Here is a 276,919-nt window from a genome sequence, read left to right as displayed (position 1 = left end):
CCCACCCCTTTCCTGCCTTCTCCCGCTGCCTTGTCTGGGAAGGGCAGCTCTGTTACTGTCCAAACGTGTCCCCCTCTAGGACTCAGGTCCCCCACAGGTGGCATCTCCACCTCCCCACCCCCTGCCATCCAACCCAGACTCCCACCCAGAACTGGCAAGACGCAGGGTAGCTGTGGCTACACCCTTCATTTTGGTGACGTCAGCAAAGTGCATCCTCAGGCTCTGCCCCCCTAGAGGAAGGAGGCAGGTCACACCCTGAGCACCTGCTCTGAGCTTCCCCTCCCCCGGAGCTCACGGGGTCTCTCGCACCCCAGCAAGGCAGGCACAGGTGCTCGAAGCATGGCTCAGAGAGGGCTGATGCCACCCAGGGTCATGCAGGCCATTCAGAACAGTCATCCGGCCCCGAGCCCACGCTCCTGACGTTACCCGGTCTCCCCAGGCTGCCACTCTCGAGTGCTCTGCCCCCTCCCCACCAAGCCCCGCGCCCCCTCCCTCTGCACACACGCGCTATGCCCTGGGGTCCACTGGGTGGGAAGGGGAGGGCACTCCCTGACTGCAGGACCGCAGGCAACTCAGAGTCCCTCCCGGACCGGGGCTTTCTTTCTGTGCCTGTCAGGGGCAGGGGAGAGTGTGACGGTCTCGGAGGGTCCATAGGCTCGCCTCCCCGACCCTCGCTTGCCCGCGTGCCCGCTGGGGCCTGGGGCCCTCCCTTCCACCCTCCAAGGTGGCTGTGATGCTTCACGGGCTGATCCCAGGATTCCCAGGCCTTCAGGAGACAGCACCCATGGGTCCCGGGGGGCAGGGGTCATGCAGGTGTGGATGTGATGACCTGCCTGGTCCCCATCTCCTGACCCAGGAAGGCACAGGGTGGGGGTGAGAGTTTGGGGGCCAGTGCAGCGTCAGCGCTCCCCCACCCCCTAGCGTTGCCCGCCGTGCTGCGGGCCTGGCAGCCACGGGGGCACAACACCACCCATGACCTCGAGGAGCGCGAGGGGCTGGGGACCTCTCACACAGCTGCAGCAGCGGTGACATTGCACGGTACCACACGCAGAAAGAAAGGGCCCCGAATTCTGTGGGCCCCCGGTCCAGCTCGGGGTCAGGGACCCTCCAGCGGGGGGGGACACGGCACACGAAGAGGCTCAAGACCCCCCCGGGCCAGGACTAGGTTTTCATTCCCCGGTCAGATGTGCCGCCCGCTTACCGATCGGTCCGCCCTCTGAGGCGCCTGCTCCAAGGGCTCACGGCGCCGACTTCCCAGGCACGCTTCACGGGCCGCCCGAGCTAGCTGGGCCACTTCAAAGGTCCCGGCCCTGAGGCCCTGAGAGGGGACCTGCTCGCTGCCCAGCACCCTTTGCCTCTGCCTGCTGCCCCTCTCCTGGACACACTGCCCCTGGACAGCCTGCGAGGCCCTGTCATCCATGCGCTGACCAGCTGTGGACTTCCCGTGGCCTGGGCCCCACCCCCAAGCCGGGCCCATCCGACTTGGCCTCTGCCTGGTCCCTTTGCTCCAAGGGTTGGCCTCCTTTCCCGTCCTGCTCACAGCCTCTGAAGTCCCCTTAGGGGTTGGAAGCCCGTGGGGTTGGGAGGGGAGTCTGGCCCCCCTGCTCCTCACCCGCCCCGGCCACCTGAATCCCCCCCACTGAGCACTGCGAACCAGCTTCCAGGGCCAAGATGTTGACAATGACCTGCAGGGTCTCGATCTAACTCTCAGACCAGAGCGGAAACCAGGGGAGAGGTCAGCAGGTGAACACACGGTCAGCCGATGGGGCTCCTGGAGTCCAGGAAACATCTAAAAGCTACACTCACCACAAAGGATTTAAAGGCACAGCCCAGAAAACAAACACAGGGAAGACTTTCTTTTCATCCCACCGGGGTTCTGAGGAAATTCTCCTTAATAGACGTTGTGTAAAGAAGCTCATGTTCGCTTGGTGGGTGGAACTGGACCCTGCCCAGTCGCCTTTATTTCCTTCTCATGCTGAACGCCTGTCCCCTCCAATGGAGGTGAGGTCTCTTGGAGGGCAGGCACCCTGGCCATGTACTTGGCACCCGGCACCCAGCGCCCAGCACCCAGCGCCCGGCACCCGGCACAAACAGGGCCTGGCCCCTTCATTACTGATGTTCCCGGAGTGAGCTGGTGACCGAAGGAGTTAAATCTCCCCTTGGAGGAGACTGTCGTCATTCTTATATCAGACTAAGGACTGACACCCAGCACATCGTAAGAGACACCCGCACACCCACGTGAAAAGGCAGACCCCCAGCCCTGTACGCAGAGCAGAACACAACATCCACAGACACTGAGCAAGACCTTCAGGGAGGTCTGTGCTCGGCGCTTCCCCGGCTGTGACCCCTCCAAGGGGCTCCTCCCTTGGCCTTGGCTCCTCCAAGGCGTGTGCTCCCGCGTGTGCCTTTCCCGGGGCACATTTCAGAAGGTCTCACGTAAAGCGCCGGGAGAATGGCGAAGGGAAGGCGGGTGAATGATGGCGCCGGAAGGAGGATGAGAGGCACGGGAAATCTTTTCTGACGGGCCCTGGCCTCTCCCCCGGGGGGTCTGGGCTCAGGGCTAACAGTGGGGTGGGAACAGGGGTTCTATCCACCCTCGGAGGGGAGGGGAGGCTCCCCACCAGCACAAGCTGGGTTCCCCCCAAGAGGCAGCCAAGCAGAATGGACGGGGCACGGGGCCAGGAGTCAGGAGCCCCGGGCTCCAGCCCTAACACCCAGCAGACTGGCTGGGCGACCTTGGGCACCCTCTCTGTGACCTCAGTCTTTACACCTGTACCAGGAGAGGGCTGGGGAGCTGTCCTCAGAGAGCTGTCCAGCCCTGACTCAGGGAGGCACTCACCTCCTGCTCCCCTCCCCCAGCTCCTCCCAGCATCAGCCCTGTGACCACAACCTCAGTGACACCCACCCCCCGGGGGACCCAAGGTGAGGCCAGTCGGGGTGGGGCTGAGTCTCACAGCCAACCAGCCCCAGTGCCGGCCTGAATCACCCGGCGTGGCCCTGGCCCCCTGCCCTGGGAGCTCACAGGTGTCAGCGTGACCGGGCAGGGCGGGCACCCTGTTCCAAACCACTGCTTTTCCTAATACCGCCTTCCTGCTCCGCTTCCCCTGAGTCTGCGTGTAGCCTCTGTCCTCCCTGACGTCCAACGCCGGTCCCCTGGTGCCAGCCACACACAACGCCCGCCTCCTGGGTGTTGGCTGTGAAGGGGGAAGGCAGGGGCGGACGGGCGGGGTGGGAGCCAGGGCCCCTGCTCTGCGGGGTCCCCAGACTAAGTACGGACACAGCTGCCTGCCCTCAGGAGCTTCCTCCCTGATGCGGGAGGCGCAGTCCCTACACTCAGGAAGCTTCCAGCCTGATGGGGAGACAGCCCCTGAGCACACAGATCACCTAGTCCGGTGGGGCAGACACAGCTCCTGCCTCGTAAGAGCTCAGGGTTAGGCAGGGCCCCTCTCTCCCTTGTGGAGGGGGGAGGCGCAGCCTGTCCTGGAGGAATCTCCAGTTTGACGGAGGAGCGTTCACGCAGCTCTCTTCCTGTCGGCAGAGGGGACCCTGTCTCTCTCTCTCTCTCTCTCTCTCTCTCTCTCTCTCTCACGCACGCCTGCATACTGCCAGCAGGGACTTTCACACGCTGTCTCCCTGGAGCCTCCTCACCAGCCAGGAGCGAGGCCAGCCAGGGACTGGGCTCTCCGTTTGATGATCAGAGAAACCGAGGCCCAGAAAGAGAAATGGCAGGGCGAGGCCATACAGCAAGGCAGGCCTAGAGCCCAAGTTTACCTCCGGAGGGAGGGAGGGAAGGCAGGAAGAGGGGAAGGGGGGAACCGGAGCAGAGGGGTAGACGACTAAGTTAGGGGCTTGGCCCCGGAAGGCTGGGGAGCTGGGCACCCTCTGCCCCGTTGCCTGCTACCCTGAAAGGGCCTTTCTCAACCTGGTTTGGAAACCGCTTTTTATTTCAGGGAGCCCTGCCAGGCATTTATGAGCCTGGTTTATGGCTCTGGCACCGGGAGCCCGTGGCACAGCTTTTGCATGTGCCAAGGGAAGTGCCCGCTGGGCCACAGCCCTGGCCCAGGCCTCTTCTCCGAAAGCCATGGCTGGGGAGAGGCTGGAAATCTCCAACAGCCAGAGCCACGGGGAGCCCAGGCCTGAGCCAGCCAACCCCTGCCTTTTACAGAAGGGAACAGTGAGGACCAGGGAAGGGCCATGATTTGCCCAAGATCACACGGCAGAGCTTGGACCTGCCGCTGGCCCCCTGACCTTTGGCCACGGCTCTCACGGGCCCCAGGCCGGGCGGAAACAGCTCTTCACCCCACTCCTTGTGGAGGCAACTCAGGATGTCAGAAAGGTCTTCTGTACTGGGGATATTTGGGGATTTTCCTTGGGGCTGGATCCCCCACTCCTGGCCCTGCACCCTCTCTCCCCCAGAGCATCCTCTAAGGAGGCTGGCCCTCATCCTGGCCATGGAAGGAATTTCCTGAGATGGGCGATGGGGGACATGAAAGGTCACATCAGCCCTGTGCCCCACCTGTAGCCTGTCAGCCACCAGGATGCCCTCCCTAAGCAGGGGAAAGCGGAGTCAGCCGGGCGAAGGGGAGGTACTTCCTCTGACTGAGCACCGCCATCGGGAGACTGGGCTTCTTGATAAGAGGAAATAGAGGGTCAAAGATGTTGAGACACCTTGCCCAACGCCACCCAGCACCTACGTGGGGAGCCGGAATGCCAGCCGGCCCCGTCTGCTTCCGAGGCCCACACTTTATTTCTCCATTGTAACCGCAGCCTCCGAAACAGCCCCGGGGATGCCCGCCTACTCTGGGGAGTGCCCGTGGCCTCTGATCTACCTCACCCACTGACTGGGTCCTGTGGGGGCTGGCCTCCGCCCACAGCTCAAAGCCGGCCTTGCCGCCCCCTCTCCGCAGCTGTAGCATGTGGTGGGGCTTCCTGAGCAGCTGGGCAGGCACAGCAGACCTGGCCTTGGGGAATCCTCCAGCCCACTGACTCCCACGCCTATTGCAGGGCTACAGGAGGGGCCCAGGAGCCCAGGTTGAAGAGAGTTTATGGGCAAGAATCGAGTTCGCACCGTTCCAAGGCTGGGATGAGAGTTCAGAGGCTTGGATTCCAGTCGAACCCTGCCACATCCTGCTGTGTGACCTTGGGCACGTTGCCGGCCACCTCTGAGCCTCAGTCCCTAGAAGCTGGTCATTCTCTGATAATGAGTCTGCACACTCCTGGTTAGGTTCCAGGGTTCAGGCAGGGCCACTGCTCAGGGATGGTCCTTGGAAGATAGCCAGGCAAGGGGCAGGTGCGGGGTCCTGGGCTGCCACTCTGGTGGGACAGCGCTGATGTCATTCATCACTAGCTGCAGCACTGGCAATTGCACCGCGGCTTGGTGGGGCCACACCTGCGGGAAGATGGGGCAGGTTTCCACCTCTTGTGTTGCAACTCAGGAGCGTGCTGGAGGCTGGCTCTACGGAGCCGATCGTGTCCATCTGCCCCGCCCCCTCTCTCAGTGGTGGCACCTTGGTGGCTTGGAACTGGCCAAAGTGGGACTATTCCCACCATGGAGCTCAGTAAATGGTACACATGAGGGGTGTGTGTGTGGTAGGCTTGGAATACCCATTGTTAAGCAGTTACCAGCATACCACTGGCTGTAGGGATATTATATTTTTCTACAAATGTGCCCGTTTCATTTATGGATGTCCAATATATTTATTGGCATATAACTTCTTTTCGTTTAAATTTGATGTAAGCAACTAAAGAAAGACAAACGGGAGTTTATCAAAATTAAAAATTTGGTGCTATAAAGAAAAGCATCAAGAAAGTGAGAAGGCAATTGACAAAATGGGAGAAATGACTTGCAAAGCACCTGCCTAACAAGGATCTGAGATTCAGAATCCATAAAGAATGCTTACCACTCCACAACATCAAAATCACAAAATGAACAATGGATCTGAACACACATTTCTCCGAAGAAGATATAAGCACCTCACTAGGTGGGCAGGAAAATGCAAATCAAAATGCTCTAATTTCTGAAGGTGAAAGTGTAACAATTTAAGACTTTTCTCTTTTCTATTGTAAACGTTTGATATCTTGTAGATTTCCCTCTCAGAACTACTTTTACAGTGTGCCATTAATTTTGATATAATGTTTTTCCATTTTTATTCAGTTCAATGTGTTTTTTTTTTTAATTTCCCTTGAGCATTCCTCTGTGCCCATGTATTACTTAGAAGGGTATTGTTTCATTTCCAGGTGTTTAGAGATTATCCTGTTATCTTTCTGTCGTTGATTTTTATTTTAATTCCATTATGATCAAAAAGTACATTCCCTATGATTTCAAGTCTTTCAGGATTTTTTTTGGTTTTTAAAAGATTTTATTTATTTATTTTTAGAGAGGGAATGTACTCTCTAGGAGGGAGAGAGAGTGAGAGAGAAACATCAATGTGTGGTTGCTGGGGGTCATGGCCTGCAACCCAGGCACATGCCCTGACTGGGAATCGAATCTGTGACACTTTGGTTCTCAGCCCGCACTCAATCCACTGAGCTACACCAGCCAGGCCTTCAAGTCTTTCAGATTTTTTGAAATGTGTCTTGTGAGCCAGGGTGTGGTATCTCGGTGTGTGTTCCATAGGCCCTTGAAAAGAACATGTATTTTGCTGTTTGGGGGTAGGGTGTTCTAACATGTTAATTAGACATGATTGGTTGATAGTATTATTGAGTTCTTCTATAACTGTTGACTTATGTCTAGTTGTTCTATCTATTTTTGAAAAGATATTAAAGTCTCTGGTTGTAATTGCAGATTTGTTTATTTCTCTTCTGTTTTATTTTCTTGTTTTCAGTTTTCGTCTCATATATTTTGTAGGTCTGTTGTTTGGTGCATACACCCTTAGGATTTCTGTGTCAAAGATCTAGACATTGAAGACACAGAAACCTATGAATTTTTGTCATTACCTGATGGCCCTTTCTGTCCTGGGCAATTTCTTGGCGTCAAAGTCTTTGTCACATGATGTTGACATCGGCACTTCCACTTGATTCTTTTGATTGAACTTGACGTGGTGTCTCTTTTTTCGTCCCTTTAGTCCCCACTGACTCGTGCCATGTTTGAAGTGAGTTTTAGACAGTACGTAGCTGGGTCACGTTTCTGTACCCACCCTGCCAGCCTCTGTCTTTTCACTGGTGTATGTGAACCATGTGCATTTAATGTAAATGTGGATACATCGGGGTTTAGGTCTGCTGTTGCCTCCAGCCACTGAGTTTTTATTTCGGTGATCGTATTTTTCAGTCCTGCGATTTCCATTCCGTTCTCCTTTACAGTTCTTTTCTTTTTTTGCTGAACCTATTTTTTATTATTTCTGGGGTGTTCCCAAATGTTCTTTGAGGCATTTGTATGATAAGTGCTTTAAAATCTCTGTTGAATAATTCTAATGTCTGTCATCTGCACGTGGGTGTGTGTTGTCTTTTCTCATTCAAGTCGGGATTTTCCTAGGTCTTAGTGTGACAAGTAACTTTCTATTGAAACCTGGACATCGGGGGCATTCCTGCCTCGGCCCCCACCCGTGACCCAGCAGGCTCTTGGGCCTCTGTCTGTGCCAGCTGGAGTCCATGCTGCTGGCTTCTCCAGGCCCCCATCTGGGAGACACAAGGCGAAAAGAAAACCCAGGAAGCTCAGCTTTATGTATTTTGAACTCAACGTCATTAGATCACACGGGTTAAGAATTGTCTCAGCTTGGCCACCTGTGTGCTTGCCAGTTGCCGTGGCATCTCCATGGGGTCGGCTTGAGGCCCCCTGCACTCAGAGGTCATTGCCACTGCTGCATGGAGCGAACACCCATGTTCCAGAGGACTGGGAATTCCTGGAGAACTGCCTTTGGGAAGAGCTAGCAATCATTTCTTTAAATTTCACATTAATTTTCCTTATTGTGGAGTCTCAGACGAATATCCAGAAACCATGAACAGCCTCAATGATGAAGACTTTGGCTGCCATTTCCTCCGTGAAGGCTTCACCACCAAGGACATTCTGGGCCAAAACATCAGTGAAGTTTCTCCTTCCGGTGATAAGGATGCCTTTTATGTTGCAAAGCTGGGAGACCTTTTAAAGAAATGTGAAACAGTTAAAAGCTCTCCGTCCGGTCACCCCCTTTTATGCAGTCAAATGCAATGACAGCAGAACCACAGTGAAGACCTTCGCTGCCATCGGGACAGGATTTGACTGTGTCCCCAAGACTGAGATGCAATCGGCGCAGAGTCTTGGGGTGCCCCCAGAGAGGATGGTCTATGCAAATCCTTGCAAACAAGTGTCTTAGACTAAACACGCTGCCAGTAATGGGGTCCAAATGGTGACGTTCGGTGGACAGTCGCATTGGTGAGAGCTGCCAGGGCACATCCCAAGGCCAGGTCGGTTTTGAGGATCACTGCTGGTGATTCCAGGGCAGGCTGTCGTCTCAGTGTTAAATGTGCCACTCTCAGAACGAGCAGGCTCCTTTTGGGACAGGCAAGAGAGCGAAATGTTGACGTCATCAGTGTCAGCTTCCACGTGGGGCACAGCTGCACGGACCCTGAGACCTGCCTGCAGGCCAGCTCCGACGCCCGCTGGGTCTGCAACGTGGGAGCTGAGGTTGGTTTCAACATGTATCTCCTGGATACTGGTGGTGGCTTTCCTGGATCTGAGGATGTAAAGCTTAAATCTGAGGAAATCGCCAGCGTCATTAACCCAGCCCTGGCCAAAGTATCTTCCATCCGACTGCGGAGTGACCCGCATAGTGGAGCCAGGCGGATACTATGTTGCATCAGTTTCCACACCTGCAGTTAATATCTTTGCCCAAAACCTCACATTAAAGGAACAACCAGGCTCTGATGATGAAGATGAGTCGAGTGAAAAAAACCTTCACATGTTACGTGAATGATGGAGCACAAGGACCATTTAACTGCATCCTCTGTGATCATGCCCACACAACACCCCTTCTGCAGAAGAGGCCCAAACCAGATGAGAAGCACTATTGGTCCAGCACATGGGGGCCGCATGTGATGGCCTCCATCGCCTTGCAGGGCGCTGCGCCTTGCCCGAGATGCCTGTGGGGGACTGGGTGCTCTTTGGAAACGTGGGTGCTTACACCATTGCTCTGCTTCTACTTTCAGTGGATTCCAGAGGCTGACCACCTACTACGCAATGTCAGGGCCGGCATCAGCCAGTCCAGAACCATGACTTTCTGCCCACAGTGGAGGAGCAGGACATCAGCACTCTGCCGGTGTCCTTCGCCTGGGAGAGTGGGATGGAGCGCCACCCGGCAGCCTGCCCTTCGGCTCGTAGTAACGTGCAGATGCCATTCATGTAGCTGTTACAGCAAGGGCAGCCTGAGTGAAGGGACTGGGGGACCACTTAACTATTGCTCGTTCTGAAACATCTTTGTAAGCGGGGTTGGCACCGACGGAACATTATGGAAGGCTAGGAGACGGGGCCACGCTTACACGTGTTGTCATGGAAACCATCTGAATATTTGGTTTATACGGATTTTTACTCAGTTTTCAAACGCTACTGAAGAGTGCTCCTCAGCTGCCAAGCAAGCGCTTGTTGCTCGTACATTGGCAGAATGGGCCAGAAGCTTCGTGTCATGAACCATTTTAAAAATAAAGCACCTTGAAAATTAAAAAAAAAAAACAGAATTGTCTCAACTTTCTGACGTATTGAACATGTTAACATTATGTGGTAGCCCGTTTATTATTCTATATTAATAATACATCGTGTACCTACGTATGTACATTTATATATAATTATGTGTTAATGATACATAATTATATACAATTATTTCTATAAATCACATTAGTTCCTAAGAATTTTTTATCCATGACTGTTAAAGCCATGCCAGCTACCTTTGGGTTGGCGTTTCTTTTGGTACATCTTCTTCTTGCTTTTACTTTCCAAACTTCCTGTGATTTAGTATTCTGGGAGTTTCCTTAGTACCAGGTCATGCCTTTAGCTCCCATTCCGACAATGTATGTCTTTAAGTCATAGGGTAATCCATTTCCGATCACGGTCACTGCTGACTCACTAGTTCTGTTCATTCAAATATTAAAATGCCCACGAGATGCCAGGTACTGTTCCAGGTGCTAGAATACGGCAGGAAACCAAAGGGCCAAAACTCCATGCCCTCGGGAGGCAGAGTCTGATTGGAGGGAACAGACGATGAACATGTGTTGACTGGACATGTATTGCCCACAGGTGAGGGTTCCCGATCACGTATGCCGATGCCCTCTCCTCGGGAGGCGGACAGAGCGTGGAATGACCTCTTTCCCAGGAGTAGAAGGTGGGAAAGGAGAAAAGAGCGACCTCACAGTGGTGTATTAACTCGTGGCCACGAGGTGCCACAAACCGGGTGGCTTAAACAACAGAAACTTATTGTCTCAAGTTCTGGGAGCCCAAACTTGAGATATGGGAGGGTCGCTTCCTTCCGAGGGCTGTGAGGAACGGGTGTCACTGAGGCCTCGTACCTGGCCGGCAAGTGGCTGTCTTCACGCTCATGGGGAGTTCTCCCCATGTGCACACCTGTTTCCAAATTGTCCCTTCTATTGTATGGACACTTGTCATATCGGATGAAGGCCCACCCTAATGACCTCATTTTAACTTGATTATCTCTGCAAAGACCCTCTCTCTACATAAGGCTGTCTTCTGAGGCACTGGGGGTTCGGACTTCAATAAATGAATTTGGAGCAGGGGACACAATTCAGCCCATCACAAGGGGAGAAAACTGACCAACACACCTTTAGCCAGGTGACCAAGGTTGACACCAATAGTGGTAACATGTGGTAATTAACTCAACAGTGCAAGCAATGTCACTGCTTTATGCAGGGGTCAAGAAGCCTCTCTAGCCCTGGCTGGTGTAGCTCAGTGGATTGGGCGCAGGCTGCAAACCAAAGGGTCGCCAGTTCGATTCCCAGTCAGAGCACATACCTGGGTTGCAGGCCAGGTTCCCAGTGGGGGCCACGTGAGAGGCAACCACACAGTGATGTTTCTGTCTCCCTTCCTCTCTGTCTAAAAAATAAATAAATAAATAACGTAAAAAAAAAAGAAGCCTCTCTAGCAGGATGACATCTGAACAAGGACCTGAAGGAAGCGAGAGGACAGCAGTGGGGTGTCTGGAGGACCCGAGCCCCTGGGAGGGGAACAGAATGTGCGAAGCCCAGTGCAGGAGCATGGTGGCCAGGAGGTGGGGGAAGAGGGGCCAGGTGCTAGAAGATGAGGTCAGAGAGGTGAAAGGTGGAGAATCGTGCGTGCCCTGAAAGTCACAGGAAGGATCCCGAGTGTCGGAGGGAGAGGAGGAGGCACTGGGAGGTTCTAACAGAACCCCTCCGGCCGCCTCTCGCTGACCACTGACCGCAGACTAGAGGGAGGCGAGGTCGGGAGCAGAGGGACCACCAGTTAGAGACAGCAATAACCATCAGGACAATCCCGGCGAGAAATAGGCAGCGGAGCAGGAAACAGTGGTCAGATTAACACTTTACTTTGACAGCAGGTCCAACGGGGCTCACTGATGGATCAAGCGCAGGGTGTGTGAGAAAAGGAGCCAAAGATGACTCCGAGTTTGGGGTATGAGCGGCCCAAATCCTGGAATGGCCACCGGTGCCGTGCCATGACGCCCATGAACCCCGAATGCATTCTGCTGAGTACAAAGAGCCAGACACGACCGGTGCCATACTGCACAGTTCTGTCTGCATGGCCTTCTGGAAGGGGCAAAACTAGGACAGGACAGAAGGCAGGGCAGCGACTCAGGAACTCCGCACTAACAGGGTAAGTTTCCCTCCCTAGAAGTGTGGCCACAATTTACAAAACCAGCAGGGAACCCCACTTTCCAAAAATCTCTCAGGGGAGCTGCTGGTTCAGGGCTCACTTGCCTCTCTTGATATGTGTTCCCATGCGTCTTCATTTGTTATTTTTATTAGTGCTGCTTTGCTTCTGAGTGCTTTGTCTACTTTCTCACCAGCTCAATCTTGCATTCAAAAGCATCTGTTTAGCTCTGTTGCCCCAAGCCTAACAAGGGAGACGCCATCTTTATCCTCGTAGGGCCCCTGGTCCGAGGGAGGAAGACAGAACAGGTCGGCCAGGAAGCGCCTCCTCCCACGCATCCAGGGGTAGCAGCTCCCCTGGGGCGTTCTGGGGCTTCATGGTCCATCACATAACTCCTTCAAAATGACAATAATGGCTGCAATTAACTGGCACAAAATGGGATGCACAGTAGGCAGCTGGCTGGGCTCGCAGCCAGAGAGGCGGTGCCGTACGACTCACGGCCCTGCTACTGGCAACAGCGGGGCAGCTCCAGGGGTGGGCGGCCTGCCTGGGCTCCAGGAGGTCCCCTCTCCGGGGCGTGCAGCAAAGTGCAGGACACTGAGGACGGACCTGGCTGGCTCAGTCCAGGTCAGTGGTCAGTGGGTTCTGGGCCTGTACTCCCTGAGACCAGAGGCTTAGGGCAGCTGGTTTCAGAGGAGCCCTGTTCCCCCCCCACCACCACCCCAACTCCTCTTCATGCCCTCCAGCACGGGCTGCAGCTCTGATTCCAAAGGTTCGGGCGTGGCTTTGCAGACGCCACAACCTCCTGGTCCCGGCTGTTCCCGCAGCGATGCCAGCCCACCCCTGACACTGGGGCAGGTCCTGACAACTCTCCCCGGAGAAACCTCGCTCCCGTCTTTCCTCTCCTCAGCACCCACAGGCCAGAGCCCTGCTTCCTTCATTCTCTCAGGACACAGCACCTACTGTGTGCTCGGTTCTGAGCTGGACACGGGGCTCAGAGCTGGCCCAGGTACAGCTGGGCCTCAGGGGTTCGGTCTGGGAAGGGCCGATGGGCAAACGGATAAAGGATAAGGACGCTGCGCTGATGGTGGCGGCCATGGGGACAGTAGGTTCAGAGTGTTGAGGGCTCGCTGTGCGCCCAGCACCACACTAAGCACTTGACAATAACTCGTAATCTTCATAACAGCCCGATGAGGTAACAGTAATTATTTCAATAATGAGTAACACTTATTGCTCCCTAAGTGCCAGGCGCTGCCCTATAATCTGCACAAGGTTAACCTATTCAAGGTGGCTACCATTACTGCCCCTGTTTTTCACAGGTGAGGACACTGAGGCATGGAGACATTTAACGACTCGCCCGAGGTCACACAGCCACTGACTGGCAGAGCACAATGCATTTGCCGTGACGGGTGAAGGCAGGGGGTGCTGTGGGACACAAACAAGAGAAGAGTCCGTGCCTCCTGGGCAGATCAAGGAAGGCTTCACAGAGGAGGTGACATTTAAGCCAGGTCTTAAGGGATTAGTAGGGCTTTGCCAGGTGGGCACGAGGAGAGTGGAGCAAAGGCCCCGAAGCATGTTTAGGGAGAGGGCGCCATTCGGCATGGCGAGAGGGTCAGGTGGGGATGCTCAGGTCAGAGGGGCAGGAGGAGGCCATGTCACAAAGGTCACTGGGGGTATGCTGAGGGGCTTGGGCGGATCCTGAAGGCAGCAGGAGGCTGCATGCCCCTCACCTCTTCCCTGAGCTGCTAAATTAACTCTCAACCCTGTGGGCACAGAACAAATAAACCTTCCTTAACCCAGGCCCTCTCAGCAAACTTCACCTGCTCCCAGAAGACTGTGGGCCCAGCCTCTAAAGCCCTTCTTGTTACCCCCAAAGGTGCACTTAGCAGCCCTCACACCACGTCCCTGTCACCCCCCACACTATACCCAGGTCAGCGTATGGGTTCCACCCCACCACCATGCCCCTGTATCTTGTTCCTCAGACCAAATGACCTTTTTCCTTCCATGCACCTGTCCACAGCCTGTCCTTACCCTGGGACTGGCTCAGGGACCCCCTCCTCCAGGAAGCCCTCCCAGATCACTCTAACCCAGGTGAGTTTCCATCTTAACTCTTCCCCATTGTACAGCACTTGGGACCCACATCATGGCTGGAATTATGGACTCCCAGCTTGCTTCTTACCTGTCCTGTCTCCTCATCCGGGATGCAAGACCCTTAAGGGCTAAGCTCATATCTTAAGAGTATGTGTAACAGGTAGGTGCTGTTTTTTGAATGCTATGTGCTGTGCCGGCAGCATACCTGTGTGAGCATGTGTTCTGTGCCCACTTAGTCCCTTGCAGCTTGGGGACACAGGCTCAGAGAAGCGAAGGGGTGACCCCATTAGGATTTGCCCCCGAGTCTGCCTGACTCCAAGCTCCACATAAACAGCTCCCTCCCCCTCTGACACCTCCCCCAGACCTCTCCCCCTCCCCCTCCTCCGTGGACACGCACAGCAGGTGCTCAGCACAGAGTCGGAGACTGATCCAAAGGCTGGTCCGACCCAAAGTCACCCTCTGTGTGGGGTCCTGCCTGGCCTCTGTCCTCTCAGATGCGGTCCTCCTGCAGGGTGGCTGGCTGCCCAGGGCACTAGCCGGCAACAGCACTGCGGCCTGGGTGGCCTACCATCCCGGGAGCTGGAGGCTGAGACTCGAGGTTCTGAGCTTGTCCGTCAGGGGCTGGCCTGGACTCACTCCAAAAGGCCATGGGCGGGAATCCGGATCGAGGCCCAGCAGAAACCAGCAGGTGCGCGTGCACATTCCCCTCACGTTGCCCCTCCGCCCTGGAGCCAGACAGGAACCACTGCAGGCAGCGCCCGCCGGCACTTGCTGCGTGCCAGGCCCTGCGCTGGGCCCCCACAGGCGTCTCTCGTGTCTCCTCCCAATGACCTTCACACGTCGGCACCATGACCAGCCCCATCGTACCGGTGAGGACACCTTCATGCACTTGTTCCTCTGCCCGCCACCCATATTTATTTAAACAAAAATGTACTGAGCAGCTACCACTGCCTGCCAGGTCTGGAGTCCAGGAGCGGGGTATAAGAATGTGCAACATATACACACGCAACCCCCACCCTGTAGAGCAGGCCTCTGAGGGGAGCCTGGCTTTGGGCCCCAGACCCACCCCCCTGGGCAGGGGACCACAAAGGCCTCAGTAGTCGCTGGGCGTGGGGAAGGGAGTGATAACGTAGCACATCCCGAACGGAGCATGAGAAACTGCAGTGGGCGTCTCAATCATTACCCTGCCAGGCTGCCCTGGGGACACCCCAGAAGGACAGCCCCAGGAGCAGCTGGACATGCACCCCGGGAGCTGCTCTCACAGAGGGACAGCTGAGTCTGGCTGAGTGTCCCCCAGCCCCGGCACCCTGCCGAGGTTGCAGGAGAGGAGGTGACAGTCAGAGCAAGAAGGATGGGAACTGGGAAGCTGCCCCGTCTCCCAACCCATGGAGGGAGGAGGTCATAAAGTCAAAGCCACTGTGTGGTCAAGTCACGATGGCCTTTGGCTTTGACAGAAAGGCCCCTTAGGAGGGGCTCTTTGGGGGACACTGAGAGCCAAGAAGTTGTGAGGAATGGAGGCAGCCGGGACAGGGCCCGAGGAGGGGTCTTCAGAACCACATTGACATGACTGAGGACTCCTGGCCAGTCCGTGGCCTGAGATGACTGAGCCATGGAGGGACAGAGATGTCCAGGGCCATTCACCTCCATCGGCAGGTAGGGAGACTGAGCGCCACACAGCAGGTGGGGGTGGGGAGCAGCCAGGGGAGATGGCGGAGCTGGCCCACGTACAGCCCCATGGGACAGCTCCTGAGTCGGCAGGTCCCACACACCAGCTGTGTGGCTTCCTCATGAGACCCCGTCCTGTCCTCATGGCTGGCCACCCGGGCACCAGGCAGTTACTCACAAGGTTGTTACAGAAGGATGAGTAAAGCAGTAGAGAGTGGCCTTGGCCTTGGCCTCTGGCCAGCTTCCTGCTCCAGCTTCTCCCCTTCCTGGGCCCCTTTCTCACCACTGTTTCTTCTCTCCTGGGGCCTCTGAGCCTGCCCATCTACCTGGGGGCTTTTCCAGGGTGCACATGTGTCCCCCCACATCCTGGGAACTTTCTGGACCCCTGCTCTGGGAGACTGACCAGCCCTGGTAAACCCTCTCTATCTGGGGTCTGTTCGAAGGCAGCACCTCCACACCGCATCCTGCCCAAGGTCAAGGGCCGAGGGCCAACCTCCAGATTCACAATAACCTGGGTTTGTGCATTCCGCATCTCCGCCTCCAAGCCATGGGACCTAAGGCTGTTTACTTAACCTCCCTGAGCCTCTCTCTATCTCCTCATCCATAAGACGCAGGAGCAGCCACGGCCCCGTGGGGTTGATGAGAAGTGATTGATATCACGTTCGTCAGGTGTTTACTTCGGGGCCCAGCTCGTGGTGAGTGTGTCACCCATGGGCACAATTACCATTGTTCTAAAAAGAATCACAAGTGATGACCGCAGCTCACAGAGGGGCCCAGGGCAGCACAGTTGACAGAGCACTGCCATCCACGGTCTCCAGGGGGCCTCTGGGAGGAGACACGGGTGAGGTTCTCAGCAGGGGCCCTAAAGGTCCATGCTCCTGGCTCTAGCTTCGTCATCCTGATCCACCGGTTGCCAGGCATCTGTGCTCCATCTGAGTATTTACAAGCTGGTGCCTGGAGCACATTACTTAACCTCTCTGGGCCTCAGTTTCCTCATCTGTAAAATGGGGATAATAGTGGTACCTCTCATAGCCTTGTTGTGAAGAGTCAGCCCTATCTATTTAAGTGTTCGCCCGTGTCATTATTTACCGAGCATCCACTATGTACTTACAATATCACATGTAATGCTCGTAACTACGTTGTTTCATCTCACAGAAGGAGGGCACTAACTGGCTTAGAGTGCCCTGCATTCAGAGATGTCCCACTGAGGCGCGGTGTCACCAGACCCTGGATATGCACTGCCCCGTGGGCAACGAGGCCCGGCCTTGGGCCGGGCAGAGCTGCCTTTGGCTGAGGGCGAGTCCAGGGGAGGGCTCACCTGAGAGCCATCCGCCATCAATATCCCCCCAAGCTGGAAAACGTGCTCAGGAGTTTTTGTGTTTCTTCTTGTTTTGGTGGGGGCGGCGGGGGGTGGCACCTAGGCAGCCCATACCCACCACAGAGGGTCTCGTAAGTGACTTGCCCCACGTTTCCCGGCTAGGAAATGGCAAATCCGGAATTCGCCCCGAATTCAGAGCCCCGCTCTTCCTTCTATATCCCATGGCCTCCCGTCAGACAGGGAAGGAAAGAACACGTGAAAACGGAATCAGCAGTTACCAGGCAGGGTGACTTCACTAACCATGCAAGTACACAAAGGAATGCTGAAACGCACGCACCTTCCCCGTGGCGGGCTGCTAGACGCCCCTCCCCCAGACCCACTCGCCCCTTCTTCAGTAGTAAACGCTTTAGCTGGGCACACGGCCACACAGCTTAAGGCTCTATTTCCCAGCATCCCTTGCAGCTTAGGAAGCCATAAGTGTAATTTTTAGATTGTGCCCTTAAAAAACAAAAGAGCCCTGGCTGGTGTGGCTCAGTGGATTGAGTGCAGACTGCTAACCAGAGGGTCGTTGGTTTGATTCCCAGTCAGGGCTCATGCCTAGGTTGCAGGCCAGGTCCCCAGTGGGGGCCACGTGAGAGGCAACCACACATTGGTGTTTCTCTCTCTCTCTTTCTCCCTCCCTTCCCCTCTCTCTAAAGATAAATAAATAAAACCTTTAAAAAAAAAAGAAAGCAAAAACTCTGCCCTCATTTTCCCCTTTCTCCCTTCTCACTAGGTGGAATACAGATGTGATGGAGGGAGCTGGGGTAGCCAGATTCGATCATGAGATGGAAACCAGGCACTGAGGAGGGCAGAGCAACAAGACAGAAGGAGCCTGAGACCCAAGGCAAACGGAGGAGGGGGGACTTGAACAGAGCAGGCTACACCCTAAGAAACCAAGTCGTTCTGCCTCTGTGAGGGGTCCTTCCCTTTCCTTCACCACCCAGTTTTGTCCTCGTGGTCTATTTGTTGTTCACGAACATCTTCTAAGGAAAACAAGGTCCAAGGTAAGGATTATGCCCATTTTACAGTTAAAGAAACTGAGGCCCGGAGGGGAGCGGTGACTTGGCCCTAGTGACCAAGCTAGGGAACAAGGAAACAGGGTCTAGACCCAGGCCTCCTGTGTGGAGGGCCCCCAACTCTGCCCAGTGACATGCCTTACACACGCGCACACACACGCCCCACCGTGCATGAGCACCCAGAATCACGTGCACAGAGCACAGAGCAGAGCTGGCCTGACCTCCTGCCCGTGGCTTCATCCCAGAACACAAAAATCATTACCTGACGCTCACTCTCTGCTCCCCTCCCTGGGCAGCACTGCCGCTCTGCCGGAGGGAAGAGTGGAACCGCAAAGCCGTGAAGCCGTGATTAGCTCTCCGCCACAATTACCAGCGTTAATTTGGGGAAGGCCTGTCTTCTCCTGGAACCAGGAAGAGCAACATCAAACACGGCTCTTAAGTGTGCCAGGTGGAAGTCCGGACCGTCACCCGGGAGGCGATCACTCTGTGGGAAGGGCAGAGGCATGGATGGCGGTAAAGACAGCTGAAGGCTCCGGCCTCCAGCCCCAGCTCTGTCACTGTGTGGCCTTGGAAATGCTGCTGCCCTCCCGTGACTAGCTGGGGAGGCCCCTCTGACGTTGGCATCTTTTAATAATAAAAACAACAACTTCTTACACTTGGAAAACTGGAGGATCACATTTGTCTTGTCCATCATTAGATCCTCATCATTAGATACTATAAAGATTAGTGTCCCCATTTCCTAGGTGAGGGAACTAAGGCTCAGAAAGAAACTGGGACAAAGCACAAGCTTGTGACATTCATTTCTATGTGCTAATTCTCCTTATCTGACCTTTAGGTTCTTTTCTCCCTAATTTCTTTTTCACTTGAACCCCTCCACACATATACACATGTATACACACCCATGTAAGTGTTGTGGCATCCAACAGTGCCAACACGCCCACCGCTCTGAAAGGGCAAAGCTGTGTGTCCCCACGAAGGACCCATGATGATACCTGGAGGGGCCACACCACAGACCCCCCCAGCATCCATCCTCCCTTCCTAATGGGACCTCAGATTTGCCCTCCTGGTGCTTTGGGAGGAATTCACCCCACCCCCAGCTTCGGAGACAGGTGCCAATTGGCCTCAGTCATTCAACATGTCCTCCTTCTGGCCACAGTTATTGATTGGAGATGGACAGATGACTCAAAGGAGGCCCATTGGGGCCAACAAACTCCATTCCAGAGTTTCTTTGAGCCACCAGAGAAGTGAATGTTGTGGATAGCAGAATCAATAAAATGGCATTGATCTGGTCAAGGCAGCATAAAGTATATAAAACAAAATGGAGTCACTCATGTCAATTAAAGTGGCTGCCAGTCGCGCGTGATACTTTGGTTCAAGAAGGAAACTACCTAAGTTATACTAGACACACCTGGCCAGGAGACATACCTAAGATATTTGCACACCAGAACAGCCCTGCCTGCAGAGCAGGGCCACCCATAGATAGGTTCCTGGGGAAAGTCCCCAATTGCCATCAGGAGTGCCAAGACATGTATCAAGAGACCCAGAAGGGTGGAGCGCACCACCTTCAAGATACAACTGAGGCAGCCTCCAGACCACTGCTGAGACGGCTGAGCTCCACACGCCAGAGTGCTGCTCCACGCCACGCTGGTCTCCCTTGTCATGGGCCAGAGGCTCTGCCCTGCTGGACACAGGACTTCGTCTGGCCTGCTGCCCACCTGGCTCCGGAGATCCTTCCTTGCAAGACACTGACGGCTCCCTTGCTCACGATGCTGTCTACCAGACCCGCAAACTGAGACTCTAGGACTTGGGTTCCTTACCCCCCAGTTCTCTCGTATAATGTTATTCCTGGTTGTTTCTGAGTGGTTAGTATTGTTATTAGGTTAATACAGATCTGGGTTAAATCTGCATTAATAACAGCTGAGTGAACCTGCATTAATAAAATCCAAGTAAAGAGCATAGTTGCCTGAGTTGGCTCCCTGTTATTTCTCGGTGCCAGTGTCATTTGTAGGACTGGTGGTCGTACAGGCAGCTCAGCACTCTCAGTTCTTAAGACCCAGGACAGACGATCCAAGCAGGGACCAACAGCTGGCTTATAGAAAAGACTATATTGCGAACATACACTGGTGACAAACGTTCTCTTTTCTATTGCATCTGTAGCTAGAAACAGAGTCCCAAAAACTTCTTGAGCCATCTTAGGAATCCAAGAGTAAAGACTGACAGAGAATGGAGCTAAAATTAAGGCTACAGAACTGCATTCATGAGCTGCTGGTTCAAGCTGTACCTGAAGGTTAACCTACCTCTGGCTTTTCAATCCCATGAGCCAACAGATCCCCTTTTTTAGTTGAGTTGGGTTTTCTACAACTTGCATGTATTGAAAATTAGCCTGTCAAATGTAAACAGTTTCAAAACTATCCCCATGACAAACACAGGACTGTTCACAGGGCTCTCATGACCCCAATTGTCATTGAGGTAGATTGTAGGAAAGCAAGAAGCAAGGGAGTTGCTACTCATGCTCCAGCTCCACCCACACTGCCACTTCTCTCCACGGAGTTTGCTAAATCACGGCCTCAAGATTATACCCCCAAATGCAAATCTGGGATGAAGCCCTGGAGGCTGCTGGGTAAGTGTGGAGGCAGATGAGGAAATGGGCCAGGACCAGGTCAGTTTCCCAGTTCCACCTTAAAGGAGCCACATCTCACAAACAAATTCCTATCTTAGCAGTGTTGGCAGAAAGACTGGCTTTCCCTGGACAGATGTGACACCTGAGAAGTCCAACTCCTTCATCCCCCCTTTGGCATTTCCGCCTTCCAACTCATCAAGTCTGTGAGCACCTGCCTCCTGAGACGTCTTAGTTTAGAAAATGTTTTATTAATCTAAAAGGCTCCTGAAATCTCCCTGTGAACCTCACCCACTCCACAGAGGCTACAACCAGAGTGGCAGAAGAGCAGGGTGGGAGAGGTCACTGGGAATAAGAGATCTGGGGTTGAGGTTCAAATCCTGGTCCCGCTGTTTCTGGGCTGTGTGATTTTGGACAGATCACTTAACACCTCTGTGCCAAGCAAAATAATGGTCCCCTAGAGATGTCCTCATTTCCACAACCTGTGACCAGAGCAAAAGGGATGTTGCAGATGTGATTCAATTAGGGGTCTTGATGAAGGGAGAGTATCCTGGATTATCCAGGTGGGTCCGATCAATCACATGACTCCTTAGAAGTGGAATTATTTCCCGGCTGGGGTCAGGGGGAGACTGGACCCCGGAAGAAGGGTCAGGAAGGTGCCACGTTGCTGACTGAAGCAGAAGGATGGATGGAGGCTGTAAGCCGACAACTAACTGTGGGTACCTCTAGCGACTGGAAAAGTCGAGGGCGTGGATTCATCCCCAGAGCCTCCTGGAAAGAGGGCAGCAGCCCGGCGGACACTTCGCTTTTTGCCCAGGAAGACTCAGATGGGAATTCTGACCCCCAGAACCAGAAGATAATACACTTGTATTACTCAGCCACCAACTTTATGGCACTTTGATACAATGGCCACAGGAAATGAACGAAGATGATGCTCAGTTTCCTCCTTTGGCGGCCAACCACCACAGCATCCTGGGAGAACTAGAACCTGAGAGCCCTGCCCTGAAATCACCAAGTCCGGGATTCAAATGCAGACTCCCATGGAGGGGCTCGCTCCTCTCATTGCCAGGCCCGCAGGGGCTCAGCCTCTGCTTGCCCCCTGAGAAGCATGTTTCCCACCTCGATGAGGCACATTGGCCTAGCACCACCCCAATACTTTCGTTCCTTTGATCTCGAGCTGTCTCACCAGCCCTGGCCTAAACAGTAGGGATTAAGGGAGAGTCTTGGGAGTGGCCGCAAGACTCAGGGGCAGGGCCCAGATCCTCGCCCAGATACCAGGTGCGGCGTGCTGCGTCGAAGGACGGAAACAAGCCGTCAGCTTCTGGCGTGGGGTTCTCAGACACCCCATCTGGGAAATGGGAAAGACGAATTGTAAAAACAGCTAGCTCCCATTCACCTGTTTTGCTAGGCACCGAATTCCTCGAAGGGGAGGGCGGGGACAGGGGTGTAGGGCGGGGCCACGCACGCCCCTATCCAACCCACGCAAACCCAGGAGGGGCGGGGCCTCTTCGCAAACTCGGTGACGTATCACCACCAGCCAATGAGCTTTGGCGTTTCTTCAGCGCCCCAGCGGCTGAGTAAGACACGACCTATGATTGGAGCTCCGGCGCCTGGGGCCCGCGGCACTGACTGTGAACGCGCCGCCGAGTCACTAATCCGCTTGCCGCTTCTCCTAATCCTGGGCTAATGCTTCACTGTACCCCAGCTGCGCGGGCTCACTCCCGCACCAGGCTGGGCCGTCACGGGTCAGGGCCCGGCCGGGCGCGCCTCTCTCCCCCAGCTCACGCCACGCGGTTCACCCCTTCGCATCCTCAGCCCCTCAATAGCCGCAGCCAACCCCGGCCCCACTCCACCCCAGAGCCAGAAGAGTCTCCGCAGCTCTGGTCCAGGCTGACACCCGAGTCACAGATGGGGAAACTGAGGCCCAGCAGGAAAGAACTTGGCAGAGCTGGACTTCCCTGTGGAAGCACTGGTCGCCCAACTGTCATCGACTGCTCCTGTCTAGACTTAGGCGGTGGCCTGGCACCTAGTAGATGTTGGGTGAACTCCACGCTGAACGGACGAGAAAGGCGAGACTGTGCCCTGAGGACTTAGTGGGAGGCGTGAGGGGATGGAATATGCTGGGAGGGGTGAATGGACCAGGAAACCGTGCCTGTCTTACATGGATACCTGCTAGAAATATGGGCGCTAGCGCTTTCAGGACGAGAATTTGCCCATTTTTCTTTTATTTTGTAAAATGGAAGCTTCTATTTTCGGTGTCAAGTACTGGGCTGGCAGTTTGCTTGCATAGTTCATTCACCCTTTGAGCTGGAGATGATATTGTCCTCGTTTTAGGGATGAGGAAGCTGAATGGAATCAGGTTCTGTCACTTGCCTGCTGACGTCACAGAACCAGAGAGAGGTAGTGCCGAGATTTGAACCCAGGTCTGTGCCTTTTCTCCAGCTGAACTGAACTAAAAGTCTGTCGAGGACTTTCTGATTTGAAGTTCTGTGTCTCTGCTGCTGTATTTAATATTTTTGAATTGGTCTTTTTTAAAAAAAGGCAGAATGGGCTCTCCTGCATCCTGATGCCCGAGTCTGTCCCCAGCCTCTCAGCCCAGGTCAGCCGGAAGCAGCCAGGAGGATGCACCACTCAGGTTCCCCAGCCCCCTCTAGGGGCTGTTCCTTTCCAGAAAACTTCCCAGGAGCTGTGCAAGATTTCATGCACCGAACAGCCACTTGTCCCATTTTAATAGAGAGAATGCAAAACTGAGACTTGGCAGAACTAGCCTGTGAGTTTCATGCAAGTCAATTCCATAGACATTTCCTGACAGTGAGTGACAGATACTGCCTAAAACTGGAGATTGAACAGCAAATAAGACACTTCCACTCTCTGTTCCTCAGTGTCCCCATCTGTGAAATGACTAGGCTAGAGATGGCCAGATGCAGAGCATGCAGGCCTTTCTCCCCTTCCAGCACTCAGGGCAGACACTGCTCACTGATCACAACACACTTTCCTGCTGACCCACATCTCAGCCTCAAATATATAACTCCCAGCAGCCACCGAGAACCAAGGATGGAGGTGCCGGGGAGGATGCAACATGTTGCTCTCCCTGGACTAAGGCAGATCAGCTTCTGCCAGCTCTGCCATTCAGCTCAGTATCTTTCAGTCTCCCAAGGGCCCCCATCCCTGTGGTTTCTCTGCTCCTGGAAAGAGGGTCAGCCAGAGAAAAATCCCGTGACAGAGGAGACTTTGGGGCCAAGCCAGAGAACCACAGAACAGAACCTCCTGCCTCTTTCCATGAGGTGCAGAGGAAAGAGACTTGGCAAGCCCCCTAAAGACCTACTCCCCCAGGCAGGGCCTCCTAGAGGGGCCATGTCCCGGCCCTCCCCAGGGAGGCTCAGCACGCCTGCAATCACGCGTCAGCTACCTCCCCAGCAAGACCACACTGGCTCAGGCTCAAGCTGGGAAAGGAGAGAAGTAAGGGCAGTGTTGAGGTCAGGCAGAGAAGGATCCCACGAACTGTAGTTTTCCCACACCCAGTGTCCTGTCGCCTCCCTCCACACCTTTGTGCATGCAGTCACCTCTGCTATGACGGCTCTGCCCGACGGACTCCTTCCCATTCATCCCTTCAAACCCTACACAGATGTCATCTCCTTCGGGAAGCCTTTCTTGCCCTCCCTCTAGGCAGCCACTGCCTCTTGGGTACCATGTCTACACTTTTTGCACACACTTACCACTTCCCCTAACTACTAAAGGGGTCAAACTCTCTCAAAGGCAGAACTACATCTTATTCCATCAGGGCCTTGGCACAGAAAGGGAACTCACCAAATACTTGTGGACCTGTTGATCCAACCCCAAACTATCAGCCGAAAAGTTTAAAACACCCTAAGCTTTCCAGCCAGGTGCTAACGACATTAACTCCCATTTGCAAGTGACTCAGCTCAGGCAACGAAACATGCCAAAAAGGCACCTGCTCACGCCACTAAGTCAGTTCAAGGATCTGTGGGTCTGAGCCCCTCGGCACTCCAAGGAGGGGAAGTGGTTCCTCCTTTTGACTCTGCCTGTGACTTGGTCAACCCTAAGTGTCCATTAGTGGTTTTTTTGCTGTCTCTATCCTGAGGCTGGAAGCAATTTACCCAAGTGGTTAGAGCCAGGTACTCATGCTACCACAGTCAAAAGTTTGTACCACTTGTTTCAGCAAACACCTCTAAAGAAACCGAAAGACAAACTAATAATATCCTTAATAAACAAAGAGCTCTTACAAATAAGTAAGAGTCATAAGTCAGTAGAAAATAATGGAAAAGTCATGAAGAGGCAAGCTGCATCATTTAAAACCCATTCAGGCATTATTCACTGAACCACTACTGTAGGCCAGGCACCATTCTAGACACTGGAGGTTCCTGGTGAGCAAGACAAGGTCGCTGCACCCATGGAATGACCTAGCGAAGGGAGACAGGCAGTAACAAAGAGACAGGCAAACAGGCACCTCATACGGCAAGCAGTGAAGAGTACTGCGCTGCGAAGTACAATGCGGTGATGTGATAAAGGTGACAGCGCTATTCTGGGTGGGGCAGTCAGGAAAGGTCTCGCAAAGAGGTACCGGTGTCTTCATGATAACAACAGACCAGCCGTGAAATGGACAGTGGTGGGGCAGGGTACCGGGGGCAGCGGGGGGGGGGGGGGGGGGCGGGAGGGCGAGCATTGCTGGGAAGGGACCGGCGAGGTAGCAGCGCCAGGTCTCCAAGTAGGGGTGAGCTCGAATGTTCAAGAAGCCAAAATAAGGCCAGTGTGGCTGGAGAGAGGTGGGCAAGGAAGAGAGGACCGAGTCTGGATGGGCCGGGCTGTGCAGGCTTCTGTCACCCTGGGGGAGGATTGAGATCGGAGTGAGGTGGGAGGTCCCTGGAAGGTTTTAAGCAGCAGAGTGACGTGAGCTGGTTGGATTCTTTAAAGGTCACTTTGGCCGCTGTGTGGAGAGTTGACCAAAGCAGGGCCAGAGCAGAAGCGGGGAGCCCAGTTAGGAGGCGCTGCATGGGTCCAGGGCAGAACTGACGAGGACCTGGAATGAGGTGGATGCACTTGGGGTGGGGGCGGGGCGGAGTGTAAGGATTCAGGATGTCTGGGGAGTAACTGACAAAGATGTGCAAATAAGGCACTGGGTTTAGGGATGAAGGAAAAAAATGGAGTTGAGAATACTGTCTATACTTTACTTGAACACCGGGTAGATGGTGGTACTTTTTCTTAGATGGGGAAAAAATGGCAGGGAGGGGGCAGAGGCTGGTCTGGAACAGAAGTTTTAAAATAATAATAGTAACAGCTAACTCATATTGATACTTTCCTCTATGCCCAGCACGCTTTACATCAGGGCACCCTCTGCACTTTGATATTTGGGGTCAGGTGATTCTTCGTCATGGGGCTGTCCTGTGCATTGTAAGATGTTTAGCGACATTCCTGGCTTCCGCCCACCAGATGCCAGTGGCCGTGTGCCCACGCATGCGCGCGCGCACACACACACACATACACATACACACACAGTTGAACAACCACATGTGTCTCCAGACATTACCCAATGGCCCCTGGGGGAAAGTTGCTCCAGGTTGAGGACATTTCTCTGCATGAATTCTGCCGTACGGTCCTCACAAGCACCTTATATGGTCTCTCTGGTCATCATCTGCACTTTACTGATGAGAAAGCTGAGGTTCAAAGTAGTTAAGTAACTTATCCAAAGTCATGAGTTCTTTTTTTGGCCAAGCTGGACTTGAACACCCACTGACCACCCACGGAGAATTACCGAGCAGCAGGTGGAGGGATGGATGAGCCCAGGGTTCAGAGGACACTTAGGGTGAAGAAAGAACCTGCCATTGGGGGTCATGGCTCTCCAGACGGGGCTTGCACTGTGGGGCTAAGGAGAATGTAATGGACCCTCTCTTCTCTTGAAGGACTTTACTCCTGTTACCTCTGCTGTCTCCTGCACCATCCGTTTCTCCTCCTCTTCTAAATTATCCCCATAGGCAAACACAGGGAGTGCCACGCTCCTGGCCCCACCCGCCCCTCCAGCCCCGCCCCATTTCTCTGCTCCAATTCATAGCAGCATTCCTGAAAGAGTGGGTATAGTCTGTCCAAAGCATCACTTCCCATTTTCCCCTCCGCCCACCGTGATGCGGCTTCCATCCCAACGCACCACTAAGACTGTCTCCTGCATGCCACCAAACCCAGGGTCACTCCTCCATCCTCCTCTTCCTGGCCCTCTCGGCAGCCTTGCACACGACTGGCCTCCCTCCTTCTCGAAGCACCGTCTTTCCTCCCGTCACTGTCACCGGGCCACACTCTCTCGGCCTTCCTTGGCTCCTCCCCTCCCCCTGCAGGTGTGGGAGGGGCCTGGTCTGAGGACCCGGGCTTCCCTCCGCGCACAGAAGAGAAAATAGAGACGGCCAAAGACAAAGAACCAGTGCTGGGCCCCGGTTGTAAGATAAGAAATGCCCCCCCCAAAAAACAAATGAAATGTATATATTTTTAAGATTTTATTTATTTATTTTTACAGAGAGGGGAAGGGAGGGAAAGAAAGAAGGAAACACCAATGCACGAGAGAAACATCCATCGGCTGCTTCTCACACGCCCCCAGCTGGGGACCTGGCCGGCAACCCAGGCACATGTCCCGACTGGGAATCGAACTGGCGACCTTTCGCTTTGCAGAACGACCCTCAACCAACTGAGCCACCCCAGTCAGGGCAAGACGTATTTTTAACTTGCCACAATGGTGAAGATTTGAAAGATTAATAACACTCAGTGTAGATTCGGGGGGGGGGGGGGGGAGGAGCTTCCATTCGCCTTTCACGAGAACGGGAAATGGTGTCATCTTCCTTTGGAAAGTGACTTCTGAGTACCTACTGACAGATAAAATAGGGTAGAACGGCCAATCCTATTGTTAGACCTAAGCTTTTAAAATGGACATAATTCCAGATTAATAGGAAAGTTGCAAGAAGCATACAAAAAATTCCAAGATACCCACCACCTAGATCAGTAGATGCCCCAAACATTATCTTACTGCATTAGTGTTCTCTCTCTCCTCCTCCTCCCTCGATATTTTTACATATTTATATTTTTATATTACTCGATATTTTATCTATTTTTCCCAAACCACTTAGTGGTAAGTGGCAGCCACGATGTCCTTTACCATAAATCCTTAAACACGCATTCCTGAAAGTATGGCAATCTCTTACACACCCACTGTACCAGTAGCACGGATACGACGCTGCTATCTAATCAGCAGATCTTACTGAGGTTTCACCAACTGTCAAAACAACGTCAGGTACAGCCACAGAGAAGTCAAGGTCACAGGTTGCATCCCACCATTGTGTCTCTTTAGTTTCCTCTAATCCGGAATGGTTCCACAGACTTCCTTCGAGTTTCAAGACACTGACACTTTTCAAGTTTTTTCATGGAATGTCCCTTGTGTGGGTCTGTCCAGAGCTACCTCATAATGAGGCTCGGGTGATGCACTTTGGTAAAAACCTGTTTATGTTTCTCTTCCCTCTGCCCTCAGTGTTGTTATCTGGCTTTTTAGCTGCTTTCTTCTCCTCCTCCTTTGAGTCTGGCTTCAAACGTCACCTCCTCCAAGGAGCCCTCCCTGGTCACCCCTTATAAATAGGTCTCGTATCTTTTCTCTATGACAGCATCCTGTTGATTTCCTTCACAACACTTCTGGTAACCCATAATTATTTCTACTTATGCATTTGTTTGCTTATCTACTCTGTCTCTTTGCAATAAAGTAGCTCTATCTGCGCAAAGATCTTGCCCAACCTGTTCCTTACCTTATTCCAGAGCCTAACACTGTACTTGGCATGCAGTAGGTTCTCAATAAATATTTGCTGAACAAATAAATAGTGATAGTGAACAAAAGCAACTTGTAGAATAATACATATGCTATTAGCATGATACCATTTTGTTGGAAAAATTCATTTAGAATTATATGTATTTTAGGGACGTTCTAGAAATATTCACGTGACAAGGCTAAAATGGTCACCCTTGGGGAAAAAGATCGTGGAGGAGGGTGTGCTTTCACTTTTTTACTTTATAAAGTTCCGTGTTGTTTGATTTTCTACAGCAAACGTGTATTATCTTTGTGGTAAGAATTTGTAAATGTTTCTGAAAATAAAATAATGCCTTCCCTCTGGGAAGGGGTCCCCCATCCATTCTCCCTCTGGCCCCTCCCTGGGGGGCAGTTCAGGCTGTGCTGCCCAGAACCTGTGCATCCTCAAGGCCACCCCCACCCCCCACCCGGGTCCTCTCCCGCCCTACTCTCCGAAGATGCTAAATACGTGCACAGCTAAATGATCAGGGCTAGCCCACACCCACTCCATGGAATCTCCTGGGCTGCTCACGTGTCCCAACTGTACATGCCATCCCTCCGCCAGCAACACCCTTCTCCCTCTTCTGTCTGGCAAACCCCTGCTCGCGCTTGAGGACCCAGTTCAAACACCACCCGCTCCGGGAAGCCTTCCCAAACTCCCACCTGCTGTCCCTTCCTTGGCACTCCTCCCCTCTCTCCCTCTCCAGCAGGTACTAGTCGGAGCCTGTGCTGGCGTCCCCAGCCGGAGCTCCTTGCGGCTGTAAGCTGCCTCCCTTTAATTCTGGATCGCAGGGCTCAGCCCCTCGGGGTCTCGGATCTTCTGCCAGCAGCCGTGAAACCATGACAGGTAGCATCTTAGCTCCAGCTTCGAGGTAGGGGAAGATCTCTGACCCTTCACAGCGTGCGCACAATGGCCAGCACAGGACCCCAGCACACAGTAGGTGCATCCCCAGGGTTTGGCACAGAGCCCATCAGAGCATTAACCGAATGAACAAGTGTGCTTTGATAGTGATGATGAGCTGCACCTCCCAAGGAGGGGGAGCCACTCGGAGAAAGCAGACTTGAAATTCTCCCGGAGTTCAAGAACAAGACGGAGAATGCCTGTCCGCTTCTTCCCCTCCCAGGGAGCGCTGCACCCATGTGCATCCATGTCACTCTTAGGAAAGGCCGTGTGCCGTGGATCTAAGCGTCTCTGTGCCTTCTTGTGGGGTTTCCTGAAGTGCAGAGTCCTGGCTGCTCCTCACCCATGCCGTTTCTCAGGGCCGGCTTTGAGGCAAGCAACCTGGGAGGGCAGGGTCACATGGGCAGGCTCGCTTCCTTCCGCCGGCTGTAAAAGCCGTGGGTCCCTCGGACTCGGGGTTTGTCCACTGCAGTGTGTGCCCCTCCCACTTCCTCTGGGACCCCCCTCTCCAGCCCTCCTACCCCCATTCCTCACCTCAACTGCTCCTCCGACCACCCATCTCTGCCCTACCTTCAGCCTACTGGCTCTCACTGGGAAGGAACAAATGAAATCATTCACTCTGGGGTGTCCAGCTCTTTTAATTTCACAGCTGAGGCAGCTGGGATTGGACTGGGAGCCCCAAAACCACCGCACTGGAGAGGGGCATCCATGAGCTTCTGCCCCCGGCATCCGAGAATGTAAACGGTGAAGGGCTGCTCTTCGGAACACAGCCCTGAGCCACGCCTTGCCCCTGAGTTCCTCCCCCAGGAGCTGACCTGGGCTGCAGCCTCCCGGCTGGCCGGACACAGAGATCCCCCGAGACTTCTGTCCCCCCAGAGAGAGACGTCAGGCAACGTGGCACCTGAGGTGGCCCAAGTTCTCAAGTTCTTCCCTGCTTACTGGGAGGCAGACCGACTGACTGATCTAGAACAAACTAAAAGACACCCCACCCAATGACTGATTCTCCGAGGAAGCCATTCACCAGATTATGGAGAAGCGTGATGTTTTAGACCAGGGGCTGGCAAACTACAGCTTGCGGGCCAAACCTGACCCACAGCTTGTGTTTGTGCAACCTGAGAGCTAAGAATAGTTTTAACATCCTTAAGTGGCTGCGGGAACGGGGCGGAGGTTGGGGGGAGGGGTGGAATGAAAGGAAGAACATACCCTGACACATGAAAATTAAGTGAAATTCAGTTTTCACGTTCACAAACCAAGTTTCATGGGAACATAGCCCCGCCCACGTTCAGCGGCCGGCCACCGGCTTTCACCCCACTGGGGGCGGAGTTGAGTGGTTTTGCCCCTTGTCACTCTGGTCACTGCACACAGCTGCTCGGCGCACCGGCCACAGTGGCACAGCTGTGTGTTGGCAGCATGCACAGCACCGTGGTGCCACCTTTTCTTTTATTTTTTATTGCCACGGCATGTCCATCACATCCAACAAGAAACATGGGCTGCCGTTTTGATTACGGCAAAACACACACGGGGCCCCGTGTGCCGTCTTCACCATTTTCAAGGAAGACGGTTCAGGGGCACTGAGTATAGTCACACTGTTGTGCAGCCATTGCCACCATCTCTTTCCAGAAACTCGGTCCCCATGAAACAACCACTCCCCAGCCCCTCCCCCAGGCCCCCGGCAGCCGCCACTCTGCTTTCTGCCCCTGTGAATCTGGCTACTCCAGGCGCCTCGTAGAAGCGGAATCATGTATTTGGCCTTTTGTGACTCGTTTATTTCACTGAGCACAATGTCCTCAAACTTCACCCCTGTGGTGGCACGTGTCAGAATTTCCTTCCTTTCTGAGGCTGAATAATCCGCTCATCCATTGGCGGTCCAATGTCGCACTTGTACGGTACAGTGGAGTGGGAACTATCTCATTTCCAAATCTGATGGCAAAGCATCTCGCCTCTTCTGCAATGACACTGCTCTGTGCTGAAAGAATACATTATATGTGTTGGTCCACAGTGCCTAAAATATGTACTCTCTGGCCGTCTAAGGCTGGCCGACCCCCGATATCGGTTCATCCTGGCTTCACCGCAGCCGTGGGCTGGACTGCGGGCTTCCCATAATGCACTTGACTCCTTCCTCTTAACTGGGCCAGCAGGAGCCCTGCGCCTGGCCCAGAGCCACCCCTGGCCCCAAACCCCACCCCCAAGCCAGCCTGTCCTTTCTTGTCCAAATAGTCAGTCATTCCACAAATACTTCCTGATTCCTCTTCGGCACCCGGCCTTCGGGAAGTTGACATTTGAGGGGGGTGTGGGGGTGATGCTTATGCACCAGGCCCGTCCCTGCCTTCCCCGCCTGCGTGCCCAGCATCTCCCTGAAATTAATCATAGAATCTGCAAATTACAGGGCCTAAAACCAAAGGCTCCTCAGAGGCGTGAATTATAGAACTTCTGAGCTTTTTAAGCTCTTGGGTTAGTAGAATCTAGGGAAGACATGCAGGACACCGAACCATTAAAATGTTAGGATTAGGAAATCTTAATTGTTAAATTGTGTTTTTTTAAATAACCAGCTTGTGTGGCTCGGTTGGTTGGAGCGTCACCCCACAGACGGAAAGTTCACAGGTTTGATTTCCAGTCGGGGCACCTGCCCAGGTTGTGGGTTCAATCCCCGGTCAGGGCGCGTGCAAGAAACCGGGGACGGTTTCTCTCACATCCGTGCTTCTCTCTCTCTCTCCTCTTTCTCTCGCCCTCTCTTCCTCTCTCTCTAAAACCAACGGAAAAAAAATGTCCTCAGGTGAGGATAAAAGAATAAAAATAAAAAAGACGTTAAAATGGTGACCTTGTTTAACCTGGGGATGTTGGAGCTGAGGTGCTTAGGACAGTGGAACACCAGAGTGTTCTGGTGGAAGAGTCCTTCTAGAATCTATGGTCAGGAACCTGCTTCTTACTTGGGGTGGGAGCCCCTTCCCGACCCCAGCAGCCTTCCTCTCCCTGCCTGGCTTGGTCCCAGGGTCCCACTGCACCGTCACACTGTGAGCGGCCACCATCATCCCTGCTTGCCACCCGCCCTCTGTGCGATCCGTGGAGACACCCCGAGCCATGCAAGTCTTTAAGCCTCGGTCACTCCAGGCCCGCTGCCTGGCTCACCCTTGCCCTCTCTCCCTCCCTCCTCACCTCTCCCTCTTGGCAGACAGCCTCCGGTCAAGGGTCTCGGCAGACGTACCTCCACCAGGATGTGCCTTTTCGTTGCCCTGGGCGGAGGTCATGGCCCACCCCCATCCCCAGGTTCACCTCCAGCCTACAAGACACTTTAATTCTCAGAGCCACAGTCCCCACATGTGCAAAATGGCAAGAATGAAAGTACCGCCCTCTCAAAGGGATGTTGTGGGAATGAAAATAGAGGTCTCGGGAAACACTTAGCCCAGTGCCTGGCACCCACCATTAGCGGAAGGTCCCAGTAGGACACTTTGGCTTCAGACCCCTTGCTGGGTGCTCCCGGCACCTGGCCTGGCGGGACAAATGCAGAACCACTTGAACATGGTATTGAACCTGAGCCCAGGAGGAAGGAAGAGTGCACCGGGCAGGAAGTGCCCATCCAGGAAGACTTTCTGACAGAGGATGGCTTGCCTTTGCCAGGAACTACTCAGATGGCGGTGAAAGGTGAAGGTCAAGTGTGGCGTGACACACACCTGCTGGCATGTGATTTCACCCCAGCACTAGATGAGTGACAAGTTAGAGGGAAGGGCTGGGGCAGGGATGGGGGAGTGGTTTGAGCTGGTCTGGACAGAAACATCAGGGGGTACCCACCTGCCCCCCACCGTGAGCTTCCACAGACATCTCCCCTTTCTCAACCAATGTTACCGTTGGACCAGCCTTGTGGTTCTCGCTACAATTACAGGACACCCTCAGCGGTAGCCATCAGGAAACCGGGGGGAGAAAAAGCGGCGTTACTTACGGGGCCTGGAAGTTACGGAGCATGCCTGGGGCCACCCAGCAAGGTCACAGGTACAGAGAGGGTGCGTGGACCCGGGGGGCTGCTTTCATTGGGGTGGAGGTCAAGGGCGGGGCCTAGGGTTTCACAGGCTCACTATTGGTGAGTGGTGTAAGAGTGGGGAATGGTTCATGGACACGGACAGCAGTGTGGCGACTGCGGGGAGCAGCAGGGTGTAAGGGGACTGACGGTAATGAAAAAATGCAATAAACATGTTAAATAAAATAAAACACGAGAGTAGGGATTTAAAGTGCAGAAAGAGAAACAAGTAGTCCCAACGGCCAGTGGTTGAAATCAGCCAAGATTTCTGAAACAAAGACATCTCGGTGCAGGGAGGCACCCCGCTCTCTGTCTAGGGGTGAGGCAGGCTCTGGGTCTAGTCCAGACAGTGGTCTGTGAAGGGGGCTCCTCGGCCACCAAAGCTTCAGGCAGGCGCTCGCATCACAAAAATGAGAAAACCCTGACCATGTAACCTGGTAGGCCGTTAAGATTTTAGCTCTGACAGAGGTCACTGCAGCAAGCAAGGAGAGGAACAGAGCATGGACTGAGCACTCACCGAGTGCCTGGTGCTGTGTGAAAGACTTCACGTGGGCCCTGGCTGGTGTGGCTCAGCGGATTGAGTACTGGCCTACAAACCAAAGGGTCTCTAGTTCGATTCCCAGTCAGCGCATGTGCCTGGGTTGCGGGCCAGGTCCCCAGTAGGGGGTGCATGAGAGGCAACCACACATTAATGTTTCTCTCCCTCTCTTTCTCCTTCCCTTCCCCTGTCTCTAAAAATAAATAAATAAATAAATAAATAAATAAATAAATAAAATCTTGTTTAAAAAATGAACAGTGTAACAGAAGAGCCAGGTGGGTCCAAATCCAGCCCTGCTACTCCGTGCTGTGTGACCTTGAGCAGGTCACGGCCCCTCTCTGAGCCTCAGTTTCCTCATTGGGAGCCCACGGATAATGCCCGTAAGTTCGACCAAATAAATGTATCAATATTTGACCATTTTTGGCCTGTAAAAATGATGATTTCACATAGTTTGACCTAAAATCTATCCTGGCAAGTTATTGGAAAAATTGAATAAACTCCTTCAGCGAATTTCCTTGGCCCCATGTCTGGCACATAGTACGTGCTCGATAAACAGGAGCTCGTCTTATTTCAGTGTTTTTATATAGCAGATCGATAGGGGGGTAAGAGGTAGAAGAGAAAAGAAGGCTGTTTTTCTCTTTCTTTTCTTCTTTCTCCATTGTAGCCTTAGATGATTACTAATGGAATTGTAACCAATTATTCAAAAGGGTAGGTTTAACCTTACATTCTGCCTGAGATTTATTTGCAGTTAACAGTTGACCAGGAAAGAACAAAGGCCCTTTTAACCCGGCCCTGAACCTACACGTCTGGTCACCAGGAATGTGGAGACTGGCCGACCGCACCCCAGCACGCCGGGGTGGCGTACACCGGCCTGCCGCTCGCCCGGCTCTGAGATCCTTATGGGAGCGTTGGCTGCTCTGGGCCAGAGGTCAGTAACGAGGATATTCCCCAAGGTCTCAACCCGCACAGAGACTCAGATGCCAAAGACTGCGCATCACCAGGACCCCTCTGTGCCCTCTTCCCCATTCCCTCCTGCGCTTCCCCTGGAGAACCTTACACCCCGACATGCTCAGGGGAAGGTGGGCATCAGGGTTTTTACCTGCCGCCTTCTCCGATTTCCGGCATCTGAAATCATTAAATGCTCACTTACACCCCAATTCTTGTCTCTGCTCTTTGGCTGGTGGTGACAGGCAGTATAAGCCCCGGACTCGGTTGACCTCCCGTTTCAAAATGACGGCACCGAGGCTCAGAGAGGTTAAGTCACTTGTCCGAGGCCCCCAGCTGGCGGGCAGCAGAGCAGACCCAAACCCAGGGGCAAACCCACTCCTCCCTGGAGCAGGTGGGACAGGGAGCGGTGCCCAGGGCTTCCCTGCACACCTTCCAGCTGGATCCCGGGGGCTGGGGCCCGTGTTCCCCAGTGACAGGAACCACCCACTGGGTCCTGCACCCCCTCCAGCTGCCTCCCCACAGGGGCCTGAATCACAGTCGGCTGGCTGAGGCTAAGCAGCAGGTGACAGCCCCGGCCCAGCCCAGAGGGTGCCCTGGAGAGCGTGGGGGTGGGGGTGGGGGAATCAGGAGATCTCAGCAGGCAGGGGTGAAGGGAGAGTGGGGTCAAGGCCAGAGTTGGCTCTTCTAGACTCAGCTTCCTTTCCTGGCACAAAGAGCGTGACTCTGCAGCACAGGAGCATCTGGGAGAGCGTGTGCGTGCGTGCCTGTGCACACGCATGCGCGGGTGTGTGCAGGCCTGAGCGAGGACGTGTCGTCTTGTGAAGGGGGACCGGGTGGGTGCAGCGTGAGCATCCACAGGAGCCTGTGTGTGAGCTGTGTGTTTCTCCTGCATGTTTCACGTGTGCGTTTGTGTGCAGCTGTGGAGGTATGGAGGGCGTGCATGTGGGGCTACGATGGCAGAGCCGGATTGCAGCTTCTGCAGCGGAAGGCCTGGGTTTGAACCCTGACTCTGGCTCTTGCCAGCTGCGTGACCTTGGGCAAGTCACTGTCACATGAAAACCCCCGCCACACGCAGACCTGGTAAGGAGAGCCAGTCTCCGAAGCATTGTTGCAGGGGAGGAGAAGGGCGGGGGCAGTGGGGGTGGGGGACCGCAGCAGCAGGGAGGCCTCTCTGGCCGGGAATTCTGCAAGCGTCACGAGAGTGGGCAAAAGCGGTTTTCTGTTATCGAGCGGAGTGAACCAGGCTAGGGAAATCAGGTGTGGGCAAGTGGGCTGAAAGGGCGAGTGATGGAGAGGTAGACGAGAACCGTTTTACCCTAACCTTAAACCCCCTATTTTCAGGAGGTGCCACCTGCTGGCTCAGGCTAAGGGGGCCCTGGAGCTCAGGGCCCCGGAGGAAGGAAAGAGGCTTAAGACGGGTGAACAGGCGTTTCGTTCTGATTGGCCAGTGGGGACAGCTGTTCAGCGAATCGTTCACCAGGCAGCAAGTGGGAGTTTGGAGCATCTGTGTCTGGCCTTGTCATGAGGACATGGGGGGGAGCATCCACGAGTCTCAGCTCACAAGGGTGGGGGGTTCTTAACCTTCACTGCCAGGCTCCCGGGACTCAGGCAAATTCACCACTACCCTCTCCTAACCTCTCTGTGCTTCAGTTTCCTCTTCAGTAATGGGAGGGCAATAGTAGCACCCACTTCATAAGCTTATTGAGAGCGCTCAGTGAGTTCACACCTGGCACAAAGTAGGTGCTTGGCACTTCACTTTGTTGCTAAGGTCTCTGACCTTACCCTTCAGTCGATGGTTACTGAGCACCTCCCAGCCCTGTGCCAGGCGCTGGGGACAGAGATGACTCAGAGGTCCCTGAGCACGAGGAGCTCACCGTCAGGGAGGGGGCAGACACACACACGGACACACACACAATCTCTCTTTCCCTCCCACACAGGTTCAAGCCCATGAACCCCGTGCTGGCCCGCCGGAAGCCCACTTGCACCCCTTCCCCCAGGACCCAGCACCCTTCTAGGAGGGCATGCCTCACTCCGAACGGCAGTGGGGGTCTGAGAAGGCCCCGGGGGGGACTGGGAGGTGGCTCGTCCCCTCCCCCAGACTGGGGACACACTCAGCCCCGCTCTCTCTGAGTGGCCGTCTCCTGGCCTCAGGATGTCAGAACCCAGGGGCTCCTGGGCCAGCATCCGCCACTGGTCCCGACCGTGAGGAGTATCAGAAATACCACCACTCCCAATCCTGAATTCCACCTCAATACACTGCAGCACCCAGCACCAAACATGTGTCCAGGATGCACCTTTTAGAGTCACACCCAGCTGGGACTTAGGTGGGTCCAAGAAGAACATTCGGGGTTAGGCTCAGCCTGAGGGGCTCATCCCGATTTCTTAAGAGCTCATCCAAGGCCATCTCCAGGAAAAAAAAAAGGGCCAGGCCTGAGTCCCAACAGCTGTCCAGCCTCCAGAGGCCGCTGGCCCCTCCACCCCCCAAGCAGAGCACTCCCGTTGGGAAAGGCCAAAATCCACCTACCCTCCACGCTCACCCCCTTCCACCCTGGCCCTGCCACCTGCCAGCCTGCGCAGACACCTGTCTGAGCTCCTTCATTCATTCATTCATTCATTCAGCACCTCCCATGAGCCTGGGCCGGTGCTGGGCACCCGGAACACAGCAGCGAGCCAGGCAGAGGGACTGAACCCCACAGGTTCACAGCATAGTTGGGGGGAGGGTGAAGCATAGGTGACTACCAACAAAATAAGTAGGTTGGTCCGATTAAGTACAGGACAGCCAGTTCAATGTGAAGTTCAGATAAACAGTGAGTAATTTCCTATGTCCTGAGCAATATTTAGGACCCAGGATCGTAATTTGCTGCCTATCTGAAACTCAGATGTAATTGGTCCTTTGTTTCCATCTGCCGACAGGAGATATTTTCAGCTGGTGACAATTGGAGGGAAAGACTGAGGGTGATGGGTGTAACAGAGAGTGGGGGTGGGGGGCAGAGGGGGCGGTGCGGGGGCAGGGGGCGGGGGCAGGGAAGCTGAGCCCCAAATGAGGAGGAAGACCCCACCCCAGACTCCACCTCTACCCCCACTCGCCTAGGTTTCTTAAGTTTCAACTCATTGTCGCTACAGAAACCTTAGAAGTATCCCCAGGAGCCAGACAAAAGCTGACTCAACTGGGTGTTATTTAAATGTCTACGCCAGGGCGGCCCCCACAGGAAGCCTTGGAGCGGAGTTCAGAATGGAGTCAGGCAGTAAATCCATCAGCTGAACCCAAACACTCTAGCCTCAGATCTGACTTGAAAAATTGGGGCTACCCAAGCCGAACCCACGGGAGACAGGCTACATACCCACACACTTTCAGGCGACGGGAAGTCTTGTCCAGGTCACTATAAACAGGACTCGTATACCATCAAGGTCATGGGCAAAGACCTACATCCAAGCCCGAGGTCTCTGTGAACATTAAGAAATACCAGAGCAGACAATAAGCCCGGACATGGCTCGGGAGGGTGACCCCCAAGTTTGCTTGGGGTGACAAGATCCTTGCCTTAGTGGGCCCATGGCTTTTCAGCTTCGTAAGAATTGAGTTTTAAAAACTGTTTAAGAGAATCCAACTTTTAGTAGTTACATATTTGTGTTAGAAAAGTCACGCGTGGTTGGAATTTTAAGCATTTGTGATCTCTAAGAGAACATGGTCCGTGGGGAAAACAGATCAGCCGTCAGCTTCTGATTTAAAGTGCACAGATGAGTCCTGGATTTAGGCTTGGGATTTTTTAAGGTGAAATCTCACTAAGTTTGTCAACAGCATTAGAAGAGTTCCGAGAATTCACATTCACCGTATTTGTAAGTGCCACGTGTTAGATCTCTAGGAACCATTCAAGTGCTTCGGAAAGTTACATTTGTCACTAAGGCAAGTGAAGTATTTTAACAAGAAACTTAACAGATGATAACATAGTAAATGTATAAGTGCAGTTTAAAATGTTTCAACCTATTTAAGTAACCAAGACTGTAAACAGACATTCATCCAAACCCCTTAAAATTATTTTAAAAGTTTCTATATTTATAAAAAATATTTTTACCTGAAATCAAAGGCTGAAGTGGGATTGTTGAATTTGTAATTATAATAAATTGAATGTTAAATTTTAAAAACCAAAGGAGACTCTTACTAACTCTCTCTAGACCTTGGTGGGTGTGGCTCAGTTGGTTGGGCATCGACCTGCAGAGGTGGCCGGTTCGATTCCCAGTCAGGGTACGTGCCTGGGTCACGGGTTCGGCCCAGTTGGGACAGGTATGGTGTTCTCTCCTACACTGATGTTTCTCTCCCTCCCTTCCCCTCCCTCTAAATAAACAAACAAAACTTTTAATCATCATCATCATCATCCTCTCTCGGCAGAACAGCTCCCCTCACAGGCACCAAAATCTCACGCTGACACGTAACCACAGCTGGGGAAGTTAAACTCCGGTCCCTTGCTTGCACCTTCCAGGGACTTGCAGGCTCCCCGGAGTCACGTGACTGGCCTCCGGACTGAGCGTCCCGGGCAAGGCGCCCGGTCTCTGGCCTGTGTCCAGCACCCTCTCCGGACAGCCCGGCCTCTGGGTTCCCCTCCTGGCCTCAGCCCTCAGGGGCAGTGGCTGGGTCCCGACCCTGCCCACCAGCAACCACGCCACCACCTACCTCTCATTTTCTGAGCACCTGTATGGTGCCAGGGCCTGTCTGAGCTCTACCTCATTGCATTCTTACCACAATCCCGCATTTTACAGCTGGGAAAAGCAAAAGGTAAAGCGACAGAAAGGTAAAGGCAGTGCTAGGTTCCTAATCGAGGTGCTCCCTACTGTAGGGCTCTTCATGCTAGGTCTCACGTTGTCCCCTAGAGAACGGAACCGTCCAGTTACCTCCAGCAGAGCCAGCCCCTTCTCGCCTCCCCTTTGAGCGTGAAGAGGCTGTGAGCATTCCTTGTGTCCGTGGCGCCACCTGCTGGAATCTGAGCACATCGCACAGCCATCTCAGGCGCTCACCTGAGGTCTTCCCAGGGGAGGGTCAGAAAGAGCTTCAAGCTCCAGGATTTCTAGGACCCACCCCCAAAAAGTCACTTAACCTCCACTTCGACTTACTCTAATGTAAGTCTCACTGTACCATCTGGGCCCTCATCACCTGCCACCTAGAGCACAGACTCCCCCCTGCTCTCAGGGATCCCTTCCCTCAGTTCCACCTTCCCAATGCCTCCCTACTGCCCCCAAAATCAGCCACAACGCTCTATGGCCTGGCACTCCGGGCTTCCTGGCTTAGCCTCGTTTTCTGGGCCCTATCCCCCAAATATCCCTCAAATATCCCCCCCTACCCCCACTTACCCACACTCCCTTCACTCCCATAATCCCCTTCCCTGGCTATGCTCTGCCTCCTGCCAGGAATGCCCTCCCCCACCACTGCTTGTCAAACTCCTACCCCTCCTTCAAAGGTAAGCCCAAAGGCCACCTCTTCCATGAAGCCTTCCCTTCTTTCCTGAGCTTAAATTAACTTTCCCTCCTCTGTTGAAGCAGAGGGTGTGCAAAGCTGCCAGACCTCCAACAGCACCTGTACCTCTTTGCTGAAGGCAATAGGACAGGGGGGCCTGGAGAATTATCCCCATTTGCACCCAGGCCCAACCCTCAACCCATGATTCAATTGCAGATGGAGGAAGCATGCCCAGCTCTCTGGCCCCTGGGCTCGGGTAACTCTGAGCTTATGCTCCATGCTGCCTCCCAGAGACCCCCGAGGGCTAGGCCACCCCTGCGCGCAGCAGTCGATAACTAGTTACTGCTGTCCTTAGGAACGCCCTGACCGTTACCGCCTCGGCTCCTCGCTCCCCTGTCCTCTCCCGGGACTGCCTCTCACTGAATTCCTGTCGCAGGGTCCACTTCCAGGGGCCCCCCTTCAGCCCGTGCACTCCCTCCGTGGTGTTTCGCTGATGCTCTTGCCTGTAGCACTGGTCAGCAGAGGACTTGAGTGATGACCATTAAAGCAGGGGGAAGATAAGTCAAGCATTTTCGGCATGCCTGGCCCTTTATATTTATGCCCCATTTAAATCTCGTGACAAGCTAGGAAGCAGGGGCTGTAGACGCCCCCGTTTCACAGGTGAGAAAACCGAGACTCAAGTGAAATGAGTCACCCATGGTCTCCAAGGCCAGCAAGTATCAGGGCTGGGGTTTACAGCCGAGAAGACTGATTGTAGCGATGGAAAATTTGACCTTTTTGTGGGTGGAGCAGGAATGATTGAGCACCTGCCTCTCAGGCAGTTGTGAATGCCTGCGAGGTATTCGAAGAAAAGGGGTCCTGTGTGTGTGGACACACATGCACGCACATATGTGTCGCCCCTGCTAGTCGCTCATGAGGATGAACCACGTCTCAGGTATCTACGCCCCTCCCCCTGCCCAGCCAAGTACCCGGCACGTGCTCAGTGGTTGGGTGCTTGTTAGAACAAATCAACAACTCCAATCAACAACTCCGGCTCACGGGACCGAGGCGTTAAGGCCACAAGACAGGCATAAAGGGAGAGACTCAAAGAACCCAGCTCTGCTACCAGCCAGCTGCGAGTCCTTGGGCAGGCCACTGCCCCTTTCTAGACCTCGCTCCCCCTTCTCTGGGCCTCAACTGCTCCTCTGTCCAGGGAGAGGGTTCCTTCCACTTTAAGGGACTCGACCTCACACAAATCGAGTCCCTGAACCCCGACCCCAACTACCTTGGAAAGGGGGAAGAGGTCCCAACGGCTAAAGGAAGGTGCTAAGTGAGGTTGGACAGAGACAGGAGGCATCCTTGATCTCTCAGGATCATGCAGGCAAGTACCCTCTATCCAGAGAGAAAACCTCCGGCCTCCCGGCTTCTGAATTGGGTATCTGGCGCCACCTTGTGGTCACCACCTCTTCCAGGGCAATTCCACGCTCTCCACCAAGTATTTACCTCCAATGCCCAGACACCTAGGCTCAGCCCAGGAGAGACTATGGTGAGCAAGGCGGCCACAGTCCCTGCCTAACAGTTTACGAGAGTCCGGACCAGCACTTCCAATAGAAATATAATGCAAGCCACAGCCGCAGAGTCTCCGCCAGACCCTGTTCCGCTAAGCATCACACCTGCATCATCCCGTTATTCCTTTCCACCCTGTGGGCTGCTGCTGCCGGGGCAGTGGCCCCCTTATCTGCGGTTCCGCTTTCCACAGTTCCAGCTGACCACGGTCAACCACGGTCCCAAACCACTAAACTGAAGTTTCCAGAAATCAACAGCTCGTAAGCTTTAAGTTGTGCACCATTGGGGGTGGCGCGGGAGCAGGGTTTGCCATCCCCAGATAGGACTTGTCGAGCGTGTTGGGTGTGTTAGCTGGCTACTTGGAAGAAAAAAAAGAGACTCAGGAAAAAGCTTTGACCTTCCCCATCACTGCCTAAAAGAATCTAGATAGAGAACCTGCTTCGGGAAGGGAGTTATAATTACAGATAACGATCATTTAATGTGAACTAGGTGTCACGGGGAGGAACCTAGGCAGGCCTGTTGGAGCCCAGTCCTCTGTGGGTCCCTTTGTTAAAGGGCCCGGCCAACGCTGGTCTGCCAGCGCCCACTTCTCCGTCTGCTTCTCTGTCTCCCAGTGAACTGCCTTCCTGCCCTTTGAAGGCCCAAAGCACCACCCTCCCTGTCCCCCCAGGGTAAGGTGGCATCTAAGCTTCCACTGCCCCATGGTCTTATGGGACCTCTGCCTGTACCCACGTGAACAAATTGTGTTATTTTCTCCTGTTAGTGTCTCACGTCTGTTTGATCATCAGCCCAGCCGGAAACTAAGAGGGGAAATTCCCCCTGCCCCCTGGCACTGTGAGATAGAATCTCACACCAGCCTGTTCTGTCCCGCCTGGGACAGGAACCCTCCCTGGGTGTCTGTGGTACTCCCATCCCCGTGTCCATGGTACCCCATCCCCGTGTCCGTGGTGCTCCCACTGTGCCCACTGCCCACCCATTAGTCACGTAACAGTCACCCTGCTGTCAGATCGACTGTCACAGTATCACAATGCTTATGTTTAAGTAACCCTCGTTTTACTTAATAATGCCCCTTTCACATGACTTTTATTACAATATATTGTTATAATTGTCCCATTGTATTATTGTTGTCCATCTTTTACGGTGCCTAATTTATAAATTAAACGTGTCCTAAGGATGTATGTCCAGGAAAAATTATAGTGCACATAGGGTATTCTCCATGTTTTCAGGTGTCCATAGGGGGTCACGGGACCTGTCCGCCATGGATAAAGGGGGACTGCTGTGTCTCCCATAGGGAGGAAAAAGCCGAGGCCCCCCCAGCCAGCGAGGGGCAGAGCCAGACCCGACCCCAGGTCTGCCAAGTCCAAAGACCGTGTAAGCTCTTCGCCACCAGGCTGGCCGCCGCCTCTGCACAAATTGGGGATAATAATAGCTCCCACCTCACAGGCGTGTCGGCGGGATTAAGGGAGCTGAGAGGTGCGAAGCCCTGAGAGCAGCCCCTGGCACAGCCTCAGGGCTCAGTGAGCGCCGGTCGCCGGAGCAGAACTGACGTCTCCGGGCGGCCGCTGCCAGGTCACACTCAAGAATGTTCACAGTGGTCGTCGCTGGTGCCTTGGTCACGGGTGATGAGATTCTTAAAGTCTTTCCACCAAGATCAGGTATTTCTCGTGTATCTCTTTGTTTTTAAATTCTTGCTCACGTGACACCCTCAGTGAGCGGTCATGCTCCGCCAGGTAGGCCCATGGGGTGTCGGAGTCACCCCCCAGGTTCCCCCAAGGCCCGGCCCAGAGAGATCCCCCGGAAAGGACCAGAGCAGGGGACAGCTCCAAAGAGCGCCCCCCAGCCCAGTCCCCCTAGTCACGTGCTTGGCTGCAGCCAGAGTTGGGGGCTCGGGGTACAGGTCAGTGCCCAGAACCTGCCCGAGCTAAGCCTGCCCTTCGCTGGCATTTCCCAAAAGGCACAAGGAGATGCTTCGGTCCCTTCCAGGCCCCAGGGGATCGGAGGGGGAAGCAGCCGTGATGCCTGAGACCTCCGGCCCTGAATCCCCCAACAGCTGTGACCACTTCAGCTATTTTAAACCCTTGGCCTCAGGAGGCTCCCGCCACACCCACGCAGCCCTGCAGCCCAACACTGCGGCCCGCCCAGAGCCAGGGCTGGAGCCCCGAGTTTGATGCAGCAGGTCCAGGCCGGACTGTGAAAGAGAGGGAATCTCACTTTTTGAGCTCTCGCTTTGCGCCAGACCCCACACTGGCGGTTTCCATACATCATGTCATTTGAGGTCATCCTTACATCCAGGCCGAGAGGCCGGTGGTTCATTCATCTGTGGGGGGCTGTGAATGGCAGGGTGAAGTGTCCAAAGGCTCCCCAAAGGCAGGGCTGGGAGTAGAGCCTCCTCATCTGCCCATCAAGAGACAACATCCCTCCTCAGTTCTTACCCACTTTGCGCCCCGCCGCCCCCGCCCAGCCCACCCCCACGGCCGTGCCAGTCCCTACCCTGGCTCTGCCACTCTCGGGATCATTAAAGAATGATCTTTAACCTTTCCGCAGCTCCCCTTCTTCCTCTGTAACGTGGCAGGGTTGTTGGGGGGTGTAATGATCCCATTCCGTTACAGGAAAACCGCTCCCAGAAGAGAGTGAGGCACATAGGAAGAACGCAGTAAGGCCAACTTTCATTCCTCCCTCCTGCCAATCTCCCGACCTTATCACTCCCCTGCGCCTGCGTGACCTTCCCCGGGCGTGTGCAATGTGCAGTGTTCCACCCCGACTCTGGGCCCCCCTTTCCCAGAGGGTGCAGTAAGGGTGTTGTACTCTGTGATTCTCAGGAAAGTGGGAACCCTGACATATACCCGGTATCTGCCACATAGTAGGGGCTCAAAAGTAATTCCTGGCAGAGCAGCGGCCACCGCAAGGGCCTCAAAGTCGGCTCTGAGCTGTACCGGTCTCTTTCCTCTTTAACAGGTGGCCGCTGGCTGGCTGCCTCCTCATTGGATGATGCACTCCACCGCAACCAGGAGCCAATCAGAAGTTACCAACACCTCCCCGGGTCTGATGCCTTTTGGGGCAGAGGTCCCCCCCTAGCTGGACTCAGCTTTCCCCCTTCCCCGCCCACATTCCTCCCAGGTCCTGGCCACCCGCGAGCAGCTGGGCTCTTGACCGTCTCCTCACTCGGGGCCGCTGGGATCAGGGGCGTGTCAGCTCTTCGAACTTCTGAGCCTCAACCCTTTAGGGCTCCCATCCGCCCCCCCAACAGAGCTTCTGGAACATTCCTCACTTCCAACCTGCTCCCTCCCTCTTATAGCCTCTGCCCATTCAACCCCCCACCCCAGTTCCTGTCCCCAGCAGGGACCACTTGCTCAGGCATGGCTGAATTATCTGAACGGGCCCTGGCCTGGCTTCAGAGTGGGAACGGTCAGAAATAGGGTTGGGGCTGGCTCAGGCCCCACCTGGTCGTTGTCCTGCACCTCAGCCCCTAGAAGACACAAACTGATGTCTGCAGTGGCAGCCACCGGCACCCCCCAATTTGCCCAGTGACCCAGGCCAGAACAGTGCCCCCTCACTGTCCCTGCCCTGGAACATCAATATTTCAGCTCACAACCACTGGTCTGATCACCCCCTCCCTCTCCAGCCCGTCCCAAAGCCCCAGCTGGGGTCTTCATTGACCCTCTCCAGGGGCACCTCCATCCACAGCAGCCAGAACGGCCCCTTTCACTCCCCCACTGACCAGTCCTCTCTGAGGGAAGCCAAGCCCAGGTTCCCATCACCCACCCACTTGTGCCTTGGCTTGGCATCGTGGCCCTGTGGTTTGCTGGGCAGACTCCCCATTCTCCCTTTGTTAACACCGACCTGATTGGGGGTGCAGAGGGGTGTCAGGCTGTATCTGGCTTCCTCCCCCCACCTCCTGCTCAGGCAGCTCCCTCTCTCCCCTTCCCTAGTTTGCAAACGCCTCCTTTAAAAAGGCTCAGGTCCTGGACCCCAGGCTAGGTTAGAGCACCCGCTCCCTCTGGGCTCCCCCCACCTCCTGTCCTGGAACAGTGCGCATTTGCACTATCTACCCCTCAATGCTGGGGGCGCCTGGAGGAGATACTGGTCCTGCGTCCTGGCTCCCGACCGCTGGGAGCCCACTGAGAGTATGTTGAGTGAATGAATGAACAAGTCAACCAAGGAAAGGGTCTCTGCTGAATCGCAACGCAACCAGAGGGGGGCGCTGAAGAGTTGAGGGCGTGGTCATATTTAAAAGACAGGCCGTCAGCCTACTGCGCGACAGGGCCTGGCAGGCAGCCCCGCCCACACCCCGCCCACCGGCCCCCGAATAAGGGTGCGTCCGGCAGCGGTCCGCGCGGGTTGCAGCAGGCTCACCTGCCGCAGGTGCTTCAGGCGGACCTGGACGAGCGAGCGCTGGCGCTGCGGGAAAGATGCTGCGCGATCGGACCGTGCGGCTGCTGTACGGGAGCCGTGTCAAGGCGGTGTACGTGCTGGGCACGCACCTCTGGATCGACGTCTACAGGTGAGCAGGACCACGGCGTAGAACCGACACACGCCCCAGAAGGGAGGCTGGCTGGAGATCTCCGCCCCAGACATCCCTCCTGGGAGTCGGGGACGCGGACAGCCTTGCCCCAGCCCGAGTTGCCCTTCATCCCGCTCCCAGAAATCAAAGAGGCTCACCCAGACACCAGACAGCCCCAAGCCTGGTGTCAGCCTCCCCGAAATCCTGAGACACTCTCAGACACCCTAACACAGCCCCAGCCCCCCCACCGCCTCTTTCCCAGGCCCCCTCCCCTGCACCCCAGTCTTCCCGCCTCCTAACCCTCTCCCAGGGCAACCTCAGCACCCCTCCTCTTCCCCGCCATCCTCTCCCCTTTCACTTCCCCACCCTGCCCTCAGACCCGCCATTCTCCCTTCTGCTCTCCCCTTCCCCTCAGCCCCTCCTGGTTCACCCCCACCCCACCCCCACCTCCGCCCAGCCCCTCACCCCACTCCCAGATCAGCGGAGCTCGTCCAGGATTTGCTGGGAAGCCGCCTGGAGGTGGAATCTGGCCCCAGGGGTTGCTCAGGCTCGGGTTTCACCCTGTGGGGGCTGCCGGTGGTTGCCCCATCCGCAGACACTGGCCGTGAGCGCCTTGTCCCCGAATGCCTTCCCTTGACTTCACCCTGGGGTCAGGGAGGGACCTGGCACCACTGGGCTGAGGGCTGAGGGCTGAGGGGTGCAGGGCTGAGGGCTGAGGGTGCAGTGCGGAGGTGGGATCTTCGTCTGAAGAGTGCCCCTTACTCAGGACCATTTCCCCACCTTCTGTCCATGAACTTGGTGGGGTGCAGGATTTCTGAGCCGGAGAATGTGGCTGGGGGGATTGAGGTCAGGGCCCCACCACTACCCCCAACCCCCAGGAGGCAGCCAAGTCCAGTTTGGAGATCCACCTCCCTACCGTGCGCGGGCTGGGGCCGGGCGGGCTGTGTGGAGGTGTGACTGGTGTGAACCGGGCAGCGGAGAGTCCAGGGTAGGGCCATGCAGCCTTCTAGCCCAAGAATTTGAAATGTTCCCCATTGCCAGATAGGAGGGGTCTGCGCTGAGAGGAGGGAGCATGCGGGACTGAGGGGGGACCCGTGCCGAAGTTTTGGGATGATACTCTTCTCTGTGCGTTGACAATGCAGTGACAATGTGGCTTCTTGCTCCCAACTCATGGTCACCTGGAGTGCCCTGCCTCACTCAGTCCCCCGCCAAACTGCACCCCTGTGTCTTCCCACACTCCCTCCCCAGTCCGTTCTCTCTGTCCCCTGCAGTGGCCCTGGCCACACTGCCCAGCCATTCTCCTGCCACTTCCTCAGCGGGCATTGGCCACCACGAGGATACCATCAAGCCCCAGGCTCCCTCCCTGAGGGCAAAGGGCTGGCCTGCAGGGTCACAGGAGACCAGGAACCTCTCCACTCATCTGCTCTGGCCTGTGGCCCACATGTAAATCCCGGGGGCGGTTTCTTAGGGTCATAACACGGCAGTGATGTGTGCTCCAGTCCTCGGTGGCCCGGAGAGCCTCCCTTCTTCCCCCACCCGCCCCCGCATCCCATCCTAAACTGGGCACTGCTAGGGACCTGGCCAGGAGCCAGGGCGCTCAAGTCTCTAAGCCTCTGCTGTCACCATACCCGCCTGTTTATTCACTGGGCGCAGCCTGAATGGCTGGCGGGGGGAGGGGAGTAAAGAAGAGGGGCACCCCCAGGCCCTCTGCCCTCCCTCTGCCCCGGCAGAGAGAGGCCCAGCCCTGCTGGGGGCAGGGAGTGTGGGAGGGTGTCATCTTCCGTCTAGCAGAGGGCAGAGGTATGACAAAACCCCTTAGTCCTTTCTCAAGAAACCAGTCACAGCCACAATGGCCCACACCCCCCACTTGCCCGTCACTTAAGACCCCGAACCACCCCTACAAGAAGAAGCGTGGTCTCGCCCATCGCTGTCCAACCGAAACAGAACTCCAGCCGCCATCAGAGCCCCTTGTCATTTGCAAGTTTCCCGTCGCCATGTTTTTAAGGTTAAAATAAACGGGTGACATTGATTTTAGTCATATATTTTATTTAACCCAGTACGTCCAGATTACTCGCATTTCAATTCAGAATCATTACAACCATTTTTATTGGGTAGTGTACATCCTACTTTTCGTAGTAAGGCTTTGGAACGCAGTGGGCATCTTATACTGGCATCAGGTCCCCGTGCGGGATGACCGAGGTCCAGACGCTCCGCGGCCCCCGCAGCCAGCAGCCCCTGCACTGAACAGCGCAGGCCGGTCTCCTGTCCTCTCTCCGTGGACCCGGAGGTCCTGCTGGCATCCACCCTTTCGTAGGTGAGGGAAGCGAAGCTCAGAGAGGAAGCCGCTGGCCCTACCTCACGGAGGACACAGGTCCAGCCTCCACTCTGTCCTGCGTGGCCCTAAAGCCAGCAGGTTGAACTGGAGGACCCTCAGCCTGTCCCTTCCCCCCCTCCACCTGGGCTGTGATCCCACTGCGCCGATCCCAGAGACTCCACCCACCTCCCTCCAACCCTCCACTTCCCACTATGTCCATCCCTTCCTCAAGACCCCATGGGATGCTCCCCAGGGTCTCTGAAGGGACGCCAAGGGACAAGGCCTGGTAGGCCCTGGACCCAATTAGTTAGGGACGGGTATCTTGATCCTTCACTCCTTCTGAGTCACACAGGTGACTAAACAGGCTTCACTCAGCACCCGCTCCCTTTCCCAAGGGCCCTGCCCCCCTCTCCTGCGATGCATACACGGCTTCCCTCCCCTCAGACACAGCAGCGGCCTCGCCTTCCTCAGCCCCAGCAGACCCCATACAGGGCCCACCCGCCTGCTCCCAGCAGGCCTGGCCCTTCGGGGATGGGTGCCCTGACCCAGCCACATTCTGAGCGCGGGCCTCCTGCAGACCGTGGGGAGATGCACAGGAAGGGGAAGTACGGTTTCCTTCTGGAGATTTACGTTGTGATAGTTGCTCAGGACACAAGCCGTTCCCTTCTACCCTCATGTGTATTTATCTCGGTCTGGCATGTGTGTGCCCTGTCCACACAATCTCCACCTCAGTCTCTTTCCCTGGCAGTCGCTTCTCCACTGGGACTGGCCCGGGCCCCCATCCGATTCTGGCTGGAAGCTGGAGAGGAGGCACGAAGTGAGTGGTGACCGAGGTTGGCTTCACCTCCCCTCTGCTGAGGGATGCTGTCCCTTCCCCGGAGCCAGGGACACCCGTAGCGTTGGGAGAGACTGGAGAAAGGGCAGCCCCGGAGTACAGTGACAGGGGATCACCCACTGGCCGACTCTCCCACTGACCCACAAACCGGCCGGCCGTAGGGACAGCTGCTGCCTCTGTCCAGGCAGGTGAGAGCTCCCAACGGGGCCGGTATCCCCCCCTGACCCTGGCGGAGAGAAGCCAGCACCCGCATCCTGAGGTCTGCAGGCGCTGCAGGGCAGAGGTGACGTGAACAGCGGCCCCTTGCCTCTGCAGAGCAGCGTCCTGGCTACGTCCAACCTCATGATGAGCCCACGAGGCGGGAAGTGGGGGGGATCCCCACCCGCTTCCGCAGGAAACTCCAAGACAGGGCTGACCAGCCATTTTTCCCAGCAGGGCCTTGCCCCTCGCTCTCTGGCAGAGACGGGAGAGGGTGCCAGGGCGGAAGTTCCCAGGCACTGGCCCAGTAAGATCCTGGGGAAGCCAGGCGTGGTGCAGACGTGTCTCGTGTCCTTGTCTCCCTCCCTCGACGCCCTCCCAGACTATCTCCCTCCGTCTCTCAGTTGGTGTGTGTCTTAGAAAGCACGCTTGGGACAAAGGCCAGGGAGGGTCCACGGCCCAGTCTGAAGCAACGTGGACTTGGGGCACTGTGACCTCCCCTTCCCATCAAGGGCCAGGCCCCACCTCCCTGATGTTTCTCCTGCCGACTCCCCTGCACACACTCCTCTCCGGCCCATCAGCTTTGGGACGCTGCTGGCCCTGGAGTGCACCACGCTCACTCCCACCTCCGTGCCTCTGCCGGCGCTGTCCCCTCCGCCCGCGGCCCCGACCCCCAGACTCCACACGCCTGACATTCACCCACCAAGTCTCAGCCCCAATGTCACCTCCACCAACGTTCCATGGTGCCCCCTCCTGAGCTCCAGGCACTCTCTCCTTCCTTACTGGGGTTTTTTTATACCTAACATTTAACACCTCTTTTGTATCAGGTCGCCTTCTCAGCACCTTGCGTATTCATTCATGTGTATTCAGTGACTTACATGTGTTTTAACCTCACAACAATTTTAATGAGTGAGGCACTGTTACTGGCCCCGTTTTGCAGTTAGGGAAACGAAGGTAAGGAAGGTTTGTCCAAGGTGACACGGCTGGCCAATGGTAGCCACACAGAGCCCAGGCCCCTGACTGCCCTGCCAGCCGGGCTGCCTTTGGGGACTTGTGCTTTAGGGGTGTCCTCCTCCGTGTCATTGTCTTCCTGTTCCCGTGCCCCTCAGCCCTCGAGTCAATGAAGGGCTTCTTGGTTGAGTGAATGAATGAATGACATGTGGACTGGCATATCACTGGACTGAGCTCTCTGCCCCCAGCCTCAGGGACAGGCACTGTTGGACGGGCCGGCCAGTAGAAGGTCAAGGGCATGTGGCCAGACTTGGCCAGAGCAGCACTTGCTGCTGAGAGAATGCTGGTAGCAGGAATCCAGCCGGGTCAGGTGGTCCCATAAATTAAAATAGCAGCCAGAACCCTCACCTTTAAAAAGAGGCCCTGCCAGGAGCTGCTCGGGTTCCAAGCCAACTCTCAGTGGCGAGGCCCTAAGGAGGCCCGGGCGCCCTGTGCTTGGAGCCCACAGCCTCCCGCACAGCTGGAGGGCCCCGAGCGCCCTTCCTTCCCACCCACAGGGCCCTGAGCCCTGAGCTCAGCGGCAGGGGCCCACCCCTGTGCCCACCCCCGAGCTGGACAGGCCCACCTGTTAGACTTCAGGGCAGGCCAGTTTTCAGAGGCAGCACCCTCCTGCCCAACTGTGCCTGACCCTGGGCCCCGGAATTTTGACCGGTCCAAGCCTCAGTCATTCCCCCAAGATCCCAGAGCTGGCATCCCGCCTTTGCTGTCCCCTTCCTGGGCCTCTGACCCCACCTGAGAAATAAGGAGAGGGCTCTTGAGGCTCCTAGGAGCTTCTCATTTGATCCTGTCCTGAGCCAGGCTAGCCACTCGGTCACCAGGTGTCCCTTCCCAGAGGACCTTGAGGGAGCACTGTAGCCCATAGACCCTCTCCCAGGATGGAGCAGCCAGGCCCGAAACTCACCTCACACTCTGCCGTTACTGTCCCCGAGACGTGGAGCGAGTGTTTGCCCTCAACATGCTCATCTGTGAAATGGGACAACGTTAATGCAGGCCTCATGGGGTCGTTGAAAGGATGGGCTAAGATCATGTGGACCACGGGCTTGGCTCAGGGCCTGGCACCTAAGAAATACTCATAAGTAGTTATCATGAGTTAGTATTGGGTTCATTATATGTTATTAGGACAAATAATAATGAGATGTGGCCTCAAAGAGTTCATAGTGCTCATGGGAGAAAAATGTTGAACAATTTTTGAGTGTTGTTTGAGGCACCAGCAAAGGGAGGAAGAAATGAGTCCCTGACTGGTGGAATCAGGGAAGACTTCCTGGAAGAGGTGGCAGCCGAGATGAAGAGTGGGCAGGGGTTCACAGTGTGACCAGGACATGCTATGCAGGAGCAAGTGTACCCAGCAGAAAAATTGGGACACATGGGGGCTGCAAGGGCACAGTTGCAGTGTCCTGAGAGGTAAAGCTAGAGAGCCAATAAGCTCAGACCGGGGCTTTGAATGCCAGGCTCAGGCAATGGACTTTGGTCTCTAGGCAAAGGTGTCTGGGAAGGTGTCAGACACCTTTGCCTAGAGACCAAAGTTTACATGGTGCCCATAGAGAGTGCCCATAGTTTACATGGTTTCGTCCTTAGCAGAAGACCGCAGGCAGAGGAGGTGCCAGTGCCCAGTGCGAGAGGCTGCTGGGGTCACCAAGCAGGGAAAGGGGGCGGCTGAAGGCAGACACCACAGTTGCGTTGCCCACACCGACCTGTGTCTAGAAGCAGCCACCTACCTCACAAAAGCAGCCACCACCACGCCAGTAGGGAGGCCCGGCCTCCCTCCCCTGTTCCTCCCCGTCAGGGAACCCACGACGCTCCCCCTCCCCTGGAGGCTCTGCAAAGAACAGAGGACAGGATGTCGTGCTCAAGCGCCAGAGCTGGGGTCACTGTGCAGCAGAGCCCGCCTGCTGTTAACAAGGCTCAGAGCAGGTGGACAAGCTGAGAGGGCCAGATGCCAGCGAAGAGCAGGCCTGTCATGCCCTCTGGCCCGGGGCAGAGTCAGCTGCCCCACCCCTGCAGGGCCACGCTGGGGACGCTCCCCACTGGCTGAGTGAAAGCCACCGAGACTGGATAGCTCCCCAGCGCCGGTGAGGCCAGGCAGATGTGAGGTCACAAAGCCCAGGATCCCCTGGGGTTGGGCTCCTTGAATGTCCCTCTTCTACGTCTGAGGCTGCTTTCCAGTCTTGCTCAAAGACCCTTTGACTCCAACCACACGGCCATTTCCTCTCCATTGCCACGGCCACCACCAGGTCCCAGGTCGCTGTCATCGCTCACCTGGACAGCTGCAATCACCTTCTCACTGGTTCCCCCTCTCCCAAGTTTGCTCTCCTGAAACCCAGTCCCCACCCTGCACCCTGGGTCACGTGTCTGCAGGACAGACACAACCATGCCTCCCTGCTTTGAAGCCTTCGTGCTCTCAGGGAGACAGCCAGCTCCTGACCATGACCCGGCCGTCCTCCCACCAACCCCTCCCCCTCGCCCACCAACTGCAGCCACACGCACCTCCTCACAATGTCTCCAACGTGCTGGGCAAACGTCCACCTCAAGTGGTCTCCCCAGCTGTCCCGGCTGCTTGGAACTCTCCGCTTTGCTCTCTGTCTAACCGTGCTTCTCTGATGGTGGCCCCCAGACCTGCAACATCAGCATCTCCAGGTGATGCTGATACACATGCAAATTTAAGAAACACCGATCTAATTAACTCGTGTCTGTCCTTCAGAGTGGGAAGTTTAGATCTTAGCTCAAATGCCACTTCCTCCAGGGACCCTCCCTTGGCTCCCTGACCAGGACGCCGTGGCACGCCATGCCCCTCATGTACAGCCCCTCCCAGCTGCGCGCACACAGTTAGTTGTGTCATTCACGGAAAGGCTTCCTCTTCCACCAGAACACAGGCTCCACGTGCCCGGGAAATACGTTTTTTGCCGATCTTCTCCCAGCCCCTAGAACCGTGCCTGGCGCATAGTGAGTGACTAACAGCAGAAGCAAGCCCTCCGCTCCCAGCCCGTCCTGCAGCAAATATTTATATTTACTGTGTACTCATTCTGGGCCAGGTGCCGAAACAAAAAGAAAAGGCGGCCCCTACCTCCAATGAGCTACCTGCCACAAGGAAAATAAACATGGGGACAAATGGACTGAGTTGCGTCTTCAAGTCGAGATGGACAGTCACCAGTCAGAGAAGTCAGGGAAAAGTATCACGGGTAGAAGGAACAGCATGTGCAAAATGCACGGTGACTTAGACAATGCAGGGAGTTGAGCGGTTGAAAGCAGTTGCAGAAAATGAGGCTGGAGAGTCCAGGGGAGACGCAGTGGTTAAATGCCACTGAGGGACACTAGGCTAAAGGGTTTCAATTTCATTGCATGGGTAAGCACTGAGGAGCCACTGAATAATTTCGATGAGGCAAGTGACCTGATTTTTTTTTTTTTATCATTCCAGCAGTAGAGTGTGGGAAGCCAAGAAGAGTGACTTCCTTAGGTCATTTATTTGCCAAGTATATAGCGGGCATGGCCATGTGCTGGGTGCTGGGACATAGCAATGGGCAGAGCAGATGTGGCCCCAGGAGATCACAGTCACCTCCAATACCCCCACTCTCTTGCCCTCGATCCTGTCCCTGGGCCCCTCCCTGCAGCCTCCAGGGACAACAGAGGTGCTCACAGCCCCCGGCTCCAGCAAGGTTCTTCCAGGGGAGGGCAGGATCCGTCTGAGACAATGGACGACTTTGTTGCTTCTGCCAGGGCCGCTCCAAGAATAGCTGTTTGCTCAGCTCTGAGCAGGGCTGGTGCTGGGCGGTGGGAGGGTGTGGGGCCCTGGAGCTTTCCTGTGGCCCAGGCATTAACCCCCTGAGCCTCGGGGCCTCCTCCAGTTTCTCCCTGGCGGGGAGGAAGGAGCGCGGCCGGAGGCATCCCTTGCAGCACTATTGTGAGAGCCTGGGTCGTCAGTGATCACCCCGCGCTGTGAGTTCGTAAAGCATTTTTTTTTTCTAAATAGAATTGCATGCAGAAACCCAACATATAAAACCAGTTGCAATAACAGTGGCTCTAGCTGAAGTGGGGATGCAGCTTTTCAGCACCTCCTCCCCACCCCTTAGCCCAGGACCTGCCCCCGCTGCCCTCTCTGGACTCCAGCCACCTCTGACCTGGCCCCAGCCCCCCATGTGCCCCTTGAGGAAACAGACAGCACAAGTGCCTTGCTCGAGGCCGCCCTGCAAGTTGACAGTCAAAGCCAGGACTTACACTTAATGTTTCCCAGCTCTTACGATTTTTTACCCAAACCTCATTTCACCTATATAATACTATCAACACTTTTCTTTAAACCAACTCACATGTTCCTTCTAACTTCGTTATAAATGGAAATCTGACATCATTGCCATAAATGGCAAGTCTTTACAATTGCCATAAAAAGATCACACATTTAATAAATACATATGTCTTTTAAACTGTTCATCCACATGCCACGTAAAAGCATCTTGTGCGTGTCCCCACACCTGCCTTTGGGAACTGCCGCCCGGTGCTTCTAAAAGGCTCACCGCTGCCCTGCTCAGCCCCACACTGACAGCCCCCTTAGTAGGTCAACAGCAAATTGGGCTCAAGGCACATGTGCACACGTGCCCCTAATCCAGGGTTTTTGCTTCGACTCCTGGTGACGGTGTGGACACGGGGCAGCAGGCCCCGCCCACGGGTGTGCAGCCTCGGGTCAGCCCGGGGCTCCCCTGGCAGGCTGAGGCATTTAGAAGGGCGCAGGCGGACGAGAATCTGTGTGGTGCTGGAGCTTCCCCATGGAGCTCCCTTCCCGGCAGTGGGCATACGCTGCTGGGTCCCTGCCCACATACACTCTCCCTGCAAGGGCCCAAAGCCAGTGAGTGGTCTGTGGCCTGGATCAGAGAGACCCTGCCTGGTGGCCTCTACGGCTTCACACTCACAGCCTTGGCCTCCCCGGGGCTCTCACCACCGGGGAGCACAGCTGAATGTCTGGACCAGGGGCTCTCACACTGTAGCCTCTGGGCCGGCAGCTCCAACAATTCCTGGAAACGTGGTAGGAATGCCAGTTCTCAGGCCCCACCCCAGACCTACCACATCTGAAACATCTGAAACCCGGCAGCCAGTGTTCTAACAAGCCCTCCAGGTAACGCTGCTGCTGCTGCCGCTGCTGAACTTGGAGAGCCATCGGTCTAACGCTCTCGTTCCACCCGGGCTCCTGCCCACATCCTCGGCTGCCCCGGCCACATCTCGGTCCTGCCAGCCAGACTCTTCGGGGTGGGGTCCACACATCTGGAGCCTTAAACTAAACCCTGAAGGTTTAAACAGCACCCCAAGGTTTGGATGCCCGGCCACAGTGGAGCACTGTTCTGGAACCCGGGAGCACCAGGCCATCCAAACAGCCGACACGCCCTTGAGGCAGACACGTGTGCCTGTTTCAGCCCCAGATCCCCTGGAATCCCACCTCAATCCCTCTTTGGCCCTCGGGAACCTTCGGGCCAGAGCCTGGATTTGGCAAACCCGCGAGCCTCGGCCACGTTCTCCCCCAGCCTCTCTGTCCTTCCTGTTTGCTGCCTCCCGTTAAGCCGGTGTCTTAGGCAGCTCGAGCTGCTATAAAAAAAGGATCATGGCCGGGTGGCTCAGACGCAGGCTTGTATGTCTCAGTTCTGGATGCTGGAAGGCTGAGGTCAGGTTGCAGGCACGGTCAGGTTCTGGTGAGGACGCTCTTCCTGGCTCGCGGCCAGCCGCCTCTCACGCGGCCTTCCTCAGGGCACGCGGACGGAAAGATCGGTCTCCCTTCCTTGTCTTATAAGGCAGCAAATCCTACCAGATTAGGGCCTCATTCTCGTGACTTCATTGACCCTTAAGTATCTTCTAAATGCCCTACCTTCAAATATAATCACATTGGGCATTAGGACTTCCATATGTGAATTTGGGGGTGGGGGGAAACACCAGAAAACTGTACTTGAACAATTTAAAAAATGTGGAAAAAAATTTTTTTAAGATTTTATTTATTTATTTCTAGAGAGGGAAGGGAGGGAAAGAGAGAGAGAAAGAGAGAAACATCCATGTGTGGTTGCTGGGGGCCGTGGCCTGAAACGCAGGCATGTGCCCTGACTGGGAATTAAACTGGCAACCCTTTGGTTCACAGCCCGCACTTACTCCACTGAGCTACGCCAGCCAGGGCGAAAAAAAATTTTAATAAAAAATAAACATAAAAATAGGTGAATTGGGGGAAATACAAACATTCATGCCACATCACCGGGATCAAATCTGGGTTTGTTTTTTTTTTCCCCTGCTCCGAAATCTTGAGGGCTTTTCAAGAATTCCGAAAGTGTCTGCCTGTCCAAAGAAAGTCACTCTGGAACCCCAAGGCATGACTCTCTGAGGAAGGGACTCCAAGCTGCGGCAGGAAGGGGGGAGCCAGCCCACCCCTGCCCCTTCAGGACCCGAGTTCCAGCCTCCACGCCCCGTGCACATTTCCAGCCCTGGGGTGACTGCCTCCTGCCCCCCGGCTGCTGGGTTCTCCTGCCCTCCCGCTCAACACCAGGCGGGAGGTGGGAGACAGGGTCTAGGCTGAGCACAGCCTTGAAAGTGAATTTGTCCCTCTGCCTGGGCCTCCGTTGTCCACCCCTATGGTAACGTGTATCCCTGAGAGCTGGCTGCCCGTCAGAAACACCAGGAAGCTTGTTAAGAATTCCGATTCCCAGGCCCCGCCCTCAAACAGCCTGACTCAGTAGGTGCACGATTGGCCTTGGAATCTGTATTTCTACAAAGCGCCCTCTTCACTACCAGGTGATTGCAGCATAGCTAGGTCCTTCGGAGTCCCCCAGGCCAGACAACCTAGGAGGGGCCTTGCAGTTTTCAGGAGTCTCCTCCTGAGTCTCCTTGTCCCCACCTGCCCCAGCAACCGCCCCTAACCCTCTCTCCTCTCTCCCCACAGTGCCGCCCCAGCCGGGGCCCAGACCTTCAGCCTGAAGCACTCGGAGCTCGTGCAGGTGGAGGTGGTGTGCGACGGGGAGGCCGAGGAGGTGGTCACCAACGGGAAGCAGCGCTGGCCTCTCTCGCCCAGCACCACACTTCGGCTGACCATGAGTGAGGCGAGCACCGAGGCCAGCAGCGACAAGGTACCATGGCTGGGGACGCCCTCCCTCCCCTGAAGGCCCTGCCAGAACCCAGGCAGGCTAGACCGGAGCGGTCCCACGGAAACAGAGTCAAGCCGCGTGTGTCATTTTCCGTTTTCTAGTAGCCACATTACAAGAGAAAAAAAATAAGAAGCAGATGGACTTAATTTTAATATCTTTTACTTAGCTACACATATCAAAATGTTATCGCATAGACATGGTGTCAACATAAGAACCACTAATGAGACAGCTTACACTCTTTCGTTACACCGAGTCTAAATCTGGTGTGCGTTTCACACTCACAGCGCATCTCGGTTCGGACACGTCACATTTCAGGGGTCGACAGCCACCTGTGGCTGGTGGCTACTGTGCAAGACGTCTCGGTGTTAGACCATGGAACGATGGCTGCGTGGAAGGTTAAATCTCGGGCTGCTGAATGAAGGAATATTAGAATCTCTGGAAGTTACAGCCACCGGTGCCCTCGTTTTTATCATATACAAAACAGGATGCTGGGTACCTGTGCAGCAAAGGGATTCGCCCAGGCGGTAAAGGCAAGGCCGGACTCTCCTCACTGGGTTCTCCAACTGTGAACCTCAGGTACCCCACGGCAGTGATGGGCTTTATCCAAAGGCAACAACCTCAGCCCTGCTCCCTGGCTGCTTGGTGGGAGCTAGACTACGGCCAGTCGGTATGGGGGCCCGCAGGTAGCAGAGTACCCCAGGGGCACAAGCGGGCAGCCTGGATGCACTCTGCGAGGATGGGAGTCCCCTGTCTAGTCTGATCATCTGGGTGATGTGGCCCAGCAACCCAGGAGTGCTTCCTGGAGGAGAGGGTTCAGATACCAGGAGAAAACTGGCCTGACAAGCTGTGAGGTGAAAGACAGGACAGGTCATCACCCACCGCAGATCTTCCTGCCTGTGATAAGTGACCTCTGCTCTTCTTTCCCTCCCTACCAAGGTCACCGTCAACTACTATGAAGAGGAGGGGAACGCCCCCATCAACCAGGCTGGGCTCTTCCTGACAGCCATTGGTGAGTGGACAAGGCCATAACCCGGGTGCCTTTATCCCCCAGGGCCTGGCCTCGCCGCCCTTCTCGGTAGCACCTGGGCTGTTTTCAATGCTGTAGGCCTGGCACTCACAGCGTCCTCTGAACAATGCAGGACCACGGAGGGATGCCGCAGGTGCCGGGCCCTTCTCGACTACGGTGGGGGATGTCTTACAGGGGGATGTGTGCCTTGGGCTGCGGGCAACTCACCGCAATGTCAGGGTCTCCGTCCCAGGCTCCGTGGGTCACAGAGGAGAAGGAGCAAAGTCTGCCCCTCCCCCACCTGTCCCCTGCAGCCGGGAGAAGAGCTCTCCTCTCAGAGTGAGGGGGAAGCCTGTGCTGTGCGGTCCTGCCAGTCCTAGTTAGCCCTTCCGCTCCCTGGACCCGGAGACACACACAGCCTGGGCCTGGAGACTGCAGCCTGGGGCCTTAACTCACCTGTGCAAGCCCTTCATTTAACTCGTGAGGGCAGTGGGGCCCAGAGAGGTTAGGGAACTCGTTCGTAGTCACACAGTGGAACTCAGGATGATTTCTACACCCACCCCCCAGCTCTTCCCCTCACATAGCAGTTCCCTGCCCTGGTGGAGCCAGCCTGGCTCAGCAAGACCCGAGGTGTGGTTTCCTGAACCTTCTGTCACTCAGCTCTTCTGTAGTTAAGGTGTTAATTGTATATGTGGGGTTTTTTAATGTTTAATCATAGAATGTGGTTATACTTCAGAGGATGGTTGGTCCATCCAGCCTTAGTTTAACATTGACTGCTGCCACGTGGTTGGGGGAGGGAACTACCTGTTACTGAGTGTTGACTACATGCTGAATGCTTTAAAAATGATACTGATGTCTCCCCTTTACTGAACACCTACTCAGGGATCAGGATATCAGGACGGTGCTGGGTGCTCTGAGAGTGTCTTCCTGTTGGATCTCAATCTGTTCTTGCCACAGCTCCAAGGATAGACACTACTGCTGTCCCCATTTTACAGATGAGAAAACCGAGGCTCAGACACAGTGAAACAGCCCTGACTGGTGTGGCTCAGTTAGTTGGGTATCGTCCCCGTATCCCAAAAGGTAACAGGCTCAATTCCCGGTCAGGGCACATGCATAGGTTGCAGGTTTGACCCCTGTTCAGGAGACAGCCAATCAATGTTTTTTTATTCCCTCGCTCTCTCTCCCCCTCCCCCTCTCTCTAAAATCAATAATCATGTCCTTGGGTGAGGATAAAAAAAAAAAGTAAAAGAAAACCTTGCCAGAGGCCACACACCTGGAAAATGGTTTGTGAGACACCAAGTCATTCCAGTCCTCTCATATCCTCCGGGGGTCTTGGAAGTCCCCCCCCCCCCCACAAAACCCAGCGAGTTCCAAGCCAGCCCCTCCTTCTCCAGCCCTGTGCTTGCAGCGGCCAAAACGGACTCAACAGCAATGCTCTTCCGCTTCTCAGCTTATTCCCAAAGGGCTTGGTGGCTGGTGCCCGCCCCCTGCTCCTCCTTCTACAGAAGGGGGTGCCCAGCCTGGGGCGGGGTCCCCAGGACAACCTGGGGGGCATTCAGAGAGGAAACCAGAGCCTCCCGAGCTGCAGCCGAGGGCTGGCACGGGCTGGACCTCACGTGCACACAGAGCCCCCAGGTCATCTCAGGTGACGACCATCCCTGAAGAAACCTGATCCCACCGAGACGGGACACCTGAGGACTTGAGCAGGAAGGGCAGCGGCCAGAGGCCCGGGATCACTGAGGGTGATCGCCAAGGGCTGGCTGTGCCCCGGGAACAGGAATTCCACGGGAGCCAGGCAGACTTAGGGTAGATGGCAATCCCGCACTGTAAGGTGGCGAGACCAGACGGCCCCCCCCACACCCCGAGAAGACAGCACAGCTGGTGCTGAGTCCCCAGAAGACACCAAACATGCCGAGGTGAATGGCCAGGCTCGGCCCTCCGAGGCTCCGCCGTTGTGCGTTTGCTGGACACTTACTTAGTGAACTGCTACACAGTCCAGATATTTAGGTTCCATGGACCAGTAAAATGTCCTGCCCCCACCAAAAAAATAATAATAATACAATTAACATCTTTAATGCTTGGCCCCAAAACAGACGTCAATAATTTGTCATCAATTATTACCATCTGTCAACAAAGTAGATGGGGCATAATCTCAGAGTAAAAGACCGTCTTCACGTTGTGGAGATAGAGCTTTCTGGAAAACTCACCTCACTGAACTTTCTATTCCTGTTCCACCGGGGTCCCAGGTGGAAATCTGATTACCTTGGGGGCCCACTGGCCTAGACTTTTCCAGGTCTTGCCTTTTCTCACTCATCTGCCCCAGGGGTGCATGAGGCCTACATACCGTAAACCCCTCCTGGCAGTGCCTCGGAGGCAGGGACACCGGAAGGTCCCAAGATGTGGGGGCTGTGCCCTGAGGACAGCTCTGTGAGTCTGTCTCACCCTAGCTCTGCCCTGAGCCCGCACAGAGCAGAAAGAACCCTGGCTTCAGAGTAGACACAACCAAGTCTAAGTACTGGCTCTGCCCCTGCAGCCGCATTGTGACCGTCACCCCCCTGCGCCTCAGTCTCCTCATCTGCAAAGTGGGCTCGCGGTGCACAGTACTTGCAAGGATTCGGTGGCACGCGGTGTGCAGAGAGCCTGGCGTGCAGGAGGTGCTGGGGTAACGCTCTCTCTTCTCCCCTCCTGGGGGCTGCCTCCTCTCCCCGCCTGGGTGGAGTGGAAGAACTCTACCGCCCTCGGTCTTCTTCTTGGTGTTTGGGAACAAACCCGTAGTGCCCTTGGCCAAATCAGGTTCCAGGCCTGGGTCTCAGTCCTGCCAAGGACTTGCTGTTTGGCCTTGACCAGTAGCCCACCCCCTCTAGACCGCACATTTTCCCAGCTATAAATGAGGGCTCATTTGAGTTCATTGGCCCCGGAGAGCTTTCAGGACTCCAATTAGGGCCGACTTGCAGAATTCTCCTGTTAAGGGAGAAAGTAGGGATGGGGAGGAGGGAGGCCCAGAGTCTCAGCCTCTTCGCTGCAGACCTGGCGACGGGAGCAGTGCACCCACCCAAGCCTCGAGAAGTATCAGCATCAACCTGGGGACCTCGCCCCCTGTGGCCCCTCCCCAGCACCTAGGGTGGCTGTGGGGGACAGAGACCTTCTCCCACACCACACCCCAGGCCGCCCAGTGAGTCAAGAAGGCCAGGCACAGCGTGGTCACTGTCCACGGGGGCTGGCGGCCCACCAAAATGCTTGAGGCTCTGTGTCCGAAGCTGAGGCCTCGGCGTCTGGGTTCTCACTCAGGGCGGGCTGCCTTGAACCCAAGTTGACATTTCCCGTTAACCTGCCCCACACCCCAGGCGCCACCCGACACCTTGGGGCTATTCCCAGGAGCTGAGGTAGGACTCAGAGCCTCTGGGACATGTAGAGCCCTGCGGCCCCGAAACACGTGTCCCCTCCCTCCTCTCCAGGATGACACAGACATCCCAGCAGGGCGGAGCCCTGGCCCGGTCACACCAGCCCTCCTCTCCAACCCAGGAAGGAGCATCCCATTAGAACCCAGTTAAACTGGACGCTGGGAGAAACTTTGAAGGGGAGCAGTCCTCGAGGGATGGCCCGTAGCTTGGGGCAGAGGGGACCCCTGCTGGGGAAGGGGGATCCCGAGGGAGGGAGGAGGGGAGAGAGGGCCATTTGCAGTTGACTTTGGAGACAGCTCATGAGTCACAAGACAGAAAATGTGCAGCCCTGGGGGAGGTTGGAAGGTAGGTGACAGAGGCGCCCAATTCCGTAATGCCCGAGTTGCGTAGCAGGAAGTCAGTGAAACGTACCCACGTTTCCTAAGTCAAGAAAGAGCAATAAATGTATCCTTTAGTGCTCCGGAGGTTGCCTTCAGGCAGGTAAGGGGACAGGCCTAACAGGGAACTTAGTACCAGACAGTTCCTTTAGGACTGTCTGGTACTCAGCGATTTCTTGTGCACGATGTGCAAGCGTTCATAAAAGGTTTAAATGTAAGAAACCGTAATGAAGAAAAGCCCAGTCAAGCACTTATCATTGATCTCAGGGGACAGGCCACAGGAGCCACAAAGCGGTGCCAGCTTGCAGCCCGGAGACAAAGGCCACGGGGGCCGCCGGGGGTGGGGCGAGGGGGTCTGTGGCCATTTCCTCAGGGGATGACGTTTAGGGGAGCAAGTCTTAGGCTTCTGAAGCTGAGCTTGGCTTCGGGACGCAGCAGCCCAGGGCGGAGGGCAGGGGTCTGGAGTGGGGACCCCGTGGGTTGTTGCCTGGCTTCCCACTGTCTGAGGACTGCCTGCTCACTCCCCTGCGGGGTGCCTCGGTTTCCTCATCTGCATGGAGGGGGCGGCTGGGTCGGGGAGAGCACTTTCCTTCTGGCGTGACAGAAGGAGCACGTGCACAGGACGTGCCTGCCGCTGGCAGCGTAAACTCTACACACAGGGGACGTTATTGTCCTAAAAAGCGAAGGCCAGGGCTCCTTAAGGAGGCTGGGTCCGTGGCTGAAGCTCCCAGGGGGGAGCTTCCGTAGGGAGTGTCCAAAGGAAAGTTCGTGAAGGTCTGGGAGCCAAAACCAACACGGTTCTGCCATCGGAGCCGCCTGCCTCTTGAATGGCGGCTGGTGGTTCCGCCTCCCTCTCCTGCTTTCTCCCCGAAGGCCTTAGTGGGCCCCAGCCTCCCAGATGCCCAGCCCCATCTTCTGACTGGGGACGTCTCTGAGACTGGGTTTGCCCTCCTCAAAAACGGGAACAGTACTATTATGTCACAGGACCGGAGATTCCTTGAGAGCAGGCCGTGCACCCCAATATCCCACCACTAGGTCTCTGTCCCCAGGCCGGTGCCTGCGACACAGCAGGTGCTCACCAGTGACTCGCTGAGTGGGCGGGGCCAACGGGAGGAGTGAATATTATTACGCCTCGCAGTATCTAACAGACTGCAGGGCTGCAGAGGAGGGGACGCGGGAGTGCTGCCTCTCCCAAGGGCCAGATGTCCTCAAAGCCTCCGCTCTCCTGCCTCCTTCCGGACCCAGAAAAGCCACGTTCAAGGGTGGGAGGGAATCAGACTGTGCACAAAGGGAGGGCTTGAACATAATCCCCAGACTGAGGGTGAGCGGCCTGAGGAGGGGTGACATCAGCACCCTCCCTGAGCCAGGATCTTCTTCCCCACCCAACCCCAGGAGAGGGCATGCCTGCCAAAGGGACTTACCAGGAATCCATTCATTCCCACCCAACTCCCTTCTCAGTCCAAGTCATGCCCAGCGTGTGGCTGAGCCACCGGCAGCTCCCGGGCCTGGACCTGGCTCCTCTCGGTCTGCGTGATGCTCCCCCATCACCTCCCAACCACTCCTCTGCCCCGCCCTGTCAGTCCCTAATGCAAGGGGCCAGGTCACCTCCCAGGGACATGTAGCAATATCTGAAGACATCTTGGTTGTCACAGCTGGGGGATGTCACTGGCATCCAGGAGGTACCGCTAAACACCGTACGAGGATGCCCAGAGCGACCCCCTCCACACAGAAATGTCTGGCACAAGCTGTCTGTAGTGCCCGCTGTTGCAGCCGGTGCATCTCCTCAAACGGGAAAGGACCCCATTGTGCAGGCAGAGAAACTGGGGCTCAGAGATGCCGTCTAACCTGCCCAAAGTCACACAGCGTGTCAGTAGAGAACCAGGGTTTGAACCCAGCACTGCCTGATGCTGAGTCTTGGGCTCATTTTGCCACACAGTTTCCACGAAGCCTGTTCCCACGGCAGGCCCAGTTCAGCGAGAACACCGAAGGTCCCTTCCCCAGGAGGAAGGGTAAATGAGGACCCCACCCTGCACCCTCTCTGTGACAGCCTGGCTTCCCAGGTCCCCTCAGGTCCAGAGGGGTTGGAGACCCAGTTTCCTGCCCAAAGTAAAGCCTCAGTCCTTGGCCGTGGGACGTGGGCCACTGACAATTCTGGAAGACGCACGTGCTCAGACGCATGGGTGCACATGTGCCCCGGACAGACGGGCTGGGAAGGCAGTTCGGGAGCCCTCCGGCAGTTTTCACAGTAAAACCTTTGAATCAGACCAACTGCAGTGTGTGTCCCAGGTCGCTCAGGCCACCTGCGTGACCCTGGGCCTCTCTGACCCAAGGCTCCCAGATCTGCACAGTGAGCCTCATCCCACTCGCCACCCAGGACTGCCTGAGGAACCAGGAAGCCGTGGGAGATCCGGGCCTAACTGGCAGCACCTCTCAAAGCCGCAGTGGCAAAGTCGGCAGCATCCCCGTGTTCTCCACCAGGCGGTGGGGTGTTGAGATAAGGGGCTGGATAAGAGGACCTCAGCCAGGCCCTCTCCTTCCGGGGACCCTGCAAGGGGCGAGCCCCACCCTGATCCCACAGGTCTTCCTCCTGCCCCTGCCCCACCCTGTCTGGCAGGCTCCGCAGCTCACCCGTGTGTCTGTCCCCAGAGATCTCCCTGGATGTGGACGCAGACCGGGACGGCGTGGTGGAGAAGAACAACCCAAAGAAGGTACCCAGCTCCCGGGGCAGAGAAACAGGCAGGGGGGGCGGGGGCATCGAGAACAGAGCCCCAGGCTGGACCCGGGAAGCAGCCATGGCCCTGCCAGCAAACAAAGGTGACTCTCGGTCTCAGAGCGGGAGACGGGGACGCGAGACAGGCTCCCAGGCCCACAGCGCGAAGTGACAGACCCTCAGAGGAGACAGGCCCCCTACGGGAACAACCTCGGAACAGGTTCCCAAGTCTCAGCCCCACCCCTCAGGATGGGGGCCCCCCAGTTCATAGACTTGTTGGAAAAACGAATGTCCTGCCACAGAGGAAGTGCTGCCAAGGTATTAGCTCTTATTATTTTGCCTTTTAAAAAAAATGTTTAAATCTCAGTGGGAGAGACCGCCAAGGGGCAGAGGCTGCATTCAGCAGCCTCAGTTCGAGGCGCATGAGCTTGAATGGTGCGTGCACAGCCCCTCTCCTGCTACTTATTCATTCACCCATTCATCATTCATTCATCGGTTCATTCATTCACTCACTCACTCATTCCTCCTCTTCTGTCCTGCATTCCCCATTCCCATTCTGCTCCCCCACAAAGGACCGTGCTAATGGGTTTCATGTGTCTCTTTCTGTTCTTCTGGTTCTTGCAACACCTGTGGTCCAGCTGCTGTGCAGGTATTTTTAACCCGTGCAGAGAGCACGGTGTTCCCCATCTCATTGCGTTCTGTGCTTTTTGCCTCCAACCCAGTGTTCAAGCTCCACTGGCTTTGCTCTGTTACATCCTCTAACTATTCCCCGTAACAATCGAAAGCCTGGTTTAAGTTACACATGCGTGGATGCCTTTACAAGTTAAATAAATACGCCAGTGAGGAGCCCGAGTACTTACTAGCTGCTGGCCGCAGACTCCCTCCCTGCCTGTTGCTAAGGGGCCTCCGGGAGCCCTTTAGGGAGCCCTTTCTCCCAGGCTCCTCAGTGGGCCCCCGCCCTGGCCCTGCCCCTGCCCCCCGCCCCAGGCGGCTGAGTCAGCCTCACACATCCATTCTCTGTGCCGGTGGCCCCAAGATGTGACAGTACATTGCACACAGGCCTCTGAGGCATCAGCCCCGCCCAGGGAGCTCCGCAGCCTTGGTGAAGTCACCTAGTCCCTAAGGGCCTGAACTCACCCAGGCCATCTCCATGTGAGCCAGTGACACTGTGCACCGTATTTACACCATCTCATAGATATTTGTTGAGCATCTTTTATACTCCAGGACTGAGTCCAGCCGTGGGGACACAGCTCCTGCCCTCAGGGGGCCCACATTAAACAATCACAGTTATGGCCTTTTCATCACAGTCGTCCTAGATCCACTCCAGAAAGAACATGTTTCGTGTCATGAGTGTGGACCCAGGGAGGCCGCTCTGCTCGGGAGGGTCACAAAGTGGTTCGGGGCAAATGGGACAGTTTTGCTGTGACCAGAAGGAGGAGTGGTGTCGGCCAGGTGAAGGGAGACAGGACAGCGTGTCAGACGGAGGGGCCGGTGCAGGCCAAGGCCTGAGGGCTCGGCACTCTGGGCAGCAGAAAGGCAGCCAGTGTGGGAGGAGCTAGAAGGAAGGGGAGGGGGACAGCTGGAGAGGGGGGCAGGTCTCCCCAGTCAGCAAGGAGCCCCCCACCGGGATGAAAGCGGGAAAGCGACCTGACCTGGTCGGGTTCATTCTAACCACTCTGGCTGCAGGGCAGCCAGTGGGTCGCCTTGCGGGTCCCGTTTGGAGCATTCGGAGGGTGTCTGGGAACAGCTGCGTGTCTGTCCATCCAGGTGTCTTCCCCCGAGCCCCTCTGGGGACTGCGGAGCCTGCCGCAGAATGTCTGTCTGCTCGTTTCTCCGGCGGCCGGCCCCCCATCTCCTGTCCCCGCCCCTCCCGGTCACAGGCACACCAGACACGAGGCTCAGGAGTGCCTCACCCAGTCTCTGTGTCTCTCTCTCTCTGCCACCATCTGTCCCCCTTCCTCCTGAACTTGCCTTTGTTGCTTACACCCACCACCTTTGGGCCTCAGACGCGGGATTCACGATCGCCAGGTCACAGCTGCCCCGGTGGGCGGTGGCTGTTCTTTACTGTCCTCCTGGGGCCGTCTCTCCGGTGTCCGGTGAGGTCTGGGGCCGGGAACATCCGCCAGAACGTAGGGAAGAGGGGACTGACCCCTGTCCCTGCCGACACAGGCGTCCTGGACCTGGGGCCCCGAGGGCCAGGGGGCCATCCTGCTGGTGAACTGTGACCGAGAAACGCCCTGGCTGCCCAAGGAAGACCTCAGGGACGAGAAGGTCTACAGCAAAGAAGGTACCAGCAGGGCCCACCCTCGGGGCTGGGGCGGGGCGGGGCAGTGGAATCACTCGCCTAAGTCCCGGGCTGGGCTGAGCGTGCGGCAGGCGGGACCTTCCGTCTCCTGGAGGTGGTGGTCTCGCACGTCCACTCTTGCTAAAAAGGAGAAGGCGAGACTCCTCATACAGTTCAACTGGGACCATGCTTTAAAAGAAGACGCGTATCATCGGGGGTGCCCAACCTTTGGGCGTCTCTGGGCTACCCCGGAAGAAGAAGAGTTGTCTTGGGCCACACATTAAATACACGGTGGCACATAAAAATCTCCTAATGTTTTTTTTTTAAGTTTTTTTTTCTTATTTATTGTTTAGAGAGAGGGGAAGGGAGGGAGAAAGAGAGGGAGAGAAACATTGGCTGCCTCTCACATGGCCCCAGCTAGGGGGACCTGGCCCACAAGCCAGGCATGTGCCCTGACTGGGAATCGAACTGGTGACCTTTTGGTTCACAGGCCAGTGCTTGATCCACTAAGCCATACCAGCCAGGGCAAAATCTCCTAATGTTTTAAGTGAATTTACGATTTTGTGTTAGGCCGTGTTCATAGCCATCCTGGGCCCATGGGCCACGGGTTGGACACCCCCGAATAGAAAAAAGGACTAGAAGGAAATCCCCAAAAGGTTATTGGTGTCTGTCGTACTAAAGATGCCAGCCAGTTTTTATGCTTTTCTGCAGCTTCTGTAATACGCATGCGTGGGGTTTTCTCTGTCCTGATTGTAAACGTGACATCAGTCCTTTGCAAGCCAGCATTCCAGCCTCGGTCTCTTAATTCTAACCTCCTCCTGCGTCCCCCTCTCCTCAGACCTCAAAGATATGTCCCAGATGATCCTACGGACCAAAGGCCCGGACCGCCTCCCCGCGGGATACGAGATCGTCCTCTACATTAGCATGTCAGACTCGGACAAAGTGGGCGTGTTCTACGTGGACAGTGAGTGACCGCAGCCCAGCCCTCCAGCCATCCCATCCGCTCACCACGCACTGAGCTGCCCCTGCGGGGGCCCAGCTCCGCCCCCTGAGGCTTCCCAGGCCCCTCCCCTCAGCAGTCATGGCCCCTCAGGTGCAGGCGCTGGAGAGACCCAGGACTGGCCTCTTAGTAAGCAGCTGGGCCTCAGTAATAGTAACGATTACTACGTTACATTACCAGTCATAGTAAGAGTTGTCCTGCGATGCCAGGAAGCCCCACAGGGCAGATCTCTCCTTTCTCAAAGGAGGCAACAGCGACCCCAATCATGTCTCCTTCATGATACCTGAAGCAGGTGCCCCTCGGGGAGGGGGGTGTTGCCCATCTCAGACTTCCGGGAGCTGAGAACTGCCTCTGACTTTGAAAGAGCCCCCGACGATGCTGTGGGCACGCTGGGGGAGCTGACCCCCTCGTTGCTCTTGACAGGAACAGGACATCCTGGGTCCCCTCTGTGTAGGGAACACACTTCCGCCGAGGAGCTGCCCACTCTGACTCATCCTTTCTATCAGCGTGTGCTGAGCCCCCTCAGTGCTGGGGGCTGTTCTCAGCATGGGGGTCCCCGCAGTGAGCTCTGTCTGCAATCACGCCCTGCCCCGGGGAGGTGACGGCCAAGTGAGGGAGGTGTAGTACGTAGCGCAATTGGAGAAAATGACACAGACCACGTAACAGAGGGTAGCACAGGCCGGGGTAGGTGCTGCTGGCCTGAGCAGGTGACATCTGAGCTGAGACCCACACCAGCGACGAGAAGCAGCCACGTACTTACACGCTGACGGAAGGGTGTCCCAAGCACAGGGAACAGCACGGACCAAGCACAGGGGAGGGAACCAGCTTGGAGGAGCAGAAAGAAGACCAGAATGAGGGGACGTGTGGAGTCAAGGGCAGCGGACGGGGCAGCGGCCAGGGCATGTGGAGAAGGCCTAGCTTTGGTTCCCAGGGCAGCGGAAAACCATTAGAGGGCTTTAAGCAAGAGACTGTCAAGATCTGATGTATGTGTTAGAATGCTGTCTAAGCAAAATCGTTAGCTTTGCAGTCTGCCCCGGGTGCAGTGTGGGGCTTCCCCTGTGTGCCCCTGCTGTCTGGAGACCCGAGATCTCTGGCCCACATCTGGAGGCCCACCCCAGCCAGGACAGCTGGTCATGGGGACCCTGGACCCTCATCTCAGGAAGTGGTTTTGTCAGGACAGCAAAGGACAGCTGCCACCGGAAGCCGCTCCTCCTTCAGATCCACCCTGGGCCCCGGCAGTGACCTCATCCAGGTTGGAATGTCCCCAGAGTCAGGCCGGCTCAATGCCCCAGGGGGCTGGGGATGTTGATATTTACCCCGACCAGGCCAGGGCTGCCCGGGACACGGGGCTGCCTGTGGGGACTGGAGCCGTCCAGGCAGGACCTTCACCTGGGCTTGCTGACCATAACATTGAATTGTGATGAGTGGCCCTTTGCTAACAGTGATGCCTGGATATTACCCAAAGGGTTGTTTTTATTGGTGGGAGTGGACTGAGGTCTGGCCCCGTAATCACATCCCTCCTTCCTCACTTGCCATCCGAGATGGGTCCCGAGCAGACGGGAAAAAGGGGGATGGCCAGTGCAGGCACTTTGACCCCAGTCCCCAGTCTGTTATCTGGGCCGTCATCCCACAGGGGGGTGGCCTTCCTGGTGCAGCGGTGGTCCCCAGAATAGTCAGTTTCCCACCGCGTGCTGAGCGCTGGGCGAACACTCGCTGTCACGGTAAGAACAGGAGGAAAACCACCATCCGTGACAGTGTCCTGTTCTTCTGGGCAAACACTTTGGGATTTTGTCAAAATCCAAGGACACCTGAGAATGCGTTGTGTTGCAGGAATGTCACGTGTCACCTGTATCGCCCAAGGGCAGAGGGCTGGGCTGGAGGCCGAGGGACCCCGAGAGGGAGCCCCAAAGCCAGGAGATTCAAACCCCAGATCTAAGCAAGGCTCACCAGGCCACGCGTGTGTCCCTCAGATGGGATGTGACCTGGGGGCAGCAAGAGGCCTGACTGTCCTGCTGGTGAAGGGAATGAACCAGGAACGTGGGTCAGGCACCCAGTGCCGCAGCCGGTCTGTGCCATGCTCTCCCCGGATGGCACTTGTTGCTTTTGTTGGGATTGTTATTATGACTATTAACTGTAACCATTAGACGTCTCCAGTGCTGTTAGGAAGGCCTAGGTGTCTGCGCTCCAGCCTTCGCTTGTGCCCCAGGACCCGGAATTGAGGTCTGACCGCTTCCTACAAGGATGCAGGGACCAGCCTGTCACTTGCCCAGGGCCTTCCTGGGTTTGGCCCTGAAAACCCCTCATCCCAGGAATCCGCTCAGTCCCAGGCAAACTGGGACAGCCGATCACACTACCTGAAGGTGGAATAATGTCTCCGAAGTGACCAGAAGGGTTGTGCCAAAGCATTCCACGCGCCCAGTGGGACCAATGCCTGGGGCTAAGGAGAGGGCAGGGTGGCCAGCCGGCCCAGCAAGAGGCATGTGGGTCGCTTAATAAAGGGGCTTTGTTGGTCCCTGCAGGGAGAGCCAGCCACGTGCAGGCGAGCCTACACCCAGCCGGGGACAGGGGACAGGGCCAGGAGACTCCTCCGGACAGTGGCTGGATTGTTCCCACCGAGGAATCCATCTGCCTGGAGCTGGCTCGGGCCGCCAGAAAGAGAGACAGAAATGGAAGGCCGGGGGAGGGAGAAAACCGCGTGCAGATAGGCGAGATCACGTCCGTCCACCTGAACGAACTTTCCCGGCCAGGCCCCTCCCCTCCCCAGACCCTGGTGGAGCCCCTCCCCCACCGTCTTTGGCGCTTTCTGCAAAGACAAATCAGCTGCCAGATGACATCTCTCCCCTGAGCGTCAGTTCAAGTGCAGCCTGGGCGTGTGGGCGTGGAAGAGCCGGAGTGCCTGGGGGCACCTTTTTAAACTATGCAGATCCTTCTGGGTCTACTCGGTGACTGAGACACGGGCACACACTGTCGTTTCTCAATGAGAAGGACTTCACCTTCTGGTTGAGCTCCTTGGAACATTCGGTGCCTGAGTATCTAGGCCTCGTTTCCCCGGGCCCCTCCGAGGGAGGGTGACGTGAGGTATCACTCCTCTGCCTCCCGTTCACGAGCCGTGTGATGAAAAGGCCGTGAGCTTTGCAGTCAGGGTGTGCTGACTCGCTGACTCATTCACGGGGAACAGCAGCGGGTCCCAGCTGTGTTACCAATGGTCACCCATGGTTCCCCAGTTCACTGAAGTTACAGGTGCTGTGTCATTTTATCTTGCAATGACCGTGTGGCGCGGGTCTTATTATTCCCCCATTTAATAGATGAGTAAACTGAGGCTAGGGGAGGATAGGTGAATTCCCTGAAGTTTCCCAGCTTATAAAGCCAGCGTGGTATTTGAGCCCGGGCCTCTCTGACTCTGGAAGCCAGCACCACACAGGTGACCACCCTCAGTGAGCGGTAGGTAACAGAGTGAGGCAAAAGTAGGTTGACAGCTGTGCATATTCGAAACACAGAGTTTATTCTCGTATTATTACTTATTAATTATTGTGTTGTTATCCACACGAATAACTGTAAACTTGCCCCATCCTGTATGACCAGGAGCTAGCTGGGCACGCCGCCGTCCTAGGTGAGGACCCACACTAAACCTGGGCCTCAGCGGTCCCTCCGTTCCTTCTGCAAGCTGTAACCAACCACCCCGTTTGTGCCGGGGCTGTCCTGGTTACCTGCTCCAGCCCTTGGACGACCGGTCATTAACCATTACCACTGCTGTTGACAGCAGCACTAAGCTGAGCCTGGTTCTGCCCTTCCAGCTCTGCGGGGCATAAAGAAACTCCTCTCGGAACTGCGTAGGGTCCTACCTCCACGCCTTGGCCAGTGCAAGTATCTTCTGTCCTCTCTGCCACCCCGCCTCTGCCACCCCGAAGGACAGCTCCAAGGCTGCCCTCCTCTGCTCCAGTGCTTCCTGCCCTGCCTCCCCACCCCACCCCGCCCTCCCCGCCCCGGGACCCCCGTGGGATCTCTCACCCGTAGCTCTGTTATGACGCTTCCCATCTCTGCTGTACTTACCACCCGCTGAGCGCGGACACTGCTTCCCTGTCTCCCCCACGGTCCTTGCCCGTGCTGGTCACAGAGTAATGATTCCGTACATGTGCTCTGAGTTGGCCTATAAATCCTCCCCTGGGGAGCCGTGTGGGAGCCGCTGGTCCATCGGTTCAGTGGACATTTATTACGCACGACCGTGTGCCAGGCCGGCTGGGCCCGTTTCTGCCCCCACAAAGGTGACAGCCCACAATAAACGCTGAGATGGTGCCACTTCAGAAAGGCTGGGAGGCGGAGGGCGGGGGCTGCGGCAGCTCCACACAGAGCCCCTGGCCTGGTCTCTGAGGGGTCTGGGCCTCATTCTCCGCAGTGACACGAGTCAAGGCCTGAAAGAGGAAGGACGGGGAATGGCACTGTGAGGGCTGGGGACTTCAGAGGCGCAGGAGCGCCGAATGAACCAGCCTGTCCTCCCAGCCACGAACATGTGCAGCCAGAGGCCCGGGCGTGGGACTTCACGCCAACACGGCTTCTATCACATGGAAGGGGATTCTGATGCAAACGGGCACACTGGTGTTTTATTTATACAACGGGGAGGGGAGCTTGGGCTTTGGAATTGGCCGTGACTTTGAGTCCCGGCTCAGCCGCTTACTGGCTATGCAACCTCGACAAGCCGCTTCTCCTTTTGGAGACTCGGTTTCCTCCTCTGTAAAACAGGAGCAATAATATCTCTCCTCAGCGTCACTACTGCTCAGTTACCCCCTCCCATCATTCCACGCACGCCGTTCCTGGGAGAGCCAGCTCCTCTTACAGATGAGGAAGGTCCATGAATGGCCTCAGAGTCGCGTGGGTAACACCCGGTGATGCTGGGGCGAAGACCAGGCCACGGCCCCTCTGGTGGCATTTTCTGCTTGTGCTTTTCTCTCCTCACCTGGAGGACAAGTCACTCCACCATCTTGTCCCCCATTGGTGACCCCCATTGGCGACCCTGCCCCACTGACCTCTTCTCGGGGGGCCCAGGGTCTGACATCGGTCCCTCTCCCTGCAGACCCGTTCTTCGGCCAGCGCTACATGCACATCCTGGGCCGGCAGAAGCTCTACCACGTGGTCAAGTACACGGGCGGCTCCGCGGAGCTGCTGTTCTTCGTGGAAGGCCTGCGCTTCCCCGACGAGGGCTTCCCGGGCCTGGTCTCCATCCACGTCAGCCTGCTGGAGTATATGGCCGAGGTGAGGACTCCAGGCCTCCATCCGTGGGGGGCTGCCCCCAGGCTCCACGTAGGGCTCCTTCTGGGGGGGGCACACCCAGGACCCCCCACCATGCTCCACTCCCATCAGAGCACCAAGGGAGAGTCCAGGCTTGGAGACCTAGATGCCCCCCACCCTTCACATTCAGGTGAGGCTGGATCTGTCTTAGATTGATGAGCGTGGGCTCTGGGGTCAGACTGCCCACGTTCAAGGCCATGAGAGCCTGGGCCAGTGAATTGACTCCCTGTGCTTTGGTTTCCGACAAAAACTCCTATTTCCTGGGATGGTTATGAGCATTTGAACTTGGAAGAACTGATTCACAAAGCACCCTAGCGTCTGTGGGAAAAGTGAGAGGCTAACCCTACCTAGGGAGGGGGATTTTCCCAGCGGTGCTCCAGCGGGCACCGCAGAGACGCCAAGGTAGGCCTGGCCAGGGAAGGCCAGCACCCCCACAGCCCCGCCTCCGCCCTGCCCATCAAGGGTAAGGTCCGGTTTTCTTTAACTTTTCAAAGCCACTCCTGCCGAGGGACCCGGGATCATCTCTCATTTTCCCTAAGGAGCCAGGCAAGCTTCCTGAGTCTTTCCTGAGAACAAAGAACAATCTGGATGCAGCGAAATGTCCCTAATAAACATTGAGACGCTCACACACGGAGAAGGGTGAGGTGCTCAGAGCGAGCACAGGAGCAGGCCGTGGCTGGCTCAGCCCTCACACGGGCTGACTCCAGGCACAGAACCCCGACAGGGCAAGATCAGAAAGTGGTCCAGAGGGCACTCAGCTGCTGGGCCACCTGGGTTTAAATCCGGGCTCTGCTACTTGCTAACTGTGTGACCTATTGCAGCTACATAAGAGTTCTGTGACTTAGAGGCCTGTGACTCAGTTTCCCCATCTGCAAAACACGGGTTACAGTGCATCTGCCCCCTGGGGTAAGGCGGAATACATTGGTTCGTGTAAAAGCACCACAGGGCCTGGCACACAGTACATGCCCAGCAAATGTGCCATTGTTACTAGTTTTGCCCACTTTGGGAAGCAGGAGTGAAAAGCACCCTGACCAGACTTTTCGATGCCCCACCCCTTCTCTCCCACACCCAGGAGATTCCCCTGACGCCCATCTTCACGGACACCGTGGTCTTCCGGATTGCTCCGTGGATCATGACCCCCAACATCCTGCCTCCCGTGTCCGTGTATGTGTGCTGGTAAGCAGTGGCCGCGGTGTGGAGGGGCTGTGTGGCCAGGTGGCTAACGCCGGGGCTTCGGGGACAGGCAGACCTGCATTCGGACCCTGGCTCTGCCCCTTCCCTGGGTGTGTGTGACCTTAAGTGACTCACTCGGCCCCTCCGTGCCTCCATCTCTCTGAAACGCTGACGTCACAGAGTCACTGGGAGGATTAGAGGAGACGGAGCAGGCAAAACGCTCATCCGCGGGCCTGGCACAGAGTCCGAGCTCTGAAAATAGTAGTTACCATTTCTTTTCTTATTCTTGGCCCATGCTATGGAGTCAGGAGCCTCCTATGCAATACTCATCTCGCTCAGTCAGCAATTTTTTTAGTGAGCATCTATTTTGTGCTAGACAGCCACAGCAAGCTGAGAAGCAGGGGAAAGACGCACCTGCAGGTGGGTGCTGGCCACACCCAGAGGGCCCTGCGGTCCTGGCCCATCCCCCGCCGCCTTGCTAAGAAGAGCTCCTTTTTGGAAATTAGGGAATCAGAGACAAGGCTTTGGGACAGGTGTGGGTGAGACAGGGGGTCCCTCCTCATTTTATTTGTTCGTGACCTTGGCAAACACCACACGTGTGGGGATGTTCACCTGGCCCTTGAGTCCAGTGGCCTTTGCAAAGGTGACTGTGGCCTCACCTGCCTAGCGCAGCCTAGAGGAGCCAGCTGCTGTTGCCACCTCAGCGGGCTGGCCCTCCCCCCTCCTCACCCTTTCTCCCGGCCTTCCCCTCTTCCCTAAACGTCTCAGCATGAAGGACAACTACCTGTTCCTGAAAGAGGTGAAGAGCCTAGTGGAGAAAACCAACTGCGACCTGAAGGTCTGCTTCCAGTACATCAACCGAGGGGACCGCTGGATCCAGGTGAGGAAACCCAGGCTGGGAAGGACCCGGCCCAGGGCTCAGGCCAGAGCAGTCAGCTTAACGTCAGCACCCCGGCCCCCAGCAGCTCCAGGTGTGGGAGTCCTGCTGTCAGCTCACACCTGCGCGAGTGCTCACAGGCATAGAGGAACAAGGCAGCTAACTGCAGCCGAAGTAGCAAAAGGCTGTAAAACACCCCAAGTGTCCACCCACCGGGCACGGGGTAAGCATATGACAGCTGACAGTTGGACGATACGACAGCCTTGCAGTGGCACACTATACAACGGCTAAGAAGGAGCCAACCTATAAATACAGAATAGGCTTCAAGATACGGTATTATCTGCAGGAAAATGTACACAGGGTGTTACCGGTTGTGTTTTATAAAACGGGGTTGGCATGCACACACACACGTGCTTGGGACGTGCAGAGGCCGTCTGCGGAAGGATACAGCTGTTGCGAAGAGGCTGGCAGGCAGGCCGGTGTCCACGGGCGGCGCTCAGCGCTCCTCTGACGGCTCTCCTTGCTGTCCCCGCAGGACGAAATCGAGTTTGGCTACATCGAGGCCCCCCACAAAGGCTTCCCCGTGGTGCTGGACTCCCCCCGAGACGGAAACCTGAAGGACTTCCCGGTGAAGCAGCTGCTGGTGAGATGCGGAGGGCCGCCTCGGTGTGGGGGATGGGCACGGGCCTGGGGACTCTTACAGGCTGCCCTGTAAGTGCTCAGGAGACCTCGGGTGCCTTTGACAAATGTGCCCAGGGCCTTCGTTTTCCGTGGGAACAGTGACCTCTAAGGTCCTTCCCTGCTCGGTTCATGGATGCTTTTCCGAAAAATGGAGAGTTTTCTGTTAAACAAGAAATGGGACCTGTGGGGGACAAAGGCAGGGCGGGGACCAAGCCTTCTGCCACTGCCCCATGCCCAAACGTGCAGCAAAATGAGTTTCAGAGAGGAAAATTACAGTTAAGCAATTGTCAAAAACCATGGTTCCAACTTCAAAGTTCGTTAAAGCTGGGGTTTTCAGTGCCTGTGGTTTTTTAACACAATCTGACCCCCCCCCCCCCAATTCCAGAGGCCATTTCCACTCCCCTTGGAGGCGACCCCTTGCCAGGCTCACACCTGCTTCTTCGCTCACCTAGCCGCCTCATCACGCAGAGGGGGTGAAGCCCTTGGTGTGAGCACAAAGCTCTGGAGTGGCAGGCGGACCCAGCCTTGAGTCACGGTCCTGACCTTAGCTAGCAGCAGTGTGACCTTGGGCAAGCAAGCTCCGCCTCCGGAAGCCTCCACTTGCTCCTCTGTGAAGCGGGGACGGAAACGGTGTCCCTCTCACAGGATCGGTGTGGAGACTGGGGGCATCCTCTAGGGCGTACGTGATGCACCCGACACGATGCCCGCCACTGGCTGTGGTTCCAGTTGTCCTCCCACAGCCCTGCCACCGTCCTCGGTGGGGACAGTCCGCTTCCTCCGGCACTGCAGAGTCAAACTGGCCCGCTGTGGGCAGAAGGATCGGGGCCTCCTAGGCCCTGCCCTCACTCTCCCCGGGTCACTGCCTGCCTCCAGTGTCCCAGGCTGCCCTGCTCCCGAAGCCTGGGGCCACACCATTCCTGGGGGCCGTGCCAAGCCCAGCTTTGTGCCGCGTGCCTGCCTGCCTGCCTGCGTGTGCAAGGCCGTGAAGCCCCAGCTGCCCCGGCCCCCGGCAGACCACACTGCGCCATCTGGGGCTCCCAGGCAAGAACGTGCTAAGCCGTGGCCATCCACCCCACCTGCCACAGCTGTCCCTGGAGACTCTCGGCTGGGCCAGGATGAGCCACATACCTCTCTACTCCACATTTTTTTTACAGGAATTCTTGTCAGACAAGCTTAGTCCCAGCCCCAGTGCCGATTCCCAAGCAAGGTCTCTACTCTTTTTTTTTTTTACCAAAAAAAAATCATAAAAGGAACCTTAAAATCCAAGGGGGTCACCAAGGTTATCTCAACGGGGTTATGCCAACTGCAGTCTATTGGAGATCTGTGCTAAGAAGGGTTCTGAGGCTCCATCTGGGCTCTGTGACAAGAATGGTTGCTTGGGAAGAGGTTGAAATGTCACAGAGTTTACGCATCTGCCCTTCCCGCATGTATCGGTCAGCTTTCACCAGGGAAGGCTGCGGTGACAAACAGCCCCCACGTCTCAATGCCTGGCAACAACAAAGGACCGTTTCTTGCTTGCACTCGTGTTGGCTGCCGGGTGGTTGTCTGCAGCTCTGCTTCCTCGTTCCTTCCTCCTTCCAGAGCCCAGGTTCCTCGTTCCTTCCTCCTTCCAGAGCCCAGGTGGCGGGAGCAGCCCCAGCCTGGGAAATGCCCTTCTCCTGGTGCAGGGAGAGGAGAGAGAGAGTTGGCAGGCATACACAGAGAAGCTTGGGGCTTCTGCTCTAAACTGGCATGTATCACTTCTGCTCACATCTCATTGGCCAAAGTGAGTCACATGATCAAGTCTGATGCTGAGCAGGGAAGTATATTCCTTCTACAGGGAGATGCCAGAAGTCACACAGCAATAGCTCAGAATGCTAAATCCTCTTACAAAGAAGGGAGAAGCGAGTTCCTGGGACCAATAATACAAACTCTGTCCTTGCCTCAGGTCGTCTAACCCAGCGCCTCTCCAGCAGATGGGGGCACTGAGGGTCAGAGTAATGAGGAAACGAGCAGGGGCATCCACAGCACAAGAGGACGAATCCTGAAATCAGTGATGTGTCCTCGTGTTCGGGGAACGGGGGCACGTGCAGGAGCTCAGATGCACGCATGCACACACACACACACTTATATACCACGTGCATCCCCAGCTCACACAACATGCTCACAAACTCAGCCTCCCTCTCCCAGGTCCCGCTCTTTGGTGGGACTGAGAACACCATGGACGACCTCCCCCTGCCCCCGGGAGGCTAAGTGCCCACAGTACCAGACCAAAGGTGGTCAGAGTGGTCATCAGAAGGTGGCTTCATTGGGGCTAAGGACTCCTGGCTGCAGAACACTAATGATGGGTGTGTGCCCCCCTACCTAGGGCCCAGATTTCGGCTACGTGACCCGGGAACCCCTCTTTGAGCCTGTCACCAGCCTTGATTCCTTTGGGAACCTGGAAGTCAGTCCCCCAGTGACCGTGAATGGCAAGACATACCCGTTGGGCCGGATCCTCATCGGGAGCAGCTTTCCACTGTAAGAGAAGCCAGGGCAGGGCTGGGGGCAGCCAGGCGGGAGGTTCATGGGTCTAATCTTTAGGAGTGGCCCGGGTTGCTAACACACGGAGGGAGTGCGTGACTGGGAAAGTTAACCCCTCCCGTGACTCTCTGATAGGATACAGGCATTCATGGAAAGAAAACCAAGTTAGCCTGTACATCTTAGCATAAATTAGCATCAAATATAAAACTAAATAAATACCTCTCTTCTCCGCATGGGAGGGTATGTAATGAGATTCTAGACCGGGTAGGGAAGGGATGAAGGAGTCCAGAGAAGGAACACTGAAAGAGGATGAGGATGAGTGGGAGCATACCAGCAAACCCTTGAGGGTACCCATACACAACAGTCAGGAGGAGACACGGCCCTGCCCCAAAGCGTGAGTCCCTGGCTCCATGGACTGTCCACAATGCCCTCATTCCATCCCCAGAGGACCCACCAATCAATAAAAAGGCAGAGTTTTCCTTGGTCAGGGCAATAATGGGGAGATTGGAGACCTTAGGGGATCTAGCAGTCAGGAAGGGCTTCCTGGAGGAGGCGTCAGTTGCTTAAAAATGAATTCAGTGGAAGTTAATGTAGCAAAGAGACACAAGGGCTAGGGCAGATTCAGGAGCCATGCCTGTGCCCTAGCCCCCTCCACCAGTCCAAGCAGGACCCCTGAGCACAGAAGCTGCCCTCCTCACACCTGCTGACACCATCAGGGACTAAGCAGTGCTCCAGGCCCTGTGCACAGCCCCTAGCTGCAGCCAATGCTTCCTTCTTCCCCCTTCCTGCCTGCACCAGGGTCTCTCGGCCCTGCAGCTCGGCCTCCTTCCCAAGACTCCTAGGCTGACGCCACCCTGGGTTCAGGCTGGGTCCCAGAGGCTGCAGGCCTGCGGTGAGACAGACGCGGGCAGAGCTCTGAAAAGCCGCCTCCTCCCCAACCCCACCCCAGGTCCGGAGGTCGCAGGATGACCAAGGTGGTGCGGGACTTCCTGCAGGCCCAGCAGGTGCAGGCGCCCATAGAGCTCTACTCGGACTGGCTGACCGTGGGCCACGTGGACGAGTTCATGACCTTCATCCCCATCCCGGGCACAAAGGTGAGCCGGCTCCTGAGGCTGGAGCGAACAGGGTCATGGAGAACCCCTGCCCGTGTGTCAGCAGAAGGTGGGGTGCAGAGGACGTGGGAGAAGGAAGGAGGCGGAAGCTGGTTTGTATGTTGTTGCTGCAGCAGGTCAACGTTTAACCCAATATTCCCAGAATATTATTAGCATTTCAACATGTAACCAATGTAAAAGTTATCCGTGACAGATTTTGCATTCTCTTTTTTTTTTTTTTTTGGTAAGTCTTTAAAATCTGATGTGTCTTTTCCTCTTTTTTTTTTAAACAGATAATTTTTTTAAAGATTTTATTTATTTATTTTTTTAGAGAGGGAAGGGAGGAAGAGAGAGAGAGAGACATCAATGTGCGGTTGCTGGGGGTTATAGCCTGCAACCCAGGAATGTACCCTGGCTGGGAATCGAACCTGGGACACTTTGGTTCCCAGCCCGTGCTCAATCCACTGAGCTATGCCAGCCAGGGCCTTCTTTTCCTCTTAATAGCACATCTCAGTTCAGACTAGGCATAGTCCAAATGTCCAATAACCACTCAGGGCCAGGGGCTGCTGTGTTGGCCCTGATGCTGTAGGGAGCGTGGGGTGTGGGCCTAGGCCCGTGAAAGAGGTTCTTCCATTTTCTGAAGTGAGAGGAACGGCTGCGACTTCGTACCCTGGAAATTTTGTGCACGTGGTCTGTCCTCTTGGCAACGTGAAGAAACCCTTCCCCACCCCCTGCCTAAGGCCACGTTTGACTCCGGGCTTTGACTCAGCGGCCCTGGAGGTGCAGGAGTTCCCAAAGCAGGAAGGGCGGGAAGTGGTCCTCGGAAAGGGGAGAACCCTGCCTGGCAGCCTCTGCCCCTGGGTGTGGGGGAGGCTGTGACCCAGGCAGGCAGGGCTCTGGGCCCTCGGGGCGGGGGCTCCTTGTGCTCTTTGGCCACTTCCCCTCTGTGAACACTGTCCCTCTGGCTGCTCTCCCACAGCAATTCCGGATGCTCATGGCCAGCACCTCGGCCTGCTACCAGCTCTTCCGAGAGAAGCAAAAGGAAGGCCATGGCGAGGCCATCATGTTTAAAGGTGAGTGCCCACAGGGCCCTGGCAGGGAGCGGAGGGATGAGCCCCCCAGAGAGACCCTCGGGAGGATGGGCTCATGACCTCTTTGTCCCTAAGCACCCAGCTCCACCTCTAAAAGCGGCTGGTCCACTCCACGGCTGTCACCAAGGTGGGAAGCAGCCCTGGCCCCTGGTGACCCGCGCTGTGGCCAGCTGGACCACGAAGCTGCCCACGGCTCCTTATTACCGTCCACAGTGCCACCCACGTGCCTCTTTAGGAGCCGGAGTTTCCTTTAAATGGCACCAGACCCACAGGAGGGTTAGATGGTTCCAAACTGCCGTACAGTCTGCTCTCAGGGAGCTTGTGTTTCAGAAAGGGAGGAAGAGAAACGTGCCTTCGTTGGAGGGGCAGGAAGAAAAGGGGGCGTCTGAGGGCCTGGTGGGTATACAGCCAGGCACCATCCCTGTGGGTCCCAGAGGGAGAGAGTACCACGCCTCCGTCACTGAGACATCCCCGTAATTGGGACACACACAGGCGGGGATGAGGCTTGCTCTCCAATTAACCATGGAAAAAGGGAAAGCTGATCAGGCCGACACAGTGAGCCAGGTTAGACAGGCCATGCCAGTTTCTTCGGTTTTTCTTAAGTTACTTTCTGTCACTTTCACTTGGTTTCTCCGGTCTGCCTGCTTCCAAAACTCTGCGTCCCTAAGGCCGGTTGATACTCACACACATCACTGCCCTCCAGGCCAAAGGCAGCGACGTCCGGGACAGACAAGCCCAGTCTGAGACCCCCGTCCTTGTTGAATTCTTCGCTGACGGGAATTAGTTTTCTTGAACTGGTAGGCATAGGTCTTGACTTTCTGGAGGCTGCTTGCTAGATTAAACCTACCTCCAAAGCTACCCATAGATGGGATCTAGGGACCAGTATCTTTGTTCAAATAGGTCCAAGTGGTGATGCGGAGACAGCTCAGGGACAGGGCGAGAGCCCCCCTCTCTCTGCCACTGCCGAGCTGGAAAAAGCTGGGAGGACCACACACTCCTCCCAGAGCAGGACGTGCCCCTGGCGCTATGACCTTGGACAAGTCCTGTAACTTCTCTGTGCCTCCATCTCCCTGTCTTTAATTCTAGCAGCTCCCTCATAGAAATGTGGGGAAGATGACCTCTGAGCTAATCCATGTAAAACATCTGGAAGAGTGCCTGCCACATAGTAGGTGCTCCGTGAGCAGTAGGTGTTATGCATCAGGGCAGAAGCCAGCTGGGCCCTCATGGTGGACCAGGAGGCAGATGCGGGCACAGACCAGGGCAGGGACCGAGCGTGAGGTGGGCCTGGAAAGCCAGAAGGTGACACCTCTGGGCATCCTGCTTCTGCCATACTCGCGCTGGAGGGCTGCTCGTCCTCAAAAGCCGGCTCCAGGTGTGAAACCCAGGTGGCTAACTGGGCCACCCCACCCTCTGGCCAGAGAGGGAGCAAGGCAGCTGCTACCCCGTCCGTGGCCCAGGCAACGTGGGCAACCCTGGGGAAAGGAGTGTGGGCTGCCTTCCCCAGGCACAGGGCGCCTCCTTTCCCCTGGGAGAGCTCCCCTGGGCCCCGCCTATTCCCTGTCGCCCTCCTCCTAGCAGTTAGCTCAAAAGCTGACATACCTAAGGCTGAACGGTCCTCTTCCTCTGACCCCACAGGCTTGGCCGGGATGAGCAACAAGCGGATCACCATCAACAAGATTCTGTCCAATGAGAGCCTCGTGCAGGAGAACCAGTACTTCCAGGTGAGGGTGGGGCTTTCATGATTATTCATCCAAACCATGGTCACCTGCACTCTCACCTCGTGGGGTGGACTGAAGAGTCCACGAGATACCGTGTGGCCAGCACTTAGCGCTGGGCGTGATTCATTTGCTGAGCACGTGCTAGTATTCTTGCTGGATCTTCTCCCTCGCTGTCTCGTCACTGCTGTTACCGAGCGCTGCTGGGGAGAGGGGCGCTGGGGAGGGCTGGGGTCCTGGGTCCGAGGCTGCCGACAGGAGTCAACCTGACAGAAGTGGTGGGGACGTCCTCTCACTTGCCCTAGCGCTGCCTGGACTGGAACCGTGACATCCTCAAGAAGGAGCTGGGGCTGACGGAGCAGGACATCATCGACCTGCCCGCTCTGTTTAAGATGGACGAGGGCCGCCAGGCCAGAGCCTACTTCCCGAACATGGTGAGGCGCTCGGGACCCCAGAGCCCATCCAGGCCCATCACGGGGCGGCCAGGCCCCCTGGCCAGATGCCGTCCAATCGGAAGGCCCAGGTCCCAGTCCTGGCTGAGATGCTGTGTGGCTTCCCCCACCCACCCTAAGCTCTTGCCCTCTCTGGGCTTCACTCTCTCTGAGGGGAGATGTGCTGGTCTCAGCTGCCTCACTGGGCGCCTGGGAACCTTTACCTTAGAGAGACGGGAGGGGCTGTGTAAGTTAAAAAGGCCCTTATGGACAGGGGATGGACAGGGGGGTTCTTGTTATACAGGGGAGTGTTCTATGAGATAGAAAGAGATTAGAACACACATGTAGATTCATATACACCTACATGCATGTACATACAAATACACATGTGTGTGCATGCACATGCTGATGTGTACGTATATAGCCATGTGCACAGGCATGCGCATGCATGTACATACAGAAGCAGGCTGTCTGCTTTTCTGCTTCCGCCATATATAAGCAGCTTAGCCCCCTCTGGGCCTCAGCTTTCTCATCCGTAAAGTGGGGGTAAATCGCAATACCTGCTTCACAGAGTTGTTGGGAGGGTCCCCTGAGCTTAGGACGGGGCCAGGCGCATAGTAGGTGCGCACTGAACAGGGGCTGGCGCCCCGCCCTCCGCTGCAGGTGAACATGATCGTGCTGGACAAGGACCTGGGCATCCCCAAGCCCTTCGGGCCGCAGGTGGAGGACGTGTGCTGCCTGGAGACGCACGTGCGCTCCCTGCTGGAGCCCCTGGGCCTCTGCTGCACCTTCATCGACGACATCTCCGCCTACCACAAGTTCCTGGGCGAGGTGCACTGCGGCACCAACGTGCGCCGGAAGCCCTTCCCCTTCAAGTGGTGGCACATGGTGCCCTGACCCGCGGGGCTGCCGCGTGCCGGTGTCCGCCTGCCGAGACTGCGCTGTGGCTCGGCCAGCGCCGTGGCTCTTGGGACTGCGAGAAGCCTTTCCGCGATGACCACCGAGAACTTGCAAAAAAACAAAACCAAGAAAGTGTGTGACTCCCAGGACCTGGAAATTACAAAGCTCACGGGGGCCACACAGCGAGGTCGCGGGGAGAGAGAGAACGCCTGGGCCTGGGGTTTTCTGCTTTTATTGGGGTCAAGGGTGGGGGCCTAGGTTCCCCGGGCTTACCCTTTATGGGCAAATTTGAAACACAAGAGGGGGATTTTAAAGCATGGAAGAGGGGAAAATAGGCTCCCCACATGGTCAGCCATCAAACTCAACCCAGAGCTCGACCACGAAGGAGACCTCTACAGCGAAGGAGCCTGCGGGGAAGGGTCAGGTGTGGGGCTGGCAGTGAGATTCTTTGAGAAAGCCATCTGGGAGGTGGACGCTTCAGCCAGGTGCATGCATTATAAAAAAGAAAAAAGAAAACCCAGCTCTCAGGGCTGCATTATAGGGGACTTGTCACTTCCCTGCTTTCCTGAGCTCTCCCCTGGGGCTTCCGCCTGCCTGACCGGATACATGGGGAGACCTTCAGGAATTGAGGATGGATTTGGGGTATCTGCCTTGCCTTTCCTCAAAGACCCTCAGCGTCCACTGAAGTCACCCCCAATGAGCCTCAGCTCTGTCCCCCCTGAAAACTAGCTGAGCATTTGGTCAGTAGCAGTATGGCCCTGACGTGAAAAGCAAAACGAAACCTCATACGCCCAAATCATTCCCCCAAAGAAGCCTTGGTCTCCTGCCCAAAACTGAATGAAGGTGAAGGGAAGGAGGTTCTGGGCTCGCCAGTTCTCCTGGTAGCCATGCCCCGAAGGTCAAGGTAGATCACGTGGAAAGGGACCCTGGGACCCTGGTGTACCTTGACCTGCTATCCTTTCAAACTCACCTCCTTTGGGGTTGCAGGTGGTTTCCCCAGCCATTCACTCCTTCCCAGCCCCTCCCCCTTGGGTTTCTCTCTGCAGTGTTGACGCCACGGCTAGCCTCCCCGTTCCCTGAGGGTCCAATAATGTCGCTTAGAGCCTCCCCTGGAAGCAGACTTATCAGAGCAGCCGTCTCCGTTTCGGAGACGTTCCTTACGCCTCATCTGTCTCACGGACACAGGCTCTCCCAGATGCTCGGGGGTCTCTCCCCAGACCTGCACCCTTGTGGCCTGAGAATTCAGTGCGCAAAGAGGCCCTGGGGCCAGCCACACCCATCTTCTCTTGCCCGGGTCTCAGTTCCAGGGCCAGTCTCTAGCCCCCCTCCTCTCACAGGGCCTCTGCTTCCTATTCCGGACACCGGCCCCTCAGGCTGCTAGGGAAGGGGTCCGGGCTTCTTCATCACTCAGACTCTCCCCCGGGATATAACTAAAGGCCTCCTGCCCAGGCATTAGACCCAACAGGAAGGACCTGACCTAGCCTCCAGCCAGAACAGCTGAGCCTGGGCTAGCCACTGGCCTTAGGGATGGACTGGTCATCCCATGGAAGTGCACCAGCGAGTCTGCTGGAGGCCCTCTCCTTGGAGCCTGACCGACTGAAAAGCCCCAATTCCAACTAACAAAAGCTCCTTCAGGGCCAGCCGATGTCAGGAGAATAAATGAATCCCAATTCCATGTTGAAGGTCAAAACAAACCGATTTATAACCAGTGAAAAGATGATGACATTGTATTCTCGGGAGAAAGGGATTTTCTTCCCAGGTTATTTCATTCAGTCATTGCATAAACATTTGTTGTGTGCCTACTAAGTGCCAGGCACAGTGCTGGCTTCTGAGGACTCTGTGGTTAGCACCAAGCTGGACACGAGGTCCCCACCTCGTGGAGCCCCTCAGTTCCCAACGTGCCACGCACACACTTAAATGACCAGCATTCACCCCTTCACGCAGTGCCCTTTAGAAGTGCCAGGCTGCTGTGCCCAGAAAATGCGCAGGTCACGGCACCGTCTGCAGTCACGGTCTCAGTGAAACGGGAGGCAGAGGGTCTTTATCAAACAGACCTCCTTCCCGTCCAGCTGGGCCCGGACCACCCACCAGATCAGACCCCAGAGCCTTCAGGACATGCTGTGCCCGCCCCCACGGGGACAGTGGCCCCTGCCTCAGGGGCACAAAGCCCCAGATCTTCTCTCCAACCCCAGAGCTGGAGACACCAAGTGCCTATTTGAGGGTGTTTTTCTGGAGACTTCGAGTTTGGCGTGTGTGTGTGTGTGTGTGTGTGTGTGTTTGGTTGATGTGGGTATTCGGGCTTGCTCTCATTTTTTTCTGGTCTATCTTAAGGGGAAGTGAGTACCTCCCATGTGGAGAGGGTGTGTGTTTATAGAGTTTTCTAAAGCTCCCCCCATCGATAAGTCAGTAATTCCTGGTGACGCCGGAACCGTTAGGGCTCAGATACCTGCTCCCATCTGTTCGCCCGCCTGTGCGGCTGCCCGCGGTGTGGACCCCCCTCTGCCCCAGCACCGTGGACTCACTGCTCTTCCTCACCCCCTCCCACCACTTCCTATAAATGTAGGCCTAGAATATACTCTGTGTTGCAAAACTCAGCAAAGTTCCTGTTTCGATCTTTATTTCGAAATACTTCATGTAAGAGGGCAGGGCTGTCATGAAGATGGAATGGTTTCAACCCTCTGGACAAGAGGCCGTGAGTCAGATCAAAGACGAGGAGAGAGCATCCGGTACAGCAGCAATGAAATGAAATGAAATGAAAGGTCCGAGGGGAAGTCACGTGGCTGTGGGTGTGACGTTCGCCGCCGCTCCATGGGCACAGCCTAGAGTGAGGCAGACCGCGCTCTACGACCCCTGCCCTTCTGGGCACAGGATCAAGGCTCTCAGTGGGGTACCTCAAGCATTGGAGTGTATGGCTTCCCCACACACTCAGGGGACGTGTATCACATGGCCACCACCCAAAGTCAAGACCAACACCCACACTAAGGTCTGACTGTGATTTTGTGGCATTCCCCAGAAGCAGACCCCGAGATGAGCATTTGAGACCAGTGCTTTATTAAGGAAGTATGTCTAGGAGAAACCGGGAAGGGGGTAAAGGGAGCAAGATGGAAAAAGACAAGGAGTCAAACAAGAGTGTGAGTGCAGCCGCAGCCTCAGCCTGCGCAGGGGAGAGCTCCGGAACCCACGGGGCAGCTCCGAGTTCTGGCACCTGCAGCTGGAGTTTTGTGCACCTGCACCAGCCGATCACTGGCTGTGAAAACCTGGCTCTCTGCATGGGCACAGGGCACTGGAAACCCACAGGCAACCATCTAAACAGCATCACAGCTGTAGTGATTTAGCAGCAAAGTCCCAGGAGCTGGGGATGAGCTCACAAAACCAGGAGAGGATCGGGGTCGTGCTCCGAATGTATCCACTACTCTAGGGAAGACCATGTTCTCATAATACGGAGTCACTACTCATAGGTGTTTGTGATTTGACCCATGGTATAGAAATCCATACAACATAGCCATAGCATAACAGGATTTTTGTGAGCAAACTCCTGGGGCCCTAAAATAGAGTCCCCCGTTTGCTTGCTAGGCCTATCAGCCACTTCCAAGCCCTTTGGGCTGCACCTGGTGGCTTCTTACCCCCTTAGCCCCCTCGTGGGCTTCTGGATGGATGTTCTGCCACAGCCACTGCAAACAAAGCTCCCTAGTTCTCTTACTCCCAGACTTCATTCATGGGTCCAGCCCCCTGAGGTCACGCTTCTCTTTTATACCCAACTCATGTGGCCCAAGCCACAGCAAGGCCAGTCTTCCATGGGGTCTCCTGCCCCACCTGTTTCTGAGAATCCCCAAGGGACACTGTGTGTGAAACCCACACGGGTGGTGTCTTCACACTTGGCCACTCATCTCAGAATAGGCGAAAGCCACCCAGAGACTTCCGGAATAGTAGTTCCCGCTAGAAACATAATGCAAGACACATAGGTCATTTTAAACTTTTTAGTAGCCACATTTTAAGAAGTAAAAAGCTAGTGAAGTTCATTTTAATAACATGTTTTATTTAAACTGATATATCCAGGTTGTCATTTCAACATGTGATAAAACTTTTTAAATATTTTTTTAATCCTCGCCTGAGGATATGTTTATTGATTTTACAGTGAGAAGAAGGGGGTAAGAGAAAGAGAGAGAAGCACTGATTGGTTGATTTCTATACATGCCCCAATCAGGGACCAAGCCTGCACACTTGGTATGTGCCCCAACCAGGGATCGAACCCGCAAACTTTTGGTGTATGGGACAGTGCTCCAACCAATTAAGCCACCCAACCAGGGCAAACTTTTAAATATTAATAAAATATTTTACATATTGTTGGTAGTAAGCCTTTGAAAGCTGTTGTACATTTTACACATATCACATCTGTATTCGGACTAGTGAGGTTTTAAATGCTCAATAGCCACAGGTGGCTACCATATTGGGAGGCGTAATTCTGGAAGTCTCTGCCAGGCTGAGCCCCAGTTGTAGAGATGGGCACATTTCTTAAAGCCCCAGAGTCCAGCTAGACTGGCTGCAATGACCAATAAAGGTTTGTCATTATAGTACCAAAAAGAGAAGGATAAAGTAAGCACTGGTCCTCTCTGCCCTGGTGTGCAGAGCTTTGCCCCTCCAGAAGGTTCTCTGGCCTGAACCATGGCTGCCGCCATGTCACCTGGCCTGGCTTCCTTCTCAGCGAGGGGCATGCCTTTGGCCAAGTCAAAGCAGGAACCCCACCAGCCCATGGAAAGGGAAAACATAACTCCCTCACCTCTAGCCCCCTTCCCTTCACCTCTCCCTGGGACACAACCTGATTCTGCATTTTAATGTAAGATGTTGTCTTGGGGCCCCAGGTGAGGCCTCATTACCCCAAGTCCTTCATTCCAGAGCTGAGCCACGCCATGGCATAGCCAGAAGCCTGTGGAAGTGGGGTTCTCCCCACCCCCAACAAAAGAACAACTAGGGATGAATCCCGCCTCCCTAGAGGGACTTATCCAGGATCCTCACCCAAGTGACATTAGGTCCAGGAGACTAATTGTTACAGAACAGACCCAGGGGGGTGCGAATGATATACTATTGCCAAATGGACCTACTTTTGTGCTCTGGGGGTCCCCCACCCCGTACTAGGTTCGCCCTGCCCACCACCAGGGAAAGACATCTCTCAATGCCAGAGATTGGTGAAAAGGAAAGGGAGTATTTATTTAAAGAGTTATACAAACTTAAGAGTAATGACAATGTCTTCATTGAAATTGCAAAGTCCTTTAGAATACCCACAAATGCACAGTCCTTCCTTCCCCTCTGCCTAGTCTTGGGTACCGTGTTTCAGAAAAAGACATAGAAGTCCACATGGTTCTTCTCTGCCCAACCTATGTGGTCCCAAAAAGCCCCCACATGGCTGCCGCACCCGGGTTTAAATCCCAGCACCAATCTTTCTCTGCCACACCATTTCCAACTCCTCCCACAATTGGCCACACCTGCCAGCATTCCCGTATTTTTCCAGCTTTACTGGGCTGCCACAGTAAGTCTGTGCAGGTGTGGCCCTGTGGTGTGGAGCCAATCATCTCCAAGCTTTCATGCAGGTGCTATAACCAGTGGGGGTTGCCTCCCAGTTACATTCTGGATTGAAGTCACTCCCGTCCCCCTGGCTCAGAGCGTGGCCACAGCTATTTAACATATCTGTGAAACCAGTTAAAGGTTATAGATGTGTTAAACAACCATTCTAGAGGTTAGCTGCAAGAGTTGCTATTCAAAACAACTCTCAGTGGCCCTGCTCCATGTGTCCCACCCCCAGCTCAGACTTGTAGGGGTGAAGACATCCTATATTTTTTTCTAATATTTTCTGGACACCCTGAGTTCTGGACCCCATTACAAATTTCTATTTGCCCCCCCCCCTTGGCTGCACCCTGATACATGATGACAATGTTATTTGTAACTAAATATAGTGAGTGACACCAAAGGACAGCTAGAATCTCTTCTCCAGCTGGACAACCAGAAGGATGACACGCTCAGGCAGAGAGCTCAGCTCTGCAGCCTTGCCCCCAGCCTGGCTGATGGGAGCACTCACCACTCCCCCAGCCCCCCTCCCCCACCAGCTGGGCTCCTTCTCAGCCCTGACCCCTGAGCACAGGGTTGATCTTCTCTAGTCACAAAGCAGACTGCCAAGTTCAGGTCAAACCTGCTTTGCCTCGGCCCCTCACGCTCTGCAAGCCGACACCTGCTTTATCACAGTTGTGGGCATCCCCCAAGGTGACGCTCTCAGAACAGTCCCCGACCAGGTCCAGGCCCTATTCACACGCCACTGGGCTGCTGATGTGTTAAAGAGACACGCTTAAGAAATGGAATAAAGAAACATTCCCTAAGAGGAATGTTTTGTGTTCCTCCTGGGGCATCATTGGCTCAGCAAATATATTTTGGATGAAAGGACAGACCATCTGTTCAGCCAGAAAGCAGAAATATCAGCCCACCCACATGTGAAGTCGTAATAACCACCGTTTTTTAAACTCTGGCCACATGCCAGGCACCTGCCAGGTTGAACTATAGGAAATGCCATTTGGAAGGTCAAAACGGCCACAGAGAGTGGATTTCATAAGGTTCAGCCTAATACTTTTTACACTCGTCATCTCATCTAATTCTCACAGCAAAGCTGTGAGGTTACTGTTGTCCACGCTTCCACAGATATGGAAGCGGAGGCTCAGAGAGGACGTGGCTTGCTCAAGGTCACACAGCAGGAAGTACGGGATTCACACCCAGGTGGTCTGACTCCAGAGCCCCCCTGCTAATTCCCCACTCTTGACCACCTCATCTTAGAAATGACTTCCTAACCCAAGTTCAATGTCACCATTCTTTTGTTCATAAATGTCGCCTTTGCACCAGTCATTGTTTAACGTACTAGATGTCCTGTTAGAATGTTACAGTAAGAGAACCCCACTACCTACCCTGGAGATTACAGGGTTCCTATGAACCCCACAAAGGCAACACAGCCCAGAGAGCAATGGCCTCTATGTAGCACAGCATGTGGCCTGGAGGCCTTAGCTCAGAGTAAGATGGCATCCCTAAATCACGAAAATCAAATAATATCCGTTCTTTTACCCACTCATTCTTTTTTTCCATTAACACTTACTATAAGCATCTATGGCAGGTAAAACTAGAGAGATCATATCGTTGTTCACCTAAACCACAGTGAAAGGGGGGGCTACAAATAATCCCACCAAGATAGCAGGCGAAAGCCAGAATCGCGCTGGGCAAACCAGGATGCCTGCTGCCCCTGGAATGAGACATGATCTCAGCCCGGAAGAGACCTGCGGCTGAGCCAGGTAGACAGGAACACAAAGAGGCGGACAGGTGGAGTAGGTGCTTGATAAATATTTGCTGAAAGGGGAAACAACTAAGGCACAAAAAGCTGTGGGTACACACACACACACACACACACACACACACACACCGTTGTTTCCAGCTGGGAGAGAGTGTCCATTTGGGCTAGGATGAGGGACTGTTGGATGCGTGTAGGGGTGGGTGACTGGGGAGAGCAGGGAAAAAGGGCTGCCACGTTGCGTACAAATCCAAAGGGGGGTGCATGACAAGTCTGGGGAACGGTGGCCATGCAGGGGCTGAGACCTAGACCAAAGTCAGGCTGGAGACACTAGGATTGAGCAAGGGGAACCCCTAAAGGTTTGGAGCAACTGCGATCATGTGACCAATCCTGCCTGGATTTTAGAAAGAGGACAGTAACATCTATGTCTGTAATGCCATTAAGCTGATAGAAAAAAACATGCTTTAATGTGCCCGAGGAATGATCAAACCGTGGCGTATCCCCATATTTAAATATTTTGAGGCACACAGAATGAAATAGGTCCGTGTGCACCGACGAGGGAAGGGCTCCGAGGCAGAGCACTCGGTGGTGGTGTTTTTGAAAAAGAAAGAGAAAGAAAAAAGAACCTCAAGCAAAGCCATGGATTTCTGTAGAAACATACATGCGTACAAAGGTCTGTCCAGAAGGTATCCAGCCATGTGATATGAAAAATCGAGACATTTATTGAAGATCCAAGATACCAGAAACACTGTGCACAGGACAAGGACACCTCAGTCCCCTTCAAAGTGGGCACTTTGGGACCTCACACAGTTCTCCCAATCACCATCCGCTGCCCCATCGTATTTCCCTGAATCTCATCGACAGTCTGAAATCTCTTCCCTTTCAGAGGTGATTTCAGTTTTGGGAATAGCTAGAAGTCATAGGGCGGCAACTCTGGGCTGTAGGGAGGCTGAGTCACCCGGGCGATTTGATGTTTTGCAAAAAAAAACTGCATGAGATGTGATACGGCAGCAGGCACATTGCTACGATGAAGCTGCCCATCACCAGTCACCCATAGCTGTGGCTTTCTGAGTCATCCGAATAGTTTCCACAGAGGAATGTTCAAGCTTAATCTGATGCAGGTTTGTTGCTCTACTTGCTCGGTCATTTTGAATGCAACGGCCACACAGTACACACGTGCACTCAGTGGCCTCTACCGCCCCCACTGCCTAGTAGAGTGAAGTCATTGTTGTTCACACACGCGCATTCCAGTCCACCCTCCCCGCACCCGGCTGCCAGGTTACGTGGATGTCACACAAACCGTTCTCATTATATTAACAATGGCTGGACTTTTTTCGGACAGACCTTCGTGTATACGTGCAAAGAAAAAGACACGGAGCGAATCCCTTGAAACTGACAGTGATAATCACTTCTGGGAAAGGAAGGTGACTAAGGGGACTTGAGCTAAATTTATCCACGTTGTTTGAAATTTTTACATAGTGAGAATGTAATTACATATGTATTTTCAAATCATTGTTTAAAGCTGTCTGAATCCCTTGGCATCTTATTTATGCCGAAGTCTCCCCATCGTGATTAGCATAATCTCCTCCCCCTAATCATTCCCAGTTCTTTTAACCTCTTTTCTTCCCCCCAGCTGGGCTTCCTTCCACCAGTTTGAGATTAATAGCTCCTCACAGATACTAATTCATTTACTCCCTTCCCAGTGAGGTGACTATGGTTCTTTGTCCCCACTTTACACAATAGGAAACTAATGCTGCCCTGGCTGGTGTGGCTCAGTGGACTGAGCACCGGCCTACAAAACAAAGAGTCACCGGTTCAATTCCCAGTCAGGGCACGTGTCTGGGTCAGGTCCCCGGTGCGGGGCGTGAGAGAGGCAACCACACATTGAGGTTTCTCTCCTTTCTCCCTCCCTTCCCTGCTCTAAAATAAATAAATAAAATCTTTTTATTTTTGAGAAAATAATGCACAGAGCATTTAAGTCAAGGTCACACAGTAAATAACTAGTATAATAGGATTTGAACTCCCGAAAGCCTACACACTTTGCCACCCCACCTCCCTGCCTCTCTAGAAGGTCGCTTGCTCTCTGCATCCCTCTGATTTGTTCTGTTGCCTGTGAGCTGACGTGCCCCCACTACAGATGAATGTTTACCACTGTTCCTTTTCTGCGTTTCCTTACGTGGTTCTGTCTCTGACAGCTAGGGGTGCTCAAAATTCAGATTCAGCTGGAAAGGGGGCTGTGTCATGTACTGTGCTTGCAAAGCACATACCCATAGACATCCAGAGGACCCAGTTAACCGCTAACTTGAGAACATGCTGGTGATGTGGCAAGCAGATGGGAGTGACCCTGAGGTTCGCAGGGTGACTGAGTTCATGTGTATGTGGGTGAGTGTGTTGCTACAGGGACCGGCAACGTGACAGTCCCCAGAAGGCCTTAGGCCACTTGCTAAGTCCCAGCAGCTGAGCTGACTTCAGCTGTGTGAAACGCAGCCCCATCTGGAGTGGGGGTGACTCGTGACTTTTGCTCCGGGAGTTCCATAGAGTCTGCTCATGAAATTAGAGAAGCCTGTAGCATATGATTGTCCCCGTCCCACTCAGAGAGAATATTTTGAGCAGTCTAATTATATGGTAGGGTTTAGAGGGAAGAGGGTTGTAAGAACAGGTTGGAAAGGGCTGCTCTGGAGCCCTGGCAGTTCTGTGGGGTGAGGGCACCCTCTGCAGGTGAAGCCGGGTAACTGCAGCCGCCGCGTTCCCGTTAGCCTTGGGCACATGCCGGGGGAGCACTGTGTCTCCCTAACTGAAGAGGGGACCTCCTAGCTCTGTGACTTGGGGAGAGTTGTTGACCCTCCTGAGGCTCAGTTGCCTCAACTGTAAATGAGGGACAACAATCCCTACCTCGTGGGGGTTCTAAAGATTAGAGAGGGAAAATGTACCCAAAGGGCTCTGCAGAGAGCCAGGCAGGCACGGCGTCCTCCGAAGGTGGCAGCTACAAGCAGCAGCAGCAGCAGCAGCAGCGGTGGCAGCAGTGGCGACAGCCCCGGCATCACTGTCACTGGCACATTGAACAATGACGGCAAAGATGGCCACCAAGTGTCTTCACCAGGACAAAGAGGACCCAGGAGGGTTGCTCCCGGTTCCCTTGACTGACTCAGTCCTCTGGTTTCTCTTAGAGAACACCGTCTTTACTTCCAATGTTGACATCTACTATGGATTTTTGCATGTTTACTTTTTTAATAGCGCATTATTAAAATATTACTTATCCTAATGACCAAGGTGTTTGACCCTCTTAAATTTTGCACACTCATCTTGCCCTAGTCCTGACCCAGATATTAAAATTGCCGGAGTCTCCACTGAGCTCCCTGCTCCCCTAACCACCCACCCCACCCCCAGTCTCTCCCTTCACCTTCTGCAAGGAACAGGGACAGCGCGTCCTGTTTTTATTGACTCCTTCATTCAGCCAACAGCCATCAATGCCTAGCTACTATGGGCTAAGTCCCAAGCCCTCTTGGGAAACAAACATGAGTTTGTTCATTCACTGAGCATTTATTGGTCCCCTGCTTTGTGCCAGGCTCCGGGGCACAACAGTAAACAAGATAGACATAGTTCTTGACTTCCGGTGTGGGAGGTGAGGACAAAAAATATATTTATAAGGAACTAAAATTAAACTTGCAGATAGCAATACGTTCTTTGAAGAAAATTAAGTGAATGGGCCCTGGCTGGTGTGACTCAGTGGACTGAACACCGGACTGCAAACCAAAAGAGTCGCTGGTTGGATGCCCAGTCAGGGCACACGCCTGAGTTGCAGGCCAAGTCCCCAGTAGGGGGCGCGCAAGAGACAACCACACATTGATGTTTCCCTCTCTTTCTCCCTCCCTTCCCCTCTCTAAAAATAAATAAATAAAATCTTTTAAAAAGACAATTAAGTGAATAGGCCATGCCCTTGAAATGCCCACAGTCTGGGAAGACAGACATATAAATGAGTAATTGTTAAACTGGGTGTGTGTGCACGGATGGCAGATACAGAGAACTGATGAGGGTGGCGAACCGGTGATCTCTTAAGGGAAGAGAAAGTTCCACAATGATGAGGAACTGGCCATGTGGAAAAGAACTTTAAAGGGCACTTTCAGATCCAAGGCATGGAAACAAGCCCTTAAGGCATGGAGGTGAGGGATAAGGAGGGAAACAGGACGGGCTTTATCACAATGAAAGATGCAACTGGAAGGGCCGGTGGGTGGGCCCATCCTGGAAACCTGGGATGCTGTGCTGGGAGCTGGGGGGTGACGGCACGTGGCCGGGGAAGAGTCAAGGGCCACACCAGGTTTCTGGCTTGGAAACTGGAGAGGTGGCGGTGCCGATAAGAGGGGAGCTACGAGCTCCTCGGGTGGTAGGTACAGTCGGGGGGCAGTTTGAGTTTTAAAGGCCACTAGGACACGCGGATGGAGATGCTCAGGGGACGACTGCACAAAGGGAAAGGGTCAGCCAGAGAGATGGAACAGAGCAACAGTGGAGGCAAATGACATCCTGACTTTTGAATGAAAAGGCCCCTGGGTCCCGAACCAGAGGGATTAACTGGAGCGAGGTGGATTTTCCTCAGAGGCAAGTAAGTCACCCAGGCAATAAAATCATCTGATATTCCCCCCTCTAAATCCAGCCCTCCGTAGCCCTCTGGCTGCGAGGAATCCACCCAGTTTACCTTACATCACAAGACACTAGAAATAGAGTTGACTGTATAAATGGCAATGCTTTTGGTTTTAATTTTTAATTCTGCACTTGATTCCCAAGCCCTTCGAGAAGAAAGAGCTCCTGAAGCAAGATGCCCACTCAACACTGCTCAGCTTTCTCATTATCCAAAGGCCAAGAAAGTCTGTAAAGCGGGGACAGTTATTCCAACCCAAAGGGTTGTTATGAGGACTCAAGGAGACTGTTTATACAAACACATTCGTAAATGATGAGGTTCAGCATAAACTTAAAGCATCTAGCAGACTCGTGAAAGGCAATACTTCAATTGCTAGACAAGTGGAAGCAAACAGAAAAACCTTGGGTCTTATCACAGGACACTTCGGGCAGATAAGTCAGGAGCTGGCCATGAAAATCTTTCTAAGCCTTTCTGCAGCTGCGCCTTTCTGGAATCCCAAAGTTCAGGGCGGAGGTGCAGCCACCCAGGAATTTATTCCTCCATCATTTTGAGCTCCCCAAATCCCCACGAAGCCCAGGGATGACATGACTGCAGGGAACGTGGGCCCTTTGGCACCAAGAACCCCTTCATAAATCAAGGTCTCAGTTCCGTTGGCCTCAGACTGTTTTTTCCAAGGTGACCTAGGCAAAGTAAAAGGGTAGCCACTTACCTAGGAGTGGCATCTAACTTGGAGATGAAAGAACCCTGAAAATGCCGAGAGGACCTGTTACTGGAAAGGCGACTGGCCAGGAGCAGATGTGTGGGTTCAGGGCCGTGGTCCCCCCTGATTGGCCAGTGCCAGGGCATGGGATCATTAGTCATTGCGGCTGGTCCTGGTGTCACCCACCTAGTTTTCTGCTTTTCTGGGCCTGGGGTTGAAACAACTGAGACCTAGATGTTACCTGTAGGGAGGTAACCTTCTATATCTGGCTATTAATTGCATGGCCAGCTTGTTTAGCTATCTGTCTGTTTCTTATTCCACTGGTCCTGGCTTACTGGCCTCTCTCAGATCAATTTTCTTTTTTTTTCTTTTTTTGTAAGATTTTATTTATTTATTTTTTAGAGGGGGAAGGGAGGGAGATAGAGAGAGAGAAACATCAATGTGCAGTTGCTGGGGGTCATGGCCTGCAACCCAGGCATGTACCCTGACTGGGAATCGAACCTGCGACACTTTGGTTCACAGCCCGCACTCAATCCACTGAGCTACGCCAGCCAGGGTTTCAGATCAATTTTCTAGAAACATGTCTCTTGGAGAAAGAGGGTACTCCTCCTTCATCTCAGAAGACAATTTAGCCAGGGGAAGTTAGAGAGAGAGTGACAGTGCTCCCATGATTTCAGCCAATTTGGGAGGCCCAAGAGGCCCCTTGGGGAGACTTGGAGGAGCCCTATTCCAGAGCTGGGCCAACCCCAATGAAAAGTCAAGGTGACCTCGGCCTTGTCAGCAGTCACCCCTAAGGCAGCCCCCCAAGACTGCCATGTGAATCGCAGAATCTTAAGTCATCTGGCCCAACTGCCTCACGACACAGGCAGGGACACAATAGGCCAGAGACAGGAAGAGACTTGTCCAAGGTCACCAGCTTTGAGGGGAGGATTCAAGGTTAGACCCAGGGCACCAGGCTATCTCTCCTGGCCCCACCACACCCCTCCTTCATGAGGCCACATGGCAAGGTAGCCAGGTTCCAGCCCAAGACTGAAAACTTAGCCATTTGTCTGGCCACTTTAATTTCTCCAGTAACATCTAAATGAGCTATGAGAGTAGAAACCAAAGAATATAATATGGTGTCCTTCATAAACAAGTCAAAAACAAGTGGGCACAGAAGGAAAAACATCATTCCGGAAAAACACAGGTACCTGCAAAGTCAACTACCTACATACCTAAGTGCCTGAGGACACTGATGAGACCAAGGGACTTACAGGACCGAGGCCACACCCTGCGCAAAGTAATCAAGCGAGGCACATTCCAAGGTGACCCTTAGGCGGGTCTGAGAAAAAGCAGCTCAGATACCTAAGATGGAGACAAAACACTCACACGGCTCTGTCTCACAGGCTGTTGTGGGATTAAGTAAGAGGGTGGGTCGTAATGTTTTACACACAGTAGGCGTTTAAGAAACGGTTTCTGACGCTAAATGGCTAACTAAGCCACAAAGGGCTGAGTTCCCTCCTCACCCCTACTCTACAGAATGGAGTTTAGTGTATTGTAATTGTTACTTGCGTATCAGTAAATCCAGTGAGGGCAGTAACTGTGCCTGATTTACCCACGCACTTACTGTAATATCCCAGTACCTGGCACATAGCAGTATTCCATACATATGTGTTTTTTTTAAGATTTTATTTATTTATTTTTAGAGAAGGAAGGGAGGGAGGGAGGGAGGGAGGGAGAGAGAGAGAGAGAGAGAGAGAGAGAGAGAGAGAGAGACACATCAATGTGTGGTTGCTGGGGGCCGTGGCCTGCAACCCAGGAATGTACCCTGGCTGGGAATCAAACCTGGGACACTTTGGTTCCCAGCCCGCGCTCAATCCACTGAGTTACGCCAGCCAGGGCAGTATTCCATACATATTTTTTAATGAATGAATACATAACATCTTTATCGTCATCTTTGAAATCCCCTGGGTCATTCACCAACCCTCCCAGTTCGTCTGGGAATGGAGTTTCTGAACAAGAGACTCGGGACTCTCCGTGCCGAATCCTGGACAGCCTCGGGCAAACCGTACTGTGTCCTACTAAAGCCACTAAGCGACAGAGAATGAGTGACACGACTGACAAATTTTCAGAGAGGGCTTACAATCGAGACAGGATTCAGATCGGATGGCTCCGCCCCCTTATAGTCTTAGTCCCACCCCTTCTACCGCCCTCCCTCTCTAACTCCGTCCCCTCCTTGGAAGGTCACCTTAGAAACGCGGGAGGCCAACTGGGCATGCGCCGGGCACGCCGCCACTGCGTACGCTCTCATTGGCTGTCTGCCTTCCGTCCTCCCGCCCGGGAAACCGGAAGCCGCCTCCCTCTCTGAGGCTCGTACGCGACTAGCGGATCTTGGGCGGACGTGGGCTCGGCCCCTCTGTGCTCAGCTGGACGGCCGACGGAGAGCGACCTCGGGGTTAAGGGGTGGGGCTCAACGTCAGAAGCCAAGATGGCGGCGGTGGCCAGAGTGTCCTTGAGACCCCGGTTCGCGGCCACGGCCCTTGGCGGAGCCTGCCTTCAGGTGAGCCCCGGGGTCGCAAGGAGAGGCCAGGCACGGAGGTCACGGAGATGGCCTGGAGCCGAGGGCGCCGCGGAGGAGAGGGAGGGAGCGCAGGGCAAGGCCTCGGGGAGGGGGAGGCCGCTCCCACCTGCGCGGTGCTCTGCGTGGTTCTGGAGCATCCCTGTCATCCCCCTGCGCCTTGTCGCAGCCTGGGAGGTGGTGAGGGCGAAGGCGATTTTTAGAAATAAGAAAAAAAGAAGTTCAGAGAAGGACTGCAATTGGCCAAGGTCACATGGTAAGTGAGTGACAGGTGGAAGCAGAACTCGAATCCAAACGTTTGGGCTCCAAGCTCTTTTTCTGCCACCAAACTGCCGCCTTTGCGGGGAGTGTGAAGAGGGACAGGATCCCGGACGCGAGATCACTCTTTCAGAGGATGCATGGTTCGGGGCTCAGTCTAGAGGGACTGGAACCCCGGAACTGGAAAGGAAAGGGCGAGTCCCCTGAAGGGTCTGAACCCTTTCCTGCTAGGGGTTCCGGGGGAAGACTCGGTTCCTTAAAGCAGTGTCCTCCTTCCTCGGTGTCCCCGCCTGTAAACGGCCTACAACAGTAGCGACCTCAGAGCCTGGGCACGGATCACACGGGTACGGAGCGTGGCACTGCCCTGTTGTATTTTATTCCGTGTGCAGTGATGGGTTTCCCACGCCTCTTGTGTTGTCAGGAAACGACAGCCTTCTGATCAGCATTCCGAGTGGGAATGTTTAGAAGAGGACAGGGCATCGCATTGCATGTGTAAGGGACTGAGAATTTACAAGCCATGTTCAAGTGTGTCCTCCTCGGGGCTCCTCAACCACCGCGGTAAGGTGGGCAGGCAGGAATTCACGCCTCTTTTTGAAAGATTTGAAAACCGAGGCTTCAGAAAGAACTTTTCACTTGCTGAGAATGTCATGGCCAAGAACTGGTAGATCTAGTATCTAAACCTCATTTGTTTTTTAAACATAGTATGTAAGCTATGCTTAAACTCCTAGCACACATCTGGGCACATGGAAGGTGTACGGAAAGTATTTGTTCCTCTGCCTTTCTTGCACTTACACGGGAATACCCTTCATTTTAAGGGCCTGCTCCAGCAGCATAACACAACGCACATGGCCTGTCTTGTAATGCTGGCTCTGTGCTTGTAATGCTGTGTGCGAACTTGGACAAGTTCGTTTTATAGTCTTTTCGAAAAGGGGAAATAGGGAAAGAATTCTGCCTACCCGGGACTCAAGATGATGAGTTCTGAGCATTAAATTGGTGATTTTTTTCAAAGATTTTATATATTTATTTTTACAGAGAGGGGAAAGGAAGAAGAAAGAGAGGGAAAGCAACATCAGTGTGTGGTTGCCTCTCGCACGCCCCCCACTGGGGACCTGGCCGGCAACCCAGGCGTGTGCTCTGACTAGGAATTGAACCTGTGACCCTTTGGCTCACAGTCCGGCGCTCAATCCACTGAATCACACCAGCCAGGGCTAAATTGGTGATTGATCATGACCTTGTTTACCTGGTAGTTGTTAACCTTACAGTTATTGAGCAAGCCGTTAAGTTGTGAGAGCCCCACCAATAAGAATGAATTCTAAAGCTCAGGCCCCTCTTCCAAGAGCAAATTGTGGAGGCTAGTTTGCGTAAGTCAGTGTTGTAATTCCAGGTGAGGCCATTGTAGGGCGTCTTGAGGGCAAAAAAATAGAAGAATCCCTCCGCCCACCCTCTTGTAGGAAGGTGCCGTCTCATCCACAAGGACCACTGCAAAAGAATTCAGCCGGTCATGAGTTTGGTGTGTTACCTGCGGGTGACGCTCAGGCTCCTAGGACTGTAGGACACAGCAGGGTTTCTCTCCTGAATTTCTGTTATGTATTAGTCTGCCCCACCGAACCGCAGCTCTGCCCGTAAGTGATTAGCTGCTGTCTGTGTTGCCTTATTTCTTCATCTAGACTATGAACTCCTTTAGGGCAATTACCACCCACATTCAGTTGTGGGTCTCAGTGCTCCTACCAGTGGCAGGGCTTAGGACACCCATCTGCCCATCAGAGTAATGTAAAAACTGGTGGTGTTGCCCATATGGAAAAGCAGAAACTATTTTCTGGGCTACACTAGAAGCTTGACCCCTCCGGTTAGTCTTATGAGATAGGTTTTAATAATCCCTACCCTTTTACAAAAGGCTAGAGGTTTACAAAAGAGGAAATGGAATCAGAGAGATTAACTAATTTGCCAAAGGACACACAGCTACTAAGTGGTAGGGCTTGGATTTGAACTTTGCCACACACACATTTCAGAAAGAAGGCCGCACCTTCTATTTTACTCAGGTGTATGCAGCCTTCTTGCATTCCTCCTTCCCACACCTTTCTCTCCTGCCTCCAAATCTGGATCTGCTCTGTCTGGCCCCAGGCCTGCTCCTTAAGGAATCTTTCCTGAAGGAGCTACAAGCAGCGTTCAGCATAAATCAGAACTCATCCTCCTCCTCCTCCTCCTCAGTTCAGTCCAGTTGTTGATTATCTTGCTTCCTTCCTTAAATTATAAACTGTGAAGTTAATCTTTTCCAAGTTTTCCAGAAAGGTACGCCCAGCCTCGAGTGCTCATTAGTTTTGTGGATTAAAGTAGAAATACTTTCAAAGAATCCTCTGTCGTGGGTTTATAAATTACGAGACAGGCAACAAGAGAAAAAAGCCTCAAAATTTTGCCTGCCTCCCTGCTTTTGCCTAGATGTTCTCCTTTTCCTTCTGGTACCGAGGGAGGATTGGCGGCACCCCTATGGCGGGCCCTTCTCTCATCTTCTGTGTGCTGTCACTTGTTCAGGGACTGCTGCTGGACAGCGTTACCAGTGTTTCCTTCTCAGGTCACAGCAGGAGCACATGAGCATGCTTAAAAAAAAAAAGCCACCCCATTTCTCTACTCGTCTTTATAGAAAAACCCATGAGATGTCTCAACTCACTGTCCAAAATTCATCTTCCGTTTTCCCTCGAACCTGTCCCAGCCAGGCTTTCGCCCTCACCCCCTCCCTGAAATTGCTCCTGTCCCGGTCACCGGGGACCTGGGCTTTGGTAAATTCCGTGGTCGCCTCTCAATTCTCGTAAGGCTTTTCGCTCTGAAGTATCTGTCACTGTTCACTTCTTCCTCGAAACCCTTCTTCCACCTGGCTCCCAGGACATCCCAGCCCCCAGGTACCCCTCCTCGTCATTGGCTGTTTTTTCCTTTTACTGATTTCTCCGCATCACCCTGGAACCGTTCTCAGTTCTTTTCTTTATATGCACTCCCTTGGGCCTCAGATACCATCTACCTGTGCATGCTGGTGACTCTTTGGTTCACGTCCCCAGCCCAGACCTCACCCCAGGTCTGCCGATTCAGTCGTCCGCCAGTTACTTTCTCGGAACCTCCGCATGGCTGTCTGATAGTACAGCGTAAACTGTGTTTGCCCAAACCCGAAATCCTGACGCACACACCCACCCACCACGCACGGCCACTCGCTCCTCCCGGCTCAGCTGACGGCAGCTCCATCCTCCGTGTGGTTTGGGCCAGAAGCTCTGGAGTCACCGTCCTTGCTCTTTGCTTCCTTCTCACATCCAGTCTGTGAGCAAACCCTGTCAGTCCTTCCCAAAATGTATGCAAAAACTCACCGCCTCTCACCATTTCCATGGCGACCAGCCTGCTCCAAGCCATCGTCATCTCTCGGCTGATTATTGCAATTTCTCCTTAACCCGGTTTTTTCTTTCATCTCCGCACCTCTGCAGGTGACTCCTAAAACAGAAGCCAAAACAATTCTTTCGAAACCTGTCCGACTTTGTCACTCCTGCTCACAGCCTCCCAGTGATTTCCCATCTTACTCAGGGTAAAAGCAAAACCCTTACGAGGCCCTGCCTGATCTGGCTCTCCCGTTGCCTTCCTCACTGCCTCTCCCATCCCTGTCCCTCCCGCTCCACGCTCAACCACGCCGACTGCCCCATGTAGTGCTCCAGCAGCAAGGTCTTCGTGCCCCTCTGCCTGCTTGGCTCTTCCCCTGAGCGCGTGCGTGTCTTGCTTACTCACCTCCTTCAGGTCTTGGCTCACCTGTCACCTTTTCAGTGAGGCCCTCCCTGGCCACCCCGTTAAGAATTGTAGAATTTAGTCAGGATCCCCATCCGCCTTCTTTTGTCTCCCTTCCAAAGCACACGTCACCGCTTGACATACTAGAGATTTTGCGTGCACCTCCCCTGCGCACTGGGGAAGCTCCGTGAGGGTGGGAATGTATGTCTGTTCTGTCCATGATCCCCAAGGCCTAGAATCGTCCCTGCAAACATGGTAGCCACTCCGTGGTTATTTATTGAACAAATGAGGGAAGGAGTGTGTTTGGGACATCTACCACTCAGGTCTTGCTGGTGGTAGGGGTACAGTGACAACTTCTGTTGTTTTGGGGTCTGTTTGGGAAAAGAAATTCCCTCTCTGTATTGTTCTGCTTTGGATTGGCATTCGCACCACTGGTATCGCAGCTAACAGGCTGGGCTTTGGAGTCCAGGGACCTGTGTGTGAGCCCTGGCTCTCTGCTGCGTGATCTCAGAGAACAGTAAAAATGTCCTTGCAGAGAAGTTGTGCAGAGGAGAGATAATTTAGTGCAGCGTCTGACACCTGACAAGGGCTCAGTGAGTGACAGCCGCTGTCACGTCTGCTGTGAGCACCTACGGAGCAGATTTTCAGATTTCTCTGTTCGGGGGATTTTCTACGAGTCACAGCTGCCGTGACCCTGCGGGCCGACTTCGATGGGGCCTCACGGTGCACGGAGCTGCGTCACCTGGAGACCCATAGCCGCCTCCGGTCGTCTTGATTTCCATGTCTTCTCTCCTTACTCCGTTTAACTCCTCCAGGCATTGTGTAAAATATATTTTTTACTCAGAATGAACTTAAATTAATTGTTCTGAAGAATAGTGATACTTTGGGTACCCCAACATTTACGTTGGGATTGATTGCCTGTGATACTCTGCTGTGATGCGCCGTGCATGGGTTCTGCCTCGTGTCCTTCGTAAGGCTGTTAGATGGTTTCTGCATAAACGTATCACTGTTCGGGAAGGTCTGTGTGGTCTAGTCAAGATCCGCTTGCCTTTGCAGAGTGGGTGTGCAGCAGGCATTTCAGTATTAGAGAGTGCGTGGGAGTGAGGGTGCCTGGCAGGGGACCGTGGTCCTCTTGGACAGGCTTTGTGAGCGGGAACTGGCGCCCCATCAAGCCAGAGAGACGCCTGTGTCCCACCGATGGTACTGTTGAATCAGGCTTTGAGCTGACAGCCCCAAAATCCCAGGGTAGAAATTTGAAAGCGTTGTACACGTAGTTGTTAAAAGGCAAAGTTTTGTCACTCTCCCCCTACCCGCTCCCTCAGCACACTGACCCCCGACTCTGGAAAGAGTGTGGCAGTTTCTTTAAAAAAACTAAACATGCAGCCTTCGTATGGCCCAGTGGTCACACTCCTGGGCATTTGTTGCAGGGAAATGGAGACCTGAATTCACACAGAAACCCATCCACAAGTGTTCGTTACAGCTTTATGCGTAACGGACAAAAGCCGGAAACAGCCAAGATGTCCTTTAGCGGAGGAATGGCTAAACTGTGGTACGTCATAACGTGGAACACTGCTCAGGAGCGAAAAGAAACGGCTACTGAGGCTCACGACCACATGGCTGAATCTGCAGAGAATTATGCTGAATGGGAAAAAAGCCAGCCCTGAAAAGTTACATACTAGGTGATTGCATTTCTCGAAATGACAAAGTTGTGGGAGTGGAAACAGATTCTGAGTGCTGGGGAGGCGTGAGGGCCGGAGGTGTGGCCGTGGTGACGGAAATGTTCCTCGTCTCGACTATTTCAGTGTTAATGTTCTGGCTGTGACATCGGCTGTAGGTTTGTCCAGTGGTACTACTGAGGGAAGTTGAGCAACGAGTATGGGGGATCTCAGTGTTATTTCTTTTTCTTTTTTAAATTTTTTAGAGAGAGGAAGGGAGGGAGAAAGAAAGGGAGAGAAACATCACTGTGTGGTTGCCTCTCGCACACCTGGGGTCCCGGCCCACAACCCAGGCGCGTACCCCAACTGGGACTCAAACTGGTGACCCTTTGGTTCACAGGCCAGGATTCAATCCACTGACCCATACTGGCCAGGGCATTTTTTTATCTTTTATACTGTATTTTTATTGTACCATTTCAGTGTTTGGGTACACAAACACCACTGTTACAATTGCCTACGGCAGTCAGCGTAGTAACGTGTCGTGCAGGCTTGTAGCCTGGGAGCAGCGGCTGCACCGTCCGGCCAGGTGTGCAGGGGCCCATGCACCCAGGTGCCTCTGGGGTGTTCGCACAGGGACGCGGTGGCCTAACGATGCATCTCCCAGAATGTAGCCCATCGTTAAGTGACACGTGACTGTCTGAAATGAATTATTCCTCATTAAACCTCACCAAAACTGAAAGATTGGGGGGCACTGAGCAAGCAAAAGTCTGCCAGAGCTATCTGGGGGACCCTTTTCTTTTCACTTCCTCCGCTTTCTCTTAAATGCCACAAGGTGGCATTGGCCTAATGTTCCTGTCGGTTTACAAAATGGAGTCCCTCGTGGGAAATGTTCATTTGTAAAAATGACTTTCCTGGTACTAATGATCTCAGCCAGCCTGGCGATGAGGTAAGATACAGCTTTCATCCTCGCCTTCACTCTCATTTTCTTCAAACGTTTTCTTGCATGGTGAGGGCTGATATTTGTATTTTTAGCTTCACTTATTTTGGGGCACTTTTGGCCAGCAAGTAACACACACCATTACTTTCTCTCTCTTTTTTTTTTTTAATATTTTATTTATTTATTTTTAGAGAGGGAAGGGGGGGGGGGGGAGAGAGAGAGAGAGAGAGAGAGAGAGAGAGAGAGAGAGAAACATCAATGTGCGGTTGCTGGGGGTTATAGCCTGCAACCCAGGAATGTACCCTGGCTGGGAATCGAACCTGGGACACTTTGGTTCCCAGCCCGCGCTCCATCCACTGAGCTACGCCAGCCAGGCAACTTTCTCTCTTTTTTAACACATCTTTTAAATTTTATTTTTAAAAAGATTTTATTTATTTATTTATTTTTAGAGAAGGGAAGAAAGAGAAAAAGAGGAAGACAAACATCAGTGTGTGGTTGCCTCTCGTGCGCCCCCTGCTGGGGACCTGGCCCACAACCCAGGCATGTGCCCTGACTGGGAATCGAACAGGCTGGCACTCAGTCCACTGAGCCACAGCAGCCAGGGCTTCTCTGTTGTAATAGCAGTTAACCTTCAGAGTCCTTACTTTCTTCAACAGTTTATAAGGGAATTAGCTGGCCTGGAATGTAGTCTGAATTTTCCATTGTAAACGTCGGGGTTTGGCTTGCACGTGCTCTGTGGGCTGCCAGGACCCTCCCCTCCCCCGCCACAGCAGAAGCTTCGAGAACCCGGTGTGGCCTCGGCCAAATGGAGAAGGGCTGCGTGGACTGTGGGGTGGGGGCAGCATGGCTCTTGACTCGGGTGTTTCTGTTTTACTTGTAATGGCTTGGTAGAGGTTGCACTGTTCAGCCTTTTAAGGTACATTTAAAATAAACCACATTTTTATGCTAGTATAATGCTCCACTTTTGCTCTTTTCTTCCATCTTTCCTAACCGTGGATTGGGTTGCTCTAAGCAAAAGCCTGGACCAGGCACGCTGGGAGATCTAAAATAGAACCTGCTCCGTGCCCTGAAGGCGCCTTTCATGTGTCAGCCTGACTGGGCCGTGGGGCGCCCAGAGAGGTGGTCAGGTCATTCTGCGTGTTTCTGTGAGAGTGTTGGTGGCTGAGCTTAACATTCACGTTGAAAAACTGAGGGATGCCGAGTGCCTGCCCTCACCCGGTCAGGGCAAGAGCTGACGGGAACAGAGTCCCTCTTACCCCTTCACACTCGAGGGGGCTCCTCCTGCCCACAGCTGTCAAACCGTGGCATCCGGCCTGCTCCTGCCTTGGGACTCACACCGGAGGTGCCGTCCGCCCTCCTGGCTCCCAGGCCTCCAGGCTCGGGCTGGGTGTGCCCGGTTGGCTCCCCTGGGCTCCCAGCTTTCCGACCACAGGTCTTGGGGTGTGTTGTCCTCCAAATGACGTGGGCCAGCTCCTCACTGCAAACCTGTTTTTAATCTACGTATGTGTACGTGCATTCGTATATCCATGTGTATACGTATGCACGGTTGGTTCTGCTTCTCTGGAGAACACCGAGACACATGCCCTCAAGGAGGTTAGGGTGTACAGAGAAGACAGCACCAGAAGGGGCCTGGGCATATTCCCAGCTGACCGGGGCAGCACAGTGTCCAGGAGCATGCGTTCTGACGTCAGGCAGACCTGGATTCCAATGCTGTGTCCGCCCATCGGCTCTATAACCATCAGCCCATAACCTCGCCTCTGAGCTTCATTTCTCTCATCTTTAAAATGCAGATTCAGCCCTGGCTGGGTGGCGCAGTTGCTTGAAGCATTGTCCCCTACACCCAAGGGTCGCAGGTTCGACTCCCGATCAGGGCACGGACCTGGGTTGCGGGATCCATCCCCTGTGGGGGTGCCTGTGAGAGTTAACGGATTGATGTCTCTCACTTCGAAGTTTCTCTCTCCCCCCACTCCTGTCTCTCAAATCAATAAACATATCCTCAGGTGAGGATAAAAAAAACAATATTAAAATGCACATTCAGTGGAGTACTTCATATAAAACATTTAGTATAGTACCTGGCAATAATAAATAGTGGCTTTAAAAATTAGTGTGAGTTAGCACAGCTGGCATAGGGTAGATGCCTGATATTTGTTGAACGTTCAATGACTGCCTTTTCCAAGAAGACTGTGTCGGCAGTGTGTGGGTTTGCATCCAGTGTTGCCATTTATGGTGCGGCTAGTTAGGAGGATTTGTCTTGCATTTTTAATATTTCTTTCCTTCTCGTGAACTTTGTCAATGCTAGGCCTGCCGAGGGGCCCAGACAGCTGCCGCCGCAGCTCCCCGCATCAAGAAGTTCGCCATCTACCGGTGGGACCCGGACAAAACTGGAGATAAGCCTCGTATGCAGACTTACGAAATCGACTTGAACAAGTGAGTATCTCTGCAGGCTGGGCATTTGATGCATGACGGTGAGCTCCTCTGATTCAGGGACGTGCTTTTTGCATCCTGGGAAGTTTAAAACTAAGATCGTCAGTGGCTCTAGAATGTGTCCTCTCTTTGAAACTGGAATGAGGTGGGTGCCCAATTCAGAAAGATAATAGCAAGAAAAATAATTTTTACAAAATTCCTTCTCTCCCCCAAATCAAAGCATGACCGATGTCTAGGAACCACGGCAGAGCTGGCTCTGCGCATAGGGTTCGCAGGCATTTAATGCAGTGTTGGTTTGAGAGTCTCGTGTACGGGGGCCTGCTCGCTGTAGCGTGAGGCTAGACTCCACAAACCTGGCTGGAACGGTGCTAGGACACGGGAAGGATGCAGTTACAGTACGGAAAACTGTCGGTACCTAGGTATCGGTTTTCTGTCGTAACAAGTTACCACAAAGTTAGTAGCTTGAAACAACATAGATACCTTATAGTTCGTAGGTTAGAAGTCCAGCCAAGGGCTTATCAGACCACAGTTGAGGTGTCGGCGGCTGTGTTCCTTCCGGAGACAGGGAGCATCCACTTTCTGGTCTTCGTGCTGTTCCTCGTGGCTCTGAGACCCAGGTCCCTAACTCCCATGTCAGCTGGGAGCCGAGGGCCGTTCCCGGCTTTCGGAGGCTGCCTCCGGGCTCCAGGTGCCCATCTTCACAGCCAGGCAGTGGGCTGGGTCCTTCACACCACGTCCCTTTGAAGTACTCTTTTTCCGTCATTTCCGCTTTTAAGGGTCTCTGTTGGTAGCCAAAGGAAATAAGGCCTGTACGGTCATCTTTTGTTATAAAGAACATTTTATTTTGTTCTCAGATACTGCAGTAACTCCAGAAAAATAACAACAGGTGAAATGGGTGTCTTTTGTTAGTCACGACAAGCCCCTTTCCAGCCCCGGGATGGGGGCTGGTTGCTAGGGGAACCAACCACGTTATTAGGGGGTGGCACTTTCAGCCCCACCCTGATCTGGGAGGGAAGAGGGGCTAGAGGTGGAGTCAGTCACCAGTGTCCGATGATGTAATCAATCGTGACTGTGGAATGACGTCTCCATAAAAATCCCCGAAGTGTGGGATTCCTCAGAGAGCTTGGGTTGGTCAACTCGCGGGGGGCTGGAGCGTGGCTCCCCTTCCCGCCCACCTTGTCCTGTGCAGCCCTTTCATTGGCTCTTGCAGAGTTGTATCCGTTTATGATAAGCCAGCGGTCTAGTAAGTAAAGCGTTGTTTCTGAATTCTGTGAACTGCTGTAGCAAATTATCAAGCCCAAGGACAGGGTCATGAGAATCTCCATTTTATAGCCATGCGGTCAGACGCACAGGTGACAGCCTGGCCTGGCAGCCTCGTGGGATAGTCCTCAGCCTCTGGGGTCTGATGCTTCTCTCCTGGTAGATGGTGTCAGAATTGAGTGACATGTGGGACACCGAGCTAGTGTTGCGGAATTGCTTAGTATGGGGAAAAGCCCCACATGTTTAGTGACCAGAATTGAAGTATTCAGAGCAAGTAGTAGTAGAAAGAAGGAAACAGAAGAGTTTTCCCTTTATAAGGTGATAAGCTCAGTCTTTTTTTTTTAATCCTCACCCAAGGATATGTATTGATTGGAGAGAGAGAAGCATCAATGTGAGAGAGAAACATCAATCTGTTGTTGCCTCCCATACGTGCCCTGACCTGGAATCGAACCTGCATTTTGGTGTACGGGACAGTATTCCTACCAACTGAGCCACCCAGCCAGGACAATAAGCTCAGATCTTTAAAAAAAAAAAAAAAATTTCTCAGGACCTCAGTAAACAGAGTCAAAGAACATTCGCAGACTGAGTCCACCAGAATGAGCCTAGAATAGACTAGCCCTCGAGGAGGGACCATCTAGGGGACAGGCATTGTCAGCTGTTTCGTTCTCTGGTGTGTCTCCAGCACCTAGAAGGGAACTTGGGCAGAGAAGGCTTGCACTGAGTAACTGGTGAGCGAAGAAAAAGTAATGAATCCATGACAAATACTCAACCTTAGTTAGTTAGTATTCAGAGATTACCCAACACTGATGATGATAATACCTCCATTCTCAGAACAGCAGAGGTTTTTAAAGGTTACCGTTTCCGTTGTTGGCAGAGGCACAGTGAAAAGGGTGTGACATGTTGCTGATAGGAATATAGACAATGCAAACGTGTTAACTAACCTTATTGTGCTCACCATTTCACAACTTACACGTGTCAAAGTATCATGTCATATACCTCAAACTTACACAATGTTATTTGTCAATTTTGTCCCTGTGAAGCCAGGGGGAAAGAAGTACAGACGATGCTCATGGATATTTGGGGAGGGGGCATATTGTTTTAAATCTCATGCATAGAAAAATACTGAGAGAGATTGAGTGGCAACCAGGAAATAAGTTTTGTTGAGCACTTCCGTGTGCTCAACATAAAAATTATGTGTTTTTAGTTAATCTTCATTATAATCCTGTGATACAGTATTAACTCCGTTTGACAGATTTAAAAAACTGAGGCTCAGGGACAGGAAGCCACTTGCACAGAATCACGCCACTTCGTGAGGACAGTCATGGTTGAAACAAGTGCATGCGGCGACGGTCCTCTCCTGTTCATTTCCCCATGTATGCACTCACTGCAACAGTCCTGGGGGCTGTAGGTGCTGCTCCCTGTGCTGGTAGATGGGAAGCTGGTTGAGGGATTTGCCTGTAACCCAGGAAGCGCCCCAGCAAGGTTCAGACCAGGCTGTCAGATGCCAGGCCTGCATCTGGGCTCCCGGCCAGGGCTGCTGCCCTTCACATTGTCGCTGCCCCCACGTGCATGGGACACCCGGTGCCTTGGATTAGGGGACCATGGGTGACTTATTTTCTGTTTTTCTCTCTACTGTGTTTCTGTTACAGTTACACATTTTTATTGTTAATGAGCCATTGAAAGCCACTTATTGTCTGGATTCTAAAAGATTTTAAATTTGAAATAAACTATTTGGGAAAGCTTCTCAGGGAGCTTTAGAAGGGGAAAACAGGAACTGCCACTATATGGAGGTTGTTTGCTAACCGAAATACTTTTTTCTGTAGCTTTCTGTTTCCTAGAAGTGTACATTCAGTGTGATCACCAAAATAGAACTCTGCAGTACTCAGTGTATAAGAATGTGCAAAAATAAAACTCTGGGGAAAGTGTGAACGTGACGTGGGGAAAGTGTGAAGGCCCGATGGATAATAAAAGCAGCTAATACAGGCAGATGTCTCATCATATTGTGGTAAAAGTGTAGAGAGATTGAACTTCACATAAATACTTCTGGGTCTTTTGTTGTTTTGGCTTTGGTCAGATGTGGTCCTATGGTGCTGGATGCTTTAATCAAGATTAAGAATGAAATGGATTCCACCTTGACCTTCCGAAGATCGTGCAGAGAAGGTGAGCACTTCCTTCCCCGTTCAGTCCTGCACACCTGGCTCGGGCCCCCGCGAGGCCTGGGCCGGCCAGGGCTCTGCAGGTGACCTTGCTGTGCGGTGCACTTCCTTTTTTGGGTAAAAAGGGAAATTTTAACTGCGGGACAACTTCTGGTTTCCTTTGGGAGCTTTCTGTCACATGGCTGCCGCACCTGGCAGTCCCCGAGAGCTGCTGCGCCCTGCGAGGACTAGCCCGGGTACGCCAGCTGGCCGCCTCTGCATGCCGCGCTCACTTGTCGGGGCAGTGCAGAGCGCCTAGCCAGTGCTTGTGCACACTCAACATTCGTCCAACAGGGAAGGTGCGTGTGCCCGCCTCCGGCTCCCAGCGTCACCTGTGCAAAGAGCAGGTGCTCAGTAGGAATGTTCTGGAAGGGAGCAGCGTGTCCACAGTGTGCTGCTCGTGCCACGCGAGCTGATTTCAGGCAGTGTGCTTACCAACACGTTTTACTTTAATAGCTCTGTCTTTATTCACATATTAGGAAAATGCGATTACTGTTGAGAGTAGCAGTGGTGTGAATGGTTTTTCAGTGTGAATTTAAGTAAAAATGATTTGATTTAAATAAAACTCCTAAATAATCAGTCAGGGGGCACTCAGATGTGCCTGAAATCATGCAGGGCTATCTGAAGGTCATCTGGCCGCGGTGGCCGTGGAGCACAGTCTGTGGGCCAGGCTCCCCTCTGAGACAGACGGGGGCTCTGAGTATTTACCCCCGTGTGCAGACGGACTGAGGCCCAGGGAGGCTAAGGGGCTTCCAAAGGGGCCCCTAGGCGGTGAGTCGGGAGCGGAGAGTCAGCCCGAGCTGTCAGACGCCAGAACCACACTCAGGCGGTCTGGTCCGGCCGGGCGTGGAAACCTGGGACAAGACCAAACCTGCGTAGCTCGAGCCGGGACCAAGGGCTGGGTTTGAACTTTCTTCCTAAGATAACCTTTCAAAAAGGAAAAGTCACTATGGCGATTGGTCCATCGGTTTTCATGTTTATTCTGCTGTGCATTTCAAGCGTTTGAAGTCCTGTTTCTAAGACATCTGTTTTGATTCAGCTAATCTTACAGGATTGGATTTAATGTAGCAAATGCTGACAGTTATTACGATAGTTTGTCTGAGCCCTGCTGTTCAGGGAATGTTCTGCTGTGATTGAACACCAACCTTCCCCACATAAATCCTGACAACACAGGAAATATAGATGCTTCCAGTAACCTTTCCCCATAAGACCCTTTCGGAGCCAAGAACATAAGGTGTGGCCCATCTGGACTGAAATATATGAGGCAGAATGATACCGACTGCCACTCTCTTTATTCCCTCATTGCTAATTAAGAGAATTTCTAAGGGAGACTTTTTACGAGAAGATTCACTGGATTTATTTTTTAATTTATATACCATTTCTTAAAAAAAACACACTGTTCCAGTTGAATGCCAAGCATACATGAATACAGTGGCGATATACATTCAGTCTCTTGAGGAGTGTTTGCCTACGACCTGAAGAGGAGAAGAGTTCTGATGTTCTCTTACACTCCTAGCGGGCCCGAGAGAGGGAGGGGATTCTCACGGAGTGGCGACCGAGCGCACGTCTCACCGGCAGTCACATTTCTCCGGCCTGGTGATGGGAACGCGGCTTCGGAGAAGTAGCACTCCGGGTTTACGCACACAGTCATTTTTAAGCTCTAGAATACCCAGGGCATGTCCATGCACAGGAAATGAGCCCAGGCTAAGGAAGTTCTCATTTCGGGGCCCCTCCCTCAGTCACCAGCTCACTGTTGCTGGGTTTGCTTCGCTGTGATCTCGAGTCAGTTCGTCATTCTCTGTGGAGAGTCGTGGCTCAGGCAGCCTCCGTGGGTTTCCCGCCCCAGGGCCGCCACCACACTGCTCATTTTGCGGAGACTCTGAGGCAAGGGCTGCCTCTGGGGGATCTGTGCCCAGGCCTTAGCCTGAAGGTGGCCGAGACGGTGCCGATTTGTTTTGGGGTGTTGTATGTCTTAGAGTTTGAGTGCAGGTGGCAGTGGCTTCCGAGGTCAGAGATGGGGCCTCTGGCCAGAGGCAGTGGCTGTTTTAGAGAACGGAGGCTGATGTTTCCCTCAAAATACATGAAGCACGCAGCTGGGACTGGTGTCGGGAGCTCCGTGATACCGGCCGGCTCCCAGGCTCCTCTGTCCTCCTCCGGTGCCGTCCAGCCTCAAGGCTGCCTTGCGGTCACAGAATGGGAGTTGGGACTACAGCCGTAAGATCTGCACTCTAGGCAAGGAGGAGGAGGGGAAGAAAGAAAGGCAACAGGCCCCTCCGCCACCGGTGTGCTGCCGGCCGGCACCGCTCTGGAGCGCAGAGCAGCTGCGGCAGCCCTCGGGGCAGAGTACGCGGCTGGGCAGAGTGCGCGGCCGGGCGAGGGGCTCTGCGTCCAGGTGAGGGGCTCTGGGCAAGGGGCTCTGCGTCCAGGTGAGGACGCGCTCCATGGTTTTGTCCCCCAGGTATCTGCGGCTCCTGTGCGATGAACATTAATGGAGGCAACACTCTAGCCTGCACCCGAAGGATCGACACCGACCTCAACAAAGTCTCCAAAATCTACCCTCTGCCACATATGTATGTGATAAAGGATCTCGTTCCTGTGAGTTTCTGCACCCTCCCTCCCTCCCTCTCTCCCTCCCTCCCCGCTCCCCACCATATTGTTTGCAGAGGTGGGGGTATGTTCAGGCTATGCTATTAGTTCTTTTTTTTTTTTCCCCAATTAGAGAGAGGGGAAGGAAGGGATAAAGAGAGGGAGAGAAACATCAGTGTGTGAGAGAAACATCCATCAGTTGCCCCTTGTACACCCCCACCTGGGGACCTGGCCCACAACCCAGGCACGTGCCCTGACTGGGAATCAAACCGGCGACCTTTCGGTTCATGGGCTGGCACTCAATCCACTGAGCCACACCGGCCAGGGCTCCGTTAGTTCTTAGGGCAGGCTTTTTTTCTGTCTGAATTTAATTAAGCAATTTGAATATTGGAAGATGAACACACCTGGAAGATCTTCCAGCAGCTCATTTGGTGAAGATCGGGGATAACGGGCCAGGATTGGAACAGCCCCAGAAATGGAGAGTTCGGCCAGAACTACACAGAAGTCACGTGGAAGAGACCAGCTGGGGAAGCGACAGTTGTTACACATTTCACTTTCTTTTCCGCCTCCCTGTACTTGACCGGAAGGTTTCCCAAGGGGGTGACGCAGAGATTTCCCAACCACACTTAGCATTGCGACCATGTCTCCTTTTTGAACCTGTTTTTGTACCCCTGCCAAAGGAAGAGAGTCTGACCTCTCTCCATGGTAGAGCAGAAAGCTAGGCTGGGAAATGGGGTAAAGGAGAAGGCTAAGGTGAGGGGGGCGTCTGACCCATCTGCCCTTGCCCTCCCTCTCCCCCTCAGGACCTGAGCAACTTCTACGCCCAGTACAAGTCCATCGAGCCCTACCTAAAGAAGAAGGACGAGTCCCAGGGAGGCAAGCAGCAGTACCTGCAGTCCATAGAGGATCGGGAGAAACTGGTCATTACCCCTTCATTGTCTTGGTTGGAGGGGTTTCGTTGCACAGATGTTATCCGGGAAGAGTATCCTGCAGGGGTGGGGTGGGCAGCAGCCTGAGGTGATGCAGACCATTTCGTGTGACTCGGGAAGGAATTTCAGAAGCATCCGTCCAGGGTTGGACCCCCATCCTCTCCGCCAGTGGGTAGTGTGGGTGCATGCCGGGCCGTGAGCGGACCAGGGAGCAGGGTGCCTGGGGCCTGAGGAGCAAGTTGTTACCATGTCGCCGTGTGGTCTTTGCCTAAAGAAACCACGGAATGGCCCGTCTGTGCAAGCTGACGGCGGAGTCGGCGTGGCACCGTAACTCCAGGGCCAAATAAAATGCTGCTGTCTGCAGCCTGCCACCCCCGTCGTACAGGTGGAGACGAAACAGTCAACGGGTGAACTGGGGCTGGGACCTGGGTGTTCTTTCCCGGCACCAGCGTCTGGTGGTGGGTGCATTGCCTTCTCACTCTCTCGGAGTCGCCTTCTTGTGCACGGGCTCAGGAGGCCTTGAACGTGAGGGGTTACTATCCAGTTCTCAGCCTCCTCTCAGAAGGGTCTGACTGCACGCTCACCCCCTGAACACTTAGAGTCCTTGTGAGAAAAAGAGGTGGGAGGGGGACTGAATGGAGACGGGTCCCAACAGTGTGTCTGCGTGGGGCCAGGGACACGTGCTATGTGACGGTCACCACCTTGTGTGCTCCTGGTCCTGGGAGAACCCTTCACACCCCGTCTGTCAGCAGACAGAGCACAGCACAGGCCCTGCACCACAGGGACCCTTGTCTTACCCTTCCTGGGCCCCAAGACCCTGCCGCATGTTACTTCATCAATAAACACTAGTCGTGTGAATGGAGAAGTGAATTCTGCCTTCTAGGTCTTCGAGAATATTTAGCCCCTCCTCTTCCCCATAAAGCGTTTAAAACGAGAGTCCTACTAAGGCTGCCCAGCTCTGACATGGAGCCGCTGAGGGTCAGGACAGTGACGTGAGTCAGAGCAGCTGAGTCCTCTTCCCGGAGCCTCCTGTTCTCAGCACATAGCTCCGCCCCTCATTTCTAGCCCCCGGGGAGTCTGACTCATCAGCGTCCCAGTCCCAGCCGCAGCTGGCCGCTCTGGCCCACCCAGTCACCTCTCACGCCCCTGGGAGCCTGTGGCCGCCAGGCAGCCCCTCGACGTGGGTCATCAGGGAACGAAGGGTTCCCCTGAACCAGGGTTCCAGATAATCAAAATCCACTCATTTACTTAGATTTTCCCGTTCTTAAATCCATGTGCTGAAGTGCCTTATGTCATGCCTTCAGAAGCCGTCCCGGTCATTGTACATAAACCGGAAAACACGGAGAACTGGTTTTTAAGTCGTCTGTGGTTCCACCACCCGGAGACGACTCCTGCTGACCACCACCTTTGTTCTTTTTTACTCTTCGTCACATTTTGTGTGGCTGGCGTCAAAATGTGACTATGCTTTTGTGTCCGCTTCCCCCCTCTCGCCCCTGTGCGCGTCCTCCTGTGTTCTTAAAAGCTCTTCGCGAGCGTCAGCTCACGCTTCACTTTCTGTGGCTTCGGGTGCGTGCGTCACGTACTCCTCAGCCATCCCCCCTGCCGGGGAACAGTGAGAGTGTTTCCTCCTTTTCCCCTGCTACAAGTAAGGCCGGATAAACATCTTTATCATTCCAGTTCTGTCCAAGAAATCTAACTTCTTGCTAGATTTTCTTCTACAAGCAGACTAAAGGCTATGACTATAAGCAAGGCTCTTAACCCTGCTACCTTACGCCTTCCAGACCCATGGGGCCAGTTTTCACTCTGACCAGCTGCCTGAACAGAACGTAGACTTTATCAAAGTTTCAGGGTTGCAATCAGGACATCAGCTCTGAGTCATCCGTCACTCCAGATGTCAGTGCGCCCTTTGGTTCTCCTGCCTTTAATCAGGTTCCGTCCCTAAAATCAGGGAAGTCCGGTGCAGTGGAACTGGTTGGGCAGATAAAGTCAGCGCGGCAGGTGGTAAGGAGCTGGGACTCGGAGTCAGGCTGCCTGGGCCCCACCCCAGCCCAGCCACTGACCGTGGGCAAATGGCCCAACCTCTCTGGGCCTCGGTGCCTTCCTGTGAAGGGGGACTCTGCTGGGATTACTGTGATAATCAGAGGACACAAAGGTGGCGAAGTGCAGGGTGCTGGGTGCAGTTGGCCATTATTTAGAGTGAGGGTGGGTCCCACCGACAACCTGCCGTCTCCTCCGCTGAGCCGGGATGGCGGCCGGTGTGCCCTGCCAGGCCCCTCGGCACCCGGGGCCTTCCCCGTCTCTCTGAGACTGCGTTCTAGGTGACGCGCTTTGTTTTCATTTTTCTTGTTTATGTTCATTTTTTTTCTTTAGAGGAGAGAGGGATTACTGATTAAAAGACAAGTACATGGTCCGTGGACTTAAAAACTGGGCTCTGATCCAGCAAATGTTTACATCCCAATTCCAAGACCTTTTTCATGACTAGTCGGTCTCTGCAAACCGCTCTGAGGACTTGGCCAAGGAAACTCCCACGCCAGCGGGCACTTGGTTCGTGCTCTGAGCCCGAACATCACGTTCGTCAGCTGAGGAGGCGCAGGCTCTGCGGTCCCGGGTCCCTCACTGCCGTCCTCTCGCCTCACAGGACGGGCTGTACGAGTGCATCCTCTGTGCCTGCTGCAGCACCAGCTGCCCCAGCTACTGGTGGAATGCGGACAAATACTTGGGGCCTGCGGTCCTGATGCAGGTAAGGTGCTCCGTAATTGCTTTAAGAAAAGTTGCAACTTCAAGCATCCAGAAATCCAAGCACATATCTCACATCTCGTTCGAAGCTAGGCATTCGGAGGGGCGATGGCTTCCTTCATTTGCATCCGTTGCAAACAAGATCATAGATTGCATTGTCTTCCCTTGGCTTCAGTAAGCCTAGGGCTTTACCTGCAAAACGCCTTCGTTTCAGTGTGGGGAGGCCCCCCCCCCCGGGTGGTTACATGCTGCCTGGCACACCATGGCTTGCACGTATTTAAAATGTGTTTCCTGTGCCCCTGGCTCCTACCTAGCCACTCGCCCGCTTTCCCCAGACCGCATCTGCCGTGGCTCCCCACCTCCCGCCCGTGGGGAGTTTTGACATGCAAGCAGGGGAGAGAGAAGTGGCATTGAGGGGCCACTGCCCGGCTGTCAGGTTGGAAATTGTTTCCAGGCTGATGGACGCCCGGACTGCTGGGTTTGGGGCTTGCTTAGAAAAGAAACGAGTATCGCTTTTCGTTGCCTTTTACTATATGAATAGTTCCCTGCAAAGAAAGTCACTGTCTCTGTTCCCAGAAAGCTTATACCTTAGATTTGTGGCCAGTGCTTTCCACAGACTCTTAAGCAACTCAGAAAACAGCCTCTTGTGTCTCGTTTTCCCACAAAAAGAGAAGTTGCCAGGTTGCGTGTCCGTTTCACAGTATAGAGTCCCAGCCGCGGTGGAGGTTGATGATGAGGCACGGTCACAGTCGGCCCTTGCGCCAGGGACCCGAGTTGTGGGGAGATGGGGCAGCCCTCCCAGGGCCACTGCCAGAGCTCCACGGGCCGCTGGCCTCAGGCCCCGGGATGGCTGTGCTAATTACAAGAATCAGTCAGTGGAGCAGATACTGTCCCCGGACAGGTCCGTGGAGTCATCAGTTTCCTCAGAGACAGTGGGGAGGTGCGGTGAAGACGGGTGGAGAGTCACGTGACACAGCCCCCGCCTTCACTAATTCATAATCTTGACAGGAAGCTAATGAGCAACTTAATAACTAGAGGACGATGCCCGACTCCATATAATTAGGCACCAGGGTACCAGGTGCACGGTGGTTCAGAGGTTCGTGGGATCATGAATCAGGAAGAGTTTGACAGAGCTGGGAGCCTCTCCTTGAATACAGCAGGAATTAAAGAGAGGAGAGACAGGGCGCCAGGGCGAGAGCAGGCGGACCCCCTTTCCTCACGCTCCTGGAGCATTGAGCTGAACCAGAGGGCTGCCCTGGCCCTCGGAGCTGCCGGCCCAGCTCATCGGCTCCTGGTTCCCAGGCCTACCGCTGGATGATCGATTCCAGAGACGACTTCACGGAGGAGCGCCTGGCCAAGCTGCAGGACCCCTTCTCCCTGTACCGCTGCCACACCATCATGAACTGCACGAGGACCTGCCCCAAGGTACGTGGGGCTCGTGCCCTCGGCGCGGCCCGGGAACCACAGTGCCCGGGAACCGCAGTGCCTGCTCGTGAAGAGGCGGCTGGCAGAGGGCAAACTCGGTCAGTCGAGCAAGAGAGGGAACAGAGCTTGTTCCGCACAACCTTTGAGAGCTTACGCGGGCTGATTCCTGCTGGTAAGTCAGAGACCGCAGCCGCGGGTGAAACCTTGAGAGGTGTCTCACTAGCGTCGTCGCCGGCCGTCGTTACAGAAGGGATGTTGTTTCCTGGACAGCTCCGAGCACGCAGAGAGCGGGGCTCTGCCCTGGGCTCGTTGTCCTGCTGCAGCGAGCACGCCAGCAGGAATAAAACGAGATTGGCCCCTTGCCAGAGAGAGAACCATCATGAGCGTCTGAAAGCAGAGACTGAAGGGAGCTCTTAGCACAGGCCCCTGAGTTTTAAAGGGCCTGCTTTGCATCCACTTGGCTTTGACACTGCGCCAGCTTGAGGGGGAGGCCCACCCAAGGTCATGGGCTTTTTACATTCAGTTTCACTGTCACTGGGTATTAATTTGCCTCTCTTTTTCAAGGGGCTGAATCCAGGGAAAGCGATTGCTGAAATCAAGAAAATGATGGCAACCTACAAGGAAAAGAAAGCTTCAGCTTAACTGTTCTGATGCTGAGTGTGACTGGTAACCAGCTCAGCTGAACAGAATTTATATCTGATTTGAGTTCCTTCAAGGTCTCGATTTTCCATGACTACAGCATGTATAATAAAAATTTAAAAAATAATAAATGTTATTTTACTTTATTAACAAAAAGCAAGCCTGCTCCTTTTACTTGCTGCAGGGGAACGTGAAGGTGCAGAAGGAGGAGTCCTTCTCCTTGAAGAGGGTCCAGGGCTCCAGCACTGAGCCGCTGGGGATAGGGTGGGCTGGGGTGGGGTGAGGTACAAGGGCCCAAGGGCCCAAGCACGGAGCCAACGTCAGGCAGGGCCTGGGGCTCACTCCTAGCTCTGCCATTTCCCCGCTGGACAACTGTGGGCAAGTTCCTTCTCTTTGCTACTTCCGCTACCCGTCTGTACCACAGGAGTCAAAACTGCTGTTTTGACTGATCACTCCCCCGCCCCCCAGCACTTATCCTGAGTGCTCAGCATTCCAATGACCATCAGTATTAGGACTGTTTAAAACCAAATCTTGGTACATCTTTTATCTCATGGAGGCAAGGTTCGAGCTTCCTCCAACCTGGAGCACTGAGCCAGACCCGCTGTGAGCTCGAGTTAGTCCCACAAGTGACCTCAAGGGACCTTGCACCACAAGTGTGAGTCCCCGCCATAGCTGCCTTGGCTCCGACACGGAATACAAAGGCTGTAACACTCACTGAAACCACAAACTGCAAAAGTAGGGCAAGTAAACTGGGAGCCCCCGAAGTCCTGCACCCCCTGTTGGCGGTTTATCATTTCCTTCCAGACCTTTTGTGTTACAAACGTACGGCAGACATAAAACTTTTTCTCTGCAACAATAGAGCATGATACAGTCTGCTGGTAGCTTTCACTTTTTCCATTTTTTTATTGTAAAACCAAAAATGTATGATGTTAGCCATTGTACGTGTGCAGCTCTGCTATCGAGTGTACTTACGCTATTGCACAACCTTCTGTCCCTGTTCAACCCTGACTCACCAACCCCCGCCCGGGCCCCTGGCGGCCACTGGTCCGTAGTGCTTTCTGTTTCTGTGGCTGACGACCACATGAGGGGAACCACACAGTATCTCTCTTTTTGTGACATTTTCAGTTAGCACGAAGTTCTCACGGCTCATCTGTGTTGTAGCGTGTGTCAGAATTCCCTCTGTGGACGGAAAGGGGTTCTACGGGAAGTCACCTCACAGGGCCATCTGATCACTGATTGCTACCCGGGCAGGTCACGCCCTGTAACTTCCCCTGCCCTCAGCCAGCCCTGACCATCCTTCCTCTGCACCCAGGTTAACTCGCCTTTGCAGTGCCCCCTTTCAGACCCCTCCCTCCCTGAGGCATGACCCCGCTGTGGAGCACGTACTCCAAACTATCCTGTAACTGGCCCACTGGCTCTCCCACTTCTGAGCAATCTTCCTCACCTTCCTCCTTAATGCGTCAAAGACACTGCAGACTCTTCACTCTCCAAAGCATTTATCTCAGTCTGTTGAGATCTTGCTTCCGGGGGTAACTTTTGTTTGAGTCAGATTTTTATAAAAATCCTCTACAGGTTTGGACAGTCTTAGGTGGACACGATGCATGTACATATCATGTGTTATTTATCCATTGGTCCCTTGATGGGTGTGTGTGTGTGTGTGTGTGTGTGTGTGTATAAAATGTATTTTCTGCCTTAGCCTTTTTAACCACTGGTTACCTGCTCTAGGGTGTAGATGCACCGTAAGTTATTTGACCATTTCCCCTGCTATTTCACATCGGGACAGACCCTATTTTCACTCTTAGGAATGCCCCGGAGCTGCTTTTTAAGTGGTGGCAGTGAAGTCATCCAGGGAACAAAGGCTGCTTGTGTCAGGAGGCAGGTGGCTGAGAAAAAGGTCTGACTCACTGAGAAGGAACCGAATGAGGGTTTCCGGCTCTAGCTTTGCAGGCCAGACGCCTTCATGGTGGTATGGCCTAACAAGCTAGCGTCGGCTGCATTTCTGGCTTTATTAAAGGGGAAATTCGAAAGCACTACTCCCCAGCACCCCCGGAGGAAATGCTGGTATAAAGATGAACAAGATTTGTTCCCTGCCACCTAGGAACCGAGGTTGCTAAGAAGAAAGGAACAAGCGTTGAATTAGAATTTTAGAGAACAGGCCCTTGCCCTTAAGAACAGCATCTCGGAATTCTCGACCACCTCACTAAGCGGTACACAGTCCTCTGGTGCTTCAGCTCAAAATTCAAACAACTGAAAAAACCTCAGGCACACTTCCATGCCATGTGCAGGGAGAGCAGTAGGGCAAAAGCCACACCTCGTTGATTTCGGTCAGCCTCAGGAAGGCCACATTCCTCGGATTCAGGAAAATGTGACTTCACTTCTAATCTAGATCTGTAGGGAAAGACAGGTTTTTCTCGCAAATAACTTCAAGGCTTGTAAAAAGGAGTTCTGCAACCCCGGAGACTGATAAGAGGCGGGGGATGGTGGGCAGCTGCCACTTCAGATCAGTTTCGTCAGATGTCGGGTTTGCAACGGTCGTTCACTCATTCACTCGCTCTATTTAAACTCCAGCTAAATTGGAATATGTTATCAACTCAGTGTCATTTACTGCGCATTTCATCTTTGCTTGCATTGCAAGCAGATGTTCTGTTTCAGCAGTCACGAGGACTCTCCTGGGAAAACTGTAGACCTGGCCAGAGAAAGACAGTATTTTATCCTTTTTTAAAAAAATATTTTATTTATTTAGAGAGAGGGGAAGGGAAAGAGAAAGAGAGGGAGAGAAACATCGATGTGTGGTTGCCTCTGGCATACCCTGTGCCAGGGACCTGGCCCAAAACCTAGGCATGTGCCCCAACTGGGAACTGAACCAGTGACGCTTTGGTTCACGGGCTTGCACTCAACCCACTGAGCTGTACCAGCCAGGGTGGTATTTTATCCTTTGTGCTCCTTCTGTGTCCTGACTGTGTCCAGACGGTCTGTCTTCATTCACAAAATTAATATTGTGGGATGCTTCGAGTTCCCCTCAGACTGAAGCCACACATCTCTCCTTTTTTTTTCTAATTTGCAATTCACCTTTTATTATTCTTTTTAAAAATATATTTATTTACTTTTAGAGAGAAGGGAAAGGAGAGAGAAAGAAGGAGAGAAACATCAATATGTGTTTGCCTCTCATACACCCCTCCCCCTGGGGACATGGCCCACAACCCAGGCATGTGCCCTCACTGGGAATCGAACCGGTGACCTTTTGGTTTGCAGGCTCAAGCTCAAGCCACTGAGCCACACCAGCCAGGGCCACACATCCCTTCTTAACCAGCCTTTGGGCAATACTGAACCCCGGCGCCCATTTTCCCATAAAATGGGAATTAACAGCGTTCACCTCTCAGCACCGTGGCTGTAGTCTAAATAACAATAAATGTAAGTTCTCGCAGAACAACACGAAAAGAAACTGAACGTGTGAGGCGATGGATGGATCGATGGGGGTTACCGTGTGCATGTCTACCAAGTCCTCGTCTCTCACACTTTAAATAGCTTCCAGTTTTGTCAATTGTGCCTCAATAAAGCTGAACATTTTCATGAATAAATACTTAACACATATTAATGATCAAACAATAGGTGAAAAGCATCTAACCTCAGTCGAGCAAATGCCCCACAAACTCAGTGTAACTGGTTGGTCTCTAGCACCTATTGTGGGGAAGGCCTTCTGCGGAAGGCCGCAGGGACTGCAAAGGTGGCTCGTTCCCAGCCCTCGGCCTAGCTGGGATGCTTCTGGCATGACTGGCCACAGGCAGAGATGGCCTGTTCAGAGGACGGTTTCTCTGTGCAAGGCTCCTGATGCCCGTGTTTCGGCTCCTGCGACACCCTCACTCGGGCTGCTCGGTGCTGGGAGGAAGTGCCGCCAACAGACCCCCCAAGTCCCTCCCAGTGCCTTCTCCTCTTCGCCCAGGAAACTCCGAGACGAACTGCTGAAACTCCACTTTGTGTCTTCAGACAGCCAAAATCTTGTCACGGGGTTTGTCACTAGGTAAGAAAAATCCCTTTTGTTGCAGAAATCTAGTGAAATCTCGAAAAATAGAGAAGTGAGGCAATGCTCTACAGTCCAGAATAAACCAGTCCCAAAGAGTGACTTGTCAAGCCTTTGCCAGGCATATCATGTCCTTCCTGTGGACCCCCAAGAGAGCAGGAACCCCAGAAGGAAATCTCCTCCATCAATCCTGGCCCACAGGTGACAGGGGCCCCAGCCCGCAGACGGCTGGGCTCGATGACCACACAGCGAGAGCCACTTCCGCAGAGGTAAAACCTGGGTGGATGGCGGGGCCTCCCACATCCTCTGTGGTTCGGAGGGAAGCTTCCCCTGGCCTCCTGCCCTGTCGAGGTGATGGGCCGAGGGGCAGGTCCTGCCCAGATGGCTCAGAGGCGGTGGCCTCTTCGATGCCAGGTGGTGTTAACAATACGAAGGGTAAGGAGACCAGTCTTGTGTACAGCCCCCATGCCCCCTGTTGTAGGAAACTTCTAGCCAGCACCAGGATCTAAAGAAAGTAACTGGCTCTATCACACACCTGCCATGCCATTTCATCCTCACAACAGCTTTCATTTTACCAATGAGGAGTGCGGCTCACACAGCCAGGCCCAGGCCCTTTCTGTGGTACCATCCTGCCTCTTGGCAAGGCCACCCGAGTGAGTCAGCTTTCTAAATCCAGCCATCCTGCCTGCTGTGAGGGGTCTGAGTTCCCCTGGTCACCTAAGTGGTCTGTGAGGGATTGGGCTAAGTAAGCCCTGGGAGAGAAAATGGGGACTCTGAGAAGGTGTAAGTAGCCTGCCCCCACTGGAAACGTCGTCTGCAGAGGAAACAGGTCTTCTCACCTGCACTGAGTGAGGCCAGTGCATCCATCCCCCGCTGCTGGTCAGCCCACTCCCCGCCAGCGGCCTGCCCCAGCTCTGCAAACAGCTCCACTGTCCCCAGGCTGCTCAGACCAAAAGCCTGGGCGCCATCTTTGATCCCACACATCCCTGTACCTCCCCACCCCATGCATCAGCAAGTCCTGCCAACACTTCTCCTTCACCACATGTGTTTACTGAGCCCTTGGTATGTATGGGGCATGACCACAGACTTCCCTTCTTCCCTCCCTGCGGTCTCCCACCCTTACACTCCATTACTGTGCCCTTTCTCACCCTTACAGCTCTGACTCCTTGCGGCTCTTTCCGCAATAGGTTGCTGTGGGAGTTTTCCGCTGCTTGCCCTTGGCTGCCCCCGAGTGTTTCGTTCGCCCTCTTGTCCCAGCTGCCAGAACGCTGCCCAGCCCTCCGGAAGTTCCTACTGGATGCGTGATGATGGGTCGGGCCCAGCCCTGTCCTTGGCCCTAACCCCATCCTTCCCTGGTTTGCCCCGGAGCCGGGGGTCTCTGACCCACTCTCCACCTTTGGAGGTCCTTAGTCCAGAGGCCACTGAACCCCGGGGCCAGAACGCCAAGTCTGTGCCTGCCACTATGGGGTCACATGATGACTGCTGCTTATACGGAGGAGGCCTCTGGTGCCTTTCGGGGGCCTCTATGCACCCCACCTGTGCACGTGTGTCTGTGGGTCGTGCTGTGAGGTGAGGCTTCTGGGGTTTGGCTTATGCCTTTGCTCTTTCCTGGCATTTCAGAGGCCCGCTGTGCACCACCGCAGAGTCTCCCTGTGTTTGCACACGTGTTGGTGAGGCCTGTCTGACCACGCTCGCTGCTCCAGGAAGGTGCGTCTCCCTCTCCGACACGTACTGAACAGTGCCAGGCGAGGTCCCGAGTGCTTTGCATGCTTCTCCTCATGTGACCCTCCCAACAACTCTGTGAAGTAGACGTTGCTCATGCCATCGACACCGTACAGGTGAAAAAATGAGCTCCCCTACGCCAAAAAAGAGGAAAAAGAAATGAGGCCCAGAGAGGTGAACGGTCTGCCCAAGGTCCCACAGCCTGGGAGAACTGAGGCCACCAGGACCCCACATGCATAGTCCACAGCCACTGTGATGTGCAGCTCGGGCTGACTCCGAGTGGCAGTGCGTGGTGGGTGGCGGCGGGCTGCTCTGTCCGTGTTTCTGTCACACCACTGTGCATGTCAGCGTCACCTGTGTGCAACTGTTGTTGCGTCTGTGTCCTGGGAGTCTATCTGTGTGTGTGTCTGAAGTTATTGCACGTGTATCTCTTAAGTATCACATCTCTTCTGTTTGTGAGTTGGTAAGGGGTGGGAGAGTTGCGGCGTACTTGTGTTTGTGTGTCTGAGGCTTTCTCTGCATGTGTGTCTATGTGTTCGTGTGTCTGAGGGCTGTCCTATCTGATTCCCTGAGGGATCCCCCACTCTGTCTGTCTGAGGACGGTCCTGTTGGATGCCCTGAGTGTTCCGCGTATGTGTCTGTGTGCTCCACCAGGCAGAGGCGCGCGGGCTGTCGCGTCTCTGCCTCTGCGCATGCGTTGGGAGCAGCTTAGACTACAAGTCCCGGCAGACCTTGCGGCGTGGCGGCCGGACGTGCGGCCGCAGTGGGCGGGGCGGGGAGGGGCGGGGCTTGGTGGCGCTCAGAACTCGGCTGCAGCACCTTCCCAGCCCAGAGCTGCTGCAGGTTTCGAGGCCTCCCGGTCGCTCCTCCGCCCTCCGCCCTCCGCCTCGCACCCCCGCCGCGGGGTATCGGGACGCCCGGGCCCAGACGAAGGGCCGCAGCGCCGGGGCCGGCGATGAGCGCGAGGGACCAGGATGAGCGCAGGTGAGTGTGAGGCACGGGCCCCCCAGAAACCGGGCGCGGTCCCGGGCCGCCAGTCAACACAGCAGTTATAAGGCGACACCTCACTGGGGGATCGCGAGCCAGGAGAACGACCCCGGGGGCGTCGCGCGCCTGGCCCCTTTCCCGTCACCGGGGAGTCATCCCTGGGGCCCTTCACAGAGACGCCGGGAGCCGAGGGATGGCGCCGCACAGAGCCGTTCCCTCCTCGCCGTCCTGCAGCCCTGGGAGAGGAAGCTCCCAGTGCCTGTGCAAGGGGTCATGGGGGGCCCGCGGTGGCGGGGAGCAGGGAAATGCCCCGCTCCCACTGGACTGGCTTCCGCAAGTGTGATGGATGTCCAGGCGGGGGGTGGGGGGAGAGGCTCGGAGGCCGCAGCATCCGGGGCCTCTGGACAGTCTTTCCTCACGCTGCTGCATACCTGAAACTGTCCTGAGGCACAAAATGCCTCTCCCATCCCCTGCCTCGGGCCCCCAGAGGAAGCTTATCAACACCCAGGTGGAAGGACCGCCCACACCTTCTGCGTTACTCATCGCAGGCTTCCCAGGCCGGTCCTGTCCAGAGTCTTAATTTAAATCCCCCCTGCTGACCTGGCGGGCTAGTAGACCTTTCTTACTCAGGAAGGTCTCATCGCCACGCGAGCCACTCAGACCCCAGACCTCAGCAAAGGGCCCACCAGGGCTTGAGCCTCCTCTCTGCAGCTGCAGACCCTTGGGTTCAGGTGTTTCCTTCCCCATCTGCCCCCTCAGGCCCCACCCCCAAAGCCTAGAGTGCACCCACGGTAAGGGAGGGGAAAGGCTGGGGAAAGATGGCTCCCTGGACTACAGGCAAAAGGATTAGGGTGCTGTTGGCAGGCTGTCCTTCGCCCCCCCAGCCTGGCAGAGGACAGGAGCCTCTGGCCACAGGGGAACCACAGCGACGGGGAAGGCGGCCCTGCCTCCCTGGGCAGCTGCCATGTCACCAGCAGGAAGCCGGGGGCTTCCGCAGGAAACCAGAGGTTCCCATATGGCTTTGACTCCAGCCCCCCTGTTCTGCAGTGCCTGTAGCGTTGCCCCAGGGCCGCAGAGTCAGGCTGGGTGGCTTTGGCCGAGGGCATCAACCTGCCTGTGCCTCTTTTAAATCGGGATCTTAATCCGTGCTTCCCCTGTGGCAGCTGTGAGGAGTGTAATGTGTTCATTCAGACCCGCTTATTTCCAGCGTCTTTGCTTTCAAGTGGTATGACCCTGGACAAGGGACTTCGAAGCTTTGTTCCTCAGTTGTCCCCATCTGAGTTGTCAGACGGGGATGGTAGTCCCTCCCTCAGAGGGTTATGCATGAAGATCAGCGGCTTCTGTTCAGAAGAGCGATGTAATTATCATGAAAGTTACCTGGCCCCATGCAGCCTGCCTGTGCCTGCTCTAGGCGGTCTGAGCTGGTGGGACCGGAGAGATCAGACACCTCCCTGCCCTTCCTGCGACATCCCTGGGGAGACCGAGATGTGACTGGAGATAAATACGCACAACGGAGTGTTTGTATCCTATGGGAGAGAGTGCCCTGGGCTTGACCTTGGCTGGAGACCAGAGTTGTGACTTCCTCCCTCAAGCTCCTCTCCCTTCTGCCTGAGGTGGACTGGGAGAGCATCCCCGTAAAATGACAATGACCGATGTGCGATAGATCCCGGGGGAAGTGAGGAAGTGGGGGTGGCACAAGATGGTCACCGGCAGGGCCCTTCGGAAGGGGGAACGGGCTCGCACCCCGTGGCTGACTGACCCGGGAGCGGCAGATGGGCACGGTGACCCCCAGCACCTTCGCTTCCACATGGGGTGTGCAGGCTTTTATCCATCCATCCAGTAAGGGGTTCCCGAGCCCCAGCCGTGTCCCAGGAACTGTGAGCAGGATGGCGGACGACACGCATGCAAGCCCGACGTGGTGGGTGTTGGTGGGTTGGGGGTGAGATGGGCACAGAGGACTTTGGAGTGCGACAGGCCCTCTGCAGCTGCAAGCCAAGTCTGTGCGCCTCCCTGAGGCTTGGTTCTCTCCGTTGTAGAGGGGAGAAGGTGCAGGACTGTTGCAGGATTAGATGGGGTCAGCGCCGGCAAAGCGCTGGCTGGGGTCAGCCTGGCGTGCTGCAGGCATCTTTCCCATCCCCGGTGAGCTGTCCGCCTGAGCGTGCTAGGGCACCGGGAGAAGCTGTCTGGTGCGCATGTGGGAAGAGTGGCGCAGCTGTGAGGCTTTAGGCTGGGTGCCAGGAAGGGGTGGGTGGGCCGGCGGTCTGAGAAATGGGTCAGAGCAGAGCCACACCTCCCTGGCAGGGAAGCCGGCAGCCACCAGCCCGTGCAAGCCTAGGCTCCTGGAACCCCAGACACCCCGGGTGGCTTGCACTTCCTCCTCTGCCAGCCGCTTCGGGGTTATGATTCCAGACTTGGGAAGTGGAAGCCCAGAGAGCCTAAGGCGCTTGCCTTCAAATATACAAGTAAACAAACAAACAAACAAACACTGCTTGCTCGTAAGAGAGCCAGGAGCACCGTTACTATGGAGGTGATGACGGTGGCGGAGGGGCCCTGGGGGAGAGTGTGGACCCTAGAGTCGCACTCCCTAGATCCACAACCCACCCCTCGCTGGCTGCATGGCTTTGGGCCACTTCCTGCCACTCTCTGGGCCTCCAGTTTCCTAATTTGTAAAATAGGGATAAAGTTCGTACCTACTTCGTGGGAATAGATGAATTCACAGAAATAAGGCCCTTGGAGCAGGGTCTGGGCTGTGTCAGCCCCTTATCACCTGAGGTGCGCCTTCCCCTTAGGCCACAGGAACGCCCAGAGAACAGCTGTAAGGCTGGAGAAACACCCACCTGCCCCACTCAGAGAGATGGTTCCCATGGTGGGCGAGGGACTCAGGCACAAAAGGCAGAAAGGACTCCAGGAGCAACTGGGACTGCGGCCTTTTGACGCAGGGCAAGAAAAGGGCTGTGGCTTGTTGGTGGCCAAGGACCCGAGAGCCCAGCGTTGCCAGGCAGACTGTCAGCTGTCCTGCATGTCTGCCCCTCTGCCCCCAGGGCAGACAGGAGCCAGCCTGAGTTTTTCCGGGGCCACACCAGAGAGCGGAGGGGCCCCAGGGAAGGACGGAAGTGAAGCCTGCACAAGCTTCCCTCACATGCTGGGCTCGGCCAGGCCCAGAGGGTGAAAGGACGACGCACCCCCCGAAGGCACCCAGGCTGGGGTCCCTGCCCCTCTGGGCTTGAGCCTTGAGCAGACTCCTGGCCAGAGACCCCTTGCTTGAGAGCTGCAGGCTGTGTGTGCCTGTGTGCGCCCGCGAGCGTGTGTCTGACTTCCTGGGGCTGGTGGCTCCATTGTTTCCTGAGTCACCTGAGTGGACAGAGGAGTGTCTGGCTTTGGGCGGGGCTTGAGCGAATTTGGTTTTTTGAGTCCACAGGGTGGTCGAAGCTTCAGGGGGTGCCCGGCACATGTCCTCTGCTCCGAAGTGCCCACACGGGCCCCAAAACCACAGGATCTGGGCTCTGAGTCCCTAGCTCCACCATTTACTTGGGGGTCTGCGCCTCGGCTTCCTCTTTTCTGTAATGGGGAAAGTGGGTCCCCTCATCGTGTGGCTGGAGGGTGAAATGAGTCCATGTGCATGGAGGCTTAGAGCGCTCTTGTCACCTGGGAAGTGCTTAATGGATGTCGGCTGCTCGGATTATTGCCATTACCGTAGTAATTATTATCACCATCACGAGCAAGGAGATGTGGGGGGCTGCGCTGGGAGACAGACTGCCTGGTGTGATGGGGACCCGGGGCCCCAAGCCGCAGGGTGTTCCCAGAAGGGAAAGCAGGGGGTTTAGAGGCCCCCGCAGGCTGCCGGCCCTCCCGGGCCTGCGCACTCGCACTGTCACGAATTTGTTCCGTGTGACCTTGGGCGAGTGACCTAACCTGTCTGAGCTTCGTTTTCTTCCATAAAAGGGGATAGTGACTGTGCTTACGTGTCAGGGTTGTTGTGTCAACCTCGTAAAAAGAGCCAGGAGCCGCGTTTGCGCAGGAGAGGTTGGCCCCTGCAGGTTGCCCTCGGGCCCAGCTGCAGAAGCCCAGTGTGTGGGGGCAGAGCCTCGAGGGCCTGGGATGTCGTGACTGTGGTCACCTCCTGGTCTTGTTGGGTGGGAATTTTTAGGTGAGGCCTCTGCAGGCCCCTTTTTGGGGAAGGGGGAGGAGGGAACCCAGGAAATCAGCAGGCTCTCCAGCTTCCCCACCCGCCTTAGTGACTTTTTCAGAGGCTCCCGTGAAACATGCCTCACCTCCGCCATTGCTCCTGCTGGTCTGGGGAGGGGCCCGGGCACCTCTGTGTCTGACAGTGCTCACGTGGTCCAGGGTCGCAATCAGAGGGACCCCATCAGAGGCTGCCTACCCTGCTAGGACCACAGTTCTACAAGAGGGGAAGCAGGAGAAAGAATTTCTGCAACAGCCTAGTGCTTTTCCCAGAACCTCAGTTTACCCATCTGTAAAGTGGGGGTGATAGCAGGGCCTTCCTCACAGAAGGAACCCTGGGAGCTGTTCAGCGGGGCCCTGGCACACAGTAGCTTCTCTCCGCAGTCCTGGGGGCTTGCTTAGCTCACCCTGCATCTCCAGCCCACCCCAAGTGGCCAGGTTCCTCCTCCCGCCACCCATCCCACCTTTGGAGTGGGGCTGCCCTCAGAGGCATGCCTGACGTTTCACCCATCCAGACTGGACTTCGCAGCATCTCCTCACTGCCAGGCCTGTGCTTGGCATGAGCACGGGCCAGCAACCAGTCCTGCCCCGCTGGTGGGGAACAGGTGGAAAAGTGGGGCACAGAGCACCCAGGAGGCTGACAGTGGGGCGTGTGCGTGCTGCGGAAGCTCAGGGTGCTCTCCAGGCCCCATCCCCCCATTCCGGGCCCACACCCGGTCAGAACCACCAGACACGGAGGAACCAAGACGCTGAGAGTGTGAACCAGTAGACCAGCCAGATCGCCGGCCCTCCCGGGCCTGTGGGCTCTGTCGCATCAGCTTATAACGTGGCGATGCTCGCTGTGGTTAAAGAATCAGCGAGAGGAGTCCCCTGCCCCCAGACGACCTTCTCTTTCTCTGACCACAGACAGCAGCCCTCTCGTGGGCAACATGGCCACCAGTTATGGGACCCTGACGGTCGGGATGCCTCTAGATCCCCTCAGCTCCTCAGTTTCATCCGTGGTACGTGGGCAAGAGAGGGGCGGGCGGGATCCCCGGCTTCCTCCTCTGGCCCCGCCCCGCCCTCACCCGGGCCTTCTCGCCCCGCGTCCACAGAGGCTCAGCGGCTACTGTGGGAGTCCATGGAGAGTTATAGGCTATCACGCCGTGGTCTGGGTGATGGCAGGGGTCCCTTTGCTGCTCTTCCGGTGGAAGCCGGCGTGGGGGGTGCACCTGCGATTCCGGCCCTGCAGCCTGGCCCGCGCCGAAACACTCGTCATCGAAATAAGAGACAAAGAGGTGAGAGGCCGAGCAGGTGACAGCCTGGGGCTGGGGAAGGGTGGCGCTGGGTTAGGGGTTAGAGGTGGGGGTGGGGATACTCCGGTTCTCAGCCAGACCTGGCCGCCAAATATCTTGTGCGGCTTGCTCTCTCCCCTGGGCCTCCGCGCTCCCACCTGAGCAGTGGGCGGAAGGGGCAGGTTGGGTGGTTCCTGAGGAGGTCGTCCGTCTTCTTTTTCTTTTCTTTTTTTCTTTAAGGTTTTATTTGTTTTTAAACAGAGGGGAAGGGAGGGGGAAAGAGACAGAGAGAAACATCAGTGTGTGGTTGCCTTTGAGGACCTGGCCCGCAACCCAGGCCTGTGCCCCGACTGGGAATCGAACCGGCAACCCTTAGGTTCACAGGCCAGCACTCAGTCCACTGAGCCACACCAGCCAGGGCATCATCTGTATTCCTGACCCGTCCTCCCACGGGGGCCACCGGGCTGTGAGGAGGGGCTTGGGCAGGGTGGGGGTCTCTCCCGGGACTGAGTGCACACCTCTGCATTCCAGGATAGTTCCTGGCAGCTCCATGTTGTCCGGGTGTGGACCGAGGCCGTCGGCCAGGCCCGGTAAGGCGGCCCCGCTGCCCCTTTGCGGAAGACCCTGTTCCCCAGTCCCCCACCCACCAAGGCTCTGACCCCGGCGCCTCCCATCCCAGGGAGGAGGGTGGCTCCGAGGGCGTGGAGAGGTGCTAGGGCAGCTCCCAGGGCTCTGCAGTAACCCCCGCACCCCTCCCCAGCCCGGAGCTGCCCCCACAGACCCCGGTGGAGGACGGCCGGAGCCAGGTAGCTGTGGGGGCAGTGCCGGAGGGGGTGTGGAAGGACACGGCCCCGCTGCACAGCGGTGAAGAGGCAGCGAGTGGACAGGTGGGTTCCGGACCGGCCCTTGCCCCTCTCTGAGCCTTACTTACTCACGCTCTGTGCCATGGCAAGGGGCGGGGGCAGGGGTGTCCCCATTCTCCAGGCACCTTTGGTTCTGTTGTCCCGAATGTACAGGGCGCTGGCTAACCACCTTCACACTCCTCTCCTGCGGCTCTCCTGTGACGCTGGTCGCTGCCCCCACCCCATTCGAGCCCAGCCTCTCCTCTCTCCCCCCAACAGCAGGTGCTGCGGTACTACCTCTTCCGGGGCCAGCGCTACGTCTGGATCGAGGCCCGGCAGGCCTTCTGCCAAGTCAGGTAGGGGGCAGGGCCTCGGCTCACACCGCCTCCCGCAGCAGTGCTGGGTGCTGCGTGGAGCGGAGGGGGCGGCAGGAAGTGGCCTGGCCGGGGCTCCCTCCCAGCCTGTGCCTTGGCCTTGGCCTCCGCAATCACGGGCGCGTCACCGAGCCTCTCCAGGCCCCGAGGTGTCTGCAAACAGGGCAGGAGGGGAATCCCTGCCTCCTGGGCGTATTTCGAGGGTGATGTGTGTCAGCGTCTGTCAGGCTGGGCACAGCCTCTGGCTGAGGTGGGAACACTGGACTCGGACCGTCTGTTTGGGGTCTGGTCCCAGCTCTGCCACCTACTGAGTGCTTGACACATGTGAGCCCCCAACGCATCTGAGCTTGAGCCCCAGGAAGCAGACCCTGAGGCAGGGATTCAGTGCAGAGAGTTGGCCCCGAAGGTGACCCTGGGAACCTCTGGGGAAGTGAGGTGGGAGGGCAGGCTGCCAGGGGGCTGGTTATGGTGGGCATCTGGAGCTCAGTCCCCTCGGGGACCTCTTTGGTTCCATGTAGAGCCCACGCCTTGGGGTGCCCTCGCCCATTGAATGAGAAGGCCGGAGTCCGTCCCTACCCATCACCTGCCATTGTGGGGTGAGGGCTGCTCCTGGCGGCGGGAGCTCACTCTGCCCGCGAAGTGCAGAATTCACGTCCCCAGGAGCAGCCCTCGGGTAAAGGCAGGTGTTGGCAGTAAGCTTCTGCGTCGTGCAGAGAGGCGAGTGCCAGGCAGAAGTGGCCGTGGCACCAGAGCCCCTGCTACCTAAGGACAGCACAGGTGGCCGGCGGGTGTGTCACCCAGCACGAGCAGGCACTGCCCAAGCGCTCGGCATGGCCCACCTCCTTGAACCGCCGCCCCCCACGTGGCCCTGTGCGGTGGGCGCTGTCACCGCCCCGTGTTGTAGAGGAGGGACCTGAGGCGCAGCGCGGTGAAGTGACTTACCTGAGGTGTCATCACTGCTGTTGTCACTGTTACTCACAACCACGTCTCTCCGTTCTCTCTCCTTGCTGAGAGGGTTTGGGTGGTTCGGGCCCGGTCGGAGGAACCAGAGGAGGAAGTAACCCAGGGTTGGCGAGGGACCCGCCTTGTCCCGGGAGCACAGTGTGGCAGAAGTGGGCCGAAGGGGCGGGGGGCGCAGAGCTCGGCCCGTCCCCTGCACACGTGCCCCCTCCCCCGCAGCCTGCTGGACCAGGGCCGCACGTGCGACGACATCCACCATTCCCGCTCCGGCCTCGGCCTCCACGACCACGCTGTGAGGTGTGTGTGCTGCCCGGGACGGGGGGGGGGGGGGGGGGGGAGGGGGGGGCCTGGGAGCTGGAGCCGCCTGTCTCACCCCCCAACCCCGGCTGTTGCCTTCTTCCAGTCACCTGCCTTCCCTGGGCCTCGGTTTCCCCAGCTGTGAAGTGAGGGCCCTCAGGCAGCCCCCTTCATCTGATGCCTCCTCGCCCTTCTCTTCTTGCAGGAAGACCGTCTACGGCCCCAACGTGATCAGTGTGCCGGTCCAGTCCTATCCCCAGCTGCTGGTGGACGAGGTAGGGCTGGCTGTCCGCAGTCCTTCTCCGGGCCACTTCCCAGTGGCGGGCCAGGCTGGCTCCCCTTCTCCACGGTGGAGTCGTCTCAGGCCAGCCCCTGTCGGCTCAGGGCAAGGACCTGGGGCTTCCGGTCCAGACTGGAGACCGGAGGCCGAGAGGCCGACCGCAGCCTGGGCTCCTGCCCTCTGCCCGGAGCCTTCCCATGCGCCATCCATCCTCTTCATTCTCCGCAGCCCCACGAGTGGGGACTTGGAGGGGGGCGCGCTGTTCACATGTGAGGAGCCTGAGGTTCAGGGAGGGGACATGGCGTGACCAAGGTCACACAGGGACAAAAGGAACCAGCCACCCTGACACACAGAGAGGACACTGTCGCCATCCCAGCCCTCTGAGCCCGGAGCAGACCCCTGAGACAGTCAGAGGGGTCTCGGAGGCTGGCCTGATGTGAGCCTTAGTCAGCCACTTGGAAAGTCTGTGGGTTTAGGCAAGTGACTTAACCCGCCTGTGCCTCAGTTTCCTCATCCGGGAAATGGAGCTTATGGTGGCATCCTCCTGGTGGAATTGTTGTCACCGTTGTATGGCACTTAGGTGAAGTGCTGCTCCGGGCCTGGCATGCGAATGCCCATGTCCTCTTTAGGGTGCAGAAGCTGGGGGTTTGGGGGACCCCTGGATGGGCCTGACGGGGAGAAGGGCTTGGCTACAGTCCTGCGGCCACTGCAGGGCTCTCTGCTCCCTGTGGCTGGGCTGCCCTGGGGGCCAAGGGCCCTGACACGCCTCCTGCCCCTCCCCCCCAGGCACTGAACCCCTATTACGGGTTCCAGGCCTTCAGCATTGGGCTGTGGCTGGCCGACCACTACTACTGGTACGCTCTGTGCATCTTCCTCATCTCCTCTGTCTCCATCTGCCTGTCGCTGTACAAGACCAGAAAGGTGGGTGGGGTGAGCGGGGCGGGGTGGGGCGGGGCAGGTGGGTCCCCATGGGGCCTCGGCCCACCCACTCCCTGCGTGTCCCCCTGCTCACAGCAAAGCCAGACCCTGAGCGACATGGTCAAGCTGTCCGTGCGGGTGTGCGTGTGCCGGCCTGGGGGAGGTGAGAGCTGGGGCAGAAGGGGCTGGGGGTGGGGCAGGGGTGGGTCCCCAGGCCATGCTGAGGCTCCCGCCCTCCTGCAGAGGAGGAGTGGGTGGACTCCAGCGAGCTGGTGCCCGGAGACTGCCTGGTGCTGCCCAAAGGAGGAGGCCTGATGCCCTGTGACGCCGTCTTGGTGGCCGGAGAGTGCGTGGTCAACGAGAGCGCTCTGACAGGTCAGCTCACGCCCCGGCCTGGGGGCTCCTGCATGTTCTGCCCTGCATCAAGCTCCTTAGTTGCATCAGAGCTTGTCGCCCGAGTCTCCTCTTCCATTGCTCTCAGCTCCCAGCCCTGGCTTCAGCACGCACTGATTCTGTACAGCTCGGGCCCCCAGGGAGAGGTTGCCGCTCTGCCCGCAGCAGGCCTGGGGCTTTACAGTGCGCTTTGTTACAAAACAATCCCAGCAGAAGGAGAGTCCCCCACTCCGGCCCCACTGTGTACGTGTGAATACACGTGCACTCTGCTGTCCCAAGAGACAGCTCCTGGTGGCTCGCTGGCTGGCACACACCCTCCCGGGACCGTGTCACTGTGTCTTAGGTCTTTGCCCTCCCTGAGTCTCAGTGTCCCTCCTTGTGAGTTGGGGGCAGTGATTTTTTTCACATGTGATTATGAAAGTTAACGAGACCTAGGGCTATCCTGGCTGGTGGTGGCCCAGTGGGTTGAATGCTGGCCTGCGAACCAAAAGGTTGCTGGTTTGACTCCCAGTCAGAGCACATGCCTGGGTTGCAGACCAGGTCCCTGGTTGGGGGTGTGCAAGAGGCACCCGATCGATGTTTCTCTCCCTCTTTTTCTCCCTCCCTTTCCCTCTCCTGAGAAATAAATAATACTTTTTTTAAAAAATGAGACCCAGGGCTGATGAAACAATTCTGTGTATGACCGGTGGTCTCGTGGGCGAGGTGGAGGGGTATGCAGGCCCCCGTGGGCCTCACACCACGTCCCTGCCAGGGGAGAGCGTTCCGGTGCTGAAGACGGCCCTGCCGGAGGGGCCGGTGCCCTACTGCCCAGAGACCCACCGGCGGCACACGCTCTTCTGCGGGACCCTCGTCTTGCAGGCCCGGGCCTTCGTGGGACCCCACGTCCTGGCAGTGGTGACCCGCACAGGTAGGAGTCGGGAGAGCAGGAGGGGTGCTGGGCCCAGCACCTGGAGGAGAAGTGACATCGGACGGGCGGGACTCATCGTTGCCACTGCCCTGCTTGGGGTTGGCTGAGGTGGGCAGGGACGGGGTGAGCAGGAAGGAGCCCACCCCCTAGCAAGGGTGCCATGCTCTGCAGGAGGCCCCCTCACCCCGGTTTCAATTACCTGCAGCGAGCCGCGGCCTGAAAATATTAAACAGAAAATTCCAGGCATAAGCAGTTCGTTAGCTCTCAATGGCAAGCTGTTCCGAGTGGCGTGGTAAAATCTCACGCCATCCCACTCTGTCCCACCGGAGACGTGAATCGTCCCCTTACCCAGTACCTGCATGCCTGCTATCCTGCCCACCCATTGTTCGCTGAGTAGCTGACTGGGTTGTCAGAGGGACTGTCGGGAGGTCGCAGAGCTTGTGTTCCAGTCACCCTGGTGTTACTTAGTGACGACCCCAAAGCACGAGAGCAGGGATGCTGGCAGTTCAGATGTGCCAACGGGGGCCGTCAGGTGCTTCCCTTGAGCGAAAAGGTCCGTGCCTGTGGGGACAAACAGTGTGTATGGGGTTCGGCACTGCCCACCACTCCAGGCTTGCGGTGTGGGTCTTGGAACGTGTCCCCTCAGATCAGGGGGACTGCTGTACAACTTCACAGGTTCTTGCCACATGGGAAGGGGACCCAGTGTCACCAGATCTGACTTACTCATTGAGTTTTTAATACACTCCGTGGGCTGGACAAGTCCCGTGGGTTGTCACTGGTGACCCCAAACCGGGTAATGTTTAACCCTGGAGCCTTATGTCTTACACGCCCAGAGGTGCAAATGGGTTGGGTAGGGGTTGAAAAACCCTTTTTAAAAAAGATTTTATTTACTTATTTTTAGAGAAGGGGGGGGAGGGAGGGAGGGAGAGAGAGAGAGAGAGAGAGACACTGATGTGAGAGAGAAACATCAATCAGTTGCCTCGATCAGAGACCAAACCCGCAACCCAGGCAGGTACCCGGACCAGGAATCGAACTGGTGACCTTTCGCTTTCCCTGATGATGCCCAACAAACTGAGCCACACCGGTCAGCGGGGGAAGGCCTGACTTGACCTTCAGCGTCCCCTGCCTCAGCTCCCTTGCCTCCTCACAGGGTTCTGCACGGCTAAAGGGGGGCTGGTGAGCTCCATTTTGCATCCCCGGCCTATCAACTTCAAGTTCTACAAACACAGCATGAAGTTCGTGGCTGCCCTTTCCGTCCTGGGTGAGTGTACCCCGTACCCCACCCTGCCATGGTCCCAGGGCTCCACCCCAAGCCCCACTGAGTCCCTCGCTGTCTCTCCAGCCCTCTTCGGCACCATCTACAGCATCTTCGTCCTCCACCGGAACCGGGTATGTAAGCCGCGGGGCCAGCTGGGGGCTGTTGGTAGGAGCCCAGGGCCCATACAGCCTGGCCCCCGGCATTCACGGTGCCCCCTGCCCTGCCAGGCGCCAGTGAATGAGATCGTGGTCCGGGCTCTGGACCTGGTGACGGTGGTGGTGCCGCCCGCCCTGCCGGCTGCCATGACGGTGTGCACGCTCTACGCCCAGAGCCGGCTACGGCGCCAGGGCATCTTCTGCATCCACCCGCTTCGCATCAACCTGGGGGGCAAGCTGCAGCTGGTGTGCTTCGACAAGGTGGGGGCCGTGGGCCGGGCTGGCGTGGGGCGGGCGCGCGCACAGGTGCCGTGGCCGGGCCTCCACACCTGCGCTCTTCACTCGGCAACACTGACTCAGGGCCTGCTGGATGCCAGGCGCTGTCCTGGGGCGGCAACACTCAGAGGAACTGCCCCCCATCCCCCCGGAAAGCTACCACCCCCATCAGGCTCAGATAAAATGTCTGACATCATTAACTCATTTGTCCGAGAATCGCTGAGAGCCTGCTGTGCACCCAGTGCCCTGGGGATCCACCCATGACCCACACAGCAGCCACTCCGGTCATGGGTGTGTGTGCCTGCCCCCCCGACCCCCCTCCTGGAACAAGTGAACCCAGGAGCACAGGGAGCCCCGGGCAGTGATGGGTTTTAGGAAGGAAGTAAATTGGATACCTGGTGGGTGGTGCATGGGGGTCCCTCCCTTAGAGAGAGAGCAGCAAGGAGGGCTCCCGTGAGCAGGTCCCGGGTGACCTCAGTGAGGGGTCACGGACACGTGGCCGGGGAGGTTAGGGAAGGAACCAGTGTGGCTCCTTGGAGGAACAGACCATGTGCTTGAGGCCCAAGGAGCAGTGGGGAGGAGCTTCGATATTATTTTGAGGGCAGAGAGGACAGTGGAGGGTTTTGAATAGACAGGTTGGCGGATGATCAGATTCCCAGAGTCCCCAGGCTAGCAAAGGAGCCAGACAGGTAACAGATGGATGTGTGGGAAATGTAGGCATTCTTTCACCCATTCACACATTCATTCACTTATCCAACAATTAAATTAAGCACAGTGCACACCCAGACCTTCTCCCTAGTACCGCAGTGGACAAGTGAGGGGGGAGCAGAGAGGCCGTGGGTGGGAGCCCACAGCCGGGACTGCCTGGCCTGACTAGAAGGTTACGGAAGACTTCCTGGAAGAGGCGATGCCAGGCAGAGAAACAGCAGGGGTTGGGGAGGCCAGCTGGCAGAGAAAGTGAATGTGTACAAGCCTAGAGACGAGAAGACCTCTTCTGGTTCCAGCCCTGGGCCCTGGGGCTCCCATGGGACCTTCCCGGCCTGGGGTGTGGGCGCCCAGCCCAGCGGGGCACAGCCCATCCCGGGCCTCATCCCCGGCCTGCCCGCTTGCCCCCTGCAGACAGGCACCCTCACTGAGGATGGCTTGGATGTGATGGGTGTGGTGCCCCTGCAAGGGCGGGCCTTCCTGCCACTGGTCCCAGAGCCCCGCCGCCTGCCCATGGGGCCCCTGCTCCGAGCACTGGCCACCTGCCACACCCTCAGCCGGCTCCAGGACACCCCGGTGGGCGACCCTATGGACCTCAAGATGGTGGAATCCACTGGCTGGGTGAGGAGGCCAAGCAGGTCAGCCCCCTGCCTCTGGGCAGCTGGGCCCTAACTAAGCCCACCTGCTCTTCATTCTAGGACTTCCAGGGTGGTCTCTGTTATGCCCACTGTCAGTAGTGACAATGGCCAAGGCCAGGTGTGCAGCACCTACTGTGTGCCAGGATTCTATTGTACACCTGTTTCGTGCACTCCTCCCTGTAGCCCTAGGAAGGAAGCTTAAAGCCTCCTTCACAGGGAGGAAACTGAGGCTGAGGGGAATTTGTAATGACTTGTCCAAGGTCACCCAGCGGCAAAGCCAGAGTTTGAACTTGGGTCCACCCGACCCCAAAGCCCACCTTCTTCTGCTCTATCCAGTCTCCCATGAAGGAAGTCTTGAATAAGTCGAACTTGACTTTCTCCTGCTGCCTCTCTCCACGGGCCGAGGAGTGGCTGCCCCAGGCCAAGCCAGCACCCAGGCCCCGTGATGCCAACCTTGTCTGCCTGCCTCCCAGGTCCTGGAAGAGGGGCTGGCTGCCGGCGCGGCACTTGGGACCCAGGCCTTGGCGGTGATGAGACCTCCAGCTCAGGAGCCCCAGCGCCAGGGCGCGGTGAGTTGAGGGGAAGTCTGTGGGGTTGGAGGGGAGGGCTCCGCACGCAGGTCAGTGCCTCAGCTGTCCTCCCACCCCGCAGGAGGAGCCCCTGGTGCCGGTCAGCATCCTCGGCCGCTTCCCCTTCTCGTCGGCCCTGCAGCGCATGGACGTGGTGGTGGCGTGGCCGGGCGCCGCGCAGCCCGAGGCCTATGTCAAGGGCTCCCCTGAGCTGGTGGCGGGCCTCTGCAGCCCCGAGACAGGTGAAGGGGGCGGGCCCCGGGTCCACTGGTCAGCCTTGACACAGAACGGGGTGGGCACCCGATCTCTATCCCCGCACCCACCCTCCTGTCCTGGTGACATCTGTCTCTGCCTGGCAGTGCCCACCAGCTTCGCCCAGGTACTGGAGAGTTACACTGCCGCTGGCTACCGCGTCGTGGCCCTCGCCGGCAAGCCACTGCCCATCACACCCAGTCTGGAGGCAGCTCAGCAACTGACCAGGTGGGCCCTGGGAACCAAGCCTCAGGCGTGGGCAAAGGGAGCCCTGTGAACGGGCAGGGCCCAGAGCTGGGGGCGGGGCCTGCTGGCTCCGTGACCTCTGACCCACCCTGCAGGGACGCCGTGGAGCAGCAGCTGAGCCTCCTGGGGCTGTTGGTCCTGAGGAACGTGCTGAAGCCACAGACGACACCAGTCATCCAGGCTCTGCGGGGAACCCGCATCCGCACCGTCATGGTGACAGGTACCCCAGGCCCGCTCAGGGCACAGTGCCCCTTGTGGGCAGGGAGAAGGGGCCCAGCGGCACTGCCCGGCGCATCTCCTAGGGCCCTGCTCCAGGCCGGGTCCTTGTCAGACATGTGTGTCATGGATCTTTACAGTAGCCCCCCCAAGTGGTCATTGTCGCCCATCTGACAGATGAAGAAGGAAGGGGAGGCTCAGAGGAGCAGTGTGGCTTCCAAAGAGCCCAGGGGCGGGGCGGACAGCCTGGCTCCGACCCGGCTGCTCCCCTGCTAGATGGCCTCTCCGAGGCCTGGCTTCCACAGGGTGACACGGAGGAGCTCAGTAGGGCTGTTTCCTCCTCGTTTTCCCTGCCCGCCCCCCACGCACACTTTCCAGCAGAGCCCCACAGCACTAAGGAGTATATGTGGGACTCGAACCCAGGCCCCCAGTTCACGAGACCTCTGATGCCTAAGCTCATAGACAGGAAAACGGGTTCGGGGACCTTGGTAACCTGCCTGAGCCCGTCCAGCTGGTCATGGCAGACGGATTCTGTCCGGCCTCGATTTTCCCTTCGACACATGTCAGGGTGAGGGTGGCCGTCCTGGATGGCAGCTGGACCCTGACCTTGACCCATGCGCTCCAGGGGACAACCTGCAGACAGCAGTCACTGTGGCCCAGAGCTGCGGCATGGTGGGCCCCCGGGAGCGTCTGGTCATCCTGAGTGCCACGCCCCCTGAGCGGGGCCAGCCTGCCTCCCTGGAGCTCCTGCCCGTGGAGTCCTCTGCGGCTGTGAACGGGGCGAAGGTGAGGCTGACCCGGAGCTCCTGCCACGCACCCCACCAGTGCCCCCACCCCTGTGTCACCTGATCCAGGCCCCAGCAACCCGGGGTGCCCAGGGGCGCTGAGCTGAGCTTCCCGGGCCTGCAGGGTCCTGACCGGGTCTCAAGCTGCACCGTGGAGCTGGAGCCCCGCTCCAACCACCTGGCCCTCAGCGGGTCCACCTTCGGTGTCCTGGTGAAGTACTTCCCCAAGCTACTGCCCAAGGTAGGGCTGCCCAGCCTCCCTGGCCCCCCCCGCCCCTCCCCCTGCTCCGCTCCCTCCTCTTGGCTGCCCCACCCCTATCCTGCAGCTGCCTCGGCACCTGCCCCTCTCCCTGTGCCCCCAGGTCCTGGTCCAGGGCACCGTTTTTGCCCGCATGGCTCCTGAGCAGAAGACGGAGCTGGTGTGTGAGCTGCAGAAGCTTCAGTGAGTACGCACGGGGAAGGGGCCCCGGAGGGACAGGCCAGTCCATGAACCCCTGCCCCCGACCTCGGGCATCAGAGAACCGTGGCCCTCAGGAGGAAGCCACGTGGGCTGTCCTGGGGTTCTCACACCAGAGCAGTAACTGCACCCACTTACTGAGCACCTCCCGTGCACCAGGCATCCCGCCTGCCTTGTGTTCTGCCAGCAAGCCTGGGAGGGGGGTGGGCCTCCATCACAGGTAAGGAGGCACCTCCCAGGCTGAGCCTGCTGTGAACCTGGGCCGCATCTGCCCCCCTCTGCCAGGTACTGTGTGGGCATGTGCGGGGACGGTGCCAATGACTGCGGGGCCCTCAAGGCGGCCGATGTGGGCATCTCACTCTCCCAGGCTGAGGCCTCGGTGGTCTCGCCCTTCACCTCGAGCATGGCCAGCATCGAGTGTGTGCCCATGGTCATCAGGTGAGGCGGCGGGGGCCCATAGGCGGGGGCTGGCCCATCAGCCAGCCCGGGCCCCTAATGCCCACACCTGCTCCCCAGGGAAGGCCGCTGCTCCCTCGACACGTCCTTCAGCGTCTTCAAGTACATGGCCCTGTACAGCCTGACCCAGTTCGTGTCCGTCCTGATCCTGTACACGGTGGGTGCCCGCGTCGGCCAGGGCGAGGACGCTCTGTGGCAGGGCTAGGGGCCTGGCGGGTTCCGGCGTAGCTGGTGTGGCCTCCGAGCCCGCTCTGCCGCTTTCTGGCTGTGGCCCTGGGGACTCCTGAGCCTCTGGGGCCGGGCCGGTACAAGAGGGTGAAAGCACAGAGCCTGGGGGTCCGCAGAAACGGGGCAGGGGGCCGGTTCTGTGCTCACACGTCGTCCCTGCCCTCCGGAGCTCCCCATCTGCAGGGGACACTGAGGCATGGCCCAGGCGGTGGCGGGGGAGGCCGAGGTGGGAGTAGGGCAGAGCCAAAGGAGCAGCTTCTCACCCCTCTGAACACGTGTCCCTGGCCCCCACGGAAAGCAGGGGACCCTGTGTGACCTTGCTGATCTTATACGAGAGCCTTTTCCTGTGTCCACCTGGAGCCTGGGGCTTCCTGTGGGCGGGAACTGTGCCCTCCACAAGGCAGAGCCTCAGTGTCCCCTCGGCTGGGCCTTCCCCACTGGTCAGGGGAGCCGCCCCTTCGGAGTCGGGCTCCCCAAGGCCAGCAGGGCTGCCGCTCCCTCAGACTGGGAGAGGGGCCCCCAAAGGCCAGGGCCGGGGCTCCCCTGTCGGACTAGGGGCTACCATTCCTTCTGCGCTCCCTCCCCTGCCGGCAGATCAACACCAACCTGGGGGACCTGCAGTTCTTGGTCATCGACCTGGTCATCACCGCCACAGTGGCCGTGCTCATGAGCCGCACGGGACCGGCGCCGGTGCTGGGGCGGGCGCGGCCACCGGGGGCCCTGCTCAGCGTGCCCGTGCTGAGCAGCCTGCTGCTGCAGGTGGCCCTGGTGGCCGGCGTGCAGCTGGGGGGCTACTTCCTGACGCTGGCCCAGCCCTGGTGAGTAGGGGGCCCACCCCCAAACCCTAACCCCCCCCCGACCTGTCCTCCACACGCACGTTCCCTGACCCCTGGCCCCTGTGCCCGCAGGTTCCAGCCTCTGAACCAGACAGTGCCTGCGCCGGACAACCTGCCCAACTACGAGAACACAGTGGTCTTCTCTCTGTCCAGCTTCCAGTACCTCATCCTGGCCGCAGCCATGTCCAAGGGGGCGCCCTTCCGCCAGCCGCTGTACACCAACGGTGCTGCTGCGTGGGTGGGGTGGGGCGCTGGGAGGGGCAGGGGGGGTCCCAGTGGGCCGGTGTGTGAGCGTGCAGGGCTGCTCTGGCCTGACAGACTCTCCCCCACAGTGCCCTTCCTGGTGGCCCTGGCGCTCTTGGGCTCCGTCCTGGTGTGCCTCCTCCTGGTGCCCGGCGTCCTCCGGGGGCCGCTGACACTGAGCAACATCAGCGACACCTGCTTCAAGCTGCTGCTGCTGGGCTTGGTGGCCTTCAACTTCGTGGGGGCCTTCTTGCTGGAGGTGGGGCCCGCTGCGGCGAGGGGCTGGACGGGCCGGAGGGGCTGTGGGGGCTGGGCCACAGCCGCCCCCTCCCCTCTGCGCTGTTCCTCTTCGCTGCAGAGTGTGCTGGACCACTGCCTCCCGGACTGCCTGCGGTGGCTGCGGCCCAAGGGCGCCTCCAAGAAGCGTTTCAAGCAGCTGGAGCAGGAGCTGGCTGAGCAGCCCTGGCCGCCACCCACCGGGCCCTGGAGGTAGTGCGTGCACGCTGGACCCCGGATCCCCCTTCCTCTGAGCCACGGACTGGGCCCCGTCTCCAGAGACACCACCGCCAGCCCTGCGCTTGGCGGTCGTCACTCTTGCCCCAAGCCTGCCCAGCACAGCCCCCCCTGCCCCCACTTGGGGAAAAGCTAACTTTTGTCCCTTTTCAGACACTCTGCGTAGAGACAGCAGCCACCAACCAACCCCACTCAGAGATGCTGTCAGCGTAGCAAATAAAATCACTATTTTACTGGCTTGGTTGTACCTCTTTCCCGCCCGGTACTGCTGAGCCGGCTGCCTGGCTGGCGGAACCTGTCTTGGGTCTGCTCCTGGCCTCTCCCGTTTTGATAGTAATATTTTAGTCCTCTCGCAGCGACTGTGGACTATACTGTCCCCACTTGACAGATAACAGAAACTGAGGCTTAGAGGTCACACGAGTGGTCAGAGGTGGGGCCAGATTGCTTTGATTCTGGTACCTGGCTCTCTTAACCTTCTTACCTTCCTGCGGTAGGGGGCGGGCGGGGGCGGGGCAGGAAGGCAGAGGATTCCCTCAGACCCAGGCAGGTGCTAGTGCCCAGGAGGCATGTGACTGGGGCTGTTCCCTTTCCTCCGCTCACCCCTCACATCCGGGGACGACTTTATGGCCCACTCACTTCCTCCCTCGGACAAAAATCCAGGCTCTGCGCACACTCTGCCCATCCCAAACCACGTGCACTGTCCCTGTCCGGGCACGTGGCGGAGCCCTGCGCCGTCATCTGGCGCATCTGTGCTGGGCAGGGGAGACCAGGAAACAAGGCCGATTCCTGCCCTCAAGGGCCCCACCAAGCTCCGTCTCAGAAGCCCCGGCCTCACCCCCAGCCCTGCCCCTGTAAGAGCTCGGTAAATGTAGACTCAGACTGAGGACGAGGGGCATGGGTGTGAGAAGGTAACTCGTAGTATCAGGTGCATCCACAGACCTGCGCTAGCTTCTCAGCCATAAGCCAGCAACAGTTCGGGGTGGTGATGGTTGCTATTCAAGAGGAGTCAGAGGACACCGTGAGAGGCCTGGGTTCGAATCCCTCCTCCACCCTTAGCTGATGATTCATGCGTTTATTGGGCGGTCATGTGCCCGGCAGAGGGGCTGCAGCGGTGAGTGAGAGATGGCCTTTGCCTGCGTGCAGCATGTAGCCTGGGGTGAGAGGCAGGACAGTCGGAAGAGGCAGACCTCTAGAGAGCACCCACACCCACTAGCCCTCCCTAAATAGCTGCCACCTCTGCTTGGGTCCTTAGGACCAGGGGTGTGTGGAGGAGCAGCAAAGAGGATCTGGAGGCCAGGATACTAGAGTGTGAGGTTTGGGGCCTCAGTTTCCCCCTTTGGTCAAGAGTAGGGGGCAGGATTCCTGCCAAGCTGTTTCCTCTCCTGCCCTAGTGGGATTGTGCCTGGTAGCAGTGAGGTCATGAGGGAGGGCACAGGGGCTGGGCTGGCCCTTGGAGCCTGTAGCACTGTCGGCGACAGAAGCCCCTGCTGATCCGTGGTAGACACTGGGCAGGGAAGTGGCAGGTGCTCATTCGTTTCACGGACCAGCACTCACTGGGGGGACAGACGCTGCAGGGACACACAGCAGCGCCCCCTCACGCACGGGGACGCACTCCCACACGGCCAGTGGGTCCTGGAGCCGCAGAGAGCACCGGGCCCCGTGTACACTTTTTTCCTGGACATACCTGCCACAAAGTTTAAATCAGGCACGGTCAGAAATTAACCATAACTGAAACTAGAACAATTCATTACCATAATAAGAGTTACGCGAATGTGGCATTCGGAAGTAAAATAAGGGTCACTTGAACACAAGTGCTGAGGGGCTGTGACAGATAGCTCACTCACAGATGACACAGATGGCTGCCGGGGGACCAACGGGCCGGAGCACGTGCAGCGTGGGCACTCTGGACAAAGGGGTGACTCACATCCGGCTGGACGGAGATGATCTGAGATTTCATCACGCTAACTCAGAACGGTGTGCAACTTAAAACGTATAAATTGTTTACTTCTGGAATGTTCTATTAACTATTTTCAGACTGCAGAGTTCCGTGGGTAACAAACTACGGAAAGCAAAACCACAGCTGAGGGGCGACTGCCGTATTTACTTCCTGGCTAATAGGATTCAGAGGCCAAGAAACAGGCAGTCGTGGGGAGCAGGACCCGGCAAGGAGACCTGACAGTGGGGGCCTGAGTCATGGGGGCATGCCAATTGCCCCCTCCCAGCTGGAGCCCCCTGCCTCAGGTCCTTGGGAGCTCAGGCCCAGGCTCCCAAGACTAGGTAGGCCTGGCTGGCGTAGCTTAGTGGATTGAGCGCGGGCTGCGAACCAAAGCATTGCAGGTTCGATTCCCAGTCAGGGCACATGCTTGGGTTGCAGGCCATGACCCCCAGCAACCGCACATTGACGCTTCTCTCTCTCTCTTTCTCCCTCCCTTCCCTCTCTAAAAAATAAATAAATAAATAAATAAAATCTTTAAAAAAAAAAAAAAAAAGACCAGGCAGGGCTGAGGACTGCCCCAAAGGCAGGGCACCTGCATCCCCCTGCCCAGCCAGCCTCTCCGAGAAGAATCCAATGTACACTCACTCATTCATTCATTCATTCCACAAATGTTCGCGGGAGAGCTGCTGAGCAAGGCATTGTGCCTAATGAGCAAAATGTGAGGATGAGCAAAAACAGACCTTGTCCCTGTCTTCACATAGTTGACAGGCTAATCAAACGCTCCCACAGACACAGGACAGCATGCCAGCCGTGAGCAGCGAAGCAGAAGCAGCTTTGGAGCCTGCCTGACGGGGAGAAAGGGAAGGCTTCTCTGAGGAAGGGAGGGTTGGATCTGTGACCGGAAGGAGGTAGACCTCACCAGTGTTCCAGGAGGAAGAAAAGCTTAAGCAAAGGCCCTGTGGCCGTGGCCGCAGAGAAAGGACTTTAGTGGGAGAATGCTGAAAGATCACATGGCCGCAGGGAATGAAGAGGCAAAGCCAGACCAGGATGAAGGGTAGGGCTCTTGGGGGCCACGGGGAAGCTGAGCCTGGAGCCCAGGTACATGGAAAAGGAGCAGAGGCTTTAAGTGGAAGGGGGCCAGTGTCTGAAGTGGGCCAGGAAGGGCAGGACCCCTTGAGAAGGCCCAGATTGGAGGCTGTCACAGAATCCAGGCAACAGATGGTAATGGCAGCCCTGGCTGGTAGACCAGTGGTTATGGCATCGTACTGCTACACTAAGGTTGTGGGTTTGATCCCTGGTTGGTCGGGGGACATACAAGAATCAACCAATGAATGCATCAGTAAGTGAAATAACTGATCTCTCTCCCTCTCTAAGTCAATAAGTTTTTAAAAAAAACCTTAAAGAGATGGTGGTGGCTTACCACCATGAGGGCAATGGACGGACTCAAATGATACTTTGGAGGCAGAACGAGGGACTGGCTGCTGGATCGGATGGATGCAGGGGCTGGTGGCAGGAGAAGCCTGAGTCCTGGGAGGACCGTGAGGCCACTGAATGGGAACACCTTCCGGGGCCAGGCCGGGGAGAGGGTCACGGGGTCCTGAATTGGGACTCCGATCCTTGATGAATATGTATGCCCTGGGGACCTTGGTGGGGCCAGGCCTTGCAGGCTGGAGCCCGAGGCCTGACAGAAATGCTGGTTATGGAAGCCAGTGGCAGCCCGGAGATGACTAAGAAGACCCAGAAGTTGCAGCCAGAGAGGCAGGAGGAAAATCAGGCCAGAGAGGGTGTCCTCGAAGCTGGGTGAAGCCAGAGGGGAGCGCAAGGCTCACTTCCAGCTGAGCGACCCCGGGTGAACTCCTTTATGAGCCCTGGTTTCCTCCTCTGTAACATGGGGTAACTCGCCCGTCTCACCCACCTCACCACTGACTGCGGGCCAGAAGCGACGTGGGGAGGAGGAGGAGACGTTCTGCACGGTAAGCGTGCAGGGCAGACTTGACGATGGCTCCGCGGGCGCCCCCAGGAGCCGGTGCGGACCCGAGGGCAAGGCGGCCCTAGTGGCGGCTCTCGCGTTAGGACCCAGCGGATCCAGGGCTGGAGGGCGGGCGCCGGCCCGTCGGGGGCCCCGAGCGGGGCTCGCAGCGGGCAAAGGGGCGGCTCCGGCGGGCGGACTCGGAGCGGAGTGACCCGGCCAGGTAGGCGAGAGAGCCTGGCTGCGGGACTCCGCGGGCAGCCCTCGCGGGACCCGGGCCGGGGGCAGCGGGGGGCGGTGCGGGGCTCTGCGTGTCCCCGCTCCTGGGGGCGGCTGCCAGTGTCCCCGAACCCCGGCCGTCTGAGCAGATGCTAAGAGGCCACTTAGAAAGTTTGGGATCGCTTTGAGAGGAGGACGCGGGCCGGGACGGGAGAGGAGCCCGAGTTTGGGGGGAGCCAGATATAGGGGCGTCGGGGCTGGGGGCGGCTTTTGTTCTCCCTGGGAGGTTGGAATGCGGCGGGCGGGGTGGGGGGTGCGGCGGGAGCCCCGAGACGCGGAGAGAGACAAAGGGAGATCAGAGACCGGGAGAGCGCGCCGGCCGCGGCTGATTGTTCCCAGCTGCGCGGGCCGCAACATCTGGTTTCCTGCCGTCCGACCCCGGCCCGGCCTCCGCAGCGCCGCCCTCGCAGGGAGCGTGGGCAGGAGGAGGCTCTGGGAAGGGCCCGCTCGTCCCCCTCCCACGAGGAACGCAGAGGGGAGCGGAGTTGCGGCTGCCGGCAGGTCCTAGGTCTCCCCCACACCCCCGAAATCCATAATGGAGAAGTGCTTGGAGCTGTTCCCTGGGTCAATTAATTACTCCCACGGGACTCGCCTCTTTACAAGCACTCCCCTTGCCCTAGGGGCCCCTTTGCCCAGGAAGCCTGGGCCTGGGTGCCAGACCTTCTGAGGAGGAAATGACTAGACTCCGTTGGGGGGGCTGAGAGGCCAAGGAGGGGCTTTGGAGACACAGGTCGCCCCACTCATAAACCCCTTAGGCCCCGACTCAGGGTCGCCTCCTAATGCCGACAGCCCCACTGTGCCTGGCTGCTATCAGCCCCGGGAATGGGGATGAGGACTTGAGAGCGCGACCCCGTAGGGAGCTGCAAGGAAGGAGGCCCAGATCTTTCGGCCCCACTTAACAGAGGCCAAGGGGGCTCAGAATGGGGCTGTGGGGAGCCGGATGTCCCTAGTCTGAGTGGCAGCTTGAGTCCTGAGTCTCATCTCCCACGCTCACCCTGTCCCCACCTCAGTGTCCTCACCCGCCCCTCGCAGCTGCCCCGAGGGTTCAGGGAGGGAGAGAGATGTTGAATGCAGGAGGTGGGCAGGGGTCACAGAAGTCTCGGGACTGGGGAAAATGAGGGCAAGATGCCCGCTTCTGCCTCTTTCCTTTCTTCTCGGTAGACTCCCCCCAGGGGAAATGTGTCAAAGTTAGGCTTCCAGCTAGCTGTGGGGAAGAGCTCCCCGTGCTGTGGCAGGGAGGGGGCGCTCCTGGGTAAGTGAGCCCGTGGGCCCCTTCCCAGGCCTCCCAGCAGACGGCTGACTGTTTGCGGCTGCCCTCCGCTGAGCTGGGCCCGGACCTGGGGACCTGGAGACTCGGCCAAGTCCACTGTGGGGCCAGCAGCCAGACGCTGGACTCAGCCAGGAGTTCTGAAACTTCCAGAGCCTGGTGAGAGCCATGGAACACTGCTCTGTCCCCCCAGAACTACATATGCAACACTTTCCATACCATGTCGGGGGGTTCAGCACCCCTGGGCTGGGTGACATCATGGTTCCCTCCAGCACTGCCTTCCTAGGAGCCAGAGAAGCCCTCCTCAGACTCCACCCTAAGTGTTTCCTGCTGCTGCAGACAAACAGACCACAGTCTCGTGAGTCTGATGCACAGCCAGGTCTTGGGAGGCCTGGCAGGAGAGGGACCTTCTGGGGGTGGGAGCCCTGCCCAGGCCTGGCCGCCTGCGGGGGCCCTGGGGCCTGCGCACGCATGTGGTTTCCTGCAGGAGGACGATGCTCAAGGCCCAGGGGCTAATTGGGAGCAGGTGGTGGGTTTGGCAGACGCCACTGAGCGGGCTGTGATGTTGGCTGGACAGGGCTGGGGTCCCAAGGATGGGCCCCGGCCGGGGTCAGGGATTTACATGCTCGATGTACTGGGCACCTGGGGGGGAGGTGCTGAACCAGAGCTGGGCATGGTGGTGGACCAGGAAAGCAAGGCCAGGGCTGGGAGGGGGTTAGAAATGTCCCCTGCCTGAGCAGGGCAGGTAGGGTCTGCTCTCCATCAGCCCTGGAGCCACGTGGGAGGCCTTGTCCCTCAGGGCTCGGGCCCTCGGTGAACCATCAGGTTCCCTTTGAAGGGACAGCAGATGTCCCTTCAAAGCCATGCCTTCTCCAGACTCTGGGCCCTCCCCGTGCGTGGCTTCTCTTCCTGGTGACTCCTCTCTCCAGGCTGAATCTGGGGAGCGGAGGTGGGCTCGGCAGTCCCGGCCCAGTGGGCCTGGGATGCGGTCTGACCCCCTCCCTTCTCCCAGCTGTGTGGCATCAGCCCAGCCCGCTTCACCCAGTGGCCATGAGAGCTGCCTACCTCTTCCTGCTTTTCCTGCCTGGTGAGTGGCTCACGGAGGTGACGTGGGGGGTCCCCTTACGTGGGTGAGAGTGAGGGTGTGGGGGAGGGAGACGGTGGGGGGTCTTTGTTGTGCCTGATGGCCAGAACTCAGGTCCCCGTGTCCCAGGGCCTCCTGCCTCCTGCCTCCTGGAGCACAGACTGGACTAGCCAGCCCCTCTCAGGGTCTGCGGCGTTTCCTGGGCTCTCACCCCACCGTCCACGGCCGCAGACAGGCAGCGTTCTGGAGAATGGGCACACACGCAGGCACGGAAGGCCACGCTTTGCCGCTCACTCAGTCACCCTCCCAGGAGCTGATGCGTAGGGAGTTGAGGGTACCTGAGGCAGGGAGTCTGGGCCCATCTGGGCCTCCACCACCCTGTACAGTCTGGACCTTAGAGGGGTCCCTGGTGGTCAAGCGAGAAGTCATCAATGGGGACCAAAGGGCCCTGCCAGGTTCAGCCTGCATCTCTGAACAGCCGTCTGTTGAGCTTCCACTCTGCGCAGGCACCAGTGCAGCTGAACGCAGGGCCGGCCGCCCGCCGCTGCAAAAGCCAGCGCTCAAGAGGCAGGTGCTGACGTCAAGGAAAGCGGTTTATTTGCAGATGCTGGGCATCTGGAAGAAGGGGGACCCGTGTCTCAAAGCACTGCCCCACATCTCAGTGGAGCAGAGGCGTTTATACACGGGGCGAGGGGAGCAGACAGGGGTCAAGAGAGGGGGTTGCAAAGTTCTCTACGTGCGGATGAGCACAGTCCATTCTGATAGGGCACGTGACGGTCTGGGCGGTGTGCAGCATCCTGGCTCCAGGTCATCCCGGCTCCAGGTTGGAAGTCAGCACCTCTCCTGGAGCCGGGGTGCCTGAGGTCAGGATCTGCACCTTCCAAAGTCAGTTCCTATAGGATTCTTAGACACGCATGCTGTTCATCTGCAAGCCGCATACTAGTCAGAGTCAGCACTTCCAGAAACGGTGTCAAAGGAAGCGTGGTGGGGCGGGTCACGATTTTCCACTGTTACAGTTTTCCACTGTTCATTACCCTTGGCGGGGCCCTGGGGACAGATACCGCGAAGAGCCAGGCAGACAAGTCCCCGCCCTCCTGGTGCCGCCAGTCTAGGCAGGGGAGGGCCGTGCTGATAACGGCCAGTGTGCGGAGCGGATGGGAATACCAGGAGGATGGGAACAGCAGGAGGGGGGCCAGCGAGCGCCTCTCAGCAGGGCTGACATCTGGAGACCTGAAGAAGGTGACCGGATCACAGGCCTAGGGAGAGTCCGGTGCCCAGGCGGGGGGGCAGACAGGAGAGTGCTGAGGGCCAGGATGCCAGCGTGGGGGGAGGAATGGGGGGTATGGCCAGGACAAGGTCAACGAGGGGACACAGGACCAGGAGTTTGCATGAGGGCCCTCATGATTAAGGGATGCGTTTGCGTCCTGAGGGTCTTTAAGCGTCTAGTTGTAGGGATCTTAGGGTTTCACAGGCCTGCCTCTCCGGGAGCGGCTGCCTCCCCTGCTGTCCCCGTGGGACACCCCCTATTGCTTCATCTCCCCACAGCAGGCCTGCTGGCTCAGGGGCAATATGACCTGGACCCACTGCCGCCGTTCCCAGACCACGTCCAGTACCCCCACTACAGCGACCAGATCGGTAAGGCCTTGTCCCCCCGCCCGTCCCTCCCGGCCCTGCCATGTCTTCAAGGCCTGGCTCCCCGGATGTGCAAAGGCTCCGCCAGGGACCCGGGTGGGGGGGCGTTAGGTGATAGGGGTCAGGGTGGGGTGGAGGGGGCGTTCCTGGCTCAGTCGTGACCTCCTCTGCCCCTGGAGCTGGGAGCCAGCCTGCCCACCCCCCGCCCCAGCTCCACATTCACCTCTGTTTTCAGACACCCCGGACTACTATGATTACCAAGGTAAAGGGCAGGGGCTGCATAAGGTGGGCGGACACCTGGGCAGGCGGGCGGCGGGCAGGGCAGCGCAGGGCAAGGAGAAGACCCCCCGCCACGTCCCGTGCAGAGGCCACTCCTCGGCCCCCTGAGGAGCAGTTCCAGTTCCAGTCTCAGCAGCAGGTCCAGCAGGAAGTCATCCCGGCCCCCACCTTCGGTAGGCCACAGGCTCCGGTCAGCCCTGGGGGTGGCGGGGTCTGTGCCGGGGCTGGGACAGGGGACCCAACCCTGCCCTGAGCGGGCCTCTCTCAGTGGCCTCTGCCTGCCCCTCTCCCAACACCAGAGCCAGGAAATGCAGAGACGGAGCCCACGGAGCCTGGGCCTCTTGGTAAGAGATTTCCCAACAGCCTGGGAAGCAGGCACAGCCCCTGAGGTCAGGGCGGAGTGGGGCGGGACACTGGTGGGACAGACTGCCAGGCCCTGGGCTTTGGCCCAGGTGGGGGGTAGGATGGGGGGCTTGCCGAGATGCCCCTGCTTTAGGCTGCCAACCCAGGGCCCCCTGGGCAGCTCGGGGAGATCCCCCTGCCCCCCTGGGCCTGGCTGGAGGCTGAGTTGGCTGCAGGCTTGGGAGGGGCCCCCTGCTTCCAGACGCTGGGGGCAGGGAGTGTGCTGGCAGGCAGGTGACCAGGGAGCAGGAAGCCAGGGCTGGCTGAGCGGGTCCCAGGCTGCCCCAGCCAGGAGCCCGAGAGAACAAGACTATGACAGATCCTGTTTCACCCCCAGGAGCTCAGTGAGGTGGTGGATTTGTGTTTGATAGATGCATGTTTGAGTACATGCTCCTGAGTGCGGTTGTGAATTTGTGTATGTGTAAATGCACTGCATAAAATCCGGCAGCCTCAGTTCCAACAACGCCGTGTACGCATGTATTGCGCGTGTATCTGTGTGTGCTGCTGGTGTGTTTGTGGGGGCAGCACGGGCTAGGCCAGGGGGTGCAGGGCTTACCTAGACCCTAAGATGAAAGCCAGTCTCTGGTGGGCAAGGTTACGGGCTACCCGCCCCCCCCCCCAGTTCTGGGCCCTAAGCCACAGCCCCCCAGTCTGATCCCCCTGTCACCCAGACTGCCGTGAGGAGCAGTACCCGTGCACCCGCCTCTACTCCATCCACAAGCCCTGCAAACAGTGTCTCAACGAGGTCTGCTTCTACAGGTGAGCACAGGCTGGCCTCGGGGGGGGGGGCGGGGGGCAGGGAGCAGAGGGGGACAGCCCCAGCCGGCCCAGGGGGAGTCTGGGGAAGGAGAAATGAGTCCTGAAGCTGAGCTCAGCCCTGGTTGAGCCCTAGCTCCAGGGCTCCAATGCCAAGTCCTGTCCAGGCTCTCCCTGCAGAGCTGGGTGGCGGTGGGGCTGACCCCCACCCCTCCCCCGGCCTCGTCCCCCCAGCCTCCGGCGAATGTACATCATCAATAAGGAGATCTGCGTCCGCACTGTCTGTGCCCACGAGGAGCTCCTCCGAGGTAGGCAGCCTGCGCCGCCGCCCTCCCCCTGCCCCGGCTCGCTCAGTGTGCGCCCGCCTGTCCACGTGTGTGAAACACGGGTCACGTGCGGGCACCACGGCCAGGGGACCCTGAGATCACCCAGCCCCACCCTGACCCCATCTCCTTTCTGCGCCCCCAACAGCTGACCTGTGTCGGGACAAGTTCTCCAAATGCGGCGTGATGGCCAGCAGCGGCCTGTGCCAGTCCGTGGCGGCCTCCTGTGCCAGGAGCTGCGGGGGCTGCTAGGGCACGGCTGGCACCCAAGCCCCGGCCCCTCCTCAGACCCGGGGCCTTCAGGCCCCGCCTGACCTGGTGCTTTCCTTCCCGGCCTGACACCCCTTTTATTCGATAAAAAGTTAGTGGACTGCGGCTGGGGGTTGTCTCGGGCCCCTGCCCGGCCTCTGGCCACCCCCGAGGCACAGTGGTGGCTCCCCACAGCACAGTCTTTGCCCCCAGGAGGGAGCCCCCTCCCCCGGGCTCTCAGTGGGGCCCGTGCCTCCTCGGTCCCTGAGGACAGCCCCCCGGTCCCTGAGGTAGGCTGTGCCCCTCGCCCCAGCTGGTCTGCTTGGATTCCCTACAGCCCCCGGGCATAGGCCACCTCTGTTTTCTACAAAATTAAAAACAAGTTTTTACGAAAGATTCAGTTGTTTTTCAGAGACTACACATAGGGTGGCCAGGTGCCTCCGCCACTGTCCGTCCCGTCCCAGAGAGAGGCTCCCGGTCTCTCAGGAAGGGACTGTTCCAGCGACCTGCTCTTTGCCCCCGCCGTCCAGCCCTGCCTCCGCGCCCACCGACCTCAGCTCCGACCTGCCGGAGAGGTGGGCCGTAACGGCTGACCTTGAGGCCACAACCTAAGTGGAGGGTTCAGGAGTCAGGACCCATTCCCCATCACCAGAGGGGTGCAGGCCGAGGCGGGAGGCCACCAGTATGGAGGCGTAAGGGTGAATATAAGGTACGAGGCGGAAGGTCAAGGTAGGTGGACTGAGATCAAGGACCCGGATGGGAGGCGGTGGGGCTGTTGTTCGGAGAGAGGGCAGAAACAGGGCAAGCCGACGGGGCACCTCCGACCGGCCCGTGGGCCCAGGCTCCACGCGACTGCCCCGCACCGTCCATTTAACCTTCCAAACAGGCCCGTGTGGTGGGGACGTCACGTGCACATCCCCCCAGTGGGGAAACGAAGCCCGGAGGCACGGAGTCGCCCACCTGAATGAGGGTCCGCGGCTAGAAGGGGCAGACCTGGTCCTGTCCGAGTCCGTCCGTCCCTCTTGCCCCAGGCCCCACCTGCCTCCCCCCCCACCAGGGGGACGAGACACAGGGATAGTAAACAGACACATCTGTACAAAACCATTTCTAGAAAACAGGGTTTTGTTATAAAAAACACAAACAGTTCCGAACAGTGAACATTATGAAAAGGTATAAAAATACAGGGATTCTGAACTCTGAGGACTTTCCCGACAAACATTCTGAACTAAGGCAAAGAGGCCTCTGGGAAGCCAGGGCGGGGCCTGGGTCTCTGGCCCTGCCCGAGGCCCAGGCGCCCCTCTGCCTTCCCATCAGCCTGTGCTCCGGGGGCCTGCTCCAGGGCCGGCCACGGGCAACAGGGTCTCCCTGACCCCTGGCTTTGGCTCAGCCACGCAGCGAGGATCGTGTACAACTGGAAGTGGTTCATCTGGGGAGGGACACCGGACCGAGGTGGGGCCCACAGGTGGCGGGGGGCGGGGGGGGGCTCCGATGATGCTGGAAAGATGGCGCTGGGTCTGGTCTGGCACCAGAGCCCCTGCCTCTCGGAACTGCCGGCCCGGCTCCTCCTCACCCTCATTTGAGCTCCGGGGGCCCTGACACGCTCAGGCCCCTGGGTGGACTGTTCTGGGGAGGAGGCCCTCCCCTGTTCCAGCCACCGCGGTGGGGAAGGGGCTCATTTCTCTGGGGGCCCAGAGGCGGGAGGGAAGGAGGCCGAGCTCCTTCGAAGCTCCTGCTGCAACTGTCCCTTCAGGGTGGACACCTGGAGAAGAAAGAAGGTAGCATCAGTAGAGCCAGCCCAGGTCCTCAGCCTGACTTCAGAGAAAAGGGGGTGACTGCAGCCGGGACCCCAGCAAGGACCAGTGCTGCCTGTTTCGGGCAGACGCAGGTCTCATGAAGAACCAGGGTGTTTTCTTCCCTCCTCATTCTGGTCCGTGGTATAGTCAGGTGTCCTCTGACTGCACGGCGTCTCTTTGGGGGCCGCCCTATCGCCACCCTCATCACTCAGACAGGCCTGGCACTGGCCTGACCCCCAGGGTGGACCCAGGCCTGGCTTGCCAAACCAGCCTTGCCCTGTAGACATGACGAGGTCGGGAGGATCAGAAGGGAGGAACTGCAGCTGGCCAATGAGAAGCATCCCTGGGACTTTTGCTGCTGCTCTCAGAAAAAAAGCCTCCCCCCCCTTTCCTCTCAGATCAAGGGTTGTTGGGATAACCCGAGGCTGGGGCTGCAGAGGCCGCCTGTGCTGCCCCGGGAAAGGGCCTTCCTAGAGCCAGAGGAGAGCAGAGCCCTGGCCAGGGGACTGGGTTCCAACGGCATCACTTAAGCCCGTGTTCAGCCATGGTGGACACCACCTGACCGTTCCAGTTTCCGGTGCCACAGACTGCTTGTACCCAAGAGGTCACACACAGGCCTCCCTTACCCCCCTTCCTCCCTCTCTAGCTTCACACTTCCCTCCTGGCCCAGCTGCCCAAGGTGGTGAGGGAAGGGACTGGCTCTGCAGCCCCCAGGGGAGGGGCCGGAGCCCGGTCAGGCCTCAGTACCTGCTCCTCCAGCCCACGCACCCGCTGCCGGTGGGCCCGCTCCCGCGCCTCCAGAGTGCGTTCCGTCTGCACCTGGGCACTGCGCAGGCGCTCCACCTCCTGCTGCAGCTCCAGCTGTTGCTGCTCCTCCACCTCCAGCCGGGCCGGGCTGTGGTCCTGCTCCAGCACCACCACCTGGGCCTGCAGGGGAGGCCGCTAGTCTGGAGTCTGGCCCCACGTGTGTGCACGCACGCCTGTGCACAAGGAGGCGGCGTCGAGTGCCTCCCCAGGGTGGGAGCCTGGGGGGGGGCCTCGCAGCAAGGCCAGGGCAGGCAGGGGATGCAGAGGGAGCTTTGAGATCCGGTTTGTTCCAACCCCACCCCCACCCTTCTGGCCTGCGGTTATGGTACCTAGTGACCCCTACTCAGACACACACACACACACACACACACACACAGATGTACTCAAATGCAGGCCCATACACAGGTGCCAAAGCAAGCATGTGAGTGCTTGTGTTCACATGGGTGCATACATGTGCACAGAAGCCTAATATCCCTACATACATGAAGACACCTATACACAGACATGTACACAGATCTACCATATTCTTAATACTCAGACTTGCCACACCTGTGCAAAAGGTTCACCCATAAGAATTCTTTAAGGTACACTCATGCCTTGCACATCTATGATACACATGAACACACAGGCTCAGGCGCTAACCCACCGTTAGCGTCTCTCCTCTGCACTTGGGAGAGCATCCCCCTATCTGACTCTGAGCCCCCCACCCCAGGGCTGGGGCTCACAGCCTGTGGGCTCTGGGCTGGCTGAGCTATCAGCAGCGCCTGGGACCGCCTGGCCCTCAGGCTAGGGTGAGGGTGGGGCCGTGGGTTAGGGGGACAGCAGGGGTCCAGGGCCGGGACCTCTAGCAGCTGGATCTGCCTCTGGGCCTCAGCCAGCTCCAGCTCAGCCCCCGTGAGTGTCCGGTCCAGGCGGCCCTTCTCCGCGCTCAGCCGCACCGTGTCCTCGTGGCTGCGCAGCTTCTCCCGCTCGACCTGGGTGGGGAGAGCAGGAGGGGAGCAGGGTGCCCGGGGCGGAGGGGGGTCTGCCTGCGAAGGGGGGTGCTCTGGGAGGGGTGTTAGAGTCGAGGCAGCGGGACCAGGGGTACCAGAGGCTGCCAGGCCCTCGTGGTGTGCAGCTGGGACCGGCCACGGCCAGGACCTAGACAAAGTGAGGGAAGGGCCCTGGGGAGCAGCCCACCTTGTCCAGCGTTCTCCGGAGAGCCACCCGGTCCTTCTCCAGCCGCAAGGCTGACCGCTCCACCTCCCGCTTCTCGGTTTCTAGCTGAGCCAGAGCACGCTGCAGGCCGGCCAGGCGCTCCTGGAGCAGCCGCCGCTCGTCCTGCAGCTTCTGCACCGCGCGCAGGGCCGCAGCCTCAGCCTCTTGCCGCTGCCGCAGCACCTACGCAGACACCAGCAAGTCCCTGATTCCCCCGGGCTCCAGCGTGTGCGTCTGAAGCTTGGGGAGGACGAAGCCAGCCTGCTGTGCCCAGTCACGGGGCAGGACAACTGTGAGCCCCACACCAGGGAGCTGTCACCTGAGGCCAGACAGCTCTCCTCTCTGGGCCTCAGTTTCTCCATCTCTATAATAGGGGTATCATGCTTCATTCCCTGGCCTTGTGGGTTGTGGGGGGTTCCTCCTCCCAGGAGGCTGCGCCTGGATTTGGGATGAGGCTCTGATGGGTGGGAAGGTCGCCACCCCATCCTGAGGGCCTCAGCATCCTGGGGGCCCACCCTGGCCCTCACCTCCTGCAGCTGCTGCAGCTGGCCCTCCGCCTCGGCCCGCTGCAGTGCCAGGTCTTCCACCTCGCCCCTCGTCGTCTGCACCTGCTCGCTCAGGGCGGTGCTCTGTTTCCGGGCCTCGGACAGCGCCTGCCGAGCGGCCTCCAGCCGTTCCTGGAGGACAGGGATTGATGGTGCCAGGCTGGGACACGGCCTCTACTCTCTATCTCGTGCGAGCTTCAAAGCCCATCAGACAGGTAATCACCTCACCTGAAGATGACAGATGGCAGGCCTGGCCTGCTGACCTATGCAGTTCCCCCCATTAACCTTGCACCTGGTCCCTCCAAGCCTGTACTAACTAGTAGGCTGTTCTCTTAGCACTCCCTCCAGAGCCTCCTCTTACTGGCTGATGCTCTTATTAAGCCCACCCCTCCCTCTCACTGATTGGCTCCTTAGGGTTTCCAACTGGCTGCCCCATTGGCTAACTTACTCTCCCTGGGCCCGCCCCCAGCTAGACCCAGCCATCCCCTATACCTGGAGTACTTGGCGGTCATGTTCACAGGCCTTCAGGGCCTTCTGCAGTTGCAGATTCTTGTCCTGGGTGCTTGTGAGGGTGGCACTGTTCTGGGCCAGAGTCTCCGTCAGACCCTGCACCTTGTCCCGCAGGACCCTCTCACTCTCCTCCATCTTGGCCAGGGCCCCACTCAGCCGCTCCACGGTCAGCTGCAACGTCCCCGCCTTGGCCTCACTGTCTGCCACCTGGCAGGAGAGACGGGGCGGTGAAGTGGCTTGGTTCTCACTGTGGCCTCCAGAGGAAAGGTCCGACCCAACCCACGCCAGCCCCTTCCCACCTCCCTCTGGGCCTTCATTACTGACACTCACTGTCCCCATGTGATCCCACTGGCTTAGCCTACCGCCACCTACGCCCCACCCCATCGCTGGCTAACTACCCTCCCCCAGAGTGCCATCAGCCTGGTTGTCTCACACCACCTGTTCTTGACTTTGGTGCGTGATTATGCAAGACTAGCAGAGTTACTGAACCGACCAGTTAGAGATGAGCTTCCTAGCAGCCAAGGCAAAATAGGAAATGGGTGAAATTTCTTCCCTAACTTGTCCAGCATGCTTCCTAGGCGTGCAGCTTCTGTCATCAACCAGTCCTAAATTCCAGTTTTGGCTCTGCCTCTCCTTAGCTGTTATCTTGGGGGGTGACATCACCCCCCTGAGCCTCTGTCCGTCCACCCGTGAAGTGGGGACCATGATGACACCTCACAGCATTGCTGGGAGGTTTACTTAGTCTGTGTGAAGGACTTGGCCTGCAGCGGAGGAGCCTGCAAGTGGGGGAGGGGCCCACCTGTCTCTGCAGGGAGTCCACCCGATCCTGGAGGACCTGGGCCTGCGCCTCACGGTCGCTCAGGCCCAGGCGGCTGCGCTGCAGCTCCCCCTCCAGCGAGCGCCGCTGCAGCTCCAGCTTGATGGTGCGGCTCTCGGAGGCATCCAGCACCTCCTTCAGGCGCCGCTTGTCGCTCTCCAGCTTCACCTCATTGGCCTTCATCTTGCTGATTTTCTCCTGCGGACGGGGGAGGGCTCAGGTCTCAGCTGTCCGGCCCACCCCACACCTCCCACGCCCCTCAGGGCCTTTTGGAGGAAGTGGGGAACAGCCCAGAAGCTGCGTGGGTGACCTGAGTCGAGTCGGGCAGGAGCCCTGGCCCCACGGGATTTTAGGGAATGATGCCCCTCCCTCCCCCAAATGAGTTCAAATGGTGAAGGAGGCTTGGGGGAGCTGGGACAGGACAGGCAGACAGACTGGGGTCCTTCCACCTCTGTCACCACCCCGGAGACAGGGTGGGCCGAGGGGGTGTCCTTACAACAGCCCCCAGGCCAGGCCCCTCTCCCGCCCTGCTCAGAGCCCCACCCCTGCCATGTCTGCACCCGGCAGCCCCGCTCTGGCTGCTGCCCAGCTTTGTTCCTGGCCTCCTCCTGCGGCCCCTGCGGCTGGGCCCAAGGCCAAAGCTGGAGCCGCAGACACAACAACCCCGCTCAAGCTCGGCCTAGAGCCAGAGGCAGGGGGTGGGCTGTGGGGGGCAGCAGTGGAGGGCCAGGGGAGGAAAGGGTGGGGAGGGAGGGAGCCGGTGGCTGTGAGAAGGGCTCAGGTCTTCAGCAGCCTGGACCATCACCACGAGGGCCCATGCTTTCTGCCCCGGACACAGACACAGACACAGACACATACACACAGATGAAAGACACATGAACACCCCAGAACACCACCCATGTGGCCGTACAGAGAGGAAGGAAACAGAGGTCCCCTGAGAACCGCCTGTGTGTGGGGAGCTTATGCACATCGCCTCTGCAAGGCAATCACTGGTCTTCCCCTTCTGCAGATGAGGAAAACAGGGTTCCGGCAGGCTAAGAAACCGCAGAACCAGAACCGAACCCAGGTCTGTCAAGGTCAAATGCCCAGCTCTTGCTTCCACAGTCTAGCGATCTTAACACAGAACAAGACAGTAGACCTGGCTATGCTTTTACAGACTCACAGGCTGGTCACTTCGGTGGGTGCTGAGGCCCAGGCAGGCAGGAACAGAGATGCACACAGTAGGACTTGCAAACATCCATTCAGCACCCAGACCGTCCCCTCGCCCTGCCGCCCCGGACTCCTGCCTACCTGGCTGGCCCGGAGCTCACTCTCGGTGGCCTGCAGGCTCCTCTCCAGGGCGGCCACCTGGTCCAGTGCAGCCCGGCGCTCCCGCTCGCTGCGCCGCGCACTCTCCTCCTGCAGCACCAGCTCCGCCTGGGCCCCGCTCAGCCGCCCATCCACGCTGCGCCGGGCTGTGGGTCCCCACCCCAGGGGTCAGACCTGGCCATGCACAGCCTGGAGGCCTGAGCTAGGCCGCAACATGCCTGGCCTGCTTGTCTACCCACTCCAGGACCTGCCCCTGAGTCCTTGAAAGTCTGTCTGTAAGTTTGGACATGGGGTGGGGCTCACCAGGGATGGTCTCCCAGAGGCAACAGCCCCCAACTCGGGTCACAGTAGCCAGGGCAGGGACACAGGAGCCACTCAGGGCACCCCACAGCCTCCTGCCTCCGCTGCCAAGAGCACGAGAGAACAAAGCAAGGCCCAAGGGGTGGGGGGATCGGACTCACCCTCCTCGCTCTGGGCCACGGCCTTCTGCAGCTGCCTTGCCCGGGAGGTTGCGCTGTCCCTCTCGGCCTCCATGTCAACCAGCTGGCGACTCAGGGCGTTTGTTTGGGTACGAAGCTCATCCTGCAGTCCCAAGGTCGGGGGGAGGGAAGACCCCTGCTCTGACAACCTGCAGCCCCTCACCGGGCCCTCAGCCTCTAATTCCCCAGCCAGCCACTCACACCGGCCTCACCCGTTCTCTCTGGGCGCTCCGAAGCTCCTGCAGGAAATCCCGGAGGGCCCCCTGCACGGCCTCCGGGTCCAGGTCTGGAGACACCGGAGAGGTGGCAGGTCCCGGGGATGATGGCTCAGATCCAGGGCTGCGTTCCAAGGGGCTGGGGCTGCGGGGCCCTTCCCCAGTTCCTAGAGGAGGAGGAGCGCTCAGGGCTGCAGCAGGCACGGGCCTCTCCTGCCAGGATGCTGCCTGCAAGGTCTCCGAGCATCTTCCCCATCCCGGCAGCTCCCATGAGCTTCATGCAGCCCCAGTCGGGTCCCCTCGCCCCCCTGCCTCACCCGTCACCAGCCCCGGCTGCCCTCAGAGCAAGCCCAGCTCCCGTGCCGTCACTCAGAGGCCCCATTGCTCACTGCGTGAGCCCCTCACAAGCTGGTTACACCCCATCACCCTCAGCTCCCATGTTCTAGAACACCCCCTTTTCCAGCACTAGGGCCTTCATATGTGCTGTTCCCTTCTCTCCCCCTCACTTCTCTTTGCCTGGCCCATTCCCTTAGACCTAAATGTAAAGAGCACTCCCCAAGGCCCCTCTGACCCCACACTGTGTTGGGGTGACCTCGTCCCACCCTGGTGGAGCTCTGATGTCTGCTCCACACCCAGCCATGAGGGCTGTGCCCCAGAGCCCCCAGTCCAAGGGTGGACACTCCATCACTCCAACACCTTCCTGTCCTGAGTGCTGGCACTGGACCAATGCTTTTCCTGCATCACCTCCTTCCATCCTCATAGTCCTGGGAGGTATGGACCAATCCCCCCCTTCAGGGGGCTGCGTGGGCTCAAAGCAGAGAGGATGGGCCACAGAGGAGGGAGGGGCAGAATGAATGGAGACAGGGCGGCACCTAGAGGTCAACATCGAAACTGCAGGATGGGATTCCGCCTGTTCGCTTCTGCTTCTGCCAAGTGACACCCAATCTGGCCCCCAGCTCTGTCAGCACGCGAAGAACCCACAGCGGGACATTCACCCACTGCCCCCAGGACCCCCGTCCTCTCAGAGTAAAAGCCAGCACTCTCACAGTGTCCTGCAAGGACGACTTGAGCAGGTCCCTGGTCCCCATGTCCTCACCCCCCACTCCTCCCACCTCGCTCCTACACTCCAGCGGCGGCTCTGTCGCTGTGCTCACAGGCCAAGGCTCCCTCCACTTGTCCTCGGAGTCTCTTCTCCCATCCTTCCCTTGCCTACCCCCTCCTCAGCGGGGCTCTCCCTGTCTCCCATGCACCCCTAGCCTCTCCCTTGCCTTATCTTTAAAAAGAACTGTTGATAAAACATATATAAAACATGCCTTTCTAGCCTTCTCTAAGTATACTATTTAGTGGTATTAATTATATTCACATCATCACACGACCATCACCACTATCTGTTTCCAAATCTTCCCATCATCCCTATTACAGGTTGAACTGTGTCTCCCCAACATTCACACTGCCGTCCTAACTGCTGGGACCCGAGAACGTGACCTTGTTTGCTAACAGGGTCCTTGCAGATGTCATTAGTTAAGATGCAATCTTACTGGAGTAGTGCAGGCCCTGCTCCAATACGATGGGTGCTCTTATAAAAAGGGGAAATTTGGTCCTGGCTGGTGCGGCTCAGTGGATTGAGCGCGGGCCTGTGAACCAGAGGGTTGCTGGTTTGATTTCCAGTCATGTGCCTGGATTGCAGGCCAGGTCGCCAGTAGGGGGCGCACGAGAGGCAACCACACATTGAGGTTTCTCTCTGTCTTTCTCCCTCCTTTTCCCTCTCTCTAAAAATAAATAAAAAATCTTTTTAAAAAGGGGGAAATTTGGACACACACTCAAGGTGAAGGCCACGTGAAGCTGGAAGTTATGCTGACACGGCCCTACGGGAAGCCAGGGGGGCCCCAGGACAGGCTCCTCCCCAGCACAGTCACAGGGAGCAGGGCCCCGCCCACACCTTGATCTCAGACTTCCGGGCTCCTGAACCACGAGACATAAATTCCTGTTGTTTAAGACGCTGTTGATGGCTATTTGTTACAGCAGCCCAGGAAGCTAATGCACCCTGGAGACTGCGCTCAGTAAGCAATAACTCACCCCACAGCCCCTCATAGACTCTAATCTACTTTCTGTCTCTGTGAATTTGGCTATTCTAGATATTTTATGTAAGTGCGATCATTGTCCTCTATTCGCCCTTTGGGACTGGCTTATTTCACTTTGCATGACGCTGTCGAGGTCTGTCCATGTCGTAGCATGTGTCGCAATGCCCTTCCTTTTTAAGGCCGAGCACTATTCCTCTGTGCGGACACGCCACGTGTTCGTCCGTCTGCTCACCCGTCTGTGGGCACTCATCACTCCTTGCTCCCACCTTGTGGCTGCTACAGACACTGGGTACAGGGAGCTGTTCGAGGCCCCGTTTTCAGTTCTTTGGGGTACTCACCTAGGGGTGGAATGGTCGGGTCCTACGGTAATTCTGGGGTTAGCTTTTTGAGAAATTGCCAAACTGCTCTCCACAGCGGCTGCCCCATTTTACGTTCTCACCTGCCGTGTGCCTAGACTCACGTTTCCTCACCTGTTTTCCGGCCCTCGCCCCACCCGGGACACGCTGTAGTTCATTTCCATAACATATTCCTAGTCTGGTACTCCCTTGCCTAGACTACAAACGCCACGAAAGGAAATGCTTGTCAGTTTTGTTTACGGCTCCACCCCCAGTGCTTTGATTGTGTTTGGCGCCTAGTAGGTGCTTCATGAATATTGAGTAGCTGCGTGAACGAATCAGATCCTGGGCCTGAATCTGTGCATTTGGAAAGGCAACAGTCCATATCCCACAGTGCTCGGGTTCCGCGGGTTCTAGTCTCGGCCCTAAGAATCAAGGTGAGCCTGTGCCAGGCTGAGACCAGATGAATGCTCCCTAAAGAGGTGCTCGCACCCCTTGAAGCACAGCGCTAAACTTCCCAGCGTCATCTTCCCGGCCTTGGGAGCAGGCGGGGCTGGGAGGGTTCCTGAAGGAGTCCCTGGAAGGGGTCTCGGCGGAGGGCGTGTCTGCCTGAGGGAGATGGCGGAGTCACAGGCCTGATACAGAGGGGTGTGGGGCTAGGGACGAAAGACTGACGAGGGTGGGGTGCTGATAAAGAGAGGGCGGGGGTCAGTAGGGAGGATGGATGGTCAAAGACTCAGAGGAGTGGGGGATATCAAGAGGCGACCTCCAGCCCCTTTAACAAGAAGTGACCCAGGGAGCCTGGATCCGCGAAGGGAAGGAGTCTTGGTGAGGGGGCGGGGCCAAGACTACTTCAAAAGGGGGCGTGGACTCAGAGACCGAAGGTGACGTAAGACCTGGGGCCTAGATGGGCGGTTCTCTGCCAGGTGTCAAGGACGAGCAAAGACGGGTGGGGGTGGCGGGGATTGGAGACTAGTAAACGAAGAAAGGATGAACCCCGCAGAGGAGAGCTAGTCTTGCGGGCGGGGACCAGGAGTCTCCATCCCCCACTTTCCCGTCCTGTGTGCCCCTAGGGCTTAGCTCACCTCCTGCCGGTGCAGTGCGGCCTGGGGAGCCCACGGGCCGCGGGGCGGGGCTGGGCGTGCGACCCAGACCCAGGCCCCGGCGCAGGGCTGATCGCAGGCCGCCCAGCTGGGCTTCGGCCGCGCGCCGCTGGGTCTCCACGCGGGCCAGCTCGGCCTCCAGGCCTTGCGCCCGGCCCTCGGCCGCACTCAGCCGCAGCCCCAGCTCCGCAGCCTCTGTTCGCGCCGCCTCCAGCTTCAGCTCTAGGCTGCGGGCATTGTCCAGCTGCTGCTTCTCTGTGCCGCGCGCCTCCTCCAGGTTGCCCAGAAGGCCTCGTTCGCGGGCCCGGAATTCGCCCTCTTGCTCCTGCAGCTTCCGCTGGGCTCCCTGGAGCTGGGGGCAGGGGTGAAGCCCGGAGGGGAGGGTCAGCGAGCCGCCTCCCAGCCTGCTGCCCCATCTCCCAGGCCCAGCCTCGAGCCCACCCACCCAAAATTGGCGCACACAACACCTGTTCCTTTAGGGGTCTCCATCCAAAGAGGAGAAGACCATTCATAGATGTGGGAGAAAACTATTAGAATTTATCTCTTCCACCCCGGTTGGTGTGGCTCAGTGGATTGAGTGCCTGCCTGCGCACCAAAGGGCCCACGGTTCAATTCCCAGTCAGGGCCCATGCCTGGGTGCAGGCCAGATCCCCAGTAGGGGGTGTGCAAGAGGCAACCACTCATTGACGTTGACATTTCTCTCCTATTCCTCCTTCCTTTCCCTCTCTAAAAATAAATAAATAAAATCTTAAAAAACAAGAATCTATCTCTCTTCCGTGACTTGAAGTGTACACAGTTTATTATATGGTTTATTAGTAATAAACTAACACCTAAATAGACAGGACATACCAGTGCCACACACTGAGTACTTTCCAAAAAACATCAACTCCACCACTATGAATCCACTCTAATCTACAACTGAGGAAACTGAGGCAGGAAGCCGAGGCCCGGAGCTGTTGTGTAACCTGCCCAAGGCCGACAACAAGTAAGCTAGGAGCTGGGACTCAAAGCCAGGCTCTCCGGCTCCCAGGGCTGCTCTCTGCACCACGAGACCACGCTGCCTCTCAGTGCACACACTTTATCGATAAATCACACAGCGGGGGACTGGACTAAAAAACTATTTACTGACAGAGTACACGATCTCTCTCTCTCTCACACACACACACAGAGATGCAGCTCTCCGATATGGAGAATGACTCAAACTTCTCCCAGCCACCAGCTTCACTGCTACCCAGCAGCACCTGGATGCCAGGAGCCGGGTGGAGGGCCTGTGTACCTCCCCTGCTGGGATAGGCCCTATCGCATAAGTGCTTCGAAGCACAGAGAGGTTGAGTGACTTAGTCAAGGTCACACAGTAGATTCAATATAGTGAAACAGCCAGAAAAGGCAGAGTGCAGACTCTGGGGTCAGACAGACCGCTATGGTTGTGTGACCCTGGGCAGATCCCTCATCTCTCCAAGCCTTCGTGTCTGGTTCTCTCTGTAAAATGGGGCTACCTGTGCCTACCTCAGGAGGCTTCTCGGAGGATCAACTAAGGTTATACCTACAGAGCTCCCCCTTCTCCATCCCTCCCCCACTCTTGCTACAAAGTTCTTGCCGTTATTCTTATTACTATTACGGCCGGGGAAGACTCTCAAGGAATAAGGGCAGGGACAAGAGCTCAGTGCTGGTCCCTTAGAATGACTCCAGCATCAGAGTCCCGGCCTGCTCCTCCCAGGACGGAGGGAGAAGAGAGGCACACAGCAGTGACTGCCCCCAGGAGCCCCCCGCCCCGCTCTAGCCTGCCCACCCACCTAGTTACCTCCTGCCGCAAGGCCTCCAGGCTGGCCTCCCCCTTCAGCAGCTTCTGTCGGAGGCCCAGGGCCTCCCGCCGGCCCTCCTTTTCCGCCCGCTCGCCTAGCGCCAGGCGGCCCTGCAGCTCTGCCAGCTCGCGGCCCAGCCTGGCGTTCTCGCTGTCCAGCATCTTCATCTACGAGAGAGAGAGGACACAGGTAGGACCTAGGGCCCATCCTCGGCACCCACAGCCCCGTCTAGCCCGGGGTATTATAGGTGAGTGCCCAGAGGTTCCCACAGCATCCTGTTCGGCTCTGTCCCTAGACCCTGCCTAGTCCAGGCCTGGCACGGGGGGGGGGGGGGGGGGGGGGACTAGGGACCCATTGCCTTAGGGACATGCACATTGATACCACCACACTGGGAGCTTGCCCCAGTTATATCCAATGAGCATGAGCCATGCCAGGAACCCGGGCACCCATGACCTCAGTGTACCACCAAATCGTAACTGTCTCTCACGGGGAGTCAGGGAGGGGGCTGAGCCCCCGGGAGTTCCTCAGGCAGGAGCCACAGCTCCCTGGGCCACCTCTCACCTGCACAAATGCCTGCCTATTAGAGTGCTCACCAAGTGTCCGGTCCCATTCTAAGCATGTCACTCGCATTAACTCATTCAATCTTAACACAGTTCTATGCGGGACAGGTATTAACAGTACCCCTATTTAAGGGATGAGAACACTGTAGCTCAGGAAGGTGAAGTGACTTGCCCGAAGTCACACAGCCCCCAGGCAGCAGACTGGGATTTGATCTCAGATGAGCGGAATGCTAAGGCGTGTTCCAAGCCCCCGTTCCCCTATAGGAGTAGGGGCGAGGCCTACCCCAAGTGCTAAAGTGAGGGGTACGGGAGATCATGCTGGGGCAGGCAAAGCACCCACCCAGCAAGAGCCTGGCACACAAATCTCAGGGACTCCTGTGGCCTCCAGGATTTCAGCCCAACAGGAAGGGCCTGGGTGGAAGGGGCCAGGGGAGGTGAGGGTGGGGGGAGGCGGAAAGGCTTTGTACTCAGGCTGTGCCGTCTGTGGGGAAGGCAGAGCCCAGGGGCCAAGAGGGACTGCTTCCTCTTTGGGGAGGCTTCCGGAGCGGCAGAGCCTGTGTGCACAGGGTCCAGGGCAGTGCCCTGTATACAGAAGGCACTTGTTAAATGCTCGCTCCTGTCGATGAGTTTGGAGATCATCCAGTTCATGGGTCAGCCAATTACAGGCCGAATTCCACTAGCTGCCTGCTTCTGAAAGGCCTTGAGCTAAAGCGTTTTTTTGCATTTTTAAATAGTCAGAAATAGTTCCCTTTTAAATGCTTGAATTTTGATGCATGACAAGTATAGAACATTCCAATTTCGGTGTCCACACAAAGTTCTAACAGGCCACACAGCTGGTGCCCAGGGCAGGCGTGGCGCCGTGCTGCGGAGGGTACCTGCCGCCGCAGCTCCTGCAGCTCCCTCCGGGCCTCCAGCCGCGAGCGCTCCACCTCCTGCAGCCCGGCCCGCAGCTCCCCAGCCTCCTTGCCCATGGCCGCCCGAGCCTCTTCGAGGAGCGTCAGCTTCTGCTCCTTGTCCTCATTGGCAAGCTTCAGGCTGGAAAGGGAAGGGGCAGAGGTCAGAGGCAGCCCCAGGTCCCAGGCAGAGTACAAGGTGTGGCTCTCCACCAAAGTCCCTTCCCGTGATTCCTGGAAGGGGTCTGCTTGGCTCTGGGCCCGAAGGTGCCCCACGTGCTGCTGGCCCATGCGGCGCGTCCTGAGCGGAGCCCTTTGGGGCTGGGCCCAGGCCCTCCACGGGGAGGGGCGGACCAGTGGCTAGGGTGCAGGGCACACGCCAGTCTCTAGGGTGCAGCCACCAGGTGGCGTCGGAGTCCAGACCCAACTCTGCCTGCCGCCACGTTCTCCTTCCTTCAGGTTGGAAAACCACCTAAATCGACCCAAGTGTCAGGCTTGGTTCAAAGGCAGAGAGTCCCTGCTTGTGCCATCTCCCCTGACCCTTGGGGGCGAAGTCAGCTTCCAGGGACCAGATTCAGTGTGAAGCACGGGGCTCGGGGCCGACCCCTCCCATCCTCGCCGCACCTGATCCGCTCGCTCTCGGCCTTCTTCACGGCGGCCCGCAGCTCCTCGTTGGACCGCCGCAGGGCGTCCCGCTCCTTGGCACCCTCGCTCAGGCTGCGCCGCAGCTCACCCGCCTCCTGCCGCTGGGCCTCGCGGCCGTCCTGGCTCTCGCGGACCTTGCGCTGGGCCTCCAGCAGCTCCCGCCGCAGCCCGTCACGGGCGTCCTCCAGCAGGCGCAGCTGAGTCCGAAGCTCTTCAGCCTGTGAGGACGGCGGTCGGGGTCCACTCAGGCTGGGCCTTGGCGGAAACCAGCCCACCCTCGCAGCCCAGGCCACAGGGTGCCTGCCCCATCGCTCTGCACAGACTCGGACCACAGGCGTGAGTTAAGATTCGGAGCCAAGCAAGCTGGAGTCAGCGGCATTTCGGTGTGAAATAAGCGATTGGGATTGTCCTAGGGACACCACCAAGAGGGAAGAGACCACCAGCCCCTTCTGAGCGCCCAAGTTCCCGCGTGCACATACCAAGCACAGAGGAGATCTGTGCTTGGCTGCCTCCTTTCTCAGGGGGCCGTTCGTTCATCCTTGAGCGCAGAAATGAGCCTTACATTTCCCTGGGCCCCCACTGAACCAGGCACCCAGCAGCACGTAGGGGGTGCTGCCCCAAAGGGCACGGGGTGGGCGGCTCACCTCGCGCACGCAGGACTCCCGCTGCCTGCCCAGCTCTCGGGCCTGCTCTTGCAGCCTCTTCACCTCTTGAGCGTGGGCCGCAGCAGTCTCCTCCAGCTGGGCCCGCAGGTCCCGCAGCTCGGACGTCAGGGAGTTCATGGTGCTCTGGGGCAGACGGGCTCCTCAGAGGGTGCTGCGCCCCCTCCCTCATCCCCCTCTGACCTCGGTGCTCCCCACTGGGCCAGCTGAACAGTCCACTTTCAGCTCCAAGCATGGCGCCTCCCGCTTGCTGGCCAGACCCTCTGCCCTCCCTTGGTGCCTCGAGAGTGCCATCCAAGTAGCTCTTCCCTCCCTCAGACTAAGGGGCTCGCCAGGGCAGAACCGTGCCACCTCCCCCAGATGGGGACGCCCAGGGAAGGGCTGGAGCTCCCCACACAGCCTGGAGGCTTCCCCAGGGCACAGCCACGCCCCCGCCTCGGACAGGAGGCTCCTCCAGGCACAGCTGAGTCTCCCAGCTCCGATGAAGGCCCCCCTCCCACCGCCCAGCCTGCCTACCCGGTCCTGCTCCTGCCGGCTCTGAGCGTCTCGCTTCTGTCGCTCCATCTCCAGAGAGATGGTGGTCAGGCTGTGCTGGGTACCCATCAGCTTCTCCGACAGCGCCGTCTTCTCAGACTCCTTCAGTGACAGGGCCTGGCAGGGGCAGGGACATGGGGGCCTGGGGGGTTGGTTGGTGCTGGGGGCACGCTCAGGCCTTCCCCCCGAGGCACCTGGAAAATGCACCCACAGTGGACTTGGAGGGCGTGACTGGGCCACCACGGGTGGGCCCAGGGCTCACCACCCCTGAAGCCCCAGAAGAGGACTCAAGAGCAACAGTGACTCTGGGCGTGGACACAACTCATCCCTCGCTAACTTGCCACGACAGCCCTGAAGCACGGCCCGTCATCATCCCCACTTTACAGGTGAGGAAACTGAGGCTCAAAGAGATCAAGTGACTCGCCCAGGGTGACACAGCTGGTAAAGAGAAGAGAGAGACACAGTCTGCCCTGTCCACATGGCCTTACGGGAGAGTCTGGGTCCGTTCATTTTGAGGAGGGTCTGCCGATACTCGTGGGCATTGCGGGGACTGCTCAGAAGGCAGCCATGGGGCTGCCACGCCCAGCCCGGGGCGTATGAGGGAAGGATGGGGATTGGCTTTCCCGGAACCGGTGCCCATGGTGTCACGGCTCTGGCCACCACTCAGCGAGCTCCACTGTGTACCAGGCATGGCTTAGGGACGCCCGGCTCCCAGGTGCTGGGTGGCTGAGCAGGAACCAGCCCCAGAACCCAGGCCCCACCCCGGGGCTCACGCACCTGCTGCTTCTCACTCTCGGCCAGGAGGAGGCCCTCGTCGCGCTCCTGCTGCAGGGCAGCGATCTCCTCACTCAGCTCTTCCTTCTCGGCCTCCAGCCGGGCCAGCAGCTCCTCCCGCTCCCGCTGCAGCTGGCTCTGCAGCTGCGCCCGCTCGGCCTCCAGCTCCCGCCACGCCGCCTCCTGGGGGCCAGACCCACGCACGTGACCCGCGGGGCAAGGGCCACCTGTACCCCAGACGCTGAGAGAGAGACAGGTGACCAGGAAACTACAGACCGGGCAGATGACAAGGGCTGTGGCAGGGACAGGCCAGGATAGTGGCAGCCCCTAGGAGCAGCAGCGCTGGCCTTGGGGTCAGAGAATGTTTTCTGGAGGAGAGACGAGCAGCAGGCAGCCAGGAAAAAAACGGGGGTTGGGGGGAGAACCCCAGGCCCAGAGTACAGCCCCAAGATGGCCCGGAGGGAGGAGGAAACCCCACATCCAGGGAAATCATACTATCGAAGGGCCACCGGGGCTTGCACCGCAGAGGGGACGTGGTGAGCAACGGGGCCGGGGCCACTGGAAGCGGCCAGGCCAGGCGAGGCCTTGTGGGCTGTAGGGAGGGGCGGGCCTGACTCTGGAGACAGTGGCGACCACAGAAAACCTTACACCAGAGTGACAAGGAGCAATCTAAACTTTAAACGAGGTTGTTGTTCAGGAACTGAGGAAGAGGGACCAGACTTGCAGGTCAGGGCCGAGGGGAGTTGGCTGTGACAAACGGAGGGGGTTTGGAGTCAGGGGGTGGCACAGTGGCAGGAAAGAGAAGAGTTGGTGACATTAAGAGGCCACTGAGGCAGGGCAGGGAGGGTAAAGACGGCACAGGAGTTTGCTCCCTGGGGACCAGGTACCTAGAACCCTGCAGGCAAAGGACCAACGGCCCACCTAGGGTCCGAGGGCGGTGCCTGGCACCTTGGGGACACTTCAAGTGCTTGGCTGCCACCTGCTGGAGGGTCAGAGTGAATGGCACCCCTGGAGTCAAAGCCTGAACCTCTGACAGAGGCAGCCCTGTCGAAGATGGGTGACACAGGTCCCCCGTCCCGAGGCCTGTCCTACCTGGTACCACAGTAACAACAAGCAGCATGTACAGAGCATTTACAGAGAGAGTGCCGGTCACCACAATAACCCTCCATGTGGGCTATCTCGGCTCGTGCTCACGACACCCTATATACGACCCTTGTCCCCATGGTTACCGACGGGGAAACGGAGGCACGGAGGCCACAGGCAATATAACCAGTGTGTGGCCCACAGCAGGCCCAAACCCAGGCGATGTAAGTCCAGGGCCCGTGTTCTCGGACGGCTCTGTTCTGTCTTCTAGTGACTTGGCCCCTCACCTTTCCTAGTATGTGTTCAAGTCCTAGAGTGACCTCTCATATGCAAACAGCAATTCTTAGCAAATGAAAGTGCCTTCCTGAATCAGGATCACCAGGGCTGGACCAGATCTGGGGCCTGGGAATCCGTATGTTTGATAAGAAGTCCCAGATGTTTTCCTCCCAGCTTCCCCCCAGGACCCTCCACCCTGAACAGAGAGGAAGTTCCATTTCACAGAGGTGGAGACCAAGGAAGAGTGAGGGTGCGGACGCTCTGAGATCACAGAGGAGACAGTGGCCCAGAGCCCTGCCCACCCTGGCCCAGCGCCCCGACCTTCTCCCGCTGCAGGCGCTGCAAGTCCTCCTCGTGGGCTGCCCGCTGCTCCCGCAGCGCGGCCTGGGCCTCCCGCTCAGCCTGCACCAGCTTCTGGGCCAGCAGCTCCTTGTCCAGGGCCGCCTTCTCCTCCGCAGTCATCATCTGCTGCCGTAGGCCCGCCAGTTCCCCTGCACGGGAAGGACGGGGGAGGGGCAGGCTGGGGTCGAAACCTCCCCGTGGGCCAGCAGACTCGGGCCGGGTGAGCCATGCAGGCAAATCCCCGGAGGGGAGAGAGGGCACCCCTGGGACTTGGGCTGGGCTCCCTTGGAGAAACTTTCGCCCTCTGGGCCTCAGTTTTCTCACCTGCTGCCCGAGCCCACTGGCCCTGTCCCCCTCCCTCCCTCCCGGGAGTGGCATCAAAGGGATGAAATGACTGATGAGGAGGCCCCCACACATGAGGAGGACAGCAACCCCCCTTACTGACTAAGTGAGTCCTCACTGTGGGCCAGGCTCCTGGCTAGCTGAACCGTTGATGGGGCTAATCTCCTCAGAACGTCACGACACACCGGGGTGGCTTATCTCACCCCCATCTACACAGGAGGACGTGGAGGCTCAGAGGAGACAGGCAACTTCCCAAAGCCGCACAGCTTTCCATGCGGCACCTCCTTTAGTGACCAACTGCCATAGACACACCTGGCAGGCTATTAGCTGTCAGCACTAATGGAGGTGACCACAGGGAGGGTGTGTACTACTGTGGACAATGTAAAAACCATCCCCTTGCCCTGGCTAGTGTGGCTCCGTGGACTGAGCGCCAGCCTGCAGACCAAAGGGTCGCTGGTTCAATTCCCAGTCAGGGCACATGCCTGTGTTGCATGCAGGCCATATCTCCAGTAGGGGGCATGCGACAGGCAATCACACATTGATGTTTCTCTCTCTCTCTTTCTCTCTCCCTTCCCCTCTCTCTGAAAATAAAGAAATAAAGTCTTTAAAAGTAATAATAACATAAAGAAATGAAAACCATCTCCTGGGTTGGAAACCCACCAGAGACTCTGTTACCACCTCCCTTCCCGGTTCTGGTTCTGTCTGCCTCGGGTGGACGTGGACAGGGAGTTAATTTCCACGGTCCAAGTAGGTGCTTAGTAAATATTCGTGAGCGAGAAGAACCCCTGAGTTCAGAGACCGGGGTCGGGGGGACGTGTGGGGAGAAGCAGGGCTGGGACTGTGGGAACGACCCGAGAGGGTGGTTCGGAAAAGCCGAGATGGCCCCACGGAGAGCTCAGGACTCTCTGAGCGCCCTGAGGACCATACGCAGCAGGCACCGCGGGCTGAGCCGGGCACTGTGCCAAGGCCTTCACAAGCTTGCCTCGCCCCACCCTGGCAACAGCCTCAGGAGGCAGGCAACATCACCCCTAATGGTCTGATGGGAGCCCGTGGCCCAGGGAGGGACGGGGCTTGCTTGAGAAAGGACAGATCTCAGAGGCAGCAAGAGGACTGGAACCCAGGTCAGCCCCACCCTGAAGGCAGTGCCCCCCACTTCTGTGAGACCCCAGGACGTGAGAGGCTACGCATACAGTCCAGGCTGGAGCCTGGTACTCCTCACCCACCCCCTGGCTCCCCCCATACCAGTCAAGGTCTCCTTGGCCAGCAGCAGGGCCTGCCCATCTGCTTCTAGCTGCTCCCGGCGGGACTCGAGCTGGGCCAGCTGCCGCTGCACCTCAAACAGGCTGCTCTCCAGGGCTTCCTTCTCCAAGCTGCAGCACACACAGTCCCTCGGGCCTCAGGACTCAGCCTCCCAGGCCCCAGGAAACGGCGGCTTCCAGGGCGTGGCCAGCCATGGGCCGGGTGCCAGCCTACCTGCCCAGCCGGGCCCTCGTTCCCTGGGGAAGCCTGAGCCACAGCCAGGACGCGCTGGCAAGCCTAGCTCCACAGTAACTGTGCCTGTGGGCCAACGCCAGAGTGTGACGGGTGACAGAGTGGCCCCAGGCAGACCCCCCCCCAGTGTGGGCTGGTCACACAGAGTGGCCCCAGGCAGACCCCCCCAGCGTGGGCCGGGCAGAGCACGAAGCCTTACCGAAGGCGCGTGGCTTCCTCCGACAGGGTCCGGCCTTCACGCTCAGCTGCCGCCAGCTGCACGGCCAGGCCAGCCCGCTCCTTGGCCAGTGCCTCCTTCTCCCGGGTCACCCGCTCCAGCGCCTCCACCTGCCGTTGCGTCTCCCGCCGTGCCTGCTCCAGCTCCTGCTCCCGCCCGCTCAGCTGCCGGGAGAGCTGGCACCCACCCAGGCCCCGTGAGCACCTCGCTCAGATTCCCCTGGCCTGCTCAGCACCCCAACCCTGGGCCTGATCCAGCTCCCTGGCCTAACAGGCTGGAGAGGCCTGGATGCAAGCCCAGTCTCTGTCCTGATGTGCTGTGTGCACCTGAACAAATCATAGACTCCTCTGAACCCGCAAAACACTCATGCACACAATGAGGGTCCTCACTCAGTTTGGGTCATCACACAACCCTTTCTGGACCCCCAAACTTCCAGAGAGGCTGAATACATAAAACAGACCAAAGGAGTGCTCCTTTGCAAGCCTCGGAAATAGGAACGTGGCCCTGGCTGGTGTGGCTCAGTGGATTGAGTGCCAGCCTGCAAACCAAAGGGTCGCCAGTTCGATTCCCAGTCAGGGCACATGCCTGGGTTGTGGGCTGAGGCTCCCAGTAGGGGACGTGCGAGAAGCAACCACGCATTGATGTTTCTCTCCCTCTCTTTCTCCCTCCCTTCCCCTTTCTCTAAAATAAATAAGAAAAATCTTTAAAAAAAAAAAAAAGAATGGGAACACGGAACCTGGCTCCCTGCCCCTGTGGCCCACCCCCGAGAGGCCCCTCCCAGGACAGGAACCCAGGCTTTCCAGGACAGACACCAGAGAAAGGCCCCTGGAACCCTAAAACCCTAAGGTCCCTGACAGCTATGATGTCCCAACAAACCCGCCATTCCAACCCTAAAATTCTCTACCTGTTCTCACATCAGTGACAGTTACGGAATGGTGGGATTCAGCTGCCAAGTGCTTATGTGGGTGTCCTCTTTAGAGCAGCCCTTTGTGCCAGGAGTGATTGGCCCCATATTACAGGTCGGGCAACAGAGACGTGAATAGGTTGAACAGCTTGCCCAAGGCCCCAGCTGACAGAGGTGGAGCTGGACTCAAACCCACTTTCAGGCTCCTGAGCCCGCGAGTTACCCAAGGACAGGGTGCAGAAGGCTGGGAGCCGGGAACGCTTGCCCCACCTGCGCCCCGTCCATCCCCCACATCACCCACCTGGGCCAGCTGCTCCTGCAGCCGGCAGCGCTCCTGGCGCAGCGCGGGGACCTGGTGCTCCAGCGCCTGCCGGGCCTGCTCCGCCACCCGCAGGGAGCCCTCCAGGCCCTGCCGATCTACCTCCTGCTCCAGCCGCAGCTGTTCTAGCCGCTCCTGCTCCTCCCGAGCCAAGGTGGCCTCCTGCTCCACCCGCCGCTGCTGGCCCAGCAGGGCTGCCTTCTCCTCCTCCAGCTGTGGGTCCCAGGGGTGGGGGTGGAGCTGAGTGAGCAGATCAGCCCAGCCCCTCCACCCAGAGAAGGAGGTCCCACCCAGGACCGATGATCACCCACCCACCTAACACCTAACACAGATAGCCCGGGGGAGGCTCGCTGGAGGGACGGGACGGTGCCCTTGGCCGTGTGGACACTGGGGAGAGGGGAGAAGGAAGGAGGGCCCACGGAGCTTCTTTTGAACTCAGACCATGAAAGGGGACACACGGACAGATGGAGTCAGAGACAGAAAGCGGCAGGGGCAGGACAGATAGGTACAGGGACAGAGGTGTTCGGGGAAATGCACAGTGAGGCACGATGTGGGCCGAGGCCAGGCCTGGGACGCCTAGTGGGGTCTCGGAGTGGGGGACACAGGTGGGCGCAGCAGGTAGGCCCGCTGGCACACGGCATACCTGGGCGACGAGGTGGTTCAGACCCAGCTTGTCCTGGGCGAGGCTCTCGTTGAGGGCGCTCAGCTTGGACAGGGAGTCCCGCAGGGAGGCCTCCTCCGCCCTCAGCTTGGTCATTGAGAGCTCGAGGTCCACGCGGCCGGCCTCAGCCTGCAGGGCAGCCAGAGACAGTCAGGTGGGGAGAGCTGGCGAGATAAGGAGGGAGACGGGGAGAGATGGCAGAAGATGCACGGAGACACGGAGAGATGGGGAGAGGCAAGGCGGTGGGGCGGAACAGGAAGAGACACAGAGAGACAGGACCCTCCGAGACGGGGATGGGGGTGGACAGAGGAGACACGGGCTGAGACCGAACATCACTGCAGAAGGCCTACGGCCTACGGGGCTGCTTGGGACAAGCTGCACACCCCAGCTGTGCAGAGCAGGGCCGGAGGGTCCCCCAGAGCGGGGTCTAGGGGTGCCACTGCTCAGGGAGCAGGGCAGGCACTTGCCAAGGGTTATGCCCCAACTCTCCCAGGCCTGTGTCCAGAGACGGGACAAGATGGCCTGAACCACAGGCAAAGTCCCGGGCATCTGGAAAAGCAGGGCTATGGCCACTACCAGAGGTGAATTCACCTGTCTGGGATCAGGGGTCAGTTTGTGGCCTGGGTCAAAGGTTAGCTTGAGTCTAGAAGGCAGGGATCTGTCTGGGACCAGGGTCGGAGGCCAGCCTGAAGTCAGGCTCAGTCTGAGGCCAGAGAGAGAAGGTCCGGGGCCTCGGGGAGAGCAGGCCTGCAGTTGTGGGGCGCCCAGGGACACACCTTGGTCAGCGCCTCGGCCACCTCGGCCTTCTCGGCCTGCAGCACGTCCCGCTGCAGCGCGGCACAGCTCAGGGCCTCCCGCACCTCCACCAGCTCCTTCGCCAGCCCCGAGCGCTTCGCTTCCAGCTGCTCCAGCTGTCTGACACTGCGGGACAGAGTGCGGGTGGGGCCCGAGTGTCACTTCCCCGCCCTGAGTCCCCTGCAGCCAGACAGTCCGGAGCAGGCTGGGGGGGGAGGGTGCTGGTCTGAGGCAGGTGCCTGCCCTGGGGACAACAGCCTCACCACGAGGACAGCCAGGGCCACCACCTTTTGGCTCTGTGACCCTGGGTCTCCGTTTTCCCACCTGCGAGATGAGTGACACCACCTTGTGAAGCTGTTACAAGGACACACGACTCAGTTAAGGATCCATGGCGTACTGAAGTGGTGTCTGACGGCACCGCCCAAGGGCCTTGAGAACCGAGAATGACGCCCACGACCACAGTGCCCTGGACGCCATTGTGACCGGCGTCTCAGGGAAGGAAAGAGTGCGGTGGTTAAGGGGTTAACCCTTCAGAGTGAGGGGCAGGATGCTCAGGTTCAAATCCCGGCTCTTTTACTAACTAGTTGTGACCTTGGGGAAGGTGCCTGACCTCTCTGGGCCCCAGTTTCACGGTCCATAAAATGGGGCTAATAACAGCTCCTACATCACAGAATTACACGAGGGTTAAAGAGGACCCAATCGCTTAAAAGGATGTCTGATGCTTAGCAATATTAGTATGAATGTTATTACTGTAACTTTAATTTTAGAAAATGTTCATGTTACTACTGTTACTTTCATTGTTGTTGTTATTACAGTCCACACTCTACCTCCCACCAGTCCTCGGATCCCAGGTAAGGCGCTATCCCTCCCTGAGCCTCCGTGTACCAAAACGGGGCTGGGCAGAAGACCCTGCGTCAGAGGGGTGTCTTGAGGACTTCAAGACGGTAGGAGGCCCAGGTGCTCTCTAGCCCCCGAGGACACTGTCAGGAGCCCCGGGGCCCATCAAGTGGCCCCAGCAGGGAGGCCAGAGCTACTCACCTATGCTCGAGCTCCCTGCGTGTCCGCGCACTGTCCTGAGCTGTGTCCTCCCGCTCTTCCTCCAGCCGGTCCCGCTGGCGCCGCAGCTCCTCCTGCGTTGCCTGGAGCTTCTCTCGCTCCCGCTGCAGCTCCTCAGCCTGCTGCTGGGCCGCCTGCAGGCTCTGGGCCAGGCTGTCCTTCTCCCTGCACGGCCAGGAAAGAGGGAGCTGAAGGGGATGCTGGGGCCACTCCCAGCAGGGAAGGGGGCCATGCTGCTGTCCTGGATGTGAGCTACACCTGCTGTCCCCGAAGGCCCCCGGCTCCAGGAAGCCTTCCCTGACCACACCCACGTTCATTCCACCTACATCCCCGTGATGCTGGCTCTTCCTGGCAGAGGGAACCTGGCTTTCCTTCGCCCCCAAACTGCCTACTAGGGGGCCCAGTGGAACGGATGGAGGCAGTGACATTATCTTCCAGGATGCCACCAGGCTGAAGAGGTTAGGCTCCTGGAACACGTGGGCCATCCTGCTGCCTGCTTGCTAGTCCACACGGCCAGTAATGCTTCTGCAGCGCTCCCCACATTGTCCCTCCATTGTGGGAGGCCCAGGAGGGCTGGGTCTGTCCAGATCGCACAGCTGCCTGCTGCACAGGCCGGCAACGGCACGCGGCAGCCAGGACAGGACGGGGCAGAGTGGGGGGAGGCAACGACTGGGAACTCTGACCGTGTGCAGAGCGCTGCCCGACTCCACCAGTCACAAGCAATGGGGGTGGGGGCACCTCTTTCTGAGCCAGCCAGGGTTTCCAGCTCAGACTTAGGACTGATGACTGTCACACCCTTCACTGTCCCACCTCGTCACTTGAAGTAGCAACCCTCAAGCACCGTAAATACGAAGGCTAGCAGTGGGTACAATATAGGATATTGAGGAAAAGCAGCAGCATGCAGAGTGAGGTGTTCACTGTGGCTGCAACAACACGAACAGCCCTTCTCCTTCCAAGGCGGGAGACGCATCGGTTTTGCCTTCAGTTCCAGTCTCGACCACTGGCCTGAGGGCTGCGTGAGCTTGGACAAGGCTCTCAGCCTCAGGACAGTGAGGGCTCTGAACTGCGAGAGTTTGGCAGGAAGACTAATTGGAGGTAATACTCGCAAAATGCCCGGCAATGAGCCTGGCACACAGTAGGTGTACAGCAAACGTTTGCTACCTCACTGCTAGGAAGAGCTAGTATGGCCACACTGGTGCAAACCCACACACTGACAGTTCTGGCCCGGTGTTAGGCCCCGACACTGGCTTGCTCTCCAGGCCCCCATGCCTGACCCCCCGCCCCCCCCGCAGGCAGGTACCTGCTCAGGAGGTCCACAGCGCTCCGCAGACGCTGGGCCTCGCGCTGGGCATCCTCCTGGGCCTGGGTGGCCCCGTCGGTCTTGTCCCGCAGACGCTGCAGCTGCCCCTCTAGGGCACGGCGCTCACCCTCGCTGTCGCTGAGCTGCTTCCGCAGAGTGCCCAGGAGGTCCTGGCTGGCCTCGTAGCGCCCACGCATGTCCTGTGGCGTGGGAACCACTGAGTCCAGGCGAGCCCCAGGAAGCCCTCACAGCAACCTGCTGCTCTCTGCGGGTTCCGAGGATGCACACCAGCCCAGGCCTGACCCAGTGGGGCTAACCCCCCAGACCAGGTTTCCGCTCCCCTTCACTGAGCCCTCACCACCACCTCTTCGAGCCCATCACCAGAGCTCCGTGTCTCCATCCGCCTGGCCACCCCGACCTGAGACCCCAGGGTGCCAGACAAACCACTAGGCACACTCCCTCTCCCGGGTTCTGACTACCCCAGGACTCCTCCCCTCCGCATTCTGGTTCTGACTCCATCCCCAGGCTCCTGTGGGCTCCTAGTTCCCAAGCTCCTTCATCCTAGGCAGACTTCTCTCAGGCCTTTCCCCAGGGTCCTAGTTATGTCCTGTTAGGGAACCTCATCTATCTCCCTTACTATACCAGGCGGGGCCCTCCCCACTCTCCGCCCCCAGCGGCCCAAGCCCCTCCTACTCAGGGTTGGGATTCTACCCCCAGAGTTCTCAGCTGCCCCGGGGATCCTCTACTCCCAACTTGAGTCCCAGTTTGACTCCCGTAGCCCTTTCTCAGAGCAGAATCCACTCAGGAACGTTCAGGCTCCTCCCCCATTACACTGGCTCCGCCCCTGAGTTCCCCAAGGCCCTCCCAGGGTTTTGGCTCCATCCTAGGATGTTCAAGCCCCAGCCCAGGCTGCCCAAGCCCCTCCCCCAGGACGCTCAGGCCCCTTCCCACCTGGACCTGTAGCTGGCGCTTGTGCAGGGCGGAGTGGATCAGGGTGAGCACCGAGGAGTCTGAGCAGGCTGGGGACGGGCCTCGGCGCGGGGAGCGGCCGCGGCCCGGGGAGGAGCGCTGCGTCGGGGACGGGGTCCGGTGGCCCGAGAGCCCCCGCAGACTGCCATCCGACACGTCGGCAGTGTGCTCGGAGCCGCTCAGCTGGACGCCGCTCTCCATGTCCGACAGGACGGCCTGAGGAGCGGGGCAGGGAGCAGCAGGAGGGGGGCAGATAAGCCCAGGTGGGGCCGTGGGGCCGCAGGGCCGCGGGGGCCGCGTGTGCAGCTCCACCCCGAAGTCCGCAGCACACCCCAAGCTCCCTTCCTGCAAGTCTCCCTGACTCCACTCCCACTAACTAGGTCACAGCTCTCAGCCCGACAGGAAAGGTCTCCCGTGTACTACGAAGACATCACCCAGCCTTTCCCACAGATGGGCCCTCACGGGTGGAGGGGGTCCCGAAGGCTCCCCAACCACTTGCAGTTCAGCTCAAGGCCAGCAGAGGACGCCGTGACCCTGGACTGCCAAGCTTTGCCCTGCCCAGGGCTACCGGCCCCCCCCACACCTGTGCCAGGTCTCTCAAGGTCTGCTGCAGCCCCTCCCCCTCCTCCGTCTCCAGGGCCGCCTGCTCCTGGACCTGCAGGGATTCCTGGAGTGGCATTGAAGAGACAAGGAGAGGGTGGTCAGCACCTTCTGCCCGCATCTGAAACCCACTCATCTCCCTCCCTGGCCTCCCCGCCATCAGGTAGCCTCAAGGCCATGGCCATAGTCCAGTTCCTTGGTAGACCTCACAGCAGCCCCAGTGCCCCTGAGCAGACTAGGCCCAGAGAAGGGCAGGGTCCCACCTCAGGTCACACGGCCTACTGGGGGAGATCTGGACATACAACCTGCCCTGACCCCAGGCAGGACCCTTGAGGGGTGTCCCTCTGGTGGGGGGGCAGCTGAGTTCCCAGAGAAACAGCCCTGGGGCCAGCAGGTGAAGGCGTGATGAGCCCAAGTCCCGACCCCCCAGCTCACTGGCCCTGAGACTCTGGACAAGTACTTCCCCGTGGGCCTGGGGCTACTCGTCTGTACGGTAGGAATCAGGCTATGGGGCTGCAGACAGGATGAAACGGGACGAAGGAGGTGCGTGTGCTCACACTAGGCCTGGCACATACTAGGTGCTCAGTTAATAAGGGGTGAAACCGTGTGAGTGGATGATCCAGGCCGGCCCAAGCAGCCCGGCCCTCAGCCCATGTCCCTGGATCTGGCCAGTGCCCCGTCCCACCCCGGCACATCCCAAGGGTAGCGGCATCTCACCAGGGCCTCGAGCTTCTCAGTAAGGGCCTTGTTGACCTGATCCTTCTCCCGATTCTGGTTCTGGAGGCGCTCCACTGTCTGGGCCAGCTCTGTCACTCTGGAGGTGGGGGAGCAACAGAGGTGGCTGGGAGACCCACCCCAGCTTGTCCTCAAACTCTCCAGCTCCATGTCCTGTGTGCTTCCCTGAACCTGAGGCAGGAACCCTAGGATTCGCCTCCCTGTTTGTATGGCCTTGAGCCAGTCACTGCCCTCCGGGCCGCAGGCTTCTCATCTGTAAACGAGAATGAGGCCGCCACCCCCTTATCCCCTGGGAAAGCGCTCTGGGACTTGTCCAGGTTGCAGGAGCTGGGAGCAAATTTGGCAAGAGAGATTGAACTCCCTGTGATGTGCCCTGGGCAAGAGCCTCCTGGGGCTCAGGCTTCCACTCTGCCCAACGGGGTGCCTCACACAGGGGAAGACGGGCTGAGCTCACACAGGGGAAAGGCCCCGTCCCCAGTGACCAGATCCCCTCCTCCCCGCCTCACGTGGTACCTACCATGCACCCACCTGGCATTGAGGTCAGCCTTGTCCAGGTCGCTCTGCATCTGCAGCTGGGCCAGGCCCTCCTCCTGCAGCACCTTGTCCCGCAGCTGCTCCTCCAGCTGGGCCTGCAGCAGCGCCTGCTTCTCCAGGGCTGCCTCGGCCCGACTCTCGGCCAGCCGCAGGCCCGCACTCAGCCCCAGGCCCGCCTCCTGGACGGCTCGGGAGGTCCGGGCCAGCTCCCCTCCCAGCTGCAGCAGGTCTCTGGTGGGGAGGACACAAGACAGGCTAGGGGTGGGGACGGGCTCCCATGTGTCAATTAAAACCACACTGGAATGCCGTTTGTCACTATCAGATTGGAGGGGGGGAAGTCACATCACACACGAGTGAGGGTGAGACGGCGGGGGAAACTGCCCCTCCCCCACACTGCTGGCGGGAGGGCGAGCACAGCGGAGGGTCGCGATAAAGAGCTCTGAACATTATGGATCAGCTCTTTGACCCGCCAGCTCCACCTCGGAGAATGTATCCTACAGGGACGCCCCAGCACGGGGAAATGACCTGTGGACAGGTGACCCACTGCAGCACTGCCCAGGTAGGAAATGCCGGTGGCTACCTAAACGGCCATCGAAAGGAGACCGCTGTTAAATCAATCATGGTATGTCCATTCTCTGGACTATTCTGTAGCCAAGAAAAATGAATGGGGAAGCTCTTCAGAGCCAGAGCCGGAACCACCTCCTGGTTATAAATAATTCAGTTATACCACGAGGTGAGGCGAGGGTCTTAGAGAACTGTGAAGATGGAATTCCACCCACAGGATATGAAAGGGTGGGTGTGGGGGAGAGATCTGCCACATTTGCTTGTATGCAACAATCCTGGAAGGTCATTTAGGAAAGCGACGGGTCACACTGCTTGCCTCCAGAGGGGGGAGGCGTGTCTGAGGGCGGAGGTGGGAGGGGCCTTTACCCGGCACACCCTTTCGAAATTTGAACCTTGTGAATATGAGTTACTCCAAAGTAAAATATTAAATTTTTAAAAAGACTTTATTTATGTACTTCTTAGAGAGAGAGGAAGGGAGGGAGAGAAACATTGACGTGTGAGAGATACATCGATTGGTTGCCTCTCACACACCCCCAACTGGGGAACCAGCCCGCAACCCAGGCATGTGCCCTGACTGGGAATCGAACCTGTGACCTTTTGGCTCACAGGCTGGTGCTCAATCCACTGAGCCACACCAGCCAGGGCAAATATTAAATTTGTTAATGGTAATGAAAACTAGAGCATATTTAAAATACTTCACGGAGGTTAAATCCTCTCCTTTCCTGGATGAGCTGTACCCCTGGGCGTCTCCTACGAGGAGAGGAAGTGCCTTGTTGGGGAAGCATCCCAGTCACTACACGTGGGAGTGACGACTGAGACGAGCACCGTCCTGCAGCCCCGGACGAACGTGTGGGCCTCGGCGTGGAGCACCCAAGGCTGCCAGTGCGCACAGAGACACCCAGGCATTCAGGGCCCGCTGAGGAAGCTGCGCACAGCGCTTACCAAGAAGTCTTGTAAAAAAAGAAAGGAAGGAGCCCTGGCTGGCGTAGCTCAGTGGATTGAGCTCGGGCTGTGAACCAAAGCATCGCAGGTTCGATTCCCAGTCAGGGCACATGCCTGGGTTGCAGGCCACGGCCCGCAGCAACCGTACATTGATGTCTCTCTCTCTCTCTCTCTTTCTCCCTCCCTCCCCTCTCTAAAAATAAATAAATAAATAAGGGAGGGAGAGAGAGAAAGAAAGAAAAGCCTCAACCTGAATCTGATCAAGTCCTAAATCCAACATCCACTCCACAGGAAACACAGGAGCCGGGTGTGACCGGACACCACAGCACCAGCCTGGGGAGTCTCTCGGAACAACATCCCAGTTTCCTGAACGAATGAGAGACTTAAGGACAAACACACCCTCACATTTCGTGAACATCTACGGATCTGGGTTCAAACAAACTATAAAGACAAAACGTGAGGCAAACTGTCTGACACCCACTGGCAGTTTGGACACATTGAACCTCGGATGATTTTAACAAAAGATGATTAATTAAACATATTTTTAACGTACAAAAGGAAACAAATTGGTCCCTGCCTCTGCGCCCTCCCGGCAGCCTCCCTGGCTCAAAGACCAGGCAGGACCGCGCCCCCTGCTGGGGACCCTCTGAGGCTCTCCTTTCCAGCCCCACCTCCCCTCGCCCGCCCCTCTCCAACCCCACCCACTGCCATTTTCTCCCCCGTCCCAGCCCTAGCGCAGGCTGCACTCTCCGCCTGGAGTGCCCCAGCTCCGCCAGCTAAAATCCTGCCCATGCCCTGAGGTCAGTGCAAACTCCCCCTCCACTATGAGGAGCGTTTTTTTCTGACCTCCCTCCCTCTCGCCCCCCCTTCTGAGCCTCCAGACGCTTTCTGTTCCACTCTCACGTCACTGACCAACACTCTTCCTCGGTCTAGAATTTTGGGGTCTATTTCTTGTCATCAGGAGAGGTGGTGAGGTCCTTGGTAGCAGAAGCGGAACATTCTAGGGGATTAAAAGCAGAAGCTGGCCCTGGCTGGTGTAGCTCAGTGGATTGAGCGCGGGCTGCGAACCAAAGCATCGCAGGTTCGATTCCCAGTCAGGGCACATGCTTGGGTTGCAGGCCACAGCCCCCAGCAACTGCACATTGATGTTTCTCTCTCTCTCTCTCTTTCTCCCTCCCTCCCCTCTCTAAAAATAAATAAATAAAATCTTAAAAAAACAAAAAAGCAGAAGCTGCAAATCCTGACGCAGCCACTTAATCGCTGTGTGGTCTTGGGAAGGTCGCTCTACCTCTCTGAGCCTCAGTGTCCTCATCTGTAAAATGGGAACTATCACAGTTCTCACCTGACGGAGGCGTTGTGGCTATGAGACAGAACAAAATGTACAAAGAGCTTAACTCAGAGGAAACACCCAGTAAATGCTGACTGCCACAACCGTGGTACACGTTCATTACTACTAGTTGCTTCTGCATCTCTGAAGGCCTGGCACACAGTAGGTGCATTGGGATGGACTGAAGCTGAACTGAGGTGCATTGAATTCAACTTCAAAAGCAGAGTTATGCCCCAGCCGCTGCTGCTGCTGCAGCGCCTCCCCAGGCACCCCCTCCGCCGGCCGGGCCTCACCTCTCGGTGCACAGCTTGACCTCGCTGACCAGCCGCCGGACCCCCACGACCTGCCTCCAGAGGAGGAGCAGGCGGCTGTGCTCGTTGCTGAAGTAGGCGTTGAAGGACTGGAGGGGAGACGGGCTGAGTGAGGGGCTGGAGGGAGGGCCCTGCTCCCTCCCCAGCTCTGACCGTCCCGGAGGCACTGCTGCCCAGGGAGGGGGTCTTCCCATGGGCCAGGTTCCAAGCCTCCCGCTGGCACAGGGGAACGGGTTTCAATGCCTCTATCAGCTGCAAGAGGCAGCGAGAAAGAGCAGCAAGTGCCGGCACCCGGGTCCGCATCCCAGCCACCTCGCCGGGCAGGTCACCGAACCTCTCTTTAAAATGAGGACGGCAGCACCTACCACATTCGGTCATGGTGAGAAATAGCGGAGAACGTGGACACCTGGCATGTGGTACATGCTCATCAAGGCTGACTGTTATTATGACAACTGTTGGCCTCTCCTAAGGGGCACACCTGGCCAGTGGGGCCCTCCCGCTCCTTTTCCTGAAGTCTGAGTCCTCACCACCCTGGTCAGACTGGACCCACGAGGCCCCCGCTGGCCTCCCAGAACTCCTGGGCTCACCTCTTCCTCGCGCCTCCATGCCACCTCCCGCTGTTCCAGCTCCTTGCGGCTGCGTGTCCAGTCGCTGGTCACCTTGCGTATGTCCTCACTCAGAACCTGATTGGCTGAATTTGCCTGGTCCAGCTGCTCTCTGAGCATAGCATTCACCTGGGCCAGGCTGCTGCTCCTGGGTGGGACAAAGAGAGACCAGTGGGCTCAGGGCTGGGGAGGACCACGCTGCCCGCCACGCCCTTTCCCTGCAGCGCCCCACCTCTGCTGCTCCTCCTCCAGGCGGATGAGGGTGCTCTCCAGGTCTCGGCTGTGCTCTGTGTCCTGGGTGGGAGGAGTGGGCATCAGGCTGGGCACGGGGCGGGAAGGGCCTGCCCTGCCCTGCCCCGGCACCCACCCTCAGCCGCTGCTGCTCCAGCTCCGTGGATCTCTCCAACAGCTGCTGCTCCAGCTCCGAGCACTTCTTCTTGTACTGGAGAATCTGGGGATGGGTGAGGAGCGCACGGTTAGCCCTGGGGAGGGGGCAGGGCAAAGTGAGCACAGGGTAGGCAGGAGCAGGAGTGGGCAGCCCTGACCTTGGCCTGCAGCCGCTGCACAAGCTGGGCCTGCCGCTGCTGGCCCTCCTGGTAGGCCTGCAGCTTTCGCCGGTAGGAGGCCTGCTCCTCCTGCAGCTGCCTCCGCAGCTCCACGCTTTGCCGTACCAGCCCCCTGGGCTCCTGCGTTTCCAGCTCCCCAGACTCCAGCCGCACAGCCTGCTCCAGCTGCAGGGAAGGGCCCTGGGTGAGCGTTCTGGGCCTCCGGGAAGGTAGGCACAGGACTCTGCAGGGGGCATCAGGCACACTTGGGCAAGCCCAGGCTGCAATGCACCTGCAGACAGGCTAATGCAGTCGTGCATGGACACACAGACGGGGCATGCATGGACGAAAGGCGGCGCATGCATGGGATGGACACATTCAGGTGGGCCCACAAACATGAGCACGCAAAACACAAAGGTGCACCTGGGTGCACTGCGAGCCTCTCTTCCAAAGCAACCAGCCCTGCTGTGGTTGACGGTTACTAGAGTATCACATCTCCCCACCCCCGCCCCCACCCCCACCAAGTGGGCTCAGGGAAGCCTAGATTTGTGTTTCCCGTTGTAGCTCAGGCCTAGAACAGTGTTAGTGGCACGTTCGTTGAGGTCATGAATTAATGGCATAAGCACATGTAAATACACTGAAACAGAGGCACCGCCGCATGCATGCATGCATATTGAGCTTAGAGACACGCACACACGCATGCATGTACACCCACAGGGCACACAGGTGGTATCAAATGTCCCCAGGGTGACACACACCAAGTCCTCGACCAGCCCCCACTTCCCACACACACAGCACTCAGATTTGTGGGCACAGATGTTCTCCACACCACGTGACTTCCTAACACCCTGAGCCCCAGCCCCGCCGGAGGCCCCCACCTCTCCCTGACCTCATGGGCAGCCTCTGCTGTCAGCGCCCTTCCTCCGCCAACCCCCCCCCCCGCGGGCAGCTCGCAGCTCCTTCGTCATCAGACTCTGTGGGCAGAGGAAGGACGCTGCCTGGTGCTGGCTGCCCCCCACTGGCCTTGGACCACCCCCCAGCCTTCTTAGGCACCTGCTGGTCCCAGGGGCCTCTCAGCATCCTCCAGCTGTTGGGGAGGCAACTAAGGGTGAGCGGGACTAACAGAGGAGGGACAGTGCCAAGAGACAGCCAAGGGACGACAGCCCAGTCCAGCGGACTCTGCCGCCGGCCCACACTCGCCATCCACAGCCCGGGCAGGGCACCCACACGTCCGCCCACGCCCGCTCCTAAGAAAGCCAACGGCAAAGACAGCTCCCCTCACCCCTCAGGGCCGAGCCAGGTAGCGGCAGGTGCGGGTTCCCTCCGGCTGCTCCCTGCATCGACCCAGTGCGCCCAGGAGACGCTCAATGAGCCACCGAGAAAGCCGAAAACGACTTCGTCTCCACCTCCCAACCCACCGGCCCGGCACAGCACGGGGGCAGGGTGACGGGCTACTGCAGCCACCCACAGGGAGGAGCTGCTGGGAGGCTTCCCCTGAGTCAGGGGGAACAGGTCTGAAGGTGTGAGGGGAGGGGGTGCGCGGGAGGTTTCTGCCTGGAGGGTGGGCAGCAGGCCCCTGCTAGAACCCCCCTAAGTCAGGCGGTGGGCAGTGTTCCCCTCTGAGCGTGCTGGCGGCGACACCAAGACGCTGAGTGCGTTGGGAATCGATGCGGGCATACCCCACGGGTATGAGTGGGGAGTGTTTTGTCATCTGTCTCCACTGGGACCCTGTGTGTCTCTGTGGCTGGGCCTTCACGGGGACCTGAGAGAGGTGGTCCTATGCCTTGTGCGCCTGTGTGTACCTACGGCCGTGTGTGTGTCAGTGAGACGCGAGACAATGTGCCGTGTGGTCTGCAGAACGGGTACATCTCGGTGCTGTGACTGTGCATCTGGGTGATGCCGGGCTCCACGCCTGGGTGGGACAGCGTGGTGTCTGGCTGTGGGGAGTTTGCGTCTTGTGTCCCTGCGTGTGCCTGTGTAGGGCCTGACAGTGGCCTGTGTGTTTCACGCAGCCGTGAGGACCAGGTGCTGTTTGCTTCCGTGACTTAGAGGGGTTCGGGCCGTCGTCGGGTCCTCCCCCTGCTGCCCTAGTGCGCCCAGCAGGCCCGGGCCACTCCCGGCCGTACCGATTGCACCCCTCACAAAACAGCCTTTCAATTTTACTTATAATTCTAAAGGAAGGGGGGCGTCACCAAGCCGGGATGAAAGAAGTTTACAGTCTCCCCTAGCAACAGCTGCCCTAGTACCGTTATTATTGGAGTCACTCTGTCGAGGTTGCCATGGACACAGGGAGCCCAGGGGGTCCACCCTGTGGAGCCCAGGGGGCATGGCTATTCCCGCCTTCTCATCCCAGCTGCCCCACCCGACACCTGCTCCTCTGGGACAGGAAGAATGGGGTGGGCTCCACAGAGACCCTGAGGGCCTCCCTCTGAACTTGGAAGTGACCACTGGGAGCCCCTGCCTCAGTTTCCCTACATGCGATCAACAGGACACAGATCCCCACCTCACCTCCCCTTTTCCCAGGGCTGCTGTGGGGTTTGGAGAGGCAGAACAACCTCGCTGACTGCCCCCCAACCCCGTCTGCAGGCAACGGTCATGGCCACAGGGGCAGGGCCGGGGGACAGGTGGGCAGCAGGGACAGTGCCACAGGACCACAGACTGGGAGCCTTAACCCAGCTCCACCGCTGACCCCGGACCTCTCACGCCCATGCCTGGGCCTGTCCCCCATCTGTGACAGGATGGTCTCCAGGCTCCGATGTTGTCTGGGGACCACCCCCAGGAAAGGCCTGGAGGTCATTCTCAGCCAGTCCCTGACTCCAGAGGGGCTGCCCTGACACCGTCTCGGGCAGAGGACAGTGCAGCCCCAGGCTCACTCCACAAGTTCCTCAGGGGCCTCCCTGGCCACAGGATGGAATTTCCTAGATTTAAGGCAGACTCCCCTCTCCTACGCTGTGCCCCCAGCCACCGAAGCTGTGTCCCAGAAGAAAAAGGACCCATCGTGTCCCACCTCCTCTTCCCTTCTCTTGCCAGCCCAGGGGGCAGTGCTGGCTCCACTGTCGGTCAGAGCTGGCATTTCACGGGTAGCCCCCCGCCAGCCGCGAACCCGGCTCTGTGCCAGGGCCCAAAGGCTGAGAGGCCTACGCTGGGAGGGGGTTGGCTCAGGGCCTTGTCACCGCCAGCGATGCGGAACCTGGGCCAGTCCACCCTCCACGCCCCCTGCAAACCCTGGGAAAACCAGCTCTCAGCTGTCCCCAGTGCTGAGGGACAGCACTATGGGGGGCCCCCCTAAGGGGGGCCCCTCACCCTGGTCCTCTGCAAGTCCCAACAAGTCAGGGGCTTGTCCGGGCAGGCAGATACCAGGACGCAGGCACAGCTCACAACCACCCTCAGAGAAGCACACCCCTCTTCCAACAGGGGTTGGCCAGCCCCTGCATGAACTGGTAGGCCGAGGGGTCCTAGCACCACACAGGGGACCCTGGGCCGGCTTCAGTCTCCCATTTGCAACATCAGAGGATCATGTCCGAGGTCCTTCTAGCTTCTCAGGGGCCAGCTGCCCCCCGGAACCCCCAGCCCAACTGCCTCTTCCCATACCCAAGAAATAAACCTGTAGTGCACAGCCCTGGGCTGGGGGATCAAGAGACTGGCCTTAACTGGCTGTGTGACCCCAGACACGATGCTTTCCCTCTCTGAGCCTCTGTTATCTTCTCTGTTAAACGAGCATCGCAATGGTCCCGACCTCGGTGCATTAAAGGTAAAGCACCCGACACTCAGTAAAGGTGCCTCCTGTTAGGACTGAAACCAGCACGCACACATCTCCCATCTGCACCCACTCTCCCTCCTTTGTGCAACTCTCCCGCCAGCTTCCAGCCGCCATCAACTCCCCAGGGTCTCCTCCCGTGAGCCTGGAGGTCCAAAGAGGACAGGGTGCAGAGAACAACCTGCGCCCCTGGCCCCGGCCCTGGGACCCCCACAAGCCTGCAGCGCAGGTTCCCGGGAGTGGGAATCCCGTCTGGACCTGGAGGCAGGCCTGGCTTCTCCTTCCACAGGGAGCGGTGGCAGGCCTATGGCGGCCTGTGCCCACCCCCGTCTGCCCCCAAGCCCAGCCGCTGTTGGGTAAACCCCAAGGTCCATGTAAATGGGAGAGAGGGAGATGCCCAGGGACTCAAGGGGTGACAGAGACCTCTAGGGGTCTTACTCTCTGTGTTTCCCCAGCCCCGGGCAGGCCTGGGACAGACAGGAATGAAACACTCCCGGTGCCGGGCACTTGATCCCATTAGCTCATTGGTTCCTCCGAGCTCCACTTCATATGACCATCCCCACGGACTCGGAGAGCAGAGTGATTTGCTCAAGGTCATTCAGGTGGGCAGAGCCACAGTTAGAACCCAGGCCGGCCTGTGTGCAGGCCCACCTTCTGCCGGGAGTGCAGGCCTGCCCTGGCCGTCGCCCCGACCTCCCCGGCCCAGCCCTCAGCCCCCCGCCAGCACCCACCCTCTCGCTGACCGCGTTATACTTGATGGCCAGCTCATCGCGCTCGGCGCGGCTCTGGGCCAGCAGGTCCTCCACGCGGGACAGCTCCTGCTGCAGCAGCTGGTTCTCTTCCTGCAGCGACAGCACTGATGCCATCTCTGTGTCCGACTGCGGGGCTGGAGAGGGACAGCAGGCACATGATTGGCTTCCTCCTGGGTCCAGGGGCGCATCCACCCCCTACAGGTGCCCTACCCATCCGTGGAGGCAGGAAGGTGGACTAGGGCCCAGGGGGAGCCTGGGTAGGAGTGGACGTAGCATCAAGCCACACAAGCAGCGCTGAAGAACAGGGAGGGAGGCGGGCAAAGCGAAGGGCCTAGGGCTACACTCAGAGTGGACACGGCTACAGCTGAAGTGCGGCCCCACCCAGCCTGGGAGGTACGGGAGGGCGGCTCGGTAGGAGTCAGGAGACCAGGGCCCAAGTTCTAGCTCCTTCCTTCTCCAACTACGACTCTGCTCTGGACCTCAGTTTTGCGGATCTGTAAAATGGGGGGAACAGGACCCAGATCTGCCAGGAGAGCAGGAAAGCCTGACTCAGGGAAGGGCCTCGTGTAAGTTCAGGGATGGAGATAGCGCGAAGGTCGGGCTGTGAGCAGCAGGAGGAGGAAGAGGGAAAACAAAGGCCAGAGGGAAAAGGAACCGCGTTCTGTGGGCTCCGCTTCCACCTGGTCAAACTGGACGCATGCGTGGGCCTCTAGGCTCTTCCAGCCTGGGCGCGGGCTCTCTCAGTCCCTGTCTGTGGCTCCCAGGGGCCCCAACATCCCGGGTCTCCCGAGGAGGCTGAGGTTGGACAAGGGCCGTGGCAGGAAAGCCAGAAACACCACCAAGGAGAGCTGCAAACACTCCACCGCGACTGCGGGTACCCCACCCCACCCCCAGACTCTCCAAGCGCAGATTCAGCTGTGAGCGCTGCAGGGCCATCAGCCTTCCAGCGGGGCGGGATGGTGGGGGGGCAGGGGGCGGTACCACCCCTTGGTCCTCTGCAAAGCCCTGAGCTAAACTGAACTGCCCTCCCCCTATAATCTGGGGTTCCGCCAGCTCACACCTTCCCTGGGAAGATGGCATTTGGGGTTTAAGTCTTTGCAGCAAGGAGGGGAGGCTCAGCCCCACCTTCCAGCAGCAACGCTTGGGGAGCACGTCTAGGGAAGCGACACGACTCTGTCTTCCCTTCCTCGTCTGCAGATCGGTCCTTCCATCGCAGGGCTGCACCTGCCACCCAGCGAGGAGACACGGAAGCCACCATCACCGACACCATCAGGACGACTGAGGAGGGGCAGCGTCTGTGCAGGGGAGGCGTGGTACCTGGGCTCTCAGGCTGGGAGAAGTTCCGGGTGACAATCTCCCTGAGGCGGGCGGGCAGGTGGGCCGGCTGGCGGTCCTGGGCCGGGTCCTGCACACTCAGGCCCCTCTCCTGGCCTGGCCCCAGGACGCTGCTCTCCAGTGTCTGTGGGGAAAGAGAGAGGGTCTGAGGGGAACCTGGGACCCTGGGCTTCCGGCCTGGGTGGGAAGGAGCAAAGTCCTGCTGCCCAAGATGTGGGTGCCCAGGAGACCGGCAGGAAATCCCCCAGATGGAGGGAAGCCTGGGTGTTTGAATCACGAAAAACAACACCTAAAAACAAAAACGAAACACGCCCCATGGAAAGACACTCTGCATGCACCTCCTGCTGTGAGAGGACCCCCCCCCCCCCCCCCCCCCCCCCCCCGCCGAGGGCTGGAGAACCACCACGCCCACAGTGGAGCTCTGGGGGCTCCAACCCAGCTCTGACCTCGACAGGTGAGGATCCGTCTACCAGTCCTAAAATCCGGGAGGAGGGACCCCCACCCTCTGCGGGGCACTGGGACAAGGGAGCCACACCACTGGGGCCCTGCACACCCCTGTACCCAGAGTCCAGTCGGGCTGGGAGCTGCAACCTGGGGCCCCGTGCACCTCACCACCACGCCTCTCCCACCACTGGACCCCCAGCATGTACCTACTCCTTCCCGAGTGGCTGGATGGGGTGGGCACAGGCCTCAGGACCCACCTGGATAACCGTCTCCAGTGCCAGCGGGGCCTCCGACGACCCCTCCAGCCCCAAGCTCATGGGAGGAGGCCGTGGGCACCCCTCTCCAGGGCCCCAGACTAGCTCAGTCCACCCAGCTCACCCCACTGCCAGGCTGCTGTGCTGAGCCCTGGGCAGATTAGGCTTAAATCCGGTGCCCCCATGTGACCACAACGGTGGGAGGGGCGGGGGAGGGGGAGGGGTGGGAAAGCAGGGGAGGGGAGAACATCAGGGCGGAGGGGAACAGACAGAAGACTTAGGAGACAGAGGGGGAGGGGAGTAGAGAGAGGAAGAGGTGGAGAAGAAAGGGAAGGGGAAGGATGGAGAGGGGGAAGGGGAGGAAAGGGAGGGGAGAGACCAAGAGGAAAGGACTCCCAACACACACACACACACACACACACACAAACACACAAACACACACACTCCCCACCTGCCCCAGCTGCTGGGTCCTAGAGCCCTCCAAGCTCAGGGGCCAGGGTCAGCATCCAGGAGACAGGCAAGGCCAGTCTTGATAGTTTGTTAAGAATGTACAGGGGTGGGCAAAAGTAGGTTTACAGTCGTTAAGTAGGCAAAACACAGTTTATTCTTCTACTATTATTTTTTTAAAGATTTATTTATTTATTTTTGGAGAGAAGGGAAAGGAAGGACAAAGAGAGGGAGAGAAACATCAGTGTGTGGTTGCCTATTGCACACCCCGCACTGGGGACCTGGCCTGCAACCCAGGCATGTGCCTTGACTGGGAATCGAACCAGCGACCCTTTGGTTCGCAGCCCGTGCTCAATCCACTGAGCTACGCCAGCCAGGGCTATTCTTCTATTATTATGTATTAATTATTGCATTATTTTCCATACGAACAACTGGAAGCCCACTTTCGCCCCGCCCTGGATCTAAGGGTGCCAGGTGACTTCCCCAGCACCAGTGCAGGGCAGAGAACACAGGCGGTGGAACGGCCCAGACAGGGCAAGGAACCGAGTCCCCCTCACGCCCCCGCCCCACTCCCACCGCCTGCTGTGTGCCCCCCGGGAAAGCAGCTCCGCCTCTCTGAGCCTCGGTGGCCTCCTGTAAGATGTGGACACTATCAGCACCCATCTCAGCCAGCTGTCAGGGGGTTAAACACAAACTATCGTGTGTGCACAGACGGCGTGTGACTCAGTGCCGGGCTCACGGTGAACGCTCAATAAATACCGATTTTGTTCATTAAAGAACCCGAAACGTACAGTCCCTGTCACCCAGGGCTCTGGGGCTCAGCCATCCGCCTGCTGCCTCCCCCTGTTCTTTCCCCGCGGCAAGGAGGCCGCACAGCCCGTGGGTCAGGCCCAGCGCCCACAGCGGGAACCAAGTCTGCTCCGCTGCTTGGCAGCGTGACCGTGGGCAAGGCCCCTCTCTGAGCCTCGGTCTCCTCACCCCTAAAACGGGGCCTGCACGACCCACCACAGAGTCGGGAGGAATAACCGGGTCGGAGGGGGAAAGGGATTAGAAAGAAGCACAGCTGGCCAGGTAGTGAGCAGTTAGTGGGTGGCAGCTGCTGTCCTCGGTCCCTGCCACCTCTGGGCCCTCGCCTCAGCCTCAGGGCACCCACAGGGGGCCTATTTGCACGACCTCATCAGATCTTCCTCTCACCCCATTTCCAGACGAGAAAAATCAAGGCTCAGGGAGGTGGGGCATTTGCACTTCAAGGCTCCACCACCGTGTCCGGGTCAGACCCAGGAACGCGGCAGGTGCGGCATCATAGACGCACATTCTCCGACTGGGGAACCCGTTGTGCAGATGGAACACCAGGAAACAGGGCGCACCGGGCCGAAAAGAGAAGTGCCACCACGTTTCCGTGGCAACCAAGGCCAGCGTTAGGCAAAACTGAACTCAGCCAGAGGCGGAACGCCGCCTCTACAAAACCCCGCTGCAGGCCGCACGCACAACCAGAGCAGGCGGTGGGCCGCCACCACCCCTGGGCCAGGATCTCACCCCCCTCTTGCCCAGCCTGGCGGTGAGGGGGCTCCGGATGTGCTCGGTGAGCCACACAGAAGTGTTCTGTACCTTCTGTGCCTTTCTCCAGCCAGTGCCTACGGGAGCGGGGAGGGGGCGGGACGCCAGAACCCTGGGCACCAGGCGATACCAACCCCTGGCTCTGCCCACCGAGTTCTGGCCTAGGGTCCTGCTGGGCTCTCTAAGTCCCAAGAAACCCTATCTGAACCCTGGACGCATGTAAAGTCCTCCGACGCCTGCAGCGCCCATCCAATTCTCCAAACAATGATAGAACTCCTCACGGGAATCCCAAAGGGCTGGATGTCGGACACTCAGCATCTGACTGCCCGGACTCCAGACTTGGCTGGGCCTCCCCGCCCAGAGGTGTGACCCCGAGCCAGGGCCTTTGCCTCTCTGAGCCTCAGTTTCCTTGTCTGTAAAATGGGATGACACAGGGCCTGCTTCTATCGTGAGGATTACCTAAGATGGCCCGTGCTTCACTGTGTGCCTCGACATGGCGAGGCGGAAGATGCTTTGTGTTCATCAAAACATACTTTCGATTTTTTAAGGCAAATGGCTAGCAGCCATTTCCCAGACTCCCTTGTAGTCAGATAGGGCCATGTGATCAGGTTCTGGCCAGTGTAATTAGGATGGAAAGCGTGCGTGCCGCTTCAGACGTGGCCCATAGAAACCTCCCGTGAGGAATGAGCTCCTCGCCTGTCCGGCAGCTGGAGGAAGATAATTCTGAGGTCCTGGGGTCAGAGCCACAAGCCGGAAGGGGTCTGGGTCACCACGTAGAAAGCCAGATGCCAAACACCCCACAGGGCTGTTCGTGAACAAGAAACGGACTTCTGCTGTTTTGAGCCTCTGAAGTTCCCGGGTTTCACTGTCAGCTCGTGTTACCTTAATCACACCGCACACTGCTAAATCGCGGTGAGTGCTGGCTGCGCTTCGGGTTGTCACTCCCATCACTAGCATCACTGTCTTCCCAGGGCCCCGCCTAGCGCCTTGTGCCTGGTCCACGGTGGACCCTCAGCCATTGTCTGCAGGTCGAGAGGCGGGAGCTAGCCAGAAAGTTCCTCAAAGACTGCTCTGAGTTCCAAACATGCCAGCTGCTCTTGCCCACGTACCCCTTCTTTGTTGTCCCGTTGCTGACTAGACGCTCTAACAAAAATACCAGACCAACCACGTGCTCAGCGCTTCGCCTCTGCACCTTATCCATTTTAACCTCCCTGGCAGCCCTGTGAGGCGGTACTGTTCTACCCACTTCACAGATGACAACACTGAGGCTCGGTGATGCCGAATAACTCGCTCCAAGTCACCATCCATGGAGGGCGGAAGCCGAGGGTGAGACCCCCATAGGCCTGGTTCCCAGGGGGCAGACAGAAACAGCCACGGCTGCCATGCGTCGTGCTCGCCGTGTGCCAGGCGACCCCTGGTGTGTTACAGAAGCCACCGCCATCTCCTGCTGGGACTGCTGAGACGGCTCATCACAGGTCGCCCTGCCTGTCCTCTCGTGCCCTTACCCCTGTCTAGTCTCACTCAGTCAAGATCACGTCCCTCTTCTGTTTGATGCCCACCCCTTTCCATCACACTCAAAATGAAATTCAAGGTCCTGCCACAGCCAAGAAGAGGGCCTGCCAGACCTGGCAGGCCCACGTCTCCCCCTCGCCGGCCCCACCTCAGCCCGACTGGCCTTCTTGATTCCCCAACACACCGGACAGGTTCCCGCCTCCTCCGGGCCCTGGCACCTGCCATGGTCGCTGCCTGGAACACTCTTCCCCCTTCCTGCCATGGCTGACTCCTGCTCGTCAACCAGATCTTGGCTCACGGATGTCACCTCTGAGAGGGCAAACCCTGTCCTCCCGGCTACAGCAGGTCCTGACAGTGGTCACTCACTGTCGGTGCCAACACCTATGTTGTCTGTCTCCACCAGGGGCAGGGACCAAGTCGGCCCAGTTCTCGGAAGTTTCCACAGTGCCTAAGGCCAGAGCTCCAGGAACAGCTGCTGAGCCACTGAATGAATGCTGAGAGACAAATGATAATAATATAGGAAACTAAATGGAAAAAAAGGAAAAAGAAGCAATCGCCCTGGACTCTGACAGGGTTGCACCGGGCAAGTCTTGGCCACAATGCCCACAGTCTGGAAAGGACTCCCAGTGAACACGCACCCAAGACCTGCTGCACCCCGGGAGTTCAGGGGACTCCTGGTGAGAGGGGTGCCTAGTCTCAGGAGGGGTGCCCAAGGCTTGAGAGGAGGAGCCAGTCAGAAAAACCCTCAAGATCAAGTGGTTCTGACTCCTGAGGTCTTTTCCTGACTGAGGAGCCCAGTCTACCCTTAACCTCTGGTCCGCTCCCAGTTTATTTATTAAGCAACTGCTGTGCGTTCAGCTAAGGAAACAGGAAATCTCAGATGAAAACCAACAAAGGGTAACCTGGCTTGGGGGTTGCCGGGGGCTGACCACTGCAGGGTCAGAAATTGGCTGGGAGCACTAGCCACTTGGGTTTGCATAAAAATCCAAGGGGAGCCCATGCAAAATGCCAACCACAGAGAATGGCATGGGGGGCCCCGGCCCTATTTTGAGAAACCCAAGGAGTGGAGAGCCCAATCCCTGCACAGGCTGTGCCGTCTTAGGCAACTCAATTGGCCGCTCTGGGCCTCAGGTCCCTCATCCCTAAACTGGAGCTGCTTTCGATTCCGAGGGTTGCACTGAAGATGAAGTGACATCCCACACGGTGCCGACCCACAGGAAGCCGCAGTGAGGGATCTGCTGTTTGTGGTGAGAGTTGGGAAGGGCCTCCTACCGCACGCAGCTCAGCCCGGTAGAGCGAGGGGAACCCCGGAGCGGAGGTGCGCTCGTTGGGCGCTTGCAGGCCGCTGGGACCAAGCAGGCCCCCGCCTCTTCCCGCCCACCCCGGCCCGCGAGCCCCGGGCAGGACTGGAACTGGACGCGGCAGGATGTCCGCAGGGCCCGTGGGCGCGCGCTCCGGCAGCCAGGCCCGGCAGCGGCGGGGGGTGCAGCTAGGGCGCCCTGAGCGCCCCCAGTCTCCGGGACGCGGCTCGAGCCAGCCTCTGCGCGCGCTCGCCTTCCCGCCCTGGGCGCGCCGCAACCTCAGCCCGGCGGCCCCGCCCGCGCGCCCCGCCGCCTCCTCCGGTCGGAGCGCACCCCTCGTGCCCGAGACTCCGGGCCGCGGGAGCGCGCGCGGCCGGCCTCCTACCTTCGCGCTTCGCGGCCGCCGCCGCCGAGGCCGAGCGGGTCTGGCAGGGCCGGGCCAGGGGGTGGAGCCCGCTCACGACCCGCCCGCCTCCCCCGAGGAGGGCGCGCCCTGGGGCCGGGGCGGGGCCGCAGTAAGAGTGCAGCCGGGGTCCTTCCACACAGAGCTTATTTCGGACAGGCCCCTGGTTGAGGGCTCTTCATCGAGCGCTTTTGCTGCTTGGGACAAGCAGGGTTTATTAGCTCCTTTGCATAAACGACAAACTGAAGATAAAGCAAGTCGTGCAAGGCCTGGCACCTGCAAGGTGGCGGAGCAGAATCCGAGCCCAGAGCCAGCTGCTTGGTCCCTCTACGGACTTGGCTCAGGTTTCCTGGCCTTAAAGACCTTAAATTCCTGAACTTTGACCTCAACCCATCGCCCAACCAGCGGGAGGGAGCATTCCCGCCAGCCCCCTAGGAACTCAGAGAAGCAATACTGAGGTTTCAAAGACTCAAACTGTAGGGAGAATGTCTTTGTTTTCCCTATTGTCCAGCAACCTCGCACGAGGTCCTCTGGCCTCAGTTTGTCTGCAAAATGGTGGAACCTCATCTGCTGCCCATTCCTTCTCACAAGCTCAGGCGCCTCCGCCGGCTGGGATGGGAGGAAACCGAAGGGGAAATCATGCCACAGAGACTAAACAGTGATGTCGTTCCTATTGTAACAATGAGTTAGGCTCCACCTGCCTCCCTCTGCTCGTGAAGGCATTGGAGCAAAGCATCCACTTCAAAGTGATAGGCTGGTCTGAATCTCTAGGTTGAGGGAGGGGTGTGCTTTGAAAAAGCATGTTGAATTTTACGATTTTATAGTTGAGAAACAATAAATACCCAGAAAGCACAGCAGCAGGCCTGTGGCTGATGGTTCTGCCTTTCCCCATGGTGGGAGAGGAAGGAGTGGGAGTTTACACTTTGTCAAAGAGGAGCCTGATTTTCATGTCTGAGAAGCTGCACTAGGGGCTGACAGGTGCCCTTTGGGCTCTGTGACCTGGGGATGGCACAGGCAAGGCTGTGGCCTGGGCCAGGGCTGAGAGCTATTGGTCAGGAGAGACTGGTCAATCCCTGGGACTTGGGATACGGAGAGGCATGAGGTTAGGAGGAGAAGGGCACAGTTTCCCTGAGGCGTCCCTGGCCCAGCCTGGGGTGGGGGGCTGCCTGACATCTGCCAGTGAGCCCCATCGGCCCCCAGGTGCCTCAGCATGGCCCAGGTCCACGTCCCCCTGTTTGGGTCGCTACCCAGGCCCTGACGGGCTCATGACCTCACCAGTCCACTTTGGATCCTGCCTGTCCCTGCAGTCTTCATTCCAGAGTATTGCTCATAGCACCAGGAACCCATCCTTGCCCCTCCCTCCAGGAGACACGCCCTATGCCTGGGCCTACTCGGGCCACCCCCTCCCCCCATCAGGTCTGCTTTGGTGAACAGACCCTGCACCGCACAGGCAGCCTGCGCCGGCTGCGTACCACACTGTGCTGGCTGCTTCCTCTCGCTCTGTCCTCAGTCCCTCTGAACACTTCTGTAAAGCAGGACCGAGGCTGCAAAGCGGGTTCTAGGATTATTTCCATTTTACAGGTGAGAAGAGCGAGACTCAGGGAGGTAAAGTCAAATGCCCAAGGACAACAGCAGGAGGTTCACTGGCTTCTAAGCTGTGTTCTTTCCTATACACCGTGCAGCGTCCCTTGAGATTTTGGGAGGGCAGCAGGCACAGCTCCTCTCTCCTTAACCCTCTCACCTCCCGAGCCCAAGGAGCCTCCTGCAGGGACGCAGATACTTTCACCAGCCTCCTTGGGAGGTTTCCGGCTCCCTTCTCTGTGAGGAGGCTGGGCCCCCTGCCGTGCTGACTCGGTGGCCCAGCTCAGCCTGCCCTACAGTCATTTGAATCCCCAGAGCTGCTGCCTGCCCATCCCCTGCCCCAGAACCAGGCAGTGCCCAGTCCAGCAAACCCAGGACCAACCATCGGAAGGAAATTGTACTAGGTGCTCACCTGCTCACGGCAGTGGGTTCTAAGACTGCAACTCAGGTAACTGGGAAACAAGCGACAGCATTACCTGCCCCTGGTTGCCGGGGCCAAGCGCTTGCCTAATCCGGGCTTTGTGCTGGCTTGGACTCTGCCCACCATCAGCAAAACCACATTAACCGGGAGACTCAGAGTTTGGCGTTCTGGTTCACTGAATTTGATGGATATCTTAAAGCTGACACGCAAAGTCTTTCTATAATGCCTGACTTTATTTTTTCAAGCATTAAAAAAATTTTATATTTCCTAGCTGGTGTGGCTCAGTGGATTGAGTGCCAGCCTGTGAACCAAAGGGTCACCAGTTTGATTCCCAGTCTAGGGCACATGCCTGGGTTGCAGACCAGGCCTCTGGTAGGGGGCACGTGAAAGGCAACCACACATTGATGTTTCTCTCCCTCTCTTTTTCCCTCCCTTCCTCTCTCCAAAATAAGTAAATAAAATCTTTTTTAAAAATTTATTTTTAGACCCTGGCTGGCGTACTCAGTGGATTGAGCGCGGGCTGTGAACCAAAGTGTCGCAGGTTCGATTCCCAGTCAGGGTACATGCCTGGGTTGCAGGCCATGACCCCCAGCAACCACACATTGATGTTTCTCTCTCTCTCTCTTTCTCCCTCCCTTCCCTCTCTAAAAAAATAAATAAATAAAATCTTTTAAAAAATAAATAAAAATAAAACAAGTTTATAAAAAAATTTATTTTTAGAGAGAGGGGAAGGGAGGGAGAAAGAAAGAAGTGTTGATGTGAGAAATATTGATGATTTGCCTCTTGTACATGCCCCATCTGGGGACTGAACCCACAATCCAGTCATGTACCCTGACCAGGAATCGAACCGGGGGCCTTTTGCTTTGTGGAACAACACCCAACCAACTGAGCCACACCAGTCAGGGCACTATAGTGCCTGTCTTTAGTAACAGAAAATCAGAAAGACTGAAATGCCCAGCAGCAGGGGACTTTCACATAGAAATCATGAGTTGTTTCCTTAATGGAATACTATGAAGTCATTCCAAATATTACAAAGAACATTCAGGGACTGGAGAAATGGTTACAAGACATTAAATGCAGAGTTTCAGAACAGAAGGCCAGAACAAGCTCCCATTTGTAAAAGAAAAATGAAATATTTCTTATTTACAGATATAATAAGAAAAAGACACTAAAATTGTAGCCACACTCTATATTGTTGGGTGCTGGTTTGACAGATGATCTTTTAAATGCATATTTTTTTTCATTCTTTGAAAAGATGGTCCATTTACATGATTCAAATTCAAATAATATAGAAAGTCAGAAGTATGTCTCCCGTCCCTGTCTCCTAATCACCCAGAGATAGTCTATACACATGAAGTGTGCATTTTTCCTTCCCATTTTTTTAATGCAAAAGAGAGCATCGTCTATCTACGCCTTATGCTGTACCTTGCTGCCTGTCCTTATGTAGCATAGCAACCATTCCTTATCAACATATGAAAGTCTTTTTTATTATTTGCTTTCCCCCAGGGACCTAGTATTCCATGGTACAGATGTACCTAAGTGTATATAATTCATCCTTACCGATGGACATTGTAGTGGGCAGACAATGGTGGGTCCTATTGTGTCCCCCCAAAATGTATGTGTTCAAGTGCGAGCCCCCAGTACCTGGGGATGTGACCTCATTTGGATTTGGGGCCTTTGCCCATGGGACTAAGGGTTCAGTTCCGCCTGAATTCAGGGGTGGCCCTGATTCCAATACAGGGTGTCCCTGCAGGAAGAGGCGAGGACATACACAGAGACACAGAGAAAGCCACGTGAGGACAGAGGCCGAGAACTGAGGAACGCTTGGGGCCACCAGAAGCTCGAAGAACCTTTGCAAGGAGCACGGCCCTGCTGACGTCTTGCTAACAGACTTCCAGCCTCCAGAGCTGGGAGAGAGAATACATTTCCGTAGATGCCCAGTTTGTGGTCATTTGTTACGTCAGCCCTGGGAAACTAATACGAAAGTAGACTTCTAAAACGGCTCTGGATGATCCTACCTCCTGGTATTCGCACCCTCGTGTAAGCCCCTCCCCTCCAAGTGTGTGCGGGGAGGGGCCTGATGCTTCTACCCAGCAGCATCTAGCCAGCGTGATGGCAAGTCCCTTCTCAGATTAAGACCGTGACTGCCATCTTGCTGTCTTGCAGGTACTCTTGCCTGCTCACTTTTTTTTCCAGATTTTATTTATTTATTTTTAGAGAGAGGGGAAGAGAGAGAGAACCACCAATATGCAAGAGATTTAATCAGTTGTCTCTCACACATCTCTAACTGGGGACCTGGCCCACAACCCAGGAATGTGCCCTGACTGGGAATTGAACCAGCAACCTTTGGGTTCGCAAGCCAGCACTCAATCCACTGAGCCACACCAGCCGGGGATGCTTGCTCACTTTGATGAGGATAAGTGCCCAGCTGTGAACTATGCAGAGGTCACGTGGCAAGAAAATGAGTGACCTCTGTCCAAGAGCCAACAAGGAACAGAATCCTCAGTGAGCTCAGAAGTGGATCCTCCCCTGTTGAGCCTTATGATGACACTGCAGCCTCAGCTGACACCTGGACCACAGCCTGTGCGACACGTGGGCACAGAGGACCCGCTGAGCTGCACCTGGGTTCCTGACCTACGGAAACCGGGAGACAACAGTGTGTTGTTTTAAGCTTCTGTGTTTTGGGGTGATTGTTACACACTCTCAGTTCACACCCACTGAGAACAACCCAGCCCACCAGGATCGCACGGCGGGCCTGGACACCCGCATGGCTGCCAGCGGGTCCCCACCTCCAAAGAACAGCTTCCGGTTTCCTGCCCCAAGGCCGCTCCTCCTGGCTTCCCGCGCCTGCCTCGGCCCTGCACTGCCTGCCTAGCCTGGAAGACGTGGAAACTGGGCCACATGGCCAAGATGAACATGGCTTCCCGGGGCCCACGGTGGCGCCTGCGGCCGACAGAAAGACAGGCTTTCGGAGGCCCCACCTGGGGCCCAGGGCAGGGAGGGTCCCTTTGGCAAAGGTAACGAGTTAGTGCAGATCAGCACACGAGCAAAGCAAGTGTTAAAGATTTCAGAAAACTGGTTAACGCTCCCGACTTTCCTCGGACTGTCCGTTCAAGCCGCAGCCTCTGAGCCTGCTGAGGACCAGCAGGGAAGCCCGCCTCTGCAAGCGCTGGACGAGCGGCCGCAGCCCCCTGGAGTGCAGGGCGCTCCCCTCCGAAGGGCGATCCCGCGACACCCGCCATCCCCGAGCGGGCTGATCGGAGGCCAGGCAGCACACTGGACCCCTCTTTGCTTTTGGGGGCTTGTGTTTATTGCGGGCCATTGTGATGGAGAAGTAGTCTCAGAGTCTCTCTCAAGTCAAGAGGGCAGACAGGGGCAGGGCCTTGGAGCATCTCTCCTCCTGTGTCCTGGCTGCACCTTGAGTCCCAGAACATGTGACACAGTGGCCTCGGACTGCCTAAAGTCCCAGTCTTCGGAGAGAGTCGAGCAAGGAGGAGAGGAGAGAGGCTGCCGGGCAGTGCTCCGTCCTCCTTCCCTCGGCCCAGACGAGGTGGCTCCTTTCTCAAGTCATATGCAAGTACAGACAGCTGGGCTCCGGTCAGAACTGCACCCAGCCCGTGCCCGGCTGGGCCTGGCTGGGGGCCGCCCTGTAGAGGGAAGACAGGGAGGGGTGGCAGAGTTTAATGTTTGAAAATTGCGGAACACATGCAAGGCGGGTTTGGTCTGGGCAGGAAGAGCTCCAAGAAGGCAGCTCCTGAGTGTTCTAGAGCAGACGTCAGCAAACTACAGCGCAGGCACGAAATCTAAGCCCCTTTATTTTATAAATAAAGTTTTACTGGTACACGGCCATGCCCGTTCATTTATATATCGTCTGTGCTACCCTTGAGCCAGAGGAGCAGAGGCCACGTGGCCTGCAAAGTCTGAGCTATCTGCTCTCCGGTCCTTCACACAGAAGGCGTGCCGACTCCGGTCCCACCGCCTGTCCACGGAAACGGTGGTGCAGCAGGATTTCTAGCATCTTTCCACCCCGACCCCAGGGAAAGGCTGCACACTTTATGGGGTCAGAGAAGGCAAGAGACCTGGCCTCAGGGGTCCCGTGAGGATGGGCCAAGGCCAGAACCCAGGCCGACTCTCAGCCCCGTGTGCTGGGGTGGGTGGGGGCGGGAGGGGGAGGAGGTGCGGGGGACAAGCCAAAGCACGTGCAGGGCAGTTTACAGACCAGAAGGGGTCGCAGGGGCTGGCTCCAGGCTACCTTGCAGTGGGGAGCGACAGAAAGTCTTCACGGACAGAAACGTGCCACCCAAGCAAGTGCCGCAGGGCCCTGTCCCCTGGGTGGCCTGGCGAGGGCCAGAACGGAGCTGGGGCTCTGAGGACCAGAGGGCAGGCACTGGGAGCGACCCCGGGTTTTCACAGAGACGGCCCTGGCCCAAGTCCCGCCCCCGAGAGCGCGAGCCTCCTCACCCTGTGGACTTGGTGAAGTCTCCCCAGATGTCAGCGGTGGCAGTAGTGGCAGGCTTGGGCTGGGGCCAGGACCCAGTGGTCCCTCCTAGGGATGTCCCCAGGTCCGGAGGGTAGGAAGAGAAATGAAAAAGGAGTCAGAGATCTTTTTGGTTGTCTCAGGGACCCTGAAATCAGTCTCATTAATCCCAGGTGGCTGAGGAAGGCACATGCGGGGACCTGATTTCGGGCAAGGCAACACCCACAAGCTGCCACATGTCTACCTACCCTCTGCTCCCGGGCCCCCCCCGCCACCCCGGGCTCCTGGGGAAAAGCAGAGAGCCACATACGAGGTGGAGGGTGGGCGCCAGTGAGGGCGGGCCACGCAGCCTCCATCCCGCGACCCTGAGGCTGGCCCTGGTTTTCACGGTTCCTGGTGAGAATGTACCATCTCCCGCCCTGGCTTCTTGAATGGGGATGCCCGCTCAAACCGCAAGGTCTTCTTCGTGTAAAGCCCTCAGTCCGGTCTGGATCGAGCAGCTGAGAGCACCCCGTGTCGGATGTGTGCCGAGTCCTGGAGCCGAACCGGCCGGGGTCGGGGAGAGCCGCCCACACAAGGCACCGCAGACGCGGGTGTCTATGCACCTGCCCCCAGCCGGGCGCTCGACGGGGCCTCCGAGCCTGCTCTGTGCTTTTCTGGCGCCTCCCCCAGGGCCGCCAACTGTCCCTTCTGAAGTCCCAACTGTCCCTGTGCCCGCCGCCCTCTGCCTTCCCACCACTATGCTACTGCTGATCGCTCTGGGCTGGGAGACCGGATGAAACTCGGGCCCCTGGAGGTGGCGCAGGTCACCAAGCGCTCCGTGTCCGCTCTCTCAGCGGGGCCTCGCCGCAGGCCCCGGGGAAGGTGTGCCAGCCCCAGCTGCGTGACTTCACGCAGGCCACTCGGCCCTGCGTTTCCTCGAGTCTAACATGGAGACGAGACCCATGACTACCTCGCGGACTGCCTGAGGATTAACGGGCCCAGCACAGAGCGACCAGAACGATGGCCATGTTAATCAGGTGACAGCTGATAACCGTGAGCACGAACGACGTTCCCGGGGCTCTCCGGGGACTACCTGATCCCCACGAGAGACCCACACTGTGGGTGTCGTTACCACCCCATCCTACAGACGAGAAAGCTGAGGTTCAGAGAAGTGGCAATTTTTGGAACACCACACTGCTGGTAAGCTAGAATTTAAACTCAGCCAGCCTGGTTTTAGCACATATGCAGGGGTGGACAAAAGTAGGCGAATAGTAAGTAGTAATACAATGATTAATAATTATAAATAAACTCTCTGTATATTCATGATATAAACCTATTTTTGAGCAGTTTATTCTTATATATTGGTTATTAATTGTTGTATGATTTAGTTTTATTATTAACCTACTTTTGCACGCCCCGGTGTAAGCGCTCAGTACATGTCAGCCAGGCACAGCTCTTATCTATTTACCCAGCCTAATCATCCAGCACCACCGGGTGGCAGACGTGCCAACCGCCTGCCTTGCACACCAGCGCACACCGTGGACGCAGCACCCCCAGGGCCTATGAAGAAGCTGCCTGCCACACAGCAGGTTCTCCGTATTATTTGTTAAAAATGCACCAGCAGGCCCTGGCTGGCGTAGCTCAGTGGATTGAGCGTGGGCTGCGAACCAAAAGTTTCGCAGGTTTGATTCCCAGTCAGGGCACATGCCTGGGTTGCAGGCCATGGCCCCCAGCAACCGCACATTCATGTTTCTCTCTCTCTCTTTCTCCCTCCCTTCCCTCTCTAAAAATAAATAAATAAAATCTTTTAAAAAAAGTGCCCCAGCAAAGAGGGAAGGCCTAAGACAGCGGTGCTCAGACCTCGGTGAGCACACAAATGACAACACGCACAGATTCCTGCCCCCACCCCAAGCGGTGCCCGGGCAAGCGGTCCTGCAGCCTCACTGAGGACCAAGGCCGGAAGAGTCATTTCTGGGGCGGGGGCGGGGGGCTCACTGCCTGCTACCTTTCCCCTGGGCTGGGGCCCCCCACGGGGGTGAAGTTTGAAGTCCAACCTCCAGACAGGGGAGCCGATGTCCACTGGCCTTAAATGGGAAGCAAGCAGGCTTCCTGCCTGCCGGGATCTCGCCCCCAAGAAGCTGGTGAGCGCTGTGCAGAGAAACACGATGACCCGGCCTGGGGAGGGCCGGGGCACCGCACTGGGTGGGGAAGGCAGGGTGAGGAGGTCGAGGGAGGGGGCTGGCATCCCGGCTCTTTCAGAGGCCAGCCCTCGGCCCCCGCTTCTGAAATTCCGGGGTCTCTAGGAGGCAACCCTCACATCCAGGAACAAGCACCGCACCGCCTGCTGGGGGAGCCGCCTCTCAGCTCCTCAGCACCCCCATGGCCTGACGGGGGGTCGCTCCAAACTAGAACTCCCATTCTCTCTCCCACCCCTCGCCTCGCCCATCTCCCTCAGCACACCAGGAGCTCCGGAGCCAGGGCCCCGCACAGCTCTTCCCTCTGCGCAGGACCCCAAGTGGTCCCTGCCCCGACCCCATTCCTTCAGGGCCCCGCCCCACGCCACCTCTTCCGTGAAGCCTCCCCCGGTGGTGACGGCTGGCAGTGAGTCCGGTCCCCAGTCTCTGGGCCCGGGACTCCTGTTCTCCCACGAGGTATATGCGTGTGTGCCCTGGGAGCACAGACCGTGTCTCCATCACCTGCTCTTCTAATACCCACAGACCAGCCTCTGAGGCTGGGAACCCACGGGATGACTTCAGCCGCACAAATGCGCTGAAGTTCCCGCCCACCCGAGGAGAGACACCCTGAAGGGCTCGGTGGTGGGCTGCGGGGGGACAGGGGCACCCTTTACTCGGTGTGGTGGGGCCAGCTCCATGGTGCTCGCCTTCCCGTTGGCCACACACAGCTACTAAATGACAGATTGAGGAGGAAGGAGGGGAGGCCGTGGGCCCCAGCTGCCGGCAGAAGAGGGACCCACTCGGCAGCAAGTACAGCCACCTCCAAGCACTCACCTGAACCGGGAGCGGCTTCTGGCTGGACGAGGGACCCCCCTACAGACAAATGATCCCCAGGGGGCGGGATCAGGGTGGACGTTTTCCCCCCTGGGGGAGGGGGGAGCAGGCTCAGTCCCCCTGTGCTGGCAGGCCGGGCTCGGGGAGTCCCGGCTGCTCCTTCCTTCTTCTTCATGTTCTGGAGGAGAGAAATGCGAACCAGTCAGCCCTGCGGGTGCCCCACCGCTGTCGGAAAACCCCACACAGTGACCCCCAGGCTCCAAATGTGTATGTAACCAACACAGGATCGAGATCTGTCTAGCGTGTTCATTGTTACGAGAGGTATCCAATGCCTCACAATTCTACTGCTAACAAAAACACATGTAATTTTAAACCCAGCATCCGAATTTACTCATCGTTAGGGCAATGCAAATCGAGCCTAGCATGACACACCGTTACGTGCCCACCAGAGGAGCTAAAACACAGACCACCAAGTGTCGACAAGGGGATGGAGCAACCGGAACCCTCACACGCTGCTGGTGGAAGTGTCGGCTGGGCAGAGACTCCTTCGAAGAACCGATGGAATTCCTGCAACCCCCTCCCCAATACGGACCCCACAGACCCGTGCGCCCAGAGATACGCGCTGGAACGTGCTCAGCAGCACCGCTTGTGTTAACAGCCCCAGACCGGACACCGCCCAAATGTCCCCACCAGTGAAGTGGGGAGACGCCGGGCACGTTCTCACCATGGGACCCGTCCCCACAAGGAGAATCAACACACTACACGCAGCAGGGCGGATGGAAGCGCTCACCCCCACCACGCCAGGGACAGGAAGGAGCCACACACGAAGGCGTACAGAGTGGGTGACTCCACTAACACAAGCTGCCGGCGAGACCCAGGGGACCGGTTGGGCCGGCGGTTCTCCGGCGCGGCAGCAACCGCCCCGCAGCGGCAGAGGGGCTTCCGGCGTGCCGGCATCTGTGTCTCCATCTGGGGGCTGGTCTGCGCGGGTAAACTCGGCTTTTAAACCTTCACTGAGTTCTGCGTTCATAATTTGTGCACTTTTCTGTACGCATGCCGTACTTTAATGAAACATTTAAAAAAAAAACAAAAAACCAAAAACCCCAACTCTGAGCACTGAGCACGAGCACTGAGTGTGAGCACTGAGCGTGAGCCAGAAACCAGCACCAGTCACAAAGGTGAAGACGACCTGCGTCCCCGCTTGTAAGGAAAGACACAGGTTAGTCAAACGCTAAGGCCACGGCCCCCGGTCAAAGCCCTCCAAGAGCCCCGCGTGAGTCCAGCTGGGCCCGGCGTCTCCAGCTCCAGGACCCGGGGCGGGCCCCGCAACCTCTGCGAGCCTCCGTCTCCTCACCTGGGAAAGGGGAGCACGTCTGGTTCGAACGAGAAAGTCCCTGGAAACACTACCTGGCACACAGCTGCTCAGTAAATGTTAGTTTCCTCCCAGCAAGAGAAAGAATCACATCCCAACCAGTCCACTGCGTTTGACCCGCATTTTCTCTTAAGGGCCAGCTGGCCAACTTCAAGGTCCCAAATCATCACTAGCACAAAGCAGAAAAGAGGAGAAAGAAAGAGATAGTAAGTAAAGAGGAAGAGCATTATGTTAGGGTTACAAAGTTTCTTCAAAATCAAATCCATGTGGTCCTTGGTTTCCCCCAAACCATTCCAACGCCACCCCTGTGGTAGCAGCTCCAGGCCAAGTCGTGGCGACCCAGCCTCTCCAACCTCCTCCTCTTCTCGGCAGGAGCGCAGGGAACAGCCGGATGCAGGGCAGCTCAGGGCAAAGACACGGGGAGCCGGGACAAGACCGGCTGCAGAAGGCGCCCGAGACTCCCCGTGCCCATCGGGATGCCTTCCTGCCCACAGCACCCCGAAAGCTCCCTCACTCAAGGTGTGAAGACAAAGATGCAGCTTGGAAGGAGCACCCTGACCCCCACAGCACCAGCGAGGACAAAACCGCCAGCTCTGGCATCAAGTGACCGGTGTTCCTTTCAACCCAGAGGCTATGCACATGCCATTCCCTCTGCCTGAGCCACCCTCTGACCCTTCCTCCCTTCTTTACAGGTTGCTTCTTCCAGGAAGCCTTCCTTGGTTCCCCTAAGTCTGGGCTATGTGCCTTTCCTGTGGGAACACGTGGCGGAGGACATCCCTAGGTCAGAGGCTCCTGCCATGTGGTAATCACGTCTGGACTTGCCCGTCTCAGCTCAACTCTGAGGGGACAGCGGGGGCCTCTTATTCACCCCCCATGGCACCTGGAACAAGGTAGCCGCCCAGTAAACACCTGCCGAGCCGATGGAACTGAGCTGTGAGAAAGGGCGAGGGGCTCTGCGCTGGGTGGGCTCGGCGTGGTGGCCGTGAGTGTCCTCTGATCGTGGCCAACACAGCCAAGCAAGGGTGGGACTCACCGCAATGTTGAGCTTGATGGTCTGGCCCTCCTTGAAGCTTAGGTCCAATTTGGGGCCTTGGTCTGGGTTCTGGGCTTGCTTTGCAAATTCACACTGCTGTTTCACCCACCTGGGGAGGAGAGACAAAGCTGAGGAACAGCCCAGCTGCCCCGCGGTCACACTCACGCCACTACTGCCTGCCACCGGTCCAAGAAGAGGCGTTTGGCCGCAGCAGGGGGTGGAGGAGCGCAGGCTTGGAGTCAGGCCTGAATTCAAATCCTGCCTGTGACACCCAAGCAGCTGCACGCCTATCCGTTTCTGCATCAGCAAAACGGGTTGACAGGTCTGTATGTCTTAAAGGCTGTTATGAAAGTTCAGTGAGATCCCTTACGTAGAGGGTTCTAATGCTGGTCTTCGACAAACCCAAGAACCTGGCCCGCTACTCCCAAGCGCTTGGCATAAGAACTAAGTTAAGGACTCCCCCCACCCCAAGGCTCTTAAGGAGATGGTGAGACAAGACATGCTAGGAAGGAGAGGGCAACACAAAGGGCCCCCACCTTCCACGACACAGGCGTCTGGCAGCCACCTGGGGCAGGGGCACCAGCACGGGGAAGCGCCGGAGGCCCTCGTGTGAGCAGCTACGCCGCCCCCACTGCCGGGAGCCGGAGGCGGAGGCCTGCAGACGGCAGGGGAGCAGTGGTTCCTGCCCTGCCTTTCCGCTGCGGAAAGGACCTCCCGGGTGCCTGCCGGGTGGCCTGGGAAGCCAAGCACCACCTTTTATATCAGAGGGACAGGCCCCGAAAAGCCCCAGGAGCCTGACGAGGACTCTGGCTGCCCGGGGGCCTGGGAAGGGCAAAAGCACGACCCCTCCAAGCCTGGGCCAGCTGACTGGGGTGGCAGAGATGGGCCTCGGGAAAAGGAGGGAACTCCAGAGCGGAGACGAGGCCTGGCAGGACGCAGAGGAGCCGGCCTGTCCCAGAACAGAGGTGAGTGTTCCTGGGGCTCTGCTGGAAAACAAGCCACGCACCCCCCCCACCGCCCTGGGTACCCTAACCCGGGAGATCATTCTGTCCGGGGGAGAGGAAGGAGGAGGCATTCCACTCACTTGAAATGGTCCTGCAAGGCAACGTTGAAGTCAAAGGCGTCGCCTCGGTCCCCAAAGCCAATCCCAATAAACGCCCGTCGCCCTAGAAGACACAACAACAAGTGATCGGTCCCACTTTCCAGGGGCAGAAAAGGCCCCCTGGCGAGGGGCAAGCCCCAAGACCCTCACGTACCGTTTCCGTCTTCGATGCGGATGACGAAGTACCTGCTGGAATCGGTCACGCTCTCCACGGCCGTGCCAGGAAACTGGTCCACCGGGGCCTGAGCAAACAGCTCGCCTGGAAGCACAAGTCAGAGTGAGCCCGAGCCCACTCCGGCCGGACGTTTCTGCCACCCTGCTGGGCCCCGCTGCCCGTGAGGCACACGGGCTTCAAGTTAAATCCATTCTGGCTGAAGGGAGGCCAGAGGGATACAACCAACGAAAGGTTTGAGTCAGAGGTGGCTTAGCTTTATCTTTCATTTAACTGCCAAACACTTTAAAATCAAATTACACATAAAACAATATGATTTCTGGCTTCTCTTCAAATTAAAAGCTGTGCCCTGACCAGCGAGGCTCAGCGGGTTGGGCATCGTCCCACAAAGCAAAAGGCTGTTGATTCGACCGCCGGTCAGGGCACGTGCCTGGGTTGCAGAGCAGGTCCCCAGTCTGGGGCATGCAAGAGGCAACTGATCCATGTATCTCTCACACACTGACGTTTCTCGCCCTCAAATCAAATCAAATCTTAAAAAAAAAAAAAAAATCAACAGCTGTAACAACGCCGGGCCCCCATCCCCATGTGAGAATGAGGGGCCGGGGCCACTGGTTCCTCGTTCCATCCGCCAGCCCCAGCTACAGCGCCGGCCTGCACCCCGAGAGCTCTGCAGCAGGCGGGCCGGCCCAGGTACATCGCACCTTCAGAAAAGAGCTGGTGCCCGAGGCAGGGGTGTGGAGGAGCCGGTGAGCCCAGCGGGAAGGAGGGAGCAAGTTTCGGCACCCACAGAAGAACCGGAAGGCGGCTGAGTTAATCTCAGAGACAGAGCAGGAGGGAATGGTTTTAAAAGGGGGCCCTTGTGAAGTGCAGCCCCTCGTCAGCGACGGCTCTCCAGGGCGCAGCGCTCACGCCCTTTGCGGGCATTTGTGACTGGCAGCGCCTCCGCAGCGCTGGCCTTGGCTGGTGCTTTAAGCATCTAACCAAGCATGTTCTCCCGAGACCTGTGATGCAGAGGGGACTGCAATCGAAGCTGAGCTGCACCACAGTCCATGGGCCCAGGGTCTGTAGCTTTTTGTTAATTACTCTGTCCCCCTCAGCTGGGATCTGGGACTGCCCTGGACGCCTTCAACCAGGACTGCACTCCCCCCGCACCCCCAAGGGGCCATCAGGCAATATCTGGAGGTGTTTCTGGTGTCACAACTTGGGGGTGGGGGAAGCACCGGTATGTCGCACACAGAGGCCAGGGACGTTGCTAAATACCTTACACATGACCTGACAGCCTATAACACTCACCTGGCCCCCACATCGCTAGTGCTGAGGCTGGGAATCTCTGGCCTGGAGTGACCGCAAAGGGAGAGCCCAGTGTGACCCAGTGGGCACGACCCCAAGCTGAGAGTATCCTGAGCGAGGCTCGGCCCCGAGCGGTGGCTGTTACATTAGGGATCACCTGACAGTCGGTTCCCAAGGGCTGCAGAGAACAGGTGTTGCCACGCCCTTGTGACAGCACCTGGGACATCCCAGCCAATCTCACGGCCAGACTTCTCTGTCCTCTCGGCCAGACGCACGCACAGCAGCTGTCTCTTCTAACTCCTCTGCAGACAGTGCCGCCCTGCCACCCCGTGCTCCAGAGCAAGTCAATGCTTTGGGTCACCCTGCGGTTCACAAAACAACTGGATGGGTTTCCAACAGCCCGGTGAAGCAGGAACTGATGTGATGCCCATTTCAACAAAGAGGAGGCCAAGGCGCCAGAGGTCATGTGACACGCCCAAGGCCCCACAGCGCAGACACGAATGACGCAGTCCTGAGAATTCATCTGCCTATGAACCCCTGTACTCTGTTCCAGCTCACAAAGGAAAGTTTCTCCATATTAGAGAAATAGATGGCCATTGCTGAGGCAGCTGACCGAGCAGGCACTGTGCCCGGGTCCTTGCTCCGGGGGCCGGGCCACTCCAGGCCATGCACCCTCCACAGAGCATCCAGAGGCACTGGTGGCACAGGATTGCCAGAGTTGTCCCCAAAGTGACATCTACCAGCCGCCCCAACACCACGCAGCCTGGCTCGCCCTCTCAGCACAGAAGAGCTCAGGAGAGTGTTTCGGCTCCTTTGGTTAAGGGGCGGGGTAGGTCCGGGAGTTACCATTTAGTCCAGCAACAGAATCCCTGAGAACCAGAGCTCGGTGGCAGAGGGCTGGGCACCTCCCCCCCGGTCTGTCTCGAGGCAACCCCCGGGCTTCCCACCTGGGACCCACCTGCAGGTCCCCTCTCCTTGGGCTCCAAAAGTAGTATTTTCTTAAGGACCCCCAAAGAGAACAGGTACTTGGCAGGAAATACCACTTCTAATACCTGTGGACAGTGGTTCCCAAAACTAAAGATGGGGAAATGTAGGAGGCTCAGAGGCACACACGGGTTTTCCACTTCCAGGGCAGGTGCCCATGACCCCAGAGTGACCCCGCCAGGCCAGGGCTGCCTTTCCCTTCGCAGTGGGCAGCACGGCGCCCCAGCCCCGCGCAGGCGTCCCTTGCCTTTACCTGAGGTCCTGTCCTCCAGCTTGATGTAGGCCACCTGCCCTTTTGCAGTGATCCGCAGCCGGCCACTCCATGATGGCTGGTCCAGCTGCCACTCCGCAGCCCTAGGGGGACAAAAACCATTGAGCCTCTGACAGAGGCTCCAGCTCTGAGTGCTCCAGTGCTGGAGGTGGGGTTGGGAAAGGCATACGGGCTGCTCGCTCTAGACCAGGGGCTGGCGAACCTTCCCCAAGTGCCACACGATCTCTGTCACGACTACTCCCTGCGCTGCTGTTACAGCGCGATTAGTCACTCGCCGTTCCCGAGCACACCAGTGCTTTCAGGACTATGACCCAATGGGCTGGGCATGGCTGTGCTTCTGTAAACCTTTGTAAACACCGAAATCTGAATTGCATGTAACTTTCACATCATGAAAGAGTCTTCTTAAAAAAAATTCCCCTAGCCATCTAAAACTGTAAAAACCATTCTTAGCTTGTGAGCTATACACAAAAGCAGTGGGTCACAGTTTGCTGACCCCGGTTGTAGATTATAGAGACCTTCTCTGAAGTAGACTTCCAGTTTTCTTCCTGCAAAGGGAGTGGCTCCTGGGGTCTGTTTGTTAAAGACACTGCTAGGCGGCAGTGATCAGAGTGACCATTTGGGATCAGGAACCATCTTAGAGGAAAAGTAGAGAGGGGAGCAACAACCATCAGCAAAGAAAAGGAGAGCAAGGGGAAAATGAATGGGTGTTTAAGAAATATACCCTGGCTGGCATAGCTCTGTGGATTGAGCGCCAGCCTGAGAACCAAAGGGTTGCCAGTTCAATTCCCAGCACATGCCTGGGTTGTGGGCCATGTTCCCAGAAGGATGAGAGGCAACCACACATTGATGTTTCTCTCCCTCTCTTTCTCCTTCCCTCCCCCCATCTCTAAAAATAAATAGAAAAAGTCTAAAAAAAAAAGAAAAAGAAAGAAGGAAACACATTCTCAAAGGCAGCCCAGGAAACAGGAAAACCAGGAAACAATGGGCCTATCGCAATGGCCTCTTTGGGCTCTTACAGAGCGGTAAGTTCACATTTTAGTGCTACTAAGCAGCTCTGTAAAATCCCCGAACAGCAGGAACCTCGGGTCTTTCCACGAGGCTCTCCTTGGAAGTCCCTCCGCATATGCCGGGACTCCGAGAGACACCACAACTGTCGACACAGGCTGTTGGGAAGGTCACACAAATGCAGACTCTCCATTCACGAGTCAGCAGACTCGGTTTCGGTTCCTCCTTCTGGGGCACCAAGCCTTAGACTCAGGCTAAGCAGAGCTCTCGAGTTGAAGGGCAAGGGCCGACAGTTTCCTCTATGCCAAACCAGCCAGCCCTGACACTTGCCATCCCCACTTTCTGGGTGACCAAGTGGGGCCAAACCTACTCTACTGAAAGGGCTGGGGGTCGAGGACCATCCTGGTTTGGTGGCACGCCTCCAGTGTGATGACAGAAAGCAAATGTGTCTTTGTTATTGTTAATATTGTTGCTTTCACACTATTTTAAAATCATGTCATGGAGGTAGTAGGCATTTAATAAAACATCTGATCACTACAGAATCAGCTATGAGCCCATGTTAACACACAACTGGAAGTTTAACAAGAAGTCAGATGCCGACACCCCATCGTTCCTGTGGCACGGGCCAATCTTGTGTTCTGAATTTCCAAATCACTTGAACAAACAGGGCCTTCAAGAGTCGCCTCTCGCCCGTCCATCAGTGGCACAAAATAGCCGTAGACCAGGTACTCTCTATCGGGTATCTCTTTTTTTCTTTTAATATTTTTCACCTCCTTTTGCTCGGTAATACATACACAGAGTAATACAATACAATACAAATGGTACAAATCCCCCATCCCCACCCCGTTCCCCTCCGGATGGGCAGTTCCCTTCCAGATACTACTCTACAATTGTATGCATGTTTATTCATTTCAGGGACATTTCACCAGAGAAGTACGGATGATACCTCCCAGCTGCCATAAACTGTGATAAGATAAGAAGTTCCATCAAGGAAGCTGGACAGGGGGGGTGCCTGGGCTTCCGCCCTGAGCTTAAAACTCCCAGCCAGAGCTCCCTTCCTTCCCCTCTGGGATTTCCCGCCTATGAGAGGCCCCCTTCCCCTTAAGGTTTTTCAAGGATCCCTTGAAGGCTATCAGTTGGCTCTGAAAAAAAAAGGTCTGCGACATCACCACTCCCGACACCACTTACTTTCAGGGTACCTGGAAGCCAACCAGGACCCCAAGCGCTAAACAGGCTTTAACGCCTTTCCCGCCACTGGGAGCCCGGTGCGTCCCACCGAGATACGGCCGAAAGCTTGGACTCCCTTCCCTGCTCTGGCCACAAACCAGGAGACGCCGCAGCGTTACCGGCCCCCTAGCCCCTAAGCTGGCAGGGCCCTCCTCTGCTCCGAGTGGGCGTGTCGGGCAGCGCGGAAGGGGTTAAGCAGGGGTTTGCCCGGCCGGGCGGGGGGTGGTCACCTGTAGCCACGGTTGGTAGCCCTTGGTGGGATGCGATAGACGTGCACCTCCGGCTTGACACAGAGCACCGACTCGTACTCGCCCTCCTCCATCTCGATGTCCGCAGCCCACCAGACTTCCGGCTCCTTCCCAGCCCGGGGGCGGAAGCGGCGCGACTCTATGACCCCGGTCGGGCTAGAGCGGCGGCTCGCGGACCGCCACGCCTCCTCGCCCTGGCGTCCTCTGCTGGGAGCGGTGGCTCAAGGCATGCCGCAGTCGGTCGGACGCACGAGTCCAGTCCCCTTGATGATAATCGGGGTTTTCTGGGGACTTCCCCCTCCCACGAGGCCTCACGTGCTGCAGAGAAACCGTCAATACAGACTGCACCGTTGTCTGGTTGCGGATCATCCCTATAGCCTCGACACTTACATCTGGGGCCCAGTTGGCTGAGATTCAAAGCTGTAGCGACGTAACACAGCTCACCCTAAAGACTCTCTCTTTGAGCTTTTGCCACCTCCTTCTCCTGACTCTGTAAGACTCGACTGAGGCGTCTCTTCCAAGAAAAATCCTTCTGGGACCCACTATGTTCAGTGGGAGGCCCCTACCCAGACCCTTATCCTAACCTACCGCGTGCGCAAGGCCTCCTGCGACTCAGCAAAGAGTCGTATTCAAAGAAGCAAAATTTAGTCCGGTATGTGGGAAACTGAATAAAGAAACCCCGTTCAAAATGGACTCAGGTGGCCCGAAGAAGGAGCTCTCCTGCACTACCATTCCACCTCAATTATGCACCCCAACAGGAAAAAGCTATCTTGCATTTCCAGCAAGGGCTTCTACTACCCTAGAAGGAGGAAGATTTTTCTCCTTGCCTAGCAACAGGCCCAGCCAATGGGAGCCCTTGCAATTCATCCAATGAGAAACCATCACCAACCAGAACTTTCACTTTCCTTCATGGACTTTCCTTCAATGTACCCCTTCCCAACTTCCTCTTTTTGCTGTGGACTTGCCTATACTTTTTTGCTGTAGCATGCTTGCCCTGAATAAACTCATTTTTTGCTGGTAAAAATAACTGGCTGTTTTTATTTTTAAGGTCACCATAAGTGATTTTAAAAAGACTCCCAGTCTTAACTTGGATTTCTCACAGAATGCTACAGCAGATGCAAAGTCTAGCAATAGTTGGATTCTCAAAATCCATCCTCCTCCTCTACCATTCTCTCATTCATTTCAGAAGTATTTAGTGAGTGCTTACAGTGTGCCAGGCCCCATGTGGGCACAGTGGATCCCAAATCTCTGATTCACTGAAGACTCCCAAACTTTCTCTACCCGCTTCTACCCTCTCCTCTCTCTCATTTTGTTACCCAACAGGTACTTAGGATTCTGCTGCCCGCCACTGCTCTCTAGGGAAAAACTCCAGAGGCAAAAGCTTGGTGATAAAGGAAAGGAGTCTTTATTCAAAAGAAGTTACTTAAGTCTGTCAATCAAGGCTAAACTCTAAACAGGCGTGTCCAACCCACAGCCCACAGACCACATGCAGCCCAGGGTGGCTATGAATGCAGCCAAACACAAAATCATAAATTTACTTAAAACTTTTTTTTTTGCTCATCAGTTTTCATTAGCGTTTGTGTATTTAATGTGTGGCCCAGAGATGCCAAAAGGTCACCTGAGTTCTCTCCTATCTTTTCCCAGTTAGTTCTAAGTTATCTCACTTCTTTAGGGTTAGTTTACAAACGAAAAACAACATGATATACAGAAACCACACAATTTTGGAAGAATGGCAGGCTTCTGCCTCAGAGCCTGTTTCCCTCTAGAACACCCAAAGAACAAACGTGCCACTCTCTGCCAGGCCAGCCTGAACCTAGGCTGTGTCTGGAGTTCCTTCCCATACAAAAATGCTGTCTGTTGGGAAATGCAGGCAGCTGCAGCACAATCATCCAGGCATCCTCCAGGAAGAAGAGCCTGAGAGTGAGCCCCAGCACCAGCAATGGAGCCGGAGCCGGAGCCTGAGAGTGAGCCAGCTCAAGAACCAGAGAGCTCTCCCTTGTTATTTCCATTGGCTCCAGAGGTGTTAAGCTTCTCAGCCAGTCCCGTCCTAGACTGCTCACAATGGCCTCTGCCAACTCCTCCTGAGGACCCTCCTTACTCCTCCCCAGTGATCAGAGTTATCTTTATCAGACCTCTCTATCAATTCTACTCACTCTGTATACGTTCTTTGTTACAGGAATGATCTAACCTCTTAAATTAAACTTCTATTGTGAAGTATACATAACATAAACCTTACCATTTTAACCATTTTTAAGTGTATAATTCAGCAAAACTAAGTAACACCAGCAATATTGTATACCTACCACTACTATCAATTTCCAGAACTTGTCATCATCCCAAACACAAACTCTGCGTCCTCCGACAATAATATCTCAGACACAAAAAGGCCCCACTGGGCCCAGCCCCTGGTCACCGCCACACCTCTGTTCCACTATGTGTCTGTGAGTCTGCCTGTCCTAGATACCTCATATAATCCTACAGCGTCCTTTGTGTCCGGCTTATTTCACTTAGTGTGTTTTCAAAGTTCATCCATGTCATAGCATGTATCAGAATTTCATGCATCTTAATGGGCCATATGATAATTCCATATTTAGCTTTTTGAGACACCTCCAAACTGTGTTCCACAGCAGCTGTACCATTTTACATTCTCACCAGGAATAAACAATGGTTTCAATTTCCCTCATCCTCACCAATACTTGTTATTTTCCATTTTCTTTGATAATAGCCATCCTGGAAGGTGTGACATTAACCCTTCTTTGTATGAATTGACTTCTAATTGCAACTTGGCTCATTACATTGATTCTCCACAGCAAAGAAACGAGATTTCTTCCTCCCAGTTCGTTGGTCCTGTCTCTCATTTTCCTAATGTCCTGGAGCTGCAAAGACAGACTCCCCTGAGAAAGTGGGGGGAGGGGGAGAGCACTAGAGAGGGCAGGGGAGGGGCCACTCCCACACGGACCATCTCATTCCCTCCCGTTCCCATCGTCCTGTGTATGTCTGCGATTCCACTAGACTGTGAGCTTCTCAAATGCAGGACCCTGTCCCTGCTGCCTGCAGACCCCTGTATTCCGCAGCACAGGGCTGGGCACGGAGAAAGTGCTCAGTGAATGAACGAGTGAATGGGTGTGTGCACATGTGTATAATCTGTTGGCTGCATCCCAAAGCCAAGTGGCAATTTGGGGATGGACCACGGTGTTATCTCTTCCGCCTTCTGACTCCTTGTGTTGGTGCGTGCCAAACAAAACCAGGGAAAATAGGGTGTCCCAGGAGTAAGCACCTGGACCACTGAGTCAGAGAAACTTCCAGCTGTGAGAACATCTAGATCCAGCACTTGAGAGCTGAACTTCGGGCAATGTCTACCATCAGCACCACGCTCTGTCACTTCCGCTCTGGAAGCCGAGCAGCGTGAAGGTAGCCCACGGTGACCACTTTGGGCCCGGTCACGTGGCTGCCACAGCTTGGAAACCTTCTTCTCCTGAGCTGCAAAGAGAATTATCCCTCTAGGCCGGTGGCAGCCAAGTCTTACAATGTGTTCAGAGCACTTTCAGTTCTGCTCAGTCTAACAAAGACGGGCTTGGGGCACCTACCAGATGCCAGGTGCTGGGTGCTGGGGCCACAGAGACGAGGCCCACCCTGCTTTTGCCTTCTTGAAGCTCACAGAGCGGAGGAGACAGAGCGGGAAGCTCATTTGCAGCGCAGAGTGAAAAGGGCCATGATGGAGGAAACTCCCAGGGGGCCGAGGCAGCCAAGAGAAGTCAGACCCCACTCAGCCTGGGCGCAGGCAGGGAGGGCTGCCTGGAAGAGGTCATCTTGACACAATAATCCCTGTGAGGTAGGCAGAGCAAGCTTTGCTTTCCTCATTGTGCAATGGAGCCCGCTGAACAGTGACGGCCCAGGAAATCCTCTCCTCCAGGTGGAGTATAGGCTCAGATCCCGTGGGTAAGGAGGTGAGTGGGGGTTCAAATCTCACTGTTTTCTGGTAGGTACAGGGCCCAGGTGGGGGGCTGATGTGAGCAGCTTTCCTTGGTAGCCTCCAGACATACATATTATAGGTCACTTATCATCTTCCTCTATTGTATTTTCCTACTAGCATAGACATTTCTAAGAGAACCGCCCCCCGTTTCTCAGACGGGGAAAACACGTGTAAAAGGGTACTCAATACCAAGATGTTACACAGAGAGTTCCTGTATGACCCCACAATTCCACTTCTAGGTGTGTACCCAAGGGAAACGAAAACGTGTCCACACAAAAATGTGTACGCGAATGTCCCTAGCAGCATTATCCAAATGTCTATCAGCCGATGAACCGCCATATAAAACGTGGTGTGTTGGCCATAAAAAGGAACGAAGCACTGATATACATGCCACAACATAGACGGACCTTGGAAGCATCACGCTGTGACAGAAGTAGTAATACCAGGGATCACATATTGTACGATTCCATGGATAGGCGCTGTCTGGAGTAAGAACAGGCAAAGGCACAGATCCACAGAGACAGAGCGAATCAGTAGCGGCCTGGGGCTGGGGGCGGGGTGCAAGGGCAGAGGTGATGGCTGAGGGGTGCAGGCTTTCTTTGTGGAGTGACAAAAACGTTCCAAGCGTGAGGATCGCAGGGTCCTGTGAATATACGAAACGCCATTGAGCTGTACGTTTTCAGCGAGTGAGTTGGATGGTCTGTGAAGTAAATCTCCTTAGAGCTGTGGAGTAAAAAGGGCACTAGGGCCAGAAAGGGGCGGGGCACAGCCTGTGTTTGCCACCCCCCCCTCAGTTCTGTCCTCAGAGTCCACGCCTTCCTGCCAGGGTCGCGGGCTTCCCCTCCTGGTCTAGATTCTCAGTTTGCAAGCTGACAATGGGGGGTGAGGGCTCCCCCCCAACTCTGGAGCCTCCTCCCACTTAAAACTTCAGCTTGTGGAATATTGGGTCCCGAGCATTCTGAGGCTGAGGCTGCGCTTTCTGAGGTGGAGAGGGGGAACAATGGGGGGCGTGTTTGAGGGGTCTGGTCGGGGGGGGGGTTCCCCCAGATGGGTCATCCCCCCCTGGTGCGGGAACGCTTAGGGAGCCCTCATGGGAGAGCGGAAGGGAGGAGAGAGGAGCTCCAAGGGAAGAGAGAGGGACTCGGTCACAATGCTGACTTCTTCATGCGAAGTGAGAGCCTGGGCCCTTGGGGTGCTGGAGCTGCCACGTGGGGCAAGGGGGCTCCTGGGAGCAGAGGGCTTGTTTGCACTGTGGGGGCGCAAACCCAATTGCAGGAAGGACAGCAGGGCAGACAGGGCTGAGAGGAAAGGAGGAGGGAGGGGGATTTCGGTCAACAGCTGTTAGGAGCTCCTCCCCCTCGTGGCCCTGTAATACGTGCGAGCTGCCAGAACACCTCGTGTATCCCCGAGGCCTGGCGCCACCTAGCCCGGCCACGTGTCCGTGAAACAATTATTGATCGCACGAGCCTGAGCTTGTTTTGGGGCAAGATAGCGTGGTGAGATAGGCAGTCTTGGGAGTCACGCAAGCCTGGGTCTGCATCCAGGTCCTCCTCGGGCCAGCCGTGGGCCACTGGGATGCAACAGTGGGCTACGCTGAGCCTCCGCTTCCTTATCTTTAAAACAGGGCCGGACCCGCTGACCTCACAGGGTGGTTAGGAGAATACCGTCTGCAAACGTGACCAGCAAGTCGAAGGTTCCCCCATGGATGCTGGCTGGCCCGCAGGGCTTTCGCGTGGACAAATCCCCAGCGGGAGCTTCCAGGTCGCACGCTCCCACTGAGAGGTAGGACTTACCCCTAGAAACAGTGAAAGGGGGTCCCTGGCGCGCCCCTGGAAATGGTGCTGATGTTGCCTCAAGAGAATTCATAGGCTAAGGAGAGGGCTGAGGGGGTCGGAAGCTTGGGAAAGCGGTAGGAGCTTGAAGGATGAGGCGAGGAGGTGTTGGAGAGCCGGGGTGGGAGGCAGGCGCAGAGGCTGGGGGCTGTGGCGTTAGGACTGCAGGGGTCTGCACAGATGAAAGCAGAATGTTTGTGTAGGCGCTGGCTGTGCGGCAGAGTCCGAAGTTAGGTGGGAGGGGCAGGCGAGAGACACTGAGAAAGGCTTTAGAGAGGAATGCATCCAGGGCAGGGTAAGGGTGTTTTGACGAACTACATGTTGCCACTGAAGACCTTAGAGTCCCCCGCAGACAGGCGTGCCTGGCCCCTGTTCCTTAGCCCCCCGAAGAACGTGGAGTTTTCATCTATAATGCATGCTAGTGTATTAAGGGCTCAGAAGTCCTGCAGGACAGATTTTTTCAACAGCGCAGTCATGGGGGCCTGGCCTCGCTGTTCAACCAGCTGTGGGACGGTGGACGTGTCACTGCACCCACTCTGCACCTCAGCATTCACGTGTGTCACGGTGAGGGCTGACTGGGTGAAATCTCTGAGGCACCGGCACAGGCCCCGCCCCCGGTAGGTGCCCTTACTATTAGCTCACACCAGAATCTTTTTTTAAATTTGTTTTTTAAAGATTTTATTTTTTTTTAATTTTATTTATTTATTTTTAGAGAGGGAAGGGAGGGAGATAGAGATAGAGAGAGAGAGAGGGAGAGAAACATCAATGTGCGGTTGCTGGGGGTTATGGCCTGCAACCCAGGCAGGCATGTACCCTGGCTGGGAATCGAACCTGGAACACTTTGGTTCCCAGCCCGTGTTCAATCCACTGAGCTATGCCAGCCAGGGCCCTAAAGATTTTATTTAATCCTAGCTGGCGTAGCTCAGTGGATTGAGCACGGGCTGTGAACCAAAGTATCTCAGGTTTGATTCCCAGTCAGGGCACATGCCTGGGTTGCAGGCCATGGCCCCCAGCAATCAAACACATTGAAACATCAATGCGTTTCTCTCTCTCTCTTTCTCCCCAAGAAAATTTTTAAAAGATTTTATTTCTTTATTTTTAGAGAGGGAAGGGAGGGAGAGAGAAAGAGAGGGAGAGAAACATCAATGTGTGGTTGCCTCTTGCGTGTCCCCTACTGGGGACCTGGCCCACAACCCAGGCATATGCCTTGACTGGGAATCAAACTGGTGACCCTTTGGTTCGAAGGCCAGCACTCAATCCACTGAGCCGCACCAGCCATGGCATTGAGCCAGGTTGTCTGGATTTTGCTGACTCAGGTGAGGCTTGGAGCTGGCTCTAAGTCACTGGCTCAAGGTCACCCAGCTAGGGAGTGATACATCAAGGTAGGCATGACAACCCAGTTTCCTAGCCTGAGCTCTGAAATAGTAGTGGAAGTTGTGAAAGTCTTTCTCAGACCTCCTGAGGGTCTTTAAGTGCCCCAGAATGCTCTGTCAAGCAGTGCTTGGTGGGATACCCTTGGCTCAGGTACTACTCTGGACCCCAGGATTACATCAGAGCCGTGAGTGTTGACCGACAAGCTGGGCTGGCACTGCACCCCAGCCTCTCTCCCCCCACCTCTCTCCAACAAAGTCCCCAGTTAGGCATGGAATCTCCCTGCCCCTGAGGTGGGGATGATGTCCAGGGAGTGGGGGGTACCCCTCCAGAGTGGATACTCACAGCCAGCCCTTGAGCCGGCACCAAGAGCATTTTCGTTCCAGGTCGTGTTTCCAGATGCTGCAGGGATGGACAGTGGGAAGGAGCCCCCATCAGCCTCCGAAAGGCCAGAGGAGAGGCCTGGACACAGAGAAGCATCAGAAGAGGGGCCTCTGGAGCTCAGGACCCCAGAGCAGAGTCATCTGGTAGACCCAGGGTGAGCTGGGGGCTGCTCCGAGGGCAGATCCGGGAGAGAACCCCCTGTGACCTACCTGCAGCTGGGGGAGAGAGGAGGGAGTACTTCCAGCCCAAGGTGGACCCTCCCAGTCGCAGCACCTGAACTTCTCATTCATCGCACAAATCTCACTACACCATTATTTGTGTTGGTCTTTGTCTGAGCTCCCACTGGACCACAAGCTTCTGCTGTGTCTTGTTGAGCCTCAAATTCCTCACACCTGGGGCTGTGCCTGGAGTATAGTAGATGCTCAATAAATAGGTATTCACTGAATTAATAGGAGAATGAACAGAAGAGAGGCTGAGAGACATGGAAACATACGTTTACCTGGAATTGTTGTTACTAGTTTCTAAATTTTCTCTATATAGATATAGATGCATATTAAACTTCTCTGCAGTGAGAATGTATTTCCAAAAAGAGAAAATCAAGCAAGAGCCAGAGAAAGGCAAGGTAAAGGATTTGGGAAACAGGGATAGTAAAGCTTGATTAGCTTACTGTTTAAGTTTCATTATAACCAGAAACTTCTACACAGTCTCTTCTACATGAAAAGTTGGGGGATGCATCAAAGCCAGGTTCAAGTTCCCCAAGGCAGGTACTGCATACCATGCTGGTGGAAATGAAAACCACGTCTGCTTAAACAGCTTGGCATTTGTTCAAACTGACTTAAAACTGTCTTTCCATTTGTCCATTTCTAGAACATGCCCTGAGGAAATCACTGGAGATTCAGGCAAAGTTTTATGCAGAAACAATTTCACTGTCACATTATTTTACACACTAAAAATCAGAACCCATGTGCCCATGATGCCCACAACAGAGGGAACAGTTTAGTGATTTATGATCATCTATAAAATACGGAGTTTTATGCTGTCATTAAAAAGCATGCTTATGAAAGATTCTTGGCATGGGGATGTTAATATGATGGGAGTAATGTTCAATGAAAAAAAGACTGCAAAATTGTAGATGCAATACAGTTTCAAAACCATGGAAAATTATGCAGTTACTTGAAGGTGGTTATTAAATAGATTCTCATCACAAATATGCATGTGTATCCATGGGGAGAAGCCTGGAGGGACTACTCCAGGGTATTGAAGTGACATCCATCCACGCGGATTCACAGATGCAAACCCTGAGCTGTCGACTTCCGTTTTGTGAGCCCTGAGCTCAAGTCTCTCAGCCTCTCTGACCTCCGTTTCTCTCTGATGTTTCTTAAAAATAATAAATAATTAGAATATTAAATCCTAACTCCTCTAAACATTGACATCAAAGTGCTTACGATTTAGGAGATTCATGTCAGTCCTTCATTCATTCTCCCAGGCACTAAGTATGCACCTGTGGTGTACCTAGCTCTGCACTGGTGCCCTAGTAACTACAGAGACATATGAGAACATGAAACAGCTCCCCAGTCCCAGAGCTGAGGGTCCCTTCGTCTGTTCTCCCAGGAAGAAGCTGTCATCTTGGGTCCCCCAGGAAGAGCCCAAGGAACTGCAAGGAGGCCAGGATCGGACCAAGCCGGGAAATGAGCTGGGGGCGCTGCCTTCCAGGGTCCCTGCAGCACCGGAAGGGCTTCAGCGGCCGGGGTCAGCGAAGGAGCCTGAGGACCTGCAGGGGAGACAGCAGAACCCAGGGCCCGTGGAGGGCCAGGCCCCCAAGAGGTGCCAGGTAATGTCCGAGACAATTGGGCAGGAAGGCATGGAGTGACGGACCCACAGGGAGGTTAAGGACACCTGCCCCCGTTCTGGCGCATTGTGTCTGCTCCTCTCTGTGCCTGGAGATGGCGCACATGCACCCTGTGTGGGTTACTGTGGGTTACTGACATAATTCTGGATGGTCTTGGTTGCCCACAGCAAGCCTTTGACTTGTCTCCGGAGTGGCCCTGTGGTACGTCAATGGGTGCTGGAGACAGGGAGCAGGTCCGGTGTGGGGGAGGGGTGTGTCTGCATACAATTAAAATGGGCACATGCTGGGTTTAACAAAGCTCAAACTGGTTTCTTTAGGCCAGGATGTCCTAGAAGCTGTGTCTTAGCCCTGTGGGACTTGCAGGAGATGGTTACAGTATGGTGCCTTTTCCAAACTTACTTGATTTCAGAATACCTTTCTACATATTTTAAAGATTTTGTGATTTTAAACAGCGTCAGCAAAGTATAATGGACATGCACTTGCACATGCTTCAGGTGTACAATTTGATATTCTGGACATATGTATGTATACCCACAAAACCATCAGGAAAATAACCCTATCCTCACCCCTGAAAGCTTCCTCGTGCCGCTCTGTCATTCCCCTCCCCCACTCCCACCTGCCGTCTTCAGGTAACCACTGACCAGCATCCTGTCACTACAGATCCTAGAGTTTTACACAAATGGAAGCATGCAGCCTGCATTCTTTTTGTCTGGCTCCTTACGCTCAGTGCGCCTGTTTGGAGATTCCTCTGTGTTGCTGTGTGGATCAACACTTTTTGTTGCGGAGTAACATTCCCCTGTATGGGTGTATCCCAATGTTTTCATCCCCCCACCTGTGGATGGACATTGGGTCGGCTCCCACTCTCAGGCTATTGCCCATACAACTCTCACGTCCACCTGGCTGTGTGCTCTCATTTCTCTTAGACAAATAAATGCTTAGGAGTGGGATGGATCACGTGGTATGTGCATGTTTATCTTATTAAGAAACTGCCAAACTCCATTCCAAAGCAGTTGTACCATTCTACATTCCCATCAGCAATATGTGAGAATTCCAGCCGCTCCACACCCTCCTCCCCAAGTTGGTACGGTTCGTCCCTTTAATTCGAAGCATTCTAATAGGGGTATCGTGGGACCTTATTGTGGTCTTCATTTGCATTTCCCTAGTGCCTAATGATGATGAGCATCTTTTCGTGTGTTTATAGGCCATTTGCATATCTTCTTTAGAAAAATGTCTGTTGAAATACTTTGCCCGTTATTTTATTAATTTTTATTTATTCATTTTAAAGGATGTTTTATTGATTATGCTATTACACTTGTCCTGATTTTTTCCCCTTTGCTCCCCTCTACCCAGCACCCCCATTCCTTCAGGCCAATCCCCCTCCCCTTGTTCATGTCCACATGGCATGCAAGCAAGGTCTTTGGCCACTACCTGTCCTATACTGTCATTTACGTCTCATGGCTATTCTGCAACTACCTGTGTGTACTCAATCCCCTCGCCTCTTTACCCCTTTCTTCTTGTTTTGGTTGGTTGGTTTTTTGCTCCCTATGTTCCCAGTCATTGATCAGCTCCTCAGCGTCATCCACTCGACTGTTGTTTTCCTATAAATTGCACTTCATTTCAAGTAGCGAACCCTTCATTTCTGCCTGGATCTTTTTTATGCTGCCGAGGTCCTCACTAGGTTCCTTGAGCATCCTTATAACCAGTGGTTTGAACCCTGCATCTGACAGATTGCTTATCTCCATTTCCTTTAGCTTGCTTTCTGGAGTTTTGTTCTGTTCTTTCATCTGGGCCATGTTTCTTTGTCTCCTCATTTTGGCAGCCTCCCTGTGTCTGTTTCTACGTATTAGGTAGAGCTGCTCTGATCCATGTCTGGGTAGCGTGGCCTCATGTAGTAGGTGTTAGGAGGGTCAGTGACGAGGGCTGTGAAAGAATTCACAAGGAGAAGAAAGCACAGAGAGTAACAGTTTTGCTTTCCTACGGGAGGGAGAGGGCTGGTGCGGAGACGTGCACCAGTGGGGAGGGGTTGGGGCTTTGGGCTTCTATGGGGTGAAGGGCGGTTGTAGACCAGGGTGTTCCAGTTGGGCTATAACTTGTTTCAGCGTTATCTTTGGCAGGGTCCGAGTCTCAGGTCGCCTTGGTCTGCTAGGTCCTGTTTTGTGAGTTCCAGGAGCCTCCGCGCCTTCAGGGTGCTTCCAGGAATTTTCTAGTCCTGAGGGGAAAGGCCCATAAAACAATTAGGGTCAGTCATGCTTTATGGGGTCCAGCCAGCTCTGGGAAAGAGGGCCTGAGAAAGTGACTTTTGCCCTAGTAGTAGGTGTCCTGTAGGGTTCAGTGGCACAGCCTCCCCTATCACCCCAGCTGGGTATTCGATGTGTACCCTTTGTGTGGGCTGAGTACACCCTGCAGTTGTTGCTGAGCCTTGGTTGCTGTTGGCAGGTCAATGGGAGGGATTTACCCAGGCCAGTCAGCTGCAAGGATTGGCTGTGACCACTGACCACCAACCTCTGCCCCGCATGGAGGATCAGCTGGGCAGGTGCAGGGTGATGGTGCTCCTATGCAGTCTTTAGCTGTCCACTGGGTGCGTTGGCCCCAGGGTTTCCCAGGTGGTGCAGGCCAGGATCACCTCCACCTGTGTTTTACCCGGGGCACCTTGTCTGAGCCTTAAGGCACTCTGAGATGGCTCCTACTCGTGCTGGGCTTGGAGATACCCAGGTGAAGCTAAGCTGTGAATCTAATCTGGCTGCCGCCAGGGCTCACTGAAGACAGCTGCTGCTTGTTTGATAGGATTTAGGAGCCAAGACCAGACATTCTTTTTGGAAAAGCAGCTTGGGTGGGCATATAAATTGAGTGGGGCAGAGCCTCGGGGGATCTCCGAGGCAGGTCAAACAGTGCTAGCCAGGTTGCTGGAGTCTCAGATATGGCACCAACTCGTCAGCTCTCTGGGGGGAGGGCTTAGCAAATGCTCACCCTGATGCCAGACACCCCAGTTTCTCCCTGTAGACCACTGGTGCCTTCCAAGCCGCTACTCTGGTGCTGGAGCTCAGAGGGAGTGAGTCTGCCTAGGTGAGTCCACGCGTGCGTTCCTGAACAGGAACCGCACGGGGCTCCAGAAATTTCTTCTGCCAACTCCATTCCTGCTGGTTTTTGCAGCCAGAAGTTGTGGGGACTTACCTTCCTGGTACTGGAACCCTGGGCTAGGGGTCCTGATGTGGGTCTGGGACTCCTTGCTCTTGAGATATCCCTCCCAAACTTTTTTCCATGTGGGTGTGGGACCAGCTCGTTCCACATCTGCACCCCTGTCACCAGTCTGGATGGGTGTGGTTTTTTTTAATCCCGTAGTTGTCAGACTTCCACTCAACTTGATTTCATAGCTGTCAGACTTCCATTCAGCTCAATTTCTGACATTCCCGAGTGATGGTGGTTCTAGATTTTAGTTGTAATTTTGATATGGTCATGCGAAGAGGCGAGCCATGTCTGCCTCCGTGGCCATCTTGACTGGAAGTCCTCTCTGCTGAATTTTCACCCCTGTCCAAAATCAGTTGACCACATCATTGTGAGTCTCTTTCTGGACTCTCTACTTTGTTCCATTCATATATTTACCCGTCCTTATTCCAACCCCACACTGCCTTTTTAAAAATATCTATAAAAGGCATTTATTTGAGCAAAAAGGAGCTGTAGCCCGGGAGGCACAGATTGAGGTAGCAACCTAAACTGTGTTTCCAACACCATGCTGTCTTCATTATAATAGCTTTCCAGTAAGCCTTGAAGTCAGTTGGTGTAAAAATCTCCTTTTTAGGGTGTTCCATGAAGGATGCTTATCCTTTGAGACATCCCTTAGGGAACCCCACTTGCAGAGGGTCGCCTCACTTGCTCTAGGCTCTCATTCTCCCTCTGCAGAGAAGCAGGGATCATGACTTGGGGTCCGCCGTGCATGCCTTCTTGGGGCCTCACCTTCCTGCTGCCTCAAAGTGGGGCATCCGACTTGTACCGCCTTCTGGGTGTGCTGGGAGGGCTCCGTCAGAGGCTGCTTGCAGTGTCAGGACAGACTCAGCCTGTGATAACTGGTCTCCAGATGAGTGTGGAGGTTCACCTGGGAGCCAGCACAGGGCTCCCCATTTTTGGTGTCCTTGTCCTCAGCAGCAACTGGAGTGTCAGCCCGCCCCAGGTCACCAGGCAGCAGATGGGTCAGATACAGTGCAGCCAATAGAGCCTTCTTGCACCTTGGACAGCTATGGACAGCAATGGGAAGACAAGCCCCCCAAGCAGGCAGGCACCCCACATGTTAGGCCACAGGGACCCCTGCCAGAGCCTGGCCCACAAGGAGACAAAGACAGTTCCCAGGAATCGATGCCCCTCATGGCCTCAGCCACTCTGGAGGAGAAGACTGACAACGCCTTCCCTCCATCTGTGCCGGGACCCGACACACCCAAAGACTGGTAAGCCACCCTCAGGTGCCACCCCTTGCCCCACTCCCTGACCCCAGCCGGAGCGCTGTTCTGCTAGGTTACAGACGAGGTGAATTCTTGTCCTGGCTGCTTCTGACCTGATGTAGGACCTTGGGCAAGTCAAGTCTCTCTGGGCCTGAATGGCCCCATCCATATAAGAGCTCTAACGCCAGAATTCTTGGTTCTGTGGGCATGTCCCTACGTGGGGATGTGAAGGAGTGAGAAACCCCTCTGAGAGTCAAAGGCCAGGACGCCGAGGCTGGGGTGGGTGGGCCTGAGCGTCCAGGGGACTGAAAGGAAGTGGGTGCAAGGGGCAAGCCCTGAGCCGAGCCCTTCCCCCATGGAGGGTTTCTCCCTTGTTTAGGGTCAAGGCTGTAGAGCCCAAGCCAACGCCGGGGCCTGCTCCTCCACCGGTAAGTAGAGCCGGCGTGGGGATGGGGACGAGTGAGGGGATCTGGAGGGGGAGGGGGGCGGAGGCAGGAATGGGGCAGTGTTTGGAGTCAAACTGGGGAAGGGGTGTGTTCCTGTGTTTTTGTGTGAGTGTGCACATGTCTGTGCATGCATGTATATGTGTGTTAGCATGTGTGTGCGTGCACGCGCGTGTGTGTGCGCACGCATGTGTGCCTTTTGGGTAGGGGTCAACGATACTCTTACACTCTTGAGCCCTTGGGTTCATCCCAGGTCGTATCGTGGCTTTTTCCACATCAGCATAGATTTCTTTCCACACATTTGCTCTGGATCACAGGATACAGCCCAAAGCTTCCCTGAACATCTAGGAGGCTCCCAACCCCCTTGCAGCCCGTGCCCCACCAACCTCCACCAGCTCTGCTGCTTCCTAGTACTTCGACTTGACTGGGCAGCCAGTGACCGCAAAGTCGCCATCTGCCCCTGCCTCTTTCTGCTGTATTCACTGGCCACCGCCAACCCTGGCTAAACCCAGCCGCCCGCTTACCCTCCGTCCACGTATGAGCAGTTCAACGTGCTTGGAGAAAAATCCTGTCTTGTTGATGGATTTCATTCTCAAGCAATAACCACTCGTGTCAGAAGCTCCTGGCAATCCTGTGCTGTTCCCTGGCCATGCCACTCCCCCCCCTGGGTTCCAGGATGTCATTTCACAACACTCCTCTCCATGCCATACATCTGGGCTGATGATCTGGCCTCATGTGTCATCGAAAAGCGAGAAGCATCAGATGAAAAGAACCACCGCATCTCAACCACCCCCAGCTCCACCACCCCTGCCTTCACCTGGTTACAACAGGCCATGAAGATGGGTCCCTGCCCCCATCAACTGCTAGTCCCCCCCACTTATTCGTTAGATCCCAGCCTCTAACCCCTCTCTCCCTCGTGGTCAGTCTCTCCATCTCTACAGGCTCAGTCCCAGCAGCATCCAAACATGGGTTAGTATCTACAACATTAGACACCAATACAAACACCCCCCTTGGCCCACACCCCCTCCAGTCACTGACTGTAAGTACGAGCTGTGTGGGTGGATGGAAGATGAGTCTGAAGGTCGCAGGGAGCCACTGCAGGCTCAGGAGTAGCAGGGCACTGGCAGAAGAGCTACCCAGAGGTCAGTTCAGCAGCTGGTGCAAGACACGTGATGCCAGGTGGGAGGGGCTCAGGGAGGGAAGGGGGAGGAGCCAGATGTGCAAGTGTTGAAAGCATCATGGAAAGATGTGGAGGCCTTGGCATCATCCTGGAGCTGAGCGACTGCAAGGAGCCAAGCTCAGTGCGGGGGTCCTGGAATAATTGGGGAGGCTCTGAGATGGACCCCTACCCTCCTGGGGCTCAGAATCTGGATCTGAGTGGGGGCCACAGGCCCTGGACTTTGGCCAGGTGATGATAGACTGGGCTCACAGCTGCCACCTGGGGTCCCTGCCTGGGACCTCCCCCACCACCACGGAGCAGGAGTTCCAGAACTGCTTGTGATACTGGTTTGAAGCCTGACAGAAGCCGAGCATTTGCCCTTAATTCAGGAAAACAGTCAAAGGAGACTAGTGGCAGGGAAGTAGAGTGTCCCTCTGGGCTGCGGAATCCTCAACTCGTCTGCGCTACGTGCTCTGTTCATGTGAGCGGGCTCCTCACAGGTCACCAAGAAAAAGGACATAATCGGGGTCATTGGTTAACACAAATGTATTGAAGACAATGCACCAGTCCTGACATTGGGGACTTAACGTTGAAGGGAGCTTACGATCTAGTTGGAGGAGACGGCTAACAGGTGAACCGATAACCAGTTTCTCTGTGGACAGCAGTGCCGCCAGGCAGGCTGGACGAGGGGAAGGTCTTAGAGGGAGATGATAGATTCTCGGACGGATTGCTCTGCAGTCCAGAAGGTAATATTTGAGTTAAGTCTCAAATGACAGAAGGGTCCAAGCTGTGCACGAATCTTGGAGAACATTTGGGCAGAACCAGCAGCGGTGGCAAGGCCCTGACAAATATGAGCTTGTCAAGACCAAGTCCAGCAAGAAGGCCGGAGTGGGGCAATGAAGCCCGGGTAGGAGAGGACAGGAGGGGAGGTTAGAGGCATGGCGGGGGGCAGGCCACCCAGGGCCTTGGAGTCCAGGGTGAGGGTGTAGAGTGAATTCTAACTCTACACTAAGCCGTTGAAGAGTTTTAGGCAAGGGAATGAGATGAGGTGATGTAATCTGGAAACGGATGTAGCAGTGGGTGGATAATGAACTTGGGTGGGGGCCAAGGGCGGACACGGTGGCGGCACACTGGACAGGAGATGGTGGTATGACCTGACCAGGGGGCAGCAGCAGGGATGGGGGATGCGGCAGCAGGACTTGCCGGTGGGCTGCGCGGTGGGAGAGGAGGAGGAAGAGGAATCACAAAGGCCGCCGGGTCTGGGCCCCGAGCAGCAGGCAGTGTCCTCCACCGAGGTGGTGGCACTGGTGAGGAGCAGCGGGAGGAGCCTAAAGTTCTGCTTCGGTCCTGTTCTAGACTCCGGGAGGAATGCCAAGGAGAACACCTGGAGTCAGGGCTGGAGGTGCACACGTCAGAAAAACCTCTAGGAGAGAACCTCTAGGAGAGAGTGAGCTTAGCGCAGGAAGGAGCCCGAGGACAAAGCCCGGAGCACTCAGAAGTGGAAGAACGAGGAAGAGCAGGGGAGGGCGGGGAGGACCGGCCAGCGAGAGTGGAAGTCTAGAGGAGAAAGCACCTGCAGAAGGCCAGGCGGTCACCTGTGGCTGCCGTTGCTGAGGGGTGGACGCTGAAGAGGGCAGAGACCTGACCGTGGTGGCCTTGCGAGAGCAGCTCTGGGGAGTGGTGGGCGGAAGCTGAGTGGAGATGGGGGACAGCCGGGGCCTTCCAGAAATTTTGCTCTAAAGAAAAAGAACAGAGAACCGGGATAGTAGCTGGAGGAGTTTGTAGCATCAGAAGAGTGTTTTGCCTTTATTTTATTTTATTTTATTTTATTTTTAGAGAGAGGGAAAGGGAGGGAGAAGGAGAGTTAAAGAAACATCAGTGTGTAGTTGCCTCTCACGTGGCCCCCACTGGGGACCTGGCTGGCAACCCGGGCACGTGGCCTGACTGGGAATCGAACTGGCAACCCTTCGGTTCGCAGCCCATGCTTAATCGACTGAGCTACACCAGCCAGGGCAGAGTATTTTATCTTTTAAAGGAGGAAGAAGATAACATGGATGCTTGCATGCTCGTGGGAGCAGTCTGGTGGGGAAGGAGAGCTGATGCTGGAGGAAGAAAGGGGGTGTGTGTGAGAGACTCGGAGCTGCATCTCTGAGAGAAAAGGCCGGGCTAGAGCCTGCAGGGTGTGGCCTGACGACCACGGCCATCCCTGTGACGGGAAGGCGCAGGGAGGGGTGGGTGGATTGCTGAACCAGTGAGTGGGGGTTTACTGAGTGCCCACCGTATGCGGGGTGCTGGGTAGACAAGGATGAAAGAAGCGGACGAGGTCCAGGCCCTCAGGAAGCTTACCTCTGGCCAGACCACCGCAGGCCGTGCTGATTGCAGCGAGGGGAATGGATGAGTGGTGGGGAGACGGCAGAGCCCAGGTCAAGTGCAAGGGAGCCCCTGGTGGGGTGCCTGTGAGATTTGGGGGTATCCTCCAGGGCCCCAGAGAGGAAGGGGCAGTGTGAGGATGCCCTGGACAGTGGGGGCACAGAGAAACTTTGTGGGACAGCCGGGCTGGCTGGAGGCCTCCCCAAGTCTCTCCCCCTGTTCTGTCCCCAGGAGGCGAGGGACACTGGCGAGAGGAAGGAGCCGGACTGGGCCCAGACGCAGCCTCAGGAGCCCACGGCGACCGCGGGTGTGCAGAACCAGGGGAGCAGCAGCTGGCAGAGCTTCATGAAGTGCTTGCTGGAGGTGGAGGAGGAGGAGGCCACGCAGCGAAGGGCCCCCAGGGCTCGAGCCCTGCCAAGCCGGAAGTCTCCCAGGACCCTGACCCCCGTGTCCACCTCAGCCTCGAGCCTGCCTCTGACGCTGCCTCAGACCCCGGCCTCGGCCCCCACGGCACCCCCTTCCTGGGCCCGGCCACCGGCCCCCGGGCCGGCCCCTGCCCCTGCCCCCGTGGGAGCCCCCGCCCCAGCCTCCGCACCTGGCACGGTCCTGCCGGCGCCCGCCCCGGAGGTAGGCTGGAGAAAGGCAGCACTCCTGCACCAGGGCGGCGAGAGGGGCCTGAGCCACGCCAAGGCACGGTAGGAGCCGCCCCAAAAGGGGTGCCCAGGGCCAGAGCCCCTGTCCCCCAGACTCTCGTCCCTGCCGCTGCCCCTGTTTCCTCTTGTGCGCCCCACTCTCCATTTCTTCTCGCTTCCGTGTCCCCTCCACCAGTGCTGTGTCCCCGTATCCAGGTCTCTGGACCCTTTTCTCTTTCTATCGCCCCTCGCCCCTCGAGTCTCATGTCTTCTCTCTCATGTCTTCTCTCTTGCCTCTGCCTTGCCCCTCCCCTGGGTCACTCAGCCCCTCCCAACCTCTCAAAGCCTCCCCCTGGGCCCTGCCCGTGACCTCTTCTGCCCCCGCTTCCCTCCCCCTCGCCCTCCCCTTGCTTTGGGGGGCGGCCTTAGGCAGGGGCTGGCAGCCAGACTCTGCTCTCCAGCCCGGCCCTGTCCTCCGCAGGCAGGAGCTGGAGGAGGGCTGCCCGCTGCAGCTGCCTCAGAACTGGGAGGAGCTGGTGGAGGAGCACCTCACCCTGAAGCAGGAGGAAGGTGGGTGCAGGCCTGGCCAGGGCAGGCTCTCACCGGGGCAGGGGGAGCCCTCAGTGCTTTGGGGTTCTTAGACCTGGGGTGAGGGTAGTTTCAGATCACACTGCTGCCCTGTGCTCCCCCTGCCGCCCAGCCCTGCGAGTGGACCCAGGGCGTTATCTGGCTAGGGGGCAGTGCAGGGTAGGAGAGTAGGAGGGCCAGGCCTTGTGCAGGGTCCTCTGGTTTTGGGTTCAGTATGCTTCCTGGCTCCATGGCCACCTCACTGAGTGATCAAAGCAAGCCTGCCAGAGTTTCAGAGGTGTTCTGGCCTCTCCCTACCCGAGCCCACTCTATTGGTCCTCTTTAGAAGCAGCTTGGGTGAGAGGCAGGGCCCACGGCCCACCCCATCCTACCCACACCGGAAAATGTACACGTTCCGAACACCCACCCTGGGCGGGTTGCTGTGCGCTTTGCTCTCCGCCGTCCCTGGGGCTGGGCCCTGGATGCTCTACACCTGCCTGATCGCTGCTGCCCGTGGGCTCCAGAGGTCGCCTGATCGGCCCTCTGTGCACACTGCCAGCCTGGCCACACCTGGCCCTGGCCCTGAAAGAGCGGGTATGCATCCTCCTCCGCCCTTCACTCCTCCCCAGAATCTGGGACCCTCTTGGCCACCGTGGCCCCTTCTGCTGCCTGTTCTGAGCACACGTTCTGGCTCCTTGTGACCCCACCCTTGGCGTTTGCAGGCTTACAGGGTCTGTTACAGGCCAGGCACTGAGTTCATACAGCCGCTCCTGGAGGGTGCACGGCTATGTCCATCTTCCAGATGAGAAAGTCGAGGCTCAGAGAAGGGCAGGGCCTTGCCCATGGCAACTGGACTAGTTTGCTCGGGCCGCCCTAACAAAGTACCGCAAACTGGGTGGCTTAACATTTATTTCCTCTCTGTTCTGGAGGCTGGAAGCCTACGGTCAAGGCGTTGGCAGGTGTGGTTCCTCCTGTGGCCTCTCTCCTCGGTTCACAGATGGTGGCCTTCCCCCGTGTCCCCACGTGGTCTGCCCTGTGTGTGAGCACATTCCTGGTGTCTCTGTGCACCCAAATGTCCTCTTCTTACAAGGACACCAATTAGATCGGATTAAGTGCCACCCTCATGGACTCACTTTAATTTAATCACCTCTAAAGACCCCCCTCTTCAAACACAGTCACATTCTAAGGTCCCGGGGGTTAAGGCTTCAACATAGGAATTTCGGGGGACACGGTTCGGCCCGTGACCGCAGTCCTGAGCCAGTCTTCTCGCCAGGTCTGCGGATGCTTACCCGCACCTTGCTGTGGGCTGAGAAACCAGGCACTATGCATGCCGTGACCAGGACACGGCTTTTGTGCCAGCCGGCCCTACGGCGGGGCTTTCTCGACACCCTCCGGGTCCTCTGCCCTGTCTGGCCCAGGCAACGGAAGCTACCCTAGGAGCCCTGTTTGTGCAGACAAGGGACCACAGAGCACCAAAGTCAAGGGTGCAGATTGAGAGTCAGAAAGACCTGTCTTGTGGGTGACCTAACCTCTCTGAGCCTCAGTTTCCCCAGCTTTACAAAAGAAACAAGCATCCTGTTCTTACAAGGCTGTTCGTGAGAGCTGAATGAGAAGGTGGCAATAAAGAGCTTAGGGCAGGGCCAGGTGCAGAGAGTGAGCGCGCTCCTGGTGCAGCCTGGAGGATGCTAAGTAGCTTGCCTTTCACCACGCCGGCTGGGCCCTCGGTCTGAATTTGTGTAGAGCGTGGAGTAAGGTGGTGGGACCACAGCCCTCCACTTTCCCTCTTCTGTTCCTTTGTCCCTCCACCCAGTCGTGCCAGTAGAGGACACTGGGCAAGAGGGTGGCTGGAGGGGACGAGACAAACGGTAGAAACGAGAAATGTCCTCACGTCCTGTAACCCCACCGCCTGCCCCAGCCTTCCACAGCTACTTTGAGATCTTCAGTGGCCACGGTGAGGTGGACGCACGCAGCCTGGAGAGCGTCCTGCTCCTCGTGGGCATCTCCCTGACGCCGGCCCAGGTGGAGGAGGCCCTGATGAGCGCCGACGTGGACGGTGAGCGGGGGGGCGCCGCGGTGGTCGGGTGGCACGGGGCTCTGAGTGTAAGGGGCCCCGCCCTTGGTTGAACGCTCTGCTGCCTGGGAGTACACATTCTTTTTAAAAGATTTTACTTCCTTCTTTTTAGAGAGAGGGGAAGGCAGGGGGAAAAGAGAAACATCAATTGGGTGCCTCTCACACACCCCCAACCTGGGACCTCACTCACAACCCAGATATGTGCCCCGACCAGGAATCGAACCAGCAACCTTTTGGTTTCCAGGACAATGCCCAACCCACTAAGCTACACCAGTCAGGGCTGGGGATTTTTGATAATGTTTTCTGCATTTTCCTTTTGCACTGGACCCTACAAATTATGCAGCTTGCCCTGGCCCTGAAAGTTAATACCTTCTGAGCCCCCACTCCGTGCCAGGGTCTGGGGACTCGAGATGGCCAAGACCGACCTGCTGGCCCCAAGATGTTCGTGATCCCTGAGACCCCTCCCTTCCAGCCCTCCAGGTGTGCTTCCCTGCACATTCCCCTGTGACTTGGTCCCTCGTTGTACCAACCGTGTGACCTTGGGCAAGTCACTGAAGTTCACCAAGCCTCAGTTTCCCCACCTGTATGACAGAGATGGCAACAGTATCCACTGCGCTGGGCTGCTGAAAAGATTTGATGAGATAATCCAGGCAAAGCATTGTTGAGCCAAACGCCTGGTGCGCGGAATGCATCCAGAAGACGTTAGCTGCCAGTATCGTTCAGCCACTAGATAGTAAATGCCCCCTGTTCGCACAGCCCGGAGCTGGGCGCTGAGAGTACAGAGATGCATGAGACCCACACGGCCTGCCCTTGAGGTGCTCACACAGACACTGATGCAGAAAGAAGAGCCTCCAAAGGAGCAGCACTTAAGGTGGTGTGGAGCCAGCGGTCAGGGAGGAAGGCTTCCTGGGAGAGGGGATGCCTGAGTCAAATCGTGAGAGGTTAAGCAGCAGTTGGGCAAGGAGACAAGAGAGAAAAGGGGGCATTCCTGGTGGAAGCAATGACCTAGACTCGGGGAAGAGGGCACAGGGCGTGGGGAGCAGAGGGCCTGTGGAGGACCTGGGACCCTGACCGCTGCTCCCCGCCGCTCCCTGCATGAGTGCGAGTCTTCACACACAAGCCAGGCGTTGGCCCCAGCTCTGCCCATACACGACCCTAGCAATAAGCTTTTCTCTAGGCTTCAGGCCTCATCTGTGACGTGGGGATGAGAGTACTGATGCCCCCTAGGGGCTGGTTTGGAGGGTTAGCGATGATTCATTGGTCAGGTAGTTCGGAGAACAGCGGCTAAGACCTGCCTGTCTTAGGCCCGGAGGACACAGCACAGAACAAAACGGGCCCAGTTCCCGCCGCCTCCCCAGAACCTCCAGGAAATTCCAGAGCTTCTGAGTGTGCGGGTGAAGTTTGGGGGTTATATGAGAGTGTCCGATGGGGGAGCGACCTGGGCTGTTCTGACTTCCCTGAGGAAGGGATGGTCCAGGGGAAGGAGTTGGAGGGTGACGGAGCAAATGCTAGGAAGAGGAAGCGGCACGTGCAGAGGGTCCGAACAGGGAAGAACGTGGTCCCTGGTGGGCGAGCAGGAAGTGCTGGAGGAACTCGGCACCAGGTGAGGCTGGAGACAGGTGACAGGCAGGTCTAGCAGGGCCTTGTAGGCCGAAGCGGGAGCCTTATGAGTGCGCATGTATTCTCATGCAGTCAGGAGCACACAGTACTAATAACAACAGTTACTATTGAGTGAGCACGTACTATATCCATGGCCGTGTTCTAAGTACTGTGCCTCATTTTCTCTCTCGTGAGATAGGTATGATGGTCCTCCTCCCCCAATAGATGGGAAAACTAAGGCTTAGTGGCAGTAAGAGGCGTACCAAGGTCACATGAAGGGTAAGTGGTGGGCCTGGGATGTGAACCCAGACTGCTGCCTCGAAGGACCCACGTTCTGGGAGCTTCTAACCCAGGAAATGTTCATTTTTGCCTTCTGCTTTCCCGCGTGCGCCATGCTTGCTGCACTGAATACGAGCCACTTTTATCATGAAACCCCATGAGCAAACATTAACAATCACGCCTGGGTTGCAATGCCTAAACCCGCTCGGGAAGGCCCCTGGCCACCCCGTGTTCTTCTGGCCTCCACAGGAGATGGTCACGTGGGCTTCAAAGACTTCTTGGCCGTAATGACGGACACCAAGCGCTTCTTCTGCTCCGTGGGTGAGCAGGGGTGAACCCAGGGCCGTCTGAGCTGGGGGAGGGAATGGGTGGAGGTGGGTGGGGAGCACCTGGGGCTCGCAAATGGTAATGGCAGCCACCATCCCATGTCCCCAGAACAGAACGCCTCGACGGACGTGGCTCCCCCGAATCCCCACACTCTGCTCTTCGAGATCCTGTCCCTGCTGGTGGAGATGCTGGCCTTACCCGAGGCAGCCTTAGAGGAGATCACCAAGTGAGTGGGGCTGGGATGTCGGAGGGGGCAGGGTGGGGACACAGAAATGGCACTTTTGACAGTGAGAGGACTCTTTGTGGCCAGTGAAAGACACCCAAACAAGACTGACTTAAGCACCCTGGCTGGGTGGCTCAATTGGCTGGAGTGTTCTCCCTACACCTAAAGTTTGCAAGTTCGATCCCCGGTCAGGGCACATGCCTAGGTTGCGGGTTTGAACCCTGGTTGGGGCACATCTTTCTCTCTGTCTCTCTCACATTGATATTCTGCCCTGCCCCCTGCTAAAGTCTATAAGCGTATCCTCAAGCGTGGATTTTAAAAAAAAAAAAAAAAAGAATGTTTCTTTCTCCTGGCACAGGGCGGGCACCTCTCACGTGGGAATGTTTTGTCCGGCTTTCGGAAAAAGGAACGTCAGGGTGTCCTTTTTGCATCTGCTGTTTTTCAAGTGCCTTTCACTCAAAATAATCAATACACCAAAGTAGCCTATTTTGGGGTGGCCTGTCCTGAACTCCTTTGTCCCCCCACTCCCCCGCCCGAAAACTTCCCTAGAAGTTTCACATATGAACAGCTTAGCTGGTGGCTGTGGAGAGACATTCGAGCCGAGAGCTCTGTAAGAGAGGGAGGAAAACATAGATTGGAACGGGCGGAAAAGGGCACATCCGAGCACGCTGTCCCGTATTTCACCGGGCCAGCCTCTCCTTAGTCCTGGGGGCGGGCCGGTTCAGGCTCGTGGCTCCTTGCAGAGGTGCTGGAGCAGGTGTGCGGAGGGCCCCCCGCCACGGGAGTGAGCCCTGCATGTGGTGTGAGCAATCAAGCATTTCATGAGGGCCATTTCTTTGAGACAAAAGCGAAACAGAAGTTAAAGACGAGTTCAGATTGTAAGCTCAGTTTCTGAGTCCGGAGGACAGTGGGTCAAGAAGACGACACTTATACACCTGGGGCTGAAAGCATCTTCAGATGGTGGGGTGAGGACAGGCGCTGGCCCTCTGATCCATTTCCCGGCTTGCAGTGTGAATGTCTCTGGTGACGGCCCTGGGTGACGGGGTGTTCCAGTGAACTTGAGGAATGGCCCATATGGTTGCAGGCACAGAGGTTGCGTATATGTGGTCTGTTGTGATTTTGCGGGGGGAAATTTGTATTAACTCCTTCAGCTTTAGCTTGCAGGGAAGGCTAGATTTTAGAGACGCCAAGTCTGAAGGGTGGGAGAAAAACCGGAAATGCTAATTACCGGCAAAATGCATGAAATGGCAGAAGTCCGTCTATAAAGGGGACAAAGAACTCAGTGAACTTGGCACCGTTCAACAGCCCACAAAGGTGTGTTAGAGTTTTTATTGAAACATGGACTATTTTTGTCTGTAATCACCCCCATTTTTATCAAAGCTAATCAGAGACTAATTTGTAAAAATAAGTCTAGTCTCATTAAACTTGGCTTGACGGTGTAAGCGTAGCAAAAAGTGATTGATCCTACAGGCTCTTTCAACAGCATCGTCCCGTACACCAGGTTGCGGCTTTGAGTCCGGGATGTTCCTAGTTTGCAGGTTCAGTCCCCGGTCGGGGTGCCCATGGGGCCTGCAACCAAATGACGTTTCTCTCTCACATTGATGTTTCTCTCTTTCTCTCCATCTCCCTTCCTCTCTCTCTAAAACCAATAAACATGTCCTCAGGTGAGGATTTTTTTTTTAAAGGCAGGAGTAATTCAACACCAGGCACAGTACTGCCAGCCCTCGAAATTTCTGTCGTTGAAGCCTTAGTGATCCCATCGAGACTGGTTGTCCTACGTGGCAGTCACACGGCCACTGTGGGATCTCCCCGTATCTTCCTTTACCTCCGTCTCTCCCGAGTTAGACCCGAGCTTGGTATGTGTATCTTCCTTTTCTTTTTTGGTTTATGCCCTCGTTCTGGAAGAACACGTGATCTGTAGTAGCTTCTTGAGAAAGGATGTGTGGGAGGTGGAATGTTTAAGTTTGCAAAAGTATTTAGTCTACCCCAAACGTATTAAATAGGTTGGCTGGGCATAGACTTCTCGGTGTCTAACTCCAATGTTCAAGCAAGATAGTTTATTCCTGTCCTGGATTGACAGCCTGGAGGAAGCAGGCAGGAGGCAAGGTCCCCCCAAACACCCAGTTCCTTTCCAGCTCACGGTTCCGCCATTCCCTAGGTCAATCCTAAGCTAAGTTATCAGCCAAGCCCACAGGGCGGGGGACGAGAGGAGGTGAAAAGCACAGTTCCCTTTAAAACTGCGAGTGTGACAGTTGTGCTCACACAGCTCATGTCCTCCTGACCCCTGTGCGGTGGAGTTATTTTTTTTTTAAGATTTTATTTATTTTTAGAGAGAAGGGAAGGAGAGAGGGAGAGAAACATCAATGTGTGGTTGCCACTAATGTGCCCCCTGCTGGGGACCTGGCTCACAACCCAGGCATGTGTCCTGACTGGGAATTGAACCGGCAACCCTTTGGTTCGCAGTCCAGCACTCAATCCACTGAGCCACACCAGCCAGGGCTATTTTCTCGTCCATCTTTTCATGCAGTGCACTGCCTCTTCAGATTCCAGTTTTACATGGGGGTCTGGATCCAATCTCCATGTGAGGGCCATCGTATTCATTTTCTAGTTTCTGTGTGTGAAGCCCATTGAACCCCAAAGTTCCAGGCCTCAGGGATAGGCCAGAGGCCCTCGCAGAACCATCAGCTAAAGCCCTAATGGTTTCCCAGCACCGCTGCCTACAAAGCCCCAGGCTGGCCGGCCCTGCCACCCTGCTGCCCGCATGTCCCCACTCCCTCCCACGCCTCCTGGCGATTCCTAGAGGGCACTGACCTCTCTGTAACCTCCCGGCCTTTTCACCTGCCGCTCCCTCCAGATCTCCATTTCGCTTGCTCCCCCCTCCCATTCTGCTCCAATGCCACCACCTCCAAGATCCAAAATAGCCCCTCGTCACTACCCCTACCCAGCTCTGACTTTGCCTGAGGGCATCCATCACTACCGCCGTGGTGTCGTGTTTTACTTATTTGTTCGCGGTCTGGCTCTCCCACTAGATATGCGCCTCGGTAGTTGATTTAGAAAGTAATTCCCGGGAACGGGAGTGGGGAAGGGACGTGAACAGCAGAGGAGGAGGAGCCAGTACAAGGAGGTGCTAGTGGGTCAACCACTCCCGGATCTTGGGAGATTATGACGGGCTCAGCACTCCGCCAGGGGGGAGAGAGAAGCCTGTATACTTGGCCGCTGGCTCCTTTGCCCAAAGGTGGCCCCCTACAAGGTGTTGAATTCCCCTGCACTTCCGGGTGGCACGTGGGTCCGAGCGGCTCTGGGACAAGAAGCAAGGGGCTCTGACCCGAGACAAGACCATGGCAGGTGGCGACTGAGCAAAGCTGGGGGGAGCCCTTGCACCGGTGGCTAGAGTGAGAGGTGGGGCCGAGGGACTGTAATGAGAGACCCTAAATGAGTACGTGCCCTGCACCGCTCTTCCCCAAGTACTTAGACAGGTGGCCAGCACACAGTCAACACTCCACGACATTTGTGGAATGAATGAATGAATGAACAGTGTGCAGTCTCGTGGAGAAAAGGCAGGTGGCGGTGTTAAAATAAAATGAGCTGTGGGTTACAAATGGGGTAAGTACAGGCTACTGGGGCCCCGCCATGGGAGTCGAGCTGCTCAGCAGAAGGAGCCAGAACTTTCTGGAGGAGACAGCCCTTAAGCTGAAATCGGGAAGACCAGCAGGAGTTAACTATGCAGCTGACTTATATGGCACTTGCACATCTAAGCACAATAAAAATATCGGTGACAGGAATCAAAGGTAACAGTTACCAAGCTCTTTCCTTGGGCCACACACTCTGCTGAGTGCTTGATAGACCTTGTTTTCGTTTTTTAGATTTTATTTATTTATTTTGAGAGAGAGGAGAGGGAGAGAAACACCAACCTGTTGCCTCTTGCACGCCCCCAGTGGGGGATCTGGCTGGCAACCCAGGCATGCGCCCTGAGTGGGAATTGAACTGGCAAACTTTTGGTTTGCAGGACGACAACTGGCCTTGTTATTTAACCCTGTAACGTGTGGACCGTTTGATCCATTTTATCCAGGGGACCCCTGAAGCTCAGACAGGTCAAGTGATGTGCTGTGACAGGGACGAGAGAACCATTCCCTCTATTCACAGAGGGAGGACTGTGACAGGGGCTCAAAGCGGAGCCGTGCCTGGCCCATGTCACAGGTTAATGGCTGCGCTGGGACTGAAACCCAGGCCTCCCAACTCCTGAGTCTGCTCCTGCTCCGGAGCTGGCCAGACAGAACTGAGGGGCGAGTGAGGGAGGGGGAGGGGGAGGGGGAGGGGGAATGAAACTCAGCCAAGCTCAGCTGGGCGGCACTGCCTCCCCAGCTATTACCAGAAGAAGCTGAAGGAAGGCACGGGTAAGACCCACGAGATGGAATCAGCCATAGGCCGGCTGCGGTCCCGGAAGAAGCTTCCCTACAACCCGCAGCTGGCAGACACCTTGGAAGTCCCAGAACGGAGGGTCCTCAGGATCCTGAGTCGCCTGAAGCAGCAGAACTATGGTGAGGGCCCCGGACAAGGTGGGGACTCTGCTGTCCTGTGTATCGGTCCCTCCCCCTGGGCCCCCACATGGCCAGAACTGAGAGCTGAGACACGGTTTCCCCTCTAGGGCTGGCTGTGTGCCTCCGTCCATGGTCTGATAATCACCACCCCACCTTCAGGCCCCCAGCAAAGGCCCTCAGCAGACTCTTCCCGGTGCCTTAGTCCTGACCACGGGTTGGTCCCAGGGACCAGAACCCACCAGAGTCACTCTCTGAGCTAGGTCCTTTGCAGATACGCTAGAATTGAATCCCCACAATTCCATATTTACTGTTCTACAGATAATCAACTGGGTAAATCGAAGCAACCTGCCCAAGCTTCCACAGGTTAAAAAAGGGAGTTTAGACCCAGCTCTAATTCTAAAACCTGTGCTCTTTTCACTGGGCGAGGCAACCTCCCCGTAATAGTCGTTACTATTTATTAGACTCCCACTGCGGGCCAAGTGATGAGAGCTAGGAGCCTTCCAGAATCTGGAGCGTGCCCACCAGCTTTGCCAGGACCCACCACAAAAAAAGACATTTCTAAGCGGTTATTAGCCGTTACCCTGTGCTCAGCATTTAGCTGACTGAGCGCTTTGCATATACTCTCCCTTTAATCCTCATCATCCACTGGGAGGTGGGCATCACTCTCTCCAGCTTGTGCAGAGGCTGGGAGAGCTGCTGTGCCCAAACGCACTCAGCTCATTACGTGGCAAAGCTGGGGTTCCCCCAGGATCTGCCTGCCTGCCTCCCAAGGCTGGGTGTATTTCCAAGCATTCCCCTCTCCTGCCTTCTCCTCCGTCAACAGCTGCCAACCTGCAGAGCCCCTACGCCCAGGTGCCCTGCGTCCCACTCTGCCCGAGGCTGGACAAGATGGTCGGCAGGAAGCAGGGCAGCCACTACGTGCTGGACCAGTGCAACCCCATCGGCCTGGGCTCCGACATCCATAGCCTCCTAATCCAGCCAGGATCTCGAGGAAGCAGGTAGGTGCCCCAAGACCGGGGGCCCCAGCCCGGGCCCACCCACCTCCTTCCTTTCGAGGCCCTTGGCCTAACCTGAGAATCCACCCTTCCAAGAAATGATGCCCAGGAGACTGTTGCTACAGAGCAAAAAGAAGGGGAAAGATGAACCTTTGTTGAGGGCCGGTGCACCGAGTCGCCGGTTCGGAAGTCAGGGTACTTACGTCTGCCTTCCTGTGCCCGGGACTCGGTGGCACATGCTCTTTCTCCCGGGCTGGCACTCCCTGCCTTTCTCATCAAGGGGTTTAACGCTCAAGTCCTGTCCCAAGTCTGGGCCCATGTTAGGAGCAGCAGGAAACAGACGTGGCATCTGGGCAAGGGGAAGCCCCCCAGCAGTATTCCCCTTCCGGCTCTTTGGGGATACCAGGCCCCTGGGCCCAACCAGCTTCATCATGTCCCACGGAAGGCCGCCTCTCCCCTTGGGCACACGGGGTGGCTCACTTCCTCCCACCGTGTCCCCACCCTCACTCCCTAGGGACCACAGCTCTGGGCCGGCTCGAACCCACTGACCCTGCAGAGTCCTGACTCTGGACAGCTGCTCAAGGCCTGCGGACACATGTCATCAGGCAGGGACACTGCTGGATTTTGCTTTTGTGGCCTGGTAAGCCAATAAACACCAAGAATCTCGGCCTCTGTGAGTGGTCCAGGGGCCCCTGCCCCCTGGGCACTCACCTGCTTCCTTGTCATCCTGGTGCCAGGGAAGGCCCCCCCACCCCTGGTTCTCACTCCTCCACTAGGCTCTCAGGGCACGAGGCCCCAGCCACCCTTGGGCTTGAGAACCCCTGAAGCAAGGGGCACCTCGAAACCCTGCCCAAGGTCAGGGTTCTAGCTAGAGGTGGCCCTGGGTGCAAATTCTTGATCTTCTGCGTACTCCCAAAGGACAGAGCTGGGGTTCTCCTCAGATATGTCTTTCCTTCTGGACTGGGAGCCCCACAAAGGCAGGAACTCTGTCCGCTTGCTCTCTGCGAGTGGTAAGCACAGGGGAGTGCCTGGGAAAGACCCCATGGGAGGTCAGGGAGTGCCTCACCCACGCTCTCACCAGTGGAGCCCCAGGACCTGGAGGCCCCTTCCCCTGGAGCCTAAGGGTGCGGCTACTTGTCCCCCAGCACACACACCACCTCAGGCCTGCTTCTCTAACAGAGAGCACGCCCCTCCCTGGGACTGAGCAGAGACAGCTCCCAGTGCTTAAATACACAGCCGCAGCAAGAAATTAGGAGGCCAAGGACTGAAACGAGGACAAGGCTTTGACAAGTTTAAAACATGTATTTAAAATACAATTTATAAAATGCTTAATCTGCCGACTCAGGAGCCCGCGGTGCGGGGTGCGGTGGGCAGCTGCCCGCTGGACCAGCAGAGCAGGACTGCAGGGGTGCGGCCCTCCCTCCCATGCCCTTCTGTTCAGATACCCAAGGGGTCCGTGTGCACCCTTGGGATCACGTGGCCAGGAAACAGGACCCCAGAGGTTTCCAGAGTCTCTGCTTACCAGGGAGGCTGGGGCGGCCCTACCGGCCCATCCCTGAGCAGAGCACCCCCAGATGGGGCGGAGCAGGGTATGGCTGGGCTGGACAGGGCGGGGCGGGGCAGTGGGCTCTGGAAGGGGCTGATGGTAGCAGATAGGGTGTAGCCTCCTGCCTGCAGGGGGGGAGCACCCTGATTGAGTGGGCTGAGAAGGGTTGGTCACCAGGCCCAGACCCCCAGCTCCTTTGGTTATAGGCTGACAACAGAGTAGTGGCTCATGGGAAGCAGTTAGCTGGGAGGTCTGAGGCCTGGCTCATGGGGCCGGGGAAGAGCCGGGGGAAGGGGACAGAACCGTGAAGGCAGATAAAGGGGCAGCAGCCTCCAGTTTCTGCCCCCCACCCTCCTGGGGTTTTCCAAGCCAAAGCCTGCAGCTTACTTAAAAAAAAAAAAGTTTTTAAAAAAAAGCACTTAAGGAAAGTTACAGACAACTACCAAAAAAAGGAAAAAAAAAACAACACACACACACAAAATCCAAACCGTTCTCCCATTTCCCCTCCCACCTCCCCCAATAGTTTCCTGTTTTCATTTCTTTAAAAATGAAAAACCTGCCTGCTACCTCTCCGTCCGGGACACCAAGGATCCGACTGCTAGTGGGTGGTGACAGGCACGCGGCGGGCAGAGCCCCATCTTTGGCCAGAGGGAGGTGGGAGCACCAGTCCCTACTACATCCTCGGTCCACGAACACCCATCTGCCAGTCTTCCCTCTGGCTCCACTAGGGGAGGGGGAGAAGGGCAAGAACACGTGTCCCAACGGCTGGGCAATCAGTGCTTCTGGCCCTCCACCCGGCCTACCTCTGTACCTTCCTCCAGCTGAAAGGACAGTCTCACTTTGGGCCAGAAACCACTATTACATGAGGGATGGACACCAGACATTTAGCATGAGGAAACTTGGTCAGGGCAGTGGAACTATAAAAACAGCAGCCAACCTTCTCCCTCGCCCGCTCCTGGGGGAAACTCCCCCAGGCTCTGGGCGTACCCAACACCCTGTGGGCTCTCACCGACCCAAGCCCTGTTCCAGCCCTCCTCCTCACAGACGGTTTCCTGGCTTCACACCGCTGCACGGCCGCACCACGGACTAGCTGCTGATCCAGCGGGCAGCTGGCCCTTCTAAGGGGAAGACGCGACAGGACGTGGCTTACTGAGCCTGGCCTACCTTCCCGCAGGGCAAGGCCGAGAGCCAGGTGAACCAAAGGTGGAGCGAGCCCCCGAGACCTAGTTTGTCACTGTGGGCACTGCAAGCTGCCCTAGTCACAAAAACGTCGCGCCAGCCACTCCAAGCTCGTCCACTGAGTGGGGAGGCTGGCTGGCTGGCTGGCTGAGGGGTAAGGCGCAGTGCAACGGAAGAGAGCAGAGAGAGCCCGAGGAGCCAGACTGCACACACCCAGCTGCTCTGGGCAGCTGCCCTCGCAGTCTCTTCCTCCTCAAGGAGCCAAGCAAGTCTCTAGGCTCCAGGGACGGAGGGGAAACTGCCTTCATTCCAGGCCCTCGCTCTGGGAAAAGAGTGAAGGGTAGCCGAGGTCTACAGGGAACCAGTCTGTCATCACCAACCTTTGCAACGCACAGCTTGTCCTTTCCCATATGTATTCAGACGGTCCGCTCCCACGATAGTGATTTCACAAAGGAGATGTACCAGCTGCAGGTACCCAGCTGATGCCACCAACAGAGGCGGCCCTCCACAGGCCCCTTCTGACACCTTCCTGACACACTAGGCAGGAAGCTGGGTCCTGGGGCCAGACTCTCTCCTGGCTTCCCTGTGCTGACAGCAACACAGCGAGCAGTCTCGCATCCCTTCCCTCCACGCTCAGGAGTGCGGCCTCACTCCCCGCTCTCTTCTAGAAGTAGCAAGCCTGGCTGGTAGGGAACCACCCTGAGGGGAATGGGGAGGGAAAGTCTGTTTACTTTCCCCATCTCCCAAAATACTAGAGGTGGGGTTGGCACCCTCCCCAGGCTCTCTGAGCCTATAGAACTAGCCCAGTCTCCAGGCAGGGCCATGATGCCCTGGGACTTAGCCGGGGGGAGGGAGGTATAGGCATGGGGTGTTCATCTGTCCTGGGGGCTACAGAGCCCTGCCCCTTTTCTGGGCGGCAGTAGGAATACAGAAGCTAAGCTCACCAAAAACCTACTGGTTAATGTTTCCAGTGAATTTCCCAGAAACATTTTTTAAGTAGACTACCAAACTACCCTTTCTTAATTAAAAATTCATTAAACTGCTAAAACCCCTCCCATGCACTTTTTCTTGCAAATCAGGTATTTGTATAAACAAAAATAGGAAGGGAAAAAAAGAAAGGATATTTTTCAAATGGAACTTGCTTTTAAGTGATGAAGACATGCACTTGGGGGTGAGTGGACGGGAGTTCTCCTGTTTTGAAATCCCAAATTAATGAGCATGATAAACTGTTATTGCTGGCACTGGCTGTACCCCGAGTGGCCAAGTGGCACTGCCTGACTCTCTACTCTTAAGTCCCCTAACCCCATCCTTTCCCTTTCCATTGACTTGGGACAGCCCTTGTAGACACGCCGATCACAGTGGGAAGGGGGGGAAAGAGGGAGGTCACAGTGCATGGGGTTCAAGGTCACAGTGGGCGGAGCAAAGGGGATCACAGTGCAAGTAAATCAGGTCCTTCCCTCTGCTCAAGTCCAGCTGTCTGCCACGGGAGTGCAACCCGTGGTGGATGACCCAGGAGGCGATAACGGTGGCAGCGGTGGCATCCTCTCTTGCTCGCATTTATCGGCGCTGTTTGAAGCCTTGTGACCCATCAGGACCCAAAGGCTGTCTTATCACATTATTGGGCTGCCTGCTGTCTTCTGGTTGGGAGATCCTGGTTGGCCTGAGGGGGAGAAGATCAGAGGAAGGCCTGAAAAAGGGTTTTAAACAAGTCCCCAGGTCTTAAAACCAACCACCCCTGCAGCTGCGGCAGAAGTCACAGTGCCTATCAGCCAACTCCGGCTCCCTGAGCCCGCTTCTTCGGCAGGTGGACTCAGGGCACCTCCAGGCTGAGAAGCTCCTGCATGGGGCGGGTGGCCCGTGGCCACCTCTAGCACCTGCAGCACTTCCGCCCCCCGTGTGGCTCACCATCATTCACCTGAAGGCAGGGGGAGGGCTCCAGGGCCCACGCCATCCAGAGGCAGTGACCTTGGGCAGCACACCCTCCCGAGTGTGGGGCCCCTAACCCGGAGCTGAGCAGGGACTGAGCACCCACCACCGCTGTTCTCCTGCTTCTCTCCCGATCGTGTGGTTAATGGCTGGCTCCCATTACTATGGGAGACTAAAGGAAATGGACTTTTTCTGCTCTGCCAGGTGAACACTTAGAAGAGAGAGAACAGAAGCCTGACAAACTAAGGAAGGGGTAAAAAGAAAGTACACAGATCAGCTCAAGTGGCAGAACACCAAGGCCCAAAGAGGCCTCTCAACGTGAGAAGAAGTTGTCTGCACACACACTGGTTTGGCGGGGGCGGGGACAAACTGGAATGCAATCTCTAGGACTGCAGAGAAAAAATACCAGGAATGAAAGAGAATCCCGAAAAACATCACAGCGGGCTATTATGAGAACCAGGGGAAAACATGTAAGCACTGACTGGGCACGCTCCATCGTGCCAGGGAGGGTTCCCAGAACCCACACTCATTTAACCGCACCGCAGTTTGATGAGACAGGTACTGTCATCATCCCGTCTTTCAGATTAGCCTATGGAGAGGACAGAGCTGCAGTGAGTGGCAGAAATGGGCTCCAGCTCCGTCTAGCGGATTTTGACTCCAAGTCCACGCCTTTAACCTCCATGCTCCCCTGCCCCGGTGTCTGCAGAGGTGGCGTGCTAGCAAAGCACGGCCTCATGCTTCAGCGCAGTCTGGGAGCCAGTGCTGCCCAATGAGCTGGCCCAGGAGGCCGGGTTGACCGCTGGAGCTGCGGTGGCTCCAGCGCTGGTTCAGCCTGCTTCTCACTACACAGCCAGGCTACCATCCTCCTCCTCCTCCTCCTCCTCAAGGTGGCCTGGTGGGGTGGCTGACAAGTCAGCCCTGCCAGCTACACTCACCTGTCGAGGATAGGTTTCTCTTGCTCCTCCTCGGGGCTGGCGCTGCCTAGGATTCGCTTACGGGCTTCAGCGTACTCTGCCTCCCGCTGTGCTAGGGACTTGACCGGAAGGGCTGGCCTGCTGGTGGAGTTGGGGCTGCTGACCACTCCGTTGCTGGTGGGCCTCTTGAGGATGCGGATCTGTGGGGGGGGCCCCGTGGGAAGGCTATCGTCCTGAATCACAATGGGCACTTTGGGAGGAGATTTGGATTTCCTGCTGACAAAGAGCAAACACAGCTTCAAGTCCTACCCTTGGCTGCAGAGGCCCCATCCCTGCCCCGCACCCGGCTCTCCTCGCTGTCCTCCTCCCACCCCGCGATTCCCACTCGGTGTTCGCTGGCCTCTGACCAGAGAGCCGATTCTCACTCCTCAAGAGCAACCTTGCATAAGCCCACACAGCCACCAGGCCATGGGGACTGGAACACCATCTCATTTTCTGGGACTTCTATTCCCCTGTTCATCACGTTCAACAACCACTATTTGGCCCCTGTAGCAAAACATTTCACGTCCAGAATCCAGTGACTTCCACTGAAATCCCGGCTTCCCTGCACAGATCAGGCTAGTATCCCGGGAGCCCCTTAGCTGGGGTCCGAGTGCTTCCTCCCAGCAAAGGCTTCCAGCACGTGTGCTCACACCAAACTCTACCGAGCAGCCCGCTCTGCCATCCTTGCTTGGCACCGAGACAGGATTCACCAAACCGCCTCAGCCTTCTGGCGAGTGGCCTGGGCCTCCCTGAGACGAACTACACCAGCAGCTGGATCACCTCTTCAGAAGGGCTTCTGCGCGGACACCTCCTCCCTCACCAGGGCTCGCTGGTGTGCTGGACGCAGCGGGGCTGGGGGGAGGGGCGATCCTGGAGGCAGTGCTTGGCAGTGCTCCAAGGAGAAGCACTGTCCAGGCTGGTGGACGCGCACAACAGCGACGCGCCCACAGGAGAGGGGACAACACAGGAAGGAAAAGAAACGAAAGCCACCAGAGAAAAGGGGTCCAAGCAGGAACGCCCACCCCTCAACAGCCACAAAGACCCTCCCCAGAGCAGTCAACTAGCTTCTTTTCTGAACCAAAGAGCCCACGGGGGACTTTTCAGAGCCTTGGTTGTCGGGAGGGGTAGGGGCTAGAGGAACGCAGCTGCTGTCAGGGAACCAAAACGAGTCCTGGGCGGGACGGGAATGGCACAGCAAGGGGACTGTAACCGGCTGCTGAGACGAGCAGACAAGGAGCCGGCAATCTGATCAGAGAGGAAGGGAGTCAGGAACACGCCAGCGGGCAGGCCAGACACCCCGAGTTCCCTGGGGAACGTCTCTGTAGCCCACTGGGCAAGCCCAGAGAGGCCCTCTCATCCTCCCTGTCACTTGTCCCTGTGGGAAGCTGACATGTGCCTAAGCCCAAAGACAGGGTGTTGAAGTCACCTTTCCCGAGCTTTGGAGCCCACCTCCTCTGCTCTCTGCATGGGGAACGGAGCTAACCGTCAAGGCCTAAGAATTTCTGAGAATCTTTTCTTCCAGGACACCCCCATAATGCCCTATGCCACCAAGTCACAGAAGACCCAGAAACATCATCTGTCCAGCCTCCTCATGTCACAGAGAAAGAAACTGATGTCCAGACTGGGGAAACAACCTGTCCCAAACATCAGAGCAACTGGGAACAGAGCCAGGCCTAAAACCCGCCTTCTGGCTTGCCACCTCCCCACTCGCCGTCAAACCACCCCACACGGGGTGCCCGCTGAGGCAGGAGGGCAGGTGCAACACCCATGCCCCTCCCCCCGGACCTCAAGCCGCGGTGCCCTTGAGGGCGGGGCTCAGGGGCCTGGCCGCTAGCCCTGACCACCAGCCGCAGAGCAGCACTGACTGCCCAGCTCTCACACGGCAGAGGGCGCAGCCCTCGGACCAGACAGCAGCCTTACCTCTCCTTTTGTGTGATCTTCAGTTTTTTTTCCAACCGTCTGTCTATTTCCTAGAGGAAAAAAATGTATATAAAAAAAGGAAAAAATCTCTCTCAAATAAAAACGTATGTCCTTATTTTTAGAGCTAAGGGCAGTGTCCTCTCTGGCCAGGGACATGACTGTGTCCTTTGAGGTAATGGACGTGGACCTCCCTTCACTCAGCTCTGGGGCCTGGGGACCTGACTCCCTGCAGTTCATCTCCCTCCATCCCCACAGCTGCAGCGACAGTTCTAGGCCCTCAGCATCCAGCTGGGTTCTTCGCACGGCCTCCCAGCTATCCTTCACAGAGCCACTCAAATCAACTTTCTAAACACAAATCTGACTGTGCCACTTCCCCACTTAAAATGCTTCAACTACTTGCCCGGTCAAGTCCAAGCTCCTAAGCACGCCTCGCCCATACCTTCCTTTATCTCTGTTCCTGTTTCACGCCACAGCAAGACTGAGCTCTTACCAAACCCCAGAGCCCGGCGTGCTGGCCTGCCTGCCTGCAATGTCCTCTCTCTTGCACACTCCCATTTTTTTTCTGCAAAACCCAGCAGCTTGGCTGGCCACCTCTCCTTTGCGAAGTCTTCTCTGATCCCATCTAGTTAATCACCTGCTCCTCAGGATAAGCTCTCTCTTTCATATTCCTTCCCGATCACATGAATCACAGTTTATAACTTTTGTTTCCCTGTCATGAATTCGAACTCTCTGTGATTATCACCTAGCAAGAGGCTTAGAACAGAGCAGAAGGCTCAAGTCTATGGACGTGAATGCAGTCTCAGGCCTCAGGCCCTCAGCACCAGGAACTCCATGAAGCCTCCACACTCCTGTACCAGTCTGTGCACTAGACAAGGGGAAAGTGGAGAGAGAACATGGACCACACGTCCAGATTCCGTGGCTGTCCCACTGCTTTTTCCTACAAAATGCTCCACTCAGCTGTCCTCAGTGAGGAGGGCAAGACCATCAGACACTGGAGGGGAGAAATGGCATGCAAATTATGTATTTCTCCGAAGAGAAGACCTGTCACAGTGGTTCTCACCCAAGGTTGATTTTGCCCACTAGGGGGCACTGGGCAATGTCTGGAGACATTTCTGGGTGTCACTACTGGGAGAGGGGCACTACTGGCATCTAGTGGGTAGAGGCCAGGGATGCTGTTAAAAATCCACAATACAGAACAGCTAAGGATAATCTGCACCAGAGGATTAGCTGGTCCCAGCCCTGGCCACGGAGCTCAGCTGGTTAGAGCCTCATCGCCCCAGACACCAAGGGTGCAGGTCCCATCCCCTGTTAGGGCACATGCACGACCAACCAATGAATGCGTACATAAGCGGAACAACAAACACGTGTCTCCGTCTCTGCCCCGCCCCTCCCCTCCCGTCCTCTCTCTTTAAAATCAACAAATGAGAGAGACAGAGAGAAAGAGAGAGAAAAGAATTATCTGGTCCCAAATGCCAGAAGTGCTGAGGCTGAGAAACCCTGACTTATAAAACATGTAAGGTTTTCAGAGGAGTCTATTACTTGCAAAATGGTAAGAATCACTGCCTTTGTACAAAGCCTCTGAGATCTGCTGACATCCCCTTCAGGGCCCAATGAGTGGCCAGTTTTCGTAAACGTTCTGTATGTCCTGAAAATGACTGTATTCTGAAGTTATAGGTGCAATTCAAGCTGGTTAACTTGTTCAAATCTGAATTCTTGCTAATTTGTTTGATCTATTGACAATGGGAAGAATCAAGCATTATTCTTTCTAGCAAATTAAACAGTTTTTCATTATGAAGCGACCCTGACAATCTACTTTTCAGAACTAATAGAGCTGTGCCAGTTTTCTTTGCTTAGTACTCCCTGGAACATGCGTTTTTCTGTCTTTCACTTTTCATCCTTCCAATGTCCTTAGTTTTGTCTCTATGAACAATGTGAACCTAGACTGAAATCCAGCCTGACACGATACTCATTCTGATCGGTGCTGAGTTATGCTTAAAATGTTTGCTTTGAGAAAGACCCAAAATATACTCAGGCACGCACAACAGACTGTAGTGTGAGGGCACCATGAACTCTCCAGCTAGGAAACCTCTAGAATGAAGACTCCTCACTCCAGATGGCGACGCAAGTCAGTGCCCGCTGACTGCTGACTGTGAGGATGGAGTGGAAAGGGGAACCGAGAGTGAGGAGTGCCCCGGGTGTTTTCTGTGAAATGACAGACACTCAAAGAGAAACCAAGCCCACAGCGTCGTCTGTCAGAACTGTCACTCTCTCAGCTTTTTGAGGTTAGCATCCGTGTCACTGCCTGAGTAGATACTGCGTCTCATGTCAGTCTCATGTCCATTGCCATTTAAGGGCTTTTCAAGGCTTTCCACCAATAACTTATGGTTTTAAAGTTCCCAGTGTATCATTTTGCTCCAGTCTAAACTACAGACTGCTGCCCTGACCAGTGTGGCTCAGTTGGCTGTGAGTAGGCCTGCAAAGCAAAAGGTTCGATTCCCAGCCAGGGTGCATGCCTGGGTTGTGGGTTCAATCCCCAGATGGAGCATGATAGGCAACTGATCAGCGTTTCTCTCTCTCTCTTCCCCTCTAAAATAAACAAATAATAATAATAATAGTAGTAATAATAGTAATAGTAATAAGCCTGTCTACTCATGTTCCTCCACCATTAATGCAAAGTTTACCTACCATTTGTGGGATTTAGATACTTTCAAACAGGGTCACCAAATGCCCCCCCAGGCCAAGCGAGTAACCAAACTCCGTACGTAGGGAGCACAGTGGGCAAGTGAAGGGACTACAAAGGCGCCGAAGAGCACCTGCTACATTGTTTTAGGAGAAACCTAATTCAAGATTGTTATGGGAAAGCTCTGTATTTTTAAACTTTATTATTATTATTTTTTATTTTTAGAAAACCCTTTCCCCCTTTTAAACTTTATTACATGAACTCTTGCTTTCATATCACTGTGTGGGCCAAATGAGACATGTAGACAAATAGGCCCAATACATTAGCTGGTTTTTAACACACTGTGGTAAAACACACGTTACAGCCCTGGCTGGTGTGGCTCAGTTGGTGGAGCATTGTCTCGCACACCAAAAGTCTGCGGGAACGATCCTGGGCAGGGCTGTCTCCCCGCCCCACCCCCCGTTCTTCTCTCTCTCAAATCAAGAACCTATAAAAAAATCTTAATATATGTTATATTAGCTGAACGTGAGGGGTCTCATTGGGGTTTCCTCTCAGGAGAGCAAACTGCTTCTGTCTTTCTGTCCAGGGCCTTGCGGACGACAGGGAATCTGCCCAGACCCGGGGAACGGAGGCTGGCTGAAGAAAAGCCTTTCTAGAGGGCACATGGACTGTGTCCGAGTAAATGTGCCTCTGCCCCCAAACTAGGACATGACCAGCATACTTGGCATGTAATACGAAACTACTGGCTTTAAAAATAATGCCCTGGCCGGGTAGGTCAGCTGGTTAGAGTATTGTCCAGATACACCAAGGCTATGGGCTTGTCTCTGGTCTAGGCACGCATAAGAACCGACCAATGGCCTTGGCTGGGTGGCTCAGTTGGTTAGAGCACCATCCTGATTCGCCAAGGTTGCAGGTTCGATCTCCAGTCAGAGCACATACGAGAAGCAACCAATGAATGCACAAGTAAACAGGACAACATATTGATGTCTCTCTCTCAAATCAATAAATTTAAAAAAAATTTCTTTAAAGAATCAACCAGACTGCATAAATAAGTGGAGCAACAAATCGATGTTTCTCCCTCTCTTTAAAATCAATAAATTATTTTTTTTAATTTAAAAATAAAATAAAAATAATGTCTTATGTCAATACAATGCTTTATGGCTATCATACACTTTCCCAAACATTCATTTTCTGCTCACACCAACCCTGTTTGGTAGGCAAAGTAGCTTTTATTTTTCTCTGTCAGATGAGGGTAATTTGACTCAGGGAGGAAAAGGAAGTTACCCAAGGCCACAGACTAGTACAGCACAGAGGCAGCCCTAGAACTAAAGCCCCTGGAGGCCCTGCCCGTGCTGCTGCATGCTGACAGTGCTCGAGCCCGCGGAAATGCTGGTAAAGCCACTGATGGTCTGTCTCCTCCCCAGCTCCCCTTGAACTCCGCCTTGCCCCCTCGCACTCCCATCGAACTCCATCGCATCAGGCGGGACAGCTTATCAGAGCTGAAGAGGAATTCTTCCATGAGGTCAGAGAGCGGGACGGAACTCCAGCAGCTTCGGAGGAAAGCTGATCCGGGCCCTCTCCAGATGGCCACTGGACACCAGCGTGCTCAGAGCCGCCCAAGCAGGAGCGCGCTCTGCCAGCGGCTGGAGAGGGCACTGCATCTCCCTCTGGAGTCTATCCAGGTATCATGAGTCAGTCCATTCTCTACTTGGACAAGACCTTGCTGCAATCAGCCTGCTCTCAGACTTGCGCTCCGAAGAGCTGGACCGAGCTGAGACTCCCCTGCAGGGCACACTGCAAGAAGAACATCCCTCTCCTCCGGAGAGGCAGCAGTGCAATGGAATGAAAGAGTGCTCCATGTTTTGTGAGGAAGCATCCAGATGTGGGCTCCAGCAGCAAGGGATCTTATCAGTGAAGGTCACTTTCTCTTTTTACAAGGATACAGAGTCCCAGACTAAGGTCAAGGCTCTTCCTGTGTTGGAAGACCAACCTCCACGGCTAGGGAAAGAAACCCGTAAGCTCAGCACTCTTTCACACTGCTCTGAGGGAGGGTCACAGGGCACGGGCAAGTGTCAGGGCACAAGCACTCAGAGGCCAGGTGCTAACCGAGCTTCATTTCCTACGGCTTCTCTTGGGAAGGCTCTCTTCTGCTGGGCAGCACTGAGCAGGCTCCTGAGGATGACGCTCTGTGCCCTAATAACTGGGGTGGCCTCCTTGCTTTGGGCCAAACCCCAAACAAAAGACCTGTTGTTTACCAAACACAGGTATCGCTTGCCCAGTGGGGCTCTACCTCTATAAAAACGAGGTACACACTTCTTGATCTGAGAGCAAACGTGAAACCAGGAGGAAAGAGAGGTGGTATGTCATCAAGAACCACAGTGGAGAGCAAGGTGATTCTGGACGGGACCGGTCCCTTGTGGAACGTAAGGGAGAGGCCATAGCCACAAGGTGAATGAAGTCAGACGTCAACTGCAAATTCAGCTCATCTGAGGAAGAAAACACAGCTCCACGGGCTACTGATGCCCTTAACCTCGCAGTGACGATGCTGTGTGAGGCTCTGGCAGAAAGCTGGGGGGGTGGAAGCATATCAGGGAAAGGCAGGGTAAGGACACCTCAGACGGCCTAATTTGGAACACAGTCACAATCTGCAAAAGGAACAAAGCTGGTAGGAATGTACCTGCAAGGGCAGGCAGATTACAATGGCACGGTCACTCCCGTAACAGCAAGAGATGAGTGAGGAAAGAAGAAAGGGGAGAGGAGACCAAGAAAGGCAAAGGGGGGACATAAACAGGCCTTGGTGCAAAGTGCAGCAAGCGCAGCACCATCACGGCTGTTGTGTCCAGACCCGCGTGTTCAACAAACATGTTTTCAGTTTACCCAGGGGACGTGAAGCCCTGCGAGACAGATTCAAACCAGCCAAACCCCCAAGAGACAGAGCGAACCACCCCAAATCTGCACCTGTTAGCTACAGGGTGGGAGAGGGTGCTGCCTGCACCCTGGGGCCTCCGGCCTGGGGCCACGAAATGCCTGCTCCGCCGCACTGCATCCCTCTCTCTGAAAACCAGAATCCTCTGGCCACCAATGCAACTTACAAACCCCCCAAAATCCAAGTCACCTTGTAGTGAATGAAAGTCTGAGAGGCATTCTTGGTTCCCCACTGAGTTAGAAAACACCCTCTTTTTATCAGAAACAGTTCCTACATAAGCTTTCTCAGATAATTTGCCCCTCTTCTGTCAGCCTGCATTTCAGAGGATGACATTTTCTCATTGCCCCCTCAAACTCAAGGAACCGCGAAGGGTCTCGTGCTCTCTGCGAACCACTATGTCCCACAGGCTCCTCTGGCCTTGTCCAGCTGTCCCAAATCGGGGACCACTTAGCTACAATCAGACACTGGGCAGAGGGATCTGAAGCAGAGACGGGAACCCTGACAGTAGAACAAGGGTTCCTCACAGAACCAGCGCCTGGCAGGTCCCAACGAGCACACTGCCACCATCCTAGAAAAACGCAAAGAGAAGACGATCCTGTGAAGCAGCAGAAGGGGGAAACTCGGGCTCAGTCTGGCCCCGAAACCCCACAGCAGGCAGTGCCCACGCTGGTCCTCACCGCTTCACATCTTTGGGAAGGACCCCAGCGCCCACTCCCCCGGCTACAGGGCTGCCTGTGGCGGGTCCACTGGGAGAGCAGTCTCTCCAACAAAGTGCCGTCTCCTGTACTGAGCATCTGGACGATATTCTGGCTCCTCCTGTGAGGCCCCAATTTCACTTAGCAATAAAGCAAAAGAATTCATAGTACCAGCAAGATTTGGTCTAAAACTATCAGATGGAAAGGTCTCTGTACCTTTAGAGTGCATCAATGGCTATTTTCATGTCCAGACGTGCAATCCATAGAGACTTTTTCCAACAGCTTCCATGTTGATTAGTTTAATTCTGGGTTCCATCCCTGCCTCGTTTCTCTATGTCAGTGGCATGGCAGTGTCCTGTCTGGCAGGGCTGGCCACCTCCAGTGCTCCTGCTTACTCTACCGCCCCTGGCTACCTCCAGAGAGGGTGCTTCCCTCTCTGGAAATAGTCACATCACCCCAGGTCCGATTCTACAGTGATGCTTCAAGATCACTGTCAGGTTCGAAGAATGAACTCAACTCCTGAACAAACATGATTGGGTCAGTCAAAAGTAGAATTCATGGGCTGAGAGACAAGAAGTTCTATGGGGGCACATCTAGGTCATGAATTCATCAGTTGCTTTTTTATGAGTCATAGTATAGACTCGGGGTTAGTCTGTTTGAAGGTTCCATTTCCCACAACGCATTCTTCCTTCCTCTGTTACTCCCACAACAAGGAAAAACACGCCTCTGTGATTAAGTGGGTCACTGCAGGGCACAGGACACAGCTCTAAAATCCCCTCTCTAGGGCAGTCTATACTTGGCTAACGCACCTCAAAGGCCATTTACCTTCTGCTTCACCGCAACAAAAAAAGCTGGAGACAAGCATTTATGGAAAACCCACTACGAAGTGGAACTGCCAGATGCTAGACACCCAGGTGAGTAAGGCAATCCCTGTGGACGAGGAAACAGAAACGAATCACAGTGGCTGCATTAGTTGCACGAACACTGTTTTGGACAGAAAAACGGAAGGAGAAATCCTGCTGTGACAAGCCAGGGAAACCTACGGGGACTTAAAGGACAAGAATTTCAAGGAAAAAAGAAAGGGACATAAAAAAAGTAGGAGAAAAAGAAGATGAAAACATGAATAGAAGGAAAGAAGAAGAGAAAAGAAAAGGGACTTTAAATAAAATAGTTTCTGCCCTGGCTGGTTTAGCTCAGTGGACTGAGCGCTGGCCTGCGAACCAAGGAGTCACCGGTTCTATTCCCATTCAGGGCACATGCCTGGGTTGCTGGCCAGGTCTCCAGTTGAGGGTGCACGAGAGGCAACCACACATTGATGTTTCTCTCCCTCTCTTTCTTCCTCCCTTCTCCTCTCTAAAATAAATAAAATCTAAAATAAGAAGAAGAAGAAGAAGAAGAAGAAGAAGACAGCTTCTGAACTAAGAGATTCAAATCTAGAAAGGTATTCTACGGTGAACCCATTTCTTAATCTAGGTCTGGAAAACCACCTGAGATTACTTTAGCTGCTGTCGGCAATGACCCTTACTAGTTGGTATTGACACTATTCAAAAAGCTGCTGCAGAAAATTAGTTTTCATGCCTATGGCCAGCAAGATACAAATCTGAAGAAATCCGAGGCACCAGAAAATCATGACGGGCTTTGGGGTGGCATGCTTTCTTCCCCAAGTTCACTACAGCTTTCAGGACTGCTCTGTGCCTGCCCAGAAGAGGGCTCCTTTGGGCGCCCTCTCCAGCCATGCCGCCCCGTACAGTGGCAGCAGCACACGGAGTGGGGGAGCACTCGGCAGGTGGCCAGTCCAACCCAGGTGTGCTGCAAGCGCCAAATGCACAGACTTCCCTGACTTAGTACAAGAGCGTAAAATAGTTCATTTTTCAATGGACAGATTTTCAATATTGATTACATGTTGACATACTACTTTGGATATACCAGGTTAAATTAAAAATACGGAAATTAGGGAGGCTGGGGCCTGGGTGAAAAAGGTGAAGGGGTTCAGATTTACAATTGGTTAGTTACAAAACAGTCATGGGGATGTAAAGTACAGCACAGGGAATCAGTCAATAATATTCTTCTGAATGTGATGCTAGATGGGTACTAGACTTACTGGAGGGATCACTTCAAGCATTATATAACGTTATATAAACGTATAACCACTGTACACCTGAAATGGTTATAAAGCCATACTAAATGTCACCTGTAATTGAAAAATTAAAAAGATTTTAATTTCACCTGTTTCTTTATACTTTTTAAGCGTGGCTTCTAGGAAATTTTAAATTAGATATACGTTCACATGGGACTTCTGTTGGCCAACCTGTTTCAGGTCTAACCTTGGATGAAATAGGTAAGCCATGTAAAGATACATCTGCTGTGCATTTCACCTTCCAGGAACTACCGGCTGAGCACCTCAAGGACCCAAGGGCATGCTGTTTATTGCTGTGAAAAGCTTACTCTGATCAGTCCTATTTGTCACATTGGTCCAACAGCAACGAGCCAGGCAACAACCCAGTGCTCGGTGTTTGGCTCCGGCCGTCCATTCGCGCCCTCACTGCAATCCAGCTCTCTGAGCCCCATCATTCCACTGGACACCTGCTCTCCTCCAAGTCGTCAATGACATCCACTGCTGCCGAATTCAAGAGTAGGTTCCCAACCTTCATCTCGCCCAGTCTCTCAGCAGCATCCGGCATCGCTCCATGCCCCTCCCTTAAAGCGCTTCCTCACTTGGCCTCCCAGACACCACTCTGCTGGTCTCCTTCCACCACCCTGGTGGTTCCTTCTCACACTGCGGATCTGGTTTCTCCTGCAACAGGATAGGTTCCGTCCCCTCTCCAGATCCCTCAGGGTTGGAGAGCTTGCACCTCTTCTCTTCTGTAGCTGTGCTGACTTACTGCTGTATTTTGCCGGGCATAATGCACTCCCATGTATAATGCGCACCCACGTTTTGGGCCCAAATTTTCAGGAAAAAAACTTTTGTCTTAATTTTTTTTAAGATTTTATTTATTTATTTTTAGAGAGGGAAGGGAGGGAGAAAGAGAGAGAGAAACATCAATGTTCAGCTGCTGGGGGCCATGGCCTGCAACCCAGGCATGTGCCCTGACTGGAAATCGAACCTGCAATGCTTTGGTTCACAGCCCGTGCTCAATCCACTGATCTATGCCAGCCAGGGCCGTCTTAATTTTTTAATTTGATTATTTATGTATTTACATTTACAGACAAAACCAATGATCATATTCTAGGGTATTATTTTGCATACAGATATCACTATTGCTTTCTATAGTTACACTTTTAACACACAAGCATAAATTAAAATTAAAAAACCATTTATATAAAGAATTAGTACTACCCAGGCATAATGCACATCCTTATTTTTTGCTCAAAAATTCAAGCAAAAACAAGTGCACATTATACACAGCAAAATGTGGTAAGTGATCTCATCCAGTTCCACAGCTTTATAAACATTGGCCTACAACTGCCAACTCGACAGTTCCAATCGGATTTCAAAAGGTAGCTCAACCTATCATGCCCAAAACCAAAGTCTTGATTTCACCACTCACCCACGCCTGCTCCTCCCACGTTCCCTCCCTACAACCCCCCCCACCTCAGCAGTTCTAGTCTCCCGGCGGCTCAGTCCAAAGCCTCTGGACTGAGTCCACCATCTCTGATGCTTCTTTCACACCCCACATCAGCAGATCTCGTTGGTTTGGCTGCTTTCAAAATACAGCCTGCATGTTCTCAGCACTTTCTGCTGCTGCGACCACCCCGGTCCAAATTACCAACAGCCCTAGAATGGGCAGTGACAATAGCATCCTATTCACTCTTTGTGCTTCCACTCTTGCCCCAACAGTTTATTTCATAAATAACAACCATAACATTTCTTTTAAAAACTAGATTAGCTTCTGCTCAATGCCCTTACGTGGCTTCCCATTTCAAGGTGATAGCCACCACGGCCTACTAGTCTACTGGATTTGGCTCCCTGCTACCTCTGACCTCACCTCCTACCGCTTGCCCCTTCACCCATTCCCATTACATTGGCCCCCATTGTTCCTCGCAGGAAACAAGCATGCTCCAGCCCCAGGGCCTTTGCACGGACAGTTCCCTCTGCCTGGGATGCACTTCCACCAGCTTCTTCTGCACAGCTCGCCCTCTTGCTTGTCTCAGGCCTCTCCGCCTATCTTCATTTGAGAGGCCACATCAGACCTTTTTTTTAAATTTTTAAAAATAAAATGGTACCGCTGCCAGTCATTTTCTATACCCTCAATCTGTTTTATTTTTCTTCATTGTGTGGTATAAAACATTACTGTTTACTGTCCACCTTTCTTCACTAGAAAGTAATGTCTGTGGAGCCAGAATGTGAACGGGGCCTATCTGGGTCTGAAACCAGAGGCACGTATCATATTCAAAATGAGGGCTAAGCTGCCTGACGCATTTCTCAGCAGTGGTGGTGGGGCGGCACACTCCAAGCCTGGCAGAGGCGTGTGTAAAAGGACGGCGTGTCTCCCTTCGCCACCGCTAATCCTCACCCCAGCCCCGGAGATACACAGCAGCCTTGCAACATGCTCCTGGGTTCAGTGACTTGCCTAAAGCCACTCAACTGTAAACGACAGGACTGAATCCTAAACCTCAAAAGGAGAAAGCAAAAAGATTCAGGAGGGTGGCTGCTGGGCGGCCGCAGTACTAACACGGTAGGACAAAGGCTGACAAGCAACAGCAGCCTGCCCGCAGTCCAGGCCAAGGCTCCTAGGGAAGGAAGGACTATGGCAGCAGACCACAGCCGCGCTGAAACCCGAAGTCAGGATCTGAAGTCTAGGAGCAACTACAAAGGATACATGGACAAAACCAAGGGGGGTGGAAGCAGGGGAGGGAGGAGGGGATGGCTGGGGTAGGGGGAAGTAGTGGGGGGGTAAAGGCAGACAACTGTACTTGAACAACAATAAAATCATTTTAAAAAATCTTGAATCTATGAAGGCGTACACATTAAGAACAGACCTGGCAATGAAGATGCACCCGAGGCTGGAGGCCTCAGAAGCGCGGTGACCGCTATCAGACAGTGCACGGTTCTGCTTCCAGCACCTCCTCAAAGGGTCTCCACAGGGGAGGACAGCCACACGGCCCTTTCCCTTAAGGAAGTGGGGTGGGCGGGGTGGGAGTAACACTGGTGAGGCCTACCCTTGGAATAAAGTAGGGGGTAAAATCTAACGGGCCCCCCCTTCTTCGAGTTTATTTCTGCCTTTTCCCTTTTGGTTGTCATACAACACTAAGTAATACAACTCGTAGAGGAAACAGTTAATATCAGTCCTCAGCAGAGCAAGAATGACACCCAGCCTTAGGAACCGCACACCCGAACTGAACAGAGGCGGCCCTGCCGGCGTCTGGAGAGCAAGGGAACAATGCCCTCACGCTCGGGGCCACAGGCTCACTGCTCCACCGTCTGCCTTTGAATGACTTTTTATTTATCTCTCAACACCAGGCCAGGCAGAGCAGCCGAGTTTTGCAAATGAGAAAAATGAAACTGAGAGAAAGGCAGGCAGTGCTCTGTTCCTAAATCGGACCTGACGCTTGAACCCTGAGTCTGGTCTTCTGACTCCTACCTGCCATGGAAGGAGAAAGTGGGTTTACTAACTGGCAGAGCTGACTTACCCTTCCTTGCTATACCGTTTATATAAGGGAGACAGAGAGGCTCCCCTGCCACAGGACACAGGCATGCAGACTTGGGGCACGGAACACAGCCGCCAGTCCTCCTCCCCAGCACCAGGTGTTATTCAAACACCCGAGGGCAAATCATTAGTCATCAAAGGCAACAAACAACCACTCCAGGGTCAAGCCAATAAAGTAAATGGCTAAAGCCATCAGGACAAAACACTAGGTAACAGATAGTAGCTTGGGGGGGGGGGGGGGGCGCTACAGAGGAGAAGAGAGCAACCAAGACCCAGGTAAAGGTATTCAATATGTTAAAAACCTGGCTGAATGAGTCAGTTGGTTGGAGCATTGTCCGGTACACCAAAAAATTACAGGTTCGATTCCTGGTCAGGGCACATACCTAGGTGGAGGGTTTGGTCCCAGCTCGGGTCAGGGCACATATGGAGGCAACGGATCAATGTTTCTCTCTCACATCGATGTTTCTCTCTAAAATCAATGAACATATCCTCGGCTGAATACGCAAGGGCTGCCAGTCTGCGACTACAGATACAGAATCCCAAGACAGCAGAGTTGTTAAATCTTCTCAAGAAATCTGAGCAAAAAATATTTCTATTGTATTATCTCTTTCCACTGGCCAAATGCTAACTTATTTCCCAACTACAACCAAGATTTCAACCAGCATCTCACGTGCAGTTACTGTTCTTAGTGTTACAACTGACAGCAGCATTAATCTTTTGGCCCTCAAGTTCAAGTTTCTCAAGAGAGACAAAATTCATCAGCTCATCATCCAGGCTCTTGAAGCAGGGGGCCAATCCCAGGAGAAACAAGCAACAAGATGTCAAAGGAACTAGGAACTACATGTATTCTAAAACACTTAACTAGTTAATTATCTGCTGAGAAAGCAAAGGTCAACAAACTGTCCAAAAAGGTCGCAAAGAGTGAAGGCAACCACCGAGGCTGGAATACGTCCTGTGATTTCCTCTCCCGGACACTGGGAATAATAGCGCCTGTGCCCCACTAGGCCAGTGAGACCGAATGGGACAATGAATGTACAAACGCACTGTGTCCCGCCTACAGTGAGCCCTCAAGACGCTGTATCAAAAAAAAAAAAAAAAAAAAAAAAAAAGCCTGTGGGATGTGGGAGCTCGCAGGCGTGTGGGCAGTGTCCACTCACCAGCGCAACGTGTGACTAGGCAGCAGAAGCAAGTGACAGCAGGAGGGTCACGGATGCTTTTGTGAGCCAAGAAGGCCAGAGGGTGAAGGATGGGAATAGGGCTCTCTGGGTCAGTGCAGAGCAGTGACAGTCCTGACCTTTCCAGATGCGTGTCACGGCTGCCCTGTACAAGCTCATCTAGGGGTAGTGTCCCTGAAGAAAGCAATTTCAACCGTACATATTTATTGTTCCTTCTAGAAAAGAATGACTTGTTTCCTGTGTTCATTTTACAAGGGAAAGAGTTCGGGTGTGGAGAGGGGATCACCTACTGCGAGGGACTTTTTGGAATGTCCTGCCCTCAGGGATAAAATTCTTTATCTACACACAGGCAGACCCCTGTTGGGATCTGTTGTTAACTGTGAAAATTAGCAATATTTGGGGTAGTTGGCTTTAATCTTTATCTTCCCATCAACATCCTGCATAGAACTTGATGTTAAAGGAAAGCATGCTTGGCAGAGGCTAGCAGAGTTAAAAACACTTGGGAGGAGAAATCTCTATGGTTACTACTTAAAAAAAAATTCATTTCATTCTGCATTTTGGCCATAGATATAAGTAGCTAAACTCAATTTTCTCCTAGGAAACCGACAAGTCAGTAGTTGTCCTGACAGGAACATGTTCTGTTCCCGTGGGAAAAGTGTGCAGGAAAGAACACACTACACCTCCAGAAGGCTAGCTACCTGATCCGGCCAGGAACTGACGTTTAACTGTGGGGGGGCCACCACGGTGCGGCGCTGGGGCATGGAAAGAAAGAGGTGGACTCAGAGTACGTTGGACTTGTCAGACCTGAGCCACTGTGACTTTTCTCTTGCAGACTTCTATCAAAAGTCTTAGAACAAAACACTAAGTTCTCTCCTGCTGTAAGAGGGAAAGCAAGAAGGCCTGTGATTGCCCAAATTTCCACCCAGCAACCACAGCAGCTCCCTAGGACCATCAGAGCATGCTGGGAGCAGGCCCCACCCCCACGCAGCCCCAATTAAAAATGCTAAGAAGTTACCAGTAGAAAGCTCATTATCCTCTTTCACAGAAAAACAGATCTTTTTCCAGAGTCCAGGGACAGAATCTCAGCACATCCATGTCGGAACTAGCCACTTGACAGAAACACGGGCCCACTCCGAGGACCTCAGTCCCTAGCACCCAACCTTCCCGAGCAGACCAGGACTAGCTTAGAGATGGCTCCTGCAGGCACGGTACACCTGGGTATGTTCTTTCTGATACCACAGCTCTTAAATGCCTTCTTTATTACAAAGGCAGACATAAAGAAATCAGCACCAGGTAGCCCTGAAATAACTGTTCCTTGCCCACTACCCACAGCCACCACATGCATTCCATAGTGACAGCAGTGACGTGCAGCACCGGAGACTCCTAAGTGGGGTTGCAGCCATGCTGCAGGGAGAATGGCCTCTACCCTAAAGGAAGAGAAGCAGGTCAAAGTCTCTTAAATTGTCTCTTGTCTCTTAAATTGAAATCTAAATGTATTACTATTCTGCTTTAAAAAAATAAAAATAAAAAAATAGAAGCCTTCAAAGCTCTCCTCTGCTGTCAGGAAAGAGTCCAAGCTCCCCAGAACCAAGTCCAAGGAGGCCCTTCCCAATCCAGCCCCTGCATACCTCTCCGGCCTCATCTCTTTCCACTCAGCCCTGCCAACCCCCACCCTCCAGCCAGAAGGAAATACTGTAGCGCTCCAACGCAGGACTCTCTTTCCTGCCGCCTCCTTGTCTGTATGGGCAACGGCCCTACACTCTACCTGCCCCTCCTAAACCTACTACTGCTTCATTCAACACGTCCTTCCAATCTTAATTTAGGCACCACGTTTTCTACAAGACCATGTACCCCGTCTACGCCTCTTCCAGGGCAGTGCCACCTCACCTGTCTGACTCCTCCACTGGACTGTTCCCAGTGCCAGGCACACAGCAGGTATTCGATGCTGACTGACGCCTTCCTATAGGCCTACGCTCCACCCATCATCACCGCTGACAGCTCAATGAAGGTAGAAAGTAAATTTGAATTCTTAGCCCAAACGACTGATCAACCTCTAACTTATTTAAGATTATCTTCCAACTGCTACCTGACTTGCCCTAGTGAGAAAGAATAGAAGGCAACTTTTGAGGTGCAAGGAAATTAGAAAGATTGCCAATGCTTTACACTAACTATCAGTCCGATTTAATTTGTGTGCCATCTGCCTTCCCCAGGGCTGGGTTAGCTCATCACCAAAAAGATGGGCTAGGGAAAACAAGTGAATATAAAGCTGCAAACCACCAGAAACTCAGCAAACAGTTGATATGATTTTGGGGGGAGCACAAAAATGTCTTCCAATTACAAAATTCTCTGTCACTTGAGATGTGCATAAGATAGACATAATTTAAAGTTTGAATCAACAATAACTCAATTTTATATTTTCATTTCTCCCAAAGGCAGATTATTTTTAGAAATTTTATTTATTTATTTTTAGAGATAGTTAAAGGGAAGGAGAGAGGGAGAGAAACATCAATGTGTGGTTGCCTCTCATGCACCCCACACCCGGGGACCCGGCCTGCAACCCAGGCATGTACCCTGATCAGGAATCAAAACAGCGACCCTTTGCTTTGCAGTCCAGCGCTCAATCCATTGAGCACCAGTGTGAGAATCAAAGGGTCACTGGTTCAATTCCTGGTCAAGGTACATGCCTGAGTTTCCAGCCAGAACCCCCATGGGGGGTGTGTGAGAGGCAACCACACATTGATGTTTCTCTCCCTCTCTTCCCCTGTCTCTAAAAACAAGTAAAAATATAAACAACAACAAAAAAGAAGCATTTCCTTGGTGAAATATAAGTTATATTTCTTGAATTTTCCTTTGATTGGAATGTAAACCCTTGGGAGGAATCAGGTAAGGCGACAATTTTATATTAAATAAGCATTCACCATACTAACTAAAAGCAAAAAGCTACCTATGTATAGAATATTTGAGGAGTTTCTCAAAGTCAGTCTTTCTGAAATGACGCAACAGGATTGTCCTGAGTATTCTGAAGATTCACAGGAAACAATGACCTCAGATATACTGACAAACGAGAAATTTTAACATGATGTCAAATTTTCTGTGTGGAGGACAAGGATCACCAAACCCCTCTACTCTCAGGGGTTAGAACTGCCTCCAGATTCCATCAAGTTTGCATGTTCACTTTTAGAATTAGCCAACAAGCCCCATGTGCTAGTCCTCTTGCCACTCAGGTTTGTTTTTTTGGCTTGTTTTGTTTGTTTTGCAAGGGGGAAGTAACTTAATGCTCACTACCATATACCAGTTGGGAGGCAGGGTAACCGGGAGCTAAAAATTCTGAAAGACAAGTGCAGTCGGTTGGTTTCCCAGTGATGTGGACACAGTGCTTCATCCTGTCCCCCCTCCTTCAAAGGTGCACATTTACAAGATCCTTTGCAAATTTTGAAGCAGGAATCAAATTCAAGAGAGCCTTCAAATATAAACTTGAGTTAAACTTATTAAAAACGACAGCTAATGCCCAACTCCCAAATCTTCCACCAGTCCCCAGGTGAGGGAGGCAGCAAAATGCTGGAGAAGGAAACTAGCTCTGGAGTCAGACAGGCTGGAGGTCAATCCCAGCTTCCCCACGTCTGTGTGACCCTGAACAAGACAGGCCACACCCTAAACTCAGGTTCCTTGTTTATAAAACAAAATGCTTCTACAGATATTTCAATGCTTCAATTTAATAAAAGATAATATAGGGGATCTCACATTTTGGCTGCTACTGCTCATTAGATCAATGATGCAAGGTTTGGGTTCCATCACTGTACCTAGAACTTTCAGAGTTTTGCTGAAGGATACTAGAAAGAATACTGGACAGGCATCAGAAAGACCTAAATTAAACCTTACATCTCTGGGGTGTATTTAGCTATAAAATGCAGTACTGATCTCTGAGCAACTTACCCATTCTGAAAAACTAACGTAAGTCCCAATTTCTGAATCCTACACTCATGTCTATTTTTCATTTTCTTACTTCTTTAACATGAGAAATTCACCTCCCTTAGAAATAGGTGAGAAAACCAAAGAAAGGCTAACATGCTCAGGAAATTTATCATTTGAGTCACATGCAAAATGTAGGCCAAGCTTTTCTGCAGAGGGCGGGCAGGCATAGGGGTGCCTGAATGATTCACTCATATTAGTAGTAGGCAATTGACGCCTCTACGGGAAATTTCGCATTCTCTGCCACAAAGTCACTGCTCGGCACACACACTGCCCAGCACATAGCAGACGCGCAAAATGTTTGTTCATTTAATAAACATCCACATGATACCTGTTGCTCCCTACAACATCTTTCAATTGCTCTTACTCAAGACAAAAACCCAAGAAAGATGGTCGGCACATAAGAACTGTACCAAATGCCTTTTGAACAAATTAATTCTTCACATTTTCAATCATGCTAAGTGGAAAAACGAACACCGCAAGAGAAATGCTGAACCACCAGAAAAAGAAAAAACTTTGAAGCCAAGTCTCAGCATTCCCGCAGAGAAACACCCACTGGCGCGAGTCAGTTTCTTGGCCTCTTCTCAAGCTGACAGACATCCCGACTGGCGCTCGGGGAGGAAAGCCCAGCTCCTGTTCTACCCTCGCACACTCGGCTCTCCACGACCGACTCCCAACAATTAAACCTTTACGGCAGATGCCACTCGAGCCAGCACTAGACAGAAACGTGGGGAGGCCAAAGAGTCCTCTCTCCATCTTTTCAAAGGTCACCACTAAAACCACAAACCCTGAAAAGACCACGTTAGTTACGGACCTAACAGCCTTGGCTGTTCCTGCTTGGGATGAACTATTTTCCTACAGTTTCTGGAGGCAAATAAAAACTCCAAAAGCAAGCCGAACGGTCCATTTCCCACTCCTCTCCCCGGCATGCGGCTACGTTATGCTGTATATCGCAGCCCTCCCCTCTCCACCCCGGAGAGCACACTCCGAGACCCTCCCTCCGGGCTCAGATTGTTGGGTGTGTCCCGGGGGAAAAGGACTGCCCACTGGGCTTACGGTCTTGCGGGCGGGGTCCCCAGGAGACCCGCCTGCAACGGGCTCTTACGAGTAAAACTGAAAGAGAAAAAAAACCCACGCTCGCCCACCGTGGCGGACGGCGCATGCGGTGGGGGATTTTAGAAGAGAGTTGAGGGACCCAGAGACAACTGCTTCCCTTCCAGCCCTTTTTCAGAGCCCCGCATGCCGCCCCACTCCGCGCACCAACTCGCACCCCCCCCTCCCACGACACACGTTGTATAGCTCCTCGGGCGGGAGGGCCCGGAAAGAAAGGGTCAAGGTGGCCCGGGGCGAGCGAGCGGGCGCGGGGGCTAGGAAAAGAGGACTTGGGTGACGGGTGGGGCGCCCCGGGTGACGCGCACGTCGCGGGGATGGAAAGAGGCGCACCGAGCAAAGGTGGAGGAAGAAATGGAACGCGGCCCCTTTAAGAGGCCTTCACAGCGCTCAGAGAGCGGGGGACTCTCCACCACCCCCGGCCCGCCGTGCGGGGCCCTTCCTTGGGGATAACCATACTCAGACCCGCTCCTCGGAGGCTTCCCTCACGCCAGGTCCCGCCCGGCCCTGCCCCGGGGCGGCGGCTCCTCCTTACCCCGCTGTCTGCCGCCTCCTCCCAGCTCTCAGCGACCTCCTCATCTTCCATCTTACTCGCCGCTTTCCCTCCTCCCCCAACCCCCTCCCCGCGCCTGCGCCCTGATACGCGCCTGGGTCGCGGGCGCCAGCACGCAAGGCTTTACTCAATGGACCCCGCCCCCTGTCAAGCCCGGAAAAGGCGCCACACTAGGGACCCAGATTGTCGAGGAAGCCATCTTGGAAGAGGGCAGGGAAATTAGAATGTTGCCATTTTTTTTAAGGGCAACGTTGTTAAACTGAATGGGAGTCCTTGTGAATCGCCGTCTTGAGTACCGGAAGCGTGATCTTTGGAACCATCTTTCCTAAGGGCAAGCAATTACTGCGAAAAAAGAAAAGTTAAAGTGAGTCGTAGTTTTCAGCAACTGCAGATTATGTTTTTATTTCAAAATTCTGAAAACACTGTATACCTCAACAAATAATGAAAAATATTTGCTGATGCATGAAACACTTTATTACTTTTATTTGATAGGGCGAAAATTATTACAGTATTTCCTGTTCATAAAGCAGTATTCCAAACATCTGTTAACAACGATATTTTCTACCGTGAGGTAAAAACATTACTGTTAATTGGTGATATTGCATTTGAGCCAGACAACCAGAACTACTAAAGTTCTCCTGAATCTTTAATAACAGATACATACGTTAGAATTACCTTAAAATGTATTTACGCGTCTTTCTAAACAGTGTTCTATTTTTCTCCAGAATAGAAATGGAGACCTTAGACTTTAGAGTTCAACTTCGAACACTTCCAACTTGAACAGCTGTGTGATTGTCTACAAGTTACTTAAGGATCCTGTGCCTCGGTTTCCCCAAGTAGAAAAAAAAGAGTTAATAGTAGTTATAGCTTCTTCAGAAGTACATTGTAAGGAGTAATGAGTTATTATGCTGAAATGCTTAGAACAGTGCTTGACCCATAGTAAGAGTTCTACGGGTTGCCTATTGTTATTACGGGGATGTCTTCCCACACCATAAGATTTATAATCCTCACATCTCTGATCATGCTTTCTTTCTGAAATCAAAAAAGCAGGGGTGTAGCAAGCACCATGTGTTTTTATTCTCACTGACGTGTTTAAATAGGCCCTCCAATGTTAAAAACATGCCATTCAGTATGGTTGCATTTGGCTGCTATAATCATGTTATCTGAATTGGGGTGTTATTTTTTTTAATTGGGATGTATTTTTAGCACGTTATTAATCTTTCTGAAGAAATAGCTTCCTGTTGTGAAATTTTGCAATTTGTATTCTTAATGATGATGATTATTATTAATTGCAGTCGTGTGTTAAATGTTACCAATCTTTATTTAGTAGTTAAAGTGATATGCTCACTAATTCTCTGGTTTCATAATTTCCTGTCTCTGAAATATTGTTCATTTTTTGCTCAGTCCACTGTTCTTACTTAAAAGGGCATGGTGTAAGCCACCCACTGTATGCTGAAGACTTCCAAATTTGATTTCCAGCCCTCAACTGACCAGGTGTTTCTGATGCATATAGATAGACTTCTTACTGCCATTTCCACATGGGTATTTCATTAGCAGCTCAAATTCTCTATGTCTAAAATGCAAATAATGTGAGCAGCCTGACCAACTTCAAAGATAAAGATCTTTGTCTTGTTTACTGTCTGGAACTATGTTTACTTTGAACACATTCTCCTGTAAAGCATAATTTTTTTAAAATATTTTATTTATTTATTTTTACAGAAAGGGGCAGGGAGGGAGAGAAACATCGATGTGCAAGGGATGATCAATTGCCTCTTGCATGCCCCCCAACTCGGGGCCTGGCTTACAACCCAGGCATGTGCCCTGGCCAGGAATCAAACTCACAACCTTTCAGTGCAAAGGCCTGCACTCAATCCACTAAGCCACACCAGCCAGGGAATGAACTATTATTTTAGCTGAATTATCCCGATTGAGGCTTGGCAAAGGCAAGATGATGGAGACTGTCTATCAGATAGCACCTAAGTCTCACTTGTGAGGTGTGGTTACTTTTTCATAAATGCAACTGACCCTCAATAGTTGTAGGCTTTGTCTGTATAGCGTGTTACCAGCAGAGGGAGATAGTTTCTTATAATTTTGTTATAATTGGCAATGAGCCTTAACCTAGGAACTCATATGGCATTCCTGGGACTAAATTTTCTAGGAGACGAGAAAGATAGAGATCATGGAGATCATCTGAGGATGCTACAAAGGAAATAGTTTCCATTGCACCGAATGAGCAATCTAGAGGCCAGCCTAGTTAATCATATAGGCCCCTTGTAACCATGGGCAAGTCCCTCCCTCATCTATAGAGTGAGAGGATGCCAATTCGATTCCCAGTTGAGGGCATATGCCTGAGTTTTGGCCCAGGGCCCGTGAGATGGAACCACACAATGATGTTTCTCTCTCTCTCTTTCTCCCTCCCTTCCCCCTCTCTAAAAATAAATAAATAAAATCTTTAAAAAAACCAAACTAATAACAACAAAGGTGATTTTAGTTTTGACAAAAGCCAGCAGTCGCAGGGCACCAAATCTGGGCTGTGAGGTGGGCCAAGTCACCTGGGCGATCTGATGTTTCATCAAAAAACTCTGCACCAGAGGTGATGCATGAGCTGGCGTGTTGTGATGAAGCTGCCAATCACCAGTTGTCCATAGCTTTAGCTCTTTTCATTGTATTGCATCTCTCAACCTATGAAGAACATTGAGGTAGTATTCCTTATTAATTGTTTGGCCCGGAGGGGTGTACTTGTGATGGATAACACCTTCTCAATCAAAAAACACTTCGCTGCACCTTCTTTGGACTTGGATAGTCAGGCGACTTCCATTGGGACGACAAGGCCTTTGTTTCCGGATCCGACTCTTGGTTGTACACCCACGACTCATCTTCAGTTATGACCTTCTTGGGGAATTCTGGTTCATTGGTAGCAGTTTGAATCAAGCCATTAGCAACAGCGGCACGATGTTCCTTCTGCTCTGGTAGCGGGAGCCACAGAATGAATTTTGCCACAATACATTTCCTGCCAAGATCGTGAGTCAAAGCCTCAGACACAGTAGTTTTTGGAATCTCCAGGTCAGCTTCTAGTTCTCCCACGGCCAGTCACAAATCTTTGTTGGTTGCAGGCTGTGGGTGGTCGACATTCTCAGGTGTTCTGCTTGCTGCAGGCCTTCTAGAACGTGGGTCACTTTCAACAGATTCTCTACCACCTTCAAAGCACTTGTGCCACACTTCTACTCGTGCTGCACCATTGCATCATCCCTGAAAGCCTTCTGAGTCATCTGAATAGTTTCTGCGGAGGAATGTTCAAGCTCAACACAAAATT

General features: G+C 56.0%; 8 protein-coding genes, 1 long non-coding RNA gene and 1 pseudogene across 26 annotated transcripts; 6 read left to right on the top strand and 4 right to left on the bottom strand.

The window, feature by feature from the left end:
* The first annotated feature begins 7,727 nt into the window (after window positions 1-7,727).
* LOC114496869 lies at window positions 7,728-9,573 on the top strand (annotated as a pseudogene).
* Window positions 9,574-46,022: 36,449 nt separating this feature from the next.
* PADI2 (peptidyl arginine deiminase 2) lies at window positions 46,023-86,797 on the top strand. The gene is made up of 16 exons (XM_028513894.2): window positions 46,023-46,226; window positions 57,480-57,663; window positions 58,618-58,690; window positions 65,112-65,173; window positions 67,345-67,462; window positions 68,298-68,423; window positions 73,528-73,706; window positions 74,815-74,918; window positions 75,684-75,795; window positions 76,328-76,435; window positions 78,821-78,972; window positions 79,925-80,069; window positions 81,046-81,139; window positions 82,793-82,878; window positions 83,178-83,306; window positions 83,967-86,797. The coding sequence occupies exons 1-16, from the start codon at window positions 46,135-46,137 to the stop codon at window positions 84,198-84,200; spliced, it is 1,998 nt and encodes a 665-aa protein (XP_028369695.1). The 5' UTR covers window positions 46,023-46,134; the 3' UTR covers window positions 84,201-86,797.
* Window positions 86,798-99,172: 12,375 nt separating this feature from the next.
* SDHB (succinate dehydrogenase complex iron sulfur subunit B) lies at window positions 99,173-120,361 on the top strand. 2 transcript variants are annotated; one of them, XM_028512074.2, is made up of 8 exons: window positions 99,173-99,390; window positions 108,311-108,438; window positions 111,770-111,855; window positions 114,349-114,485; window positions 115,280-115,396; window positions 118,044-118,145; window positions 119,444-119,566; window positions 120,131-120,361. In XM_028512074.2, exons 1-8 carry the CDS (start codon window positions 99,319-99,321, stop codon window positions 120,206-120,208), a joined length of 843 nt encoding a protein of 280 aa, XP_028367875.1. In that variant the 5' UTR covers window positions 99,173-99,318; the 3' UTR covers window positions 120,209-120,361. The 2 variants fall into 2 exon arrangements, with proteins under 2 accessions (XP_028367875.1, XP_035881276.1); XM_036025383.1 differs by lacking the exon at window positions 99,173-99,390 and adding an exon at window positions 100,140-100,229.
* LOC118500521 lies at window positions 111,761-125,388 on the bottom strand. Its single transcript, XR_004903082.1, has 3 exons — window positions 125,378-125,388; window positions 120,548-120,549; window positions 111,761-111,889 (listed from the first exon to the last, which is right to left on the bottom strand). It is a non-coding gene; the product is annotated as an uncharacterized LOC118500521 (long non-coding RNA).
* Window positions 125,389-126,723: 1,335 nt separating this feature from the next.
* ATP13A2 (ATPase cation transporting 13A2) lies at window positions 126,724-145,430 on the top strand. Of its 9 annotated transcripts, none has more exons than XM_036025378.1 (29): window positions 126,725-126,929; window positions 132,021-132,115; window positions 132,209-132,391; window positions 132,920-132,978; window positions 133,149-133,263; window positions 133,510-133,586; window positions 134,784-134,861; window positions 135,067-135,136; window positions 135,928-136,062; window positions 136,156-136,222; window positions 136,303-136,434; window positions 137,204-137,359; window positions 138,510-138,620; window positions 138,702-138,748; window positions 138,845-139,033; window positions 140,168-140,374; window positions 140,865-140,960; window positions 141,043-141,202; window positions 141,320-141,440; window positions 141,554-141,678; window positions 142,300-142,460; window positions 142,584-142,700; window positions 142,822-142,901; window positions 143,202-143,354; window positions 143,433-143,529; window positions 144,195-144,418; window positions 144,509-144,660; window positions 144,769-144,938; window positions 145,038-145,430. In XM_036025378.1, exons 1-29 carry the CDS (start codon window positions 126,920-126,922, stop codon window positions 145,170-145,172), a joined length of 3,522 nt encoding a protein of 1,173 aa, XP_035881271.1. In that variant the 5' UTR covers window positions 126,725-126,919; the 3' UTR covers window positions 145,173-145,430. The 9 variants fall into 9 exon arrangements, with proteins under 9 accessions (XP_035881272.1, XP_035881271.1, XP_035881270.1 ...); XM_036025377.1 differs by having other exon boundaries at window positions 133,149-133,275; window positions 133,513-133,586; XM_028512172.2 differs by having other exon boundaries at window positions 133,149-133,275.
* A 3,744-nt stretch (window positions 145,431-149,174) lies between these two features.
* MFAP2 (microfibril associated protein 2) lies at window positions 149,175-155,758 on the top strand. 4 transcript variants are annotated; one of them, XM_036025382.1, is made up of 10 exons: window positions 149,175-149,320; window positions 150,657-150,802; window positions 151,656-151,730; window positions 153,276-153,362; window positions 153,595-153,621; window positions 153,725-153,811; window positions 153,938-153,982; window positions 154,712-154,799; window positions 155,031-155,104; window positions 155,268-155,758. In XM_036025382.1, the coding sequence occupies exons 3-10, from the start codon at window positions 151,694-151,696 to the stop codon at window positions 155,369-155,371; spliced, it is 549 nt and encodes a 182-aa protein (XP_035881275.1). In that variant the 5' UTR covers window positions 149,175-149,320; window positions 150,657-150,802; window positions 151,656-151,693; the 3' UTR covers window positions 155,372-155,758. The 4 variants fall into 4 exon arrangements, with proteins under 4 accessions (XP_035881275.1, XP_035881274.1, XP_028369026.1 ...); XM_036025381.1 differs by having other exon boundaries at window positions 149,176-149,320; window positions 153,273-153,362; XM_028513225.2 differs by lacking the exon at window positions 150,657-150,802 and having other exon boundaries at window positions 149,298-149,320; window positions 153,273-153,362.
* A 706-nt stretch (window positions 155,759-156,464) lies between these two features.
* CROCC (ciliary rootlet coiled-coil, rootletin) lies at window positions 156,465-195,101 on the bottom strand. 5 transcript variants are annotated; one of them, XM_028513642.2, is made up of 37 exons: window positions 194,892-195,100; window positions 194,173-194,314; window positions 192,835-192,989; window positions 188,347-188,532; window positions 188,169-188,252; window positions 188,034-188,095; window positions 187,784-187,949; window positions 187,179-187,285; window positions 184,047-184,283; window positions 183,501-183,597; window positions 182,767-182,850; window positions 182,166-182,399; window positions 181,215-181,414; window positions 179,897-180,079; window positions 178,840-178,984; window positions 178,046-178,192; window positions 177,385-177,615; window positions 176,162-176,355; window positions 175,714-175,841; window positions 174,109-174,278; window positions 172,432-172,611; window positions 171,637-171,771; window positions 171,103-171,246; window positions 170,438-170,676; window positions 169,796-169,955; window positions 168,360-168,527; window positions 166,541-166,910; window positions 163,037-163,206; window positions 162,807-162,927; window positions 162,328-162,491; window positions 161,020-161,235; window positions 160,203-160,427; window positions 159,693-159,842; window positions 159,148-159,348; window positions 158,811-158,942; window positions 157,909-158,088; window positions 156,465-157,127 (listed from the first exon to the last, which is right to left on the bottom strand). In XM_028513642.2, the coding sequence occupies exons 1-37, from the start codon at window positions 194,949-194,951 to the stop codon at window positions 157,041-157,043; spliced, it is 6,054 nt and encodes a 2,017-aa protein (XP_028369443.1). In that variant the 5' UTR covers window positions 194,952-195,100; the 3' UTR covers window positions 156,465-157,040. The 5 variants fall into 5 exon arrangements, with proteins under 5 accessions (XP_028369443.1, XP_035881264.1, XP_035881267.1 ...); XM_036025371.1 differs by having other exon boundaries at window positions 192,847-192,989; XM_036025374.1 differs by lacking the exon at window positions 194,892-195,100 and adding an exon at window positions 194,841-194,858.
* Window positions 195,102-205,397: 10,296 nt separating this feature from the next.
* Window positions 205,398-218,594, bottom strand: NECAP2 (NECAP endocytosis associated 2). Its single transcript, XM_028512348.2, has 8 exons — window positions 218,264-218,594; window positions 215,784-215,884; window positions 213,239-213,343; window positions 213,067-213,148; window positions 211,983-212,091; window positions 209,578-209,755; window positions 206,572-206,656; window positions 205,398-205,757 (listed from the first exon to the last, which is right to left on the bottom strand). The coding sequence occupies exons 1-8, from the start codon at window positions 218,353-218,355 to the stop codon at window positions 205,709-205,711; spliced, it is 801 nt and encodes a 266-aa protein (XP_028368149.1). The 5' UTR covers window positions 218,356-218,594; the 3' UTR covers window positions 205,398-205,708.
* Window positions 218,595-234,906: 16,312 nt separating this feature from the next.
* SPATA21 (spermatogenesis associated 21) lies at window positions 234,907-247,989 on the top strand. Its single transcript, XM_036025115.1, has 9 exons — window positions 234,907-235,124; window positions 236,203-236,787; window positions 237,206-237,294; window positions 239,207-239,344; window positions 241,490-241,561; window positions 241,676-241,793; window positions 246,153-246,328; window positions 247,152-247,326; window positions 247,838-247,989. Exons 1-9 carry the CDS (start codon window positions 234,907-234,909, stop codon window positions 247,869-247,871), a joined length of 1,605 nt encoding a protein of 534 aa, XP_035881008.1. The 3' UTR covers window positions 247,872-247,989.
* Window positions 247,990-248,605: 616 nt separating this feature from the next.
* Window positions 248,606-273,686, bottom strand: SZRD1 (SUZ RNA binding domain containing 1). Of its 2 annotated transcripts, none has more exons than XM_028512020.2 (4): window positions 273,589-273,686; window positions 254,851-254,900; window positions 252,910-253,164; window positions 248,606-251,708 (listed from the first exon to the last, which is right to left on the bottom strand). In XM_028512020.2, the coding sequence occupies exons 1-4, from the start codon at window positions 273,637-273,639 to the stop codon at window positions 251,606-251,608; spliced, it is 459 nt and encodes a 152-aa protein (XP_028367821.1). In that variant the 5' UTR covers window positions 273,640-273,686; the 3' UTR covers window positions 248,606-251,605. The 2 variants fall into 2 exon arrangements, with proteins under 2 accessions (XP_028367821.1, XP_028367823.1); XM_028512022.2 differs by having other exon boundaries at window positions 252,910-253,161.
* Between the last annotated feature and the right edge of the window lie 3,233 nt (window positions 273,687-276,919).

The sequence above is a fragment of the Phyllostomus discolor genome, chromosome 5 (genome assembly GCF_004126475.2).
Source record: "Phyllostomus discolor isolate MPI-MPIP mPhyDis1 chromosome 5, mPhyDis1.pri.v3, whole genome shotgun sequence".
NCBI classification, from domain to species: domain Eukaryota; kingdom Metazoa; phylum Chordata; class Mammalia; order Chiroptera; family Phyllostomidae; genus Phyllostomus; species Phyllostomus discolor.
Note: the sequence above shows the minus strand (reverse complement) of the source record. Positions and strands in the feature narration are given on the sequence as shown.

What these genes read in the sequence shown, in the direction of transcription:
- SZRD1 (XM_028512020.2), bottom strand. Translation starts at nt 273,639, where the DNA reads ATGGAAGATGAGGAGGTCGCTGAGAGCTGGGAGGAGGCGGCAGACAGC. An exon ending in AGGAGGCGGCAGACAGCGGG is followed by an intron (nt 254,901 to 273,588) that starts GTAAGGAGGAGC and finishes TTTTTCCTCTAG; the next exon opens with GAAATAGACAGACGGTTGGA. An exon ending in GAGAAACCTATCCTCGACAG is followed by an intron (nt 251,709 to 252,909) that starts GTGAGTGTAGCT and finishes TCTCCCCCTCAG; the next exon opens with GCCAACCAGGATCTCCCAAC.
- PADI2 (XM_028513894.2), top strand. Translation starts at nt 46,135, where the DNA reads ATGCTGCGCGATCGGACCGTGCGGCTGCTGTACGGGAGCCGTGTCAAG. An exon ending in GAAGGTCTACAGCAAAGAAG is followed by an intron (nt 67,463 to 68,297) that starts GTACCAGCAGGG and finishes CCCTCTCCTCAG; the next exon opens with ACCTCAAAGATATGTCCCAG. An exon ending in AGGAGAACCAGTACTTCCAG is followed by an intron (nt 82,879 to 83,177) that starts GTGAGGGTGGGG and finishes CACTTGCCCTAG; the next exon opens with CGCTGCCTGGACTGGAACCG.
- MFAP2 (XM_036025381.1), top strand. Translation starts at nt 151,694, where the DNA reads ATGAGAGCTGCCTACCTCTTCCTGCTTTTCCTGCCTG. An exon ending in CATCCCGGCCCCCACCTTCG is followed by an intron (nt 153,812 to 153,937) that starts GTAGGCCACAGG and finishes TCCCAACACCAG; the next exon opens with AGCCAGGAAATGCAGAGACG. An exon ending in CCACGAGGAGCTCCTCCGAG is followed by an intron (nt 155,105 to 155,267) that starts GTAGGCAGCCTG and finishes CGCCCCCAACAG; the next exon opens with CTGACCTGTGTCGGGACAAG.
- NECAP2 (XM_028512348.2), bottom strand. Translation starts at nt 218,355, where the DNA reads ATGGAGGAGGGCGAGTACGAGTCGGTGCTCTGTGTCAAGCCGGAGGTG. An exon ending in GCTACCAACCGTGGCTACAG is followed by an intron (nt 215,885 to 218,263) that starts GTGACCACCCCC and finishes TTGTCCCCCTAG; the next exon opens with GGCTGCGGAGTGGCAGCTGG. An exon ending in CCGCATCGAAGACGGAAACG is followed by an intron (nt 213,149 to 213,238) that starts GTACGTGAGGGT and finishes TGTGTCTTCTAG; the next exon opens with GGCGACGGGCGTTTATTGGG.
- CROCC (XM_028513642.2), bottom strand. Translation starts at nt 194,951, where the DNA reads ATGAGCTTGGGGCTGGAGGGGTCGTCGGAGGCCCCGCTGGCACTGGAG. An exon ending in TGCAGGAGCAGCTGGCCCAG is followed by an intron (nt 176,356 to 177,384) that starts GTGGGTGATGTG and finishes GGTGGGTGCCAG; the next exon opens with CTCTCCCGGCAGCTGAGCGG. An exon ending in GGCCAAGGAGACCTTGACTG is followed by an intron (nt 174,279 to 175,713) that starts GTATGGGGGGAG and finishes CTTCCCGTGCAG; the next exon opens with GGGAACTGGCGGGCCTACGG.
- ATP13A2 (XM_036025375.1), top strand. An exon ending in GGCAGTGGTGACCCGCACAG is followed by an intron (nt 137,360 to 138,509) that starts GTAGGAGTCGGG and finishes GCCTCCTCACAG; the next exon opens with GGTTCTGCACGGCTAAAGGG. An exon ending in CCTCTGCAGCCCCGAGACAG is followed by an intron (nt 141,203 to 141,319) that starts GTGAAGGGGGCG and finishes TCTGCCTGGCAG; the next exon opens with TGCCCACCAGCTTCGCCCAG.
- SDHB (XM_036025383.1), top strand. Translation starts at nt 100,155, where the DNA reads ATGTGTAAGGGACTGAGAATTTACAAGCCATGTTCAAGTGTGTCCTCC. An exon ending in CCGAAGATCGTGCAGAGAAG is followed by an intron (nt 111,856 to 114,348) that starts GTGAGCACTTCC and finishes TTTGTCCCCCAG; the next exon opens with GTATCTGCGGCTCCTGTGCG. An exon ending in GCACGAGGACCTGCCCCAAG is followed by an intron (nt 119,567 to 120,130) that starts GTACGTGGGGCT and finishes CTCTTTTTCAAG; the next exon opens with GGGCTGAATCCAGGGAAAGC.
- SPATA21 (XM_036025115.1), top strand. Translation starts at nt 234,907, where the DNA reads ATGCGGCAGCAGGACTTGCCGGTGGGCTGCGCGGTGGGAGAGGAGGAG. An exon ending in GCCTTAGAGGAGATCACCAA is followed by an intron (nt 241,794 to 246,152) that starts GTGAGTGGGGCT and finishes CTGCCTCCCCAG; the next exon opens with CTATTACCAGAAGAAGCTGA. An exon ending in CCTGAAGCAGCAGAACTATG is followed by an intron (nt 246,329 to 247,151) that starts GTGAGGGCCCCG and finishes CTCCGTCAACAG; the next exon opens with CTGCCAACCTGCAGAGCCCC.